Source organism: Triturus cristatus, chromosome 2_2 (genome assembly GCF_964204655.1).
Source record: "Triturus cristatus chromosome 2_2, aTriCri1.1, whole genome shotgun sequence".
NCBI classification, from domain to species: domain Eukaryota; kingdom Metazoa; phylum Chordata; class Amphibia; order Caudata; family Salamandridae; genus Triturus; species Triturus cristatus.
Window position 1 is genome coordinate 199,851,077 of NC_140582.1, and position 288,358 is coordinate 200,139,434.

A 288,358-nucleotide genomic window follows, 5' to 3' on the forward strand; every position below is an offset into this window, starting at 1 on the left:
GGGACCAAAAAAGCCTGCACATAATACTAGATCTCAATAGTGCAGAACAGAGATTGATAGCATGTGAGAGTGAAGACACTAAGAAATGGGTGTTTCAAGAGTTCCCCACAGTATTTATGGGGAAAATGGGAAAACTCAAAGGATTTACACACCAAATATGACTCAAAGAGGGGGCCACATCCAAGGTGCACAAAGCCCGTAATATACCATTCATTGTCAGAGATGAAGTGAAAACAGAATTGGAGAAGTTACTAAAGTCTGATATCATTGAACCTGTGGGAGCATCTGAATGGGTTTTTCCAGTGGCCGTAGCCCGAAAGTCCACTGGAAATGTGCACCTATGTGTGAACTAAGGTGGTTGAACAATAATATTTTAGTAGATCAATTTCACCTTCCCAGAATTGATGAAATGCTTTCACTTACAAAACAGGCTAAGTGGTTTTCCACATTAGTTGGGTCTGCGGCATATCACCAAGGTTTTTTGAAACCCTAAAGCAGACATCTTACAACTTTCTGTACACCTTTTGGATGTTACTGATTCAAACGCATCCCTCTCGGATTGGCATCAGACGCTGCAGTATTTCAAAGACTAATGTCAAATTGTTCTGTCCTATACCTGATGCCAGGTTCTTCCAAGATGTAATTCTCAGGGAAGTACTTAGTATTCTCAGAAACAATGGATTGTCTGTTGAAGAAAGCAAGTGCAAGTTTGCGGAAAATGTGGTTACGTATTTAGGGCACGAAATTTGTGACAAAGGGATAAAGCCAAAATCTAAGTTAGTGGAAGCAATAGTGAATGCACCTGCTCCGAAATCCAAGGATTAACTTAGATCGATCCTTGGTTTGGCTGAGTTCTATTCAAAGTTTGTTATTCATTTTTCACAGAATGCTCATGAAATGCAACTTCTGATGAAGAAGCAAGCCGCATTTCTTTGGAATGAACCATGTCAAAAAGCATTTATTTAAATAAAAAAATGCTATTAGCATTGTCCCAACATTGCAGGGATTCGATCCTTCAGCTGATACGTATGTCACTACAGTTGCTAGTTGTACTGGGCTAGGAGGAGTTTTGTCTCAGAAGTCAGAACAATGCAAAGAGGTGGTGATCGCTTTTGCATCTTGATCTCTATCCCCTATGGAAGAAAAATATTCCGTCATAGAGAGACAGGCTCAACTGTGTGGGCAGTGGAACACTTTCGTAAATTAATTTGGGGGAGAAACTTCACCCTTCGATTAGATCACAAGCCAGTAACCCAATTACTAACCACAGAGGGACTTTCAAGGGCTTCTGCGAGGATTGCAATATTATCCATGAGGCTCCAAGATTATGTGTATGAAGTGCAGTGCGTACCTGGGGTCAAGAATGTGACTGCGGATTTTCTGAGCATATTATCCTTACCGCTCAGAGAAGTGGATCAGGGCCCTTGGAGTGATTATTGTATGGGTGGGATATTTTTGGGTACCAACAGCTTTCAAAAAGAAGAATGGGATATGGCGTATGATGATGGGACATGGCGTATGATGAAATTTTAAGGAAGGTAGAAAACAAAATTGTAACTGAATGGAAGGAGGATCGAAAAAGTGAATGGGAAGGAGAATTTACGGGTGTTCTGGGAAGTAAGAGATGAACTGAGTGTGGATGCAAAGTTCATTTGCGGAGGAGAAAAAATTATATCACCCAAGAAAATGCATGAAACAGTTATTCTTATGGGTCTTGAATGGCATCCTGGTATCACCCGTACCAAAAGAAACATAAAAGCACTCTACTGGTGGCCAAGGTCAGATTTTGACATTGAAAGATTTGTTAAAGCATGTGTAGAATGTGATAATGCTGCCCAATCCCAAAAGACATTGAATCCTCCCATGTCTTCATTAGGATGTCCAAGGTTGGCATGGGAAGAGTTTGCATTGGACATTATGGGACCAGCGGTATGGCATGATGGTTCATGCAAATACATTTTAGTCCTAGTTAACATGTTCACAAGATGGATGGAATTAGATTAAAGTAGATACTACCACTGTCATCAAGTTTCTGGAAGAGGTTTCCATTAGAGAAGGTTTCCAGCGTCTATTTTAACAGATAATGGGGTACAGTTTAAGTTAGAGGAAATTAAATCGTTCGTGAAATCAGCAGGTATTGAACAAAACTTTGCAGCTTTATATCATCCCAGGGAAAACACAGTTGAGGAAAGGGTAAACAGAGTAATAGAAGGCATTATACAACTGGCAAACAAGGAAAAACAAATTGGGAAAGTGAATTAAAGAAGATGATGTGGTCATACAGGGTAACTCACCATAAGACAGTTGATGAGAGTCCTTATGGATTGATGCAGGGCACAGTACTGTATTCAAGAATAAACCCTGGTTGGATGAAAAGAAGTAGAACATTGGAGTGGGATGGTAAAGATGTAAGAAAAAGCATCTTAACATCACAAGACAAGAATAAAAGTTATTTTGATGCTAAACATAACATTAAGGATGTGTTGTTCAAAGAAAGACAATGGGTCAGAGTGAAATCAGGCAAGAAAGTTATTAAAGGACAGAGTCGGTTCAGTGAACCCAAGGAAGTTGTAAGAGACATGAAAAACACAGTAGAGTTAGAAGATGGGAGCATCATCACATGAGTGCCTTGATGTGGCTAGTCATGGAATAAGTAAAAGTAGTAAAGATGAAAATGTTGATGCGATGGTGAATGGAGAAGATTTGAATAAATATATATATTTTTTTTAAAACAATTTTTATTAGAAACAAAACAGCAGCGATAATGACATTACATAGACATCTCAGCTGGAGAGACATACATTTTAGTATTACACAATAGCCTACAATCCCGCGGGAGCACCAGAGACAACACAGAGCGAAAGGCTGGTCAATATAAAGAGGGTTACAATTGCGTCTTCGGGTCTGGGAGCACCACTCGTACCCATCATTCTCATCGGACTGGAGGTTTATGTCCTCCTGTCTGCGCCTGCCTCCTCCAATAGTTCATGTCTCTCCCGTCTGAGTTCCACCGTGGGAGAAATACAGATGTCCACCCTGTATTTATTCCAGCGTCCCCACTTTTGATCCCATTTTTGTGGGCAACCTCTACCTTTATATACAGTTTTCTCCGCTAACATAGCGTGATCCATGTCCTTGGCCCAATCTCGCAAATGTGGTATAGTTTTCACCCCCATTTCTGGGCAATGTTTCTTTTCGCTATGCTCCACCCCATGGTGGCCCATGATTGTTCAGCTTGGGTGAGGTCTGTTGCCTCCCAGATAATAAGGAGGCATAGTTGGGGAGACGGATGTATAGGTTTATCACAAGACCGTGCCATTTGTCGGGTAACGTCTATCCAGTAGTGTTGTATGTGGGGGCATTCCCATATGATGTGTATGAATGTACCTGTTTGATTGCAGTGGCGAAGACAGAGTGTATCTGGTCTCCTTCCTAATTTAAATAACAGTTTAGCATCAAAGTACATACGATGGAGAATCTTAAGTCGCTTCGGAACTGTTACCTCTCGGGGGTAAGCCAGCGCTTCAATCCAGTCCTCGTCAGTAATTTCCCCCAGATCCACCTCCCAACTAGCTCGCAGTTTCTGCATTGAATCAGCCTGTTATTGATCAATTTTTTGTATGTTAGTGAGATGGCCTTGTGATCCATTGGGTCCAGCAACAACCTGTCCTCCAGAGGAGAGGAGTCTGGGAGGGGGGCGTCTGTAGGGAGGGCACAGTCTATGGCATGACTAATTTGAAGATAACGGTAGTGCTCTGACGTTGCTAGCTGATATTGGAGTTGGAGATCTGCAAATGACGCCTTCTTGCCCTTAATCCACATATCCCCCACCGTGGAAATACCGATCATGTCCCACTTGTCAAACCCTGCACGAGTACTCAGTCGTCCCAAGATATCGGGTTCCCACAGGGGGGTAGCCTTCGTCAGGCACCCTTGCCATCCCACCCGCTGTTGGATCCCGTGACACACTTCTACTGTACGGGCCGTAGGGCCAGTCAAACCTAATTTTTTGGGGTGTGAGTATAGCGCTCTGTTGTAGCCTCCTTTCCCCATTAACCACAGATCTGTGCGGAGGCTGGGGTCAGTATGGGACCCAAACACCCATTTATTGATGGCAATTAATTGCGACGCCTGGTAATAAAGGCGCATGTCCGGCAACCCGATGCCTCCATCGTACCATCCCATAGTGAGCGTGTTTATGGCTATTTGAGGTGGCCTATTATCCCAATAAATCTCTGACTGCTACATCATTCTGCAAAAAGTAGGTTTCGGGGACCGGAATGGGAGTGTTTTGCAGGGCGTAAAGAAAGCGTAGCAAGGCAAGCATCTTGAATAAAGATGCCCGACCCAAGAGAGTAAGGGGTAGTGTCTTCCAGTGGGTGAGATCAGATTTAAACCTCTGCAACAGGGTCATCAGATTCTGTTCATAGAACACTGCTGCATCCGTTTTTATGAAGATGCCGAGGTATTGGAAACCCTTAGAAAAAGGAGGGTTAACGGCGGACTCCAACGGCTGCACCTCCTTACTTTGTTCCCATAATATGTAATCAGAAGGTGTAGTTAATGATGGTGTGCATACGAACGCCCCTGCATCCGCCGCTAATAGATGCAAACTGCCAAGCAGATCAAAGAAGTTTTGAGAAGTGGTTTGGAGCAGTGCACCACCAATTTACTTGTTAATACATCACACCAAGTGGTCAATTGTTTGTACTCGAAAAAATCTTTATTTTAATTTAATTGTCCAACCATAACTCGATGGAGGTCCGTGCTCTGATCTCCATCGAGTTACAGAATCGTGTACAGTGCGCTTATCAAGGTGGCACTGGGAGCACAATTAGGACTATTTACTTGGGAAATACGACGCTTCTATCATTGCTCCTCTCGAGATGGATATTTATTTATATAGACGGTGGTCATAACCTTGGAATACATTCGTAATCTCACACATGCCCTGACGAAGTTCAATTTGAATGAAACACGTTGGCTGAGACTATGGTTGGACAATTAAATTAAAATAAAGATTTTTTCGAGTACAAACAATTGACCACTTGGTGTGATGTATTAACAAGTAAATTGGTATTGGAAGCCCTTGGTCGCCACTGGAATGGTGTATCCCCGGGGACTGTGCGGCGGACCACCCCAGAGGGTATACATCTGGGATTTGGACCAGTTTATCTGGTAACCAGAGTGGGCCCCAAATATATGAAAAATGTGGAGAACGCGGCGGAGTGAGCGCGTCGGTGAGGCGAGATAAAGTAAAATGTCGTCTGCATATAGCGATATGCGGTCTTCATGGTCGTCGGTCCATTTAAGGCCTCCGATGTCCGGGTCCCCTCATATCCAGACTGCTAATAAATATTGTTTTTTGGAAACATTACCTACATTAGAACAAGAAGGTCAGTAATCTCAGGTACCTTGCACACAAATGCAATGGTGGGGACCTTGATGGGGATGAAGGGTGTGAGGAAGTTTTGAGAAATAATTTATTGGATGGTGAAAAAACAACATCTGATTTGGAAGAGGAAGGGGGTTTGTTGAGTCATACTGAGGAGGTTTCTAGAAAGTCCACAACTAGAAAATCCAACAGGTGTGGAAGGGTTATCAGAGCACCCAAAGGTCCAGATGACTTTGTGTGTGAGTGAGTGATGAGTATGTACATGTATTCCAGCTACATTAATTTGGCACCTCTTGCTCAATGGGTGTTCAGAGTTTTCCATTTTTTTCTTTTGTCTTATTTGTAGAAAGGAGGATGTGTAGTAGTGTGATTATTTGTATACTAAGGTTAGAGAATGTGGAGTGTAGAATTGTATGATGCAGTATTAGAATGTGTATTAATGCCTTGTCATGGAATGTCGCAGGATTGCAGAGTTTGACCACCAGCTGTGAACATCTTTGTATGTACGTAGTTACTTCCGAATGAAAGGAATTTATTCTACTGCTTCCTGGTGTTTTTAATCACTACACAGCCCCTGCCTCACAGAAGCTAGGCGTCACTCGATTGGAGCGATAAAGAATTGAAAACATGACACCACACAGAAACAGACTGCTGAGAGCTGCTTTGACTGTGTGACAAGAAGTACCAACTGAAGGTGTAATTCACCGCCTACGGATTCAGAATGTGAGACAATGTTTCCAACTCACAAGAGACTTGTCCCTTTACTCCAGTAGTTCAGGAAAGACCTGAGGGCGTATCTTTTTTAATAAGAATTGAATCTGAACTTTTTAAGGAGCATTTAATCAGCTGATACAGACCACCATCTCTCTGGTCTCTTACAGTGTCAGAGTGCCATAGGCCCTATTGAAAGAATGGCTAAAATGGCTGCTTACTCTTTGGTGGGTAGTAAAAGACAGCCATAGTTGGGGTGCAGTGGAGCCCACAAGCTCCCCGTGCCACTGAACCTTATGCACTAATGAAAGCTAATGACAAAGAGCTCCATTTTCTCTCCAAGCCCCCACTAGGAATGTGATCTCGAATTGTCACCCCTCTCCCAGTTCCTGCACCCTGATGTCGTACTGTACAGAGTTCCATTGCTTTTAGAAACGTTTGTACTACACCTTCGTGTGAAAATGAACGCTCACACAAGGCGTGATTATAAATAAAGTTTATTCCAATGATGCGTCCAACACAAGCACAAAATACAGGTCAGTGAAGGAATTCCGAGAGGAGCGTCCGGTCACCTCTGTCATCAGCTGTGGTCTGGCAACATTTCAGAATGTACAGCTGATGACTACACAAGAATGTAGCTACAGTGGGAGAGGGGAACCAAACTAGTGAGGGGAACATAACATAGCTTCCTCTTAACCGATGAAGGAGGAAAGGAGGGCAAGGGAGGGGGGAAGGGATGAAACATGGGAAGTATATGTACTACAGTCAAAGTGGATCAAATACAGAAAACATATTCGCACACATAGTCAGTGAGTTTCCTGGGTGGAACCACAGGTCGTCCCACTCTGGTTCTTTGGGGAAGGGACATGTCAGTGCCAGCAGAGTACACCTCAGAACACATGGGGGAATCATTATGACTAACTTGTGAATGCGCAACTTCACCCTCCACCTCTCCATGGTCCCACCATCTTCCCCTTGCACAAGGAGGATCTTGCACGGTATTTGTGTGTGAAGAGTTGGAATCATGCATATTTTGGCTATCAACAGATCTGGGAAATGAAGACATTTCATGCTTGCATGTTGCTAACCTAGAAAGGTGCCAGACCCTTCTGTCACTCAAAAGGGCGGCGTTGCAAAACACCTTGTTGATGGTAAGGGGTTGGGAAAATATACTGTGTCCCTTGACTATGAAACCACTTTTTTTAACATGTACATCATCGCCAGCCGGCAAATGAACAGGTTTGCAGCTATGTGTTTTTGTCAAAGCGAACCTTACACTCTAATTGAGCTTTCTTCAGCTTACTTCTACCCTGATCAGGTGACCAATCTACTCTTTTGGATACAGCTAACCAACCCACATTGTCCTTAGATATGGGAGTCCTGCCCCTCATAAGCTCAAAAGGGCTGTGACCTGTGCTGTTGTACGCTGTAATGCGGTATGCTCACAAGGTCTTAACATTTTGGGATTTGCACATCAAATTGTTGTTATTAGCAAGCTGCACAATACCCCTGATCGCCCTATTGAAGTGTTCTACAGCTTCATTAGCAGCGGGGTGATCGACTGATATGGTTTTGTGGACAATTTTATTCCTGTTAAGATAGTTCACAAAAATATCAGATGTGAATTGGGGACCATTGTCACTGGCAATACACTTGGGTAAACCTTCTTTCATAAAAAACCTCATCCAGAAATGTTACAACGCTGGGGGCATCAGCTCTGGTAACAAAACCAACTTCTGGCCACTTACACTTAGAGAAATGATCAATAAGAACAATGGCAAAGACTTGCTCCCCATGATCCATGACAGGACCCATGATGTCAATTCCAATTTTTGCCCATGGCATGGTGGGGCAAGCGATGGGATGCAGGGGAGGCCTAAATGCGATCTGGGTTTTGTCAGAATTACAACACTGCAGACAATCTCTGACTTTTCTCTCAATGGCTAAGTTCACATTAGGTCACCAATACCAGTTCCTAACTCTGCACTTGGTCTTACCAACACCCAAGTGTCCCTCATGGCAAATTTCTAGAATTCTACATCTGAGCTTGGACGGACAAATGCTCCTACCACTCCACAGTAAAAACCCGTTTTCCTGAGATAGCTCATGTTTAATCTCCAAAAAGGATTTAGCTCTTTCAAAATGAACCTTTTTTCTGGTCAACAACTGGAAATAATACTAAGTACCTCACCTAGAACTGCATCATTACTCTGTTCCCTTTTCCACACTTCTAAGGATATACCATGCAAATCCTCCTGTATGTTGGCAATACTGAATTCATCACCGGACTCGTCACTGGATTCTTGTAGAAGAACAGGCATACGGCTTAAGAAATCTGCAACCACATTCATGACCCCTGGCACATACTGGACTTCGTAATTAAAATCAAACAACCGTACAGACATCCTAGCAAGTCTTGGGGATGCAACATAAAGACCCTTAGTGGTTAGAACTTTGGTCGATTGCTTGTGGTCACTTCGCAAAATGACCTTCTTACACCACACAAACTGCTGGAAATGTTCCAATCCCCAGACACATGTTAATGCTTCCCGCTCAATGACTGAATACTTTTCTTCTGTAGGTGTTAATGAGCGGGAAGTAAAAACGTTGGTACATTCAATGCAGCATGCATCTTTCTGCGTGAGAACGGCACCCAGACCTCTTCCACTTCTATCAGTGGTGATGATATTACTTACTTAAAGAGGCATCAAAACCCTGTAATGGAGGGCAGAACACATCTCTTTTTTAGGCATGTAGAATGACTTTTGGCACACTTCTGTCCATACAAATTTGTTCTTAATTTTGAGCAGTTGTATCATTTCATACGTTTTAGCAGAAAAGTTCTCAATGAATTTCGAGTAGAACTCAACAAGGCCTAAAAAGGAATGCAGCTCATCTCTGTTCTTAGGCTCAAGAGCATTCTGAATCGCATCCAAAAGCTCCTTCTAGGGCTTGATACCCTCTGCCGTGATCACATGACCCAAATAAGTTACTTCAATACTAGCAAATTTGCATTTGCTGTGCTCAGCAGTTAACCCCTTAGATTCTAGTATGCCCAAAACCTGTGCCAGCTTCTCGTCGTGCTCCTTCTGGATTTACCCATGACTAAGATATCGACCTGGAACAAAGGAATATTCTCGACATTTTTAAAAATTTGTTGCATGAGGCTTTGGAACATAGCGGCGGCAGAAGCAAGACCAAAAGGGACTCTCTTGAAACTGTAGTACCCAAAAGGTGTGATGAAAGTGGTTAAAATCTTACTGTCATAGTAAAGGGTTCTTGGTGATATGCAGCTTTGAGGTCTATGGTGGAAAACCATTTGACACCTTTTGTAAGAGCTAACATTTCACTTATGCGTGGAAGGGAAAAACAGATCAATAATGATGTTGTCATGAGATCGCGCAAATCAAAACACAATCTCAAATTCCTGTTGGGTCTCTTGACCACAACTAAGGGAGCGACCCACTCTGTGGACTCCACCTGTTCGATGACATCATCACTGAGTAGTTTCTCCAACTGTGCTTTAACACCCTTCTTGATGGTGAAAGGAATATTTCTTACTTTGTGAATCTTGGGAATGGCACCACCCTTGACACATATTTAGGGGTCTATCAACCATCCGCCGGTACCGTGGCAAAACCGTTGGTCCGATTAGGATCAACCGCCAAAAATATCCGACCGCGGCGGAACGAGGACACCAAAGACCGCTGGTAGCGGGCAGAGCAGGTGAAAATCCATCCGCGGCGGTCGGATTTGTGGTGGAAACACACCAAACCGCCACCCGGACAGCGGAGAGACCACACGGAAAATTAGGATATCCCCGATGTGACAGCGGTACGTTCAGCTGTTTCCGACCGCCGCGGTCGCAAACAGTGATGCATGGGAGATCCGGCAGAAGGGCTGTAGCATAGCCATCGCTGTGGACGCTCCGTGAAAAAAATGGCGGCCGAGCAAAATAAATCACAACAAGGCCACCAAGTGCACACAGCAAACTAGCCCTGCCCCCCAAAACACCTAACACATCCCAATGACACACCCCCATGGAAACTTCAAAAATACAAATCCCAGCACAACCCACACAACACATCTGACAGCAATACTCCATTTTGACACACCCACATAGCTGATCATAAAACCAGCCCCTTCCCTAACCAGAATCCTTTGCAATACTCCACAACTGAAGGGCCCAACACCAGAGCACAAAGGAGAGGAAAATCTGCACACAGCACACCAGCAGAATAACACCCTTTCCCCCCAACTGCACCTGAAAACATTAGCACATCACACACCAAGGCAACACATAAAATACCCAAATTCACAGAGAGTGAGTTGTCAGTCATGGTAGATGAGATAATCAGAGTAGAACCACAAGTGTTTGGTATCCTGGTCCAACAGACACCATTAGCCACAAGGGCACAAATGTGGGCAAGGATAGTCGACAAGGTCAATGCAGTAGGGACCACCCCGCGCTCTAAAAAGGAAATCATGAAGCGGTGGCATGACCCGAAGAGGCTTGTGAAAGAAAAGAGGAACAAGAACCGTGAGCTGGCTCAGATGACTGGCTCTGGCCCTCCCATTACACCCAAAACATTCACTGCATGTGAGGAGAAGATGCTTGCCATACTGCATCCAGAGAATCTCACAGGAATAGCCGGGGGAGAGCAGGTTGGTAAGGACAAACAAATGTATACAATTACACTGCAATGTACTGCCTTGCACGACTACAAAGCTACACCTCCTAGGCAGGCCCAAGTACGTTCATATGCACCACAATACCCAACACAGGTACCACAGATGTAACATCCACTCCATCTAAATCACCCCAAAGGTAGCCTGCAACATTCCCAGGGTTGCATGTGTACAGGCAGCCAACACTACTACTCACACCATGCCCCCTTGTTTCCCAGCTAATCAAGATCCCTCCCACCCAGAAGCATGTGTCAGCCATTGTACAGTTCACCTCCACCTAACAGGTAGGTAGCCATCTTAACAGGGAGGGGGTGGGGGTGATAGGGCAGCATAACAACTCCCAACAGTCCCCCTTGTCCCACCCCTGACCAGGATGGAGTACTCCACCACACCCAGAAGCATGTGGCAGCCATTGTATTGTTCACCTTCACCCAACAGGTAGGTAGCCATCTTCCCAGGGAGGGGTGTTTGGGGGTGGGAGGCCTGCACTACAACTCCCACCAGCCCCCCTTGTCCCAACCCTGAGGAGGATGGAGCATTCCACCACACCCAGAAGCATGTGGCAGCAATTGTATTGTTTACCTTCACCTAACAGGTAGGTAGCCATCTTAACAGGGAGGGGTGTTTGGGGGTGGGAGGCCTGCACTACAACTCCCACCAGCCCCCCTTGTCCCAACCCTGAGCAGGATGGAGCACTCCACCACACCCAGAAGCATGTGGCAGCCATAGTATTACAACAACCAAACTTACAGGTAGGTTGCCATCTTCACAAGTTGTGCTGTTTGTGGTTGGGAGGCCTACACTACTACTCCCACCATGCCCCCTTGTTCCCCAGCTAATCATGATAGAGCACTTCCTCCCACCCGGAAGCATGTGTCAGCCATTGTATTGTTCACCTTTACCTAACAGGTAGGTAGCCATCTTAACCGGGAGGGGGTGTGTGAGGCCAGCACAACAACCCCCAACATTCCCCCATGTCCCACGCCTGAACAGGATGGAGCACTCCCTCCCACCCAGAAACATCTGGCAGCCATTGTATTGTTCACCATCACCTAACCGATAGGTAGCCATCTTAACAGGGAGGGGTGTGTGTGTGTGTGTGTGAGGCCATCACAACAACTCCTAACAGTCCCCCTTGTCCCAACCCTAAGCAGGATGGAGCACTCCCTCCCAACCAGAAGCATGTGGCAGCCATTGCATCGTTCACTTTCACCTAATAGGTAGGTAGCCATCTTCCCAGGGAGGGGTGTTTGGGGGTGGGAGGCCTGCACTACAACTCCCACTAGCCCGCCCTTGTCCCAACCATGAACAGAATGGAGCACTCCACCACACCCAGAAGCATGTGGCAGCCATTGGATTACAACAATCAAACTACAGGTAGGTAGCCATCTTCACAGGTTGTGTTGTTTGAGGGTAGGAGGCCTGCACTACTAGTCCCACCAGGCACCCTTGTTCCCCAGCTAATCAGGATGGAGCACTCCCTCCCACCCAGAAGCATGTGGCAGCCATTGCATTGTTCACCTTCACCTAACAGGTAGTTAGCCATCTTAACAGGGAGGGGTGTTTGGGGGTGGGAGGCCTGCACTACAACTTCCACCAGCCCCCCTTGTCCCAACCCTGAGCAGGATGGACCACTCCCTCCCACCCTGAAGCATGTGGCAGCCATTGCATTGTTCACCTTCACCTAACAGGTAGGTAGCCATTTCCCCAGGTCGTGCTGTTTGGGGGTGGGAGGCCTGCACTACTCCTCCCACCATGCCCCCTTGTTCCCCAGTGTTAGACCTGTCAGCCCTAGGGTGGTCTTCCCCTACATTTTTTTCCCTTTTTGCCTTCTATTTAGCCGCCATTTTTGTTGGACATAGGACTCTGGGCCCCTTACCACTGCTAAACTGTGCTGAGGTGCAGGTGCTCTCCCTATAAAAGCATGGTGACACTAGAGTATCAGCTATAGGCCCTGCTACTGCAGTGAGGCCTACACTTCATTTGCGTACTGGTAGTCTGTGCAGTCTGGGACTTTTTGCAACTGTAGCCTTTTGTCCCTGTTGACAGACAGGTAGGAATGGGAGCACCCCAGAGCCTCCTGGATTTTTCCAGAGATTTCCAATCCCCTAGATTCTTCCAAAAAGTGCCGCCCCTACCGGTCACCTGACATTAGGGTATAATAGCGCTGTGAGCCTGAAAGCACCGCCGCCGCCCGGGACCATAACTGAACTGTAAAGCGCTGTGGCAGGAAAGCGCTGTGTGCCAAAATCATCGCCGCTGCGGGTGCACGGGGAACACTCTTCAACTGCCGTCATTACTGCCCGTGACCTGACTGCGCTGGGACTGGGGAGCGCTGTGACAGAAACCCGCTGGTTTCCCCAAAGATCACTGCAACAGGCCCAGGCAAAGTGACCGCATCTCAAACTAAAAGTTCTGCCAGCCCCGAAGTCACTGCTGCAGGCCCGAGTCCAGGTGCACGAAAAACGCTGCAAGAATCACCGCTGCCGGCCTGGCTGAAGAAGGGTGACGTATCCTGAAACCGGTCCCAGGATGCTGATAATGTGAGAAGGTGGCCTGATATTTGCTGTCCACTAGTTCTAGTGGGCACCTTGTATCAGTCCAAACAACCCCTTATGGTAATAGGTTAAAGACAACCTTTATTGAAAGCTATCGTAGTGGTAGCTATGGAGAGCAGCCTTCAGGCTAAGTCTTGAAGGAATTTAAAGCAACTTGTTTTACCAGTCTATAATCTCTTGAATGATCAAATGAAAGGACAACCACACCAGGTATATATTTTAAATATATGTATTTAGAATAGAAAACACACCCCTCTAGTCTCTTTATGAGACTGGAGTTCGAAGTACTTAATTTACACGTGAGCAAGCATCAGTAATAGCACAAATACACGTTTGGGCCCTTTGGGTGTACCAAACCATATACCAAACAAGCATTTGCAATGCAATAGGTCTCGCATTTATAAGAGTTTGCGCTATTGGCATTGTAAAATTACAATGCCTTTTATTTATGTTTTGGTTTTAATACAAATAAAACGCATTGTCATTTACAATGTCAGTAGCGTAAACTCGTATAAAAGCAGTGTGCGGCGTGCAGCAGTGTGCGGCGTGCAGCAGTGTGTGGCGTGCAGCAGTGTGAGGCGTGCAGCAGTGTGAGGTGTGCAGCAGTGTGCAGGCGTGCAGCAGTGTGCGGCGTGCAGCAGTGTGCGGCGTGCAGCAGTGTTTTGTGTAGCAGTGTGAGGCATGCAGCACTGTGTGGCGTGCAGCGGCGTGCAGCAGTGTGTGGCGTGCAGCAGTGTGTGGCGTGCAGCAGTGTTGTGCCGCATGCAGCAGTGAGTAATGCAGCAGTGTGCAGCAGTGTGTGGCGTGCAGCAGTGTGTGGCGTGCAGCACTGTGTGCCGTGTAGCACTGTGTGCCGTGTAGCAATGTGCGGCGTGCAGCAGTGTGCGGCGTGCAGCAGTGTTTCGTGTAGCAGTGTGAGGCATGCAGCACTGTGTGCCGTGCAGTGGCGTGCAGCAGTGTGCGGCGTGCAGCAGTGTGCTGCGTGCAGCAGTGTCGTGCAGCATGCAGCAGGGAGTAATGCAGCAGTGTGCAGCAGTGTGTGGCGTGTAGCAGTGTGCGGCGTGCAGCAGTGTGTGGCGTGCAGCAGTGTGTGGCGTGCAGCATTGTGCGGCGTGCAGCATTGTGCGGCGTGCAGTAGTGTGTGGCATGGCGCAGTGTGTGGCGTGCAGTAGTCTGCGCCGTGCAGCAGTGTGCGTCGTGCAGCAGTGTGCGGCGTGCAGCAGTGTGAGGCGTGCAGCAGTGTGAGGCGTGCAGCAGTGTGAGGCGTGCAGCAGTGTGTGGCGTGCAGCATTGTGCTGCGTGCAGCATTGTGCTGCGTGCAGCAGTGTGTGGCATGCAGTAGTGTGTGGCATGATGCAGTGTGTTGCGTGCAGTAGTCTGCGCCGTGCAGCAGTGTGCGGCGTGCAGCAGTGTGCGGCGTGCAGCAGTGTGTGGCGTGCAGCAGTGTGTGGCGTGCAGCAGTGTGCTGCGTGCAGCAGTGTCATGCAGCATGCAGCAGTGAGTAATGCAGCAGTGTGCAGCAGTGTGTGGCGTGCAGCAGTGTGTGGCGTGCAGCAGTGTGTGGCGTGCAGCATTGTGCTGCGTGCAGCAGTGTGCTGCGTGCAGCAGTGTGTGGCATGCAGTAGTGTGTGGCATGACGCAGTGTGTGGCATGCAGTAGTCTGCGCCGTGCAGCAGTGTGCGGCGTGCAGCAGTGTGCGGCGTGCAGCAGTGTGTGGCGTGCAGCAGTGTGTGGCGTGCAGCAGTGTGTGGCGTGCAGCAGTGTGCTGCGTGCAGCAGTGTCATGCAGCATGCAGCAGTGAGTAATGCAGCAGTGTGCAGCAGTGTGTGGCGTGCAGCAGTGTGTGGCGTGCACTACCTGAACTATGGTATTCAGCTACTTGGCATGAGCCATAAACACACTTGCTTAAACATTCCCTGGACTGGAAGTAAACTCGGCGAAATACTATTTGTACTATAATATATACTATGCCAATAGCTTAAACTTGTGTAAATGCGAGACCTATTGCATTGAAAATGCTTCTTATTATTGTATCGGTTACTTCGTTATTTTCCACATTTTGAACCTTTAATTTCTCTCCTTCCCAAGGCTGCACTTTGGAATAGAAAAATGGCCCAAAAAGACGACATTTCCTGAGGGAATTGTTTTTTTTGGATCCATTTCACGGAGAAACAAATAAAGGAAAGGAGAGGAAAGAGGAAGTAATAACTGTTTCTTGAAGTCAATAAGTGAGGAGGAGCAAGACAGAAAGAGAGGATGGCAGAGTAAGACAGTGTGGGGGGCAGCTGCTGGGGGCGGTGGGCAGCTGCCAGCAGCAGAGCAGGAGACATGGACACTGTCCTTGTCTTCCCTGGGCAGGAAGGAAGAAACAGAGTCTTTTTCCTTCTCGGCCACGCATGTAAAATCACGATCACTTAAACCCCGTATCGGGGTAGCAAGCGCAGCTCGAGGCGACTTGTAGGCAATGGTTACCCCCTAACCAATAGAATGTAAATTGTGTAAACGGATAGTTCATTATTTAAAGGCAACGCATTTAAAAACTGGCAATGTCACAAAGGAAACTGAGAGATTAGTAAAGGGAACGTGCATCCCTTTGAAGTAATGAGTGCGAAAGGGCAGAAGGGTAAGGCATTGAGAGGAGCTGCTTCTGTGTCTCAGCAATAGAGTGCTTCATGCATGCCTTGTACTCAGTGAGCGAATTCCACGATGGAGCGCTACATGCTCGCTTTGGGTCACTCAATGAATTCTGTGATGATCGGGCGCTTTCTGTATCTGGCACACTGAATGAATTCTGCATGGAGCACTTTATACGTCCCTTGGGCCCACTGAATGTATTCTACAATTCAGCGCTACATGCTCACTTTGGGTTCACTTAATTAATTTTGCATTGGAGTGTCAGGTACGCGTGGAGCTCGCTGAATGAGTTCTGCAATGGAGCGCCTGAAGCGCACATTGGGATCCCGCCATTACTTCTGCGATGGACCAATGCAACTGAGCTCTTCATCACCCATTGGCTCATTGAATGAATTCTGGAATGGAGAGCTTTCTTGCGGCTTTTTGGGCTCACTGAATGAATTCTGTGAGGGACCGCTTCAAGGAAGCATTGGGTTCACTGAATACCATATGAGATTAAGCTCTTTATGCGGGCATAGGGTTTACTGAATGAATTGTTAGATGAAGCACTTTATGCGTGTGTTGGACGCACTGAATTCATTCTGCGATCGACGGCTTCATACGCACTTTGGGCTCGCTGAATGAATTCTGAGAGATGGCACGGTCATGCTCACTGAATTAATTCTGAGATGTAGCGCTTCGTGCTCGCTTTGGGCTGGCAAAATTAATTCTACCACGGAGCGCTTCGTTGCGCCTTGGGCTCACTAAAAGAATTCTGCGAAGGAGCGCTCCCTGTGCATGTTGGACTCAGTGAATGTATTCTGTGGAGGAGCGCTTTAAGCGCGCCTTGGGCTCAGTAAATGAGTTTTGCGACAGAGCGCTTTATGCGCTTTTTGTTGGGCTCACAGCGCTATCATGAGCGCACTTGGATCACTGAATGCATTTTGAGATGCAGTGCTTCATGCGTGCGTTGTACCTACAGCGCTTCGATGCGTGTGGGGCTCACTGGATGAATTCCCGCGTTGGGGGACAGGAGCGAGGCCCGGCATCGCCGCAGCAGCATTGTGTGCCCTGCATCCCGGATGCCGCCCTCTCCAGCCGGCCATATTACCGTTCAAGGTTGGAGAAGCCCCGGGGAGGGGCTTCCGTGATCATTAATCAGCACCGAGGCTGCAGGGGGTGAGGACCGGAGACAGAAGGAAACAAAGGGAGGGGGGTGAAGGGGGAAGAGGGAAGGAAGGAGGGAGAGACGGTGCAGGACAGGGAAGAAGGGGCGAGTAGAGCCGAAGGAGGGAAAGGAGCACAGAGAAGGAATGATGGAGGGGGTAGGGGGGAGCGGGTGCTCAAAGGTAAGAAGAATAGGAGGAGGGAGAGACAGGTCAGTGAAGAAAACCTGGGAAGAGAAGAGAAGAATAGAAGGAGGAATGGCGAAGAGATGAGTTGTGGAGTTGGCTTAAGGATGTGAGACAGAAAAAGTAGGGAACGAAGAGGAGACGAAGTAAGTGGGGGACGAATGGAGAATAGGCAGGAATTGAAAGAAAGTAGCGTCAGAGTGTGAGAGGGGGAATGGGGGGTGGACTAGGGAGAGAAAGAAGGAATAAGGAAGAGAAAGAAGGAATCAGGAATATAAAGAAGGAATCAGAGAGGGAAAGGAGGGATCAGGGAGAGGAAGAAGCATTCAGCGAGGGAAAGGAGGGATTAGGGAGGGGAAAGAAGGATCAGGGAGGGGAAAGCGGGATCAGACAAAAATAGAAATCAATGAAATAAAGGCGAGCTCTAGGAGAATGGGCGGGAGAAAGAAGAATCAACGGGAATAGGGCACACATGCTTTTTTTTACATGAAAGGGGCGAGGCCTGTCACGGGCAGCTGATTCTGCTCAAGACAAACGACATTAGCAGAGCGGTCCGTGCCCAGAGGAGGCGGTGTCCACAAGCAGGGGTCACCCAGAGAAGTCCGCAGAGAGGCAGAGTCTGGATGCCTGAGGGGAACCAGAGACAAAGTAAACAAGCAAGAAGGGGGTGGCAAATGGTGTGCACTTTGATGTCCTCAGTGGCCGCGGGGCTCACTGAGGACATCAAAGCAAGTGATCAGGCAGTGCTTTTCAGGCTGCCAAATGGTGAGCGCGCCCGGCGCACATGCACTGTATTTGGCGGCCTGAAAAGCCACTGTTTGCACTTCCAAAACTCGCTTACTATAAGTCTCGCCAGAGTAGCGCTAAAGCGCTGTCTCAGACGAGACCTAAAAAGTGGTATAAGAACCACAACTGAACTAGACACAAGGCCTAGAGCCTGTAGAATCGCTGGGACCCCAAGGAACCACCCAAGGTAGTGACACAAGGGACCCACGGGGACTGTATGCAGTGTGTAAACACAACCGCGGGTTCCCATTAGCTTAGATGGGCAATGTCCCGGTTGGAAATTTAAAGATTAGGGACACTTCTAATCGAGTCAGGACCAAACCCTTTTGGACTTAAGAAGTTCTAGGGCTAGGCCCTACGGGAGCACCGGAGTACTCGAGTTACCTCACCCAGGAAAGCCGGGTGCATAGGTGTCTTTTGGTGTCGGGTCGCGTCATCGATTTCAATGGAATCCTGCAAAGAACTGCTGCTGCCGAGAAGAGGAGAAGGGTCCAAAGAGATCCAAGCCTGGATCTAGGAAGGAAGGAACCTGAAAGCAGAGGGGACAGAGTCTGGGTCACTAGCCAGTGACCGAGGGTAGGATGGACTAATGCCCACAGATGTCGAGTGCTTCAGGTGAGTTGATGGGTGTCTTGACTCTTCAGCCACGAGGTCCAGGAGGCGTTAACGAAGCCCATGAGCCGGATTCGAGCTGTCCCACGAAGTCTGTCGAGTGCTGCGGTGTCGGCGACCAGATTGGACCCAACAAGCCTTGGCAATGGCAAGTCACTGGAATTCAGAGAAAGGACTGCGGTGCAGACCAGCAAGGTCTGAGGGACTCACCCAGCAAGGGTAAGTCAGGGCACGTCTGGTGCAACCAGGAAAGCCCAAGAAGAAGAGGAGTTGCCTTCGTGGGGACCTGCTAGCCAACTGGCTAATGATCGCGAAGAAGCCTCGAGTGGTCGCACTTGAAACGGGCCCACGGGTCACTCGTGCAGTGGAGGCCCACAATCTTCGGTGCTGGAGATGCTCAAGGCTGGGGCTATTCAAAGCTCAAAGCACAACTTCAAGGAGGACCAAGAAGATGGTGTTGCTGCAAAAGTTCACGGTGTCCAGGGGTCACGGTTCCACGTCACCCACAATAGCCGCGGGCCTCAGCTTTGCTGTGGACTCAGGGTAGCCTCGGGGAAGTCTGGAAATCCACCTCTGGTGAGGCAAAGACTTCGGCGTCCGGTGGGAGCTTCAGCGATGCAGACCGGTCACTTGCTTCTTTGGTGTCTGCCAAGCAGGGGAGTCACTCCTTGACCCCAAGGGAGATTTCCTCAGTCTTCTAGTCTGGATAGAACGTTGAAGGTCCAGGATGTACATAGCAGAGTTTCGTCCAGGGTAATCTAAAGTCCTAGGGACTGGATTCCTATACTTATAGTAAGTTTAGGGGATGGACTAACTCTAAGGCCCCACCTAGGGGTGGGCTTGGAAAGAGGGGTGGTTACACCCATTTCCTTTGTCCAGTTTCGCGCCAGAGCAGGGGCACGTAGCCCCTGCAACTGGTTTGAACTGGACCATGCACAGGGACAGCAACCGTGCCTGACTGGGCAGTGCAGGACTTCAAAGCACCAGAGAGTGCTTCCACCCAGCCCCAATCTGCCTGTCTGGGGAGGTGGTTACACCTCCCTTCGACAGGAAACCTATTGTCCAGGCCTCCCCTGCCGGAGTTTCGGTCAGCAGCAGGAGGCCAGACCCTTGTCTGTGGCAGAGGCATCCATTTTGTGATGCCAGGGCTCAGGAAAGTCCTACCGGGTTTGACCAGTGTGAACATGTCTCTCCCTCTAGAAGGGTGTAATGCTACCCCCGCTGCCAGAACTGGCAGGGGGGTAGTATTCCAAGATGTTTGACACCAACACGACATGTTTTGATGCAGCCCTTCCAAAGTTAGCATTTACCGCGAGGTTATAATGCACTTAAGAGTATATGGTATGGCTGCATCACAGAACAGCCATAAGGAACTATTTCCGAAAGCTGCAGAGGAGCTCAGCTAATACTTGGGCACCCTCTCACATAAAACCAAGCACTCTGCCTTCAGGATTGTCAAGGCTTGCCATAGGAGTGGCTTATAGGTTTATATGTGCCTGTATATATGTGTGGATATAGGTAGCCTATACCACTGTAAGGGGTGCAAGCACACCCTTACCCAGGCTGCAGTAGCACACCTGTGGTGCCATTTTGGAGTGCTTCCCAGGGGTGGCATAATACATGCCTCAGTCCCTGGTAGGCCTCTGAGGTACCTATGCCCTAGGTACATAGTATACCATATACTAGGGGCTTCTAAGGCACTCCAGAATCCAATTAGATATGTACCTAATGTACATGGAAACCATTTTAGAGAGGAAGCAGCTAGGCTGTGGTCCGGATTAGCAGGGCCACAGCCAGACTAAGGTCGAAAAACAGTGAAACACCAAAAAGTGGGGGTACCCATGTGAAGCAGATCCTACTCTTCTACACTGACTGCGCTGGGACTGGGAAGCGCTGTGACAGAAACGCGCTGGTTTTCCCAAAGATCACCGCTGCAGGCCTGGGCAACCCGACCGCATCTCAAACTAAAAGTTCTGCCAGTCCCAAAGTCACCGCTGCAGGCCCGAGTCCAGGCGCACCAAAATCGCTGCAAGAATCACCGCTGCCGGCCCGGGCGTCTAACTGCATTGTAAACTGTACCTAACTACAAACTGCCTCTGCAAGCGCTGTGGCGGACGTGCTGTTAGCCGGGATCACCGCCGTCGGCCTGGGAGACTGGGGGAACCTGTGCGCTGCCCCGCTAACGTCAGAGCGGGGCCGCGCTAGGATTAGTGCAGCTCCGGGAGTGTTGCCCGGCAACGAGGGGCTCGTCCTGGTGCGCGGCCGCGTTGAAGCCGGAAGGGCTACCCCACTCCATTCCTGACTCCGCCGTGACGAGAAACCCAGCATCTTGGGAGACCCATGGAGTCTCGAAGCCGGTGCCCGCCTCAGGTAACGGACAGCGTGCCAGTTGAGCTGCCGTGTGGGAGTAGGTGGCGGGAGCGGGTTGTAGGCTACGGGGACTGCCCACTTTAAGAGCGAGTGTCCGAGACCGCACCGGAATAGCGGGCTTAGCGGGGACTGCCTCAAGTGACTAACGGGACTGCCGGGGACTGTAACAAAGAGACTGCAGGGCCTTTCCTTTTCCAACCGGCGATCTTTTACCTCTGCATTCCTTTACCGCACACCAGTAAAGCCGCACTGCTCATGATACGAACAGGGCCAAGAGTGACACGCCCTACTCACCTCTCGATCTGGGCATTTTTTGGCATAGACTGCCTACGGCATTTCTCTGAACCTCATTGTCAGCGTTCCAAAGGGACTCGGGCTCATAAAATATTGCAAACAGTGTATGATCTATTACATTTGGGAACTGTTTTTGTTTGCTCCAGTACTTCCCACCTGAGAGACAGCTACTATCAGGTATTGGTGGCAATCTCCCCAGAAACATTACATATTGGAAACCTTCCACTATACATGGAATTTACTTGTCGTATTTTTGGATCTTGCATAAGTGTTGAGATAAAGATACCTGTATTTTTCTATAAAATTGGTGTAGTGCCCTTATGTGAGTGCTTTTACTGTGTCACTTGTGATCTGTGTTGCACAAGTACTTTACACATTGCCTCCTGCGTTTAGCCTACCTGCTTTGCGCCAAGCTACCCTATCGGAAGCGGTGGTCCCTACTTGGACTAGGGTGCATACCCCTGCCAACTAGAGACCCTGGGTCTAATATTGGTGGCAGCGGTGGGATTAGGACTTGTGCTTGTGTAACACCACACAGTGACTCAGTGAACACCACAGTCCTGTCTACCCTCTCCAATTGGCATTTTTATTTGTAAATTCTCCCTGGCTGCTCTTTTTCAAAGTCCTCTTTTGCCAAGTCCCATTGGTTTTCTCTCCGAATGTCTGAGGTCCTTCCTAGCAAGATGGAATTTGAGCTGGCCAACCTGGAAGCTTACACGGTGGCACAGCTCAAGGTATTCTGCAAGGAGAAAGGGGTGCCCTACAAGCGAAGCGCCAAGAGGGCAGAGCTTCAGAAAGCCTTGAGAGCATGGGTAATGGCCCACCGAGAAGGAGAAGGGGACGGGCAAGTATCACAGCATGACGTCACAGGAGATCTGGACCTACTGTCTACAGATAATGGCGGCAATTTATTGCCAGGGCCAGGAATACGCTCCAGGGCAGGCAGTAGTGTCTCAGCAAGGAGCCTGTCCTCAGAGGAATTGGCGGACAGGAGAGAGGAGAGACAGTTTAAATTGGAGCTCGCCAAGTTAGAGAAGGAGCGTGAAGCAAATAGGCTGGCCATGGAGCAAAGCCTGAAGGAGCTGGAAATCAAAGCCCTACAAATAGGGGCTAATGGCGACACAAAAGGTGGCAGCGCACCTCCTGAAGCTTCACGTGAGTCCAGGTTCTATATGCCTAAAGATGTTGTGGCCAGTTGTAATGTGGGGGATGATATTGACAAGTGGTTAGCAGCTTATGAGGTGTCTTTAAGAGCCCATGGGGTCCCCGAGAGTTACTGAGGGGGTAGCCTATACAGGTACATGCCTCTGGTGGGGAGGGTCACACTCCTTACATTAGACAAGGCAGATCAGACCAACTATCCTGTTATGAGGGAAGTGTTAGTCAAAAAGTATGGTCTTACCCCTGAGAAGTATAGGCAGAAGTTTAGGAATAGCCACAAACTTCCCACACATAACTGGGTAGATTTCCTGGATTACGCTAGGAAGGCATTGGAAGGTTGGGTGCAGGGCAGTGAGGTAGCTGATTATGAAGGGCTGTATAATTTGTTCCTAAGAGAGCACCTCCTAGAGAAATGTTTTCCAGAGCTGCGCCAACACCTGGTTGAACGCAAGTTGACCGATCCGAGGGAGCTTGCGGAGGAGGCGGACACCTGAGCCAGTACCAGGGTGTCCAACAAGGGATCTGGGGGGGACCCCAAAAGGGTGGACAGGGTTTCCACCAGAAGAAAGAGAGGGGGGATAAAAAGAAGGAGTTATCCAAAGGCCCCCAAAACAGATCGCAAGGGAGAGGGTTTGGATCCCAGCCCCAATCTGGCCACCAGAAGCTCACTTATCCTGACAAAGGTCAGCAGCCCAAAACTGTCCGGTGCTATGAGTGTGGTGAAATTAGACACTATAAGGGGGATCCCCAGTGTCGGAAGAGAGCACCACCTCCCACGGGAGGCAAAAACCCCGGGGTGGCTAGTGTAGCGCTAGGGGAGGAGTTGTCCCTAGATAATAGGAGTGAGTGGGCAGGGCTGACCCTAGTATCCCTGGGGGACAGCGAGATGGTCACAAAGATCCATGTGACCTGAAATACCACCAAGTATCGGCAGTGGGTCAACATCAATGTTCAGGGGGTGGAGGCTCTGAGGGACACAGGTGCCAGCATGACTATGGTGAGGAGTCAGGTGGTGTCCCCAGAGCAAGTGGTTCCGGATGCATTCCACCCAGTTGTGATGGCTGACAACAGGGAGGGTCACTATCCCGTGGCCCAAGTTCCATTTGAGTGGGAGGGGTTTCAGGCCTTCTGAGAGTTGCAGTAAGCCCTGCCATGCCAATCGACTGCCTAATGGGCAATGACCTTGAGCACACTGCCTGGAAGGAGGTAGAGCTCAAAGCACACACAGAGATGCTGGGATTACCAGAGTGGGCCTGTGCTACCACACAGTCTATGGCTGCCCGGGAAGGGAGTCAACCAAGGCTGGAGACTAGAACAATGACCCAGCCAGCTGCTAACAAGGGAAAAACCCGAGGGCATGGGCAACCCGCTCTGGAGAGCGCATCCCATGAGATGGATGGGGCAACTGCCGCGGTCGCACCGGAGTCCATGGAGGGTGACGTTGTTCCCTTGGGGGACTTGCCGACCCCTGCAGAGTGGCAGGTGGAAGGAGGGCCTACCCGGGAGGAGTTTCGTCGGGCACAGAAGGAATGCCCCACCCTTGAGGGCATGAGGCGACAGGCCGAAGCCCAGGCAGCAGGAAGTGTTTCTGGAAACGACCACATTTACTGGGAGGATGGCCTCCTTTACAGTGAACCTAAGGCTCCTGTGCCTGGGTCATCTAGGGCCTTAGTGGTCCCCCGATGCTACAGGGCCTTCCTTTTGAAGTTAGCTCATGAGATCCCCTTGGCGGGACACTTGGGCCAAGACAAAACCTTTCTTGTCTAGTCCCACATTTCTATTGGCCCAGGATGAGGATTTCCTCTGATACCTTTTGCAGGACCTGTGTGACCTGTCAAGCTAGTGGGAAGACAGGGACCAAATTGAAGGTCCCCCTGGAACCACTACCGGTCGTTGGTACCCCCTTCGAAAGGGTGGGCATCTACATTGCTGGGCCTTTGGATCCGCCGACCTCTTCTGGACACAGGTTCTTCCTGGTTCTGGTGGACCACGCCACCCGGTACCCAGAGGCTATCCCTCTGCGGACCATTACTGCACCTGCGGTGGCCCGGGCCCTGATGGGTATTTTTACCAGAGTGGGTTTCCCCAAAGAAGTGGTGTCGGACAGGGGCACCAACTTTATGTCCGCCTATATGCAGGCCATCTAGAAGGTGTGTGGGGTGACTTACAAGCTCTCCACCCCTTACCACCCCCAGACCAACGGGCTTGTTGAAAGATTCACTAGGACCCTGAAAGGCATGATCTGGAGTCTGCCTGAGGGCCTGAGGAAAAAGTGGGTCGTCCTCTTGCCCTGCCTATTGCTTTCCTACAGGGAGGTGCCGCAGAAGGGGGTGGGCTTCAGCCCCTTTGAGCTTCTGTACGGACACCCTGTTAGGGGACCTCTCAGTCTGGTAAAGGAGGGGTGGGAGAAGACTCCTGGGAGGCTACCCCAAGATGTAGTGAGCTACATGTTGGCGTTCCGCAGCCAGATGGCTAAGCTGTGGAAAGAGGCATCTGACAACTTGGAGGCCAGCCAGGCGGTCATGAAAGAATGGTATGACCAGAATGCCCATCCTGTGGAGTTGGAGCCTGGACAGAAGGTTTGGGTCATGGAGCCCGGAGAGCGTAGCGCCCTCCAGGACCGGTGGAATGGCCCGTATGTAATATTAGAGAAGAAGGGTAAGGCCACTTATGAGGTGGATCTTAAGACCCCTAGGCAACCCCACAGGGTGTTGCATGCCAACCGCCTAAAACCCCACCATGAGAGGTCTGAGCTCACCTTGCTGATGGTGACTGATGGGGCCAAGGAAGAGGAAAGCGAGCTGCTTCCTGATCTCTTGACTTCCCAGGAAAAAGACAGATCGGTGGAGGGAGTGGTCCTCTCCCCGTACTTGACCCCGGAGCAACAGAGGGACTGCCGCCAGGTATTGGAGCAGTACTCCTCTTTGTTCTCCCTTATCCCTGGGATTACCCATCTGTGTACCCATGATGTGGACACAGGGGACAGCCCCCCTGTCAAAACCAAGTCTTACCAGCTGTCGGATAAGGTGAAGGCCAGCATCCGGAGTGAGGTCACCAAGATGCTGGAGTTGGGGGTGATAGAGCCCTCCAACAGCCCCCGGGAACAACGGTGGAGTGCAATAGAAAGAGAATCTTTCGCGGTGGTCTTGGTTCTGAAGAAGCTGAGGCCATACCTATTTGGCTGCCACTTCCTAATTCAGACCAACCACAGGCCCCTCTGGTGGCTCATGCAAATGAGGGGCGAAAATCCTAAATTGTTGAGGTGGTCCATTTCCCTACAGGGTATGAACTTCAGGTGGAACATCGACCCGGAGTAGACCACGCCAATGCTGACGGTCTCTCTAGGTTCTTCCACCTTAGTGACGAGAACTCCCTAGAGGGTGGGTAGTTCTCCCCACTTTCGGCTGGGGGGGACACGTGTTAGACCTGTCAGTCCTAGGGTGGTCTTCCCCAACATTTTCTTTTCCCTTTTTGCCTCCTATTTGGCCGCCATTTTTGTTGGACATAGGACTCTGGGCCCCATTACCACTGCTAAACAGTGCTGAGGTGCAGGTGCTCTCCCTTTAAAAGCATGGTGACACTAGGGTATCAGCTATAGGCCCTGCTACTGCAGTGAGGCCTACACTTCATTTGCATACTGGTAGTCTGTACAGTCTGGGACTTTTTGCAACTGTAGCCTTTTGTCCCTCTTGACAGACAGGTAGGAAAGGGAACACCCCAGAGCCTCTTGGATTTTTCCAGAGATTTCCAACTCCCTAGATTCTTCCAGAAAGTGCCGCCCCTTCCGGTCACCTGACATTAGGGTATAATAGGGAGGGTTCTGGCCACAAATCTCTGTTACACTACTGGACCAGCATAACTCTCTGCAGGAGTGGAGACTGCAGTGCCAGGAGGATTGCCACACTGTTGAGGCTGACTGCTCCTAGAATCTGCTGCCCCCAATGTGCTGAGCTGCCCTACTGACTGCTGATCTTGCCCTGCCAGGGAGAGTGAGGTAACATCTCCAGTGTGTCTCCACAATGACTTTTCTCCTGTGACTGGCCCCCTGCTTATTGAACTATGAAGATTCCTACAGACTACCACAATCTACTTCTTCTGCAACCAGACCTGTCAAGCTCGGTGAGCCTGAAAGCACCGCCGCCGCCCAGGACCCTAACTGAACTGTAAAGTGCTGTGGCAGGAAAGCGCTGTGTGCCAAAATCATCGCCGCTGCGGGTGCACGGGGAACACTCTTCAACTGCTGTCATTACTGCCCGTGACCTGACTGCGCTGGGACTGGGGAGCGCTGTGACAGAAACCCGCTGGTTTCCCCAAAGATCACTGCTACAGGCCCAGGCAAAGCGACCGCATCTCAAACTAAAAGTTCTGCTAGCCCCGAAGTCACTGCTGCAGGCCCGAGTCCAGGCAAACCAAAATCGCTGCAAGAATCACCGCTGCCAGCCCGGGCGTCTAACTTCATTGTAAACTGTACCTAACTACAAACTGCCTCTGCAAGCGCTGTGGCGGAAGCGCTGTTAGCCGGGATCAGTGCCGCCGGCCCAGGAGACTCGGTGATCCTGTGCACTGCCCCACTGACGTCAGAGCGGGGCCGCGCTAGGATTGGTGCAGCTTCAGGAGTGTTGCCCGGCAACGAGGGGCTCGTCCTGGTGCGCGGCCGCGTTGAAGCCGGAAGGGCTGCCCCGCTCCGGTCCTCACTCTGCCGTGACGAGAAACCCAGCGTCTTGGGAGACCCGCAGAGCCTCAAAGCCGGTGCCCGCCTCAGGTAACGGACAGCGTGCCAGTTGAGCTGCCGTGTCGGACTAGCTGGCGGGAGCGGGTTGTAGGTTGCGGGGACTGCCCACTTTATGAGCGAGTGTCCAAGACTGCATCGGAATAGCGGGCCTAGCGGGGACTGCCTCAAGTGACTAATGGGACTGCCGGGGACTATAACAAAGAGACTGCTGGGCCTTTCCTTTTCCAACCGGCGGCCTTTTACCTCTGCATTCCTTTACCGCAGACCAGTAAAGCCGCACTGCTCACGATACGAACAGGGCCAAGAGTGACACGCCCTACTCACCTCCCGATCTGGGCATTTTTTGGCATAGACTGCCTATGACATTTCTCTGAACCCCATTGTCAGCGTCCCAAAGGGAATCGGGCTCATAAAATATTGTGAACAGTGTATGATCTACTACATTTGGGAACTGTTTTTGTTTGCCCCAGTACTTCCCACCCGAGAGACAGCTACTATCAAGTATTGGTGGCAATCTCCCCAGAGACATTACATATTGGAAACCTTCCACTATACATGGAATTTACTTGTCATATTTTTGAATCTTGCACAAGTTTTGAGATAAAGATACCTGTATTTTTATATAAAATTGGTGTAGTGTCCTTTTGTAAGTGCTTTTACTGTGTCAGACGTGATCTGTGTTGCACAAGTACTTTACACATTGCCTCCTGCGTTTAGCCTACCTGCTTTGCGCCAAGCTACCCTGTCGGAAGCGGTGGTCCCTACTGGGACTAGGGCACATACCCCTGCCAACTAAAGAGCCTGGTTCTAACACCCAGATTATCAAGAAGGAGCACTCCCTCCCATCCAGAAGCATGTGTCAGCCATTGTATTGTTTACCTTCACCTAACAGGTAGGTAGCCATCTTAATAGGGAGGGGTGTTTGGGGGTGGGAGGCCTGCGCTACAACTCCCACCAGCATCCTTGTACCAACCCCGAGCAGGATGAAGCACTCCCTCCCACCTTGAAGCATGTGACAGTCATTGCATTGTTCACCTTCACCTAACAGGTAGGTAGCCATCTTCCCAGGTTGTGCTGTTTGGGGGTGGGAGGCCTGCACTACTATCCCCACCATGCCCCCTTGTTCCCCAGCCTATCAAGATGGAGCACTCCCTCCCGCCCAGAAGCATGTGTCAGCCATTGTATTGTTCACCTTCACCTAACAGGTATTTAGCCATCTTAACAGGGACGGGTGTTTGGGGGTGGGAGGCCTGCACTACAACTTCCACCAGCCCACCTTGTCCCAACCCTGAGCAGGATGGAGCTCTCCACCACACCCAGAAGCAAGTGGAAGCCATTGCATTGTTCACCTTCACCTAATAGGTAGGTAGCCATCTTATGCTCTCTTGACCCACCCCTGAGCAGGATGGAGCACTCCACCACACCCAAATGTGACAACAGAACAGGTAAGTAGACAGTGCATGCACCCCACCATTCCTCTCAAAATGCATGGAGCCAAATGACAATACCATCCCTCACATCCCAACAAAACTGACACATATACAATATCAAATCACAGTGTGCAGACAGCTAAGCGTATGTAACTGTCACAGAAACAAAAGTGTGACTCAGCAAATCCCATGTTGAAGCAAATCAGGGCACAAACATGCACAGCACTGAATGCTATCTGTGAGTTCCATGGGGGCTGAGCTTGAAGGACCATATGAAAACAAAACAAGCATGGTCTGTAGAATAAATAAATCAAAGCACAGGACATGACAAAGGGATGCATGAGATGACAATAGCTAGTTCATGCGCAGATGTAACGCCTGCCAGGCAGAGTAATCAGCAAAGATGGTTCACATCAAGTTGTATTGCCGCCAGTTGTCAGATGACAACATGTCCTCGTAATCACAAAATCTGCACGTGGGGCATGGTATCCATTGACATGTCACACCATTGGAAAATTAATGTATGTACCTCCACATCATGTCATGATGCACAATACTGTGCAGACATACAATGTGATAAATAGTTAACTCTGTGTTGCATAACCTGTAAATTAGATACATCGAACACCAAGCTTGAGGGGTGCACGTCAATGACCATTTCCCCTCTGTCCCACAGGTGACCAAGAACTGACTGCAGAGGACGACAACATCAACCTGCAGAGCCAGTCTCCACGCCCGGAACATGGACTCTTGGATGAAGACTCCCTGGATTTCGAGGACGCGGAGCTCGAAGCCGGCCCATCTGGTGAGTCAGGGCGCAACAGGTCCCAGGACACCACTGTCCCCCCCTACCACCTCTGCAGCAGCAACAACATCTATGCTGACCCCTGCTGTAACGACCTGTGCGGCCTATACCACCACCACCACCAGTGCTGCCTGCAACACTCTCCCTGCCCCAGAGGATGACCACCCCACCCCACCAACTGAGGAGGGCAGGGAGAGTAGGCGGGTGCCTACAGTGGTGAGGCAACAGGTCTGTGGCAGCAGGGCAGGTGAGACGGCAAGGGTCCGTGGAAGCCAACAGGACACTGGGACCGAAGCCCTGGACAACATCACCAAAGTCCTTGGGGCCTATGAACGGGCCCAGGGTTGAACGGGCCTGGCTGAGGAAGATTCACGTGAGCTTCGCCTGCTGCTGAGGTCCATCAACACCTGCATGGGCCAAATTGTGGACCTCTTGGGCCAGCTAGTGGCGTTTCTGAGGGACAGGCCTGCCACACAACCAACACCTCCACCTCCCTCCGGTCGCTCGCTGGATCCTCACCCTCTCCTGCGGGCACGGAGAGGGGGGACTCCTCAGACCCCACTGGCCCTGCAGCAGAGGCCCACCCTACCAAACGACCAAGGGACCGTCCGAAACAATCCGAGTGAGGAACCCGTGGCAAAGCACCTGCCAAACGCCAGTCAAGGAGCCAGCCATGATGGCAACCCTTTTCACTATTGAATTGACTTATTGACTGTCCTTCCCCACACTGCCTTGTTAATAGCATCCGTCTGTTGGACTGGGTCACCACATCAATGTGGTGACTTCTTGATTGTCTCATCTACCATCACTGACAACTCACAGCGTCACTCTTCATCTTTTTGTTTTAAATGTCCACTCCCCTGTCACATATACCCATTGTAAATAAACACACCTTACACACACATGTTGTTGTGTCTGCTCTGTGTTTATTCCAGGATGTGCAGTCCTCACCATGATTACAATGTGCCCGGAGTACGGATTGTTAGTAGGCAAGGAGAGGCAGAAGCGACCTAGGAAAACACAACAGAACAAAACTCACTAGTCAGGTGGTGGCATCATGGCCCTCACACAACACTTGTCATCAGGGTACTCCAATCTGCACACATTACAATGAGCAACAGTACTGACATAAACATCCTGTATCTGTGCCAAACTACCCCGTCCCAGAAACATTGGCAGCCAGCACTGAGTCGACAACAGGCTGAATTCACAATGCTCACATCCACTTTCCAACAACAGCAACATCAGCAGACAATGGCTCCGTTGTACATTGTCACTCACCTTCAAATGAAGTAGCGGTTGATGAGCTGTTGACGCAGGTCGCCACCTTCCTCCTCTCCACTATCCTCGTCACTGGACATGGGTTAGTTTGCAGGCGGGGGACTTGGCTGCTCATCAGCATCCAGGAGCAGGGGGCTCTCCTTGTGCAAGGCCAGGTTGCGAAAACGTGACTTCAGGAGACCAAAAGTGGGCTCAGCAACCAGGGATGGTTGGGATATGCTGAATCACCTCAGTGTGAGATACACAGAGCAACTTTGTAATGTAACTGTGGCAGAGGACAGCATGTCACACACACAACATGCTACCTGACTCTTTGTACTCACCCACAATCCATGCATGCTCCGGAAGCAGATTATCCATCAGTCGGGACACAATGTTGTTAGGCATGATGTACGAGTCATGGGCCGAGCCAGGGAATTTGGCACAGACGTGTGAGATGATCATATCCGCCTGGCACACCACTTGCACATTGATGGAATGGAAATGCTTCCTGTTCCTGTAGATGTGCTCACATGCCTGTGATGGAATCAGGCCAACATGTGTGCACTCAATGGCACCAACAACATTGGGGATGTGCCCAAGTGCATAAAAATCTCCCTTCACATCCACAAACTCATGCCTCCTGGGAAAATGGATATATCTGTCCTTGTAGATCATCATAGCGGACAGGACATCATGTAGCACCGTGCTGAACATAGGTTGCGACATGCCACATGCGCTGGACACCGTGTACTGGAATGATCCAGAAGCAAAAAAATGCAGGGCCGCCATCACCTTAAAGGTTGTTGTGAAAGCACCCGCATATGTCCTGCGAGGCAGCAGGTGGGGCTCCAACATAGCACATAGGTCTTGGAGGGTGTCTCGATCCAGACGGAATTTCCGTATGACCTCCTCATCCTCCATGTCTGCCAGCACTGTGAAGGGATGATGCACATTTGGTCTCCTAGGTGAGACGAAAGCAGACACATGTCAAGGCAATCCACCAGGAGATGTGTCCGAATTCTTACGTTTTGACTGACAGAACGCCAACAATGACTAGCATCACAGTGCAGCTTACAGCACAGCACACATGTAGGGACACCTTCAGCTACAACATCCATACACATGTCCAATTTTCACACAGTTAGCACCTCCCAAACAATATCAGACTATGTGAATGCCCAAAGGGAAAAGGCCACATCTTGCATGATCAGCCCTGGGAGTAGTTCCTACAGCATATGTGTGAAACAGCAACACTACTGTCTCCTACCTAGCTGCTGTACCTACCACACCTTCTTGCGTAAGTTGAACCGGGCACACATCAACAACAAAATTAGCCCAGTCTGTGTGTAAACAACAAGTCACCTGAATCACGGTCATTCTTAGCAATGTATTGCACACATATCGCGGTAGCTACCGCCTGGCCCTTGCGGTGTGTCACTGCCAATGCCAAAGCCACACTCGCGGGAGTGATAGGCATATACCCATGGTCAAATGGTGGTTGGCATGCTCCTCCACCCAAATCACGGTCATTCTTAGCAATGTATGGCACACATATCGCGGTAACTGCCTGGCCCCTGCGGTGTGTCACTGCCAATGCCAAAGCCACACTCGTGGTAGTGACAGGCATATACCCATGGTCAAATGGCGGTTGGCATACTCCGCCACCCAAATCACAGTCATTCTTAGCAATGTATGGCACACATATCGCGGTAGATACCGCCTGGCCCCTGCGGGGTGTCACCGCCATGGCCCATGCCCTTACAGCCAATGGAAACTGCAATCGCAGTAGACTAATGCAATTTTGAAAATCGCGGTAGGCGTGCTCCACCACCGCAGAGCCGGTCATTGGATGCATTTGAAAAAGGCTGACCTGGAACACCAATTGCAGCAGCTTAGAACCACTGAAACTACCCCAGGAGGCTATATATGTGTGGGAGAGAGCCTCACATTTCTACAGCTCCCTGAGCCTGCTGCCTGACACCCCTCACCACCAACTGCTGCTGCTGTCTCCAGATCCTGCTGCCTGACACCCCTCACCACCAACTGCTGCTGCTGCTGTCTCCAGAGCCTGCTGCCTGACACCCCTCAAAACCAACTGCTGCTGCTGTCTCCAGAGCCTGCTGCCTGACACCCCTCACCACCAACTGCTGCTGCTGCTTTCTCCAGAGCCTGCCGCCCGACACCCCTCACCACCAACTGCTGATGCTGCTGTTTCCAGAGCCTGCTGCCTAACACCCCTCACCACCAACTGCTGTTGCTACTGTCTCCAGAGCCTGCTGCCTGACACCCCTCACCACCAACTGCTACTGCTTCTGTCTCCTGGACACAGTGATGGCGAGGACTGAGAGGATCCAGGCCAGTCCCTTCACCACCGAGGAGCTGGAGGTCCTGGTGGGCAGCCGCGGCCCGTGGAGGGAGTTCCGTGGGGCGGAAAGGCGGGGCGGGAGAGGGGCAGGGTGGGGGGTACTAAAAACCGGAATATGGATAATTGGAGGTAAGTAAACAATTAAATAAATAAAACAAATTTCGTAGCGCGCGCTGCATCACAATTTCCGCCCCACGGAACACCCTCCACGGGCCGCGGCTGCTGGTGGAGGAGGTGCTCACACAGTATGGGAGGCTATATGGTGCTCCAAATGTTATGGTAAGTGTTTCAGAGTGGAAGTGAGAGTGCAGGGGGTGCACACATGACGTTGATCTGCTGCAGTATGTGCCTGAGAGTGTGGGGTTGTGTCATGCACTGACTAGCATGCTGTCTCTAGGGGAAAGAGGTGTGTAGCCTATTTTACACGTTTCCCTGCCTGCACATCAAAATTGGAGGGACATGTATTGTCTTGTCAGCCTTACAGTGATGCAGCAAGTTGGTAATTCAGGAGTCAGGACAGAAATTGCCTGTGTGAATGGATGTGTGGGTCCCTGATGTCCTTCACAGGCTCATCTGTGGCCTTAACAAGGGTTTACGTCCAGAGGGTAGTGATGGAATTGTGTCTGACTCAAAATTTGCATCATGTATAGGTCAGCACTATGCTCAGGCCTTTAATACCAGAGGGTGACACTCTTGGTGGTAATTCACCTATGACACAGCAGATTGTTGTACTTCTGTGCACAGCCCCTTCCATTTCCACCAGCATGTGTACTGACTGGCATGTATAGGCACTGTTCACACTTTCAATTTGTCCCTTCATGTGACATTTCTGATGCCCCACGTTGGACCTCAGTGTGATCCCACCTGGCCTGCACAGTCACTGTCAATCTGACAAGGACACAACACTAAATGTACAGTGTAACATGTGTGTTGTTTGCTAGACTATCCATCAAAGCCATCTCAGCCCTGTAGATTGCACACAACAGGCCTTGTGAGAAGGGTGTGGGATTGTGAGATCATGTCCCTCAATGTGACCTCCATGACACAGTGAGTCATTCACAGGGCAAGGATATTGTTGGCTGCGCACTGTTGGACACAGTGGGTCTGCACCTAAACATATATTGAAATGTAATGTATGTCTTGCTCACCCTCAAACTGGATAGTAGATGTGGGCAGCCTACACATAGCTTTCTGTGCTGGCATCCTGCATGTGTATGAGATGGGCAGGTACTGTGTCCACCCTCATACCTGCATGCATTTTCGCATGATTCTCCCATGATAATGTACCATGTGAGATGCTGTATTGACTCTGCTAGACATATCTGTGAAGTTGTGCTGAGTTACTATCATGCTCCTGTACTAAGAGTTTGTTGTACATAACACTTTTCCCCCCTCTTGTCTCCCATGCCTGCAGCTCAAAGTCCACCACCGTAAGGCTATTTGGAGGGCCATTGCACGCAAGGAGCGGGCTCTGGGTGTCTCCAACCGACAGCTCACACACTGTCACAAAAGGTGGGATGACATCTGCCGGCTGAGCAAAAACGTGACAGAGATGACGCTGGGGTTGCTCCCTCGGACTGGCAGATTGGCGCGCAGGAGCATGACAACACTAATGGCCCGCATCTTAGCTGTGACACAGCCTGAGCTGGATGTACGTTTGAAGGAGCATCAGCAGCAAGCTGGGGGTGAGTATTCTGGGAAGGGTGACTTTGGTTGTGAGTGGCTGAATGTGTTCACAGGCTGGGCCAGCGCTGGGCTCTGTGATGTTGGTAGTGTGATGCAGTGGCTTGTAAGTGGCCCCTGTGTTGGGTGCAGCTGTCATGCATTTGCCCTACCTGTACTTTCTCATGTCATTAAAGTAATGGCCCTTGACATTACATTCTGAGTTGTGGCCTTCTGGCATCGTCTGCAGTGGGGTAGTCAGGGACATCCATTGGAAGGGAACGGCAGTGTGTATCATCTGAGTGTGCTTTCATCAATAAGTGCATTGCCTAATGTCAGAATTGTGAGGACTAGACATCTGACACCAATGTGCAACTGTAGTTGTGCACCAAAGTACGACATGGTGGATGGCATGAGCTCATGTCCATTGTGGACCTTTATGTTGGAGTCTGTATCTGTGTTGTCCACTTCTGCTCCCCACAGATGTGATGGTGGCAACATGTTGGGAGGCACATCTTTTCCCCCCTCAGGGCCCTAGATGTGCTCAGAGGGATCTGTGTGTCTGGTTACACGGAGCCACCGGCAGGCTATTTGGCTGTGTGGTCATCACATGGCTCACTTATGCTACGTTTGCATGATAACACGCAAAATTTGATTTTAGATTTGAGGTTGCATAATGTTACTGCACAGAGTGGTGTGCAACATGGGGATATCATCATCTTGTTTAGTGCTTTGCTTGCATATGATGGTTGTGTTGATGCCACTGAACTGACCGTGCATCTCTGTCTCATGCAGCATCTCCTATGGGCATGGAAGGACAGGGGATGGACACCAGTGGTGAGGCATCAAGCACGACTGCTACACATGAGCACAGTGACACTGATGTGACCAGCGCCTCAGAGGGGGACAGGAGTCTGCTTGAGGAATCAAAGCCAGAGGCACCAACCTCAACGTCATCTGATGCCAGCGGTGACACATCTATGTTGGCGGGCACAGGGATTGGGAACTCTGCCTCCTCTTCCACCACACAGCATACAGTGCCCACCCTCCCACCTACTTCTACTAGTGCTGCCCGTGTTCGCACCAGTAAGAAGGGAAGAGTGTCCTTCACCCAAGGCACCGCTGCCCTTGTCTCCCCTGCTGCCATCAGTGTTGAGTCTGTGGACCTTTCGCGCCAGTTGTGTGTGGGCCAGACAACTCTCATCAACGCCTTCCTAGACCACGACAAAATGTTGGCACAGGTCGTTGCTTTCATGGAGGGCATTCATTCAGACGTGGGTGGGCTACACCGGACTGTCCAGTCTTTGTCCTCCGCAGTGACGGCAGCCATTCAACTGGCACAATCTCAGAGTCCAGCTCCAGTCCCTTTGGCCACCCCCCTGCCAATGGCTACATCTTACGATAGTGACCACACACCACAGACCTCAAGGTCAAGATACAGCACACGCAGAACACAACAGCAGCAGCCAAAGCGGTCCAGGGTGTAGACACCATCCCCCCAAAAGACTAAAGCCACCCCAGAGCGCAAAGGCAAAAACCCTTCAGGCGACACCCAGGGCCATAAAGCCAAGAAGCAGGCCTCAGGCTCACATGCCTCAGAGGCATCCCCAGCCAAGGACTCTCCTGTCCCAAAAACGTCTCGCAAAGACAAGCAGACTGTTGCCGTGCCTGCAGAGAAGTTGGTGCCTGCTAAGAGTCCACATAAAAAGAGCTCAAAGGCAGATTCACCCACAACCTCAACTCCAATCCAGAACCCTGTGAAGCAGGGATAGGAGGGCACTGTAGGAGATACACCTGGTAAACAGGGAATGGAGGGGCAAAGGCAAGGCCAGGCCAAGCGTACCGCTGGATCCAGCATGTCCCCAGAGGGAGGGCGACCGGCTGCACCTGATGCAACTTTTGTGAAGAGTGTACCTGTTGTGCCCGCCCCACTTACCACTCCTCCCAAGACAGTGAAGCCATTTAGAATGCCCAAGAAGTGGAAAGGCACCCCTCCACATTCTCCCATCCACACTGTATCTCACGGCAGCATGACTCCACCTCCACGTGTCAAAACACTACCGGGTCCAAGCAGCCCTCCGGCTTCAAAAGCCACTGATGCCTCAGCTGGGCCTTTCTTGCCCTGGTCTAGTCCTCCAACTGTCCCCGACACTCAGCCACCTCCTAGTCCGACTGACAGCCAAGTCTGAGTGGAAGTCCCCCTCACACACCTGTCTCTCCCACAGTGGTGCCTGGACTGCCCATTGTTACCCCCCTGACTGTGTTGCTGACCATGGCAGGGTACAGTCTCACCCATTCCCTGTGCAGGATCTCATGTACCTCATCTGCACCTTGGACTGGCCACTGGCGTTGATATTCACTACTGTTTGCCCATTCCCTGTGCAGCTTCTCATGTACCTCATCTGCACTTAGTACTGGCCACTGGCCTTGCTCTTGTCTACGTTTGGTGCCTATCTGTGTAATATGTGAATAAAGACAGTTACTCCTGTTGTCTGCTTTGTCAGTGTCCTTGCTAAATAAAGGGTTTTCTGTGTGGGTATGGTTTACTGTGACACATGCTCTGTATGCCACTTCAACATTGCAAATGGCTTGTTTCACTTTTTCAGGGTTTTGCAGAGGTGACAGCCACTTCAGTTCTTCTTGACTCTGAGGCTTGGGGGTGCAATGATGGTGGTTTGTGATATACTACTGTTATCATAATCATTCTTTGGTCAGGTTAGCTATATTGTACACATGTCATGTTTGTATGCCCTGCCAGCACAAAGTGGGATTCTATCCACAGGATTGCAGGCAGGCTTGCCAGGGTCATCATGTCTATGTGATCCTTCTTGATGTGTTGGAAAGGCGTTCTCCGGGGGGGCTTCGGAATACATTCCGGACCACCCTTTGACCCACCTCTCCCAGAGTTAGGCCGAGCAAGGGCGGGGAGGCCCTTCCTGGAATGGTCTCGTTCCTAGGATCGCACACGCTGAGCTTGCACTCTCGGACAGAGGGACACCACACAGTAGTTCTTCGTAAGACAGTACTTTATCGTTAGCTTTTAGGGACCTTTATGATCCGAAATGCAGGTATTGAAGCTGCGCCACATGCGGCGACGATTTCGTGATTAGGGTATGGGGGTAGCGGGACTGTCATTGAGTTTAGTGTCTCTGCGGAGTATCCTTCGCACAGCTCTCAATCCTCGAGCTGGGGGATGTTGTTTCTCTCGGCAATGTCTGCCGATTCTTCTAGAGGAGAGGGCCGCGAGTCACTCAGCAGGCACAGGTGGTTTTGGAGTCGGGGAGCCGCGACGTCATCAGCAGGGCTCAGATGGTTCAGAGTTCGGGGAGCCGCGACAGCGTCAGCAAGGCTCAGATGGTTCAGAGTTCGGGGAGCCGCGACAGCGTCAGCAGGGCTCAGATGGTTCAGAGTTCGGGGAGCCGCAACAGCGTCAGCAGGGCTCAGATGGTTCAGAGTTCGGGGAGCCGCGACAGCGTCAGCAGGGCTCAGATGGTTCAGAGTTCAGGTAGCGTTCTTCCGTTCAGGGATCGATCGAGCCGCGACCAGGTCAGCAGGGCTCTCGTGGGTCCAGGTCTTCTCTGCCTCCCGTCCCTTCAGCACCCCTTGTTATACTCCCCCTCCTCTTTGAAGTCCGGAGTCCTCGCTGAGAGGGGTCTTGGTGCCTGGGGCCGGGGTGTCGGGATTTCCTGTCGCTCGGCCCTTTGATCTGTTCAGGTGGGTCTGAGAGGGACTCCAGACGCCCAGCAGGCGAGGCGCCCGCTCACCGGGGGCCTGGTGGCCGATCGAAACCCTCCTTGGGGAGGAGACCAGAGGTGTGACAGGGACGGCGTCTCCTGGTCTGGCTTGGGGGCTTCTCGCTCTTCTCGGCCGGGCATGCGTGGTATGGTCTAGGGTGTTGCTGGGGCCTTGGCCGGCCATCGGGTTGTTGGGCCATGGTGGCCGGAAGTCTGTGACATCGAGGATCAGGTGCGGTTGCAGGATGGCTGGCTGGTCGGGAGGGCCCACGCCACGAGGCCGGTCTCACATGATGTCTGACCAGCAGTGTTGATGTATGCTCATCTTGTGATGGCCAGGCATCCTAGTCACATGGGTAAATTTCAATGTGTGCACTTGGGTGGTCAAGAAGTGTGCAATGTGAAGGGGTGACTTTGTCAGTAGTATTGATGTGTGTGTGTCCCTGCAATGTCAACTGCACACATGTGACATTGCAGGGACACACACACATCAATACTACTGACAAAGTGATTGTGTGCACATGTAGGAGATGTAGGTTGTGCACTGTGCCATGTGTTGGTGTGTCCTTGCACTTCTGTGGTACACCTACTTGTTGGTACCAATTGTGAGTATGCGGAGTGTGTGACTGGCAAGTCAGTGTTGTGTTTTGTTGAGCCATGTGTCTTGATACTGTTTGTACTCACTGTGCAGACCTGCTCAGCCACACTGACATTGTGGGTGTGTTTCCTCATGCATTGTTGTCACTTGAGACTTTTTTGGCTCCAGTATGGCATGTTGGGTGTGGAGTCTTAACAGCCCCTATCTGTGCTTCTGATGCCTACCCATTGTGAGTCTGCACTCCATCTATTTTTGTATGGGGCACTCCTCACCTGGCCACTACTGATGTACACACCACTTCACTCTCATGTCAGCTGTCCCCTTGGGTTGTCAGTGTGTGGGCCTCCCCATCACTTCATTTGTTACAGTATGCTTTGTGGTGCTGATCTGTTCACAGGACCAATGTGCCACTCAGGACAATTTCCCAATTGGTTATATGTGATTTTCTTGTACTGTTTTGCAGCCATGGTTGCTCATATGCAGTTCAACTGTTTGTGCTGCACAGTCCTCTGGTCCTGTTGTTTTCACCTGGGTGCCCCAGACTTGTGCATTTGTGGGTGTTGGGTTAGCTGTATGTGTGTTTGCTGAAGTGCTGCTTCCCTTCCTGAGTGTGATGTTGTCTGTGTGCTGTGTTGATTTGTGTTGTGGGGTTCATGATGTGTCACTCATATCTGTGTGGAACTAGTATGTTTGGTGTGCACACACTGCTTGTTGTGCATGCAGTGCTGTGAGTGTATGTTGCCTTGTCCTTGCCTGGTGTGCATCCCCTGATGTCTAGCTGTGTTTGCAATGTGATGTATTGGCATGCGCATCTGTTGTGTGTTTGTCGTGGATGTGTGCAGTGTTTGGGCTGTGTTGTCTCTTGCAGCTGACAGATGCTCTGTGTGTGATGTTCTATTTGCATGACAGTGTGTGCGTTTTGTTGGTGTGTTGTGATTCATTCAGATGTGTGTTGCCAGTGTAGTGTGCATTACTTGTGTGTCTGTCACATGCACTTAGGGCTATTCTTGTTCGTGGGCTTGTTTTGGGTGCATCCTTGGGGTTTTCTTCGCTCATATTTGACCTGTCACTTGTCAGGATTGTGCATGTGCAAGCATGTGGTACACTATGACACTATGTTGACTTGATGGGTGGTGTGGTATGTCTGTCTGTGTTTATTGTAGTTGAAACAAGAAAGTCCCTAAAAACAGTTTTGTGCTGTAAAGATGTGAGACAGTCTATTAAAAAATGCTGGCAGTCAATAGAATACACAAAACAGAAGGAACCAATAATGCTACAATGTCAAGAATCTACACTACACATAAGAAATACAATTTTTTTAAAAATTGATAAAAATTAACAATAACAAATCATATATTACAAAGCAAAATGTATTCAATACAATACCATTAAGTACATATATCATAAAAACATTTCATTAAAAGTATTTATCATTGTGGAAAAACAGTTGTCGACGCAGCGTTTCGGTATTTGGTTAGCACCTTCTTCAGGACAGTTTTTCTAAATACGTCAGAGGTGAGAATAGAGTACACTATATCTCCCACTTCCGATGCATACAATCATAGGAATTAAAAACACGAGATAAGAGGCAAATGATGACCTTCTCAGCGAATTCGACCTTATAATGCAAGGTATTCACAGTGCATGTATGTACACTGGAGCCACCGTGAATTTATATATTCGGTGTGCTAATAAAATTATTGGATGAAGCCAACCCTGCTGGCGTGATTGGATTGCTGAACCTTAAGCTGATGTGCAGTCATAGGAATGCGTTTAGCCCAGTCATGGGTTCATAACTGTCCGCCTGGTCTGGCCTTTCAATTAACCACCTGATTATCTCCTTGCGGCCTCCCTGCTCTCAGTGTACAGCTTCCAGGTCAGGATAAGTGTTTCATTGTAGGCCCATTGCTCCCAGTTTGTGTCCATGATTGTTTTGAGATGATGCACTTCTTGTCTGTGTTGGGGTATGTTGTCTGTGCATTGTTCCTGAGTGATGATGTTGTGTACTCCTGTTCTCCCATTGGCTCCCATTGCCTTTCCACAGTTTTGCTGCACAGGTATGGTCTTGTTGTACTTCTGTGTATGTTGTTAGTGAGTTTTGTGTTTGGCTGTTGTTTTGTGCCAGCATTAGTTCAGGCATCCCTGAGTGTGTGTGTGTGATGTTTGTAGATGCCCCCCAGGGATTGTGATTGTCCGTGTATTGACTGAACATTATTGGCACCCTTCTGTGTGTTTGACACTGGTGTTGTGTGCTGCAGGTGTGAGGTTGTGGGGGGGTATGTGTGAAGGATCCAAGTTGTGTTTGACAGTCATGGAGTGTAACAATGGGCCCAGTGTGTTGTGCTGCGGACATACACCTGTCAAGTAGTTGGATAGAGATGTGTGGCTGTTCACTGTTTGACTTCAGAGACTCCCTTTCATCCCTATGCCTATACATGGGTTGCCTTGCTGTCCGCCCTGCGTTGTTGCGCAGAGGTGACTGTGGTTTAATTTCACTCACTGTGCCAGCCGTGTGTGATTTGATGGGCTAAGGGTGTTGTTATTTGTTCCTTCTCTTGCATGTGAGGTACACATGCTTAGTGGTTAGCTCCTTGGCCTTCCATTTGTGTGCACCTCACTTTAGCTTTCCTATTTGTTGTCCTCCATTGCTGCTGACATCTGGTCTGTGTATGTGGCTGTGTGTCAGTGTGGGGTATGTCTGTGTGACTTGACAGGCTGTGTGTCCAGTTGAGTGATTGTTCTGATTCTGTATGAGTGTTCCTTTTGACCTTGGACTCAGTTTTCTTGCCATGAGCGGGGTGTAGGTGTGGTGTGAGGGATACACTGGCCCTGTGCTTCTTTGCTGTGTGTTCCTCTGCAGCCCCACCTGCTGGGGCTGTCTCCCTAGTTGTTTGGTGTATGGTGCAGGGTGTGGGTTCCCCTGGCTGGTTATTGTGCATGGGGGAGCACAGGAGAGGCACATGGCATGTCCCTTCATGTTTGGGGGGGCCTAGTGTGTGGAGGGTGGAGGTGTGGCCCTATGATCTTTGTGCACTGCCCATGCCTGGCCCTGCCTTCTGCATTGTGCGCATGTTTTCCTGCGTCTTCAATGCTGCGGTGACCGGGATATTGCATTAGTATCGCGGTTGGTGGCTGACCTGGATGCGGAGGGGTGATTTGGTGACAGGTAGGACATGGGTGGGTACACTTGTGGATGTGTTCCTGTCCCCACCAGGGTGTCTAGTGTGGGCAGGAACCCTATATCTGCCCATGAATTGTGTGTTGTTGTTGTGTGCGGGGTTGTGTTGTTGCATACCTGCGGCGGCATCCGTGACGGTGCATGACTTGCTGGTAGTGTATCAGGTACAGCACCGGGAAGACGTGTAGAGCTGGATCCATTGCGGTCGGGCCCGGGTGGAAGGGACCGGGAATCTGGTTTCGCGCTCTGCAGATGTGCTTCTGCCGTCTCTGGTCGGGCGGTTTCTCTGCTGCGGTGCGACTGGCTGTTTGCGGCATCCTGATTTGTACAGCGGACGGGACGTCATTCCGCACGGCGGTGGGTCTCCATTGGCTTCCACCACCACATATTCAGGAGCATTTTGATGGTGGTTCACGTCGCACCGCGGCAGACGGGAAATGGGCTATGTTTGGCCATACTAATATGGCGGGCGTGAGGACCGCTGCTGGCGTGCGAAAAATTGCATTTTGCGCCACCGCCGGCGCCACGGTGGAGCCTCCGCCCACCATCCTAATGGGCCCCTAAGTGTTCGAAATCTTTTAAAAGACGAATTGCTCCAGAAAAAAACATAGGAAGCTTATGAAGCACATTCTTACAGAATTCCTCACCGGTCTGGACAATGAGGACAGGTTCAGCACTGTTGGGATTAGGAACTATACCCAATTTACCTTGGTCCATCCACCCTAACACGGAAGGACCTGACCTGGATACGTACAGTTTGCCCAAAGATTCCCTACCCTTGAAGGAAAATTTGAGTTTCCTATAGCCGCAAGCCTCAATGGGATCTCCAGTGAATGTTTTGATGGTGATATCTGGCAATTCTAACTGATCCCCCAAAAGTGGGGAAAACCTTTCCTTCCATACTGTATTATTGATAATAGTGTACGGCGAACCCGAGTCTGCAATGATTGAGATATGTACACCACCAATCGACTTGTCACACACAGGTTTTCCATTACTGGTAACTTGAACATCATCCACCTGCAAAACGCAATAATCTTCTATATTAAGCACACACATGTTGATATCATCCTCATCTCATGGTATACAGATCGCTTCATGTTCATCCTCAACCAACTTAACAGAACTAGAGGGTCTCTTTTGGCAAACCTTCTGGAAATGCCCCATGACCCCACAAAACAAACACTTTTGCTTCCTAGCATGGTATGTCTTATCATTGGCTAAATGTTTGAAGTTTCCACACCTGTAAAAGCGTCTTCTAGTACTAAGAAAACTTTTGTCCCTACCAGGTTTACTACTACTAAGCTTCTTTGCTTGCTTTGGCAACAGGTTTACAATCCCCAATTTTAGCCACAATGTCGTCCTCTTTTTTTTCCTTGTTTTCAGCAATGACCGCTTTGGCGCACCTGCCGGTAAGTTCTGCTCTTCCAGCAATGTCAATTACACTTTGTAAAGGACATTCACCCTTGGCCCATAGATTCTCTTGTATATTAGTATTGGACCCTTGCATAACATTTTGGTCTCCAAGAACTCGTCATGAATCCCTTCAAAGCGACATGTGAGAGCTATATTTTTCAAAGCTGAAACATAGTCATCAATGGATTCTTACTTGCCTTGCTTCCTGTGGAAAAACCTGTATCTGTCCACTGCAACACAAACCGTGGGCTTATAGTAACTGTTCAAATCATCAATAGCATTAGTGTACACATCAACCTCTCTGGTTGCTTTAGGATTTTTACTTATGCTATGGAAAACTTTAATATCACCTGTGCCAAGGCAATGTAAGAGAATGTTGTATTTTTTCTCAGCTGTGAACTCTTCCTCATCATTCAATGTTGAAACATAGTTTGTAAAGTATTCTCTCCACTCTTCCCATTTAGGTAGAGGATCACTACCAGCTGTAACAAATGTTTGTGGAGGAGTTAGGTTCAATAAATACCCGGATGCCATGGCAGAACTGAATATAATTTTTAAGAAATAGGAAAACTGATCTACCTATTGTGCCATATGAAAGTTCTGCTAAATGTACAACTGAACTCTAAATAAACACACACTTTTTTCAACAGAGAGGAGAAAGGAAGAGAAGAGAAACTCTCAAAATTGTCGATGACACCAGTAAAATGATGGTTAATGAACTTGACACTAGTAGTAAAAGCAAAGTCTGTGCTCATCAGTGAAGTAAGTACATGTGGGAAAATGCTGTGCCTATCAGCGTGAATCAGCACAGAAATGATGCGTAATCACATACTGCATTATCCTTGTAGATTTGGTAATGATGCGCATGGATAACAGTGTCCGATGTGTGAAATGCAGTTAGCAGAATCTTCAAATAGTTGGTTGCAGTCTGCCAGACTTGACGTGCCGGGTCGTCCACCCGAAGGAGTTGAAGTATAATGGTGGTGCGCAGGGTAATGACGTCAAGCGAGGAAAAGCTAGACCGCAGGCCAGCAAAAGGTGGGGTCTGCTCCCAAGATGGCCTCCAATGACGAGGTTGACGTTACACTTATCCAAGCAACGATGGGTAACGGATTAGTCTCGTGAAGAGACGGCGGTTGAGCTGCAGGTTGATGCCGGTAAACTGGAAAACACCTCAACAGCTGTGAAGTCCAAAGGAATCTTGACACGAACATTCGCACTGCTTGAAATTCTCTGAAATCCCACGAATTATACTGACCTGAGTGAATGGAAAGTCCAATGAGGGCTGGTGTAGAAGTTCACCAGTCACGAATGTTGAGGGTTGTAATAAAAAAAGTCAAACTGGCCAGTACGCTGGATCCGGATGTGTTGGAAGGTCATCGCCAATTTCGTAAAGATGAACTCTCACACAGGGCATGATTATAAATAAAGTTTATTCCAATGAAGCTTCCAACATGTAGTAGCGAGGATTACCTCAATGGTTAGAACAATGTTAGAACACATTTCTTCATTAAAATCATCAACATAACTGACTCTTACATTTTGTGGTGGTTTAAATTTAAAATTTCTGCAAACTCCTGCGAAATGCCCAATTTTACTACAATTAGTACATTTCTTACCCAGCGCAGGGCATCCTGGAAAATCTGCAATATGGTTTTTAGAACCGCATCTGAAACAAACAAATGTTTTAGTATCTACGACATTACTAGGTTTACTTTTCTGTATATTTTTTACAAAGTTTTTCTTTTTTTCCTGAATTGAAAAAACATTTGTATTTGTATTTGTATTCTTATCCGCTGAAAGTTCCTTTGTGCTTTCTAAAGAGCGTTCTATTCCTTTGGCAATATCTATTACTTCCTGTAGAGAAGGATTTCTACACGCTAAAAGTCTTTCCTGAATTTTTTTTTCAAAACAATGAAAAACAAACTGATCACGAATATAAACATCTACCATCTCATCATATTCACATTTGGTGGCTAACACTCTCAGACAGGCAATGTATTCCTCCACAGTCTCAGTTTCGTGTTGCTTTCGCATGGCAAAACGGTGCCTTCCTATCATAATATTTGGTTCCTCACCAAATTGTTTTTCTAATCTTTGTACTGCTTCTTGAAATTCATCTAATGGTATGAATTGACCAGGTTGCGCTTCGTATTCAGGTAAGCTATCAAATATTTCTTGACCCGCAACACCAAGTAACCCAAACATAATAGCTTTTTTTCTTTCTGGTTCATATTTTTTACCGTCTATTGCCACTAAATAGTTCTCAAATGCACGTAGCCAGTTCTTCCATTTCATAGATGGTTTGCCTGGTTCACTCAAAAATGCAACTGGTGCATTTATGTTAGAATTTTGAGACATGTCGTTACTGTCATGAAAGTTTTCCTCTTGTTTAAATTTAAGAGCAATATTTGAAGACGGCTGATGATAAATATAGTGCAACTTTAAAATAGAATTGGAATTGTATACTGAATTGTAATATTGAATTTAGATTCCTAGAGTAGAACAAAAAAAAAAAAAAAAGATTTTTTTTTTTTTTTTAAATGTTCACTTCTTCTAAAATGAGAGTATTAGCAAAAGCTCTAACTGTGAATAAATTAATTTGCTCTTCAATACCTTGGATATGCAGAAATAATCCACTCGCGTGTAGATCGCTGACAGAAATGCCTGATCTCCGGTTAACTTACAGAAATGTTGCCGATTTTCAAGATGGAGTCACGCACGTTGCGTCAATTACGTCATGAAACTCCGTTACCAAACAAAGGAATCAGCCGTTGACAGTTACAGCTGGAAGTGCCGTTTAGTTGACAGACTTCAACTGTCAACCTTCAACCGTCAACAAGCTTCACTCGACGCTAGAATAAACAAACATCGGATGCACAATGCATTCTCAAATTAGTAAACTGGCAAGGTACAGCAACACAAATGAACGTAGTAACTTGCCTTGTAGAATAAGGTAATCCTCGTAGAATTTCATCAAATGTAGAATTCTTGTAAGTCCGACGTGGGCCCAAAACCTCCCAAATTGAAGAAAACTCTCGTCGCCAAATTGTAGTAGCGAGGAAGTTGAAATAACAAGGTGAAACACCATAAATACATTAATAGTAGTATATTTATTATAATACCAATAATAAGGCCCACAGCGGACGGCAGGAAGCATGTGCTGACGCATCGACAGCTGACGAAGGAATGCCAGGCATTTCATGACGTCAACTATATAGCATGCCAGAATTCTATCACAACGTCACAACGATACAGATAGGCTGCAGCAACACAGTGCAACCACACTTGACATCAGAATAACTTTATACATAATGACGGAGTACAACACAACACAAGTACAAAATACAGGTCAGTGAAGGAATTCCGGGAGGAGCGTCCGGTCACCTCTGTCATCAGCTGTCATCTGGCAACATTCCAGAACGTACAGCTGATAACTACACAGGAATGCAGCTACGGTGGGAGAGGGAGAACAAACTAGTGATGGAACATAATACTTGTTATTGTGACAGCTGACTGCAATTTAAAAGGACTGCCAACTCAAGCTGTCATCTGTGACATATTTAAGGCCCTCCTTTTCCAACAAATGGATGAAACCAAAGAAGAGCCTAATGGACTGTTTTGAAGGTGTAAGAGCCCACAGATAAGGATTAAGGGTCATATGTACAAACACATTTACTGGTTGCAAACTGTGCAATTTAGTAAATAGCAGGTTTTGACAAAAGGAAAAGTTATTTTCGGGTTTCTACTAAACCCATTTAGTGATTAGGTAACAGGTTACCGAATCAATAAATGGAGTTTGGAAACCATACTGATTTGTGTGTTAGGGGCATGTTAGGGCATACTTTCCAAAGAGCGATTCCCAATGGGATGTATTAATGTTTGACAACCGAAATTAGGTATTTTACCAACACTTCAAAGAAGGTGGTAATCCAATCGCAAATGGGAAGGGGATCCCAAGGGACCCCTTCCTATTTATGAATATTTAAAAAAACATTTTTGAAGAGTAGGTTGTGGTCCCATGGACCTCGGCCTAGTTTAAAAAAAAGTTAGTAAAACTTCGAAGAAAATGGGCTGCATTAACAAAAAATATATTGCTTTATTTAAAAGCAATCACAGGCATGGTGGTCCTCTGACCTGTGACGGCAGCGAATTGTAGTTGATCGCAATCTGTGAGTACCTCATTAATGTTCATTTGGCAGGTCGAATTGTGATCCACAAAAATTCGGTATTTTGCATACTATGAGTACATAGGTCGATTTTCAAAATATCATTTGACTTGCTAAAAGTCAGTGGCCAAATTGCGACTACTTTTAGCTCAATGCAAGTACCTCTGGCCCAAAGATTGTTTTGGGGTCTTGCAGAGATTTTGAAGGTTTTGATAGGAAGCTTGAACTGATGAAGCAATGTTTATTTTAATATCAGGGACATCAACAATAAAAAAAGGGGTAGCATACTATAAAACAAGCCCACAAACCTGCCAGACCAGCGCATCGGGCACTGCCTGATTGCCCTATAGGTTTGGCTGACCAAGACTATCGGGAAATTAAGTGATTATTACATTTGCTTCACTGTTTCTTGTATGTGTTGTGGCAAGTAACTCACTTCTGGAAAGACAATTGCTTGTGTGTTGCTTGGCAATTCAGCATTTCTGTTTATACTTGTCCGATATACCTTTTGTGGTAAGCTCTGCCCACAAGTCCATGGTGCATTTAGTCATGGTCAAGGCCTCAATTATAAAGAAATATGGGTCCTGTGAGGGAAAATAATTTAAGTTAATGAATGAAACTTTTGTGTTGGTAGGGACTCAACAGGTATTACCCATGCTGTTTTATGGAAATATAGGATATCAAGATACTGGGTGAATATTTAGAAAAATTCCACCAGCCATCTACATATCCAATTTCATTTTATATAATAATCAGTAATGAGAACATCAATAAAAGCAGTTAGAGAGTATCATATACTTATAACAAATATTTGATATGATGGGGTTGCAGTTGCACTTATTTGAGCTTAGTACACCCGTTAAATATCATTACTCCAGAGGGGGCATTTAGCGGGTATTGTAAATACTTTCCAACGATTTGACAGAAAAGGGGAGAATTAATTGAGGAAATGGTGCACTCTGCACCAAATTGAGTGTACTGGATTTTGCCCCACATTATTCCTTAAGTAAATGTTAGCAGATTTGACTTTTTTAAATTTATGTTGGGGAAATAGTGGGGGATGAGGCGTTTGCTACGAAACTAAAAACTCTAAAAAGTACAGTGACGAGAGTTAATGCACATATCGAAAATCTACGCTATAGTTGTAATTGAAGTGCTATCCTGAGAAGTGATAGGTAAATGTTGAGTGAGTGGAAATTTAATTCTGCCCCTTACTCGTAAACAGAGATTAAGAGTTTAGATGGTGCTACCCTTTGGAGTGCTAAGTAAATACTTGGTGTGAAGGAGTTTAATGTAGAGCATAATGTTTACTGCAAAACATAGCAGCAGATGACAATCAATCAAATAAATAGCATTTGTAAAGCACAACACTGTCACCCCTAGGGGTATCTGGGCGCTATGTTTTCATCGAAGAGCCAGGTCTTGAGTCTCTTTCTGAAGTCTGAGGGAGATGTACGGAGTTAGAGGAAAGGTCATTCCAGGTCTTGGCAGCGATGTAGGAGAAGGAGCGGCCACCTCTGCTGCTACGTCAGATTTGAGGAGTGTGTGCAAAGGCAAGTGGGTTGGTGGAAGTTCAGTCGGTGGTTGAGGTAGGCAGGTCTAGGTTGAAGAGGGCTTTTTAGGCGTGCATGAGGATCTTGAACTGACATCTATTCTAAATGGGTAATCAATGGAGGTCTCTCAGGTGGGGAGCGATGTGTGTTTGTTTGGGGAGGTCCAGGATGAGTCTGGCTGCAGCGTTCTGTATGGTCAGGAGTCTTTCGAGGAGCTGGGTGGAGATGCCGGCGTAGAGGGCATTGTCAAAGTCGATGGCAGAAAGAGTAGGTGAGATGGATCAGCTAATAGGAGAGGAAAAATGGAAACGAGCAAGTAAAACTGGGATGAAAAAAAGTGCAACCTGTGTATACATTTGTTATTCAAGGATGGCTTAAGAAGACGAATGTCAACAGTGGTTTTAGAGATTTTTGGAATATGAGTGAGAACTTGTGGATGGTAAGATGACAAATGGTGAGGAGAGAATAATTGGCGCTATAAGAGGCTTTAAAAGTCAGATGAAAGGTCTTTTTTGTGGGGGATATTTAGGAAGACTGATTTAGGGAGTCACCAAATGAACCTTTTGGCAAGCACATTGGTAGCGAGGTGTAGATACAACTTGTAAGACATGCATTCCATGTGTAAAATGTGACAAGGTATAAGTGGTCAGTAAGCACCCTTTACCCCCTCTTCTTCTTCCGTCATAGAGGTGAGAAAAGCTGTTATTGAATGTGTTTGTCTTTGGAAATGTTAGAGGTTTGTTTACTCTTACATCATAGTAGAAGGACTTAAGTACAGCATTTGGCGCATTGTCTCCCCAGACCTCCCACTTCTATCTATCACAAACATAACCTGATCCATTAGCAGCCCATGTTGCAGTGTCTACATTTCTCCAGACTACCATCCTTGTGTTGCATACCTTGAGATTTTTTGGGTTACACCCGGTGGATTTCCTGAACCCTAAAAGGAAATTATGACCTTATTGGAGGAGAAAAAAACTGTCAGTAGTCTCTCTCTCCTCACACTGCGTTGTGTGCACATGTAGTAACTGAGTTAGGAGTCAGACAAAGCTATCAGAGAATCTCTTACATCTGCGGATGACACAGGAGTGCTCCATCCTCAACCTGAGAAATAGTGGGCGCACAAACATTAGTATTTTATAATGTATTTGAATGTATTATATACTATTGTTGTAAAAATCATGTGAACCAGTATTGTCATCATAATACCAAATATCTCGCTAATCAAAAATAAAATGAGGGAAACTACACTCCAGACACAGGTCATCAGACATTCCTAACCTTTTAGTATAGGTCCCTGAGTATTATATACACAATAGATCTATGGCCAGATGTATACATTTAGCATAATATTTGCTAGTCTTGTAATGCCACCCATATACCGGCATGCTAATAGGCTTCAAAGTGCAGTCCTGATAGTCAGCAACCCCTCATTCTTCCTGCCCCACTCCAAAACCTGGGGTTCTTAATACCGTTTCATACTTTAGGGCCTAAGAGAAAAGGAGGGCTCCTCCTGCCGGATCCTACACTTGCAACACGGAATAGAAAACAATGCTTCTGTTTGTTTTTAAAAAGCAAACAGGAGCGACTGCATTGTATATTTTAATTCCTCCAACACTGAAACGTGTGCAAAGTGAAGGGCAAGAAGAATTTTAGCCACTGTGCAGAAGAAAATATAAAAATCTGATGCTGCCTTTCATAGCTCGTACAGCTGAAAATATATAGAAATAATGCGTGAGAATTTAGCACAGACAAAATCTGTTCATCTGCATCAGAAATTATTCTAACAAGTTCACACTAATGGAGGCCTGGATCAGGCCTAACAGATTCATCTTGATCTCAACTCAGAAATGTTTAGTGCACGAACAAGACAGGAGTCAGGTCATGTGACACATGTAATATTGCCAAACATGTAGAAAAAGTGTGCACACATAAGACACTTGACAAGGGGCAAGAGCTAGCTAGGCTGTGTCCTAACCCTACTGGGATGCGGCTGCAGTGAGTTGAGTGGAAATGTACTTAATGCAGGCAGGACCACTGCACTGAAGCAGAGAGCGGCAGACCGAAAAATAACTGTCCTGTGCAGCCACCCATCCACTGAGTGATGGTGAAAAGGCATTGGAAGCAGGGTGGTGGGTAGTTAGAGTGCCATGGAACAGACACATGGTAAATAAGGAGGATGGCAACGCTGGTTGATGGTGGCCCATGGCAACTGAAGGAATGGGGCTCCAAGCAACACAGCCACTTGGCTGTCAGTATGTAGCCTCGGAAAAATTACAGTGCAACCTATCCCGTCGAGCATAACATCAAATAAATAGTCCCACAGAGAAGGACCCTGCCTTTTGGGTCCCTAAGACAGATGCCTCTACCCCTAGTGAAGATTTCATAGCCGCTGTACCATTCATACCAACTGGCCTCCCAGGTCCAATGAAGTATGGGATATAAAATAAGCCAAAAGTTCTCTGCTGGCAACAGCTGCGAGAAATAGACTCTGGAGAATTCAGCAGATCAGGAACTGGAGAAAGGATGGATAGAGAGGCAGACGAGTTTCTAGGTTTGGTACGGGAATGGGGCCACACTGACAGGCATCCGACAGAAAGCACAAAAGACCTACAGGTTTGTGGAGAGGTTTGCTCCAGCGTCTGGTGAATCTGGGATTTCAACCTGCCCTAGGAGTTGGGGCCCAGAGGTGTTCTAGGTTGACCTCTTGCCATGTTGTATGCCAGCCCAGCCCTCCCAACTCCTACGGCGTCCTCACCTGACAACAGAGGAGGCAGTGCAAGGCCCTGAACTGAGCATGCAGCAGCCGCATCCCAGTAGGGTTAGGACACAACCTAGCTAGCTCTTGCCCCTTGTCAAGTGTCTTATGTGTGCACACTTTTTCTACATGTTTGGCAATATTACATGTGTCACATGACCTGACTCCTGTCTTGTTCGTGCACTAAACATTTCTGAGTTGAGATCAAGATGAATCTGTTAGGCCTGATCCAGGCCTCCATTAGTGTGAACTTGTTAGAATCATTTCTGATGCAGATGAACAGATTTTGTCTGTGCTAAATTCTCACGCATTATTTCTATATATTTTCAGCTGTACGAGCTATGAAAGGCAGCAACAGATTTTTATATTTTCTTCTGCACAGTGGCTAAAATTCTTCTTGCCCTTCACTTTGCACACGTTTCAGTGTTGGAGGAATTAAAATATACAATGCAGTCGCTCCTGTTTGCTTTTTAAAAACAAACAGAAGCATTGTTTTTTATTCCGTGTTGCAAGTGAACCTGGGAACCCAAAGTGGCACTGGAAATTCTGTAGGATCAGCCCTGGGGGTTGGGGGGGGGTGCAAGTGTGAAGCGCTGCTGCTTTTGCTACTGGGGGCTGATAATGCTGCACCGCTGCAAAACCGGCCCCCAGTAACAACAAACACCCCCCACTGCTGCAATACTGGCCCCCCACCCTTCCAGCCTCATGGGAAGACCCCGATACCCGCTACGGCCAGTCCGGGCCAGGGTGTAGGGAAGCTGAGGAACAGCCCTCCAGTCCTAGGATGTGTCCTCATGGACAGTAGAGGTGTTTGTTTGTCAAAATGATAAGCCATGTAATCTTGGGACAGGTTTTCTGAAGAAGGGGTGTCAGAGGCTTTGATTATGTAAGAGTTTTTGATTACATATAATAATGTGCAATTTGAGTCGAAGGCATTGGAGTTATTCTTTTATCTGGTTGTGAGGTGAAGCGTTTTATGACTGCTCTCTACAGCCTGCAGGTAAACAGGTATAATCTGAGGGTTTATAAAGCGGAGGATGGCTATAGGCAGTTGATAGTAAAAAGTCAGTTTTCACAGAGCAAGTTCTATTTGGAAAAGATCTGGTCATATTGCAAAATGATCTTTAATATCTTGAACATGCTGTTCGTATTGTAAAGGTTAGAAACTTTCCTTTGATGCCTGTAATATTGCATGGTTTTGTTAAAGTTAATTAAAAAGAATTTTAAAAAATAAGGTCACGGAGCCAGTCACTGTGCTGTCCCCTTAAAGGTTCACTATGACGGGACTGAGGGGCCTGGCCAGCATGATGCCGGGCTAGCCAAGCCTCACAGAGCTCCTTCCTGGCCTAAGACATCCTGTCTAAATCCTGCGGCCCTGGGGCCCAACGGTCCCCTAAATTCACATGACTGTGCCTGGTTATGTAAGGAGCACAAATTGGGGCGAATTTTGCAGCCCTAGGATGACTAAAGTGACTGATTGCTGTGCCTGTGCGGAGGCGGTCTGTAGTGTCTTGCGGGACGCGTTCTAGTGCCCCGCAGGAAGCTGTACTTCCAGCCACTCCCCTGAGGGCTGGACACACATGCACCCCCACACCCATCCATCACGGGTGTCACGAGTGAGTTGACCCCGCTAATAAAAGGGCCCGGGTGCACGTGCTCGAGGCCAGTTTACTGTACTACAGATCCAGTGTCTGCGTCCCTCATTTCCACACCATGTGGGCCTGAGGCCCAACACTACATGGTCCGCGAGCCTCAAGATGGCAGCTGCCGGTGTCGTAACAGGCCGAGATGAGCGATGAGATCCCTCCGCCCGTCCACTGCACGTCCAGGGAACAGTGGCTGGTGAATGCTGGTCCTGGACTGTGGACACCCCATCTTCCCCCTCGGAGATTAGTAGACACATGAGACCATATCTAATAGGGGTGAGGCTAGTGGCAGGCCCTGCGTGCCGGGCTGCAGCCGGAGAGTGAAGTGCCCCTGGTGCGGTGCCCCCAGAGAAGGCCATGTGAGGCTGGGATCTGGTAGACAGGGTTCCAGGCAGAATTGTACCAACACAGGAATAAAGTGAGGAGCAAATTAATAACTTAAATCCATTAAAAGTATTTAATTAAGTTCCAAGATATAAGGAGCCCACAGCAGCAGGTCCAAGCAGAACAACATCCAGGCAGGAACTGTAATAACTGTCTCTAACACAAGTATAGCACAGTGATGCTTGAAAAGAAACATGCATCCGCGCGCAGATCAAAGGCATCTGCGCGCTGATGCACATTTCAAAGACAACTAGAATGCACAGAACAATGATGTTCTGGCGCACGCGAGGCGCAGGGCGCGTGAACAGTGGGAAGGAAGGAGAAGCACTCACTCGCGTGCATTGGCTGCACGCGAGAACGTGTGCATCAATATTATACATATGTTACAACAAGCTACATACTGAGATAGATTGAGTTTGGCAGTGTTGAGGGCACGACCTGGGGCAAATCCCGCAGCCCCGTGCAGACTGCAGTAACTGTGTGCTATATCGTGGTCTGTGTTGAGGTGGCCTGTGGACACACGGATGGTGGCTGCAGATGTTGGACATAGCCAGGTCAAGCGGTAAGACCCACCCCACTGTCCATTGGGAGCACACCCCGGGTGTGTGGTTCTTATTGTGCCCAGGAATAAGTCAGGCACTTGGTGTGCTCGGACTTTACCCCCCGCCTCATTTTCCTCCTGTCCTGCCAGCTTCTAGAGCAGAGGTCTTCAAACTTTTTTAGGTTGAGCCCCCAGCAGAATATTTTTAAATGTCGGGCCCCCCCACCACCTGACAGAAATCCCTGGAATCTGGTACACTACATAATCGACCGCTATTCGCATATCCCAGGCCATAGCCGGCAAATAATGTATGTGTGAGTTAGTTGACTGACATTTGAGTTTAGGCGGGTCTGGCTCCTGCTTCCTGTGGCAGGAGCTGGTGTGCCGCCTCGCAGTTTAAAGTTGACTGCTGACAATCATGAATTTATATATGGCAGTCAGTGAAGCTTGCACGCATGCTACAGTGGACCCGACGCCACGTTGGCTGGGGCACACAATTATTGCTTTCCTTTGGGAGAGCTTGTATCCGGTGGTTGCTACCTGGACCCGTCCCCACCGGTGCCTTCAGGGCCGTCTAAGATTCCTGCGGGAGACAGTGAACGACAGTACTAGGCACAGTCGCTGCTTGCGGCCAGTGATGATTTGCTACCCGTCGCCGTCCGTGTTCTGAGTCGGGTCAATGAGATTTGTATTGCTATCACCTCATGGCCAATGGGAGAGAGAGTTTGATGTGCGCTGAGTTGAGGTGCTGAGCCCCCATGTGCAGCTGTTCCGCTGCCTTGGGTGTCTCTCTTCTCGGTGAAGCCTTAAGATAGCGGGTGACGGTCTGTGCTCTTGTCTGTTTATTTCTTGGTAAAGGAGCCCCCCTCAGCAGAACTCCTTGCTTCTTCAGAGCCACAGGTCTCCCCTCCTTTACCAGTGCACTGGCCGACTGACGGGGAGGGGAAGCTCGAAGCAACAATCATGGCTCCGCTCACCATCAGGCCACTCAGATCCTGGAGCAGTTGCTGTGCTATGAGAGGGGCTGATGCCGGACACCTAACACTTCTTGCAGTAACTTCAACACTTAAATCAGACAATGCTGGCACCTAGTATATCACTGTGAGCCTTATAGAAAATAGCGAAGCCAGACTCCACAAGGCATAGAGATAGATGGCTTTTTCAAAAGGTGAAGTAAGTAGTGAGACAGTGTACAGTGCACTAAGACACCCACAAATTCATTGGCAACACACAATCAGGCCACTGCCTGCAGTCAGTGGGTGCTGGTCGTACAGTGTGTGTCACATTACAACAGTTACTCCAAAATGACACTGTTTCATGATGCTCAAATGGGTGTAATTTACGAATATTTAAATGTTTCTCTCATCTTCATTGCTTGATTTTACTCACGAGAAAATTTCACTCATAGTCCTTGAAATGTGACTCCTAATTACACTAAAATTATGGAAGTGTCACATATAGCACTCTCAAACCTTGGCAGCTATGTGTAATTTAAAGAGAAACTTTGCCTCCTTCATGTGAAAAGCAACCGTCCTGGGAGTGTTAATTCCCAGAGCTGAAATGCTTCAGCTGCAGTGGGAGGCAGAGGGCCTCCTCTGCTAAGAGACAGAAAGCTAACGAACAGGCAGTCTAGTCTGTTCGTTCACTTTTGGTTTCATAGCAGAGGAGACACCCTGGCTCCCACTGCCTGCAGCTGAAAGCATTTCAGCTCTCGGAGACTCGGAATGAGCTTTCTTTCAAACTCACAAAAGAATGGGCATGTCCTGCCCCATTAATTGGGAGACAATGTAATGTGAGATCTTAGGGTGGAGTGCGCGCCCCCCCTGAGATGTTGTCGCGCCCCCCAGGGCGGCGCGCCCCACAGGTTGAAGAACTCTAGAGGCACAGGGCGGTGAGTGTTGGGGTCAAGGGGCTGAGACGCAGCTGAATAATGGAATGCACTCAGCGTGCCCTGTAAACCCCCTGACAAGGCCATATGAAGCCGGGCTCCGCATGAACTACTTTTCACAGCGCCGAATGAGTGGAGGCAGAGGAGCTGCGATTGTTGTTGCTGGTGATTGAGAGGACTAAGCTTACCTGACGTGGTGATTTCAGGAGAGTTGGTCAAAGGCCCTGCCATGGGGGACGTGAAAACTGGAGTGCTGGTGTTGCGCACTGCGTTGGAACTGCTGAAATCAGGGAGGAGAGCCATTTCTCCTTCCCTCCTTCTCCCCGCCCCCGTCCATCTTCCCCCTGTGGCCCTGGGGAATTGAACACTGTTTGGCCTAGAATGCTACCCCTCTTTCTTTTTAGGTCTCGCCTACGCAACGCATAGGAAAAAGACCTTTAGCCATCGGCACAGCTTTGCGGGCAAAATTCCCTTGCAGGAGCGAACTTTCAAACCATGTGTTAATTACAAACATATGGTTCCTGCTCGCTCCCGCAAGGGAAACAGGCGCTGGCCCCCTCCTCTCTCCCCACCCCCTGCTGCCTCCTTTCAGCGCAAGGCGCGCGCATTTGTTCTGGCTGTGTTCAGCTGCCATAGACTTTCAGAAAGGAAATAAACCATGAATCCAGGGCACAATGAGTGAGTTGCAAATCCAGACACGAAATGCTGTGTTTTCCCTTCAGGAGCTCCTATTTCGCTGTTTAGAGCGGCTGTTTTTAATTTAAAATATTATCTTTACAAATCCCATTAAAGTTCCATTAAGCCAGCCATTATACGGAGGGGACGCGCGTCTGGCTGTTTGTTGACGTGGTGAGAGGAACGGCGCGAGGCGGGCTCTAATGAGCCAGTAGGTAGAGACAGATGCTGGAGGGCAGAGAACGAACGCCCTGCTTGTGTGTCCTGATGGTGCTGTTTACACTGGGAGCTGGAATAAATAAACTAATAGCTGTCACAACCTGTGACAGAAAATAACTCACTCACAGTGCAACCTTGCAGAAATAGATACAGTGCGTGTGGCAGAGGAAATGCGTCTTTCTTTCCTGCGTTTCTTCTTCTCTCTTGCTTATTTCCTTCCGCTTTATTTGTTCTTCTTTAGTTTGTTCTTATTTTCTTTATTTTTTTCTCATTTCATTTTGTTGTCTTCAATTCCATGCCAAAAGTTTTCCTTCTCTTTCTCCTTTTTTACGCCTGCAGCAGCCAGAGCTTTTGTCATGATTAAATAAACAAAAACTGGCGCGCGCACTTGTTAGGTCTCGCCTGAGACAGCGCTTTAGCGCTGCTCTCGCGAGAGCTTTTGTTAAAGGGGGATCTGGAAGTGCAAACGAGTGCTTTTCAGGCCTCCAAATACAGTGCATGTGCGCGAGCGCGCGCACCATTTGGCAGCCTGAAAAGCACTGCGTGATCACTTTCACTCACGGCCGCTTTGATGTCCTCAGTGAGCCGCGCGGCCACTGAGGACATCAAAGCGGCCGTGCACACCATTTGCCACCCCCTCCTGCTTGTTATCACATCCTTGATCCTTGCTATCTTGCAATCTTCCCGTTATCTCGCTAAGCCAGTTTCGTTTTATGTAAGACCAAGTCGACAGCTCTGTTAATTGAGCCATATCCCTTACTCAAGTTACCATTGTTGCAGTGAAGGGCGCATGTTCCATTCACCCTCGCCTTGCCCCCACCTTTGTTTTTCAGCTCATCGGATTCACGAGGCTTTATGAAGCCCGTCACACAGCGGCGCTTCACTCTGACAGCACCGTCTGGCACCAAATGGGCTTTTGATGCAGCAGACGTGAGTTCTTTAATCCATTACTGGACGGAAAGCATACACGCCGGACAGTTGACCTAAATATCAATGTAGGAGCATAAGCATATTATTTGGCAAGAAAGAACAGGCGCATCTAATGGACACATCTCACCTCTGTCTTTATGCAAAAACTACAGGGGCCGGAATGCAATGGGAGGCGTCACAGGCGGGGCCCACAGCACTGGTCTGTGGGGGCTGATGCATGGGTTCACAGGCAGAGGAAAGCAAGGGCTGCTTTCACCTGAGTGCAGGGGAGGTACTGGAAGTGACCCACCAGAGGTGAAAACTCCTATTGTTTTTCATTACAACTGAGGGGTCTCCTGCCCCTGCCCTTGAATAAATCTTTCACACCCTGCTCTGCTCATTGTTGTATGTGTCTGTTGTATGTAGCGCCAACTCGCCCCGAAGGCTTTGAAGCGCTTTACCCGATTACCGGTCACATTACATAAAGGCACATTCATTTTCAGTCATGGCGGCATTAAGTCATGTGCCCAGAAACACACGCTGCAGTGCGGACGCCGAGACTCTGATCTGACGCTCCAAAGTCTCCCGCACTGGCAGGGCACCAAATGGGCTTTTGATGAAGCAGACGTGAGATCTTTAAACCATTGCTGTACGGAAAGAATACGCACCGGACAGCTGACCTAAATATTAATCTAGAAACCGAAGCATATCATTTGACAAGAAAGAACAGGCACGCAACATCATCATCCTTCTCCTTTTATGTTTCGCATCCACACGTTCTAAAAGAAACATCAGTCTGCCTTGATACTGATTGTCTCTATAGCTCTCTAGCTCGGAGAAAGAGCGGCTCCATTGTTCCTGTTTCATGTAGCCTTGAACAGTATTTTAAGTCATGAATGATTTCAGAAAAATATATCTCTCTCCACTGATTTTCTTATGCAGGAACCGCCTAAAAGCATATCGCAATGTATCTTAATGTAACTTGCCAGCAAATAAGATGCTGTATAAAAGTGAAACACCACACAGCATTGGCAAGGCAATAGGACTGGCTTCAGTCCATGCATCCACTCATCCTTCCGTCCACACACCCGCCCATTTGTCATCTATTCATTTTGTCGCTCAAATTGCAATCCTGCATCTATTCATCCACTCCTTTCTAGAAGTCGCCCACTCGCCAATCTACAACACCACAAATTTACTAATCAAAATAAAAAGACTCGGGGTGTGGCCTGACAAGATGGCCAGTTAGATGTGCCACGCATATGGAAACCAAATCCTTATGAATCCTGCTGTACTCCTACTTAAAACAACGGTCCTTAGTGGGCTGAAATTGAATAGGCAACAATCCTGGCTGGGCTCTAAATTGTTAGGCGGCTGCTGCGAGGCCTGGACAAAAGAAACAAGCATTTGCAATGCAACAGGTCTCGCATTTAAGCGAGTTTGAACTATTGGCATTGTAAATGACAATGTCTTTTATTTATGTTATGGTTTTGGAAACATAAATAAAACGCATTGTCATTTACAATGCCAATAGCTTAAACTGGGATAAATGCGAGACCTATTGCATTGCAAATGCTTGTTTTTATAAGGGTGCTGTGGGGACAGCACTTTTAAAATAAAAAAACACAAAGACAGAGACGTGCCAGTACACAGTTTCAGTGCAAAATTTGTGTGCTGAAATCGAAGTAATTGAATCATTATATTCCTACATGTTCTGTACAGTACACATCACGGTGGGAATACAGGCGCACTAATGCTGTTTGTGGCTGGGCTATTTTGGACTTTCTGCATACGATACGATACACATTATTGTCTGTTTAACAGACAGCGATGTGGAATTATTTAAAATGTTAAATATGTATTGTATTGTCTATGAGCATTTATCACAGATATTACTTCTCTAGGATAGCACTGAAGGAATTGGAACAAATAACAAGCATTGGCATAGCCAATAGGTCTCGCTTTTGGGACCTTCTAAGTATTTAGTTATGCAGCACAATATCCTTGGTGCAACCACATCAACTGTTGCGTGGCTAAATACTTATAAGGTCCCAAAGGTGAGACCTATTGGCTATGCCAATGCTTGGTGTGGTTGTGTGTGTGGTTGTGTGTTTGTGGTTGAGTGTGTGTGGTTGTGTGTTTGTGGTTGTGTGTGTGTGGTTGTGTGTGTGTGGTTGTGTGTGTGTGTGTGTGTGGTTGTGTGTGTGTGGTTGTGTGTGTGTGGTTGTGTGTGTGGTTGTGTGTGTGGGTGTAGTTGTGGGTGTGGTTGTGGTTGTGGGTGCGGTTGTGGGTGTGGGTGTGGTTGTGTGTGTGTGGTTGTGGTTGTGTGTGTGTGGTTATGTGTGTGTGTGGTTGTGTGTTGTGTGTGGTTGTGTGTGTGTGGTTGTGTGTGTGTGTGGTTGTGTGTGTGGCTGTGTGCGTGTGTGTGGTTGTGCATAGTTGTGGTTGTGTGTGTGGTTGTGTGTGTTTGTGTGTGTGGTTGTGTGTGTGTGTGTGGTTGTGTGTGTGGTTGTGTGTGTGATTGTGTGTGATTGTGTGTGTGGTTGTGTGTGTGTGGTTGTGTGTGTGTGGTTGTGTGTGTGGTTGTGGTTGTGTGTGTGTGTGGTTGTGTGTGTGTGGTTATGTGGTTGTGTGTGTGGTTGTGGTTGTGTGTGTGGTTGTGGTTGTGTGTGCGTGGTTGTGTGCGGTTGTGGTTGTGTGTGTTGTGTGTGTGGTTGTGTGTGTGGTTGTGTGTGTGCGGTTGGATGTGGGTGTGTGTATGGTTGTGTGTATGGTTGTGGTTGTGTGTGGTTGTGTGTGTGGCTGTGTGTGTGTGTGTTTATTGTGTGTAGTTGTGTGTGGTTGTGTATGTAGTTGTGGTTGTGTGTGTGGGTGTGTGTGTGTGGTTGTGTGTGGTTGTGTGTGTGTGATTGTGTGTGTGGTTGTGTGTGTGTGGTTGTGTGTGTGGTTGTGTGTGTGATTGTGGGTGGTTGTGTGTGGTTGTGTGTGTGGTTGTGTGTGTGGTGTGTGGTTGTGTGTGTGTGGTTGTGTGTGTGGTTGTGTGTGGTTGTGTGTGTGGTTGTGGTTGTGTGTGTGGTTGTGGTTGTGTGTGGTTGTGTGTGTTATGTGTGTGGTTGTGTGTGTGGTTGTGTGTGTGATTGTGGGTGGTTGTGTGTGGTTGTGTGTGTGGTTGTGTGTGTGATGTGTTGTTGTGTGTGTGTGGTTGTGTGTGTGGTTGTGTGTGGTTGTGTGGTTGTGTGTGTGGTTGTGTGTGTGGTTGTGTGTGTGTGGTTGTGTGTGTGGTTGTGTGTGTGCGGTTGTGTGTGGTTGTGTGTGTGTGTGTGGTTGTGTGTATGGTTGTGGTTGTGTGTGTGGTTGTGTGTGTGTGGTTGTGTGTGTGTGTGATTGTGTGTGTGTGTGGTTGTGTGTGTGGTTGTGGTTGTGTGTGTGTGTGGTTGTGGTTGTGTGTGTGGTTGTGTGTGTGCGGTTGTGTGTGTGTGTGTGTGTGGTTGTGTGTATGGTTGTGGTTGTGTGTGATTGTGTGTGTGTGGTTGTGTGTGTGTGGGGTTGTGTGTGTGTGGGGTTGTGTGTAGTTGTGTGTGGTTGTGGTTGTGTGTGTGGGTGTGTGTGGTTGTGTGTGGTTGTGTGTGGTTGTGTGTGTGGTTGTGTGTGGTTGTGTGTGTGTGGTTGTGTGTGTGTGTGGTTGTGTGTGTGGTTGTATGTGTGTGGTTGTGTGTGTGGTTGTGTGTGTGATTGTTGGTGGTTGTGTGTGTGGTTGTGTGTGTGGTTGTGTGTGTGTGGTTGTGTGTGGTTGTGTGGTTGTGTGTGTGGTTGTGTGTGTGTGGTTGTGTGTGTGGTTATGTGTGTGCGGTTGGGTGTGGTTTTGTGTGTGTGTGTGTGGTTGTGTGTATGGCTGTGTGTGGTTGTGGTTGTGTGTGTGGTTGTGTGTGTGGGTGCGGTTGTGGGTGCGGGTGTGGTTGTGGGTGTGTGTGGATGTGTGGTTGTGTGTGGTTGTGTGTGTGGTTGTGTGTGTGTGGTTGTGTGTGTGGTTGTGTGTGTGTGTGGTTGTGTGTGTGGTTGTGTGTGTGTGTAGTTGTGTGTGTGGTTGTGTGTGTTTGGTTTGTGTGTGTGGTTGTGTGTGTGTGTGGTTGTGTGTGTTTGTGTGTGTGGTTGTGTGTGGGGCTAAAAAAATGTGTTGTTGATAATAGCCCTTATCATCTTTGCGCACGATAAACGTCAGGTATGAGAAGTAAATTAAAGTAAGTAAACATATAAGACAAGAGAATGAAAACGGATAATGCTAAAGAACCACAGCAAGGCAAAAGGAGAAAGAAAATGTGGTAAATTAAAAAGAAACATATAGAAAGAACCATAATGGATGCTGTAGAAAGGGAAATCAATAAATGTTAGGTCATTCGGACAAGAGAAAAAGAATGAAAGTTCAAAATTAAATGGATAAAAACAAGAGAGCTTGCTAGAAAGCGATCAGAAGGGGGATATGTAAAAGATATACCATCCCTCTTTAAAGGCAAAACCCAGCAAGAACAATATCCCAGACAGAGGCTCAGATAGAGATTGAGCGGGCGGTGGAAGGAAAGTAAGGGCTGGGAGAGCAGGCAGAGATAGGCGAAGAGTGCGCTACAGGAAGTAAGCTCAGCCAAGGGCAGGAGAGGGCAGAAGAGGTAACGAGCGATGACATAGCGATGACATGAAAGGGTGCCCGGAGAGAGGCACTTAATTACCCATGACAACAAAGGAAAGGCAGGAAAGGCAGATGGCCGCGCGTGCACTCAAGCTTGTAGCCAGCCAGCAAATGCCTGGGTAGCACTTTTGAGATCCCCTTTACTAAAAGTCGAGCAACAGCGCATTCGCTGTTCTAGACTCGACCTAAAAACAGAGGGCTGCCACTGATTGGGGGAAAAAGAGATGAGCCTTCCGCCAATACCAGGCCAGATTTTGCTCTCTAACTTGAAACAATCTTAATTGCCTCGATTTTAAAGCCAGTCACCGAATTATGCCACAGGGTAGGCGACCAAAAACCCTTGTGTGTTTGGCTGTTGAGTTCATAATAGTAGCAAATGAAAACCTTTTAAGTGTATAATGGCATGGCTGTCCTGTCTTTGATCTCTTTCTTAGCAGAGAGGCCCCAGATTTAAATGTGCATGACAATGCAGAAGCATTCCATCTAGCGTACGACATCGCATGTATCACTTATTCTGTAGACAGAACGGAGAGTTCAGTGTGCATTGCTGTTCCTCCGGCCTTTTACATAGGCCCTGTGAGCCAAAAGGGAAGAACGCACTCATAGGTAAATGATTTTAGGATCATTCTGTATCAGTCTATTCTGATTCTCCATCAGCTTGCTATTTTATGGCGCAACAGGAAACTGTTGCTTGCGCTGTCTGACATTCTTTGCAACAAGCATTGACCAAGCCAATAAGTCTGGCTTGCATTGTTAGTACTGTGTAAAATATTAAAGAAAAGCTTGATGCAATGTAAAAGTAATACAGAATTGTTGCTTTCTATATACAACGCACCTCAGATATTAATTTAATGTGTTACGATGAATACCCCTTTGGGATTTTTAAACAGCTCCTCGTGCATTGTAAGAAAGCGCTCCACAAGAAGCGGGATTATGCATCAAACGCCCAGTAGCATGAGGTGAGGGGAAAATAAGTGCCCTGGGTGGACCGGTGTCCACTCTGTATATTTGAAATAACTGGCACCAGTTGGGATGTCAAGCCAGGCCCAAAAAACAGTGTCATGAAAAATGTCTGCTGGATGTGTTGCGAGTAAGGTGCACTAATAATTCACCCCGTAGCTCCCAGTTTAATAATATCGCCTGTTACAGACCGAGGGGTTGTTTATACTCTGCACAGCACTCACATTGTTTGATGGTGGCTCCTTGAGCTTTGTCTGCGTCAAAGTACGCCAATGCTCAAACGGAGTGAAATGTGTATGTGATGTTGAACATCTGTGAGAGGCCGGAGACTCGCTTGTGTGTTTTGATGCACATTAGAGATTTAGACAGTGCTTTTTGTCTTAACCATCAGCTGCCAGTCTAGTCTAATGCACTTCACGTGACGTTATTAGGTCTCGCCTGACCCAGTGCATGCGCTGGTCTGGCGAGACTTATTAGGTCTCGCCTGACCCAGCGCATGCCCTGGTCTGGCGAGACTTATTGAGAGGGCTCCAAAAAATGCTACCAGGCCAGCCTAGAGCTACAGTGCATGTGCGCGGGCGCGCGCCGCTTTTACCGCGATTACTTTCACTTTCGCGGCCGCACTGCCGCTTGGCATAGCCAATAGGTCTCGCTTTTGGGACCTTATAAGTATTTAGTTATGCAACTGTTGCATGGCTAAACACTTATAAGGTCCCAAAGGCGGGACCTAGCTTGTTTTCTCTTCTGGGTAGGAAATAAAAATCGGTCTTTTATATACAAAGGATTGTTTCGGAGAGGCACCAATTCACAAAGCTGCAAAATCTGGGAGCCTGCAGTGTCTCAGTCTGCTGGTCGCAGGTGATGCCCGAGTTGAGTAAGTACTTTTAAAGCACTTAATTGTGCCCCAGCAGTAGTTGAGGCCAAAACTCACATTTTCTTTGTCCCGGTTATTTTGTTTTGTTGTGACACTCCTTGTTTCTTTGGCTACCTGCAGTCCTTGCCTCATCTTAAAATAACAAGCATTTGCAATGCAATAGGTCTCGCAATTGTGAGAGATTTTGAGCTACTGGCATTGTAAATGACAATGCCTTTTATTTATGTTTAAAAAAACCTGCAATAATAAAAGGCATTTTCACTTACAATACCAATAGGTCAAAGTTTCTAAAATGCGAGACCTATTGACTATGCCAATGCTTGTTTATATTCCTCCCTCCATACATGCATATTTGGAGTGGGCCCCGGTGGATCAATTGTTGAGGGGTGGCAGTACGACGACGGGGGTGCCTAGCTGATTCCCTTCTCCTGATTAATGGGGTGCTCAATCTGGAGACGTGTTGGGTGAAACTATTGACTTTTGTGAGGAGCTTTGGCTGACAACTTGGTGCCCTGTCCCTCTTGCCCCGGGTGTGGGAGCCTTGGAATTCTAACGACCAAGGAAATACCAGCCGGTTTTGCTCTGGAGGTACGCTCTGCGAAGGACTGTCCTTTCCTTCCAACATTGCCCCCCGTTGTACACGGCAGTGGCAGCGGATGCCATAGTGAGTGTCTTACTTTATTATTACAATGGCAAAGAATAAGGACCCAAAACCACCTCGCCAAGGCAAAATTGACAGATATACCAAGGCGGTTTTGGGTCCTATACCAAGGTGGTTGACCCTCTCCCAGGTGACTCTGCTGCCCCTTCATTGCCTGTTAATGCAGCCCTACTAGCGGTGATTCGAACATCTAGGATTGCCGTGGAATCCAGGATTGGTGAAGTCCAGTCCAAGGTGTCACTTTTGCGGAAAGATCTCTGAAATGCCGCAGATCGCGTGACAGCCACAGAGGATAGAGTGTCCGAGCTTGGAGATACAATGCATTCCCTTTGGAAGGACCTGGCAGAGGTGAAGGCGATCACTAAGGACCTAGTGTGGAAGGTCGATGATGCAGAGAACCAGGTGCGGTGCAAGAATTTGAGCCCGTGGGATTCCCTGAGGGTGTTTAGTGAACTAATATGGTTGACTTCCGGGGGAAGTGGTTTTATTTCACCTTCATGGCCAGTGGTGGCTCCCACACAATGAAAGTGGGGTGGTGGTGGAGAAAGGGGAATTTATACGGAAAATAGTAATAAAAAAAACGAACCTGCCGCTGCCGCTGCTGTTGACTGCCGCCTCTGTGCTTCTCTCCCGGCAGTCACAGGGAAAACACAGGCTCTCCACCCAATACCGGCGCTGCTCTTATGCTATGAGAGCAGCACCAGGATTGGTCTGAACTGCGTGGTCTGCCTCTCAGACAGTGCCTGGGAGCCCCACCCTACATATGCATGCCTAAGCCAGAGCCAGTCACAGAAAAATAAAATTAGATTATTGTTTAATTATCATTTTATTTTTCTGTGACTGACTCTGACCAGTGGGGCGACGCTCCTCCGTCATTACGGAGGCGCCATCCCTGTTCATGGCTGATAACTTTTCCACCTGCTTTGTTATAGAATGGGTGCACCGGGCACTCTCTGATCGGCTGCCACTTGGTGCACTCCATTGTGCGATAATTGCATGCTTCTTGAACTTTCAGGATCAGAATGTGATCCTTAGAGAGGCACAGAAGAAAGGAGAGATCAAATATGATGCATCCACCATTATGTTGTTCCCTGACTACTCTACGGAGGTGGAGCAGCAGAGGAAGACGTTCAATGCATTGAAGGCCAAACTGAGGTCCATGAAGTTGCAGTACATTTTGCTTTTCCCTGCCAAACTGAAAGTATTGTTTCAGGACAAGGCCCATTTCTTCCTTACACATGAGGACACCTGGCACTGGCTCTAGGAGAGGCCCCTGCATCACCCGTCAGAGGGACAGCCATGTGAGACTGCTGGCCACGGAGGGCTGGGGTCCAGACCAAAGCTTTGGTCCTCGATATGAAAGAAGAGGGCTGGGACTGGGTTGAAAGCGAGAGGTCTATGAACTCGGAGGGAGAAGTGCTTCTGTGGGGGAGCCAACCTTCTTTGATGGGTGGCGATGATAGGACGGCCCGGCAGACAATAGAAGATGATATGTGCCGTGGCTCAGATGGTGCAGCATCTAACCCAGAACTGGTGCACGGAGAGATCAATAATCCTGTGGATTCTTGATGCTGCTGGGGTCTGGTCGTGACCCTGGGGCAACTTGTTATGTGCTAACGGAACTATAATGTTTGGTGTGTCGTTGTAGCATGATAGAGGGGCCTCCCCATTTGGTGTAATTTGTTTGTTTGGTGCATGTGGTATGTGGTGGGAGAGATAGGAACATTTGTGTATTATATGTTAACTTTGTAGTCTGTTTAGGTGAGAGGGTGGGCGGGAAACATCACTCTCGGTACTTGTTTGTGAGTAGTTATGTTTGGTTCGCTGGGGATAGATGCTCGGATGGCTGGTGGGAAGTAAGGAGGGATGCCGAGGGGTATGTGTTGGAGTTTTTCAACCTTTTGAGGTATTGTTGGTTGGGAGCGAGAGTTCCAGTATTGTTGCGTACAGTCCTAGAGTGCGTCATCCATCAGGTTATAGACACAATTTCATCAATGATACAGGGTAGGCCCTTGGGTGACACCCAATTTTCTGTATTGTCCTGGAATGTCAATGGTCTGGGCAACAAGGTCAAGCGGGGATTAGTGACACAATACCTACGTAGACTTAGACCTGATTAGGTCTTACTTCAAGAAACGCATTTGCGAGGGATTCACTGCCCATTTCTTACTAGAGGTGCATACACCACTTTGGCACATGCAGGATTTACTTCTGGGTCAAAAGGGGTCGCTGTATTGATATGGAAGACCCTCCGTTTCGGGTTACTCGGACTTGGACTGATCACAATGGCAGATATGTTGGGGTTCAGGGGATGTGGGAAAGGACAGACGTTACCTTAGTGTTTATGCAGCCCCCAATTGCAAGCTCCCACACTGGATAAGGTGGTCGCACATTATAGTAGGGGATTTCAATGACATCATGGCCCTCCGACTTGGATCGTACTAGGCAAGTGGCGATGCGGACCCGCGATACACTTTTGGTGCACTTTGAGGCTACATTGGGGCTCTCTTATCTTTGGCGGCAATGCCGCCCTACTGTGAGGGACTATTCATACTTTTCTGGGGTGCATGTTTTTTTTCTAGACTTGACTACATCTTTGCTCCAGCAGGCAAAGTGGGGGTGGTAACTAGGGGAATGTATTTAGCACAGGGATTAACAGATCATTCTTCACTCTGGGTTTCCTTAGGGAAGAGGAGGCGAGTAGGATCCGCAGGGTGGAAGTTGAATGCCTGGGACCTGAGAGATGCAGATTTGGCACGAGAAATACATATTGACATGGGACTGTACTTCTCTGAAAACATGGGCTCGTTGGAGTCTGCCCTGATACTCCGGGAGGCATATAAAGCGGTAGTACAGAGCATATTCGCATGTAAAAAAAAAGGTGCGAGGTGGAACAGATTGAAGAGCTTGGACACCAGTTGAAAACCCTGGAAGCCACACACTGGGGTCATCCTATTACCCAGATTCTCCGACAACTAGAGGTGCTGCAAACGGAGTACGGGGAAATAGCCCTGTGAGAGGCGAGGCGGAATCAACTGGCCACCCATCACTGTCTCTATGATACTCGTGATAAGGTCGGCAAACTGCTGGCATGGCTCAGCAAAAGAGAGGCAGAGACGCGCTTGTTGAGCACCATCAATGTGACCACAGGAGAGTTCTATATGACTGACACCCAGATAGTGGGGGTATTTGACCGATATTATGCAGAGTTCTACAGAACATGTTCGCTGCTGGAAGCTGACCAAATTCGAATTTATCTTGCAACAGTGTGGCAACTACAGTTCTCGCTGCGGATGACAGCATGGATCTTGAGGGGGAAATAGACCTCTCTGAGGTACAGGCTGCCATTGTGAGTCTTAAACCTGGGAAGACCAGTGGGCCTAAAGGTCTCCTAGCTGAGTTTTTCAAAAGGTATGCTGGCACTCTAGGAGCCCATCTCCTGAACCTGTTTTGGGAGGCGAGAGACGGGGGGGCGCTGCCACCAGACTTCCAATGTGCGACTATAACTGCAATATACAAGGAGGGCAAATCCAGAACCAGCTGTAACTCCTATCACTGATTTCCCTCCTAAATGTAGAGACTAAAGTGTTGGCCATGATCCTGGTGACTGGAGTGATCAAAGTTATAGCCCCACTGATTCATGGAGACCTATCAGGCTTTAAACCAGCAGATCAACACGACTTAAACTGCGATGACTGCACAACTGGCTGGCGGAAGTTTGAGTTAGAGGAACTCCCCATGTCTTTCTTTTGCTGGATGCAGATGAAGCATTTGATGCTATTCATTGGCCTTATTTACAGCATACGCTAGAGAAATTTGGTTTTGGACTTAGATATAAGCAGTGAGTGGCGTTACTATATCAAGCCCCAACTGCTGCGGTGCAAGTGAATGGGGTCCTCTTGAAGATATTCCCGATTGAGCGTGGCAGGGGTGCCACCTGTTCCCTCTCCTCTTTGCTCTCATGCTGGAACTGCTGGCATTCATGATTTGCACTCACTCTGCTATTCGAGTATTCCGAGTTCCAGAATCCAGCCCATTGAAACAGAAATTCTCATACTACGCAGATGATATCCTGCTTTATGTCATAGAGCCTCATGCCACAACCACAGGAATCTTCCAGACCATTGAGTTGTTTGTTAGGTACTTGGGTTACTAAATACATTGAGGGAAATCTGTGCTGTTTCAACCGTATTGCCACTCTGACACCCCTGCCTTGCTGGGTAGAATGATTTTTAAATACTTAGGTTTTCATGTCAGGGAAGGGCCACCATCTTTTTTTTTTCAAATCTATTTTTATTGAAATTTTTGCATGGTAATACAAAACATGCAAGATAATACATTTCCCAGAGAGCTGCAGATATTGCTGTTATGGGGCTAATTCGTGGGTACAGGTGATCCGTCAGCATCGTCATAACCATTATATTTCTCGTATTATCTGCAAACCTGAGTATGGTCTATACCAAGTTTAATACCGTGTACCATCAGAATATATCCTTTATCATTTCAAGAGTCCGTATTTGGTGCATTTGGTGAGAGAATACATATCATACACAAGCTTGAGGAAGTGACTGTCTTTACGCCCATTAACATTTCCTGATTGAGGGGCGACGGTGTTAACACAGTTTCGTATAGTTTAAAGGCATGGTATGCAGCATGTAACATTAGCACAAATATTCAGTTCACCTTTATGCTTGGAGACCATTAGCAAAGTAAACCGTACCAACGTGGAGGGTAACACACCCCTAACCAAAAGAAACCCTCTCCCTCCCCCCATAACAAGAAAAACAGAGTGGTGTTGGTGTCATGTGAGTAGTGCATTGAGTACGAGGATCTAAAGCGTAGGTATAAGCTTCAGTGTGGGAATGTCCGTTTTCTCTAGGGAACCGGCTGGACGGGTCTCGTCGGGCCGTACTATATGATTAGTGGTCTGTGATTTAGAATTGAAAGAGATGCATATCTCTAATGGAGGGCGGGCACACTGCCAGAGGTAGTCCCTGAGTCAGATAGGAAACTAGAGGTCCCCACTTATATTCAAAATGTTTGTAATCGTCTCTGAAGATATCCGTCACTCTCTCTAGACAGAGTATCCTCCAGAGCCGAACTTGCCACATCGACAGGGTGGGGGGCACTGTTTTCTTCCAAGCTGCCGCAATGGCAATTTTGGCTGCCCCTAGGGAGGACCATAAAATAGCCTTGCCTGATTTGGTTTGGTGTGTCAGAGATAGGTCCCGAATGCCCAGGAGCACTCCTTCAATAGTGGTCATTATGGTGTAGCCCAGCATGGTTTTGATATGACCTAGTATCGCCTCCCAGATTGGTCTAAGCACAGGGCAGTCCCACCATATATGTCGGAAGTCGCCAAGGAGCCCACAGCCCCTCCAGCGCAGTTCAGATGTGTCCGGAAATATCCTCTTAAGCTTGGATGGATAGAGGTACCAATCCATCATGGTTTTCAGATGAGCCTCTCGAAGTTCCAGGGAGTAGTTAAATTTAGCAGTGTCTAAGCATATCCCGGCCCATTCCCTGTCTGATATCTCCCTTTGCATTATTCCTTCCCATACGTTCATATATTTAGGTCTCGGTGAGTGAGTGGAAGCAAGTAGGAACTTAGACTGGGAAGTTATCGCCCCTTTCATAGAGACAGCTGTTTGAACACATTTTTCAAACGTGGTCTTCTCTCGTGTGGCCGCATCTTGGATCTGAGGTGTGAGAGCCCAGTGCTTGAGTTGGAGATAATGATAGTGTTCTTCTGGGCCTAGGTGGAATTCCCGCCTCCATGTTGCAAAAGTCAATATATCATAATTATGAAAAAGGCCCTGCAGCATGAGACATCCACCCTCCTTCCATGCTTAAAAGGGACCCTCACAGAGAGCTTGTGAAAAGGCCGGATTGCAGTGTATCGGCGTGTGTGGTGAGGGAAACGTGGTCCATTCGGTCCCTCCAGAAATAGAGTCCCTGACCTTCAAAACGGTTCATGTGGGGATGCTAATATAGGCGTTGGCAGGCCTATCTTTTTTGGGTTTCCACAATAGATCCCATATCGACCTTCCCGCAATGGCTCTATCCATATGCAGAGAGATGTACTAAGGAATAAGAAAGCACAAGGAGAAGCCTCTTAGTTTAAAAGAACCCTCACTCACCAACCTAGTTGGTGACATGCTTCATCATCGGGTTCCCACCAGGGAGACCGAGTGCCTCCCTGGTGTGCTTCAACGCCTGAATTACAGCGGAGCAGGTTTTTTGTGCAAGGATGTGAGTGCAAAGGGTGGTGCAGAATTAAAAGATGGCTGGTTTTATCCAAAATTGATTTTAATGGCGGAAAACCAGCAATCATTAAAATCAAGTGAGACGGAGGTGTGCAGGCTGATTAGGTTAACCAAACCCGTCCGATTTAGTAAAAAAAGTGAAAAGTGGTCGACATGTTTCTGCTTGTCAGTGCAATTATGCTAAGCATTCATCAGGACCGACACTCCAATGCGGTATACGCTCGCTAAGGCGTACCCTAACCAGTGGAGGTGTATGAACAGTAAAACTCACGGTTTTACTGATGCGGCTTTCTGGGATTTCTAAAGGCCACTAGACTCTGAAAAAGAAACAAACAAGAGACACACATAAAAGCACACATAGCTGCATAGTGAAAACAATGGTCCCTTATTGTTAGACATCCACGAGGTGTATATCACTTAATGATCATGTGCTGTGATTCAGTCGGTTATTCAAATTTATAACACCACAAGTGCCTCTATTTCTGGCACCAGTGTCCTAAAGTACAGACGCTCCGAGTTTGATTCATGACAGAGGAGTCCCAGTTACCGGTAAAGGCCCGTAACGTGTGTAACACTTTTAAATAGAGCGATTAATGCGTAATTCATGCATTTTGTTAAGCTACCATGAAGTAGTCTAGTGCTCAGTGATGTACCCCCAAATTAAAATGATAGCGCTACAAGAGACGATATTGGCGCTAAGGGTTGTACACAATCGGGGACAGTGTATGTATTAAAAACAAAGTTGCATGGAAAACTTAGGGGCTTCCGTGAAGTAAGAACTGGCTTCACTTCATGGGTCCAGGGCGGGGATTTTGAAATGCCGATAGAATCTTGGCAGAGAGAACAAAATGATATTTATGACAGCAAGTGTCCCAGGGAATCTTCTGCCAAATTAACCTATTAAAAGGACCCCCATACACTTACTTCTAGTGTAGCACTCTCCCATTGTCGACCTATTTCTGATCGTCTGCGGCCCGAATGTTGCCGTGATGTAGCTTCCCAGGGTAGAAATGCCGGTTTTAAATCACGTGACTCCAGCGCGAAAAGCGTGTGACGCGACGCGTCTGAGTCACGTGGTAAAAAACACTAGACTGTGCAAGTGTAATTATGGTGAAATCCAACTTTATTGTTCTTTAAAGGGGAACAATGCTGGTAATGGCATATAAAGTTTAATTGCAGTGCCGCTAGCATCAAGAATACTGAGAGAGCGGAACTTACTAACTAAGTAAGTAAGTGAGGCGCTGTTTATAACATCCTGTAATGTAAAGTTTATTTGCCAAACCATATGGAAGGAAAATCAAAAGTCATGTGATCTGAATATATAGGGAACATGCTAGAAACTGCAATTTTGTTGGTTATATGAAAACTTTATTAAAAAGAGGGGATGGTAGTTGACTGTGCCGGTAGTTTAGCACATCTTAAGAAAACGGAACATGATGGGAAGGAGTACAGACGGGTTATGTAGGAGACAGTGTGGGGAGGTGGGGACTTACTTTCACATAATTTGGGAGTGCCCTGTAATACAGGCATACTGGAAGCGGGTGCATGAATGTATCTATACAGTGTGGGAGGTAGACTTGCGACCCGAGGTTAAAAGGTGCCTCTTGAACATCTGGGAGCCCACGGACCTACCAGCAAAGGGTAAATTATGGGCTACGCTCGGACAGGTGATCGCAAAGCGTAATATAGCGCACATGTGGGGAGCGTGCACACCCCCATCGCTTAGTGAGTGGAAAAAAGATATGGACTGGTGTATGCTGCAGGAGAAAACAGTCTATGTGGCCCGGGGGTGTCCTCAGAAATGGGTGGCAGTTTGGTCAAAGTTGATTGAGTACCGTGGACACTTATGTGAACCCCCCATGATCCCCTCCCTTCACGAACCACTAACGCAGTAAGGACCTTTGTACTGTCAGCAAAATGTGGGCTAAGCCATCTTAAATACAATGGGCCCGATTCACAGAACTAACTTCAGACAAAATCCTAAACTTACTACCATTTTGGTATTCACAGAAGGCACTTACTCATTTTGGTATTCACAGAAGGCACTTACTCATTTTGGTATTCACAGAAGTTAGGAGTCCTAACTTTAGGACTCCTAAATGCCTTCTGTGAATACCGAAAGTCTTAAAATTAGGATTTTTCGCAGTTTAGTAGTAGTATAGTTAGGACTCCTAACTTTAGGACTCCTAAATGCCTTCTGTGAATACTGAAAGTCTTAAAATTAGGATTTTTCTCAATTTAGTAGTCCTAAATTTAGACTTAGGACTACTAAATTGAGAAAAATCCTAATTTTAAGACTTTCGGTATTCACAGAAGGCATTTAGGAGTCCTAAAGTTAGGAGTCCTAACTATACTACTACTAAACTGAGAAAAATCCTAATTTTAAGGCTTTCAGTAGTCACAGAAGGCATTTAGGAGTCCTAAAGTTAGGAGTCCTAAATTTAGGACTACTAAATTGAGAAAAATCCTAATTTTAAGAATTTCGGTATTCACAGAAGGCATTTAGGAGTCCTAAAGTTAGGAGTCCTAACTATACTACTACTAAACTGAGAAAAATCCTAATTTTAAGGCTTTCGGTATTCACAGAAGGCATTTAGGAGTCCTAAAATTAGGACTCCTAACTTCTGTGAATACCGAAATGAGTAAGTGCCTTCTGTGAATACCAAAATGAGTAAGTGCCTTCTGTGAATACCAAAATGGTAGTAAGTTTAGGATTTTGGGCCCGATTCACAGAACAAACGTAAGACAAAATCCTAAACTTAGTACCATTTAGGTATTCACAGAATGCACTTACTACTTCTGGTATTCACAGAAAGAAATTACTACTTTTGCGATTCACAGAATAAACTTACTACTTTTGCTATTCACAGAATGGATTTAAGACTACTAACTTTACGTCCGCACTCGGGCCGGAAATTCCGGCCCGGAGGCGGAGCTTCCGGCCCGGAGGCGGAGCTTCCGGCCCAGAGGTGGAGATTTTAAATCTCCGCCACTGGCCGGAATCCCCACCTCCGGCCCAGAAGCTCCGCCTCCGGCCCAGAAGCCCCGCCTCCGGGCCGGAAGCTCCGCCTCCGGGACGGAAGCTCCGCCTCCGGGACGGAATTTCCGGCCTGAGTGCGGACGTAAAGTTAGTAGTCTTAAATACATTCTGTGAATAGCAAAAGTAGTAAGTTTATTCTGTGAATCACAAAAGTAGTAAGTTCATTCTGTGAATACCAGAAGTAGTAAGTGCATTCTGTGAATACCAAAATGGTACTAAGTTTAGGATTTTGTCTTAAGTTTGTTCTGTGAATCGGGCCCTTTGTCTTAAGTTAGTTCTGTGAATCGGGCCCCCAGTGTGTATACGAATCTGTGATTGCTGCAATGTACGAAAATGTGATTATGTATGTGTAATGACCAACAAGTTGCAAATAAAAAGAATTGATAAAAAAAACAAAAAACGGAACAGAAGCTGAGTATGTCTCTGTGATGGAATTACTGTTAAACAGTCACGTGTGGGTCCAGGAGCAGTAGACCTTATCTAGTGTAGTTTAAAAGAGAAAGTTACACATGAAATACAGGAAGCCACTGTTCAGAAAAGACGGCTACTGTTAGTGTTTCATTACTGAGCCCCATGGAATATTATCGTTAAGTCCTGTACGGTGTGTAGATAGACGATAAATCCACCGTTGTTCCTTTTCAAAAAGCAGATGAGGTGGCTACCAAAACCCTTTTCAACCACCCCATTTCCAGCAAATGATGGGTCGGAACCCCGCTTTTATGCCTCACCCCCAATTCCAACAAAATATGTACCGTCCTCCTTTTTAGGTCTCGGGACCATCCGGTCTGCCGAAGGCAGAACCGGAAGTCCGGAAATGTAATGTTTTGGAGAAGAGGGGCTTGAACCCGCCCCTCTTCTCCATTGGCTGGCCTCTTAAATGCTGGCCAGCCATTGGAGAAGAGGCTTTGTCTCTCCGAACAGGCCCCGTCCTTTTCGGATTCGGGGGCGTGTTTTTTGCTACTTTTCTGATTATCTCCTCCAGCCAATGGCAAGAGGAGAGAACAGAAAAACACGCCCCCGAATCCGGAAACGCCTCTGCCTTTCTCCGAGGCATTTCTGCTTCGCCTCGGAGAAAGGCGGCGGCGGAATGCTATGACACTGCAACGGGGATGGTGTTCCGTTATGTGCGCTACGGGGATGGTGTTCCGTTATAGTACTTATTTTTGTTAAACCCTGCAGTGATTCAAAGCTGTCAGGGTCATACAAAAATCTGTGCAGCTGCTGCTGAACCCATCGAGCTACCACAATGGCTTCATTTGTCGGGACTTCCTAATGCCTTCCTTTTCTGGCGCCGGTGCGCTGACATACAAGTATTTCCCTTTCGACGTCTCCTTGTCAGGTTGAAAGCACCAGAAGGAGGGGCGCAAAGACTGATATGGCGTTTCCTGAAATGATGCATGCGCGCGCTCCTTCCAGGCCCCCTCTCCCGCAGTGATTGCTTCTTCCTAATACATCAACCCGTGTAATGGCGAAGCCAAGAAAAGGCACTCCCTCTCTGTTTCCCTGCCCACTTTTTACTCTTTCTTTACCCTGCCTCTGTCCCTTTTATTCCTTCGCCGCCCTTGCTCCCGCCTATGAAAAATCAGCAAATAAAAAATTACATTAACCCCACCCTGACCTCGACTACATAATACACCGAGGGCTGATCGGCCGCCTTTGGAGTAGTGTTCGGGAGCTGTCAGTCTCTGCCGCCCCAAGTACAGCCTGGGGAGCATTTACCGGATAATTAATTCATTAAATGCATGAAAAATAGTTACACAGGTGCCCCCCCTCCTTCCTCCCGCATGCCGTGATATTTTCAGAGGAGGCGGGGGCGGATGAATGCCAGAGACAGATACAGCCAGGCCGCCATCAATACCGCAGCATCCCTTGAATGGCCGTCATAAAAACTGTTCATAATTTTATGGCTTCATTCGCGGTGGAGCACCATAAATGCAGACCATATTATTTACACTCAGGACGCCTCATAAAAAAAGAAAAAAGTTGGCAGGAGGATAAAACGCCAGCAGCACACCTGAGGGTGAAGGATGGAGAAGGGCCACACGTTTGTTCTCTGCGACCTGAAAAGCTTCCAATCCTGATGAGCCCCACAGAATAATTATTAATTGGCAGTCTTTATCGCAGCTTTTTTTTTTTTAATGCTGACTGCATAGCGGTTGCCTTTTACAAGCATGATGGAGGGCCGGCGGGGAGGCCCTGTCCTATAACAGTGTCCTTCACCTTTAAGAAGTGGGGAGGGGGCCTGCGTCCCCTTCCCAAGGCAAAATTCATGAGCTGAAGCACAGATTTGACAAATAAATTACAATGCGAGCAGGGTAGCAATAAAAAACAAGCATTTACAATGCAATGGTCTCGGCATTGGTAAAGTTAGAGCTATTGGCATTGCTCATGACATTATTTTTGTTTATGTTTTTGTTTTTAAAACATTTAACCTCTTCAGTGCCCATGACGAGATAGTCTCGTCATGGAGCACGGTTGTGCTGTGCCCATGACGAGACTATCTCGTCATGAACCCCGCCCGTTAATGCAACGCCCGGCACAGGGCTGGGAAAGGGCGGGGCACTGAAGGGGTTAAAGAAACGGCATTGTTATTTACAATGTCAATAGCTTAATCACTCTCAAATGCGAGACCAATTGCATTTGCACCCACACACAGAGCCACCTACACACACACTGATTAAGCTATTGACATTGTAAATAACAATGCCGTTTCTCTACATGTTTTAAAAACAAAAACATAAACAAAAATAATGTCATGAGCAATGCCAATAGCTCTAACTTTAACAATGCCGAGACCGTTGCATTGTAAATGCTTGTTTAGAGAGGGGCCAGAGAGGACGCAGCAAAAGAAGAGGTACCAACCAGGTACACAGTGAACAAGAGGAAGCAGTAGGCGACAATACACGGAGCAAGGCTCGGGACCAGCGAGTGGGCCCGAGCAATCAGAGAGTCTGATTACCAACCTCTCGTCAGTGGTCTTTACTGAAGATGAAAAAGCAGTCCTAGAAAAGGGATTGGGCTTCATACCCACTGCACGTTTGGATCGCTTTAAACTCCATTGTGAACTATCAGAGTTCTTCCGGAAACTGAAACTCAAAAGTTACTTTGTGAAACAAACTATGGAAGGGACCCAAAGCCCATTGGGCGATACTGGATTAAGGTTAAAATTGACCTTTACTCCACCACCTCACACTGTAGCACCAGAAATCACAGTTTTCGAACAGGCCGTCTTTAATGATGTCGAGACCTTCCAGGAGACAGCTGTCTTCAAGAACATGAAGGGGAGTGAGTTCCAAGCCCTCCAGTCCATGCAGTCCAACACCACCATTGTTATAAAACCCGCTGACAAGGGTGGTGGGATCGTCATTCAAGACGCAGGGTCCTATGACATGGAATGTAGACGCCTTCTGAATGACCAGGTCAATTATACCCCCTTACAACTGATTCTTCGCCCTAACTCCGAGCCAATATTCTGAAACTAGTGATTGAGGCTGAAACCAATGGTCATATCACGATGCATGAGGCTGATTTTCTAACTACCACCAAGGGTATTATACCCTACTTCTATACATTGCCCAAGACGCACAAGAATAGAATGCCTCCCCCGGGTCGACCGATTGTGTCGGGCATCGGCTCTTTGCTTGAACCGCTGTCGCGGTATTGTGTTTTCTTTCTTAAACCCCTGATCCAGGCAACCAGCACTTACATCAAGGACACCAAGAGCCTACTTTCCTTATTACAGGAAATTGAAATTCCCAATGAACCATCATTCCTGGTCTCACTGGACATTGAGAGCCTTTATACCTGCATTCCGCAGGATGACACCATCAGGGTCATTGAGGAAACTCTGGAGACAGCACCATGGGACTTTGTCACACCCAGGGAATTTGTGGTTGCTTGCGCCAACCTAGCACTGAAGAATTTTTTTTTCGAATATGAGGGAGAACTTTACCTGCAGTCGACGGGCACTTCAATGGGCAGTACTTTTGCCCCAAGTGTTGCCGGGCTGTATGTGTACAATTTTGAGTGCAAACACATCCTCTCGGCACGGAATCCTTATGCGTCCTATGTAACCTTTTGGCAAAGGTACTTAGATGACGTTCTCATTATCTGGCAAGGCACCGAGAATACTCTTCTGGATCTCTTCAAGTGGATTAACACGTGTGATCTCAACTTGAGGTTTACCTATTCTTACAAAAAGGATGAGATGGTATTCCTCGATGTTGTCATCAAGAAAGTCGGTAACCACCTACAGACAAAGACGCACCACAAACCAACAGCCAAAAACAACTTGCTGCACTTTTCCAACTTTCATCCTTGCCCGTTGCGGGAGAATCTCCCCTTCGGTCAATATCTACCGATCAGACGCAACTGCAGTGAATTGACCGACTTTAGGTCTCAGTCACAGGATCTGACTAATAAACTGCAGAAACGCGGCTATCCAGACAGAATACTCAAGAGGAGCTGCAAAAGGGCCAGAAATTAGCATAGAGAAGCCCTTTTGGAAGATGTACCTAAAAACATCACAGAGAATATACCACTCACATGCATAACCACGTACAACGCAGCCTCCAATGCTGTAAGTAGATCGATCAGGAAACACTGGAGAATACTGGAGAATAATAACCATAAATGGGAGAAACCTCTCTTTTCCTAGAAACGCGCCAGAAGTATTAAGGATTTCCTTGATCACACACACCCAAAGAATTTGGAGAGGGATTAGAAGCAGACGATTCTGAATGCCTGGGGTCTCCCCCCAGTTACAGGACATTTTCCTTGTGGGGCCTGTAGTGTATGCCATCTGACTGCCACCACAAACTTTCTTACACTGGAACCTGGGAAACAATGGTCACAAAGGGCCCACACGAACTGAAATTCCACCAATGTGGTATACCTGATCACCTGCCCTTGCGGGCTCAGGTATGTGGGCATGACATCACGCAAGATCAAACAACGAATATGCGAGCACCGCAGCAACATCCATTGCCGCAAAAACACCACTAAACTCACTGACCATTTTTTACAATCCAACCATACTACAAACGATCCAAGTTGGACCATCATTGAGCAACTAAAGCTAGGCTCAAATGCACAACAGGTGCTTTTCGAAAAGGAACAACGGTGGATTTATCGTCTATCTACACACCGTACAGGACTTAACGATAATATTCCATGAGGCTCAGTAATGAAACGCTAACAGTAGCCGTCTTTTCTGAACAGTGGCTTCCTGTATTTCCCGTGTGACTTTCTCTTTTAAAATACACTAGATAAGGTCTACTGCTCCTGGACCCACACGTGACTGTTTAACAGTAATTCCATCACAGAGACATACTCAGCTTCTGTTCTGTTTTTTCGAGATGTGCTAAACTACCGGCACAGTCAGCTACCTTCCCCTCTTTTTAATAAAGTTTTCATATAACCAACAAAATTGCCGTTTCGAGCATGTTCCCTATATATTCAGATCACATGACTCTGTTGATTTTCCTTCCATATGGTTTGGCTAATAAACTTCACATTACAGGACGTTATAAACAGCGCCTCAATTACTTACTTACAGTATTCTAGACGCTAGCGGCACTGCAATTAAACTTTATATGCCATTACCACCATTGTTCCCCTTTAAAGAACATTAAAGTTGGATTACACCATAATGACACTTGCACAGTCTAGTGTTTTTTACCACGTGACCCAGACGCGTCGCGTCACACGCTTTTTGCGCTGGAGTCAGGTGATTTCAAACCGGCATTTCTACCCTGGGAAGCTACAACGCGGCAACATTCGGGCCGCGGACGATCAGAAATAGGTTGACAATGGGAGAGTGCTAAACTAGAAGTAAGTGTATGGGGGTCCTTTTATTAGGTTAATTTGGCAGAAGATTCCCCTGGACACTTGCTGTCATAAATATAATTTTGTTCTCTCTGCCTAGATTCTATTGGCATTACAAAACCCCCACCGCGGACCCATGACGTGAAGCCAGTTCTTACTTCACGTAAGCCCCTAAGTTTTCCATGCAACTTTGTTTTTAATACGTACACTGTCCCCGATTGTGTACAACCCTTAGCGCCAATATCGTCTCTTGTAGCGCTATCATTTTAATTTGAGGGTACATCACTGAGCACTAGACTACTTCATGGTAGCTTAACAAAATGCATGAATTACGCATTAATCGCTCTATTTAAAAGCGTTACACACGTTACGGGCCTTTACCGGTAACTGGGACTCCTCTGTCATGAATCAAACTCGGAGCGTCTGTACTTTAGGGCACTGGTGCCAGAAATAGGGGCACTTGTGGTGTTATCAATTTGAATAACCGACTGAATTACAGCACGTGATCATTAAGTAATATACACCTCGTGGATGTCTGACAATAAGAGACAATTGTTTTCACTATACAGCTATGTGTGCTTTTATGTGTGTCTCTTGTGTGTTTCTTTTTCAGAGTCTAGTGGCCTTTGGAAATCCCAGATGGCTGCATCAGTAAAACCGTGAGTTTTACTGTTCATACACCTCCACTGGTTAGGGTACGCCTTAGCGAGCGTATACCGCCGTGAAGTGTAGGTCCTGATGAATGCTTAGTATAATTGCACTGAAAAGCAGAAACATGTCGACCACTTTTCACTTTTTTTACTAAATCGGACGGGTCTGGTTAACCTAATCAGCCAGCGCACGTCCGTCTCACTTAATTTTAATGATTGCTGGTTTTCCGCCATTAAAATCAATTTTGGATAAAACCAGCCATCTTTTAATTCTGCACCACCCTTTGCACCCACATCCTTGCACAAAAAACCTGCTCTGCTGTAATTCAGGCGTTGAAACACACCTGGGAGACACTCGGTCTCCCTGGTGGGAACACGATGATGAAGCTTGTCACCAACTAGGTTGGTGAGTGAGGGTTCTTTTAAATTAAGAGGTTTCTCCTCGTGCTGTCTTATTCCTTAGTACCTCTCTCTTCGGAATTTTTCAGTCACTCTTTTGTTGTTTGCTGGTATATTTGTCAGGGTGAATAAGAGTGACTATCCCTCTCTCTCTTGTTGTTAAATACATATCTATTCATGTGCAACCAATGTTTTTTGGATGCCCTCTTGGACCATTCTGTCGCTATCCTGAGTTGTGCGGCCTTGTAGTAGAGGCCAAGGTCAGGTAGCCCCACACCTCCCTCATCTCTTGATCATCGCAACACATGGAACGGCAGGCGTGCTCGTCCGCCCTGCCAGATGAAGCGTGTAAATAAGGTCCGCAGATTAGCGAGGAGGTCCCTATCAAGCTGTATAGGCAACGCTTGGAAAAGATATAAGAGTTTTGGAAGCAGTGTCATCTTAATTGCGTGTATGCGGCCTAGCCAGGAGATGAACAGTGGCTTCCGCAAAGAGCGATATTTTATGATCATCTCCCCCAAATTGAAGCCCGTTATCCGGGGGTTCTCCCGAATAAACATTGCGAGGGGCTCGATGTTCAAAGCGAATAATAAAGGTGACAATGGGTACCCTTGTCTTGTCCCTCTAGTAAGGAGGAAGAAATCAGACTTCGCGCCATTAACCTGCACTCGGGAGCGGGGTGTAGAATAGTTGGCTTTAAGCATGGTGATAAATTTGTCCGCAAAGCCAAAGCATTTAAGAGTGGTAAAAAGGAAGGCCCAATCCACCCTATCAAAGGCCTTCTCTGCATCCAGCCCCACGAGTACCGCAGGTATTTTACGTTTGGACGCTTTCTCAATCAGGTGTACCGTTTGCCTAATGTTATCGTGGGTTTGCCTGCCTTTTATAAAACCTGATTGGTCCGAGTGGATTAGGTCTGGCAGTAGTTCATTGAGTCATTCGGCTAGTATGCTTTGCGCCCAAGTTTAAAAGGGCAATAGGGTGATAGGAGGCGCATAAGTGGGTCTTTTTTCCTGGTTTAGGTATCACTGTAATAACTCCTTCAGTCATCGAGGGGGTGATCTGTACTTCCTCCGCCACTTTATTGAAAAGTTGCGTAAGGTGGGGAATAATGTCATCTGCAAAGGTTTTATAAAAGAGAGCTGTGAGGTCATCTGGCCCTGGGGCCTTGTTGGGCTTGAGTGATTTGATTGCTTTACATACCTCATTGGAAGTGATGGGAGCCGCAAGGTTGTCATTCTGACTTTGAGTGACCTTTGGGAAAGTCAGTGCCTGCAAATAATCGTGTTGTGCTGTGAGATCCAGGCTTTCCCCCATGTATAAACGTTCACAGAATTTCATAAAAACTGTGGCCTTTCCTGCATCTGTGGATTCCAACCCGCCCTCGTCATCTTGTATGTTCCCAATGAACTCCTGTTCCTGTTTTTCCCGTAATTGCCTCACTAGGTGTGTGCCAATTTTGTTGGCCTGTGTGTAGGGTATTTGGCGGAGCTGCAGGAGGGTATACTCTGCGCTGTTATTATAGATCACTTTGAGTTTCCCTCTCAGGGCGGTGAGTTTACGTTGCCTTTCCCTAATAGGGGTATTCTTGTGTCCTGTCTCTGCTATGTCTAATTCCACCTCCAAGGCAATTCATTCTTTAGTTCTTTGTCTATTGAGGGTAGTGTTAACTAAGCCCCAGGCATTTGTCCCTTATAACTGCTTTGAACGCATCCCAATTGTTAAAAATTGATGTGTCCTGTGGGGAGTTAACAAATTGCGACTCAGATTGCACACAATCACAGGGTGGCTTGCCAGGGTTATCAGACTACCATGCTTAAATAAAGATTGTTTTTTTAAATGGAGCCTTAAGGGAAATTGGACTATGTTTAAAAACAAAACTTCAAAAGGCTCACTGTCAGCTGGCAGTGGTACTAAGAACCTCTGCTAACTCTCTCAGAAACATTTTACCTATTTAACATTCACAAAGGAGATGGGATCTAATTGAGAACTCTTCCATTTTGTAAGTGGACTACCACCCCAACTGAGGGGTCGGTAATTGTTTAATGGTGGGAACCCAGGGCACGAGTCGGGGGACAACGCGGGTGTCCCCCTTGCTCAAAAGCTGGACCATCTAAGATGGCGAGTTACTTGCCCGCACGGCCGCCCCTAACTTTTTAGGGGGCATATCTACAAGGCGGCGATAGGAAATTATCACCGCTTTTGCGGCCGTTTTCAGCCGAAAAGCGGCAATAATTTTATCGCCTAATTAGCAAGGTCACGCTAACGCGTGAAACCTTGCATTAGCACACCTATTCTTAACGTCCAGCTTTGCATCTCTAATGAGATGCAAAGTGGGCGTTCCTGACCTGACATGACAGGAGGAATGTCGCTAAGCGACATTTCTCCTATCATCAAGCCCCACGCTATGAAGCATAGTGGCAGAAAAAGTAGCGATAACCCCTGTTATCGCTACTTTCCTTACGCCTGCTTCAGGACTGACTTAGCCATGATATCCTATGGAAGGAGGATATCATGGTTAAGTTTGTGAGTCCCTATCATCAAGCTAACGCCACATTTCGTGAGATTATCGCTGGCTTTCCAGCGATAATCTCACGTTGGGCAGTTAGCGCTAGGATTTTTATCGCTTTTGAGATAAGCGTTGCTAATAGCACGCTATCTCAGCGATAAAAATCCATGTTAGCCGGCGATAATTATCCTAGCGCTAAGTGCGCTTAGCGATAATTATCGCCGGTTGTAGCTGATATGCCCCTAAAATACTTACCCACCGTCCATCTCCCAACTACAGGGCTGGCTATCAATCTTGAGTAGCACGCGAATGCGCTTCCTATCAAAATTCTGCTTTGCTCTCTGCAGTGTCCATGACTGGGAGGCCGGGAAGGAGCGGGAATAATTTGCTATTGGCAGGCCTGGCGCGCAACACCCATTGAGCTCAAAGGGCTTCAGCACCCCTCCCACCCTCCCCCTGAGACAGCTTGCCGGGTACACACACAGCCGCACCCGAGTTCTTCACAGGTCTTTAAAAGACCATTTGCTTGTGAATGAGGCTTTGCTGTTTTTCACTCCTTCTTAGAGCCCCTGCATCTCCACTCTGCATGTTGCATACCTAGCAACTCTTTGAAGCTCAGTTTTGAGGACAGAATCTAACCGGAAAAAACCCAAACAGCGATGTAGAAACTTGAAATGCGCCCTGCAGACGACTTTCTCTGATCGCACAGATGCTCCAAGTCAGCACAAGGTGACGCTTAAATAAACTGGTGATAAACTGCCAGGGCGTGCAGGAAATCTATCAGTCCCCGGAGCAGTCACCTTGCTGGAACTGATAAAAGGCGCTTTCTGTTTGTGCTGCAGACCCTCGGCACCACAATAAAGCCTTTTTAAAGTATTCCGATTTCATGATGAAGTGATTTCGGCCTGAAGTAGAGGGCGTGAGCCTGGGTAGAGCCACCACAAAGGGTGCTGATGAATAGAAAGCAAGGAATCTGTGGCTGGATCCGGGGGAGAAATACAAAGACGAGGGAGATGAAGAGAGGAGGAAAATACAGCGAAGAGGAAAATTCATCGAGGAGGGAGATGTAGTCAAGAGATATATGGAGCGAGGAATAAAAAACTGTGGGGCAGATTTACAAGCCCCTTGACCTACTTTTGCGTCACTTTTAACATGGGAAAAGTGACGCAAAATTGGCGCAAGTGCCTTGTAAATCTGCCCCTGTGAGACTAGAAATTATGCGGCGAGGGAAATGCAGCGAGGAGGGAAATGTAGAGAGGCGAGAAATGAAGCAAGAAAGATAAACTGTGGAGAGAAATAATATGTGTTGCAATTTTCCATGCTGTCCAGCTGCTGACCTATAATTCATGAAAGACAGTACGGAGTCACTTAAAAGTGGGACAATTTTCTGTATTTATCCACTCTTAAAAATAAATGCAGACAGAAAACACATTGTTTTCTGTCTGTATTTATCTGTAAAAAGTGGGGAGTCTTACACATAAGCATCCTGAAAACTTGCATGCCATGTTTTAGTATGCCTCGCTTACAGCACTTAATGGCTTGACTACTGTAGTTGTACGCCAAACTTCATCCACGTTTGGGCTCTTAATTCATCCATACAGGGACCTTAAGTCACAGGCCTAAGTAGTGAGCAGTAGTGAGCAGCTTCAATTGTTAAATCTTGCAATACGTGCAAATGATAGATCTGCTGCACATGTGATGTCACTCCCTGTTGTGCTGTCATTTCCTGTTGTGCTGTCACTTCCTGTTGTGATGTCACTTCCGGTCTTGATGTCACTTCCCGCCATGATGTCACTTCCTGTGACACCACCTAACTTGGAGAGTCCCCCTGCTTCTTTTTTTAATACTTGTGCCCTGTGGGAAGCAGAATTATAGTTGCAAACCATTGATACACTGCAAACAGATTTTGCATTTGAAAGGGATGTCCAGAACATACAGATTTTGGATTTATTCCCATTTTGGGAGGCAGTAAACTTTACAAAATTCTAAAATGGGATTCGTAAATTGTAAAACACAATTTTGCCATCACAAAATCCGATTCGTGCTGTTTGCGCAAAAAAAATGTTACACTTAGCCCTGTCTTTTCTCACTTATTACACTGGCTTTTTAAAACAACAAAACAGGAAGCAAACTATATTAAAACATGCAAACGCATGAATTTGCTGAAAGTTTGAAGAGTTTATTGAGATGCACGTTCTATGTCAAAAAGTGAAGTTATTACAAACCGTTTTGGATTAAAAATATCAACAGGCCAAGGAAATACCTGAATCATAATAAATCCACTACATAATCCAATCACTGACAGCAGTACACAAAGAAGAGTAGTTGATTTGAGGAGTTTCTTTTGAACAGTCAGCACTTCCGCAATTGTTTAGAACACTAAAAACACTATTTCAAATGTCTCAAACAATTTTAAAACGTCTTCCAGGGCGCAAAATGTATCATTTTGCTGATCTTACTGTTGAGGTTTTGGGGTGGAAGAAAGAATAAAAAAAATGTTTTGAGAATCTGAAGGTGCTTTCTCCTTTCAAAACCTCAGCAGGTCCCATTGGGGACTCCAATCTGAAGTTGACCATAAGGCATATATTGGAGGGTTGCCTTTGAAAAAGTCTTGTAAGCACAGTTATATCTCCTTGAGGCTATAGAACTTTGCTCATAACGCTAAACCTAAGAAGCAGTTCCGCTATTTCACGGTTTCCATTTGGATATAGGATACAAAATGCAGAACAGTACTACAATGTGGCCTTTCTAAAAGCTTTACCAACATGTCTAACTACTAGTTTAACATTCTACAAACATGCTACTTATTACAAATGGCAGTTTCTGGCAAGTTGTGTATACGAAAATGTATTGGTAATTCGGGCTAGGGATAAGTCACAAAATCAGGACATTGTTCCGGTAGCCACATCCGTGTTCTTAGAAGATCAGCACAGAGCGAATACTGTAAGGAAACACATAAAATATTGCATTAGCTGTTTTGCACAATTAGCCATGCACAAGTCCCAAAATTCAATAGCATTAAAATATTTAAGGCTGCCGGTTTCTGTCCACTGCTCATTTCTGGCTGATCTCTAAATCCTATCACTTTTGTTAGTATTTCAGCTCAAGATTGCTTTCTGCAGTTTAACCCAGAACAAAGAGTTTTAGACCATCCTTTATAAATAAAAATTCCAAACGTGACTGCAAAAGGCGGAATGGTGAGGGAGGGAAGGATGGGTAGACAAAGGAGAATAAAGTAGGGAAAGAATGAAGGAGAGAAAGTGTAGGAAATATTATATAAAATATTCGAGAGAATCAAATTAATAAACGAGTGGCATCATTCCTATGAATGTAAGATGTCAGCCAATGGGAAGTCTATAAAATGAGTTTCTTAGCTCAATTTCCATTTCAGCAATAAATAAGTCTGTAATCGCTTTTATCTCGTTAAATAATGAAAATATGATTTTTTTTGCAGGACATAAAAAGTAACAATGGCAAGCAATGATGGATTTTAAAGTTGCATTGTTACATTGTGCAGTTAGAAGTACTTGCAGTCGCCTTTACATGAGTGTGTCAACGTTATAGTTCTAAAAATGTTTCCTAGCCAATGATCCATCCTATGACAAGGCTTCAATCGATGTGTAATATCGCCTCAGTACTACAATTTCCATGCCAAACTCTCAACAATGAACAACATTGTTTCCTAGGAGGAATGCCTCTTAAGCTTTGTATCAACATATATAATGTCTTCAGCATTGAAGCAGACAAGCGTGGGAGGGAGGGGAACCAGGCAGTCCATTCCTGTCATTGGGCGGTTTACAGGGGTCAGAGGTAAGCAGACCAAGCTGTAGGACATGACAGGGCGACATTACCATTGAAGCATACAGGGGTTCGGGGTAGGGAGTTTGGTAGGGTGAAGATTATCATCCTTACCAACATTTTGGACTTTGAATAACATTACATCCCATTCCAAGGAGATAGAGTGCTTACGAAGATCTTTCATCTGCGCATGCCTGAGTGCTTTACTCTTCGCTGCTGCCAATCGAGTTAGTGATTGTTGCCACAAGGTCAATGAGGGGGGCAAATTTGCTCTCCATTTTGATGTGGGTGAATGCCTTACCACTAGTAATGCAAGCTCTATGAAGCGGGTCTCAACCTTGCTCCCCTTCGGCCATTTTAATAGGACTAGAGCACAGGCCTCCCAGATGTCAAAGCTCCCACACTGGGTGACCAGGTATAAAGTGTCAGCACTAAAGCATGTTATTATCATTTATTATTAATTAACATTTATGGAGCGCATAGCTACCCTTAGGCATCCCAGTGCTAGCAACAGCACAAGGGGGAAGGTTTGATGGCTCACAGGGTGGTATTCTGAAACAGTCAGGTTTGTAGACACTTTCGAAACGGGAGATGGTGCGTCTCTGAGCGCAAGTACAGGGGAAGGGTATTCCAAAGTCTAGGTATATTGTAAGAAAAGAAACTGACCCCACTCCTCATCCTTTGGATTTTAGAGATGGTGGCTAAACTCAGGTTAGCAGAGCAGAGGAGTTTCCTGGGACGGTAAAAAGTGATAAGGGAACCATTAATAGAAGGGCCTTTCCCCCAAAGAGGCTCGCGGGCTACAAAGAGGGATTTAAATGTAAGGTCTTCAGACCTGACTCAGCCGATTCAGTTTTAGGAATGCCAAGCAGCAACCGAGCGGCACAGTTCTGAACAACTTCAAGTTTCCTTGTTGTGGATTTAGGTGCTCCCAGATACATGGTGTTACCGTGGTCCAGGCAAGAGAGAACCAGGGCCTGGATCATAATTCTCCTGGCCCCACGGGAAGGGGGGACAGAACTCTCTGCAGCATTCTAAGAATACCATAGCAGACCCCTGCTACTTCCACTGCTTGCTGGTCAAATTTGAGTGATATGTCCAGCCAGACACCTAGGCTTTTAATCTTGGACTTAGGGGTCAGAGCAGGTAAGCCATGCATGTTTGAGGTCAATGTTAGGCGAGTTGCCCAGGAGCATTATTTCGTTTTTTTCTCCATTGAGCCTGAGACATGAGTGTTGCATCAATGTTGCCACCTTCTCCAGACAACATTTCAGATCAGTGGGAGAATTCGGAGGATGGTTAAGGGCTACTACCTACTGAGTATCATCCACATATGTGACAATTGTTTTTTGCAGTACCACATTATGGATCAGGGAAGGGCACCTTCTGCAGTTAAGGTAATATTTTTTCCATATGTTAAAGCTAGTAATTATGGTTCATTAATTGAAAGCCTTCATTATTAGGGTGAGCGCTCTAAGTAAATGTTGTAAGCTCTGACTGCACTACTGACAGTGGTTCCAGTATAAAAATGTGTACACACGTTTTCAAAGTTTAGCAATATGAGGCTATGTATAATACTCCCAGAATGCTCTCTGATTTGATGCAAATATTTGCAGAAGCTTGAAAGCAAGTTTGATGATTCTTTGCTTTCACAATAAAATGTTCATAAAAAAAATGAAAGCAGGGAAAAAAACATTTCTCTAAACGTCTGTAAAATATCAGGTACCATTTCTTTGCAGCATCATTTAGTATCATGTGTTGATGCATGCTAGTATTTCCCAAAAATATTCATAATGGAAAATCAGTGTAACCAGTTTCAATAAGATCATGGGAAACAAAAATAAACATGAATTGACAAAGCCAGTAGGTCAGTGTTTTAGTTTTGTCAATGTGTGAATTGTTTTGGCATGGGTTTTGTAAAACCTTATTGGTGTGGGAGCTGCCAGGCCCTCACAATTATCACAAACATTGGCAAAAGCTGAAATTGTTTTTGGTCTATAAAAGCACACACTGCCATTGTAGTTACTGGCACTGAATAAAACTACTTTGTGTGCTCCTTGTGAAAGAGCAGAATGCTGTCACTCACAGTGAAGCCAGCAAATACAGAGAGAGAGAGACAGAATTTTAATAAACGCAAAAGGTCATGGTCAACGCCAGACCAAATTAGGGGCCCAATTATTAAAGAAAGTCCAAAAGTGCGCCCTTGGTATATGTCCTTGCATTAAGTGCAGCTATACCGCTTTCGTGAATTCTCAAGAATTTATTCACAGAAGTAGGACAAGAAATAGTACTCCTCGAACATATTTGTGAACTGCATTTTAGCATGAGCAAATGTGCATGTGTAGATTTGCTCATGCGAAAATCTGAGTGTTTGCAAGTTCACTTTCCCTCCAACCACTTTTTTCCCAACTCTGGAAGAAGTTTTACGTCTGCAATTGTCAGGAGTAAATTTTCAACATTTCTCAGTATGGGAAAAGATTAGAGAAGAGTTGTTAAAAACCCTTAAAACATGAAAAGCCTTAAAACATGCAAGTTAGTAGGTTTGCACAGATTCAAAAGGGCATTCTAACCCTCAAACTATTGCTTCAGCCCCAGTATGTAGATCTGCGGAAACGTGGCAACATAAGGGGATTGTAAGTATTCAAACACTACTATGGTATGAGCCCTGGCATAATCAGAGAGGTTATATAAGAGCTCTTATATAATGATGTTGCTGCCATAATTTGTCACCCCACTACATTGCACCTAGGGAAACAAGTGGATTTTGTTACAGGACAAGTAGATTTATGAAGTAACCTGCCCCATGGACAAGTACATATTTTATTAAATTCCGCACCCCTGCATTGAGCTTGCACCACGCAATGTGGTGCAAGCGCGATGCAACCCCAAAATGTGATTTATGAAGCCACGCAGGGCCACCTTTCATGGGCCTGAGTGGCTTCACAAATCTGGAGTAACGCAACTCAGTGCAAATCACTGCATTGCCGTACTCTGCCCTGGGTAGGCATTCCATGGGTGTTCCCATGCAATTCCCATGGTTTTTTACACATTCCCAGATTTGCCAAAAGTGGTAGACGTTGGAATGAACCAAAAAGATACGCCTTCTCAGGTGAGGCATAACGAGGAGAAATATCTTTATTTCTCCTCGTTACTTCCTCTTGGAATATGCCTTTCAGGATTGTTTTTGTGCAGGAAGGTGACCCTTACTGCACAAAAACAATCCTGTATGCAGCACACGCACCCTTGTACCATGGTGCAAGGGTGCCTGCATTGGCGCTAGGCAGCCAATATGGCGCCAGTGCATGGACAAAGGCAGAAATGTGGCACATTACTGCCCTTTTCCTGGCACGCAGTGTAGTGCAGCAAGGTGACTTGCTGCACAACTTTTTTTTATAAAAATGCCCCTTAGTGTTTTGTGCATGGCAAGCTCCATAAGTTAGGGCGTGTGTTGTGTAAGCTGCATACCATGACTTGCGAGAATTTTTTTGGTTTTGTACCTTTGAGTCAAAACCATAATTTAGTTTTTAACAGTTTTTTTAAAATTCTTGGTCTTTTTTATAGTACACTCTATTCCCAAACCAAAGTACGCACATACTTTGTGTGCAACGTGGGTTGTTGTGGGGCCTGCACCCAATGCACTGCAGGCAGCCAAAGCCTGCATCGCATGGCCTTTGGCTGTGTGTAGCAAGAGTTGGCCATAGGGCCTGACCGTAGCCCAACTCGACTCTATTGCTTTTGACATGTGTTTCCTAAGTTGCCTTTTTGACTTCATTGTTACTTTTTGGATTCCTTCCTTCGTACACTTCTCCCCTTCCTTTCCGCTGCAATTTTAGGATAATGTATAGTTTACTTTCTTTATATTTTGTATCGCAAGCAAACATATTTTCTGGTCTGGAGATGCTAAGATAAGCATTTTTACATCCAGCCGAAACGTCTTAGTCATGGCTGTGCTCATAATTCTCTCCTGTGTCTTTTTGTCCTTATGTGCATTTACTTTTTTTTTTAATTAAAATAATTTTATTAATCATAGTCAGGAGAACAGTACAAGTACAGAGGAAGCGAAGGCCGTTGTCCATGATGAAAATTAATTTACTCTGGTAGGATCAAAACATAGTCAGACAAATGCACACAAAACTGTGCCATAAAAGTGTAAGTTACAGTGACACTCAGAAAAGTATCTAAGGCTAGTCAAACAGAGTCTCCAAATCCACAATCACTTTAAGGGTCATTTACCTTTTTAATGCTTCATTAGTCACATGCTCTACTTCCATGTCTCTGTCCTCTCTTTCTATGTCATGCGCTTAATTCCTGCTTCCTGTTCTCACCACTCACTCATCCTGCTTCTCTGGACTCCCCTTGGCTAAGCCATCTCCTTTTCACACGCTAGTACTCACTTTAGGCGGCTGCCGAAGCCATCACTGTCTTCAATGAAGACAGTTGTCACGCACTATGCCACTGCTCTCCGCACCACAGCATGCCAAGCAGTCTTTCCACTGTTTCTCGTTTTTAGTATACTATCAGGCACATGCATCAAAGGAAAAACCGGTCGCAAACGGGCAGATTCTCAGAATCTGCCCCTTTGCGACCGGTATTTTTGCATTTGGGATGCATCATCCCAAATGCAAAAATCGCAATTTAAGCAATCTCTAAGTTGCGATTACTTAAATTGCAATTGCATTTAAGGAATCCCAAATTGAGATTCCTTAAATGCAATGCATTAAAGTAAAAAAAATTGCGATTTCGCTAATAGGGGGAGCAAATTACCATGAAGTTGAACTTCATGGTAATTTGCAAAAACTTTGAAAAATGCACTTTTGTGAATTTTTCAAAGTTTCATGTTGCGCAACATATGTGCACAGATCAATTTCAGGGGTGCAAAAGGGTGTCATTTTCACACCCTTGCACCCTTGAAATTGCATGAGCAATTTGCGAGTACCTACTGGTACTCGCAAATTGCTCATGCAATCTCCAATTCATTCCTATGGGGCTCGAGGCCCATAGGAATGAATGGGACGGCATTCCTTAATTGCGACTTGCAATTTGCGAGTCGCAATTAATGAATGTGTAGGAATCGCTATTTTTATTGCGATTCCTTAATTATCGCAATTAAGGAATCGCAAAAGCCTACGTTGATGCATGTGCCAGTATGTGTAGAGAGCCACCCGGGCTCTCTCTAACAATGTAGCAAGTCTTACACGCATACACCCCCCCGGGGCGGGCTTGACCCAAGGGGATAAATAAACGGCCGGCTCGGGGTCTTCCGGCCAAGAGAGTGAAAGTGCTGTGTCCTCTCCACTAATTTAAGCGCTGCTGCGGCCTACTCGTGCACGTTGCCCCGCCGCGCTACATTGGCGATGAGGCTGGTCACACCCCACACATGTACTGCCACCTGCCCGACACCTGCCAGGAGCTCGCGGAGCCCACCCGCGCTGTGCTGCTTCTTCTGCGGCCTGAAGTCGCTCTGTGTCCTGCTGCGAGCTCGCGGAGCCCACCCGCACTGCTAAGCGATGGCCGCCGTGTGATGCTTCAAAGTGCCTCTGTGAGCCCTCGCGGTGCTGGTGGCCCGCATCGCCGAACCTGCACCAAGAGCCACAGTGCCTGCGCCCGCCCATGTGTCTCCCTGCCCAATGGGAGCGCGTTCAGCTGGCGGCGCTCGCTGCGGCTGCATCCAACTGCGGTGAGTGTTGTCCCGCGGTGTTTCTCAACGTGGTTGAAGCGCTCCTTCTGCTCCCTGCGCTGGGCGTGCCTGCAGGATGTCTGGCGCTCTCACCTCCTGCCTCTCTGGTGCCACGCTCCAGCGTCTGGGCCCGTCTGCTGGGCCCTGGCTCCCTCACTGGCCCGACCAGCTGCGAGGACCCCCTGACTGGGTTGCCCTGCTGTCTGCCTGCTCAAGAACTGGCAAGAAATGGAAAGAGCACCTAAGTGATCTGGTAAAATTGGAAAGGGGGTGATGGAGCAGGAAGAAGCACCTGGCATACAAAGGACTGTGGAGAGAGTAAGGGGCACATCAGGATAAGTGGCTACACTGTGCAAGGTGGACGGAGGCCTGGTGCATACACTTTTCCCATCCTGCCAGCCAGCGCCAAAGAGCATCACACTGCCTGCATGCCATCAACACGCCATCACCGCCACGGCAACCGTCAATGCGTGGCCACGTGCCATTGACACACATGCCCAAGCCACACCCTCACACCAGCGCGCAGACACACGGCCACAATGAGTAATCCACCGACAACTGGCGCGTCCAGTCCGCAAGCCGGAGGAAGCAATCCAGCTGGGGTTGCCAATGCACCACCCCCAGGGTACAACCACACGGTGGTTGCACCTCTACCTCCCTTCAGTGAAGCCTCAGACCCTGCCACAGCGGCACCGAGATGACAAGCGTGGGTCGGTCGGCTCAATCACTACTTCAAAGTGACCAGAGAAACGGATGGCACCGTAAAATGGTCTCTTCTCATGTAAATTGATACTTGTATAGCGCACTACTCACCCGCAAGGGTCTCAAGGCGCTTGTACGAATACCGCTGTGGAACCCATCCTGGCTTTCCCTGTGAGGCGTCCTCTCCTGGGCACCCCCAAGGTGGAGGCCAGGCATCTACTACAGAGGTTCGGAAATCTATGACCTCTTTGAAACGCTCCCCAACACAGGCAACGACGCTGACTACGAGGCAGCGGTCGCCGGGCTCAACAGGCACTTTGACCCCCAACTAAACCCCAATTTCGAGAAGTTCAAGTTGCGGAAGGCGTTGCAAATGGACTCGGAGTCAGCACGTGCACCTTCACCGATCACCGGGAGGAAATACGTGACCAGATCATCTTAGGATGCCACTCCAAACTCCTGCAGAAACTGATCCTTTGTCAACCGGGGATTTTGCTGGACAAGATCCTTGTCCTGGCCCGCTCCCACGAGCTGTTGGACGTCCGAGCTGAGGAAATGGAAGCTGCCTTACACACACCGGTGGCTGCCTCTCATGCAACCAGACACCCACCGATCAAAGAGGAGAGGGTCGAGGCCATCCAAAGATGCCCCAACACAGTTCGTCAAGCTCCTAGACCACCACCAGGAGGACAGTGTGGCTACTGTGGAGAAGATCACTCAGCGGCGGCTATCTGTGGGGCAAAGGGAAAGACAGGCTCCCGCTGCGGCAGGCTCAATCACTACGCCAAAGTGTGCCGGGCGGACGGTTCCGACAGACGCCGTAGAAGCCAAGGGGCATGTCGCAATGTGTTCGCCAGGTCTCTCTCGACGATTCGCCGTCGGCAACGGAGGCTCAGCAGCCGAAACGAGGTCCCATGTTTGAAGACGATGACGATGAGGTGTTTGTAGGGTCGTACGTCAGCAGGACAGACCGTCGCCGAAGACCCCCTCCAATGTGCTCCGTCTTGGTGGAAGGCACGGCGGTTCAGGCCCTCATCGACATCGGTGCCTCTGTTAACGTGATGGATTCAGAACAATACAACCGCCTGTCACCACAACCCCCGCTTATACCGTCTAGGGCATGAATTTACAACTATGGAGGGACCGATCCACTTCCTTCCGAGGAGTCATCCAGGCCAAAGTCACCAGCAGAAGCTACACCACGGACACCAGGTTTCACGTCACCGAGGGAAGAAAAGGGACACTGCTCATTTGCCACACAGCTGAGGACCTGGGACTTGTCTTCTTTGCCAACCAAATCCATGACTCACACGCCAAAGCTATCTTGAAGGAATTCCCGGCTCTGTTCAAAGGACTAGAGAAACTCAAGGGCAAGAAATTCAAACTCCAAATTGACCCCTCTGTGAGACCAGTCGTCCTCAGGCACCAGAGAGTGCCATTCAATCTTCGCCCGCAGGTGGAAGAAGAGCTGAGAAAGCTCGAAGAACTCGACGTGACCCAGAATGTCTCTGGCCCAACCCCATGGGTGTCCCCGTTGGTCGTGGCTCCCAAAGCCAAACAGCCCAGAGCCATACGGCTCTGCGTGGACATGAGACTACCAAACATGGCTGTCAGAAGGGAACGCAACATTACTCCAACCATGGACGACATAGTGGCAGACCTGAACGGAGCCAAGTGGTTCTCTAAGCTGGACTTCAACGCTGGCCACCATCAGCTGGAACTTGAGCCCGAGAGCAGGTATATCGCCACCTTCTCGATGCACGTTGGTCTCCGAAGGTACAAGAGGCTCAGCTTTGGGGTGTCGTCGGCCGCGGAAGTCTTCCAAAACACCATCAGAGAAGCACTGACCCGGCTGCAAGGCATGATCAACCTAAGTGATGACATACTGGTATTCTCGAGCATGCTAGAGGATCACCACAATCATCTCCGAGCCACCCTGAAGAGACGTGAAGACTGCGGGTTAACCCTTTACAAATCCAAGTGCTCATTTTACCAGGAAACTGTCGATTTCTTCGGATACACCTTCACCCGGGAGGGACTCCTAGTGGACCCCAAGAAGGCCGCGGCCATCCGAGCAGCCAGCACGCCAAAGAACCCCACAGAAGTGAGAAGCTTTCTCGGCATGGCCACTTATTGTGGGCGCTTCATTCCAAACCTTGCTGCCATGTCGGAGCCGCTCCAGACTCTCACACGCAATGATCACAAGTGGGAGTGGACTGGGGCCACCAACAAAGCGTTCAATGACATCAAAGCAGGGCTGCTGGACAAGACGGTGATGGCCTACTTTCATCTGGGGCGGTGCACGGAACTGATCGTCGACGCCAGCCTAGTGGGCCTGGGAGCGGTCCTCCTTCAGGAATATAGCCCCGAAGTCTGGAGACCAGTGGCCTACGCAAGCAAGGCCCTCACCGACATGGAGACCAGATATGCCCAAATTGAGAGGGAGGCGTTGGCCATCAAGTGGGTGTGCCAACATTTCCACCTCTACCTGTGCGGCCAAGAATTCCATGTTGTGACTGACCACAAGCCTCTGCTCCCGCTCTTCGCAGGCTCATCCTGATTGGCGCCCCCGAGAATTGAACGGTGGGTGGTGCAGCTGCATTTATACACTTTCAGGGTCGTGTACCGTCCCGGGGCCCACAACCCGGCCGACTACCTGTCCTGTCACCCAGAGTCAACGTCGTCCTCAGGCCTGTCGACGGATGCGTGCAACGCTAAAGCGTTTGTGAAAATGGTGTCGCAGGGGGCGTGCCCCACGGCCATGATGCTCGAGGAGATCGGCTGTGCCACCTAGGAAGACGAGAGGTTGTCCCAGGTGAAAGCTGCACTAGAGAACAATGGATGGGCACACTTCATGGACGGAACCCGCCCTCTCAGGACGGAGGTCAGCCATGCACAACAGCAGCTCTGGCAAGTTTGCCACGAACTCAGCGCGGGGGAGCAAGGAGTCGTTCTAAGAGGACACCTGATTGTGGTTCCAGAAAAGTTGCAGAAGCGGATCCTCACGCTGGCACATGTCGGCCACAAAGGGATGGCAAAGACGAAGGCCCGGCTGCGAAACAAGGTCTGGTTCCCCGTAATGGACTCCATGGTGGAAGAGATGGTGAGGCAGTACCATGCCTGCACGATCACAGGAGGTGATGCTGCGCCAGCGCCAGTGATCACCGAAGAACCGAGCGAGACCCCCTGGAGACACATCAGCCTGGATATCGGAAGCTTCCCAGATGGACGTCACATGCTGGTCATGGTTGACTCATTTTCAAAGTTCCCCATCGTGGAAGTGGTGATATCAACAGCGTTCCCCCAGGTGAAGAGAGTCCTAGACAAGACCTTTGCAATGATGGGGCTGCCCGAAGAAGTAAAGTCTGACAATGGACATCCGTTCCAGTGCTGAGAATTCCAGGAGTACCTTGAGAGCAAGGTGGTTCGCCACCGGAAGATCACCCCGCTTTGGCCTCAAGCTAATGGGGAGGTGGAACGTCTGATGCAGACGCTCAACCGAGCACTGTGCATCGCTGTGGACGAGGGGGAAGACGTCTAGACAGCTCTAGACCAATTCCTTGGTGCCTATCGACAGATGCCTCACAGCACCACCAAGTGTGTGCCGGCTCGCCTGCTGTTCAAGCGCCCCCGCGAGACAGTATCCCGTCAGACCCAACGTGGGTGCCCTCAGAGCGAGACAATTAGGCTGTTCAGGCAAGGAGAAAAGCGACGAACCGCAAGGCCAGTGAAGCCCGTCGGGCACAAGAGCCCCAGCTAAGAGTGGGAGACCGGGTAGTGATCAAAGACCGACACCCCGGTTGGAAGTTTCGCACACCCTACGAGCCGGAGGTGTGGACCGTCGTGGGCGTTCAAGGGACAATGGTCACTGCTCATAAAGGACAGCACTCCGTCACGAGAAATGTGTCCAGTTTCAAGAAGACGGGCGAGAGTGAGCTTGGCCATGAAGAGTACGACGATCATAATGCACTTCCGAGTTTCTCCCCACCTGCCTCTCCCAGAATAGGGAGTCCGTCACTGGAGACATCTGGACGAGCGAGCCAAGGTACTATCGACGTGGCTGGGTCAGCCATCCGGACGAGGTGCTTGGGTCGTTTGAGGTTATTCTGTCCAGCGCAGCGGCCAGTTCCTGCTCCCGAAACTAGAAGTATGGTCTCCGGTCAAACCCTGTGCCAAGTCAGAGACTGAAGGACTTTGTGTATATGTCTCCATGAACTGGGAGGACTTGATGGTCTGGTACCGAAAGAAAAGAGGGATGTAGAGAGCCACCCGGGCTCTCTCCAACAATGTAGCAAGTCTTACACGCATACACCCCTCGGGGCGGGCTCGACCCGAGGGGATAAATAAATGGCCGGAGACCGCTTGGGGTCTTCCGGCCAAGAGAGTGAAAGTGCTGTGTCCTCTCCACTAATTTAAGTGCTGCTGCGGCCTACTCGTGCACGTGGCCCCACCGCGCTACACAATATACATTTAAATTTGGCTAATAACGAGAGTTAATGTGATTCCACCTTTTCAGCTTCTGAACACCTTTTTCAATGTTAGTGAACAATTTATTTGATAAAGTTATTTTGCTCAAAATATTGAATATGAATGTGGCATTCTCAGATATTTTAATATTTATGGGCCCATTGAAATGTCCAGTCCGCTGACACCGAGAGGAACTACATGGACCATGTCCTTGTGCTTCTATTCACCACTGCCACGACAATGGCACTGTCACACTGGCACTGTCACAGAAGGTGCAAACAGGGCCCTTTATGCCAACCTGCACTTGTGTAACTTGTTCTGAAACTGCCCCTTCAAAATCCTGAAGCTCCATGATGTGCATGCATCCAAAGTGGACTGCCGGGGTCCGTGCAGGTAGCAGCGGTGGGGTGGAGTAAGGGGGGATTTTGAGGAACAATGACGAGGGAAAATTATTATTAAATATTTAATTTTCCCTTGGCATCGTCCCTCAAAATCCCCCTTTACATGGCCCCACCGCCCTACCACTGTTTCCTGCATGGACCGCAGCTGAGAGTGGCTGGGGTGATGCCATCTAAATGCATCCACAAGGCTAATAGTAAGTGGCAGAGGGATTTATTTCTAAAGCAAAAGCATACCATCTCCCCATAGTGTTAGCCTGGGTGGCAACCAAGCTGAGATTGGTTAGGATGTGGGGCATGGCTTTTAAACCGCTAAATACTTCGGAATAGCGAAATTGGAACCTTATTTATACGTGACAGCCTAGAATCGCTGTATAAAAGCCAGTAATTTCCTTATGATCTATGGGAATCTGTAATTCCTGGATAAACACCAGTATCTAATTTATAATTGGGGACTTGTGACGCACCCAGTCACTGATTATAAAGAAAAGGTGTCAGAACTTGACTATTATACGGTGTTGCAGTCGAGTTCTGACGTCACATTGCCTGCTGCCAGCGGCCAAGGTGACAGGCAGGTCAGGTCAGAGCAAAACTGAAGCAGTTGTTGAAAGTAACTCAAACGGAACATTGCTTTTCTGTCTTCTGCTCTACTTTTTGGTTTACAATGACGAGCAGAGAGAACATGTTTATTTTTTGCACTCCTTAGATAGAGAAAAGTTACCATCTTTCTGCATTTTTCCACACTTTCCAAGCAAGCACAGCTTTTTAAAAAAACTATTTTCTATTAAACTGTTTCTAATATCTGTTTGCAACAAATAATAAAGAAACAGGTTTCTGATGTGTTTAATTTTGCCCTAAAAGTTTTATTTTTATTCTTCATGTTTGCAAACATGCTTGCTTTTTCATATGAAATACCTACGCACCAAGGTTTTAAGTGGTTTTGGGAAAGGTGATGGTGTGACCATGTATTATATGGTATAAAGTACTCCCCAGCATACATGATAAGGATATTGCAAGTCACTTTGAAGTTCCTTCTGCCTCGTTCCTCTATATGGTTATGGAACTCCTAGGTGACTTACAGTATCCTTGTAATGGTCAACAGGTGGTACTTTACCTCATATATTACATACACCTTGTGACATCTCTAGTCACCTGTAATAACAAAACTACATAGCTTCTTAGCTTCAAGAACCTATTACAGTGGAATCCTGACATCCAGGAGCAGCTCCTCCATGACAGCTTGGAAGCGAAGCCCTGCTAAAAAAAGGCCCCCAGAGCTGAAAATTACAATGGTGATAAAGTTTATTTATTACCATTTTATTTTTCAGCAACCTGTTCTGAACCGAGTGTCAGAACGGGACGGGGCAATTGCAGCTGAGTGGCAGCAGGGAGCTGTGCACTTATGTTTAAAGTGAGCATGTCCCTTTGGTCAGCCTGCTTGCGATGGCTAGCCAAACATGCACATTTTAAACCTCTGTAACCCAACTGTGTAAGACAGCTGGGTTAGAGAAAGCATAGGCCTCTAGTGCTCTTAAGAGCTCTGAGAGAGGCTGCTCTCTCCATTTCTGGCGCTTCTCTCATGCTGCTTAACAGCATGAGAGCATCGCCAGGATTGGTCAGTGCAGTTTCCTGGGTCCTGCGTTGGAGCTTCGAGGAGAGACGAGGAGGACGTTGTGCAGCAAGTCTGGAAGGTAAGTGCCAATTTTTAAATTTTATTATTGTACCACTCGTATTTTGCCCACCCACCAATTGTAAACACATGGCAACCGCCACTGCTGACAGCCAGCAGCGAGGATGAAAGGCCGATCATGGAACATAATTATAGCTGCAGTTTAAAGAAGGAAAGTGGGACCCGATCAGCAGAAAAAAGATATTTATGGTAACAGGTTAATTTTATTTTCCGCAAGTTGTAAGTCACTGCAGGAAAGATAGAATCTGCATGCTTCTAAACAATCAACATATGGCTTATAATGATTCCAATATGGTTGTGCAAAAATTACTACTGTGTGTTCAATTCCACACTACTGATTATGAGTTTATTTTTATTGTCTGCAATGAACATGAAAGAACAAGAAACCAAGGATTTAAGCGGTTTGTGGGAAGGAATAAAATATCTTCTACTGGACATTTTAAAGGTGTTTCAAATCACCTAGAACTTTATAAAGGAACCCTACCTTCTGCTTCATTCCTCAATATAGTGACTGGAAATATCTAGTTAAGGTATGGCAGGGGATACTTTATCCCACTGAAAAACACGTCAGCTATTATTTATTTACTGATATGATGGTTACAGGCACATGGTAACATATCCTAGTCAAGAACATCAGAGTCAGCAGGCCAAACAAATGTCTTGTAATATATCTTTAGGACAAAGTCCTGAAACGAAAGCAGACAGTGGCCAACATTACATGTCAGTACTTAGGATGCATGGACGAGCAGGACCTTACCTTTTACCCTCACGCATATAGGTGAAAGATTCATTGATTTGATCAAAGGGTAAAGTGAAGGTGATCAAGCCATCCAAGTCAAATTTTTTAGCCAAATATTCTGCTACCAGCTTTGGCACATAGGTTTTACTCTTCCAGCCTGTGATTAAAACAATAAGAGAAAAACACATTAATAAGTTGCTCCTGCCTTATTCACTAATCGGTCTTGCTCATTCCTCTTAATTACAAACAATACTTAATAATATGTAATACTTATCACCACATCTACAGTTTGCTCTTCATCTGATTTTTGTGTTGGATGTCTAGATTTTTGCTTACAGTCTGCTTTTTATATATTCTTATACGATGCTGGAAATGGAAAACATTTTCCCCGAAACACATTAGTGTGTACATTGATTTACACTTTTGAATTATTGCTTTTGTATGATCTGTTTGTGATATAAAACACTCTGACACCCTACATTGGGATGAGTAGTGCTATAAAAGAAATTTAAAATTATTAATGATATTTAAGTTATTATTAGTATAATGGCTCAGTAATAACAGCTGGATCCGGGATCTGGCTGGATCCACCTCATTTCCTTCACACCATAGTAGGCTCATGAGGTTATTAGATGTCAGGAGCGGGATGGCAAGGCAGTCCTGTCAGTGAAATTTGTTACATTCTAAGAAGGTGAACAAATCCAGGGACAAGCGTTACATTAACTTCCACCAAGGTTATCTTTAAAGGCTGGAGCTATAAAGTCAATTTCAACCTGTTTCCCGTATGGGATAATAGGACACAGGATTTGAGAACTTTGCTGTAGTATATGATAAAATGTAACACAACAAAGTCTGCAAGAGTACCTGAAAGCATTCCTCGCCTGCCACACATGACTGTGGGGCCGATTCACAGAACTAATTGACAATGTTCACCCAAAGGTTCGCATCTTCGCATGGGTGCCCGCTTCTGACTATTGGAATTCACCAGGGTTTCAAGGGTATATGCCCGGAAACATGTGACAGTCGCATGTTTCGGGGCATAATCTATTCTACATGTGGAAATATACATAATTTACAAGTGAATAATGGAGAATGCTATTCTGTGAATGCAAAGTCATTTTTATTGTTTTTTTTGTCATAGGGGATACAGCCTTTTTCAGTTGCAGCTCCTCCGCTAAGGCGGAGGAGTAGCATTGCCCCTCTGCTATTGCAGCGGTGAAAAAAAAGAAAATGATAAAACCAAGGCGTCATTATCATTTTCTTTTTCTTTCGGGAAGCTCCCCCCCCGCCCCGCCCCACCTCCCCCGTTCTGAGCGAGTTGCCACTGCTTTTTCTCTACGTTCTCCCCAACGTTGGTGATGTTCAGTTCCCATGCTAGTGTGAAAATTATTTAATTCTGACTGGGCATAAGTGGAGTAAAGCTCCAACCTTTCCAGGGCTTAAAATGATCAGAGATAAGTCTTTGATTAGCCACAAACATTCCTAACATTCCAGGTCACCCCTGACCGGGAGCCCTACTCCATGCCGTGCAAGTACATTTACTTCTTTCTTTCTATCATCCTCTGCCTAAGTTTCCAGCAAGTCAAGGTAGAGGGGATTAGCTAAACATATATTTCAAAGTACCTGCAACCACGGCACCACAAACTACGTTTGGCTAACCTCGTAACAGAAATGCTAATATATCTGTTTATAAAAATTAATAAAATACTTTGAAATCAGAAAAATGAATACGCCCTTTTACAAGTGTAAAACCAAATTCTGTGAATTGCAATATTGGTTTTACACTCCTGAAAAGCTGTTCATGTGACAGAGATTTGTAAATAGGGACCGTTTGTGCCCAGTAGAAGTATTGGCACCTGAGCAGACAGAAGTTTGTGTTACAGGGTAAATAGTGCCAATATGCTGCACTCTGCGACCCAGTTAAACAAATAGCCAAAGTGTACCCTGTGCAGGGATAAAACAACAGATTATATAATATCCATCATTGTTCCTGATCCTGTGTACATCCCATTACAAACCATGTGCTTAAAGATAAAATGCCATTAGCATTGCTGTCATTATGCTCGGGCCGCTGCAGTGGTGGCTCCTCTGCTAAGGCGGAGGAGCGTCACCCCACTGCTTTTCAGCAGTGTAAGGAAAAATAAAATGATAATAACTGCAAGTTATAATCATTTAATTTTTTCCTGTTGCGGGCATGGCAGCTTTGCCAGATGGGACGGAGCTGCTCTGCTGACAGAGCAGGGTAGGGGAGGAATGTTTTTCACTCCCTCTCCGGCCGGACAAACATTCATTCGCACTTAGCATGTTCTCCATGCAGGCTGCATTACAGCCTGGATGGAGAACATGCCCAGGCTCCCTGTCCCCATCTGAGGCTGAACCACGGCACTCAGACCAATCACAACGCTGCATTTCATTGTTGTGATTGGCTCAGGGGAGCCTCAGCCTGGGTGGTTCCTGTTGCATTTTCCTGCCGGAGGAGAGATGCGAGGGGGAGGACATGGCAAGGGAGGACGCTGGTAGCAGGTAAGTTTAATTTTTTTTTTTTTTTACCCCTTGTCCCCGTCCACCCCCCACCCCTTTGTCTCCCCGCCCTCCACTACCGCTTCATGTCTGAAATTATATGGTAGGGCCAGTCAGCTCTTGCTTTGCCGTCACCACCCTTGCTAAATGCTGCTCCTCAAAGTACTGGGAGTTAATCTTCCATCATTGGTCAGAAGAATCCAGAAATCAATCTAGCTTCAGTAGGCATACAAAAATATGTAATTTCAGTTGTTCATCCTAGTCCTCCTCCTGGTCCTGATGCTCCCTTTCCTGATAATCCTGGTTTTGGTCCCCCTGGTGTTCCTGGTTCTGTTGCTGGGCCTGTTATTTTTCCCACTGATATTAAAATTGTCACTTAAGTCTTGCTTAAGAAAGGCAACATACTTATACTGTATGTTGCGGTCTTGGCATTCCCAATGGATCTGTCCCTGGTAGTCCTAATCTTCTAGGGGGTGTTGGTCTCCCTCCTACTCCTCTAGAACCTTCCCCATCTCCTGGTTTTCCTCCTACTCCTCCTCTTGCAATTCCTCATCTTGGTGCGCCTACCTTTCTCTTTCTAGTCCTTTCCCTCTTGGACCTCCTCTTCATCCTCTTGGCATTCTTGTCTCCCTTCTTGTCTCACCTGCTGTGATAGTCCGGTCTTTGACCTCCTGGTAGTGCTCACTTCCTCTTTGCATTCTGCCTTTCCTCTTGACCATTTACTGCCCTTGCTGGTCTTCCTCTTGATGCTCCTCCTCCTTCCTTTTCCTCCTGGTCCTCCTCTTCATCCTCCTCATCCACCTTCAAAGGTCCTTCTGGTACAACTGGTCTTGGGTCTAATCCTCCTGGTCCCACTGGTAAGCCTCATTATCTTTGTGGTCGTGTTCCTAGAAGTACTGGTCCTCTAGGTTTTCCTCATCCAGTGTCTGGTCCTCTTTTTCTCCCTAGTCTCTTCCCCCTCATTATCTTCTTGTACATACTCTTGGTCATTGGTCTTGGTCTCCCACACCTTGCCGCTCTGCTCACATGCCTTTTAGTCCTTTTTTAGCTCTTCTAGAACTGGTTCTGATTCTCCTGGCCACACAGATGGTCCTCATTATCTTGGTGGTCCTGATCCTGGAAGCCCTCGTCCTCTAGGTTTCCTCCTCCAGCTCCTGATCGTCTGTTTGTTCCTCGTCTTTTCTTCAGCATTATTTTCTTAGACATCATCCTGACCTTGGCCTCCCTCATCTTGCCCCCATGTTCATGGACCTTTTAGTTCTTTTTTATCTCTCTTGCCCATGGTACAGGTCTTCCTGGTCCTCGGTGCGTTGGTTTTCTGTTTCTTTCCTCCTTGTGGTCTTGTTGGTACTCTCCCTCCTCCCGGTTCTCCTTCTCTGCCTGGTCCTTGTCATTGTTCTGCTATGCCTCCTTCTCTTGTTGGTTCTTCCTTTTCTCCATCTGGGCCTTCACTTCCTCTTACTTGACACGACACCTCCCCCTCCACCCACTGCAGTACCTGAAGTCAGTGAAGTACAACCTCACAATAGGGATAGACTGGGGCATCTTGTGTTGCAGCCAGTATGTCCTTCTAGCAGCCCTGCATACTGTGCATATGAGCTGTGAAGACTACATGTCTATGAGGGGACAACCTTTGGTTACAAGATTAGTGGGATGGAAGTGTCACGAGCAAGTATCTTGTTTTTTTGCCTTAAGAGATGTTAATAGAGAGGAATACCAACATGTGCTGATGAGACCCTGAACCAGCAGTGGAAAACAACCATGAACCAGCGAGGGATTGCCAGGAAGGTGGCATTAGACAGATTGAGGTAATAGTCAGTCAACTCCTGCTTACAAGCCTTCCACTCAAGGTGGCTCTTTAAGTGGTGAAAGGCAGAAATAAATGACCAAGTATAGGCCCATTTCAACAACCACTTAAAACATTAGATGATAGAGGGTTTGGCACAAACTGAATAGAACGAATCTATAAGACCAATGAGGTGACTAGCCAAACACTCTTTGCAATGATATGTGACAGAAAGCATGCTCCTTGGGGGCACATCCACTATTTGTTCATTCCTTTCCATGCCACTCTGACCATGAATTCTCACAAGATGTTCTCCATTGTTATAACTCAATTCCCCACACCACTGACTAGCAAGGGCTAATTGTATATCACCAATGTTTTTATGGATAGCAACCCCACACCTTTTCTGCCTCTGCTAGCTTGTAGAATGGGCTTTATCAGTTTGCAGGAGTATGTACTTTCAGTGGGTAAATCCTTGCCTCCTGCGTTCCGGAGTTAGCTTGCCTTTGCCAACCAGAGCCTTCTTTAAGTTGTATTGCACCACCCATGATGCTCTCACGACCAATACAACATCTCATGCAGTGTCAAATTGCAGGTGCCGCCTCATAAGACCCACACATTTAACAGAGCACCACTCTAAGGAGCGTCTTAAACTAATCCCTAGGCCATGTAGCACGAAGGAAATTGACTTACAGAGGATCCAAACTTCAACACAGACTTACACAAACATACATAGATACAGGCGCAACCGCAACACATCCACTGGCTTCGTAACTCCCAAGTTGGATAAAAGAAAGGATCCCTAATCCTAGACCTCTGTTAACTGATGCCTCCTTGGTACTCTGTATAATTTTATTGATTTTCTTTTTTGGGTCATTTATATAGCGCAAACAAGATCCAAAATGGTATCGGAGTGCTTTACATGAGAGCAGTTACTACTGTATACAAGAAACAGTTACTAGGTTTCACTATATAAAATTATTAAACACAGTTACAACAGAAAAAAAGTAACATATCTCGCAAATGAGCCGCTCTCCAGAGAACAATGTATCCTGTCCAATGTAGATATGTAACAGCCAAAACAAGATAAATGGGCAGTCATTATTTCATTAAACATGGCCACCGAGATGATACATAGATTAGGTAGAATAAAGTAGAGGGTTAGTATTCTAGATGTTATCAGTGGGATCAGGGCATTGCATGGCGTTTCCAAACTAATGATACCGAAAATGGTGCTGGGGAAACAAGATTTCGGATTTTTTCCTGCCAAAGGGTTAACTCAGGGGCGGTTAAAGGCTTTTTGGATCCTGGGATGAAAGGGAATGGGGGAGGCCTCTCTAATTTGCATACAACATGAGATATTGAGGGCTGTTTGCATCTCATAGATGACCCTGCTCCTGAAGCTGCTTAATGCAGTCCCTTCCTGAGCTGTAGCCCCTACCTCTCAGCCGCCTGCAGGGAGCTGCTTTACAGTTCATAAAGGACTGAAGGTGTGAGGTTTCCTTGTAGGCTGAGAAGGTAAAAACTGCTGGGATAATGGGCCTCCCTGAGAGGCCTCTGTATAGGCAGCATGGTAGGATGGCTGACTGCAGGGGAAACCTGCAGAATGTTTCGCCTTCAACTGAGACCATAGGAGGGATCCCCCCTCCCCTAGGCCTCGCCTGGTTGCACCATAGCATGAAGGCCCACAGGAGGGGAGGGGCCATGCGCGCAATGAAATTAGAAAGAGGACCGGTGTGTTGTGGCCTGGATATAAGGGACTGGTGGGCTGAGTGTGGGGCCCTAGGCAGCTGTCTGCACTGCCTATGTCTATTGCTGGCCCTGGATTAACTCCCAATGTGATAGCTGTCGCTTGAAATGACATCTTCAGGTCCCAATTTGGACCATTTCCCTCGAGCATAGGGTGAGGCACCAGTATCTCCTGGCAGGCCCCTCAGAAAGTATGACTGTTCAAAGGGGTATCATTTAGGAATCCAAATGAGTCAGTGTCGACACCCCCAATATGGCTTCTTAGCGCTCCCATGCAGAATGTTGCCACCCTACCTGTCCGTCCGTCCGCGCCTTGCCCGATACTAAACCTTCACCCCAGGCATAGCCGTACACTTCCCAAAACCTTCTTGTTGTGTCACTCACATTTTTCTCCTTCTCACTACAGCATATAGCTTGAGGCAGACGGTCAGCGTACTTGAGCTTTGGGTAACTTAACTGTGAGTGGCTGTATTCTGGTCTTTCAAAAGCTTTCACAAGGAGCACACCCACAAACAAAGTAGGTCCTTTCTGTACCAGGGATCACCATGAAAATGTGGTTTTTTTTTAAACAAAAAATACATTTGAGCTTTTAGCCATGTTTGTATATTGGCAATGGTCTGGCAGCGCCTCCAACAGTAACATCTACAAAAATCAATACCAAAACAAGCACTGGCAAAGATAAATAGCTGCCACCCAACACCAGACCCCCTGCCTTTGCTAACGCTTGTTTTCTATTAATTTGGAGGTGGATGTCTGAATATATATATGTGCAGTAAATGTTATCACAGTAGGGAACACCCGTGAAATTGTTAAGGCAAAGTCCATGCCCATATTTGGTGCCAAATCTTTTGCTGTGGTTACTTTGCTATTTATTTGTGAAGTACATGGAAAGAATGTCTAGCAAGGCAGCATTTTTTTCCTGTTGTTCTTAAAATGGCATTCACTTGTCCTACTGGTCACGTGACTGCCTTGTCTGTCTAGACTTCTGCAGTGTAGCATATCCCTAATCTTCAAGGTTCTATTAATCATTAACCCAATGAGGCCTATTAACAAGCTATATGATGTAGTACATTTAGAATACTACAATAGGACTAGTAAAGTGCTACATAATGCAATTCACAAACCTAGGTGTGGAGGTCTCCGCCTTTGATTCTCCTATCTTTTATATGCCGACATCTTTGCCCTGACAGCGTAAATCTCTGCACACATACGTTTCAGAAGTAAATGTGGGAGAGTCATGGGAGGAGGGAGTGGCTTGAAAATGGGGAATTCTTAGTACTGTTTAGCAGGGGTTTGGGAGGAGTAAGGAGGGTTAAGAGACAATTAGGGTGGAATTTAGGAGGGAGATGCACCCACCTAAAAAGAGTAAACCCTTTCCTAATCTCAAACTGTACTTCTAAAATTACTACATCCTGAAAGGACCTAAAACTGTTGTAAATGTACTCCAGCTAGGAGCTGGAGTGAGTCCAGCAGGACAGTAACTATTGATACTACAACACTCTTTCATATAAAACAATGGAGGTAGGGCTCAAAATAGAACCCCATAGGAAATAGTGTCCAAATAATGAATTCATTTAAAATATGTAAATCTATCTATCTAGATATATGCTAATGTTACAAAATTGTAATATAAATGATAGCTACATTTAAAAAAAATTAATGACCTTCAAATTTAAAATAAATACTTTCTTTTTGTTAAATTATTGCACTAAAATAACTTAATACACAACATTTAGGACCATTTGATAAATACTAAATGTGAATAAAAAACTTAGGGGCCGATTACAATCTTGTCCGGAAAACATTCCTACCGAATTGGTCCCTGAATGCTTTCTGGACGACTCGGATCTGGTGAGTCTGACCGAGCGATTTGGATGTATCCTGATGCTTCCATTTTCGGTTTGGTCGGACTCCCATTGACTTCAATGGGAGCCTGTGTTCCGAAGGAGAACACAGGCTCCCATTGACAAAAGAGGTAGTTGGGGAACATCATGCACCCAGTGGTATGCTCCCCTTGGTGCCTGCCACACTGTGCATGGTTGGAAGGGGGGGTCCCTTGGGTACCCCCACGGGCCAGATTCTGAGGGTCCCGGGTGAAGGGGGGCCTGCTATGGGCCCCCAAAGACAGATTCCGGCAGCCGATTCGTTCCAGAAAAACGTTTCGGAACGGCTGTCCAACAGGTCATTTTAATCACTCGCTCAGAAACCGAGTCCATAGAGTTGCATGATTCGGCTCCGAAAGACGCGAGCTGTCTGAATGCCTTTCACAACTGATTCAGACAGCTCTAACGGTTTACGAGCATCGTAATCGGTCTTTGGGAAGTGTGTACGATTTGGTCGGAAAGCAAGGGTTCCGAATCGGATTCGGCAAACCCGAATCGGATTTGGAGCCCTTGAGAACGGCATCGTAATCCACCACTTAGTCGTAAAGTCACTACTAGTAGTAATTTTTTCAGACTTCACCCGATATTTCAAGGGGTGGGGACATGTAAGTCTACACTTTTGAGTAAATTTACAATTGTAAATGGTGAATAGTCATCATAGGGTGTTCTCTTATGTGCATGGGGGCATGGCCCCATGCAAACAAGGGAATCCCTTTGCCTCTGCGCCCACGCCATATGATATATGTGGAGGCAGAGGCAAAGAAGCTGTCAGGAGGTGCCCTGACAGTGCACCACCTAAAAGATGGTGCATTATCAATGCACCCTCTGGAAGTGGGAAAGGGGTTCCAATAGACCACCCAGACATCCACTTGCAGGCGGGTGCAGTCACTCACTGCACCCGCCTGCAAGGGGATCTCTAATCCCCCTTCAAAGTTCAGGCGGGTGCCGCCTGCACAGTAAAACACAGAGCAGCTGCAAAGCAGCTACTCCGTTTTTCACATCAATGCGCTGTCCAGTGCTTTAAATGGAAAAAAATAAGTGCAGGTACTCGCCCAAAAAAAGCTGGGGACTGGGGGCGGAGTTTGGTGCGGGGCTATATTTTTTACCTTTCCCAGCTTTGTATGCAAAAAATATGCATGCATTGTAAGAATGTCCAACCATTTATATAGTACTTACCAATAAGTCCTTAATATTAACCAAAGCAACCTTTTTTTTAGCAACCCTATAGTAATAAAATATTAAGGAAAAAAACACAGCAAGTTTCCTAATGTTTGCCTTGTAGTTTCATGCGTATCTTTGATGCAGGATCATGAATCACTAAACTATATGACAAACCTTTTAACTTGTGACCTGCAGGTAACACAATGATCTCTGCAGCAAAAACAGTAACCAACAAAGCTCCCTATATAAAAAACCAAATCTGTGATGTGCATGTCTCATGCTGTGCGTTAAAGCAGGCACATTGATCCTCAATGCAATTTCATGTTCAGTCAAGCCTTTGATTAGAAGAATGCAAACAGATATTTCCAGCAAGTGCATTAACCACCAGAGTTATTAAAGTGCCATTGTACCCGGGAATTTACAGTATACATAAGATCTCTGTACCAAGTAATATTTCGAAATGCAGCATGTTGTGATGAGTTAGGCGAGGCGGAATACATTTATTATCACATTTGTCCTCTTGTCAAATTCTTTGGGGCAGAGTTTTAAAAATAATTACGTTAAGACTTTGCCCTTTGCGACTGCGCCCACTTTGTGCTGCAAACCTTTGGTCTTTGCCCGATTAATATACCTAGAGTTGGCCTCATGAGTAGCTATTTTTAAAGTACACTTGCCTAGAGCTATTCGCATATTGAAACCTTTTTCGAGATTGCCACAGGTGTATCTCATTGAAAAAGAGATTCTCAGGAGGTGACTTGGGTGCTGCAAATAAACCCAAGTTTCTAGTTATATAACAAATGTTTAACAATAAACAGCAAACTAACGAATCAATACTAGCTCTGCTGTTTTTTTTATAAATCATGAATGCATTGATTTAAGTCTAGAGGACAGGGATTTTCTTTCATGTAAATCCCTTTCATTTAAATTGTTGATGGGTGAAGATTTGGGGGCGTTTAAAACAATGGGCATGCTAACAAGCTGTATTGCTCTGAACAATGTGTCCCACAGAGGCGCCCATTTGGTTTTATGGACACCTTCCCACCCCCTCTGAAAGACACCCTGCAGCGATACTCCTCCTCTCTTAACTTCCAGGGAGGCACACGCAGCTCTCTGTGTTCTAACAAAAACGAGCTGCCGTCCTGGCGCTTTTGAAGCAGCTCAGCCCAGGCGTCAACAGCTCGGTTTGAAAGGCGCTTGAAACCGCGCAGGAGGTGCTGCCAAGGATGTAGCTTAGGAGCGCAGCATCAACCGCATCAAAACCGGGCCGTTATGAGTACCGGTACTCTCCTTGTCCGAGGAGAGGTCCTGGTACTCATGGCGAGAAAATATAAAAGTGCCTATACTCAGTACCGGTGCGTACCAGCCCATTTAAAGCACGGGCGCTGTCCTAAGAGCAGCGCGAGTTCATGGCTGTCCTGGGGGCAGCGCATTCATCCAAATACAGCGCATTTTCCTTGTTTTCGCCAGGCACGCCTTTTAAAAAGTGCGCCTGGCGCACAAGGAAATGTGTTGTATCTGTGATACGACCCCTGGTGCCTTTGTAAAAGATATAGGTTGATGGCTCTTGTTTATGATCACATGGGCTACTTCTGGTGAGGCGCCAAGCTGGAGCGCTATAGAGAAAATATCACTGTAAAACGTTTATTAGAATGAACTTGAATTGATGTATGTGAAAGGAACAGTATATTCTGCATAAATGTAAACACATGGGGGCAGATTTATGAGCCCCTTGCGCCACTTTTGCGTCACTTTTAACATGGGAAAAGTGACGCAAAAGTGGCGCAAGGGGCTCATAAATCTGCCCCATGGGAACTATATTCAGGGTAGCGTCCTACTTCTTCAACTTAAGGTAGACATATTTTTCTAAATTATTTTTTCTCCTTCTGATTGAAAAAGGCTGTTGTGGCGTACTGTTATACAAAACAACACCACCTTTAAAAGGTGTCTGTAAAGAATTTCTAAATAATAAATGCTCCATCAGGAGACATGTAAATCTACAGTGCAGTTTACGCCATTGTTTGCCGATAACTCGGCACAGGTGCTTATTTTTACACAGCAGCACTTACTTATGACAGCCTACCACATGGTGGCGCTGCTGCCTTTCTATTTTCAAGCAGAGCATTTAAAAGTGTACATATTTAAAAAAAAAAAAAAACCCTGACACAGACATCGGTCAGCTCTGGTTTGGGCAGTGTGCGTTACCAGTTCCAAAAATGGCCTTGGGCCCTGGCACATTTTTGTATTATTTTTTACAAATAAAGCACTGCAGATCTGCAAAAAAATCCCAAAACTAACAAATAAAACAGTAATTTAACGATGTGTCAACTGTCCATGTTTATCGGATAGCATGACTCATAACAGCAATCTATCTTCACGCGGACCTTTCCAGCCCACTTCGCCCTCTTTGTCCATCTCAGTAACACACATAAGTGGTCTAGAACTGCACATGGATCCATAGGCGAAACCGCGAACAGAAGCAGATTTATCTCACCAGATAAACCACATGTTTTGAACCTACCAGAAAACATACAGAAGTGGTCTAGAACTGCACATGGATCCATAGGCGAAACCGCGAACAGAAGCAGATTTATCTCACCAGATAAACCACATGTTTTGAACCTACCAGAAAACATACAGAAGTGGTCTAGAACTGCACATGGATCCATAAGCGAAACCGCGAACAGAAGCAGATTTATCTCACCAGATAAACCACATGTTTTGAACCTACCAGAAAACATACAGAAGTGGTGTAGAACTGCACATGGATCCATAGGCGAAACCGCGAACAGAAGCAGATTTATCTCACCAAAGAAACCACATTTTATGCACCTACCAGAAATCATATATTCTGTGAGAATATAGACTTTCAAAAGACATGAAAAATGTACCTTTTTAAGCTAAACGCAGATTCTGCTGTATCAAACAATATTCCACAGCACCGCACAGTTTAGAAAGGCAGATTGATGGACTGGAGACATAGCCAGGGAGTTCAGTGCTTCTGAGCTCAACACAGACTTGAATTGATCTACACCGGACTGAGCGCAGGATGTGTTAAGAATGGAGTGGGTAAAAGTGGCTGTACATTGAGCACCGACTTTTGCTGAATCCATTCTGTTTTTGAGAACTGACCTATGTATTAAAAGGTCGGTTCGCAAAACCCCGATTCACAGTGGGTCGCATTTAGGGCTACCTCATGTATATTAAAAAGTTAGGTTGCAAATTGAGATCCTCTATTAATCTCAGTCATCACAGGGATGGTGGGCTGCTGAGGTCAACACACAACAATGTATGTGATTGCTTTTAAATGAAGCACATTTTTTTTAGATGCAACCTGCTTTCCTTAAAGAGAAATGGGATGTGTTTAAAAAATATATAAATACAATTTTTAAGGGTTGCGGTCCATGGGAACACTGCCTACTCTTAAAACGTATTTTTTTCAACATCCACAAATGGTTAGGGGTCCCCTTCGGGACCTTCTCATGTTGCAAATGCCTTACCACTACTTTTCAGAAGTTGGTAAAACATTAATACATCCCACTGTAATTTGATATTTAGATGGTGGGCCCTAAACAGGTCCCTTCCAGATACCGAATTGATACATAGTTGCAAATCAAAACTGCAATTCGCTAATGCTTTACTGAACTGCAACTTGAAGGGCCAGATGTACGACTGTTTTTTGCGTTCGCAAGTGGTAAATCGGACCGTTTGCGACCGCAAAAGAGGGTGGTTGGGGTCAGTGACTCACAAAATAGTGTTTACAAGTGACTATTAGGAAGGGACATGCCAAGGGCGTCCCTTCCTAATAGGGAGTCAGAATGGTATGCACCATTGTTTTGCGACCATATTTACGGTTGCAAAACACTTGCAGTTTACCACCTACTTCAAGTACGAAGTAAGCCACTCACAAACGGGTAGGGGCCACCAGGGGACCACTTCCCTTTTGTGAATGGATGCAAAATATTTTTTAAGAGCAGGCAATGCTATCACGGTGGGACTGCCTACTGCCTACTCTTAGAAAATGAAACAGAAACAATTCATTTTTCTTTTTTAAATGCATCCCATTTTCCTTTATGAAAAACTGACTGCATTTTATTAAAAAAAGCTGCTTTATTGAAAAAGCAGTCACAGACATGGTGGCCAGCTAATGCTGGCCATTCCCAATGGGTCGCAAATCGAGACCTACCTCATTAATATTGATGAGACAGGTTATTTGCGACCCCATTAGGAATCGCAAACTGTCTGAGACACTGTTGTACATTCCATTTTGCAAGTCGCAAAAAGTCGAAATTTGCGACTCGCAAAATGGAATGGTCGTACATCTGGCCTGAAATTCTTACATACCAATATGCCTTTTTGCGATTCACAGATTCTGTCAATCAGGACATTTGCGAGTGCAAAAAAAGCTTAGTAAATGTGGCCCTGAATAATTTAGATTTGCGCAATGTGGAATTTGACATCCTTGAGGCCTTGATAGAATTTGTTTTTATCCACCTGACAGAAACAAGTGTCAATTAGAAATAACAACTCAAAGGAAACATAATCAGAAAAAGAGAAGTGTACATTGCAATTACAATCCAATTTTCTTGAAATCTAGTTAATGAATAAATAGATAAATAAGCTTTCACACTCAAAGCATTACCATTTCAGCCCAAAAGTAACCTTTTTAAGTTATGTATAAACATATGCACAAAAGAACACTGCAAAGTTAAAATTTGGTACATACAGTTCTTACAGCCTGTGGATCAGTTTATGTTCACCAAGGAGACAGCCAACCCCATGAGAGACAGAACAAGCACCAATGCCTATTCAAGTTAACCAGAGGGCACACTAGGCTACAGTGCACTCCAAAACATCGTTCATTAAAGTTTCTGAGTATAGAAACATATTTGGTTAAATAGATTTAAAATTGTAGTAAGAGTTACATTGTGATGTTGTTTTCTTCTCACGCTACCAATGTGTCCTTTTGCCACACACTTAGCTGTATAATTTCACATGCGGAGAACCGCTCACCACAAGTACCACTTACCTCCAAAGAAGGTGGCCTTGAGGGTGCGCCCCATGATCAACTGGAATGGGTCTACAGCGACACCGCGGTCATCCAGGGCCACCCCGACAAGGGCACATGTTCCCCATCCTACGGTGGTGCACTCAAGAGCGGCTCTCTGAAACAAAACCAGCAACAGTGAGGAAAGAAATCATGATTTTAATGCCAGCACAGGTGAAGCACACACAAAACACCACACTCTTGGGACATAGCATTGACAAATCAGACACAAACAAAATAAATTAGCACCAGAGGAGGAGCCGATATCACACTGTGCGCACACAAGTGGCTGGAAACCCCTGCAGAGAGCAGGTTTTCTGCTATTTGTTTCGATGATCTGTGCAGTGGGTGTCCATACCCCCCCAGCTGTGCAGCAACTTACAGGCCCTCCCAGCGTACTTTCTTACCCATCAATTATGTACACCAAGACCCTTTTGTGGTGTTAGAATTTCTGCCTTATCTTGGACGACAACATGAGGCATTTTCATACCAAGTTATACAGTGTACATCCTATAATTTATTCATATTAATAACCATAACTTCCAACTGTTGTGACAGCATTTTAAGCCATGCTTGCGACCACGCCCCTCTTTCTTGATTGGGCCCTTTGAACCCAAACTTCCCGGTCACTTACAGGCCTTTTCATTGGGGCGTTCTCTTGCCCTGTTGCTGCTGTGTCCTTTGTCTAACGCCCACTGGGGTGCTAGCCGCCCTCCTTCTAGGTTGGCTGCTCCTCCCGATCAGCAGTAATACTGGGAGTGAAATTTCAACCAGAACATTGGTGGCAGCATCAAAACCTTTTGGAGATGGAGGGGGAGGCAGAGAATTTAAAATGCCCCAGTCCAGGGATAATTCTCCAGGACCCATGGAATTAAAAATATAGGCCATGACATAACAAGTCAAATTTGAAAGACACTTCCCCCATCAACCACTCTCAATTAGCACATGACTGAGCAACTTCAATAAGAACTCTGGGTGAAAGTCTGCCCCAAAATGATGAATTACCAGGGGTACCGGACCTGGAATTAGAGTCTCCAGAAATTCATTGTGTCTCAGTAGACCCTCAGAGTCCAACCTGTAATGGTCCAGATTTGCCCCATTTCCTGAGTTGGCCGTACCCCCAGTATAAGTAAGCCCGGGGGTTAGGAAAATCCAGCCCATTTCCAGGGCCAGACTTAATGAGGGCCATAGAGAGAATTCCCAAGAAGAACATGCAGGGTACTGTCTGAGAGGGAAAAATGCTTACCATGACATCCAAAATACCAATGCACTCTATAGCAAAATCAACACCACCATTGGTGAGTTCTGCAATAACTTTCTGAATAGGCTGAGAGTAGTCCTGGGGGTTAATGCACTCTGTTGCTCCAAGTTCTAGCGCTTTTGGAAATTTGTCCTTGTTGATGTCGATGCCGATGATACGCGTGGCTCCAGCTGCTTTACAGCCCATGACCGCAGAAAGGCCGACTCCTCCCAATCCAAACACAGCGCAGGTGGAGCCAGGTTCAACCTGCAGCAAATAACACACTGTTACATGAGGCTTTATCAGTCAGTGACAATTCAAGATATGTACGCTCAAGGCAAATAAGATGAAGCTGAGGAGAAGTAGGGTAAATAACTTTATAAAACACATATACAACACTTATATCTTCCAGTCTGAACAATGCAGACCAACAAAGCTTCACAGATGCCCTTGGGGCATCTCACACTCCAAAACAGGGCAAGAGAGGTAGAATAAACTCTGCCGATATTCGGGCCGGCGCTGAGCTCTTTAGTTTGCATCCCCCACAGTCGCCATCTTGGCAACGCCTCCAAATATAGATCTTTTATTCCTGCAATGTCATGCGTCACAGGACAAAAATGTATGTGTTTTGATGGCAATGTTATATTTTTAATTTGAACCCTTTTTGTTGCTATGGATTTTTTATGTTGGAAATTGTTTGTAGTCCAGACCTGGCAATCCAAGGTCGAATCAGGAAATAAAGTAAGGTGTTCCACCTCATTTGCTGATATGTTTCCAGCAACACTTCCTTCATTTATTGCCAATGGTAATTTCATGCCAGCCAAATATCGTCAATTACGGATATACCGAAAACAAATTATTTTTGATCGGCCTCTTTCTTCAAGGATTTTACCACCCAAAACCTATTATGAATTAGCAAAGTTCATTAGACTTGAATTGAGAGACTGTGGGGCATATGTATCAACATCACCATTTGCGATTCTCAAATAGCGATTTTTAACGAATCGCTATTTGAGAATTGCAAAACGGGATGTATTTAAAAAATTGCAAACTTTTTGCGATTTCTTAAAATTCTTCAATTGCGATTAGCAAATTGCGAAATCGCAATTAAGGAATACCTGCCCATTCATTTCAATGGGCCAGGAGACCCATAGGAATGAATGGGAAGTAATTCTCAAATAGCGAATCGCAACTTGCTAATCGCAATTTGAGAATAATTTCAAAGGTGCAAGGGTGTCATGATGACACCCTGATGCACCCCTGAAATGAGCGTGTGTGTGCATATGGCGCACATACATGCCCTAAGGACATGTATGAGCGCCACGTGGCACTTTGTAAAATTCAAAAAAGTGCATTTTGAAAGGAAATCGCAAATTACCACCAACTGGAAGTTGGTGGTAATTTGCGATTTCTTAAGGATAATTCGCACAACTTGGGTGCTTTTTACATATCATTTAAGAAATCGCAATTTGCGATTTCTTAAATGCTTACGCAAAATTAAGAAATCGCTAAATTAGCAATTCCTTAATTTTGCGATGGGATTTGGCTCATACATCCCGATTACCGATTTTTTAATCGCAAACGCTGTTATTTTGCGAATCGCAGCGTTTGCGATTAAAAAATCGTTTGATACATATGCCCCTATGTGATTTTACTATTGTGAGAACCTGTTCTCAAAATCAATATGAATTAAATATTAAAGATAGTTTGGATTTTAAACCTATATTTAAAAGTCTGCTGCAAAACTGTACGCGAATTACATTTCCCATCAAATGTAAAGAAACAGCAGCATTCGTGACCACCAGAAACGTTCTCGGTCCTAGCTCGCCGAGCTTCACCCACAATCCATTTTTCTCTTTATTGACTAGCAACCATCCTTTAAAGTTGTAATCAGAAACACTCTATACCTATTTGTGGTGTGACTATTTCTGAAAATGCATTGATTACTTTCAAAAGTCAATATTTGACTATGATTAGAGGCTACTATGCAGATATTTTACTGATAAGGGTTACACATTTTCTACGTTGCACTTCCTTGTTTTTCCCTCCTTTTAAAAAGTCACAGAAAAAGCTGGAAATGTAAATAAATAGGTGGTTAAATTCACATACAAATCTGGACGTGTCATAGTGTGCACGTCCACCACACAATTTAGTGAAGTCCTCTAATTCAATTTAGGGGAGTTATGCAGTTTGGAAGGGCCAAATGTGCGGTTCGCGCAATTCGCCCATACTCATTGGTCCTGCAATAAAGCTTGGGAGTGGAACTGTGCGCTGATAGGTCTTGCGTGGCCCAGCTCCTTCATCAAAGAGACTACTTCTGCAGGATGGACCTTCAAAGGTCTCTCCTAACAATTTTACATTAATAGCTACTGTTTTCTTGTACTACTTTGAAAGTATAACATTCATTCAGTTCAGTTCTAGCTCAACATGAGTGCAGCCGGACAGTTGTGATTGGAAATAACAACATTGCATTTTTTATGTTGACACTGCAAAAATATTATGGCCAACTACTATTATATCATAAAAAAACCACACACACACATCTATATATATACACACACACACACACACATATATATATATACACACATATGTATACTATTTCTAACTCCATACCTTCATACATTGAAAATATAAATATATATATATATCATCAATATGCTTAGATGTGAAGTTAAGAATTGTAAATATATATTTACCTACATATATTTATCTTGACAATATAGTAGCAGTCCGTATTCTGGATTCAATATTTTTGTACGTCAACATAAAAAAAACATAATAATGTGGCAGACAGCCCACTGTTCGGCGCAATAGCATAAAGGGTCTAGAGCAGTAGTTCTTAACTTGTGGTCCGAGGACCCCTGGAGGTCCGCGAGTCTTACACAGGGGGTCATTAACTGTATTACAAAATTAAATATTAAAATTAAGAAATAAAATTTCATAAAGTATAAACAAATATAAAAGCAAAATTGAAAATGTGGGAACTTTTTATATATTTAATTGTGAATTAAGCAAACTATTTCAATAATTAAGTAATTTTTTGGTGTACACTTGTATTTGTATTTTTGTTTTGGTTTGTGGTTTAAATCAAAGAAATGACTTAGGCTGAGGATCCCCGGATTCGAATAATGACTCAGGCGGGTCCCCGGATCCCAGTAGTGATTCAGTGGAGGTCCACACAAGCCACAAGGTTAAGAACCATGGATCTTGAGTCTTGAATTGTATCAGATTGACCTATGTGTATTGTCCCCTGCAGATGTAGGTCCATTGAACCTTCAAGCACATTTTTGATATGAGGTGTCCATTTCCCTGCATATTTCTTTAGTAAGTGAGTTATCCAGGGCAATTGTTCAGCATTGAATTGTCTTTTCAGCTTCATAAAAAATTTGCACAGTAGTGCAAACACAAGCGTGCATGTTCATGTATGTATCGAATTAGCAAACCAGATTTCTGAACTCAAGTAGTTTGTGCACATTTGCAGGCTATCAACTCAAATGTTTACAACCGTTTACAACAAAGCAATATTTGTGTTCTTCATTGTCAGCACGTGAGTGCACAAGGGCAAATACAAAATGGGGCAATTTACATACATAAGTTAGCAAAATACTGCTTTTTCTACCAGTTTTAGAAGCTGCCTCTGCACTATTCAAGTCACAACCTTGCAATTAATTTACTTTGATTACCTTAGCAGTGTTGAGGGCAGCTCCATAGCCAGTGGAAAATCCACAGCCAATCAAACATACTTTATCCAGCGGGGCAGCATCATCAATTTTCACGACAGAGGTCTCGGCACACACGGTGTACTGGGAGAAGGTGCTGGTGCCCATGAAGTGGTAGATCTGCTTTCCCTTGCAGGTAAAGCGGCTGGTGTTGTCGGCCATCAGGTCTTGATCAGAAATGGCAGTTTTGATTTTGCTGAAGAAAATTAATACTCAAAACAGTTAACAGACTGGAACAATGTAAACCTAACTGCTACAGAATGTGAACATAGTAGCAGAACAGTTGCTGTAACCAGATGTCGGGGGCCAAATTTACGAAAGGATTGCGCTGCCCTTGCGTCACATAAAGGTGACGCAAGGGTAATGCAAGCCTTAAGTGAGATTTACTATGCCACGCAGACCCACCTTGCGTGGCTCTGTGCGACATAGTAAATCTGGAGTAATGCAGGGGAACACAAGTAGCTGCCTTGCATTACTCTGACCTGGGAAGGCGTTTCATGGGTGCATTGTGGCTGTTCCGACACATCCACCCATGGCTTCTGGCGTATTCCCAGATTTACTAGCACTAGTAACTCTGGGAATGCATCAAAATGGTACACCTTCCAGGAGACATTTTTTTATTTATTTTTTAAATATCTTTATTGCATTTAATTGTTTCCTGATACAGTAGGTTACAAGCTTCATCATATTTCACCTTGTCGATATCATCACTTGTTCTATGACACCATACATGTAATTCAGGGCATTTCCTTCCCACAATTTCAATGCCATTCGTATTTACGGTATAAGGTTACTCATACATTTGTGAGCTGTCTTGGGGCCGTAATAAGGAGACATATGTTTATTTCTCCTTGTTTTGTCCTCTTTCTATGTGTGCTGGCGACTGCAGCACAAGTAGAAGGAGAAAAAACATCTAAAGGTTGTTTTTGTGTTGGAAGGTGTCCCTTCCTGCACAGAAACAATCCTGCCTGCAAAGCAGACACCCTTGCACCATGGTGCCCGGGAGCCTGTGTTGAATCTAGGCTGCACTTTGTGTGTCAATGCAGGGAGAGAGCAGGACTGCGCCATGTCTTAGTACATATGGCACATTCCTGCCCTCTCAATATGACAGGGCAGTGCAGCAATACGTCTTGCTGATTTGAGCTGCGTCACATCTTCTGAAATCTGGCCGCGGGTCGAGTGCCCTGGTCCATGGATGTTAATTACAGACCACAGAGTTAACGAAACTTAGGGTCCTGCTACCTTTGGGGGAACGGAATTAACGCAGATTTGAGATAGAGTCCTGAGAATTCCCTGAATAAGGAGAAATTACCAATGGAATTGGTAATTTGGTCTCTTATTTACCAGGTAATTCCTGATTACCTACCCGTCAGCTTCTTTCTCCCAGTCCTAAATGAATTAGTGAAGGTCCCTTTCCCTGAAGAAAGACCTTCTCAACTTGACCCCTTTCTATTTCCTTTTTATGTCTTCTTCTCCCTCCTTAACAATAACTTACTTCTCGATCTATCTTGATTTATTTTCGATATACCTGGATGTCGTTTTTTCGCCGATGTGGGCAGAATTGACAATCATCAGCAGACGGGGATTTGGCGGGCCACTGTCTTGGTCATAGCATATATTTGACTGATTGATGGCACATTGTGCCACGTTTACACAGGCTGCTCATAGGCTTCTGTTTGCAACTTCAGTAACACTTTTTATATGTTAGATGTTGACTAGCCGAAGTACATTGAATTGGGTAGAAAGATGAAAGCTTAAAAAGCCTTCTCTTCCCGGTTTTGATATCTTTATGTTTGCAAACAAGGAGGCATTCGGTGGTAGGTGGAATACTTGTAAGTTTGATGCATATGTACTAGGGAGGACGTATCCCCTCAAATCCCCTTCAACTGTGATGGGACCTCTCTACCCTTTGGATCTGAAAAGGTTCTCCCTGCTCAGATCTAATTTTTAAACAGCCTGCCCTCCTTCCCCAGCACTTCCAAAGACATGGCTATCAATGTATATCACTTCTTTAGGAGACTCCCATAGCTGCCTGCTGGGCTTTTGCAGTTTAAAGAGGTTTGGCTGACATCTGTAACAGATCAATGAGTGTAAGGGGCAGATAACGTTTCGGAATTCCAAAACCAGCCAATAAAGATTTTTTTCAGGTGAAGTCTTTTCACATGACTTTCCATCCAGCAAGAAGCTCTTTTCAGATCTATTCACTCTCTTTTGGAGAAAGCGGCAATTTGTTAGGTCTCAATTTTAGAGAGAAGAGTAGGAATGTATTAAATATAATTTCTGGTGGGGAAGCCAAATAGAAACGTCCAGTACATTTTAGACCCCTGTTTTGTAAAGAAGTTCCTGCAACAGAGACCTTTCAAAACTATGGCTCTACAATCTATTCTTCCACTTCTTTGGCCAGGAGATATTCTGATGTTGTTGGATTTAAAGAATGCAGATGGTCACTACCCACTTTACACAGGTCATGAACAATACCTTTGCTTTACAGTGGAAATATCACATTTTCAGTTTTGGGTACTTCTATTTGGACTAGCTTCAGCTTGTAAGGTTTTTAGAAAGGCATTGACTCCATTGGTTGCAATTGTACATGCCAAGGGATTCAAGATTTCCCAAACCTAGATGATTGGGGCAATTGCTGCTTCCCTTTCCCAGAACAAAGTAGATGTCCGAGAGGTTTGTCATCTGCTTCAGGAACATGAAGTCCAAAGCTTCAAGAAGCCTCACCTCCAACTTCCTTAGGATCTGACCGCCATAGATCCACATATCAGGTCAGACATCAGGGTGGGCTTTCTTAAAGAAGGGAGGATAATAAAGGTCCATGGTCATTAGGAATTCTGATTCAGAAAGGATCTTCTGCCAATTTGGGAATGGTTATATGGGTAATTGCTCTCCATCCTGTCAGAATCCGGAGACAGTTCTGGAGACGCCTTCTCTCTGAATAGATACTTCATGTTGGTGGTTATTGTTTATAGAAGCATAATAACAGATGCAGACCCAGGGGATAGAGAGCTGCTTTGGGGGTCTTTAGGCGCAGGGTTTTTTTCTCGTCTACAGGCTCTATGCTTGTCCAGTTGAAGGGAACGTTAAGCCATCCTGAAAGTTTCAAGCTGTCCTGATAACTCCACAGTTTTTTCTCCTCCGATAACTCGACAATATGTCTTAGTCGCAGGAAGCTACATAAAATAATGGGAATTAGATCTCCATATGTAGCCTAGATTGCTCTAGGGACATTTCGATGCTATCTCCTCTCTCTATCTGCAGTATGTGTTTAAAGGAGGTAGAATATGCTTCTGGATCAGTTGAATTCACATCATCAGTCCATTATTGTCTCAGTCAGAGAGTGTTTCAGCAGATCTGTGTCAAATGGAGGTAGTATTGAATGACTTTTTTGCCTCTCCCAGAGATGACTTATTTTCTCTATGTTATACAACAGCTCCAAGTCACTAGGCCTCGGGGCTGTATGCTGTAAGCATTCAGTAGCCTCAAAGTTTACTATATGCCTTCCTTTCAGTACCTCTTTTTCTATATTGAAAATGTGTCGGTGCAGAGCAGACTTGGTGTTAGTGGCCCAGGAGTGACCTCTGAGCCATTGATGTCCATCTCCTACTATGGCTTACTTTCAGCCCTCCTTGGACCTTGCCAGTGACTACATCTCCATTGAGCTTCCATCATCTGCAGATCTTATCCCTACAACATCTTTGCCTAGGAGTAGAGAGAGGGAGCATGTTGGCCTCCGAAGGTTGGGTTGTTGTAGGGAGTTAGCAATATTGTTTCTGCCGGACAGATGCTCTCCCACTTTAAAATCTTATGAAAAACATAGGAATCGGTTGCATCCTGGTGCCAGGTAACACAGGCCCCTGCAGCCCCCGCGGTTTGGGGGGCCACCAAGCTGCAGGGGGCCCCCTCAGCACAGTAATTAGGCCTGAGAGCACCAGATTAAATCCGGAGCAGGGGCCCCTCCGTGTACTTGACAGGGGGGGGGGGCACCCTCAACTTTCGTAACGCCACTGCCTGCTGTTCTTTAAGACGTTTGCATCCTTGTAGTTGTGAACCCTTGAAAATTTAAGATTTTATTTTAGGGATCGATTTTTGCTGGATTAACAATGTTAGCTTTAAGACTACATGTCTGCTGTTCCATTTTTTTAAAACCACTTAGTCAGGCTTCTCCACGGCTACTCCTTTAGCTGCGTGCCTATTAAAGCGATTTTTGCAATTTGAAGGCTATATAGTGCATTTGCCTGTCCCTTCTTGGGGCTTGCCTTTACTTTGGACGCCTCTATAAAGGCCTCCCTCAGCTGCTGGTGGCAGTACAATGAAGAGTTAATCATGAGTGAGAAACGTGAACTTGAATTTCCATTTTGAATTACTTTGAACAGAAGCTCGCAGCCCGCCCGGTTCATTTGTTACAACTTTGAACTCGGCCCATGAGGTCTTACGAGCTTTAGTAGATAAACCCAAGCTAATGTTAAACCCTTAAACAAACACAGAGCTTCACCAGCAGCGATAGCCTTGGCATTTCAAAGAGCAAAAGGGATCGGAGACAGATACCAACTCTACACAAATCTACTGCTACACCACCACACAAATCTAATACTTGTTACATAAATTCAAGTTTATTGACCTCTAGAGAATTAAACTAAAAAACATAATGCCAAGAACCATTCTGCTAAGTAAGGGAATGGTGTCAAAAACCTGTTTTCTGCACAGACAATAAAAAGCAGGTGTAACACATGGCATGTTTCATGTATGCCTACTCACAGTTGTGATTTGCAGCTATTTAGTTAATTCTAAAACCTCTGATGTGGGCACGTGGTTCAGACATGTCGTAAACAATTTATGAAACTGCACGGATTTTGTTTAAATAAATTAGATTTCTCCCTATTTCCTTAACAATAACCCTTAGCGCGTGCAATCTTTGCGGTGTATGCAATATGCATGAACAGGATTATAAAATATCTGAAATGTCACTTTATCATTTTATAATTTTTATTTTCAAATAAATAGTTTCACTTGAATGTGTCCCCTTCTACACATACCCTATGATTTTCACTGAATTTGGGGCACGTTCATGTACTTAGGAGGACCACCAAGGGGCAGATATACAAAGACCTCGAGCTCAGTGCCACACAGTGATGCAAACTGCGAAAATTCTTGTAAGGCTATAGGGCGGCATATTTATGAGCATTGTCAGGCAGTGCGTCAAGTCACCTTGGTGAGTTGCACTGCATGACAGGGAAAAGACAGGAATGTGCTGTATTTAAAAGAATAAGGAGCATTCCTGCCTTTTCCCCTGCGTTGGTGCAGTTTCGGCAGCCTAGCGCCAAAGCAGGCACCCTTGCACCATGGTGCAAGGGTGACTGCGTTGCATGCAGGATTGTTTTTGTGCAGGAAGAGGAAGGCGCATCTTTTTGGCGCATTCCCAGGTTTACCAGTTCTGGTAAATCTGGGAATGCGTAAAAAAACATGGGAGTTGCGTAGGAACACCTAGGCAGTGCTCATGGACTGCCTCCCTTGGGCAGAGTAAGGCAACGCATCGATTTGCACTGCGTTGCTTTACTCGATATTTATGAAGCCACTCAGGCCACACAAAGTGGCCTTGCGTGGCTTCATAAATCTCATTTGTCAGTTGGTTCGCACAGGTACCACGTTGCGTGGTGCAAGCGCGACACAACTGGGGTCATAAATATGGCCCATACTTTCCAGCATAACATTTATTTTGTCCTAGAAAGGTGCCCTTTTATCAGTGCAAACAGCACTTAACCACTTTGTGCTGCTTTGCACCACTTTGCATCAAGGGGGTGGAACTTGTGTGGTTCGGCACAAGCACCCATAGCTTTTGGTGCATAGCACACTCTAAGACAGACACACCTTTGCATAAAAAAGGCCTCCTTGATGCAAGGGCTAGAAGAGAGAAATGATTTATTTTCTCCAAACATTCCACACGTTGCATGCATACTGCACTCTACACTACACATACAATATGTGGAATGTTTAAGAACTTGTCAAGGCATAGGTTTTTATACTGGAAGATATGCTTCAAATGCTAGGCAACATGCACACACATCTGCACCATGGTGCAAAGGTTGGGTGTGGTACTAAGCACCCTATTTGTTCATTATTGCTGGAAATGAGAGCAGCAGCAAGCCATTTTTAGGCTACGCTTACTAGACAGTGCACGCTCTGTATGCCGTGAGTTTTACTGTGGGTTTATCAAGAACACATAGGAGTTCGACCAGTGCTTACCATTGGATGTATTTCAGACACTCACTTGCCTGGTTCTTCTTTGTATCCCAGCTGTCACTCTTGTGTTTGACCCTCCCATGGAACATACCCTATTTACCATCTCTTTGGATTGGCTGCCTTCTATGCTTCCACTGTTTGTCTTTCAAACAGTAAATTTTTGGTTAAGCACTCCATGTGTTTTCCAGATGTCTCTCATGTACTTCCCTCTCCTGCACTCTGTGCTGCTCACCATCGCCCATGTGCTTCTCACCACCTTCTCCAAGTTGCTCTCTTGACTTTTGCATCTCCTCCCCACTCCTGCCCTCTGTGTTGCCTTCTCCACCTATACCCTCCTCTCTCGCCCATTGCTTCTCCTCCTCACACCGCCCTCTATATTGTGTCCTTACCCCCAACCTTCCATATTGTTTTGTCCAAACCTGCACCCTCCTTCTGTTGCTTCACCTCCCATACCCACACTGTGTTTTGCTTCTGCCCCCCATGCCCTCGGGGTTGCCCACAGAAGAAATAATGACCTATGTACATACAAAAGAGCTTTACACATAAAATAAGCAAAGCCTTTTGGTGTGGAAGAGGCATGTGTATTTAAGAGTCATAAAGACCAACAATAACCCAAAAACATATATTCAGATAGTCACAAAGCAAGCAACTGCAGGTTGCAGGTGAATATTCCTCTTGGATAGTGCTTGAAATTGAAATATAGAAGTGAAGGTACTCACCATCAGGATACCTGCTTTCTACTGAGAATAACAGGTACTATACCTTTCAGACTAAAGTGCAGATACTCAGTACATGACAGAACCTGTCCATTTAAAGCACTTCTCCTTGAAAGGGAAGTATGTATGAAGGCAGCATGTTGGATACCAATAGGTGAGGTTAGAGAAGGATATAAAGCATACGTACTCCAGCGCCTCCCGCCGCTGCTTTGGGGTGCCAACATGAGTTCTGATCAAAGGTCTTTAGGACACTGAAGCTTTTCTCAGGAGAATTAAACATCCTCCATTTCTATTACCTTCATTCTCCCTTCTTTGTTTGTGCCCTTCCTTTGTGGCTTACCTCTCTTGCTCCAATCCTTCTATCCACCGTCTTGTGTGCATTTTCCCTGCTATGTGGTTCTGTCCTTTTTCACTTCGATTGTCTTTGCTACCCTTTAGCACGTTCCTTTCATCCCTTTCTCGATTAATATGATCCAATTAGTCCCTTCCTTCTTTCCTACTTTCTTCTCTCCTTCCTCTCCTTTATTTCATCCTTCTCTCCCTTATTCGTACATTCCATTGTTCTTTCCTTACCTCAATCCATATTTATGCAATTTAACAGGTGGATAGTACATTTGATGAAGGTTCTTAAAGTGAACAATGAGCAGAATACAATTGGGCGTGAGCATGCCATTATGTGTGCAGCAGTAGACCGAGTCTGCTGGCTCTAAGGGCAAGTCAAGTATTCCACTCCATTTCTCGAGCGGCAGGTCCAGTTGCTGGTATGTCATTTAGTGCTGAAACATGTCATTCAGTAATAAGACTCCTATGCATGGTTTATTGTTTTTAACCCGGCCTTGCCAAGCATGCCTAGTCCTCTTGTCTCCTGTGTGACGGATATGGCCGGATGGAATATCAGGGGAAGCACTGGAGCATATAGAGGTTCCTTGTTTTGCTCGCACCCCGAGTGCCTGCCAGGCCTTCGCGGTGCAGTGAATGGTGTTGATTTCCACGCATATGTGGCAGGATGGCTTTGAGTGGAATGGCGTAGGCATCATCATGCTCAACTGCGAGATCCTGTGTGGTTTCGTGTGCAAGATATAAGTAATGTGCAAAGTGGGCTTATGCGCATAGATAATATAGGTTCAAGTCTGGTGCAATAAAGCCTCCCTGATATATGGGAGTGTGAGCGTGTCCCAACAGATCCTGGGTTGTCTTCCCGCCCATGCCAATGTTACCATGTGTGCCTGGAGTGTTTTGAAAAATGCTGCGGCAGGACTATGGGAATATTAATAAATCCGTAGAGAAATTTGGGTAGCACTATCAGTTTTCATGACCGCTATCCAGTCTGCTAAGGAAGGAGGTAGCCTGGACCACCTACGCACTTGATCCTCTAGCTGTGAGACGGCCCTGCCATAGTTATATCTAATCACCAAATCTAGCTCCTATGAATCCAGATTCCCAAATATTTCACAGGGTCAGTGCTCCTCACCAAGGGGAAATTCAGTAGGTATGATTGTGTACTCGGAGGCAGAGGAAAAATGTCTGACTTAGACCAATTAATGCTCAGGCCCGAGCATTACTTAAATCAAATGCACTCCCCAATTATGGGTGCTAGATTTGTGGTAGGGTCCCTGACGTACAACACCATGTCATCCCTATACAAGGAGATACTAAGGAGCTGCAGCCTGAACTGCAATGGGAAAGCTGCATGGTGCTAACAAATCGCACATGCTAGTGGTGCAGGAGTGATTGCAAATAATATTGGTAATAAAGGGCATCTCTGCGGCGCGGCCCATATAGATGTGTATCACCTCAGACATGTTTCCATTCATAGCCACTCGAGCTACCGGGTTAGTATATAGAAGGCGAATACACCACAGGAAGGTAAGGGGATCCATATACACTTCAGAATTGTGAACATATATTCCCATTCAATAAAATCGAAGACTTTAGCAGCGTCCAAGAGGACCGCCGCCACTTTCAAAGAGCAGTTTAGGTGGCGCAACAAGGCGAAGAGGATGCGCAGATTATGTGTAGTTGAGTGAGCTGGTATGAAGCACGACCGGCCCATCAATACTAGGGAGAAGCAATTGCAGCCTAGACGCTAGTATCTTAGCTAGAACTTTGCATCAATATTGATTAGAGACAACGGCCTATAAGACTCGCAGTACTCTGGTGCTTCATCTGGTTTTAACAGTGCAATAATTAATGCTTCCCTTAGGGAGGGACTGGGAGGTAAAGTCTGTTTAGTGCATGCCTCTTCATATAGTGCGTGGAGGTATGGTGCCAGAATGTCAGCGAACTCTTAATAAAATTAGCCCGACAACTCATCAAGGCCTGGAGCTTTACAGTTGGACAGTGAGTGTATTTCGGCTTTGATCTCATTAATCGTATTAGGCTGAACCAAATACTCTCAGTGTCCAAGGGATAGCCACGCCAGGGTCACGTCCTCTAGGTATTACGCTGTCTTTTCCGCAGTGGCAAAGTTTTGGGTATTATATAGACTTGTGTAAAAGTCTGTAAAGCTGGTCAGTATAGCTGGTGTGGCGTAATGTTCTGTACCCTTAGGGGTAGTGATTTTCACAATGTGAGTGTGTGCCCAGGGCGCCTTCTGCGTGGTAGCCAAACTGCATCCTGGTCGTCCTCCTCTCCATAGGTTCTCACCACATGTCGCTTCTGCAAGTGGCTCAGGGATCCTACATCATTAAAATCTGTGATTTGTTTCTAAATAGCAGCAAGCGTGTCAGGGCGGGGGTTGTTTCATAATCATGTTCTAGAGTGTGTAGCATATGTTCTATAGTTTGCAACTGTGTGCCTATTGCTTTCACTACTTCTGCCTGTGTGCCTATAGAGAGCTCCCGGGAAACAGCGTTTACAACGTTGCTGTTACCACGCAGGTAGGTTACAACGCGGTCATTACAACAACAGTGTTGTTACCATGCGTGGCATTACATCGCAAGTCGTTTCTACGACTTCCGCTAGGTGGCGTGCAACACCAGGGAATGTGTTGGATTATAAGTCCAACACATTCCCTGCTGTTGCGCTAACTGGAGTAGGAATAGTAATTTATACTATGTCTAAGTCCAGCACGCCATCTAGAGCGCGATGTAAAGCCACGCGGGGTAACAACGCGGTCGTTGTAACGACCGCGTTGTAACCTACCGCGTGGTATTTGCTCGCGTAGTAACGTCATACATTTAGAGCTCCCTGATGGTGACATTTAATACTTCTCGACGTATTCATCCAGTCCACAGGACCAACATTCTTGTCAAAGTATTCAATAATAGCTGAACTCAGTCCCTCTGTAAACAACAGGTCCAGGAGACCTGTCGTTTGGAATCTTCACTTGGATTGTATGAGGGCGTGAGTGGGAAGGGCTAGCACGAGTTGCACCAGCGCATGGTCGGACAGAATTCTGGGCAGGTACATCACATCAGTTGCCCAAGCACAGACATCCCGGGTCACCAATCAATAATCTAGACAAGACCATGACCCATGCACAGAGAAGATGAACGTGCCCTCCTGCCAGGTGGGATTCCGCAGTCCCTTTAGGCCAATGGTCCCTACTCCTTCATACCATCACGTATTTTGGAGAAGTGTTTGCTATGCTGGTCCGTCGAGGCCGACTGGTCAAGAAAGGGGTCCAAATATGTGTTGAGGTCTCCTCCCCATATAATGGCGGTCACTTTGAGAGTGTGAATTAATGCAAAAGTCAGGGTCATCGATATTAGGCCAATATGTATTCACCACGGTCATTGGGGTGCTGCAGAGACTTCCCTGTGTTAGCACATACCGGCCCTGAACATCCACTGCGGAATGAGTGATTGTGAATGGTATCCCTCTTTTAACTAGAATCATGACACCTCTTGAACAGGAGGAGTAAGATGAGACTCTCTTATGTGCCATCCAAAGGGTTTCTATAGCAAGCTCAGTTTGTCCTGTTAAATGCATCTCCTGCAGGAACACAACCTGGATATTCGTCTGTCTAAGTATGAGAGTGCCTGCTGAGTTTTATGGGAGTTATTAAGCCCATGTACGTTCTAGGTCAGGAGAAAAAAATGTGTACCTCGGTCGGGCTGTCCTGGTGGCATAATAAAAATGACTGAGTTGCAGGTCATTACAAGCGATGCCAGATACACAGAATTAGGACAGTACTTAGCAGCACGATGATGGCAACATAAACAAACAACAGACCTCCCTTCCACCCACTCCAGCCTCCCAATCATGCCAAAAGCTGTCCTGCAACCTAAGAAAAAAAAATCATAAGTGAATGCATAAGAGGATACATCCAAGTAATAATTAGTTTACCACACAGTAAGAGCATATGGGGTGCTCCCTCATAGGGGCCTCCAGAGGCTCGTCTGGCTCCAGGTGGCTGAAGGTGGCTGGGAGAGGCAGCAGTGTGCGGGCTACTATTGTCATTCAGAAAGTTAAGGGCAGGGTGCACTGTGAAAAGTGAGGCACGCATCACCCCAACTTGTGGCCCACGCAGTATGATTAGAGATAGTTCAGTAGTGCAAGTTACCCATGGGGCTGTATAAAATCAGTTGCCATTGTCCTCTATATCAGCTTCAGACTGTTCACATCATCTCAGGGTTAAGCGACTTAAGAAACTCCATTGCCGCCTGGGGGTCGCAAATATTTTCTGAGTTTCACGATGGTTAAAGCATAAGTGTGCGGGATAGAGCATAGTGTAGGCTATTTCAGCCATTTGTAGTCTCTTCTTGACGGACAGAAATTATTTGCGGGCCGCTTGCATCACTGATGAGAAATCCACTAAGACAGCTATGTTATTGCCCTGATAGGTGAGATCTTTCTTCTCCCTCGCCAGTCGCAGTACAGCGTACCGGTCTCTATTGTCTAGTAGCTTTGCTCTAATCAGTCCTGGGGGTGACCTAAAGTGTGAGTGGGGGGGGGTCACGCCATGAGGGATCGATGAGCTCTCTCCACTACCAGCAGGTGCAACAGATTTTCAAAACTGTTGAGTGATGTTAGCATAGTCTGTACATATTGCTTCATTTTGCCTGTATTGGAGGAGTCAGGGATGCCAGTGATGCATCGGTGATTGCGGAGTGAGCGCACCTCTCAATTCTTTGCCTGTATGACTGCAAGTACCTTTTCCATATTTAATCATTTTGTACTCACTTATTTTAAGTCATCTTCGGAGTCAGAGATGGCCTGTTCCGCTGCAGTGATGCATGCCAGGTCCAGCTTTGTTGACATGTGGTCAAAGCGCAGATTAACAAGTCAATTTTTCCATCAATGGACTGCAAGCCCTGTTGCATGGCCAGCAGCGCAGTCTCGAGTGAGGCCGCGCCCTTGGGTGCCAACTCCTGCTCTTGGTCTGATAAAGTATCTTGTGGGGGCTTAGCAGCACACCTGGTTTCAAAGGTGAGGCCTGTTTGACTTCAGTCCGCCTTCCCCATTGCTAATTATAGTTGTGGCTAAGTGCTGTGCTGAACAGGGGCTCTTGGCCACCTCACTCGTGTGTGGGGCTGCAGCGTTACCAATAATCTGCAGACAAAGAATACAGCAGTGCAGGCAAGTGCAGGGGCCGAGGGGAGACTCTATACCAGTGTGTGTTGCAATGGCAAACACAGGGCCCAGCAGACCAGGTGCCCAAACCCAGGCCTTTAAATGTAGCAACCAAAAGACACACAATTGATGGACGGAATGCAGAACAAATCAAAACATTCACCCCAGTCAAGAGATCTGGGTTAAATCCATCATCCTTTTGCTCACCATGACACCCCAGTTTAGACCTGGCCATATGCAAATCAGTCTTGACCCTGTGCCTCATGGGAACAGTACAGCCCGAACTGCCAAGCCAGGTCCTCCCTGGACCAGAAACAAGTATCCTAGGACCGGTTTTGGAGTTTCACCCCTCTTCAGCCAGGATAGCTTGATTCCAGTGGCACAGTGAGCCCAGGGCCCACGTCTGGGCATACCTGGCGCACTTAGGGCGAGAAAGCAAAAGACACACAATTGATGAACGGAATGCAGAACAAATCAAAACATTCACCCCAGTCAAGAGATCTGGGTTAAATCCACCATTCTTTTGCTCACCATGCCACCCCAGTTTAGACCTGGCCATATGCAAATCAGTCTTGACCCTGTGCCTCATGGGAACAGTCCAGCCCGAACTGCCAAGCCAGGTCCACCCTGGACCGGAAACAATCATCCTAGGACTGGTTTCGGGGTTTCACCCCTCTTCAGCCAGGATAGCTTTATTCCAGTGGCACAGTGAGCAACATCAACAGGTTTTATTCCAGGGGCTAGCGCTGAACCACACAGTGCGCGATGTCCATCAGTCCCCCTTCACCAACTCTTCCCTAGCCAGGCCCACTCACCCACCTTTAATCAGGGCTGTGCGATCAAGTCCATATGTCTTGTGCGGCCCTCTCCACGTCCCTCGCCATCACCGCCTCGCCTCTATTAGGCCCGGCAGGCCCCAATGCAGGTAATGCTGCCCACAGCTCCGGGTGATGCTGGAGATCTTGCTGTGGGCTCGCACTTCCAGCCGGGGCTCACCAGGGCCCTACGACGCAGTGCGTCAGTCAATCAAGGTCCCCGCCTTCGTGGCTACGTGAACCACAGCAACACCATGGGCCCCCGACAGGCACCTATTTTGTCAGCAGGCCACAGCGACAGTCCACCAGCAGGGAAACGTTCACTGCAGCACGCAGGCACCCACTAGGCATGCTGCATTTTTCGGCCGCAGCTCTGCCTCCAGGGATCGGCACATGCAGAAGATCAGTCGCGGACTGCGATCCGCTCCATGCTCAGCCGCAGTAATCAATTTCGGGGCGATCTGGTCCCCACTGCACTCCACATGATGTGCAGGGCCCCAAACAACCAGGAGGTATTCATGCTAGACGGTAGGATTTTGAGCGGACTGTGGCTCCTGGCCGGCAGAGCTGCACTAAGACGGATCCATCTTGCTGTGTGCTCTCTAGCCCCCCACTGCCTTTTTCATTACCACCACCCATACCTTGCATCCTTTGTTCCTTCCTACTCCTTTTGTTTAGCAAACTTTATTAAATCCCTTAGTTTTCGTTCCATCAACAGCCAAAATAGTGGCCACCACTCTATTTGTAACATTTGGTGCTGCATTGATAGGGTGAGAACAGCGCTATTATAAATATAGAGGGAGTACGTGGCACCATTACATTAAGCACCAAAGCGACATCAAAATTAACTTCCCACATTAACAGGGAACATTTGGGCTATGGGCGAATAACTAATTGCAGTGCAATGATACAACGCCAGACCTTGATTTGGAGAATCCTCCAAGTAGGGATAGGTTATATCAATGTGTTCAATATATCATGCCTACACCATTCTTTTATCCTGAACATCCAATGGACATATTTTACACACTTATCCGTTTACAAAGCTCATCCACATGTACACCAGAACCACTTAGTGGGTTGGTCATAACGCTATGCCTAACACAGTACTTAGGGCCCGATTCACAGAACTAACTTAAGACAAAATCCTAAACTTACTACCATTTTGGTATTCACAGAAGGCACTTACTCATTTTGGTATTCACAGAAGGCACTTACTCATTTCGGTATTCACAGAAGTTAGGAGTCCTAACTTTAGGACTCCTAAATACCTTCTGTGAATACCGAAAGTCTTAAAATTAGGATTTTACTCAGTTTAGTAGTAGTATAGTTAGGACTCCTAACTTTAGGACTCCTAAATGCCTTTTGTGAATAACGAAAGTCTTAAAATTAGGATTTTTCTCAATTTAGTAGTCCTAAGTTTAGGACTCCTAACTTTAGGACTCCTAAATGCCTTCTGTGAATACCGAAAGTCTTAAAATTAGGATTTTTCTCAGTTTAGTAGTAGTATAGTTAGGACTCCTAACTTTAGGACTCCTAAATGCCTTCTGTAAATACCGAAAGTCTTAAAATTAGGATTTTTCTCAATTTAGTAGTCCTAAGTTTAGGACTCCTAACTTTAGGACTCCTAAATGCCTTCTGTGAATACCGAAAGCCTTAAAATTAGGATTTTTCTCAGTTTAGTAGTTGTAAAGTTAGGAGTCCTAACCTTAGGACTCCTAAACTGAGAAAAATCCTATTTTTAAGGCTTTCGGTATTCACAGAAGGTATTTAGGAGTCCTAAAGTTAGGAGTCCTAAATTTAGGACTACTAAATTGAGAAAAATCCTAATTTTAAGACTTTCGGTATTCACAGAAGGCATTTAGGAGTCCTAAAGTTAGGAGTCCTAACTATACTACTACTAAACTGAGAAAAATCCTAATTTTAAGACTTTCGGTATTCACAGAAGGCATTTAGGAGTCCTAAAGTTAGGACTCCTAACTTCTGTGAATACCGAAATGAGTAAGTGCCTTCTGTGAATACCAAAATGAGTAAGTGCCTTCTGTGAATACCAAAATGGTAGTAAGTTTAGGATTTTGTCTTAAGTTAGTTCTGTGAATCGGGCCCTTAATTTGTAAAACAATAAGTGCCAGGGTCTTCGTCAGGATGCCACTGCAGCTTGCACCACCCAGTGTCCCGGCCTGCGCTGCCAATGAGAGAACCATCACAAATACTGACCTTCACACTCCTACAAGTGTTACAATTCAGACTATTCCATGCCCCCAGACCTATAAGAACGGCTTGGGCAGCAAGTAAGATTTTAATGTATATTTTATTAATGAGTAACTGTGGCAGACTCCTATAAGTGCCTGTGTTGACAAACAAGTGCTGGTGCCGAGCACCGGAAACCACCGGCTCAAATTAAGCACTTTTTATTCCTTTTATGGGGGATACTAAACAAAACTATAATACTATCTCTTGGCTCTTTTTCCTTCTTTACTCTCTTTTGTCCTATCCTTTTTTTCCTTCTCTTTTTCGTATTACATTCTTGCCCAAAACATGGCATTAGCACTGTGAATAAAAGGATAGTGTTAATGAAATGAAATGAAAATGTATAATAAACGTGCACTACTACCCTAAGGTGTCTAGGCGCGCAAGCTTGCAAACTGGGTAGCACCAGGTTATGGGGCTGGCCAGAGTTTAGAGACTCCTAAAGATTGAAAAGCCAGATTTTTAGTTGTTTTTGGGTCTCTGGTTATTGAGGTGTAACCCTTGATGCTACAAAAAAGGAGGATTGTGAAATCAGGCTCTACTCCATTAGCAATGAGCGAAATACGTTCTCCTACCTGATCTTTTCACACAGGTTGGTCTTCGGGCACAAGCAGAATTTGCACTTGCCACACTCGGGGATGTAGAGAGGGATCACTTTGTCACCTGGAAAGGAAAATTTGGGTTTGTTGATTATATCAGGAATGAGTTTATGTTGTTTAGCATTTGAATGGTTCATGCTGCACCAAATGTGTGTGTCCCTCTGGATTCAAATCTTGTACCCTTCTTGCTCCGTGTCTCAGGAATTCACTACCTTCGTCTATATGCTCTTCTCTTCCTTTACACTTCTTTCATGTTTCTCTGAAAGTGCATATGCTCGGTGAGACAGTTATTAGTTCTGCTAAACACGGCTGAATAATTTTCTGTGCACCTTTGTCATGCACAGTGATTTTGTAATATTGCTGATTTTGTAAGGTTCTCGCTTTGTACCACGCTTAGGCATAAGACTTCTATGGCTTTGTTTTGTATGTACAATATTGTTCCATCTAGGTATTCAGAGCCTCTGGTCAGGCTGCTCACCTTTGACCAGTAAGTTGATCCCTATCCTGAGAAACCAGATCTTTGGTGCTGTAGAGGCTATCTGTTACGATCGTATGACCACAAAATAAAGGTTAGCCAATCTTATTAAAAATGATTGGGCAATTGAATCATTTATCCGATAGGTTGGACATAAAAATCGAGATGTAAAAATCAGTCTTTTTGCAAATTCTGTTGGGAAATGTCACATTTTGCCAACACTACTACATTTTGGGGAGGCACCCACAATAACACTAACTTGGGATGTATGTCGTTACAACGCACACTTTTACAACGCATGCACTTACAACGCATTTTTTACAACGCACAATCCATTACAACGCATGACTTTACAACGCATGACATTACAACGCATTTTTAAAAACTACCTTTACAACGCATTCCATTACAACGCATACTACCATTACAACGCATACCATTACAACGCATAATATTAAATTGCATTTATTAGATAGTATAGGGGTAAAAATTACTATTCTAACTCCAGGGGGTGCAACAGTAGGGTAAGTGTTGGATAGTATAGGGGTAAAAATTACTATTCTAACTCCAGGGGGTACAACAGTAGGGTAAGTGTTGGATAGTATAGGGGTAATAATTACTATTCTAACTCCAGGGGGTGCAACAGTAGGGTAAGTGTTGGATAGTATAGGGGTAAAAATGACTATTCTAACTCCAGGGGGTGCAACAGTAGGGTAAGTGTTGGATAGTATAGGGGTAAAAATTACTATTCTAACTCCAGGGGGTGCAACAGTAGGGAAAGTGTTGGATACTATAGGGGTAAAAATTACTATTCTAACTCCAGGGGGTGCAACAGTAGGGAAAGTGTTGGATAGTATAGGGGTAAAAATTACTATTCTAACTCCAGGGGGTGCAACAGTAGGGAAAGTGTTGGATAGTATAGGGGTACACATTACTATTCTAACTCCAGGGGGTGCAACAGTAGGGAAAGTGTTGGATAGTATAGGGGTAAAAATTACTATTCTAACTCCAGGGGGTGCAACAGTAGGGAAAGTGTTGGATAGTATAGGGGTAAAAATTACTATTCTAACTCCAGGGGGTGCAACAGTAGGGAAAGTGTTGGATAGTATAGGGGTTAAAATTACTATTCTAACTCCAGGGGGTGCAACAGTAGGGTAAGTGTTGGATAGTATAGGGGTTAAAATTACTATTCTAACTCCAGGGGGTGCAACAGTAGGGTAAGTGTTGGATAGTATAGGGGTAAAAATTACAATTCTAACTCCAGGGGGTGCAACAGTAGGGTAAGTGTTGGATAGTATAGGGGTTAAAATTACTATTCTAACTCCAGGGGGTGCAACAGTAGGGTAAGTGTTGGATAGTATAGGGGTTAAAATTACTATTCTAACTCCAGGGGGTGCAACAGTAGGGTAAGTGTTGGATAGTATAGGGGTAAAAATTACTATTCTAACTCCAGGGGGTGCAACAGTAGGGTAAGTGTTGGATAGTATAGGGGTAAAAATTACTATTCTAACTCCAGGGGGTGCAACAGTAGGGTAAGTGTTGGATAGTGTAGTGTAATATTATGCGTTGTAATGTTATGCGTTGTAATGGTAGTATGCGCTGTAATGGAATGCGTTGTAAAGGTAGTTTTTAAAAATGCGTTGTAATGTCATGCGTTGTAAAGTCATGCGTTGTAATGGATTGTGCGTTGTAAAAAATGCGTTGTAAGTGTAGTGCGTTGTAAAAGTTGTGTTGTAAAGGTTGTTCCCCCTAACTTGTGCTTTTTCTGTGAGAACAAAATCAAAACTGTTTCTCGCTTCATACTGTTATACCAGCCTATGTGGCTTACCACACAAGCTGGTTTGTTCCCATCCAGAGGGTACTGGACTATAGAAAGGCGCTCCATTATTTAAAATTTGCATACACCCTTCTCCTTTTATCTGAAATTTGTAAGTACGTGAAATACTCTTCAGAATACCTAACAAATTGAGGGAGAGCAGTATGCATTAATAGTATATGCAGGCTGTACTGTAGCAAGGGCTGCTATTATTAATGTGGAGATCGGTATTCAGTCAAAATATCAAGTTGGAAATGTCGACTTACACTAACATCAAGTTTTAAATATTGAGACAGAAATATCAACAGCAAGAATATCGTGGTAAAGAAAATCGACTTTAAGGTAAGAAATATCAATTTTATTTTAATTAAATTTTGTGTTTTTTAGTTCTGTAGTTGGTTGTGAGTTTATACGGGAATAGGGTGGGAAGTAAGTTAATTATAATAAATTAATGAATATATTTTTATATTAAAGTTTTTTTAATTGAGATTTTATATTGTTAAGTTTGTTTTTAGTTTTTTGGGGTAAATGGGTAAATTTTAGGTGCAGGTTGTGGGGTTTATAGGAGTTAAGGGTAGGAAGTAATCTATTTTTAATTAAGTAATAATTAGTTGTTAATTATTATTAATTAATTAATTGACAATTAAATATGGAAATTGTGTAATACATTTTAGTTGGGGGTTGTGGGGTTTTTAGGGGTAAAGGCTGGGAAGTAATTGTTTTTCATCAATTTATGATTAATGATAATTAATATTAATTAATTGTTAATTAATTAGTGTAATTGTCTAATTATTTTTTGTGTGTGTTTTTTTATTTATAGGGGTGAAGGGTGGGGTAGTTAATTAATTGTACTTTCTTTATAATTTGTTGGTAAATGTTATTAGTTATTTAATTGAAAAAGATTTTTTATTGTGTAATTCATTTATTTTTTATAGTTTAATTTTAGTTATGGGTTGTGGGGATTATAGGTGTAAAGGGTGGGAAGTTAATTACATTTTATGTGTTTTAACTTGTTTTTAAATTAATAATATTTCTTTACTTGATCATTAATTATGTTACTTATGCAAATTTTTGATGTGGGATGTGAGTTGAGTGATGTTATAGGGTAGGAAGTAAATAGACGGAATTTATATAATATTGTATGTTTTTGTTAATGAACAATTTCTAGATAAAAATCTGTATTTGTTTGAAAATATTTTTTTTCTTTTCTTTAATACAATATTTGTAGGTATTTTAGATATGTATTCAACATTATAATATGTTTTTATTCTTTTTATTTTTATTATTAAATATATTTCTTTATTTACTTTTAAAAAAAATATTTTTTATCTTGTTGATGATATTTTTGTTTGTTTTTAATTTTTAACTCACTGGAGTGAGAATAATAAATGTTCACGCTCTGCAATCCAACACGTTCCCTATTAATGCACTGGAGTAGGAATAGTAAAGCTTGTCCCTCCGCTATCAAACACTTTCCCTATTGATGCACTGACTGGATGGGGAATAGTACATTTTATCCCTCCGCTATCCATCACTTTCCCTACTGTTGCACTCACTGGAGTGGAAATAGTAAATTGTATCCCTCCGCTATCCAACACTTTCCCTACTGTTGCACTCATTGGAGTGGGAATAGTAATTTTTGCCCCTCCGCAATCCAACGCTTTCCCTATTGATGCACTGCCTGGAGTGGGAATAGTATTATATACTATATAATAGTATTATAGTAGTATAATATGTTTATATTTAAGATTTTTTAATTTATAATATACATATTAAAAAATTATATTTTGTACAACTATATTTATGACATCGATATTTCCCCCCCCGTTAATTTTGGACTTACCATTATAAATATAGGATGTAAATCTTTTTGACATCAATACTTTGCTCATGATATGTTTGTATGGGAATATTGTGGATGTCGATATTTTGTCAGTGTACCGTGGAGATCATCTTTCCTCTTCCCAATTAGTTGCTATTCTAATCAAGTGTTCTAATCAAGTGCATTAATTGTTAAGATTTTATTATACAGTAAAAATAAAATATTTCTATCAATTATTTTATTAATCTAGCGAGTGCATCAAAAGATTCAAATTAATTAGTACGACCATCATTACAAAGTGGAATGAGTATGAAATATAAAAAGTTATGATGTCTGCTCCTTATCATGCAATGAATACTGATTTGTAATTTTTATTATCAACATTTTTCGAATTGTCAATTTTGGACAGTTTTAATAATTTTGTGGTTTTAACCAAAATAATCATATCTGATGAATTGTCATCTATGAATTGCAGAATAAATGTAATGTGTCCATTCAGTAGACTTTTTTAAATTTGACTATAGCACAGTTTTACTCCAATGGACAGTCCAAAAGATTTCCAAGTCTATAATTCTATCATTCATATGTAAATGCGTTGTTAACGGAGTAAATGGAGGGCAGTAGTGGGGTTTGCCGGTATGCTATTACAGCTGTGATTTAGCTGGTAAGCTAGTCTTACTGCTGGGTTAACTCTGGTATGCAATAGAATCTTTATAGAGCTTGAGAAGTGGCAAAAGAATTAGCTTGTTTTGATTATCCAATTAATAACAAACTCACTGAGTCATATCTGTATGATACTTTATTTGCTAATTAACTACACTTGTTTCACCTTGTGGCCAGTTGGTCTGACCTTTCCAAAGGCCATTTAGACCAAATTAGATCAATTTACATAATATAACACCCTGAATGATTGTAAATTGCACAATAGTGTCTTATCTGAGTTAACTCTGAAATGTGCATCGCAAGCTGGAAATCATCTTTTGACATCCATGGATGCTTTCTAGGCAGCAAAACTATATTTGTACTTCAGACTATACAATATAATTCACTAACTCAAATCAACTTGTTGCAATAAATGTGTTTAGGATAATGACATCAATGTATTACTTTTGATGTAAACCCTTCCACATGGCACTGTCTGTGAGTTTGTTCAAATGTATCAATAAAGTAGAACACATTTTTCAGTATGTCATACTAATATGAAAATTTATTTGAGGCAGGATAGCAGTGATGTACACACAACCATTTACAATACACTGTTTTTTACTTTAACTGTACCCTTCCTTTGAGATAAGATTTTTGAGATGTTCATCATAATGTCATAGAACCTTAGAAATGCCTTTTGAAGAAGCAGATAATATTCTTGTACATTCATAAAACAGACAATGCACATACCAGGCTTAAATTCTGTTACTCCTGGTCCAACACTCTCCACAATTCCTGCTCCTTCGTGACCCAGAATCACTGGAAACATGCCTTCTTTGAAGTGGGTACTGACGGCATGGGCATCTGTGCGACACACCCCAGTGGCAACAATCTACAAGCGAGAAGATATTACATTGAATGGTATGAAACCATAAAAAGAGACAGTGGCACCAACAAATTCCATAAATATGACTCAATCTTTGTAGCTAGGTTGGTTCATTTGATTAAATTACAGTTCTATGAAGCAATCGGGAGATAGTTGGGCACATGGAACTAAAGAACTGGATTTAACTTTAGAAACCGGGGATGTATTGTAGTGAATGCATGAGCAAAGATATCGAAAAATGAATTAAACTGTTGATTGAAGACAAAACTTGGAACATTAGAAGCCCAAAAATGGGAGCAGGTGGTTGAGAATAAAAAAAAGTGGCTATGAAGACAAATGTTCTTGCTTTTCTTTTAGCACAGTGTAGATGAATAGGTTGTTAAGAGTTTGAAGTATTGTTTCTTTCCAATTCCCTCCTTCAACTCTCTGGTCATTCACAGGACCAAAGGGAGCGGAAGCTAGCAACTGTCTTCTTGTCAGCCATGCTGTATCTTCCATAGAATATTTCTGTCATACGGCAGAATCCGATGATGGGCCCGGTGGGGTGAATGGTTTGTAATAGTGTGTTTGCTTCCAAAATAAAAGAGGGCATGTGGTGCAATTATTTAAAATGATCATTCATAGAAAGATGACATAACATTTTCATTAATTGTAGAAAAGTTTTTTTTACTTCTTTCTAGACTTTTGCTCTAGTTTGCAATTGATCAAATGGGACCAACACACCCGAAAACAATGATTTGTCAACATAAAACTCCATGGCTAAAAAGGTTGTGTCTCAACCCTAGCTTTGATAGCATATATTAATCAATACAGTGTGTGATTATCTCTTCTAATGACAAACCATATAGACTTAAATGATGTATGCCTGTCACTTTCATTTTGGTTTTTATCATGTCAATATTCAATTACATTTACTTTTGAATTTTTAGGCTTGTATATCCTTCTTGAGTAATGAAATTTCAAAACTAGGGAAGCCACATTGCATGTTTTCATAAACTCTTTTCATCAAAAAAAAGTCAATAAAATCTTGGGAATGAACTCACTGGTGCTTATTTCAAACCAAAGTCATTTTTCATGGCATTACAGGTGGAACATGTATAGCATTTTTTTAAAGTTGTTATGTCTATACCCTGTAAATATTTAATTTAAGCTTAGTTCAAGACATTGATGGATTTATTATCTCAGTTTTATTTCACTGAATGAGCCAATTCTTACCCACATCTCACTATATCCCTGGAGTTAATAAATACATCTGGAAATATTTTGGAGAGAAGCAGTATTATTAGTTTGATTCGGATATCAATTTACTCGCTGGAATATTACATTTATTCCAAGGATTGTTCAATTTCATCTACAAGTGGCTTCTACAAAATGATCTATGAGGTGGATGTACAAAGTTTTTTTCTGTTCGCAAATGGCCCAATTTGCAGAATCGGGCCGTTTACGACTGAAAAAATGCTTTTTTTAAATGTACAAACACTAAACTGAGATTCTAGCAAATTGCAGTTTGGGTTTGCAACCAAAAACAGAATTGCTATTTGGAAGGGGCATGTTCAGGCCGTTCCTTCCAAATAGGGAATCTGAATGGTATGTACTAAAGTTCTTCAACTGAAATGCTGTCGCAAAACATTCCCACTTTACCACCAACTCAAAGTTGATGGTAGTCCATGCACATATGGGAAGGGATCCCCTTGGGACAGCTTATTCTTTGAGAATGTTTTAAAAAGTATTTTTTTAAGAGTAGGCAGTGGTCCCATAAATTTAACAAGGGCATGTGTCACTGTTGAGTTACGCAAGGAGACGCAAGGCAATGCAAACCCTTAAGTCAGATTTACTCAGCCACGCAAAGCCATCTTGCGGCGCTCTGCATTCATCTCGGATTCAGAAAACCCTGAAAACTGAACTGTTCAACATAGCATTTGGGTTAAAAGTTTACTTCATTATGGTGCTGTAATCAATGTCAGCCCAAAGGCTTTGAAGTAGTGAGTGCAGAATACCATGTAGAGTTCCTGCTCTGCATTCAAATGTACTCTGAACATTACAGCTTTCTGAAGTTACTTGTATGCTATGTGTAGCACTACATAAAACTGACAAACAAATAAATAAATAAATAGATAGGATGAGTGCCTGCTCCATAAACTCTGTCTTGAGGTATAAACTAACTATTATTTAGGGATACATCAATGCACTCAAACCGAGCACAGGACAGAAGAGCTAATGGGGGTAGAGTAAAAAGAGGGGAGGCAGACCAAGACTAAAAGAGGAGAAAATTGTAAGGACATACAATACTAGAGTAAATGTAAAGATATGGTAAGGCAGTAGGTTATGGATTCTATAAACACAAAAAATGGCCAAATCAGGGAAGTCAAGGTAAGGGGTCAGAAAGGCAATGATCTGTAAAGCCATCCATAAGGGGTTGTTGACAGTTTTTTATCCATATAGCCCAATGCAGTATTATTTCTGTACCAAAATGTAACCACCTGGCCTTTTCCAAACAATCATTCTTTTAACATTGTTGGTAGGTGACCTAAATAGAGCAAATCATATAGATGCCACTGTTACACCTGTGAACAAGTACAGCAACAGTTATGTTCAACTGTGTAATTTCCACCTTTCCCGAGACCATAGTTCCCTCTAACATGCGTGTGTGCCCGCGCGCACAGTGCCTTCCACCAGCGTGCACGCACAGTTGCAAAGCGCGCAGGTCACCAAGAGCCCGTTCCTCAAACCACAGACTTAAAGACATGATGCGGCACGCTGGTAAAATTGTCACTTTCTTGGTGAAGTGCTAGAAGCAGTGGCAGCACGTTTGAAAAGCCAAATGGAACAGCAGCTGTTATGGGCATGTTAGAGATGCAGAGCATTACAGAGCTCGCAGCTTCTGCTTGCTTTGTTAATGACGGGCTGTTGAGATCAGCAGAGACGGTGCGGAGTATTGGCAGTGCTCCTGTGGAATAAGGGAGCTAAGTTTGAGTCCAGGCTTGCATCAATTTTAGTTTTTGTGTTCTCCACCCCCCACCAGAAAAGCTCCTGAAATGCCTTTATAGCCGCCAAAGGCCGTGTTAGCCTCCAATGAAAAATGTTGCCCAAGTGTGCACTCTGGGCAAATCACTTAATCTTCCCCTCCATATTTAAAAAAATGAGTGTGTCTCTGTGTAATGCAACTGGTGCTAATGTAGAACACTCAGCAGCATTTGGGGGCACAGAGCAGGAATTATTGTATTGTGCACAACATTTATTTATTGCATTTTACATTTCTTCCATAGTACGCAGTCACTCCTGTTATGTGACTGACTGTTTCTCAGTTCATGTTTTTAACTACTTACTTTTAATAAATACTTGCTATGGTGTATGCTTCTTCAATTTCCCAGTGATGATATAAAGATAAAGAAACAGACTTTTAATTCTGCTGTTCTGAACCCAGTGGCGGCTCCTCCTCTGAGGCGGAGGAGCGTCGCCCCACTGCTGCTGTGCAGCAGTATAAGAAAGGAAAAATAAAACGATAATAATGCAATGTTATTATTATTTTATTCTTCCCTGCTGTGGCAGCATGAGGGCGGGCGGGAATGCTTTGCTGACAGAGCAGGGGAGGAGTGGTGGGCACACTAAAGTATGCATGATGCTTGACCTGCACTTTAGCATGTTCTCCATGCAGTCTACAGTACAGTCGGCATGGAGAACATGCCCAGGCCCCAGTCCCCGTTTGAGCGCAGAACAATGGTGCTCAGACCAATCACAACGCTGCAGTGAAGCGTTGTGATTGGCTCAGGAGAGCAGGGCCGGACAGGCTACCGGGCGTTTTGGTGTGCTGCTGAGCTGGTGCCTGATTTCACTGCGGTGGGGGCTTATTACGTTTTTGGGGACCTGCGTGTGGATTTCTAAATAAACAAAGCAAAACGAATGATTTTAAGCACACGCAGGTCCCCATTAACGAAATCAGCCCCCAGCTTGGCAGCACACCAAAACACCTGGTAGCCAGTCCGGCCCTGCAGGGGAGCCTGGCTGCTTCCTGTTCGGTGGAGGAGAGAAAAGGTGGGACAGAGCAGTGAGGGGGTAAGTGAATTTTTCTTTTTTTCAAAATTATATCTCCTTAACCCCTCACCCCCCGCTTAACCACCCTAGATCCATGCTGGCTGCCGCTGCCTGAGCCAAAGCAGATGCCATATTAAAAAAAACAGACTACTGAGAACCCCAGGGGTTAGGACACTTTGTGAACTTTAAAATTTCATGTTATAAAAATGTGTCCACACATCCGCAGTATGAAGTGCCCCCTCCAGGTAATGTCATTAATAGGAAAAGTCATCCTTGATCATCAGCTGTTCACTGTCTTAAATTATGTAATTATTCTCTACAGTAGTTAAGGTTTGAGAGAATAACACAACTGGATGTATTGCACTGTCACTGGAACAATCGTAATAATAAAGCAGACAAGCTTTGGGCGTTGCTCAATGTGACCTGGTGTCGGCAAATTACACTGGGAAAAATGTCAGCATATTTCACTGACATGACTAGCATGGATCTGGGTTCAAGCCCAATAATAGCTGCCTCCTTCTAACTGCTTGCATCAACCCTGCTGTTCAGTAAAATATTATAATGGTACAACCTTCTATGTCCAACCCTTTTCTAAACCTAGGGTGTAGGTGCTACAGGAGTAAACAATTCATGTCACAAAGCTATATATCTACATTGCAAAACTGTCTCAAGACCCTAGTAAATAGAGCTATATGTGTGTAATGCACCTTTTTTCACTCTCGTTGTAAACAGAAATTTGGAGTGGTAATTGCTATAGATTTATATTGCTGAGCTCAGTATGCACTTGCATGTTCAGTTGGTTGGCACACATAGCCATTGGTTGCAGTGCACAGAGACCTTGCACCGCCGCACACAGAGGAAATAAATTAGAGGGAACATTGCCCGGTACCAATCCTGATGGTTGCAAGTGGTTCCCAACAGATATTTGCTGGTGACGGTTTCCATTGAATTTCTGGGAATATCAGTTTCTTTTCAGGACTTTGTATTACAGTACTTGTCATTCAGAATTTCCACATTTGTGGGAATACACTGATGAGGTGGACATATGCAGTTATTCTGATACCACACATTTCCAGTTATTGCTGCACTGTACATGAGGGTCCTTGTGAGTATCACAATGGAGAAGTTCAGGGGGGAGGACCAGTGGTGGGGGTTTTTGTTATTGGTGAATACCAAATGATGGATCCCATATCACGGGATGAAATGGACATGCGCCACAATCCCACATTGAAATCCCATTATAAATAATGTTGTTTCTATCAAATGTTTTTAATGTGCCTCCAATACTTATTTTACTATATCTTTTCAGCTCCTTTTGTTGTGTAATTTTCTCTGCACTTGGCACTTGAGGTGGATACATTTGCAGTAGTAAATGGATTTACACCTGTCAGTGATCCCTTTGTTGATTCATAGCAGGTATGAAAGTGTATATTCGGTCAGAAACTTATGTTTACAAAAATATTTAAACTGTGAATAGACTCAATAAATTGTCTTCGAATATACTCAGAATTCGACCAGCCAACAACCATCAGTGTAATCAATTAGAAAGTTAGAATGTTTTGAATTTCTAGTCCAAAGGAGAAGAAAGAGAACTTTTCTTAAGATGCCATGTTATTATCCCTATGAGTGGAAAAAAAGTGTGAAACGGGCCTACTTCCACACCTAAGGTTAACAAATCTAATAGAGGCAATTAAAACATGCCTCATTTCTATATGGCTACATATAAAGTTATACAAATCCAATATCAAAGTAGCGACTGCACACCTTCCCTTCTTATTTTAAATTCAGTTTAGTTTAGTTTTGAAAATACGTGCGTGCAAGCAGCATACTGTGATCGTCCCTACACAGCATCTGTATGAATGCAATCTACCAAGGGAGGCGACTGTCGCGCCCCCAGCTGCTGCACTGCTAGAGTGAGGAACCTTCCTCTGAATGTTACGCTTCCTTTTAACCAAAGTGCTCCAAATTACTCAATAGTACTCAAAACAACGTTGCCTGAAAGTCCCAATTTGTTCGATCATATGTAGTCACTCCAGAGACGTTGATGACGGGTTAGAATGTTTTATTTAGCATTTTCAAATGTCTCATGCTGCAACTGCTTAAACATAGACACGTGCTTTGAACATTCCTTCGAGCTGGCACATATAAAAACACCCAATGCATTTCGAACCGTGAAAGTTCTTCGTCAGGGGTACTGCAATAAATCGAAAAGAACTGCATGAGCAACCATACTGCATTAACAAAATCTACAAGTAATACAGGACTTAAATGAAAAACAGATCCCCACGTTTATCATGCCCCCGTTCTCCCCTCGTGATTATAACTAAAGTAACACAGCAATATAACCAAAGGAGGCAACCAAAAGTAATCACCCATCGCTTTAACCAACTTCCAAAGAAAGCCCAATTTATGCGTTTACCTCATAATCCATAACCAACGGTTTCGGGTGCGCCCGTAGATCTCCGTGTTCAGGGAGTCATCGACTTCCCGCCTACACTGCGCTTATTTAAAGCCGTCTCTCACGCACGTTTTCCTGATATTCTCCCTGATTGAAAATAACCACGTGACCTCCCTTGCCCTCTATGCGTTAAGCAAAAAGATTGGTGCCTCACTGTCCTATGATGCATTGCCCCTATCAATAATAACCCATGAACAAAACCTAATACCAGCAAATCAACAAAACTGTGAATACATGTTAAGACGCACAATGCACCAAACGGTAAACATAAAAAAATAGTTGAATTAAACAAGTTACATAAAACATTTGCTTTCGATATAAATCCATGGTGAATTAGCAAAGATATTTCATTCAAGTTATTTAGACGATGCAGTCCAACCAATATGATGCTGATGGCCATATGCTCGTGCTGGTTAAATGTTGTACAGTCTCTGGGGTGATGCTTTAAGACTTCGTGTTTCTTCGTTGTTTAGCGCTCTGTTGGGGTGCAACCTCGCAAGCGGGACGTCAAGTAATACAAATCCAATATCAAAGTAGCGACTGCACACCTTCCCTTCTTATTTTAAATTCAGTTTAGTTTAGTTTTGAAAATACGTGCGTGCAAGCAGCATACTGTGATCGTCCCTACACAGCATCTGTATGAATGCAATCTACCAAGGGAGGCGACTGTCGCGCCCCCAGCTGCTGCACTGCTAGAGTGAGGAACCTTCCTCTGAATGTTACGCTTCCTTTTAACCAAAGTGCTCCAAATTACTCAATAGTACTCAAAACAACGTTGCCTGAAAGTCCCAATTTGTTCGATCATATGTAGTCACTCCAGAGACGTTGATGACGGGTTAGAATGTTTTATTTAGCATTTTCAAATGTCTCATGCTGCAACTGCTTAAACATAGACACGTGCTTTGAACATTCCTTCGAGCTGGCACATATAAAAACACCCAATGCATTTCGAACCGTGAAAGTTCTTCGTCAGGGGTACTGCAATAAATCGAAAAGAACTGCATGAGCAACCATACTGCATTAACAAAATCTACAAGTAATACAGGACTTAAATGAAAAACAGATCCCCACGTTTATCATGCCCCCGTTCTCCCCTCGTGATTATAACTAAAGTAACACAGCAATATAACCAAAGGAGGCAACCAAAAGTAATCACCCATCGCTTTAACCAACTTCCAAAGAAAGCCCAATTTATGCGTTTACCTCATAATCCATAACCAACGGTTTCGGGTGCGCCCGTAGATCTCCGTGTTCAGGGAGTCATCGACTTCCCGCCTACACTGCGCTTTAAATAAGACGGCTTTAAATAAGCGCAGTGTAGGCGGGAAGTCGATGACTCCCTGAACACGGAGATCTACGGGCGCACCCGAAACCGTTGGTTATGGATTATGAGGTAAACGCATAAATTGGGCTTTCTTTGGAAGTTGGTTAAAGCGATGGGTGATTACTTTTGGTTGCCTCCTTTGGTTATATTGCTGTGTTACTTTAGTTATAATCACGAGGGGAGAACGGGGGCATGATAAACGTGGGGATCTGTTTTTCATTTAAGTCCTGTATTACTTGTAGATTTTGTTAATGCAGTATGGTTGCTCATGCAGTTCTTTTCGATTTATTGCAGTACCCCTGACGAAGAACTTTCACGGTTCGAAATGCATTGGGTGTTTTTATATGTGCCAGCTCGAAGGAATGTTCAAAGCACGTGTCTATGTTTAAGCAGTTGCAGCATGAGACATTTGAAAATGCTAAATAAAACATTCTAACCCGTCATCAACGTCTCTGGAGTGACTACATATGATCGAACAAATTGGGACTTTCAGGCAACGTTGTTTTGAGTACTATTGAGTAATTTGGAGCACTTTGGTTAAAAGGAAGCGTAACATTCAGAGGAAGGTTCCTCACTCTAGCAGTGCAGCAGCTGGGGGCGCGACAGTCGCCTCCCTTGGTAGATTGCATTCATACAGATGCTGTGTAGGGACGATCACAGTATGCTGCTTGCACGCACGTATTTTCAAAACTAAACTAAACTGAATTTAAAATAAGAAGGGAAGGTGTGCAGTCGCTACTTTGATATTGGATTTGTATTACTTGACGTCCCGCTTGCGAGGTTGCACCCCAACAGAGCGCTAAACAACGAAGAAACACGAAGTCTTAAAGCATCACCCCAGAGACTGTACAACATTTAACCAGCACGAGCATATGGCCATCAGCATCATATTGGTTGGACTGCATCGTCTAAATAACTTGAATGAAATATCTTTGCTAATTCACCATGGATTTATATCGAAAGCAAATGTTTTATGTAACTTGTTTAATTCAACTATTTTTTTATGTTTACCGTTTGGTGCATTGTGCGTCTTAACATGTATTCACAGTTTTGTTGATTTGCTGGTATTAGGTTTTGTTCATGGGTTATTATTGATAGGGGCAATGCATCATAGGACAGTGAGGCACCAATCTTTTTGCTTAACGCATAGAGGGCAAGGGAGGTCACGTGGTTATTTTCAATCAGGGAGAATATCAGGAAAACGTGCGTGAGAGACGGCTTTAAATAAGCGCAGTGTAGGCGGGAAGTCGATGACTCCCTGAACACGGAGATCTACGGGCGCACCCGAAACCGTTGGTTATGGATTATGAGGTAAACGCATAAATTGGGCTTTCTTTGGAAGTTGGTTAAAGCGATGGGTGATTACTTTTGGTTGCCTCCTTTGGTTATATTGCTGTGTTACTTTAGTTATAATCACGAGGGGAGAACGGGGGCATGATAAACGTGGGGATCTGTTTTTCATTTAAGTCCTGTATTACTTGTAGATTTTGTTAATGCAGTATGGTTGCTCATGCAGTTCTTTTCGATTTATTGCAGTACCCCTGACGAAGAACTTTCACGGTTCGAAATGCATTGGGTGTTTTTATATGTGCCAGCTCGAAGGAATGTTCAAAGCACGTGTCTATGTTTAAGCAGTTGCAGCATGAGACATTTGAAAATGCTAAATAAAACATTCTAACCCGTCATCAACGTCTCTGGAGTGACTACATATGATCGAACAAATTGGGACTTTCAGGCAACGTTGTTTTGAGTACTATTGAGTAATTTGGAGCACTTTGGTTAAAAGGAAGCGTAACATTCAGAGGAAGGTTCCTCACTCTAGCAGTGCAGCAGCTGGGGGCGCGACAGTCGCCTCCCTTGGTAGATTGCATACATATACAGTTAGCCATTCCAAGATGTATAGCCGAAGACTTTCTCCGACTTAGATTCAGTCAACATCCAATCAGGCAACTTTGAACTTGTTGAGTTCTGTGTAGACCCGTATTTGGGAGCTGCAGCATATGAAAAGAGAATTTGATGCACCTACTCTGTCTTGTACAGAGTGACAGTGTTTGGTCCAATTTTCTGCATCCAGGGCACTCTATTGTTAGCTATCTTGGAAAGGTAGAGTACATAAAGTGGATTTATGTTGTCACTATTGATGTAGCGCCTAAAGGGTTGAAAATTGTAGGGGTGCATTATATTCACTGTTGGTCGGCACCCGCACATAATCAATGCATATTTAGATGTATCGTGCACAATGTATTGAGCAAATGTATCAGTTATATCGTAACATAGCAATATTAGAAGTGTGAACTACATTGTGAATATATTCAGTGAAATGTGTAACGATTAGTTTCCGTTCAATGCAATGTAGTAGGCTAAACGTGTAACCTGATTGAATTGATTTATGTATGTCGTTTATTCATGTAGGTGAAAGTAAAAGTACTAAGGCCTAGGATGTGATTTAATAGTGTGTTTAACCTGGTAGAGGCCTGAATGCACATATATCGTTAGAGAAGAGGCCTGGTATTTTCTTATGTTAGCTGAATGCGGTAGGCCGCAAGTGATTTATTCCGTTAGAAGTTTTAGGCTGCAGTAAATTGTAAAGTTAAAAGATGCAAAGTATTTCTCCATTCCATGATCTCCCTGCAGGTGCAAGGACAGTTGGTTCGTTAGTAGAAAAGGTCTTTGTCTAAGAGTTGAATTATGGAGAAAGCCAGACATGGGAGTGCATTGGAATGTGCCAATCGCAACTCCTTGGGCCGACGGTGTCTGGGACTCAAGGCCAAGCTGATGGACGATGGAAGATGGACAGAGCACGGGACGGAAAAGTACTGGAAGAAGACCTGGTCGAGGAGGTGTGCCAGAGGGCGTGTTCTATGTTTTGGGGTTTCGTATTAGGGACAGCGCCCCGAGGGTTGGGCAGTCGAGAGTAGGGCAGCCCGAGCAGAACAGAGTAGCCCAGAGCAGAGAGAAGAAGTGGGCGAGGAGCCAGAAGGAATACTTTAGATCGAACTCTCACTAAGTGAAGACTTCTTAGGGAGTTTCACTTCTGACACCTTTTCATGGTTTCTTGGGTCTCAGGGAATGCTAAGTAGGGATGCCATTTAGCATAGAGTAGGGACAGAGATGCTTTGGTTTCATGATTCCTAATATCGACATTGGCTTGGTAGTTATCTACCTCATGCTTTTAGAATTTGTACTTCTGTTTATATTTAGTCGTATGCGGATTCTTCGTAGAGTAGCATTTGTGTTAGTGCCTATTTACCTGTTGTGCCTTGTATTAAGGTGCTTATACCTGCAGATGTTTTTGTTGATAATAAAAACCAGAGAGCAATAGAGAAAGAGTTTGAGTCCTTAATTATGTCAAATTGCGGAAAGTATTCTCTGATAATTGTGTTTGCTCCCTCTATGCTATTGGGCAATTAAAAGGTTCATACGGCCAGAGTGGGTTCTTGTGGATAAATGGTAAACAAGAAAATTGGGCCCCAGCAGTTGGTAGCAGAGACAGATGGTTACTTCCGATAGCAAGGGAAGATTAGATTAAGATAAGTGATCCTTGAGACCCATATAAGATAAGTGATGGTGAATCATCAGATGGTGAGCAGCAGACGACGGCAGATGGTGAACATTGACGGCGAGTAGCAGTGCGGCAGGAAGCAGCAGTCCTTGGAGTGAGTATGAATAGGATGAGATGTTGTAGATTGCGTTGTTGATTTGTTGGGTGATGTCTTGTGGAGTTGGAGTAAATGTTGAGTGATTGTGAGATCAGGCTGTGAGCGCGCGCAGCCCGGGAATTGTGGTGTAGAAGACACCCGTGGTAGATTTTGTTGACCACCCAAAGGAGATCGTGAGGTACCATCGATCACCTGGACCGAGATAGGGGGAGCGAATGTGTGAGTGCATGACAACTCGATGCTGGTCGTGGGTTGCCGTATGTGAAGTTGAATACTTGTAACCTATCAGAGGCGATCTGTCTGCTCGGTCGGGGACAGACAGTTGCCAACCGAGGTCAACAATTTCGAGAGGCTTTGGACGGACAGCCAGAGAGGTAACTTGTTTGGGACAAACGGTTATTTCAGTGTATGAATGGGACGAATGAAGGCGTGAGACGTAAAAGTAAGGAAAGGGAATTGCTGCGAACGAAGGAAGGTGACGTCAGAGAGTGCCGCGCTGTGATAGGCCGGTTGGTGTTAGTCGCGCTGTAATTGGAGGGTTCGACACCAGGAGGTAAAACAGTGCGTGGAATCGAATTTTGTCAATCATGAAGTGTTTTAAGGTCTTTCGAGAAATGTGTAGGGGCGACAAGCATGTGGTTACTCGAGAGGGAGAAGAAGCCCCTCCTGAAGATACCCCCGCACATGATATGGCAAAGAATGTGGGATTGCATACGATAATTTGGCTTGAGAATTGGCATAAAATGACACAAGGCGAAGGGGAATTAGCATTCCCGAGGTATGGCTCATTTAGGCTAGCAGTGTTGTACCAGTTGAAATCTGTGATGGCGGGGTTACGACCCATGCCAAGGCCAACACAGTTCGAAGCACTACTTGCGTGGATTAGAGCAGCGCATGACAGGGATAGAGGAAGGAATCAGGAGAGGGTGAAAAAGTCGATCAGGGCTTACCAGGATGCCAGATGGGACGCAGCGGAGAAAAGGTGGAGAGTGCAGGCGATAGAGGGAGATAGACTGTATCCCTTATTGATCACATCGGAGGGGGTAAAGAATGTAAAGGCAGAAGAAGAGGATGATGAGTTATTGGAAAGATTGTTGTCAGAGAGACCACCTCCGTATAACCTGGAGATCCCAGAGGGGACATTGATTCAGATAGAAGACACTAGAGGGGTAACAATCCACCCAGAGATGAGAGTAGAAGGAAGACTCTCGGTAGGAACAGAGGGTACAAGGAGCCCGTCCGAGGCAAGCATAAAGGTCGAGAGAGATGTGAGGTTACCGGATGCTTTTAAGGTACCGGTTACCATTGGACCCATAGTTTCAATTTACCATCCAGATACAGAGGAGGGCGAGAACCCAGAACAGGCAGCCGAGGGGGTTAGGAGAGAGGTCGCAGAAAGTGGCCTAGCGGGTGCAATGGCCAGGACTCCGAACCCTATAGAATGGAGTACACCATTGCCAGCCATGTCAGATTCATCTAGGGGACAAGGAGAACAGAGAACAGAGAGGTCGAGGTCTCTGAGAGAGTCGGAATCAGATTTACGATCATGGGTATCACCCTTGAGAGGACAAGACCCCAGAGTAAGGATAGCAGAGAGAGAGCAGGTCATTTTCGGAGATCGATCCGCTCCAAGGGATATATCAGAAGAAAGGAGGTCGCAGGACCAGGAATGTGAGGACGACGGTAGGGGAAGGGTGGTCTGTCGAGAGGTGCTGAAAGGAGTCCTAGGAGCCGGGATGATAGATGTAGTAAGGTTAAAGGCAGAAGTGGATGAGATAATAAGTGGAAGCTTACCTCTTGAGAGAGTGGTGACATATGGACTTGATGAATTACTCTTTGTAGCGAAGGATGTGACTCGGAAGGCACGAGTTGCACATGAGAAATTGTCAGAATTGGCTAGGCGATATGAGGGGGATCTGTCCAAGACTAAAGCATTGCAAGGAAGTCATAGGTTGCAGTATAGTGACCAAGAATTGGAGGAGAAAAGGGTCGTCGGATTGAGGGCCCATAGCAGAGATTTGATCCTAGCCATGCGTATATGGATGACGCTCGATAAATGGGAAGGAATATGGTCCAGGAAGAAAAGCTCTAGGGGAATGATAGGAGGGACCCCACCTCCGGGTGGAGGGCAGGTAAAGATAGGGAATTTCCCTTTAAGGGAAGTGCAGAATGGAGGATATGTGCATGTACCCTGGAGCAGGGGCGATTTGACGGCGTTTACGAATGATTTTCCCCGGCTTAGGAAGAAGCCCGCAGAGTGGTACAAGCAGGTTGATCGCTTTGTAAAGATTTCAAAGGTATTGTGGATTGACCTGAATACCTTATTTGATATTGTAGTTCCGGGAGATTTGTGGGCAGCATGCAAGATTGCCGTTAATTGGCCGACTTACGAGCCTGAGAGAAATGCACATACAAATGGCCCGTCACCAGCAGTAATGAGGATGTATGAGCGGGTGATCGCCTGGTTGAAGGAGAAGGTTTCACCCCAAGATATTGATTGGGTTAAGATAGACAGGACAGTGCAGGAACCTAAGGAGACGGTACACGAGTTCTACGAGAGACTTTTACAGGCTTTTAAGCAATATAGTGGCCTAGATGTGTTGGAGACTAAGGATATGGGACAGTTCGTCTCAAAGTTTGTGTTGGGATTGAAACCAGAGGTTAGTCTCATGATACAGCAGCATTTGATTTGTTGGCAGAACAAGCCCGTCGATGAGATTTTGCGGTACGCCCGATATTGCACAGATGAGATCGAATCAAAACATAAGAAGTTGAATGATAATTTGCTGCTTGTTCAGATGGAAACCGCTCAGGGACAGCCTAATGGGGGAGCGTTGGTGAGGAGACAGGGAAATTATCAGGCGGGAAATCAGAATGTTCAGGGGCAGGGAAGGCCAAGGCCAATAGACCCTAGAACAGGCATGGATGTGGCGAAATTGAAAAAGACTACAGCATGTCATCAGTGTCACCAGGTCGGACATTGGAGACGCGAGTGTCCCCTGAACCCATGGAATCAGATACAGTCGGAAGGGGAGATAGTTCAGGTCCCTGGGACGGAGGCGATACAGACAGTGACTAGACCTAGAATGGTAAAAGGGGGGACTGGTGTTCCGCAGATGCAAGTTCCCCAGCCACCCAGAATACAGAACGTACAGCAAGGAGCTCGAACGTATTTGCAAATGCCAATGTTTGAAGTGAGCGAGGAAAACGATATTAGTCTGTTGGCATCAAAGGGAGATAAGGATTGCATCCTTAGACCCATCCTAGAGGTGGATCAGAAAGGACCCTTTGTGGAGGCAGACCTTGACGGTCACCCTACAACCTTTTTGGTTGATACGGGGGCTACTAGATCGACTATAAGATCAGCAGTGGTCCCGGGTTTAGCTCTTTCCGGACAAAGCATCCAGGTTGTTGGTGTAGCAAATAAGAAACTGATTAGTCCACTGATGGAGCCAATCCCGATCAGGATAGGAAACTTTAGTGATCGACATCAGTTTGTAGTGTGCGATTCTAGTCCGGTTTGTTTGCTAGGGAGAGATTTATTGTGCAAGCTCAACTGCACGATTTACTGTACCCCGAAAGGAGTGGAGGTAGAAACGAGAGACAATGACGCGACCTTTAAGGTTGCAAATCAGCGTGTGTGTGTGGAAATGTACCCAGCATTGACGGTGGAGGAGCTTCCACTTGACCTGAGGGACTCAGTGTCTATTGACGTATGGGACTTTAGTGGAGAGGAGATCGGTTTAGTCAAGGGAGTAGACCCAGTGAAGATCCAGATTAAACCGAACGTAGAGTTCCCGAGGACACCCCAGTATAAGTTATCTCCTGAAACTATTGCAGGGATTAAACCTGTGATTGAGTCTATGATCAGGCAGGGAATACTAATGGAGATTATGGGTAGCCCATGTAATTCGCCTATCATGGGACTACAGAAGCCAAGTGGGAAATTTAGGATTGTGCAAGATTTGCGAAAAATAAACAAAATAGTTGTTCCATGCTGTCCAGTGGTACCGAATCCATCTGTGATCCTATTTCAGATCCCCTGTGAAGGTGAATGGTTCACAGTGATTGACTTGGGTCAAGCCTTTTTCTCGATTCCCCTGCATGAAGAAAGCCGATTTCTTTTTGCATTTCGACTGGAAAATCGCGTGCTAACATGGTGTCGTATCCCACAGGGGTATACGGAGAGCCCATCTATCTTTAATCAGATCTTGAAGAAAAATCTTGAGGGTCTTGTGTTGCCACAAAACTCTGTTTTAGTGCAATACATTGACGACCTGCTCGTTGCGTCGGAAACGGAAGACGCCTGCCGAATTGATACCGTTGCTCTGTTGAATTACCTAGGGGAAAATGGTCACAAGGTGTCTCCAAACAAGCTGCAATACTATTTGAGTGAGGTACAGTATTTGGGGCACCGAATTGAGAAAGGCAAGAGGAAGGTGTCACCAGATCGCATTGATGCGATTCTGAGAATGCCAGTTCCCTCGACTCAGAGGGAAGTCAGAATGTTTTTGGGAATGGTGGGCTATTGCCGCCAGTGGATCCCAAACTTTTCCTTTGAAGTGAAGCCCTTACAGCGGCTGACGCGAAAGGATGTGAATGTTCCGGTACCATGGGACGAAGACTGCTTAAAGGCGTTCTTGAGGCTGAGAGAAGCTTTATGCAGTGCCCCAGCATTGGGAATGCCAGATTATAACAAGGCATTTGCTTTATTCTGTTGCGAAAAGGAAGGTTGCGCATTAGCAGTGTTGACTCAGAGTCACGGAGGTGTCCGTAGACCAGTTGCCTATTTCTCAGCTACTTTAGATCCAGTAGCTTCTGCGTTGCCCGTATGTCTCAGATCCGTAGCTGCAACAGGTGTCAGTATCGAAAGATGTGAGAGTATTGTGATGGGACATCCGCTTACTGTTCATGTGCCACATTCTGTTGATTTGTTGATGACTAGGACCAAAACACAGCACCTCACAAATAATAGGTTGACTCGTTATGAGCAAGTCATCCTGGCTGCAGATAATGTGACTTTGAAGAGGTGTTCTGTTTTAAATCCTGCTACATTGTTGCCTATTCCAAATGTAGATGTAGATGAAGATTGTGAGGACCATGATTGTCTCGATGTGACTGAACTATGCACCAAACCGAGACCTGACATTGTCGATGAACCGCTCCCAGTTTCGGATGAGATTTTCTTTGTGGACGGTTCATGTTTAAGAGACAGTGTTGGTCAACTGAGAGCAGCGCTTGCTGTGTGTACCATCACAGGGGTGGTTGAAGCCGCTTGTCTAGGAGTATACTCTGCGCAGGTGGCTGAGCTTATTGCTTTGACCCGTGCCTGTTTGGCCGCTGATAAGATCCGTGTAACGATTTACACGGATAGTCAATATGGGTTTGGTGTGGTTCATGATTTCGGACAGCTATGGTCCCAGAGAGGGTTTATGACATCTTCTGGTTCACCTATCAGAAATGGGGACTATGTACGACAATTGTTGGAAGCATTGCAAAGCCCAGATGAAATTGCGGTTGTTAAATGTTCTGCACACACTAAAGGAAACGATTTTGTGTCCTTGGGTAATAATTACGCAGATGAAGTTGCTCGATTTTGTGCAGAGCAGGGATGTAATTTTACCGAGAGCTATGTTGGGGAAAGCGAAGAGATAACAGAGTATGATGTGATGTTAGCTATGGCAGACTCATGGGAAGAACTGAAACAGTTGCAAGATGGAGTCTCTGATCAGGAGCGGGACAGCTGGATAAGAGCTGGATGTGAGAAGGGAGATGTAGATGTATGGGTTTCGAGTGATGGACGAGCTGTGTTACCAGAATGTTTGCTGAACCCCATGGCGAGGTTGATACATGGTGCTGTGCATCTTGGCAGGGACGCAATGATGCGAGTGTTTCGTCAGACGTGGTACAATCCGAAGTTTCGGACAGTGGCTGAAGCTGTGTGCCAGAGGTGTGCCACATGCCAACAGATGAATGTAGGAAAGAGGACTGCTGTGACGTTGAGTCACAGAGGTAGGTCAGGTGGTCCTTTTAACAGGATGCAGCTGGATTTTATTGAAATGCCGAAGTGTAATGGGTTGAGGTACATATTAGTCATAGTATGTGTCTTTTCCAGGTGGGTGGAGGCTTACCCGACACGTAGGTGTGACACACTCACAGTAGCTAAGTTACTATTGAGGGAATTAATCCCGAGGTACGGTTTCCCGACCTCTTTTGAATCGGATAGGGGAACGCACTTCCACAGTGAAATCATGAAGCTGCTTTGTGCTGCCTTGAATGTAGATCAAAGATTGCACTGTAGTTACCGACCAGAGGTTTCTGGGATTGTGGAGCAAGTTAATGGGACTTTTGAAGGCCAGAATAGCAAAGGTGTGTTCTTCGACATCCCTGAAGTGGCCAGATGCATTACCTTTGGTTCTCATGAGTCTCCGTAGTGTCCCTGATAGGAGGACTGGATTATCACCCCACGAAATCTTGTGGGGAGGGCGATGCGATTGCCAGCAATTTCTGCTACTGCTTTGATTAATATCACTGATGATATGATACTGGACTATTGTAAAGGCCTGGCTGACATGGTCCGTTCTGTGTCTCAGCAGGTGCAGACAGCAACGGTTCCAGCTGTAAGTGACCTGTGCCACGACTTGTGCCCAGGAGATTGGGTATTGGTGCGCAAATACGTGAGGAAGAGTTGTCTGGATGCTCGCTGGCGCGGACCATTCCAAGTCATATTGATCACGAATACAGCAGTGAAGTGTGGAGGACTTCCGAACTGGATACACGCCTCCCATACCCGTAGAGTTCCAGCACCCTTGGAAGAAACAGCCCCTCTCGAGAACGAAAACCCAGCTGAGGTGGCAGAGTCATCTGAGAGGGCCAGTCAAGCTGTAGGGGTTGCTGACGCAGCTGGTTGTGCACTAAACCAAGCCGAGAGAGAACGTGAAAATAATACAGAAGCTGACTCGGAAGCAGAAGAAGAAAGGGCTGCAGAGGGCAGTGCCGAGTCAAATCCCGCTGAAGGAGAAAGTAGTGCACAGAGTAACAGTAGGGAAACTGGAGGTGCCACCGAAGCAGAAAGTGTTTGGCCCGTGAGTCAGAGACGGGTAAACTTGAGATCGGCACCGAGAACAGATCTTGCCCCAGTTTCTGAAGAATCTGAAGCAGAGCAAGGTGATGAAGATCAACCCCAAGGTGCTTTGAGGCGATCGAAAAGAACAAGAGTGCCGTGCCAGAAGTACGCCTCACCAGAGTGGGCCTATTCAGTGACTGATGACAGGTTTACTGGCCACGGGACGGCTGAGATCGATCACACTGGTCAGCAATTCTCCGTTTCCGAGAGTAGAAGTGTTGTTGAAGATCCCAGGATTGGAGATCGAAGGAATATTGACCATCAATATTCCGAATCCGCCACTTCTGAGCATCATCCGTGGTCTGATTTTGGAAACGCTGGACTTCCCAACTTTTGCAGTTATACCAGCTCCCCAAGAACTGACAGCCCTTAAACTCGAACTCTTGCAAGGGGTCCTACAGCTGTTGGGACCCACAGTTATTCTGGACTGATTGAAAATTTGGAGTATATAAAGTTTGAAAAGAAGATAACCTAGGCCCGAGTCGAAGAAGAATAAAATTAGGGACTTTCCGTTGGAGGGCAAAGAAGAGTTAGGGGAGCCTTCCAGACAGAAAAGATAAGAAATTGGACTTTGCTAGAAGTTAAAGGGAGTAGCTGAACTGAACATTGCTGGATGAGAAAGAGACTTGTGTCAACAGAGACTGTACTGAACATTGAGAACATTTCCAAGATGGCGGAACCTGGAAGTACACACCGTAGGGCCAAAATAGTGATAGGCACATTGTTAGAGGTAGTGATAGCTGTTATATTTGCAGTAGTAGTAACTTCATACATGGTGGCCCATAGACAGGAGGGGGAGGTTCAGGGAACACCCACACCTATCACTCCGAGACAGGGAGGGGGTCACTGGAAGAGATCAGAGAGCTCAGACGCTTGAGGAGAATCGTATGTTTCATATCGACTTGTCTCGAGTTGATTTCAAACTCAATGCTTATGCGAAGCTGTTGTATGAGTATGTTGATGCGATGGATGCGAAGGATTGTTACGTGTGCATGCAGTTGCCTGCTTCAGTAGACGAAGGTATTAGGTATCATCATCTTCCATTGACATACGGGATTTCTTGTAGCTTATTGCTTAGTCTGTTTTATGACCGAAGACACTTTGAGTATTTCTTTTCAAATTACGATACAGTACTTCCCGAAGTACCGGCATACAAGCATTTGAATAGGTATGATTACTACAAGTCAGAAGATAGGCTTCGGAAGTATTTCATACCGACTGTGAAGCTAGATACAGCTTATGCTCATAGACATAATTTGACATACTGGTTGTCCGAGACAGAAAAGAAGTTCATAGCTCAGATAGACGATAGGTACAGAAAGCTGACTCAGACACGAAATACAGGAGATAGTCCAGTGGATTGGACGGATGAGGAGAGATTGCACAAATCTAAGGGAAGTTATAGACCAATTGCATTAGATGAAGTAGAGAAGGGGAAGTTGTGTATTGCTCGTCCTCAAACCTATTATGGGAAGGTTCCAGTGGGACAGAGTACGTGTGATCATACTTTTACCATGGAGGACTCTGCTAAGAATTTCTTGCAAGCCACGGTACAGGTGATTCCGACCATGTACTTTGTATGTGGGAAGAATGCCTATGTGAGATTGCCTGCAAATTGGTATGGTTCATGTTACTTGGCTATCATCTTCCCAAAGATTTATCATGCTGAGGATCTGAAGATGCTAGAGACAGGACGTCATTCTAAAGTGCGTAGAGCTGTGAGTGCAGGAGTAGTGATTGGTGATATATATGGAGCGACTATACCTAGTTTGGGCGTGGTCCTGAATGACGTGAAAATAAGAAGGTTGGCGACAGTGGTGGATGAATTGTCAATGAATTTGGCGAGGTCACTGTTGTTGGTGAATGGGGAAATGTTATCGATACGGATCATGGTTTTGCAGAATCGCCTTGCGTTAGACGTATTATTAGCAAAAGAGGGCAGAGTCTGTAAATTGTTGAAGTTTCAAGAATGTTGCACGTATATTCCAGACAATAGTAAGGATCTGGAGAAATACATTGTCAATATTACCACAATTCACAAGGAAATACTAGATCTGACAGAAGAGAATGTGTGGGAAAGATTGGTCAAGGATTTGGTCGCGTGGGAACGTGGTTTGCGAATTTGGGAATGGGATTTCTTGGATCTGTGTTGAAGCCTATAATAATTGCCGTGGTTTGTGTGATCTGTTTGTGGGGACTCGTAAGAGCATGGAAATGGTACAGAGGGAATAGGGCCGCAAGAGCCCTCAGAGCGAATGAGCAGAGAATGGCGAGATTGCAGGCCCGTCAATATCAGAATCTTAAAAGGATGGAAGGGATCCGACATGGTGGGATGGTAGCAACTGCAGTTTAGATCAGCTTCATTCCAGGAGGAATGAGAATGATGATGTGATGACAGTTGTCATCAAAGGGGGAACTGATGTAGCGCCTAAAGGTTTGAAAATTGTAGGGGTGCATTATATTCACTGTTAGTCGGCACCCGCACATAATCAATGCATATTTAGTGTATAGTGCACAATGTATTGAGCAAATGTATCAGTTATATCGTAACATAGCAATATTAGAAGTGTGAACTACATTGTGAATATATTCAGTGAAATGTGTAACGATTAGTTTCCGTTCAATGCAATGTAGTAGGCTAAACGTGTAACCTGATTGAATTGATTTATGTATGTCGTTTATTCATGTAGGTGAAAGTAAAAGTACTAAGGCTTAGGATGTGATTTAATAGTGTGTTTAACCTGGTAGAGGCCTGAATGCACATATATCGTTAGAGAAGAGGCCTGGTATTTTCTTATGTTAGCTGAATGCGGTAGGCCGCAAGTGATTTATTCCGTTAGAAGTTTTAGGCTGCAGTAAATTGTAAAGTTAAAAGATGCGAAGTATTTCTCCATTCCATGATCTCACCGCAGGTGCAAGGACAGTTGGTTCGTTAGTAGAAAAGGTCTTTGTCTAAGAATTGAATTATGGAGAAAGCCAGACATGGGAGTGCATTGGAATGTGCCAATCGCAACTCCTCGGGCCGACGGTGTCTGGGACTCAAGGCCAAGCTGATGGACGATGGAAGATGGACAGAGCACGGGTCGGAAAAGTACTGGGAGAAGACCTGGTCGAGGAGGTGTGCCAGAGGGCGTGTTCTATGTTTTGGGGTTTCGTATTAGGGACAGCGCCCCGAGGGTTGGGCAGTCGAGAGTAGGGCAGCCCGAGCAGAACAGAGTAGCCCAGAGCAGAGAGAAGTGGTGGGCGAGGAGCCAGAAGGAATACTTTAGATCGAACTCTCACTAAGTGAAGACTTCTTAGGGAGTTTCACTTCTGACACCTTTTCATGGTTTCTTGGGTCTCAGGGAATGCTAAGTAGGGATGCCATTTAGCATAGAGTAGGGACAGAGATGCTTTGGTTTCATGATTCCTGATATCGACATTGGCTTGGTAGTTATCTACCTTATGCTTTTAGAATTTGTACTTCTGTTTATATTTAGTCGTAAGCGGATTCTTCGTAGAGTAGCATTTGTGTTAGTGCCTATTTACCTGTTGTGCCATGTATTAATGTGCGTATACCTGCAGATGTTATTGTTGATAATAAAAACCCGAGAGCAATAGAGAAAGAGTTTGAGTCCTTAATTATGTCAAATTGCGGAAAGTATTCTCTGATAATTGTGTTTGCTCCCTCTATGCTATTGGGCAAGTAAAAAGGTTCAATCGGCCAGAGTGGGTTCTTGTGGATAAATGGCAAACAAGAAAATTGGGCCCCAGCACTATTTTATTTATTTATTTTGAGTTTTATAAGATTAGCACATCTGTATTTTATGTTCAGACTTTGTGAAATCGTAAATATATGAATTTCCAGCTGTTTCACTTTTATACATTTTGTAATTCATCCAAATGTATTCTACTGACTACTTGTTTTCGTGATGGATTTTAGCAACTTGTATTATTGTTTATAGACTGTGCAATGATTTTATTTAATCACCGGCGAAATAAAGACATAATTAATTCATTCTGGTAATCAACATTTTTAAAGGCACAAGAGTCAGACTAAAAATAATGAAAAACAGGGCTCCCATGTAATCCCTGGGAAAATTAGATAGAAATCTTAATGTTAGAAGGAAGTCAAGATTGTTTTATTTTAAAGACTAAGAGGAATCCAATTCATAGTACAAAAATAGTTCATGGAAAATTCGATTTATTTGGCTAATTTAATATGAAAGTAGTATGTGGCCATGTAACCAAATATGTAATGTACTGTGGTGAAAATATAACAAGCATTGGCATAGCCAATAGGTCTCGCCTTTGGGACCTTATAAGTGTTTAGCCATGCAACAGTTGCATAACTAAACACTTATAAATTCCCAAAAGCGAGACCTATTGGCTATGTCAAGCGGCCGTGAAAGTGATCGCGATCAAACATCAAAGCGGCCGTGCGGCCGCGAAAGTGAAAGTAATCGCGGTCAAGCGCTGCGCGCGCCCGCGCACATGCACTGTAGCTCTAGGCTGGCCTGGTAGCACTTTTTGGAGCCCTCTCAATAAATCTCACCAGACCAGCGCATGCGCTGGGTCAGGCGAGACCTAAAAATGAGTAAAGCACACTGAGGTGTGGACTTCTTGTGTGACAATGCCGGAAATAAACTTTGCCAACAATCACATCTTTACAAACAAGAATTAGCAAAGCAAAGAGGACTGGTTTAAATAAGCTAATGCCTGCAAACAGTATTTGTGCATGCATGGGTTTACATGCATTGGCATAATAAACCAGACCTATTGGCTTGCCAATGCTTGTTTATTGGTACTGAACAGAAATTATCATCCATCATACATCAATTTACACTCTAGTGCATATGCTTCAAGACCACAGTGAATGGTTGCAACTTGAGATTCCTGCTTTGAACAGATTACACACGAGAGCACTGGCAGTGGGCTGGTGTGGTTATGACAGAACCAGCTAAACCTTCCACGCTCTCCACTCTCGCGAGAGAACTTCTGCGCAGTTGGAAAGGGTTCAACAATGCAGTATTAATGTTCTTGCCAAGGAAGCTTCAAGAGCACATTCCACCGTTGGCTGCAGCAGTTACATGAACCAGATAGCATGGTTTGAGAACAAATATTAAGAACAAGTTATCAGGACTAGAGGGTGAGAAAGGAGAAAGAGACCACAACAGCAGCTTTTCAATAAACAGGATGAGGCTCACGTTAGTACGTCAGTGCTATAGTCCGCCATTTTAGACTAAAAGTGAGAACGGTCATTTTAAAACATTTCTATGTGTTTTCTTGGCCTTCTTTCCTGAAATGAACGACCATTAATCATACTTGAGACATTGTGCAATGGATTTACTAACTTTGAAAGAAACTCGGCACAGCAGCCAAAGTTGCTTTGCTGCACTGTGGGAAAGGGAGAAAGCAGAACATAGCGCTATATCTATTAAGATATGGCGCTATTTTTCTTTGCCCCTGCTTGGATGCACTTTAGGCTGCCAAGTCCCAACGCACATGTATTTGCATCAAAAATGCGAAGGTGCGTGCGTGTGTGCGTAACGTCAAGTATATACTTTCTTTACTGGAAGATACTATGCTTAGGGTGACCAACTGGCATTGGTGCAAATTCAGGACGGTGAGTGTAAAAATTCAGGACAAAGGGTCAAAATTCAGGATACAAATTCAGGACAGGAGGTCAAAATTCAGGACAAAACTTTAGGACAATAGATAAGTTTTACAGACACATCAGAGGAGGTCGCGCAATAGTAAAGAAGTAAGCCCACATATTCAACCATTTGCAAACCTATCCATCATGTATCCTTCCATCTATCACTTCACTCATCCATCCCTTCATCCATCCTTTCACTCATCCATCCATCATCCATCCACCCTTTCACCCTATCCATCTGTACACTCATCCATCCACTCTTCTACCCATCCATCCATTCACTCATCCATCCAGCCATTTACTCTTTCACCCATCCAGCCATCCTTTCACTTACTCATCCATCTACCCAGTCACTCATCCTTCCACCCATCCACCCTTTCAGTCATCCATCCATCCTCACTTTCTCTCTCCATCGACCCTTTCACTTAGCCATCCATCCTTCCATCCATCCACCCACCCATACATCTACTCATCCACTCATGAATCCATCCATTGACCCTATCACTCATCCATCCTTTTTCTCATCCATCTATGAAATGATGACCAACTTCCTCTCCAAGCGCTCCCAGACTATCAACCTCAGCCCGTTCCGGTCTAAACTGCAAGATCTCTCCAAGGGGGTGCCACAGGGTTAAGCCCGACTATGTTCAACATCTACATAGCTCCCTTGGCCACTTGCTGAGACACCATGGATTTGTCCCAATGTCCTACGCGGACGACACACAGCTCACTTTCTCCTTCAACAAAACCTCTCAGACAGCTCAATCCACATTCTCCACCGGCATGCTGTCTATATCTCACTGGATGGAAAGTAATTTCCTTCAGTTGAATGCCAGAAAGACAGAAGTTCTGCTCTTCGGTGATGCCCCTCCCCTGTGGACTTCTCAATGGTGGACCCAGAATTAGGCGCCCCCCTACCCCGGCGACCACTGTCAAGAACCTCGGAGTTCACCTCGAACAGACTCTCTCTATGAAGAAACATGTCTCTCACTCAGTGGGCTCATGCTTCCACATCCTGAGCCTTCTAAGGAAAGCTTTTCCCTACCTCCCCGACTCTACCAGAAAGACCCTGACTCAGACCCTGGTACTGAGTAAGCTAGATTACTGCAATGCCCTCCTGATCGCAGCCAATGAGTCCTCACTAGACCGCTTGCAGGTGAAGTGTGGCTCAATGATTAGAGCGGCAGACCCTGATGCAGAGGTCTAGCCCGGGACCAGGGTTCAATTCCCCGCCTCGGCAGGTCTTGGGCTAAAAAATTCCACGGACCTGATAATTCTCGTCTCGGTGCCTATTCCAATCATGGAGTCCCACTCTGCAACTCTGGGCAATAGCTTGCTTAATCGCCACAACGGCCCCCACAACGCTAAGGATGCCTGGCCTCCACCTTGGGGGTGCCCAGGAGTGGACGCCTCACAGGGAAAGCCAGGATGGGTTCCACAGCGGTATTCGTACAAGCGCCTTGAGACCCTTGCGGGTGAGTAGTGCGCTATACAAGTATCAAATTTACATTTACATTTACAGAACACCTCCACTCGCTTGGTCCTAAATGCCTCCTATACATCAGCCTCTCTCCCCCTCCTTCACCAACTACACTGGCTGCCCATACGACAACGCGTGAAGTTCAAGATATGTTACCTTACACATAAAGCGATTTGGGGCACTGGCCCCTCCTATCTGGCGGAAAGACTCCATCATTACACCCCTCACCGGACTCTGCGCTCCAGCTCCAAATCGTTCCTAACTATCCCCAAGATAAAAATAAACAAGAACGGGAGGAAAAAGCTTTTCTTACCAGGCTCCTCTCATCTGGAATCAACTCCATCTTGCCTTAAGACAATGCCCTGACCACTGGAAGGTCAGGAAACCCTGAAAACTTCCCTGTTTATAGCCTAATACCCCGACCAATGCTTCTCTGCAAATCCAGAGCACTGAGATACCCTCAGGAGGGTGATTCAAGCGCTATATAAGACAATAAATCAAATCAAATCAAAATCAAATCTATCTTTTCACTCCTTCACTCATCTATTCATCCTTTTGTCCATCTACCCTCCCTTTCACTCACTCATCCATCCTTACATCCACCCTTTCACTCATCCGTCCATCCATTCACCCTTGCACTTATCAATTCATCAATCCATCCATCATTTCACTCATCCATCCACCCACTCACTCACTCATCATCCACCTTTTCACTCATCCATCCTTTCACTCATCCATCCTTTCACTCATCCATCCACCCTTTTACCCATCCAGCTACCCTTCCACCCATACATCCAGCTATTTACCTTTTCTCTCATTCATCCTTCCACTCACTCATCAATCCATCCATCCATCCTCTCTCATTCTCCATCTATTCAATCTTTCATTCATCCATTCACCCTTTCACTAATTCATCCAGCCATCCACCCATCCCTTCACTTACTCACTCGCCCACCTTTTCATATTAATTTTGAGCTGAGCCTTTTTGAGAAGAGGTCCATCAAGAACTTCACCCTCGCTGCAGGAGCCATTCCAGGACTGGGACAGAAGCCACCCAGGGCAGAGACAGGATCCAACACAGGGGGGACAGGAGCCATCACAGGCATGGGGGACAGGAGCCACCACATGGGGGGGGGCAGGAGCCATCACAAGAGGGGGGACAGGATCCACCAGGGTGGGCACAGGGGTGAGCATGCAGTATTCTAGTATCATCTTGGTCTCTTCCAGGATGGGGTAGGGCTCCTCGCCCCCCTCCTGGACAAGACAAGGAGAAGACAGGCTCTCTTTCCAAAATGTTAGTTTTGCCATCCCCCACTGTGATGTACAGTAGTTAAAGGAGATACTCCAAGAGAACTGATTTAACTGATTGTCCTCCATACTTTGTTAATCAGTGTGGGTGCGATTGTGCCATTTCTTTATTTTATTACATTATAGACTGCATGTTTGAAGAACCGAGGTTTGCTTACAATTTAGTGACAGTAATTAAGCTCTGTGAAGAGAACCACGTGCTCCCTCGGTGTAATCAGGGCCGGTTCTAGGATGTTTGGGGCCCTGGGCAGAAAGGGAATGTGTGAGGCCCCTCTAAATTTCAGAGACTTGACGCATTCAGGGCTGTTTGCATCTGAATAGATGCCCCTGCTCCTGAAGCTGCAGCCCCTCCCTCTCAGTCACCTTCAAGCACCTCTTAACCGCTCCTCAAGGGCGGAAGGTGTGAGGGTAGCCATCCCGCTGTGCCTCTCCAATGCTGCTGAGTATCTGAGCTTTCGTACTGCATCGGAGTCTGTTACACCCGACCTCAACAGCATCGGACTCAAGAAGGAGGTGGGTGGAAGCTGTGCCGGCTTTAGGGTGGTGAGACCGGTGCCCGGTTAAAATTACGGACAAATGGCGTCCGTTAAAGAATCCTTCACGGACAACGGACAGACGGCCGAAATTACGGACTGTCCGTGAAATTTACGGACGGTTGGTCACCCTAACTATGCTTAGACATATTTTAACACTTTTAACACTTTGTATGCGTGCACTACAGTGGAGCACACATGCAAAGTTAGAAAGGTTTTGAGAAGAAAAACTTTCTCAAACTTCACACCTGCTCCAAGAAGTCATTAATTTTTGGTGCAAAGTCTGGTGTTCTTTTCATTTAGTAGACAGGGCTTTGTGTCAGACCCCAGGGGTGGTTGCATGGGAATTCCTATGTCCCACCCATGTAATGCCCCCTTGACGCAAAGTACCAAAACGTGTTACCTTGTTTTACTTTTGGGCTACTTTTCAATGCAAATCAGGATTTGCACTGGAAAGTAAATCTCAAAGCAACACTTAAGCCAGTTAGCGTCCCTTTTGTGAGGCAATACTAGCGCAAAACATTAGTAAATCTGTCCGCTTGATCTGGAAGTGAAAGAAAGTGGATTATTATTTGGGTTGGGTGGGCGCTGTCTACAGGAATAGTAAGACTTTCCCTCGCAATGAACACCAAAAGTCACTAAATTCACCTGAGCTCGACCACCTGGTAGACGTGGAACAAGGCAAAGAGGCTTAACTTAGACAATGTGCAAAGTAATTATACATTATCAAAATGGTAATAAAAGCAAAATGCCAAACAAGGAAAATCTCAAACACAATTAGAGAGATAGTGTACATTTGTATGCACAAAATGATACCAAAACTTCAAAAATCCAACTGGGGGAACTGAAGATACACATCTTTAAAGGTTTTAAGTAAAAATAGCACCAAAGAGCACTAAGCACCAATGATACTCTATAGCTGTGATAGATTGGGGCCTAGTCACTCCTTGAGGCTGACCATAAAGGATCCAGAGGTAGGATACACCATGCTGGACGACCCAGTCAAGGATTTTACTTTCGAGCTTGGTACAAAAAAATTGAAGTCAGAATCTGCCAGAGGGGCAAGACAGCGGCTGAATCTGGGAGAGTCTCACCAAAGTCGGATATTCATTGTGCAAAGGTCCTGCTGAAGCTGTTGATTTTGGCGGGAAAAGCACAGAGCAGGAGAAGTCAAATTTTGCACCCAAGGCCATTGTTGCGTCAGTTGGATGCTATCGGCACCTTCACCCAGTCAACATTTCTATCTTGATATCTGAGGCCTGATTTAGATTTTGGCTGACGGGTACTCCATCACAAACATGAAGGATATCCTGTCCGTCCAATTACAAGTGCATTATATCCTAATACACTTGTAGTAAGGTGGATGGGATATCCGTCATGTTTGTGACAGAGTGCCCGTCTGCCCAGCTATAAATAAGGCCTTTAGTCTCTAAAATGGAGCTTGGATTTCTCAAACAGTACAAGGCGGCAGGCTGTATCCGAGGAAGGGATCGAGACAGTTAATGAAGGCTTACGGCACAGCGAAATGACCACTGATTTTGGCCTGTAGAATTTGCCTCTGTATATGGTTTGCAATAGGCTTGTCCTTCTGTTTATATAAGGCAAGCTAGGGTTTTCGCTGTTAAAAGTGGCAAGAGTATATCCTTCATTTCTACAAGGGTCATCTGAATAGCTGTGTCTGCAGATTTCAGATTCTTATGGTTGATGTGGGTCTGCCTTTTGGAAGCTGTAATATCTAACCTTTACTTTCTCCACCATCAGAAATACTGCCACTCTATACACAAGAAGGCCCTCTCACTCCTGGAACAGCATCTTGACTCCCCGGTACCTATTTGCCAATGTGTATCTGGGAACCAGAGTGTGAGGGGTACTGTAATCATGTGCATATGAGTACCCGCGCATTGATCTCGCAGGGTTTCCAATGTTGTCAGGCCTTAGTGCTATTGGGCTGTGCCCCTCTGAAATGCCTACATCTCTTGTGGAAAAAATATGAAATACATTTATTTATTTAGAAATACGATCTCCGATCAGATACGTTTGGACTGCCTGTCCCAGGCTGCCTACCCAGCCTTGTTCTGAACAAGGAGCCGGCAGCCAGGCAGTAGGTCAACTTCCTGCAATGTGACACAGAACATGGGGCTTACCTTTCTAAAGCCCTTCAGTGCCTTGGGAGACTTTGGTGATATCCATCGTAGGCCAGTGATGCTACCGGCTTCAAGGTTTCGGGTGTTGTAGGCTGCATATCTGCATGAGGCCAGACATAATTTGCATGCATAGATCCCACCATTTCCCATTTGTCACAGGGTAGGATTAAATGTGGTTGCCGTAGGTGTGATTTGGTCACCTTGTTCTCAGTAAAAATAGGTGTTAATGCTAAACTTGTATTAGGTATATTGTGCTAAGACGCCTGGCCACGCTGACCTCCACCACTGTGACACCCCAGGCTGTGGCTGTAGGTTGCTGGACCTTTTTAGAACTGGAGCTGCTGTCTTTGTTCCACATCAAAGTTTATCCAAAAGTCATGCAGGCCATTTGCTCCCGAAGAAGTTGATCCACATATCCTTAGCTTTTGAGGGAGTCAAGTGTAAAAGGAAAATGATGTTCTCAGTTTCCTATTTTCTGGAATACCAGAACATGGCAAAAACCATTGAAAACTATGAGTATGCATGCCTAGAATACGTTGCGCATTAGATTCCTGATTTATTTAGATCTATCGGCGAAATGGTTCTAGAATGTTCTATCTCCAACCTGGACATGCTTTGATTTAAAAGACAGTTAGATACTATAGCATGCTAAATGTTTGCGGTTACGTAACTCTCGTATAGTGCATAAGTTGAACGGAGTTGTGCCAAGTGATTATGATGGGCCGTGATTGAGACGTCTGGACATGAGGCTAAAGGCAGTGCAAGTTTATCACAGTACCTGTCAGTGAGTTGGGGCCTCTCATTATATTTCAGATTACATGAACTGCAGCATCAAGAATAAGTAAGTGTACGAACAAAATCAGCTTCAATACACCAAGAAGATACCCAGGGCCGGACTGGGAACCGAAACCAGCCCTGACAAACTGCTCGGCTGGCTCCCCTGAGGTAGCAGGGGGGTGCGGCCGAACTGTTTGCTAGGGCCGGTTTTGGCTAATCTTGTTACAGTGGGCCGATATTGCTGGCTTCCGGTAACAAAAACGGCCCCTCAGGGGTTCAAACCTGGCCCCCACCCTGGCGGCTCACCTGGGAAAAGCCCGGTGTCGCTACGGCCAGTCTGGCCCTGTACCCTACTCCTAGAAGCATGATACTAGCATGGGATGCCAACCACCATCTGACCCAAGTCCATTCTTATGTCCTCCAAGGAGATATCAAAACTTCCATGGATGTTGTCAGAGATTGATAGCCATCTACTTGACTATCTTAATTTAAAATGATACTTTTGGAATCAGATAGTGGTATGACAGGATGTTGTCGCCCTACTAGCAAGACTCACTCAGTTTCATTTTCTCTAATCTTCAACAAGGTCATTTTCAGCAAGTAGCGTATAGCAGTATTCTCTGCTCCATAAACAATTCACCAGTCGTTAAAGATACATCATTCAGTGTTTACGTACAGGAGCACATATGCGAGTGTTTTACATGTTGGAGCACATCTCTATAACTTTGCAGTCTAAGGGAGTCCCTCTGGCTTCACCTGAGACGTCACCTGTTTCAGCTACATAGAAAAAGGTAAGCAAGACCATGTCAAAATGGGGGACATACAGAAGAAGCATAGTATGTGCCCTGAGTGATACAAGGTGATTTAACAGGGATAGGAAAGAGAATATGTCTAGGTGTTAGAGGGATGGGAACAGAGCTGGAAGCTCAAGAGATCTTCTAGGGAGGGCCTCATGAGATCCCCCAGTGCAAGTAGCCATGAAAAAGGCTACATTTTCACTTGCAGGTAAGCACATCAGGTGACCAAACTTGAATCTAGGATTATGAAACCACAAATGCTGGTCCAGCATACCATGGTTAGATTCATAATAAGCACCAGCAAAGGCAATAGGTCTGGCTTTAATGTGCTAACACCAGTAAGCACAGTTTATATACACTGTATGCACAAATGCTATTTATCACATAAAAGTCAGCACTGTTGGCTTTGTCAATGTTGGGGAAAACAGTACAAAAAGTATTGCTTTCCAAATAGAATGCATATGTGAGATAAAGATTTGAATGAGATAATCAGTGTGATGATTGAGTGTACTATTAAGTTTAAAACAGTCCCTCGTGCATTCTAATCAGAGCATTTCCCTGAAGGTGAACCAGGAAGACCAAACTAGCCAATAGTATGAGGTGAGAGGCTAATACTCTTCTGCATGGAGCCGTAACCCACTTTATGTATATTTCAAAGACTTGCTAACAAATCATCTTGCAGAAAGCTACACAGTCAAACCAGGCCTAAAAATTATTCAATCGGCAAGAAAGAAGAAAAAGTTTCAAACCAGGTGTTAACACTAACATTTTCAGTTGCAGATTATGAGTATCTAATTTGTGCCAGTGACTATTTCCTGCTATACTTATACATACTAGCACTTAACCTATGACAATCTACTTCATGGTGGTACTCTGTCTATTTTTGTGCTAGCTTATCAACAAAGTGTTCAACATTCTTTAAAAAAATAAAATAACACAAGCATTGGCAAAGCTAATAGGTCTAGTCTGGGTGAGATTTATTGGCTTTGTCAATTTTGTTTGTTAGCCATGTTGTATGTGGCTGCTGTGCAGCATGGCGGAAAAATGCTATTACATGGTTAACGGTACAATATGGCTAAAACAAAAAACACTGTCTATGTTTTTTTAGGCTGGCTTTGTCATAGTGCTTTGTTTGTTTTGACTGGTGGGGGAAGCCCAACAGTGACAGCGGGAGGAGGGTGGGGGAAGAGGCAAGCAACATAAGGGACAGGGTAGGAGAATGGCAGGGGGCTAGGAACATGGGAGAAACAACACAACTCAAGAGGAGGTGGGAGGGACCGGAAAAGCAACACTAGACATGCAGGAGGGGGTAAGGGACGCAAGAAGCAACACTACACAGGAGGGCAGTGGCAGGGTTGGGGTAACAGCAATAATGCAGGATGGGTGGGACATGCAACAACTACGGCAAGCACAAACAGGGGGAAAAAAGTCTACCACCACAAGTGCGAGCAGTGGAAGGACACAGAGGGAAACAAGGAAGCAGTACTTGGGCCAGGCTCCAGTAGAGGAAGTTCCAATTCAGGGCGGACCTCAAGACCTGTTTCTTCAAATTAACCCAGTGCTCAGATGGATCTGCAGCACTGTAAAGTGAGGCTACTCACACGTGAGACCTTCATGGGTGAGTAGCCGCTCTTTACAAACCCCTGATTGATTGCTTGATTGAGGAAGTAAAGCTGGCACATGCTGACCAAAGAGAAACAAAAAAATGAGAGTGCTGATGAAGCCAATCAATGGTAAGCAATAGGTAGACACTAAGCTCCTTGTAAGCTAACAAAATGTCTCACAAGAGACAGCGCATGAGCCATCTCATGCAAGACCTAAAAACAGTTGGTCCAAGCCATCCTTACAACTAAAGGTGACCTAGAATAGTCCAAACTTTCCCACTTGCATTGACTGATGGTTAGCATTTAGTAATGCTGGCAGGATCATTGGTTAGTGCCAACCACGGTGTCCTCTTGTGAAATAATTCAGGCCTTGGTACTTATATTTAGAGACAAAGTTTGTTGTATTACTTATGGTTGCTATTAATGTGCGTTGATTTTAGACGACTTTGAACTTATATGATGCCATCGAACCTGGAAACTGGCATATTTAGTGTTAAGTGATATGATTCCCATGGCGATTATTATTCTCTCCTGTAGGCATTGTTAAAGCCATGTTGGTTTAAGGCGATTAGTTGACTGTGCTGCTAAATGGATTATTTCAATACTATTTATTGTGTGAATGAGTAATGCAGCACTAATTCAATTCAAGTTCGTTAATCCAGGCAGTCAGTCATGAAGGCAATATTTTTGTTTTTTTTCACCTTTGTATTTTTTGTCATATTTGTCAGCCTTTCTGTTTTTATCGTTATTTGTAAAAGGTTCCTGGCAGATAAGTTGATCTGTGTACTCTTTTATATGCAAGAACATACTGTCCATTGCTTTTCTTCACTTTGCAATTAATTTTGTTCTATCTCTTGATGTTAAACATATGCAGGAGCGGCCCGTGCAGGTAAGAGCGGTGGGCCAGGTTGGGGAGGGGGATTTGACAGACGACCACGAAGGAAAATTAAATAAATAATCAATTTTCTCTCGTCCTCGTTTGTCGAAATCCCCGCAGCCCCTACCTGGCCCCAATGCTCCACCGCTCTTACCTGTACGTGCCGCTGCTGAACACACGATCACTAACTGTTTGAAAAACTGTCCCCCTCTCAACTTTTTCCAGCAACTGACGCTCTCTCAGTATCATTTTTAGGGTGCGCATGGATTCAGTCTCTCAAAATGTTTTGCACACCATGCAGCTGGTCTTGCTGAAAGGAATTTCTATACCGGGTGTGGGCTGGGTGTGGGCAGGTGAGGTAACAGAATTTTGTTGGAATTAAAGTTTCTGGAATAAGGTGTAGAGGGATGTAGCCTGGGTTGGCAGTTGGTAGTTACATTTAAAGAAAACTCTACACCACTGCAACATGTACGAGTATTTTGGAATTAACTTAAGTTTCAAAATACTACCAGTCTTGACTGTGCAGGGGGCCACAAGGACGCGATACATATGTGGCTTCTGTACCCAATTCTACAATGTTCAAGACATAACTAGACTTTGGAGGTCTCGGGTAGTCCACAGTGGAGATAGAATTTTACTTGGTGTGTACTTTGCATGTGTTACATGAGCATGGTGGTATCTTTGTATTGGAATTGATAGATTACCATTGTAGTCGGCTTATGTTGGAATTTGTTAGGCCCGTTTCACAGAAGTGGGTTATTTTGCTCTTGGTTAGAGTGCTCAGGAGAACGTAATCTACAGGTAGTTGTAGCAGATAATGGTGTACAACGGCCATTGCAGGGAGATGACTGATTTTCAAGGGAGACAGGCTACAGGTCAACATCTCACCAAAATACATGAAGTCAGACTAAATGTGCTGGTGTAGAGAATTGATTGGGTAGCAAGACTGAGTGAGTTGTTGGTGTGGGTGCCAAAAAACTATTTAGTGATAAACTAGGCATATGTAGGGCAGTCACACTAGCGGTCACAGGGCTATCGTCATTTGTTGTGCTGTGTGGAAGGTCATCTCATCTGATGCCAAACTGGGTCCACAGCAGATCAGAAGAGCTTGGTAGATTCAATGAAAGTCATGGATAGATTGAGGAACAAGAACAAGAGATGTAAGGAGTACTATGATAAAAAGAATGTAAGAGAAGAAGCAGAAAGTCTAAGTGGATGACATCATGAAACTTAGACTAGAACATCGAAATGTGACACACACCGCGGTGAGCTAAACAATTCTAACTAAAACGACACAGAAATCAGAGTATCTACCCTGCTGACCAATTATGGAACGCATGATGCAAACCTATACTGACCAGGTTGCAGAACACTTTGAGATGGACATACCAGTGCTTTAAGTGGGATAAAAAAGATGCGTCGTCTCTAAAAGGGGAGTGGCAAAAGAAGCTTAAGTAGGGAGGAATCCTTTGCCAGAGGCATGCCCTATGTCATTGAGGGTGTGTCTTAAAAGAGGTAAAGTGAAACCCTGTGTATTTGTGTGCATTTCTATGTGTTTCTGGTTATTATATGCTCCTTGCTTGAACAAGCTTACTGCTACTTGGTAAAGGCACATTATTTTCTTGGGTTGTCCGTTCCTAGCTATCAAACTTGGACAAGGACAGTGTGTGAGTTTTGGGATCTAAAGCTGCACTTTTTGCTCTATCCAGAGCTGTGTGTCTATAAATATGATTTTTGCACATCTTTCACCTTTTATTCTTTTATTACGATAAACCGATAATGTGAAAACAAGAAAGTGATGGATGTTAGACCTCAATTAATCTCACCCTTTGGTAATTACTCAGCTCACTTTCCAGTCTATTGTTTTTTGCACACTGTGCCACTGCAGGCAGGAGCCCATCTCATGCAAATCAGTCTTGGCTCCACCCTACAATAACATTCCAGCTCGATCAGCCAGGACACATGTCCCCGGCAACGGAAATCAATAACATCCAGGCATGTTTCAGCCTTGCTGGGCATCCTCAGTGAGGTGCCACTGAGTCATGGGCCTTGGCTATTGTGTATTTGGCTCCTCCTTGTTTGTAGGGGCACACTGAGAGGAAAAAAATACTGACTGGCAGGGCCGGCGCTGGGCATGGGCAGTGTGGGTCATGGTCCAGGGCACCGCAGTCAGCCCTGCAACTTGGGGACTCGCACCAATGCGACACAGTCAGGGCATGGCATGAAAGGGGCCACCCTGCAAGTGCGCCACCTTAGGGGGCCTCCTCTCCTGGTCTCACTGCTATGGTCTAGCAAGGCGAACCAGGGGGTGGGGGGCAGTCTCAGTTGCAAGAAGCCACATTCCACAGTTGTGTCCTGCAATTAGGCCTCCTCCCCAACCCACGCAGAGGCACAGAGGGAGGACTATTGCCCAACTGTTTAGCTCCCTTGCTGTCTGAACTCTCTCTGGAGATAAGCAACCCTCACACCTTCAGCCTTTTATGAGCTGTTAAGAGGTGCTTGTAGGTGACTGAGAGGGAGGGACTGCAGCTTCAGGATCAGGGGCATCTGTTCAGTTGTAGACAGCCCACATCGGGTCAAGTCTATGGAAATTAGAGGGGCCTCGCACATTCCCCTTCTGCCCAGGGCTCCAAAAATCCTACACCAGCCCTGCTGATTGGCATGCATGACAGTAATCACCAGCGGCTGAGATTACTTTACGCATTCCATCTGTTACTGTCTGTTTCCTCAATGGACATATGTGCTGAGTACAACATTTGAAAGCTCATACACAACTAATGAAGATAAGCTGGTGGAACCACAAACCCTACAAGGAACTACAACTATTGAAAATGACCATGTTTTCTTTGTTCAGAAAATGAACAGCTAGCAAAATATGTTCCACCAAAGAGCCCCAAGTAATCACGCATTTTTTAAATTTCTGTTTATTAAATATACGACTTGAGAGCATAATTGACATACATTTGTACATGCAATCTCTTATTACTGTCCTTGGCATACTTTAAGAAGGAGACCAAAACTTTCTTAATGGGAAAATACCTTATCTAATGAATACTTTACAATCACCTCATAGACTTGTTCCTCCCTCCACCTCGGCATTATCCACGGCCTCCACGGATGACACATCTTTCTGGACTCCTGGGCAACTCCCCATGAGCTGAGACTGCGTGCCTTGTTGTATATTATAACTACCCGCTCTAATTTTTTATCCCACATATAGCTTCGACCTCAGCTGTGGTGCACCTCGTGGATATGGAAACATTTTTGTATTTTTTTATCTGCATGCTTCAATTTTCTCCCTCATGGAGCTTGGACTTTAAACTGCGTGCTCTTCCTGTATCCCTATCTCTCCCAATCTGATCCCTCCCATCCTTATGCTTTATTCCCCCCCCCCCCCACCCAATCCTGTAAAGCGCTCTGATACCCTCACGGGTCTGGTTCGCGCTCTATAAAAGTATAAAATAAATAATAAATAATTACATTCCCGCTTCCGACTTGGTTGTTTATTTGGAGGTTCACGTCAACCACAACCACCCTCTCACACTGCCTATAGTACATCATTCAGCTGTTTTCCAATCTGGATCTCCCCGTTGACCGTAAATCACGTCTTTATAAGTTTATTTTACAAATATGAGGCAGGAATCTCTAAACAGTAAAAGCTATATATAGTATGCTGTGAAACTCTGCTGAGTAGGGGGAACTAGGCCTCTGTTTCGACCTGAATTGTACATCCCCACTCAAACAAAGGTCAGCGAGACAGGAAGATGAAGGCCAGTAATTTGATTGGTGGGCTCCGGAGGGGGCGGGCAGAGCCTTATTGCACAAGACAAATATGTTTTACCTTAATTCGGACTTCATGATCCTTCGGTGGTGCAACTTCCACCTCTTCGATGCAAAACGGTTTCCCAGCTTCCCAGGCAATGGCGGCCTTGCATTTAATAACCTGAAATACAAACACATTCCAGGTTTATGATATTTAACATAACCCTATAGAGTGCGTACAATGAGACCATAACACACTTTTACTGGGATTAATGTTTAGACGCACTCGCTCGTGTTTTATGGAGCTGTTTATGGAAGGAACAGTGAGCAGAAGGCGGCTATTAGCATTCCATCAGCACAGATCCTCTCCTCGTAAGGCAGCCTCCATTAAACTCTGACACCAGTGGTTAATTTGTAACAAAATAAGTGCCAGGGCCCTCGTCAGGAGGCCACTGCAGCCTACACCACACAATGCCCCTGCCAGTGCTGCCAATTACATTGCCAACACAACTACTAGCCATCACACTTTTAAAAGTGCGACAATTCAGACTATTCCAGGCCCCCAAAGCTATAAGAATGGCTTGGACGGCAGGTATTAGTCATTTTTAATGTATACTGAATTAAAGAACTGTTGTTGTGTCCATTTCTAAATTTGACAAACATGTCCACCATGTGGGAGACTGTCATACGTTCTGGTGCTGACAATTAACTGTCGGTGCCGAGCACCAGAAACCACTGGTTCAAATTAAGCACTGGTAAGCACGCCGTGCAACTCGAAACCTTCAACGCACCACTCCTTAAACTGTTTGTTACCAGTGGATGATACAATTATAAAAATTACCACCCTTTGCAATTCATTTCTCTGTTGACCAATTCACAACGGTTTTCTGTAAGTAGTTCAGCATTATTCCTAGCATAGAAATGACTAACAAGTAATGACTGAAAAAAAACATTAAGTAGGCCCACCATTTGATCTTGTGCCCAATAACACTCTAATACCTCATTTTTAGTCGCCCAGCAGTTGGTAGGATATTTGTTACACCTGATAAAATCCCACTTCACAGAGTTGGAAGTCATTGAGTGCAATAAATACCATAAAATTACATCAAAACATTGGTGAATAACATGCAGATTTTGGTGTTTAGTGCATCGAAACTGGTACATTACGATAAATACTGGGCATTCCCCCCTGATAAATACCAGCAGGTTTGACCTTCCTAAATTTATCACAAAACTCATAATTGCGATATGTGTTGTAATAGGAGTTAGCGCACATATCACAATTGACCGGCACTCATAAGGGGGGCCTAAGGGACTATTTTAGAGCTGGCTGCTAATGAAACTTTTGCAGATTTCTGGAGGAAGTGCTAAATTCAGATTAGAATCCACCGGTGGAATTTCCTCTTACATATTAACGAGGAGGAAACTCCATCTGCGGACTCTTTTTTATAATTAGTAGTGCCTGCAGAAATTGGATGTTTATGCATTACCACACAACTCTAAATCTAGACCGAGCACGTTCATCCCTGAATTATTTTTGGTACCTGTAGTATTTTCTTTTTGTATACAATCCTTGGATGTGACGAAATAGTTTTTAAGTTTATAAAAATTTGAATGACACAATTAAAAACCAATGGATTAAGAGGCGTTCAATGGATGAATAGGATTGGCTCAAAGTCCCTATTAGTCAGTACATTATACATGTAACTTTTTAGTAAAATCAAATGGTCTTGGCTAATGCCAGGCCTAAAAGACAACGTTTTGTACAGTAGGCTACTGCAAGTTGTGATTTCGCTGGAGGTCAACTTTGTCAATGCATCACAACTTTCTCAAGAGTCAAAATCGTGGATATTGAATAATAAATGTTGCCAAACTCAGGAGTCCTGGGATTTCTAACCTTCACTCAAATATTTTTGTATGATGTGTAGCAATATATTTATTGTTGCAAAAAAGAAAAAGCAAAAAGAAAAGACAAATGTAGCGAGTGGTCGAGTAGAGGCTCTTTTTTGAGGTTTGGTTAAATGTAGTTTATTGCATTACTTCCTGCTAAGCCGATTGAAGATACAAAAATAAGGGAGACGGTCCAGAAAGAGTCATTGCTGACTTTGTGACTGATTTAGCAAAAGTGGTTTGAAAGTATCATGCCTCAGCAATGGAGTTTTGTACTTTCATCATGATTATTTAGCATTTGCTATTTTAACTGTAGTGATGTTAGATTAAAAAAAGTATTATCTTCATCAACAGGGTTCTGCCTGACACAATGTATGCGTGAGCACCAGTACCAATTAGCTGCCCTGCCCAAGTCCTCAGGTTACCCTTAGGTCAGCAGCTCTTTTTTTATATTTTTGAATAGCCTATTACAACAAATGATTTAATGGGACCCTCTGTGGCTCCAGTCAAATGTAAACGTATAGTAATTAAAGAATGTACCTGGAATTGGAGAATGGTGACACTATGCCTCACTCACTCTCTACAAAGAGATCTATTTACATGTGTCAGATTTGCTGCCGCTGCATAGAGAGAATGCATTTAAACTGGGAATAAAGAAGTTGGTGAAACTATCAGCATCAACAACCTAATATATATGCGCGCTATCGAAAATCAAACCTGGTACAATCCGCGTAGAGATGCTGCTGTGTGCGTCTTGGGTTGCCTGATCTCTCCACATAGACCTGTTTCCTACAGTTTGGCTTTCACTTCACAAATAAGTGCTTGTGTAACTTGTAGTCTAGTTTACTTAATTTTACTCTATTGGCCTAACACGCGGGATTATGATTTCTAAAATGAAAGGACATGGTCTTTATTTGGATTGAATAGCACAACATTGACCCCCTAAATGTGACATATGGTCGCAATAGATAGAAGCAGGTACTGTACTACAATGCCACAGTTGTGTTATTGTATCAGCGAAACTGGAAAGAGTTTCTTGGGATGAAAGGGGCAGATAGTTTCTGCCATTCTAGACCACTGCCAGAATCTGCCAGGGTACCGGGCCAGCTCTGAAGGCATCTTAAAAAAATCTGATCTGCAAAGGAAGTAGTTGCTACTGCACCACATTAGAGGTGCTGTCCTTGAGGTCACCTTGGCTCTGGATGGGGTTTAGGATGCTGGAAGGTTGGACAGGGGATGCTGTGCATCTTTGAGCCACTACAGGATTAGCCCTAGGGAAACCTTATGCCAACCAGTCTGTTAGGGCTCAGGTGGCCCCTGATCTGGATAGTGACACAGCGTAACAGACCTGGTAGGAAGACTGTATGTAAGCACCATAATTGGCCACTACGTAGTGCCACAAACCCTCTTTGTGAATTAGAGCACCCATGGGTGTCCTTACAGTAAACATTTGGTGGCTAGCGCAGGGGAGCTAAATTCTCTGGGCAAAAGTGAGAGACAGCATGTAATGCAATTCGTGTAACTGAAGCGCTCAGCCGCTGCCTGAGCGGGTAGGGGGTACGGCACAATGAGAAGACTTTGATTATGAGGCAATCCTGGATGACTTCTTGAAGACTGAGTTGAGTTGTGACCACAGAACCTCCAAGATGTTGAAAAACCTGAACCTTTGGCCATACGGTTCAACAAGACAAAGAGGAATGCATCATTGAGAGAGAAAAGGTATTAAGGTTGGTTCCGGTGAGAAAAGTGGAAGCACAAAAGGGTGCAAAAATGCAGAAATTGCCTGGGCGGAGTTCCGCTACGTGGAAATACGTGAAGTGCAAAAAAACTCCACCACGCTGCGCGGTGTTCCACAAGGGGTAAAGTGCGTTAGATAAATGCCACTCGCAGGGATTTTCAGCGCCGGGTGTTTATCCGTTCTGTGCAATCATCACGAACGGCACCATGCACAGCACAAGCGGGTGCTACTTCCTTTCTGCCGCTCAAGTAGATTTTTTACTCCAGTGGCAGCTTTCTCAAGGTGATCGGACGTTTTCTCAACGCGAGCGGCTGCAAGCATACGTGACCACTTACAATGAGAAATCTGACTGCCTGCGTTGAGAAATCTCGCTGGGAGGTTGATTTTCAACGGTCGCGAACTTAACGTTGACGATCGCGAATCTTGAAAAATCTCGCCGGGAAATGGATTTTCCTTGCTCGCGCCCGCCAACTTGACGTTGATGAAATCGAGCAAGGGAAAAAACGGAGGGGAGATTTGGGGAATTCCGCCAGCTCCACGTAATGTGGAGTGCGTCAAACCCCGCAAACTCCACGAGCAGAGCGGAGTTCACCGCTCAGACTTATGACACCCCTTCACACTTCAAATGAGGTAGTCTAATGGCTCACAGTTGACTAACTGATGGGGAAGCGTGAACCTCACTAAGTACGTACAAACTCTGACACAATTTTAATCGATTGCTTGCCATATTTTTGGTCAATTTCTACACACAATTCAGAATGATTGTGCCCTAGTGGTAGGGGCTGTTATAGAACTGAAGAGGAAAAACAACATTGGTTTGGTGGGTCCTTGTGGTGTGGTACTAAAATATTGTAACCGACATATATTCTGAGAGAAATATTTTGTCATAAATATCATTAACAAAAAACATCGGTCAGCTGAAGTTCATAATAGAAAATCTACATCCAATGCAAATATATTTTTGTACATAATATTCTGATATATAACCATTCTTATAGGCCATCAAGAGATAGAATAACTGACCCCTTAGACAGAAGCCTAGTGTCATATCTGACTAATAAGTCTATTATGTGTATTCGTTTTTTACTCTTGAAAAAAAAGACAAGGATTCTATGGGAAACTAGTTGTGGCTTCTTTGTACCCCCACTGTACGAGCGGTTCAGCTTGTTACTTACATTCCAACTATGCCTATAACATTTACTGGTGGCTCTTGGAATTTTCCTCAAAGTCCAACAAATGTTGATGCTTTAAGCACAGGTTATGCCTATCAGTGAGGGCCTGACTTTGGAACCACAACATTAGAAGCGGATCATTCATTCTGGATCTATTGAAAATTGTGTATATTGTTAATTTCAATATACATGGGAAGTAAACCATAAACATAGCAAAAATAAATCCTCAACGTCCTCCTCCCCCTGTATCTATAATGGCAGGTTGGGCCTGAAATTGTGGTCTAGAGATGTCATTTCTAATGTTCAACAGTCAGCACTACCTTCGATAGAAAACTATACCTGCACATTAGAATCCGTTTTCACTGTCACCCTAAAGTAGAGAATCTGGGCATACTCATTTTTCTTGAATTTTGTGGTCAGAATTGAAAGTTACTGTAGTTTAATGGGGCTGGTTTGATTCTGGAACCATACAGCTCAGTACTTACCCTTGCGCTCACCAATCATTGCATCTTCTGGAAAATGTAGGCTTTAGCACCCATTACCAAGGTCTACCAGCCATTAAAGACTTTTCCATCTGACAGTTGTAGCATATTCTGGCAAGACGTCAATGCTCTGCAGGCGTTGCAGAGAGCTCAAAATGTGACTGCGTTTCTCAAAAGAGGTTCCAAGTCCGAACACTCTTCACTACACTCATCATACTTTGGACTCTTGATCCCAGAAATATTTGTATTGTCTAAAATCCTCCTGCTCAATAGTGTAAAGTAACGGTGTACATTGGTATGTGTTTAAACTACTGAAGGAGAGTAGGATCTGCACTTATGTTGCCCCCACTTTTTTCTGATGTTTACACTGGTTTCTGGCTATAGTCTGGCTGGGACCCTGCTAATCAGGGCCCCAGCCTCTCTGTTCTCTCTAAACAACTTGGAGTGCATATTAGATGCACTAGTGATTGGATACTGTGGTACCTTATGAGCCCCTAGTATATGGTACCTTAGGTACCAAGGGCAAAGGAACTTCACAGGCCTACCAGGGGCTGAAGCATGTATTATGCCACCCCTGGGAAGCAGACTAAATCTGACACCACAGGCCTGCTACTGCAGCCTGGGTGAGGTAGTGTTAGCACTCCTCACTGAGGTATAGGTTCCCTATATCTCACCTTACACACACATATAAACCTATCAGCCACCCCTAAGGCAGGCCCTATCAATCCTGAGGGCAGGGTGCTTGGTTTTACATGTGAGGGGGTGCTTCTGCCTGAGGATGGCCCCTCTGCAAGTCCTCAGAGTCTATTCTCTGTGGCTGTTTGTGGATGCGGTTAAACCATATACTCTTAAGTGCATTATAACCTAGCGGTAAATGCTAACTTTAGGATGGCCGCATCAAAACATGTCGTGTTTGGTGTCAAACGCCTTGGAAACATACCCCCACACCAGTAACTGGTGTGGGACTATGATCCCACCCTTCTAGAGGGATAGACATGTACCTACTGTGGAAACACGGTAGAATCCTGAAGAGCCCTGGCATCACAAAATGGATGCCACCAGCACAGACACTGGGCTGCCCTCCTGCTGCTGACTGAAACTCACAGTGGAGGAGGCCCAACAATAGGCATCCTGTCACAGGGAGGTGTAACCACCTCCCAGACTGGATTTAGTGTATTGGGGCTGGGTGGGTGCACTCCTAGAGTGCTTTGAAGTCCTGCACTGGGGTAGCAGTAGGCTCCTCTGTGCATATGCCAGCTCAAACCGGTTCAGGGTCTACCAGCCCCTGCTCTGGCGTGAAACTGGACAAAGGGAAGTGGGTGTAACCACCCACTCCCCTGACCCTCCCATAGGAGGGGTCATAGAGCTAGTCCCTCCCTTTCCTTTAGTATAAGTTAGGGAACCCTTGCCATTGCAAACTAGATATCCCTGGACGACGCTCTGAAGAAGAATCCTGGACCTTCGACGTTCCACTACCTCTGGAAGACTGAAGAATCTCCCTTGGAGTCAAGGAGTGACTCCCCTGCTTGGCAGACACCAAAACTTTGCATCAACGGTCGCAAACGTTCCCGCTGGAGTCCAAAGTCCCTGCAGCTCCAGAAGGGTATTTCCTGACTTTTCGATGGCCGTTGTGAGTCTCCAGCAAATCTGAGGCGAGTGGACCCCACGAGTGATGAGGAACAGCAATACCCAGGTACCGTGCACTATTGTCAAGTGCAACCCCTTCACGACATTCTACGGACTTGTGCATTAGACCACGTGTGGTCCAAGCCTCCAGCAGGATTTCCCTCGAAAATCAGTGGCCTACCTCGTCCCGAGTGACCGTGGGCTCCTGTGAAGTGAATCCTCATGAGGCGTCATTGCGATCCCTTGCCGGCTGGCTTGTTGGTCCCCTGAAGACATTTCTACCAAACGAAAGGGCTCCCCTGAATGCTCCAGGCCTGCCCTGACTTACCCTCGCCGGGTGAATCCTTCAGACCTTGCTGGTCTGCATCGCTGACTTTCTTCACATTCCACGAGACTTGCTGTTGCCAAGGCTTGTTGGCTGCAATCCGGCTGCCGACACCTCAGTAAGCTGCAGACTTTGTAGCACACTCGGAATCCAGCTCTTAGTTATCATCGACGCCTCCTGGACCTCGTGGCTGAAGAGTCAAGACACCCGTGATCACCTGAAAACACTCGACTTCTGTGGGCATCCAGTTTCCTGGCCCCGGGTCACTGGCAAGTGACTTTGAACACTGTCCCTTCTGCTTTCAGGTCTTCCTTCTTCTGAATCCAGCCTTGGATTCCACCGGACACTTCTTCTGTCTTCACAAGCAGCAAGTCTTCTTTGGCTCCCATTGAAAACGACGCCGCGACCCGACACCAAAAGACACCTATGCACCCGGCTTCCCTGGGTGAGGTAACTCGAGTACTCTGGTGCTCCTGTGTGTGTTGGCTCTAGAACTACTTACCCTGTAAGTGACTTGCTTGTAGACTCTCCCGAAGTATCCTAAAACTTTAAAATTCCAACCGCGACTTGCTCCATTGAAGTCTATTGGGATCCGCGGCTGTGTTCTCACACTGCATGCGTCTCCCATGGGTCCTTTACTTACCTGCCTTGGGTGGATTAGTGAGTCCCCAGTGCTTCTGAAGACCTTAGGCCTTCTCCCTTCTCAAGTCGTTCTTCTTATATCTTTTTTTTAGTAGATGGTCTGGTACGCCCCTAGGGCCCCAGCCATATAAGTGCTTAATTTGTTGTGAAACATTGATTTGTGCATATGTTCCTGACTTCTAATCTCATAAAGAGATTAGTAGAGTGTGTCTAGAAATAAATACATATATATTTTATATATATACCTGTGTGGTGTCCTTTCATTTGGTAATTCAAGAGATTATAAGGTAAAACAAGCTGCTTTACATTCCTCTGAGACTTAGCCTGAAGGCTGCTCTCCACAGCTACCACTAGGATAGCTTTCTTTAAAAGGTTGTCTGAAAGCTATCTACCATAAGAGTCGAATTGGACTGGTGCAAGGTGGCCACTTTAACTAGTGACCAGCATATGCCAGGCCAACTTCTCACAACTACTATGATGCTTCAAACAGTGCTTGATGATGCCTAAAGTATTCATCAGACGCCCATGACCAGTGCTATCAAATGTCCGGATACTGACAACCAAGGTTGTTAGATCTGGGGGTCTCTAGTTGGCAGGGTAGGTACCACTGTCCAAGTAGGGACCCTTGCTTCTAGTCAGGGAAAGGGGGATACACTGTTAAGATAACCCCTGCTCACCCTCTAGGTAGCTTGGCCTGAGCAGTCTAGGCTATCAAAGGCAATGTGTAAAGTATTTGTACCAACACTCACAGTAACACAGTGAAAACACCACAGATTTACTCCTCACCAGTTTTAGAAAAATAATGTATCTTTACTAAAAACTTCACAAGACCAAATATTACAGACAAACCAACATATACTTCAAAAGGTTACTTTAAAGATAGTTCAAGAGTTTGCAGAAAGTACTCCAGGATGTCAAAATCAGTGTCCTGCACAGTGCGACTCTCAATGCACAAAATGCGACACTCTCGTGCCCAACAGTACCTGTAGTTGCGATAAGGTTCCCAAAAGCTATAACAAGGAAGATGGCAAAGGCGATGCGATGCTCCTGAGATCCTGGGGAGGCTTTGCAGCAGCCCTGCTTCACGCAGCAGAGGTGGATGCGCCGGCTCCGATCTGTAGGGGGAGGATGCGATACCTTTGGCTTTCGTTGCGTAGGTTTCTTAGGGGGAAGCTTCACGCACAGGTTCGATGCGACACTCTTCGATGTGGTGCGATGCGTGGCGCAGCGTTGACTTCCGGCGCCGCAACTCTCGATGCGCCACGGAACGGGACTCTGCGTCGACGCACGCAGCGATTGGAGACTTTTCACGCACCGGCAGTGGTGCGGCCCGCAAACTGGTTCTGCGACAACCCTCGCAATGACAGGAAGCTTCACGCTTCGGGACGATGCTCGACGCACTCGGCGATGCGGAGACCCTGCGTGTTGCGATGGTGCCGCGATGAAATTTTCCTCGCACTCTCGTCTTGCGACACGCAATCGGATGATGCGTTGGGTACCAGTCACTCTTGTTCACGCTTCTGCTTCCCAGCTCCCAAATACAGCAAAACGACCTCCTGAAGCCCCAAGACTGGGCAAGCACTCCAAGGCAGGTCAGAACTCTCTCAGCAGAGTTCCAGGGGAGCTGGTGGTGAAGTCCTTTTGTTCCTGGGACTTCTTAACAGGGAGCCAGCTCTTCTTCAGGCCCTTGGAGATCAGAATCAAAAGAAGGGGACACAGCAAAGTCCTTCCCCTCTCCTTGGCAGCAAAGCAAAACAGCAAGCAGGCAGTCTTCTCCTCTTCAGTTTCTTCCAGCTTTCTCCTTGGCAGAGGTTTCTTCTTAGTTCCAAAGTGATCTAAAGTTTAGGTGTCTGGGGTCCTCTTCTTATACCCCTCCAAGTCTTTGTCTCTCTTTGTTCCAGTGGGGGGATTCCCCTGCTCAAACCGGTTCCTGGGTGTGCTCTGCTCTGGAGCACCTGGTTCCTTTCAGAGTGAGGGGCAGGGTCGTTAGACGCTCAGCAGGAGGTGGAGCCTTCTTTGTGCCAGCAGAGGCAGAGTCCTCAGCCTGGCCAGCAGGGGGTGGAGCCAGCTTTGTGTTTGGCAGGGACAGCCCTATTCAAACCCAGGGACTACTCCTCCCACCCATCTAAAGCAGATCTCCCTATTCACCCTGCTGCTGACTCATCCAGGCTCCTGGAGCCACCTGGCCCATCACATGACACCCTTCAGCCAACCAGCACACAGGCACACAGGAAGGTTAAACAGGAGAATAGCTACTTTCTAAAAAGTGCTATTATCACACAGTGAATTTAAAAACCATCTTGCTAAAAAGATGTATAATTAAATTCTGAACACAGAGATACCAAACTTGGATTTTCTATCTTGCCCTTATGGGAAGATAGGCAGGTAAACAGCCTTCCCCATTCTATCCTATGGGCAAGATAGCCTCTCAGCAGTGAAAAACGAAAATGGCTGTAATTCACTACCAGGGCATGTTACACACCTCAGTACATGCCCTACCTTTCAGATACACTGCACCCAGCCCAGGGGGGTACCTAGGGCCACCATAGGGATGCCTGACATGTACAGAAAGGGAAGGATAGGGCCTGGTCAGTGGGTGCACTGGCCAGGTCGACATGGCAGTCCTGGACTGCACATAGGCACTGCAAGCAGGCCTAAGACATCATTTTAGCGCTACTCCTGTGGGTGGCACAATCAGTGCTGCAGCCCACTAGTAGCATTTGAATCACCAGCCCTGGCACACGCAGTGCACTTTACTAGGGGCTAACAGGTGAAACAAATATCCCAATCATGGATAACCAATCAATACAACAATTTACCAAGGGAGCACTTGCACTTTGACACTGATCAGCAGTGGCAAAGTGCCCAAAGCATCTAAACCAGCAAAATCGAAATCCAGCATAGCATCAAAAATACAGGAGGTAGAGGCAAAAAGTCAGGGGTAACCACGCCAAAGATGCCAGGTCTAACACGTGTCCCCTCCAGCTGAAAGTGGGGAGAACTACCCACCCTCTTGGGAGTTCTCATCGCTAAGGCGGAAAAACCTGGACAGACCATCAGCGTTGGCGTGTTCTGTACCGGGGCGGTGTTCCACCGTAAAGTCCATCCCCTGTAGGGAAATGGACCACCTCAACAGCTTAGGATTCTCACCCCTCATCTGCATCAACCATCTGAGGGGCCTGTGGTCCGTCTGAACCCGGAAGTGAGTCCCAAACAAGTAGGGTCTCAGCTTCTTCAGCGCCCAGACCACAGCAAAAGCTTCCCTTTCAATCGCACTCCACCTCTGTTCCCTGGGAAGTAGCCTCCTGCTAATGAAAGCTACAGGTTGGTCCAAGTCCTCATCATTTAGTTGTGAGAGCACCGCTCCCACTCCATGCTCAGAAGCGTCTGTCTGCACTATGAATTCCTTGGAGAAGTCAGGCGCCTTGAGCACAGGTGCTGTACACATGGCCTCCTTCAGGGCATCAAAAGCTTCTTGGCAGGCACTGGTCCAAATCACTTTCTTCGGTAACTTCTTGGAAGTTAGTTCTGTCAAGGGAGCCACAATGGTGCCATACCCCTTGACAAAACGGCGATAGAACCCGGTGAGTCCTAAGAAGGCTCTCACCGCTGTCTGGGTTTTGGGGGGTTCCCAAGCCCGGATGGTATCTATCTTGGCTTGTAGGGGCGCCACCTGGCCGCTTCCTACCTGGTGTCCCAAATACACCACCGAACCCTGCCCTATCTGGCACTTACTGGCCTTGATAGTGAGGCCTGCACTATGCAGAGCCTTCAACACTGCGCAGAGGTGTTGCAAGTGTTCTTCCCAAGTGGAGCTGAACACAGCGATGTCATCCAGATATGCGGCGCTGAATTGCTCCAGCCCGGACAGTACCTGGTTGACCAGTCTCTGGAATGTGGCAGGGGCGTTCTTCAACCCAAAGGGCATGACACGGAACTGGAAGTGCCCCTCTGGCGTTGAAAACGCAGACCTCTCCTTGGCCCCATCAGTTAAGGCAATCTGCCAGTACCCAGAAGTTAAATCAAACGTACTGAGGTAGTTGGCAGCTCCCAACCGATCCACGAGCTCATCAGCTCTGGGGATGGGGTGTGCGTCAGTCTTCGTGACAGCATTGAGCCCACGGTAGTCCACACAAAACCTAAGTTCTGGAGTGGCACCTGGCGCAGCAGCTTTCGGTACAAGTACCACTGGGCTAGCCCAGGGGCTGCTGGAGGGCTCAATCACCCCTAGCTCCAACATCTTAGAAACCTCCTTCTTGATGCTGGCCCTGACCTTGTCAGCCACCCGGTAAAACTTCTGTTTCACAGGCATGCTATCTCCCGTGTCCACGTCATGGACACACCAGTTGGTGATACCGGGGGTCAGGGAGAACAGAGATGCAAACTGACCCAACACATGGCGACAGTCCCTCTGCTGTTCTGGGGTCAGGGTGGGCGAGAGGACCACTCCATCCACTGACCCATCTTGCTCCTTAGCTGCCAGGAGGTCAGGAAGAGGATCGCTATCCTCCTCCATCCCTGCATCTGTAGCCAGTAGCATTGTTATTTCAGACCTCTCAAAATGGGGTTTGAGGCGGTTCACGTGTAGGACCCTCATGGGGTTCCTGGGAGATCGCAAGTTGACCAGGTAGGTCACCTCACTCTTGCGCTCCACCACCTCATATGGCCCAGTCCACTTGTCCTGGAGCGCGCAAGGCTCCACTGGCGCCATCACCCACACCATCTGCCCAGGTTGAAATTCCATCAGAGTGGTATGCTGGTCATACCACCTCTTCATCTCATCCTGTCTGGCTTCCAGGTTCGCCTGAGCGAGGGCCCGGAAGCGCTGTGTCTGGTTGCGGATGGCCAGCACATAGCTGAACACATCCTGAGGGGTTTTCCCCGGGGATTTCTCCCAACCCTCCTTCACCAGACTGAGAGGTCCTCTAACAGGGTGCCCGTACAAAAGCTCAAAGGGACTGAACCCTAGAGACTTTTGTGGTACCTCCCTGTAGGCAAATAATAGGCATGGCAAAAAGACGTCCCACTTCCGTCTCATGGGCTCTGTCAGCCCCATGATCATGCCTTTCAGGGTCCGGTTGAACCTTTCAACCAACCCATTTCCTTGAGGGTGGTAAGGAGTGGTGAACTTATAAGTTACCCCACACTCCTCCCACAGAGACTTCATATACCTGGAGATGAAGTTGGTACCCCGGTCAGATACCACCTCCTTGGGGAAACCCACACGGGAAAAGATCCCCATCAACGCACGGCCCACCACCGGGGCTGTGGTTGTCCTGAGAGGGATAGCCTCCGGGTACCGGGTGGCATGATCCACCAGGACCAGGATGAACCTGTTGCCTAAGGCGGTCCTGGGGTCCAGTGGCCCCACAATATCTATTCCCACCCGCTCGAAAGGGGTGCTCACTACCGGAAAAGGCTGGAGAGGGCCTTTGCATTTTCCTCCAGCCTTGCCACTTGCCTGGCAAATCTGGCATGATTTACAAAAGGAAGCGACGTCCGTCTTCATCCCGGGCCAGTAAAAGTGGGTGGCAAGCCTTTGTCGGGTCTTGTCCTGCCCGAGATGTCCTGCAAGCGGCACGTCGTGAGCCAGACCCAGTAGGAAGTCTCTGAACCCTGCGGGTACCACCAGGGTACGTGATCCACTGGGCTCAGCAAACCTAGGCTCACTGTACAACAAGTCATTCTCCCAGTAGAGAAAAAAGTTCTTCGGATCAGCACCTGCTGCCTGGTCTGCAGCCTGGTGCCGCAGACCTTCAAGAGTAGGGCATGTCTTCTGCGCACGGCAGAACTCCTCTCTGGAGGGACCACCCTCTTGCTGCCAATGGGTCAGCTCAGGTATGTCTCCAAGCTCAGCGACCTGTTCCCCTGTAGGCTCCAGGGCATCCCCCGTAGGTTCTGCTCCTTCCTGGACCGTGGGAACAGCGGGGGTGGACGCACCACGCCCCCTGCCCTTCCTCTTTCTGGCAGGGACCTGGGCCACTGTTTCAGGCTCCCGGTCTGCTTCACAACCCTGTCTGGCTGCCATGGACCGGGTGGTCACACAGACCCACTCAGGCAAACCCAACATCTCCAAATGAGCCTGGCGTTCCACCTCCTTCCACGGGGAACTCTCCAGGTCATTACCTAGCAGACAGTCTACTGGCATGGATGGACTCACAACAACTTTGAGAGGACCTGAGACCCCCCCCCACTCAAAGGGAACATGTGCTACCTTGCAAAGGCGCACAGAGTTGTCAGCTGACACTACTGGGTGAAGTACGTCTGGAATGATCAGCTCCTCAGGGACCCACTGACACCTGACCGTAGTCACACTGGCTCCAGTGTCCCTGAGAGCCTCCACCCTCCTCCCATTGATGGTCACCCACTGCCTGTACTTCTTAGTGTTATCAGGGACAGGGGTTTCCTGGACCATCTCTGTGTCTCCTAGAGAGACAAGGGACATAACTGCTAAACCCTCCAAATCACTAGAAAGTAAATCCCCCCCAAAAGCTACACTAGCTATACCCGGTGTTGGAGCACCAGTGGGTGCCTGGGATTTCTTGGGACACACAGGAGACTTGTGACCCAATTCTTGACAGTGATAACACTTAATGGGACCCTTGTTATCCGACCTGCCCTTAGGGGGCCAGGTTGGTTTGGGTTTCGACTTGGGGGGCTGGGACTGGTTACCCTGGGAACTATTTTGGGGCCCTTGTGAGAACTCCTTTTGGTTACCCTTGTCCCCCCCACTCTTCTGCTGGGGACCCTGCCCACCTTTGGCAATGGTACCCACAATTCCTCTGTGGACCCTGGTACTGGTCCAGCGGTCCGCCTCCTTAGCAAGCTCAATGGGGTCCGTCAACTTGCTATCTAAAAGATGCTGGCGCAGCTCTGGAACACATAGACTACTCAAGTGCTCCCAACTAATTAAATGTAACAACCCCTTATAATCAGTTACCTTGCTGCCCTTCATCCAACCTTCCAGTGCCCGCGAGTACAGATTCACACACTCCATCCAAGTCTCAGACTCTTTCTTCTTGGAATTTCTAAACTGCAGTCTATACTGCTCTGGAGTAAGTCCATACCTGAGACATAGGGCCTCCTTCATATTGGGATAGGTCATGGCACCTGCTAATTCTAAGGGCTCTAGAGCACTCCTCCCAGAAGCCTCAAAATGTTTCCACAGGCCCGCCCCCCAATGCTGTTCAGGCACCCCATTCATCCTCAATGCAATTTCATACGATGTGAACCAGGCATAGATATCCTCACTCCTATTGTAATTCTGTACTAAATCTTTGGGGATATATACTTTACCCCCCTGCACTGGCTGTGCGCTGCCACCATTTGAACCGGACTCCACCTGCTTGGCCTTGATGTCCAGTTCTCTCATGCTCACTTCATGAGCCAGAAGCAATTTCTTCTCTTCCAAGGCACGGGCATTCTTGCTCTCCTCCGCCGCCTTGTCCTTCTCTACTTCCAATTGCTTCAGTTTCATTTTCATCATTTCCATTTCATGGTTTCTCACCCTTTGATTCTCCTCCAGCTCCTCTGGAGTGAGCCCCCTACTGGAATGGGAGCTGCTAGCCCTTGAGACTGGTCTGCTCACAGGCAGATCTTGGGGAACAAAACCATCCTCTTCATTTGCATCACTTTCCTCTTGGGCCTCCCACCAGGCCTTCAGGACTCTTTGTAGCACATCTTTTCTAGCTCCGCTTTTAAAAGAGCAACCACGGTCTTTGCAGAATTGCTTAAGATCTTCAACTTTGTATGAATATAAATCCGCAATGGAAAACTCCAATTCTGCCTTCTCGCTTGTTGCCACCTGAGACATGATGCTCTTGAAGAGTTACTCAAAAATAGAATCAAAAAAATATAGTATGTGGTTGTCTATTGGTCTGCACTTAAACTAGTGATGTACACCAATTACTGTGGGTCAAGTACAAATACAAGTTCAATCCCACCGCTGACCACCAATGTTAGATCTGGGGGTCTCTAGTTGGCAGGGTAGGTACCACTGTCCAAGTAGGGACCCTTGCTTCTAGTCAGGGAAAGGGGGATACACTGTTAAGATAACCCCTGCTCACCCTCTAGGTAGCTTGGCCTGAGCAGTCTAGGCTATCAAAGGCAATGTGTAAAGTATTTGTACCAACACTCACAGTAACACAGTGAAAACACCACAGATTTACTCCTCACCAGTTTTAGAAAAATAATGTATCTTTACTAAAAACTTCACAAGACCAAATATTACAGACAAACCAACATATACTTCAAAAGGTTACTTTAAAGATAGTTCAAGAGTTTGCAGAAAGTACTCCAGGATGTCAAAATCAGTGTCCTGCACAGTGCGACTCTCAATGCACAAAATGCGACACTCTCGTGCCCAACAGTACCTGTAGTTGCGATAAGGTTCCCAAAAGCTATAACAAGGAAGATGGCAAAGGCGATGCGATGCTCCTGAGATCCTGGGGAGGCTTTGCAGCAGCCCTGCTTCACGCAGCAGAGGTGGATGCGCCGGCTCCGATCTGTAGGGGGAGGATGCGATACCTTTGGCTTTCGTTGCGTAGGTTTCTTAGGGGGAAGCTTCACGCACAGGTTCGATGCGACACTCTTCGATGTGGTGCGATGCGTGGCGCAGCGTTGACTTCCGGCGCCGCAACTCTCGATGCGCCACGGAACGGGACTCTGCGTCGACGCACGCAGCGATTGGAGACTTTTCACGCACCGGCAGTGGTGCGGCCCGCAAACTGGTTCTGCGACAACCCTCGCAATGGCAGGAAGCTTCACGCTTCGGGACGATGCTCGACGCACTCGGCGATGCGGAGACCCTGCGTGTTGCGATGGTGCCGCGATGAAATTTTCCTCGCACTCTCGTCTTGCGACACGCAATCGGATGATGCGTTGGGTACCAGTCACTCTTGTTCACGCTTCTGCTTCCCAGCTCCCAAATACAGCAAAACGACCTCCTGAAGCCCCAAGACTGGGCAAGCACTCCAAGGCAGGTCAGAACTCTCTCAGCAGAGTTCCAGGGGAGCTGGTGGTGAAGTCCTTTTGTTCCTGGGACTTCTTAACAGGGAGCCAGCTCTTCTTCAGGCCCTTGGAGATCAGAATCAAAAGAAGGGGACACAGCAAAGTCCTTCCCCTCTCCTTGGCAGCAAAGCAAAACAGCAAGCAGGCAGTCTTCTCCTCTTCAGTTTCTTCCAGCTTTCTCCTTGGCAGAGGTTTCTTCTTAGTTCCAAAGTGATCTAAAGTTTAGGTGTCTGGGGTCCTCTTCTTATACCCCTCCAAGTCTTTGTCTCTCTTTGTTCCAGTGGGGGGATTCCCCTGCTCAAACCGGTTCCTGGGTGTGCTCTGCTCTGGAGCACCTGGTTCCTTTCAGAGTGAGGGGCAGGGTCGTTAGACGCTCAGCAGGAGGTGGAGCCTTCTTTGTGCCAGCAGAGGCAGAGTCCTCAGCCTGGCCAGCAGGGGGTGGAGCCAGCTTTGTGTTTGGCAGGGACAGCCCTATTCAAACCCAGGGACTACTCCTCCCACCCATCTAAAGCAGATCTCCCTATTCACCCTGCTGCTGACTCATCCAGGCTCCTGGAGCCACCTGGCCCATCACATGACACCCTTCAGCCAACCAGCACACAGGCACACAGGAAGGTTAAACAGGAGAATAGCTACTTTCTAAAAAGTGCTATTATCACACAGTGAATTTAAAAACCATCTTGCTAAAAAGATGTATAATTAAATTCTGAACACAGAGATACCAAACTTGGATTTTCTATCTTGCCCTTATGGGAAGATAGGCAGGTAAACAGCCTTCCCCATTCTATCCTATGGGCAAGATAGCCTCTCAGCAGTGAAAAACGAAAATGGCTGTAATTCACTACCAGGGCATGTTACACACCTCAGTACATGCCCTACCTTTCAGATACACTGCACCCAGCCCAGGGGGGTACCTAGGGCCACCATAGGGATGCCTGACATGTACAGAAAGGGAAGGATAGGGCCTGGTCAGTGGGTGCACTGGCCAGGTCGACATGGCAGTCCTGGACTGCACATAGGCACTGCAAGCAGGCCTAAGACATCATTTTAGCGCTACTCCTGTGGGTGGCACAATCAGTGCTGCAGCCCACTAGTAGCATTTGAATCACCAGCCCTGGCACACGCAGTGCACTTTACTAGGGGCTAACAGGTGAAACAAATATCCCAATCATGGATAACCAATCAATACAACAATTTACCAAGGGAGCACTTGCACTTTGACACTGATCAGCAGTGGCAAAGTGCCCAAAGCATCTAAACCAGCAAAATCGAAATCCAGCATAGCATCAAAAATACAGGAGGTAGAGGCAAAAAGTCAGGGGTAACCACGCCAAAGATGCCAGGTCTAACAAAGGTGTTGTAGTTTTACTTACACGTTATGCCTCTTTCATCCACATAGGCACTCAGTGTCCCTTTATCTCACTCTTGCATGTTCTTTTTCATCCCTACTTTCTCTCTCTGTTATTGTTTTTCTGCCTTTCTCTTCCCTCTTTTCCCCCTTTTTTCTCGCCTGGTCTAGGTCAAAGTCTGATGAAGAAAAATAGGTGCTAGTGCTAAATAATGAGTGCCGCTGGGCCCCACCTGCAACCAGCGGTTCCCGGGGTCGGCTTTAGCAATGGTGGCACTCAGTGCAACAATGTTTGTAGGCCCCCCCAATGACCACCTCCGCCACGGATTCCCTCACTACCAACCTTTAACAGTGACCCTCAAGTCTCCATAGCCACTCTCTCTCAGATGCATTTAATTCGATTTATAGCACCACTAATACCAGTGTAGGGTGTCAGAACACTTTACATCACACACAGTACACAGAGACAATCAATCATAGGTGTGTACATCAGTGTATAGGAAATGTTATGTAAGACACAGAACTGCAAGGTGTAGGGGATGCATGTCATCTATACTGGTAGATAGCATAGTTTAATAGTACCTGGTCTGGAGAAGCACAAACTCAGAATTTAAAACGTAACTCCATGGTTGGGGTTCTCTTTAATAATCAGAATTGATTTCCATCGGAATAAAATCTTTTTCCAACATTGGGATAATGGAAGACTGGGGATAAATCATAACGCTCTAATCTATACCTTGCAGTTTGCATGCAGCTCTTTTATGACCATTAACAGCTCACTGTTCTATGTGAGGATTTTAACTTATAAACTGCAAGTAACAAAAGATTCTCTCAGACAAACGCAAAAAACCCATTGACCTATTTACATTATATCCACTTTGTGATCTGCATGGTACACGTTCTTTGCGGCAGGCATATTAACCCGCTGCGCTGACTTACCATGAGTCAAAACTTCCACCAGACAAACCTCCCATCTCTTTCTAGGAAGAACATTGATCACCGGAGTTATCTTGACATTTTTTATGTTGCCCTAAAATTGCTAGAAGCCAGGAACGCAGAAGCAGGTGCTTTTTAAACCATATTAGAACATTGGAATGTTGGTAGCTCCATTGAAAACAATGGAGTGCTCCGGGCTTATAATGGCTGGTATAAGCCCGGAGCTCCAACATTCCAATGTTTCTTTGTTCACCGCCCCGGCAGTGAACAAAGGCTTCAGGGAGCCCGAGGGGATTTCAATCGCCTCACGCTCCCTGAAGGCTTTATTTGTTAGAACATTCTGCCCTCGAGTGGCAGAATGTTCGAATAGCCTTATAGCCCTTCGTAGCAGGGCTATACCTGCAATTAAAGTCCCGCTGCTTTGTTAAAGTCTCTCGCCTTCGGCTTGGGCCTTTAACGCTGCAGCGGGCCTTTATAAGCCGGTATAGCCCGGCCACGCCCCCACCTGAAGTCAGCGCCCGATGCGGTCACACAGGCTCACTGCCCTAGTGTGAAAGAAAGGTCTATTCTGGTGTTGAAAATTGAAACAACGATGTGATTAAGCATTCCCCAAAGACATGAATTCCCTATTGCCGGAGCCAGGTTTCCCTCCTATGTTGACTAATGTTTGGACTCCATTTTGTGTTGCACGAGACGAGTCCTATCTTTCTGCTAGTTGCTCTTTATCTGCCCAGTAACAGGCTATAAATAGCTCCTTTGTCCGCATGGCGCATGCCCAGACTTGACCACATCTGTTATCAGTTAATCCTTGTTTGACCATGTTTTCGCGGGCTCAGGAAATTAGTTACTCCGCCCACATATTGATTCTGTATCGAAAATGCCCATAAAAGGTAATACATTTTGCTCCATGTTGTATCCACCCACTTATGGGCCCCTCTATTGTGTATAAAAGGGGACTATGTACGCAAGTTCTTTGTGCTACTCTATGCAATACTGAAGAGTGTTGTATGGATTGTAGGACCACCCTTAAGGGTTAATAAACTTTGTCTTTGTACTTTGCAGTTTCCGTGCCAACTTCCTTCTAGCTTCCGTTACAGGAGAGCGAACCCTTGTATGCTGCGGGCCTAGCTGGGGCTTGTACTCATCAATTGGCGCCCGTCACGTGGGGCTCATCGGCGACTCGGATGCTCGAAGGATTGGTCGTGGCGAAGGTGAGGAATTTGGCCGGGGATGTGATCACTGCCAGCGGCGTCTTTTAGCCCTGGCATCCCGAGGTTTTCTTCCTTCCCTTCCGAACTGACCTTCTGGGTGGCGCCGGTCCTCGACTGAGATCTCTTCTGTCGGTTTGCCGCGATAGCCGTTTGGGCGAATTGTGGAACTTGGCAGTTGGAATCTGGATACTCTTGATTGGTAAGAACCGTTGTGCGGTACTTGCTCCGAGTTTTGAAGCCTGGGTTGGCTATTTGAGTTTGGTTTTGTGATGACCGGTCATATTTTGTATTGATTATTGTGAAGATATATGCGTTGCAACACATATAGGCAGGTAATGTGGAGATATTTCTCCGGAGCCGTGTCAATTTGAACGGCGCAAAGTTTAAGTGCCATTTTTTTGATAATACTGCATATTTTGCATTATTTTTGAGCATGCCTGCTTTTAGCGCACTTCGTAAGTGGTGCTGCTGCTTTGGAAACCGGTTAAACCTCGAGGAATCTGCTCCAGCCCCCCCGGAGGGGACTCCTAATAGGGATATGTATGTGAAGCATGGTCTTTCCTCTATAATGTACAGCACAGTGTGGAGGAAATACACCAAAAAGGATCCTGAGTTACGATGGCCTTTGTATGGATCGTTTGATATGCGTAAGATTGAGTAAGTGGAACAGTGCATGTGTAAACGCCGTGCTCTGCAAGATATGTTTGAGTGTGTGCGGTTATGGGTGAAGGAAGTGCGTGAGCAAGAGAAACGTGAGAGAGCGCTGATTGATAAAGAGCAACGGAAAAATGATCATGTGAGAGCGCAGGAAGCGAAGCGCCGGGAGGAAAGAGAATTGGCGGAGAGACAAGAGAAAGAGCGTAGGTTGCAAGTCTCGGGTCAATATGGTGTCCGCCAGCCACTTTATCCTGTCCTTACTAATCTTGAATATGATTTTTATTTATTAGATCGCTCTCCGCCTCCTTATGTTGGCGCGTCTGCCCCGAGATCACAGGATTCTGGAGCGGCTTCCGATAAGGTAGACACGCGGTCTATGTTATCAGTTGATCGTATGGGTGAGCTTCGGAAAATTTCTCTTCGTGCATTTAAGGGCAAGTTATCCCTTACTGAGTTATTGGATTCTTTGGAACAATGGCAGGACAGGGAGAAGTTGTATTTTTTGGGCGCTTTTTCTGATGAAGTAATTAATGCCTTTCGGAAATATTCAGGAGTTTTTGAGCCTGATGATGTAGTATTAGATGCTAAAGCATTACGTAACGGTGTTTTTTCTCCCTCTAAGGCACCTGATGCGGTTCGACGGCTGTTTGCATTGCGGGACGCGGCGAGTGACCTTAAAGAGGGAGCGCGCCTAAAGGCAGGGGAGCAGGAGCAGTCGAATCCACGTATCGGCGATGACCAGTCATCTACCTCCCACTCAGATAAGAGCGAACTAGTGCATGCTAAACCGATGCGAGAGGCAGCGCCTTTGTATGTTCCTCCTAAAGGAGCGGGAACTAGTTCGGATATTACTTCCGCCGATGCTAAGGGATATTTTGTGTATAATTGGGTCTATACTCCCTGGCATAGAGCTGATGTTATGGCATTAAAGAATGCATTGCCTGACCCCCGCAAGAACCCAGCGGCCTTTTATGAAGAGGTCGAAGGGGCCTTGAACTCTTGTACTATGACTTTAGCAGATATAGATTTGTTCTTTGGGCTCATATTACCCCCGGATATGTGGAGATCTGTGCGGAAGGTGGATGATGTTCCCGCTTTTAAGGCTAGGTGGTCCGAGATTGAAGATGAGGATAGGGAGAGAAAACCCGCGCAAAAACCACCGCGGATTATGTTAGATCTTCCTGCTGCTATCTTGACTAAGTTGAAAACGATTATTCCCCCTAAAAAGATTGACTGGAATATGTTAGCATCGTGTAAACAGAAGGTTGATGAATCAGTCTCAGATTTCTTTACGTGCTTTGAGGAGACGTTTCATGATTTTAGTGGTCAGTCACTTACCGATGATACGGGTCGCCATCTCTTTGTGGATAAATATGTGGCAAATTTATTACCGGGAATAGCAGCTCGTTTAAAAGCGAGTGAAAGTTCTTGGTCCACCTCGTCTCCGGCATCCCTCTTGACTATGGCTCAGTATTATGAGCGTCAGGAACAAGAAGCGAAGGGGCAGGAGGAGAAGAAATCGAAAGATTTAAAAACAAAGGTGATGTTAGCACAAGTGTATGGTCCGCCTCGTCGGGGTGTCGACAGAGGTAGGGGAGGATTCTGTGGTCCCCCTTCGGGTCGGTCAGATGTAAATAGGAATCAATGTGCGTATTGTAAACAGTCGGGCCATTGGGCCAGAGATTGTCCGGCGTTGTATGCATCTCGTCAGGGACGTGGTCAGGGACCACCGAGAGGTAGAGGGGGTTTTTCGAATTTCAGAGGGAATTCCACTGATCGTGCTCGTTTTGAACCTAACGCACAGCAGCGAGATAGACCCAATGTATTTGATCGACAGCACCAGTATCAAGTGTCAGGGACTGACCGCTTTGGGTACCATGATCCGCAGCACGCATAGGAATGCGTTGGATGGGGTTTAGAATCAGTTGAAGTGCCGGTTGATCAGAAGGGTCCTTATGTTTCAGCAAAGGTTTTGGGTTCTACTGATCAGTTCCTAGTTGATACAGGAGCGACCCGCAGTGCGCTGTCAAAACAATTGGTTCCGAGGGCTCCCCCATCTGGCTTAATGGTTACATCGGTAGGGTTTGATGGTACACTCTCTCGCAGCCCTCTTTCCCGACCCCTTGCATTCCATGTTGATCCCTTTTCTGCACCCTGTCCATTTCTGCTTGCCCCGAACACGCCTGATAACATCATGGGTCTTGATATGCTCAAGCACTTCAGAGCTACGATCCGCTGCTCCCCCGCTGGAGTACGTGTGATATTAAATGATAATCACCCGATGACGGACCGGATGTGTGTGGTCGTGGAGGATACTGTGTTAGCTTCCCTCCCTCATTCTTTGTGGGCTACTTCAGATACTGATGTGGGACAGATGGTGATTCCACCGGTCCATATTAGTGTCCAGGAGGGTGCGGTGTTACCGCGCCTCCCTCAGTATCGTATTTCCCAGGAGGGGGAGGAGGCACTCATTCAGATTGTGCAGGATTTGATTAAAGTGGGAGTAGTGGAAGAAGTTCCCTATAATGTTTGCAACAGTCCTATTTTACCCATTTTGAAGAAGGATACGGATGCCAGGGTTTATCGGTTTATCATTGATTTAAGAGAAGTGAACAAGATTGTGATACCTCAGTATCCAGTGGTTTCTGATATCACGACGTTGCTCACTTTGGTCCCGCCAACGGCGACCACGTTTTCAGTTATTGATTTGAAAAATGCCTTCTTTTCGATCCCTATTCATTCCGATAGCCGATACCTTTTTGGTTTTACTTTGAATAATAGGTCTTATAGATTTTGTAGAGTTCCTCAGGGCTACACAGAAAGCCCTAGCATTTACAGTCAAGCATTGAAAAGACAATTGGATTCCTTTGTTCTGCCTGAGGGTGTCGCCCTTATACAATATGTCGATGACATCTTGTTGGCGGCTGACACCCCCGAGCTGTGTGAGAAAAGTACGTTATCCTTGCTTTCCTTTTTGGCATCTCATAATCACAAAGTGTCGAAGAAGAAATTGCAATTCTGTAGACCAAAGGTGACTTATTTGGGTCACCTTTTGCCTAAGGAGGGGCGTGCACTCACGCCAGATCGTATTCAAGCAATTTTGGACACGCCAGTGCCTTCCACACAGAAGGACGTGCGTGCATTTTTGGGTCTTGTTTCTTTTTGTAGGCAATGGATATTGGGATTTTCACACATAGCTAAACCATTGTTAGCCCTTTTGACAAAGGACACACCAATTCCTCTTCCCTGGTCAAATGAGTGTGAAATTGCATTTCAGCAATTGCGACAGGCCCTTTGTTCAGCACCAGTGTTAGGGACCCCTGATTATACGAAGCCCTTTTCACTGTATGTACATGAGAAAGATGGATGTGCATTATCAGTTTTAGTGCAGATGCACGGCGACAAGCAGCGCCCTTGTGCATATTTTTCAGCCGTACTTGATCCTGTTGCCCGAGCATTGCCTGGTTGTTTTCGCTCGGTTGCGGCGACAGCTGTGTCAATACGTCAAAGTGAGGGAATTGTGTTATCCCACAAACTGTTGGTATTAGTCCCCCATGCTGTTGATGCCCTGCTTAATCAGACAAAGACGCAGCATTTGACCAGTGCCCGTTTAACGGGATATGAGTTGACGCTTTTGGCTCCTCATATTACGTTAAAGAGGTGTGTAACGTTAAATCCGGCCACATTGTTGCCGTTCCCGGAAACTCAGTCTGAAGCACGGAAAGCACACGACTGTATTCTTGTGACTGAGGAACAGACAAAGGGTCGTATTGATCTCCAGGATATGGCCTTTACAGATGTGAATGGAGAATTGTGGGTGGACGGATCATGCCTGAAGCTACCAGATGGTACGACTTCAGCAGCGTATGCAATCACCACACTGCAAACAATAGTGGAGACAGCACGCATACCGCAGAAATCAGCTCAGGCAGCGGAACTGATAGCATTAACACGAGCATGTGAGCTCAGTGCAGGATTGTGTGTGAATGTTTATACAGATAGCCGCTATGCCTTCGGAGTAGCGCACGATTTCGGCCTACTCTCGAAGGAGAGAGGGTTTCTAACGTCACATGGAGCGCAGATAATGTATGGGGAGTTAGTTCACAACCTTTTGACTGCATTAACATACCCAAAGAAGATTGCTATAATTAAATGTAGTGCCCATAAGAAAGTGGTTGATAAAGTTGAAGAAGGGAATGCTTTGGCAGACCGGGTGGCACGAGAGACTGCGATGCAGCCCGGTGCTACTGCAATGTATGTTGTGAAGTCGCAGGCAGAAAGATGGCACGATGCTAGGAGAGAAGTGCTGGAAATACAGAGGACCGCTTCCGATAAGGAACGGGAGCAATGGTCCAATGATGGAGAATTAGATGACGAAGGATGTTGGAGAAATAAGCAGATGGATAAATGGAAGTTACCCACAGCCTTCGTACAACCTATGGTTCAGATGGCACATGGACTAGCGCATGTCGGAGCTACCGCAATTGTTAAATTACTCACACGTGTTTGGGAGCATCCGTAGATCGCTAGTACGGCAAAGAGGGTAGTGCAGACCTGCATGATTTGCTTGAGATATAACCCGGGAAAGGGTACCCGAACTCCAGCAGGAGGATTTGCGACACCTACTGCACCCTTTGAGGTTTTGCAGATGGATTACATCCAGCTTGAGCGCTGTAACAATCTGAAGTATGTTCTAGTAGTGATTTGTGCCTTCAGCAAATGGGTTGAGGCATACCCTACGAAAGACAATACTGCAATGACTACAGCCAAGATGCTATTGAAGGAGTTTTTCCCTCGATACGGTGTTTGCAGATTGTTGTGGAGTGATAACGGACCTCATTTTATAGCAGACGTTATAAAGTATGTTCTGAAGGGTCTAGGCATTACCCAGAAGTTTCATGCAGTATTTCACCCTCAGTCTGCAGGATTGGTTGAGAAGTATAACGGTACTCTGAAGCTCAAGATCGCTCAGATCCAAGCTTCGACTTCTTTGACTTGGCCAGACGCTTTGCCGCTGGCATTATTGTCAATTAGATCGATACCGCATTCTCGAACCGGTCTCACACCTTATGAGATCGTCTTTGGACGCCCAATGAATATTTGGGGTCCACCAAAACCTAAGTCCGTGTATGATGTACCTTGTGTAATGATGAATGATTATCTGGCACAGTTAACGGATAACTTGGTTTCTATTCATCAACAGGTTCGAGAGTCGCTCCCTGATCGGTCCACCGGTGAAGGCCATAATCTCCGACCTGGTGATCAGGTGATGATCAAAGTCTTCGAAAGGACGAACAGTTTGGAGCCGAGATGGGTCGGTCCTGAGCAAGTCTTGCTCGCAACGAGGACAGCCTTTCGGGTTTCCAATCGGAAGAACTGGATCCACTCCTTGCACTGTCGCAAAGTGCCGTCTGGATTGGTGGAGCCTGCTGTGTTGACCGACCATCAAGAAATCCTGACTGCGGAGAAAGGCCGTGCTGTGGAACCGAACGACACTGAGGAGCTCTTCCCGGACCAGGTGATTCCTGAAAGAAGAAGATATCACCTCAGACCAAGAAAGTGATTGCTGTATCCAAGGTTGTCAGAACGGCCCTTAGGTTAGTGAAACGGAGAGCCAATGTGGCAAGGGGGGGGGATCAGCCCTGCATTAGTATAGCGACACCCGTCTTGGCCCGCTGGTGAAGAAATCAACGGCTGCCTAAGGGGAAGAGTTCTGACAACCTTTTAGTTTCAGGAAGATATTGACTTCTTACTACAAGATGGAGACGAAGAAGATTCTTTGTGCGACAAGCTTTATTATCATTGTGGCTATTGTTGGTATAACCACATGGTTTATTGAGGATGTGACTCCTGCCCGTGAGTTGCTTGTTTTGACCACTCCAGTGCCTGAAGAGCACTACTTTTATACCCTTCCGTATCAAGAATTGAAGCATCGGCAGTCTTATCTGAATAACACTTTTATCCAGATGTTGCATCATACCCATGTTGCTACAAATGCTACGAACTGTTGGATATGTGGTATGATGCCAGCTCATCAGAAGAAAGGAGGAACGCCATTCATACCTCTTCCCTTTTCTCATAATGGCTCTTGTAGAGCATGGTATACTTTACTTTTTGCCACCCGGAAACCTACAGTGGGACGATTACTCTTTAGACTTAATAGGGAATGTCATCAAGATAAAGATGGTTACCCACAAGCGAATGGGACGATATGGGAATGGGAAGAGTATCGACCAGACAATGAATCGATCCCCTACATTTTCACGAACACTAGAGATACTGTAGGGAAGGAACAATTTGTGATTAAAGTGGCACAAGCACAAGCGGACCTGTGTGTCCAGAGTGTGGGTTATATTCCTGTTGGTGTTAGTGACTGTATCATTATCCTGAACATTGATGGATTGAATAACAGTACTTTCTTAGCATCCCATAACACATACTTCGTATGTGGGAATAAGGGTTATTATCGTTTGCCAGCCGGTTGGTCCGGAGTATGTTATGTAGCATTCCTATTACCTCCTGTATTCTTGGCACCTGCATCTTATCATAAAGATTTGAAGTTGTTGAATAATGTGACTGTAAATAGGTATAGACGTACTCTATCTATTGATGATGTCGATCAAACTGATACGAGTTTGCAACAGTATATTGATTTCAACTTAGGATTGTTTTTCTTTGTTGGAGCTGCCCTAAATAGTAGGAAAGTTCGAAGATTAACAAGAGTTGTAGAGGCTGTGACAAATCAGACCGCTGCTGCTCTTGGGAATCTTACGGAAGAATTGCAAATTACTCGAATTGTTGCATTACAGAATCGTATGGTATTAGATGTTCTGTTAGCTGACCGAGGTGGAGCATGTAAAATCATTGGAAGTAGTTGTTGTGTGTTTATTCCTGATCACACGCCATCAGTTTATAATGCTATCAATAAATTGCATAAAATTGCAGCTGAAATCCATACAGAAAATGGCACTTGGACCTTTTCTGGATGGTTTTGGGCATTGATTACTACATGGGGATGGAAGGTTCTAACTGGTCTCTGTATTATCGTAGCAATTCTGTTTTCTTGTTGCATTTGTATCCAATGTGGTCCTTTACTCTGTTCCCTATGTGTGTCATTCTGTATTCCTGATAAGAAAGCTATTGCCGATGTCACCTATCAGAAACATTTAACTAAAGAAGTAGAAGAAATGATGAAAATTGACATATATAATGATTATCCTAATAAACCGAATGTCTTCAGTGAATGCTGAAAGGGTCGTCTGTTGAAAATTGAAACAACGATGTGATTAAGCATTCACTAAAGACATGAATTCCCTATTGCCGGAGCCAGGTTTCCCTCCTATGTTGACTAATGTTTGGACTCCATTTTGTGTTGTCATGCCTCCACGTGCTTTGCACGAGACGAGTCCTATCTTTCTGCTAGTTGCTCTTTATCTGCCCAGTAACAGGCTATAAATAGCTCCTTTGTCCGCCTGGCGCATGCCCAGACTTGACCACATCTGTTATCAGTTAATCCTTGTTTGACCATGTTTTCGCGGGCTCAGGAAATTAGTTACTCCGCCCACATATTGATTCTGTATCGAAAATGCCCATAAAAGGTAATACATTTTGCTCCATGTTGTATCCACCCACTTATGAGCCCCTCTATTGTGTATAAAAGGGGACTATGTACGCAAGTTCTTTGTGCTACTCTATGCAATACTGAAGAGTGTTGTATGGATTGTAGGACCACCCTTAAGGGTTAATAAACTTTGTCTTTGTACTTTGCAGTTTCCGTGCCAACTTCCTTCTAGCTTCCGTTACAGGAGAGTGAACCCTTGTATGCTGCGGGCCTAGCTGGGGCTTGTACTCATCACTGGGACACCTGGCCACGGGTAGGTCCTGCACTGGGAGCCTCGAGGAAACAAAGTGGTTTCCCACGTGCCTTGAGAGTCCGCCGGCTTGTCTCAGTTGGGGTATGACTGCCTGACTCTTCCGGTGCACCTATCTCCGGAAGGTAGCAGTGTACCTCACTTTTATTTAAATGTTTTCACGCACCAGGACGAATACAGTAGCCTGACATAAGGGGACGTGACTTTAACCTCTGTCTTATAATATTTGCCGCCCCCTTGAGAGTAGACAAGGTTCTTAGGTCCTGATGAATTGCCGATATCCTGTTGGACTTTTTTAAAGGCGAGAAACATGTTGACCCTTCTGTACAACTCACAAGAACTGACACAGGTCTAATTCCCCCTCTCAGTTCGTGACTTTTCCAGTCTGTTTTTATTTATGGCCCAGACACTCCGTGAATAAATTGACCTTGGACTATCTTGGAGTCATTTTTAAATCACACCCGCACATTCCCTCATCTACTCACTTGACACCGGTTTCCCACGCATAATATCATCTAGCTTCATGACGGCAAAACCGAGAAGACCTCCGGGAAAGAGCCCCCTCGCGGGGCCCGTTGGGCATTGCAGCGCCAACACAATGAGGAGCAGCCCGATGATGAAGCATGACACCCCCAGGGGAGTGTGAGGGCCTTGCTCCTAATTGGAGCTATCCCTGGACGAGCATTCACTCACTTGCTCCCTTTAGCACCTACCCACGCCCTCCCTGACGTGTCTCTCCTCACCCCCCATTTTTCTTCCCCCCCTCCAGCCCCCCTGAAACAGCATACCTTTTGTCTTCAACTTCTGGCTGGGGCCCGCATGCTGGACCTATCAATCCCCCTGTCCCTCCCTGTGAGACATTAGCACTTAACAGTGCGTCACTCGATTTGGAAGAGGAAAAGGGTGGGTATAAAGGAGCTGCATCAGTTAATTAGCTGTCACACTGTGCCAGTGATGGGTCAGCCCAAGCCCACAGAACAAAAGAGGGATTCCAGATCTCTGGAGCCAAAGTAGGAGGGGACTCCGCTTTGAAGTTTTGGTGGGAAAGGCCCTGGCAGTGATTTCAGCAAAGGTCGGAGCTGAGACCCCCAGCGGAAGGTGACACCATTTTGAGTTGTCCCATCATGCTGTGCAGGAGGGTTGGAACAGGGGAGGAGAGGTGATGTAGCACCCCAGGATTGGCCAGAGGTGCCTGGCTTCTAGAACTTTCTGTCCCACTTTAATAGTCTTGGACAAGGGGAGGAGCTCTTTTGGTTTTGCTTTTTGCTGGACACTGGGACTGATGCTGAATCTAGAAGGGGGAACCCTGTGATGCCCATCTGGACTAAGGACTCTGACTAGAGTTGACCCCAGGACCAGTGGGTCTCTCCCACGGACTAGGGAAGCTGGTCTCCTTACTCCCCCTTAATAAAGCCAATACGCCCGTTTTATATAAATTGATAACCACCTACATTGTGGTTGCATTTTCTGTGCCCTTTAAGGTGTCTAAGGAAGCTATATGGAGTGTAGCACTCTCTAGGAGCTAAGTCTATGATTGTATTTTATCTGATCTGAAAGTGGCATCCTCTAGGGGAAGGATTATTATTCCATTGTATATAGTCTGAAAGTCTATAAACTTCACACAAACACATTTTATGTTCATTTTAAAACGTTTATTGAATTAATAATGCTAACAGTGATCACTGATAAAGGGTGATATGCTTTACTGACATTAATTTACCCATGGAAATTATTTATCATTACATTTACCCACAAAATGATGGGCTTTTTAACATGTGGTGTGTTGTTCTGATAATATGGTGAACACGAGATAAAGTCTATAGGACTGTTTTATCTTAAGTGATACCCACCTATATTGTGATTTGCTATCTGACATGGGGGGAGTTACAATGATTTTGGGGGTCACTACCCTTTGGAGTCATATGTGGATTCACTGTCATGTAGGGTATTTTCCATCTGCCTTATGTATAAATGTGTTCAATAATGTGTAGTATTTAGTAGTGTGTGTGTAATAAATGTACTTTTCCTTTTCTAAAGAAAAAGCACTGAATGGAAAATCATTAAATGACTGTTATTACTGCGTGCCAGCGTTTGGTGATAACTAGTCCACACCACCTCCCCTGAGTAGGCCTTGGACTGCTCTGCTTCGCTACCCTAAGAGAGTCAAGTGCTACAGTGGGGTGCTTGGGTCCCAGTAAGGGAAAATTGTGGACCTATTACTTGTGCTGTCTTTACATCCTGCATAACTAATAACCCCATTTCGTACAATGGCATACACTGACAAATCTGCAAGGCCTTCCCTTTCCACTTTGTTGAAACCCACTCTGACAACACTGCATGGCCTTCACTTTCTACTTTGTTGAAACCCAAACTAAATTCAAATAATGTCAGCGTGAAGTTGCCACTTGGATGACATCTAATTCTCTGACGTTTAACGCTGACATGGCAGAGGTTCTCATTCCTAATAACAAACTGACTATCCAGGGTTCCAACTGGTGGCCAAAGGAACTTGGTACTACTCCTTTACCATCCACCTCAGTTCATTACCCCCTCCTTCTTATTTGTGTTGAAAAAGGCACGAGGAGATCTCAGTTCCTTTTCAAAGAGTTGTTTTTTTATTGTTCTTTTTTACACTTGTTTTATTAGTGTTTTGTGAAGTTCAGTACAGGTTTGGTATCCTTGTTTTTCAAGGTATTCCTAACAGTACATTGCTAAAGCTGCACCAGCCGACACGTGTTTCGCCCATAAGGGGTCAATTAGACCTGGGATTTCTCAAGGCTGAAAGAGATATTAATAGGGCAGGATCAATCACTGTTGTAAACAAGGCTAACTATAGCCAGACACCCAGTGAAAAAATGTGAAGGGCACATGCGTTGGAATAATCCAAAGTGAGGTTTTGTGCACTAAATGTGGACTACAGTGACGAAAGTGGAACTGGAGAGTGAGAAAGAGGGAGATCAGGCGAGGTAAAAAAAAAAGAAAAGGAGGGAAAAAGGGGAAGAAAACTGGAGATCGAGAGACAAAAGGAAAGAAAGAGAGAAACGGTAGTGCCGTAACCTGATAAAGTGAGTGAGGTTATAGCAGGCATTTGGCCACAAATAGTTTTTTAGGAAAGTCTATCTTGCCATTATATAGGTCAGATACTATTTGAAAGAGATAGTAATCAGCTCTTAATGTATATGGGGAGGTTTTAGGTCAAGAAAAGTGCGGTTTAAAAATAGAAACCTTATTTTCGGTGCTGGCCAAACATTCATTAAAACAATAATATTTTGGCATACAATTTGTGCGGGCAGGATAAGTACATTCCACATCCATGTTGATTAGATGAGTACATTTTCATTGTACACCTTTTCCCCCCACATTTAGCATTCAATGTGACTATTTAGCTCACAACCGTTTCCTACAGTTACAATTTAGAGGCTGGTGAGGTCCAGTGCCTCGAGTGAACCCTCCTCAAACCTACTTATATCAATAACTATATTGGGCAATACCATCCGGGACTGGGATCCCAGGACCTTATAAAACTGGGATTGGTTATACTCATCACCTTGTGTTTCAGGTCCTTATTCTGTTGCACCTCGACTATTGCAACTTGCTTCTAGGAGGTGCCCCTTTTGGCTCTTTAAATAAACTTCTGTTTCATTAAAAACAATACAGCTAGGCTTATCCTTGGCTTCTTCCAGAGCACACTTCTCTATGCTCCTTGGCACACCCCAATAGCTGCCTATTTGGAAGTGCATCTTGTCCAAAGTCATGTGCAAAAACTAAGCCATTTACGAGACCAGACCATGCCATCTTCAAGACAAACAATGCCCTTCAGGGTTGGACTGACCTATAGGGCCATCAGGCAGTGCCCGATGGACTGGTATTATAGATCAGTCTGTAGGCCACTTTTTTAGCACTGAGGGTCGGTTTTATGGCCACGAGGGTCATTTGTTACTACTAATTTCCTTGATACTACCACTTTTTTTTTTAGCTATCTGCTTCACTGATAGGGACCACTTTTATTTTAATGCCCGGGCCTAATTTTTGTCCCAATTCATCCATGGCGCCCCTATTCACTCACTAGACTTCGATCTAGCAACACAATTCTAATCCAAAGAATTTGCGTTTAAGAAATTGAGAGCGGGTGGCTGGTCACTCCTTTTCGTTGTTGGCTTTGAAATACTGGAATACCGTTCCGCTCTGAATCTGCTCCAATCCTAATAGTTTCTTTTATGAAAAAAGCTTAAACTTTCCTATTCGCTGACAGTTAATTCTCCCTTGATGTTTCCTGTCTGTATCCCCCAGCCCCAGGACACCCTTTGGTGTAACGGTGCTCTTTAGAAGCTGATACAAATATATAAAAATCTAGATATTGTATTCAGCCTGCCATTGCCTAGAGTAATTCATTTGCAGCGTTTTGCTCAACCGCTCTCTTTATAGACTAACTTTTTCCCATTTTGTGATCACTGAATTCAGCATCAGATTACAATTCAGTTTGGTGAGTTTTTGTTATAAAAATGGCGGGTGTTATGCCCTGTATCATCCTGCTTCACATGCTACCCTTTTATAATTCTCCCGTTGGCACACATTGGCCTTGATTTACTATGATGGTATGTAACGCAGCGCAGCACCCACAGAAACTGCGCTGCATTGTGTGACAGGGCGAGATCAGGAGAGCGCCATATTTACAGAGATATGACGCTCGTATCCTCTCTCCCTAGTGCCGCTGCAAACTTTTGCTGACAAGAGCCGAGCACACACTTTTGAGTCATAGTGCAATGGTGTGTGCGTGAGTCTAGCATAGGTTTTTTACTAGAAGGATTCTCTTCCAGTACAAAATGCTATGACTAGACAAGTTTTAAAATGTTCCCAGCTTTGTATGTGTGCCGTACAATGCAGCACACATGCAAAGTCAGAAAGAAAGGAGTAATGAAAACATTTCTGCTTTTTACGCCTGCTTTCAAGCAGTGTTATTTTTTGGCGCAAATCCCTGTCTACCAATGTTAGTAGATAGGGGTGTGCATCAATAAGCATGGGTGGTTGCATGGGAACATCCATGTACCACCCATGTAATGCCCCTTTGACGTTAAGTAACGCAAAGCAGAATTTAGAGCTGGTTTGCGTTAATTTTCCTTACACACCAATGCAAATACCACTTTGCGTTGGTTTGTAAATCCCAAAAAGGTTTTGCGTCGGGTTTTCCATTAAAAAAGTAATCCAAACCCGACGCAAAACCGTTGTAAATCCTGATGCTGGTGTTTACCATCGCACTCGATAATCTCACCTGCCCCTTACTCGCTCCTTTACTCAGCAACGCGACCTGTCTACTCTCTTGCATCAGAACACGTCAGAGAGTCTATAAGGTAGTAGTTAATGAGCAACTTTATTTATCTCATATTTGCAATGGCATCTCATTTCACCACCATGCACCTGAGAGTGCCCCTTCCCTGACGCTGTACTTGACGCATTAATGAAATGACAAGATAATTGATGTAAAAGCAGAACAGTAGAAGTAAAAAAAAAGGTAAACATCATTTACAACGATGTTTACACAATGCATGCGTTACAACACGGTCATTACAACGACCGCGTTTTTCCATTGCATGCCACTACGACGCAAGCCGTTACAACGACTTGCTGTAGGGGGCTTTAGCTGTTGGATTTTAAATCCAACACCTTCCCTACTGTTGCACAGACTGGAGTTGAATAGTAAATTATAGTATTCCAACATCCAGCGACCCCCCTACAGCAAGTCGTTGTAATGACCTGCATTGCAATGGTCTGCCATTTAACAACGCGTCGTTGTAAGGACCATGTTGTAATGGCATGCATTCCAAACGCATGCTTTGTAACGTGCCATATTAAAAAAAACTAGTACGGCGGAGCCAGAAATGCTGCAGCATGTCGCTTGTATAAAATTAGTTGTTCCACCAAATTATTTTTCCTGCAGCGCCAGAATTCTGTGTTTCCATTGTAGACACAGAAGCTACCACGATGATGACGCGGGTTTCTAGTTATTTGCCGAGTCTATTTAAATAACCTATTGATTCTTAACACTACTCACAAACTTTTGCTCAAACAGCCTCGGCCGATTTCGGCTTCAAAGCGACTGGAAGGCATCCAAAAAGTTTTATCGCACAACCACCCCGTGGGACTCCTAGCACAGAAGGTCGATAATGAAACTGGAGCACATCAAACAAGAAGGTAAAAGAGTTTCTGGGAGCAGTTCTACAGAATGAATCTGGCATAAAAAGTGCAAATAAATCAACAGCTGAAATGCCCGAATTTACCCCAAAACCCTAAAATCTGGAATAAGAAACATCCAGAGCATAGGGAGGGTTGGACACGACCAGGACATTTAAAGGATAATTGAAAGAACTCAAACTGAACAAAATACATTTTGAAACAAGCATTGGCATAGCCAATAGGTCTCGCCTTTGGGATCTTATAAGTGTTTACCCATGCAACAGTTGCATAACTAAACACTTATAAGGTCCCAAAAGCGAGACCTATTGGCTATGCCAATGCTTGTTTTAACTGCTGCAATCTATTGAAGCCTCACGGAGAACCTCAAAGCGGCCGCGAAAGTGATCGCGATCAAACATCAAAGCGGCCGCAAAAGTGAAAGTAATCACGGTAAAGCAAGGCACGCGAGCCCGCGCACATGCACTGTAGCTCGAGTCTGGCCTGGTAGCACTTTTTGGAGCCCTCACAAAATGTCTCGCCAGACCAGCGCATGCGCTGGGTCAGGCGAGACCTAAAAACGGATAAGCCCAACTGCCCAGCCTAAATGGAGCTTAATATCCGGCTTCACAGCTGCCTGTAGAATGACCACAGTCAGTGAACACAAAGGGTGCCATGGGTCCTAGTTCAAACAAAGAAAATTGGCCCCATCACCGCTGGTTGGGTAATGTACCATAACAGTAAATGTTCATTGGGCCTTAGGCCACAGACGTCATAAGTCATGGCCAATTGCCTTGGGCACTCACCATTAAAGAGGCCCCCCCAACAGAGATCCTTCTCTCTCCTCCACACCCCTCTGCCTGATTCTATGTCTCTGCTTCTCCCACTCTCCAGAGTTGTCTTAAAGGATTTTTGGGGTCTCGACAAGAGTGATCCCTTTTCTGAAAGTTTAATATGTAATTTAATATTTTTGGCATTGTGTGGGCATTAGTTAGCACAACATTGTTCCAAGCAAGAGGCTCAACATATGGCTTGCCTTTGGACCTCAAATGCTGCATCATTGATGCCTACGCCCCAGACCGTAATCGCTTACTGGTATGATCAAGCAACTGGATAACGTGCGCAAAAAACATCTAACAGAGTAAAGTTGTACTCAAAATACATAAACGTCGATTCACCTCACGAACTACATTATGCCTTTTACAAAACTTTGTGTGGAGATGTCCGTCTCTCGTATCTTTTCTGTGCCAATATCTCCACCACTAGTGCGGATATCTCTGCAAATATAGGTCTACGTTTTAGTAGTAAATGTAGGAGGGACTGGGGAAGTGCCTGGAAAATAGGAAATAATTACATCTAAATGGGAGGGGTAAGGAGGTGTTTGGGGAGTGACATGCAAAGATAGAACACTCACCCGCACAAGAGTAAATCCATTGCTATTCACAAACTGCACTTCTAAAGTAACTGCAATTAAAAGGTCCCAAAACAATCCCAGCCTTGGAGTAAGTCCAGCACCACACATAGCGACTCACAAGGACTACAACACACTCCCATAGAAAACAACGTAGACAGGGACTTAAAATAACACTTCATAGGAACTAATGTTGAACTAAATGTACAAATTTAGAGTTTCAAAACAAATATATACATTTTGTTCATTTAAAAAAAATATATAAAAAACGAAGGGCCCCATTAAGTACGCCCGTCACCCTAGCGGTGTTGGGACCGGCCACCAGCGGTGTGGCGGTCCCGCACCACAAATTAGGATACAACCGCCACGGTGGCGGTCGCAGTCCGTATCTTTGACATTGCGGCGAATGCTGCTGTAAGCAGCACCCGCTGCAATGCCAATGAGGCATGTCGTGCATTGCCATGCACAACGTGGCAGGCACTGCATGGTGCCTGCCACCTTGAGCATGGCAATGTGGCGGGGTACCATAGGTACCCCCCAAGTGCAGCCCTCCACCCCCCCACACCAGTGGCGGATGGTGACATTTGAAAGTGGTGCGGCGTAAACTTTCTGTCGGAGTGCACCGTGGCGAGCGAGCGCAGCGAGCGAGCTTGACCACCTTAGAGGGAGTTCGGGGGGTTTTTCCCCCCGAGAAAATTGTGAAAAAAAAGTGGGTAAAGGGTGCATTTTCAAGCAAATTTGAGAAGCACAGAGACTAGAGCTGCAAACACACAGAGCCCACTGCAGAGGGTATGTTCTTAGGTGAAGTCCTGCTGAAACTAAAATGCATTAACATTATAATCTCAGTTTCCCCACTTAACAAAGAGAGTCATCCCCAGAAAATGAGTTCCCCATCCTGTTTCTTCATTACATTTTCAGGCAAAATTAGGAACATTCATAGACCATCCACACATGCATTAAGCACATTGTAAAAACAAAAAAAAGAATCACGTACAATAAAGCACAAATACACACACACAGTCGCACATACAGACATACATACCATAACACACACTTACAGACATACACAGGCACATCTTGAGACTCAACATAATGAAGAACATGACAAAGAGACAGAGGGAGCAAAAATGTTTTGTGCTGATGGAGAGTTAATGTACTCACATCATGCCAGGAAATGGGAAGGCAAGAAACCAGAACACCAGCCAAATGCTTCGACAAGAACGTTGGCCACAGCAATAACACTAATCGACCTATCAATGATTAAAAGACAACTGCAAACAACAGCAGAACCACCAGACACCGGTGATATGACAGCTCTTAGGAAGGAAACTCCATGACTGTGCTGTCCTGTCTCCAGTTGTTCAGCATCTATTTAAATTCTGCTTCAGTTCTAAAGATAGTAAGTGACAACAAAGGAAGGAACCTGGCATATACTAGTATCCAAGCGACAGAAGCATTGTCCAAGTCATAGTCAGTATACCAGAAGCTCATAAAATATTAAAATATTTTTTACCCTCGACTTCTAGTGCTAAGACCATAGCAGTAGGAACAAAATATCAGCAAGTGAAACATGTCGCTTCTACTGGCCACTTTACTTAGTGCTTTATCCATAAAACGAAGTGTTTGACTAATGACACCAGATGTTTTAATAAAGCACACATTTGCCTCAGGCTCACACATTTTGCTATCACCCCACTTGGTGGTGCTCATTTTATCTGTAAGCATCAACGAATAGGTGAAAAGCACCAAACATTAAAACAGATATTACGTTAACCCAAAACCTGTTACAGAAGCCTTTTCTGCGTAAACTAATGATTAACTCGAATGGGAAATATGTAAAAATAAAAATGAAACCGTCTATCTTTGCTTGCCGTGGTTCTTTACAGAGTGACACATTGGGAGCTCGACTATCAAAAGTAATGACCTATCAATGAGCCAGTACGTCTGTGTGATTTCTTTATTTCAGTTGTATTCCTTCTAGCAAACATTCTATAGTGTGTGTTTCCAGAGCATACATCTTAAGAGGTATGTTTAATACCAGGGTAAGTCCAGACCAGCATTGACACTCCCCCTGTTTCTTGTAGTTTCACTTCACCACTAGGAGCAATGGGCGCAGGGTTTTCTTGGAGCCAACATGTGTAGGGGAATTTCTGAAATAACGGGGAGGAAAACTGTAGGGTTATTTGTGCAACGGCATTGTGAGACCCAGAATAACCAGTCTACGATTTCTTTCACGAATATATCCTAAAACACAGAAAGTAAAATGTAATGGTTGAAGTATGTTGTGCAGTGGGTGAAGCAAAACGCCTCTGTTCAACGCAACACAGCAACAGAATGACACAAGAGACTCGACAACATCACAGACCAGGGTGAAACATTAATTCCTATATAATGTAAAATAACCAGGTAGTTTTGAAGTTATGACCCATCAGCCCAGGAAAAAGATACACCATACTTCCTTCTTACTACAATGTAACAGAATATAAAATAACCTCAACCCATCAATAACGCACACCACAGAATATCATGGACACTGCAAAAAGGCGTCTTTCAACCTCTACAAACGGCTGCCTTTCAGCCCATGAGCTCAACAACAGCAGAACAGATATTTCAACCAACACAAAAAGTAATATGCAAAATCGAGAGCAGGCTTGCTGCATAGTGTTAAAGTGGGAGATTACGAGCCCATGATTAAGGACTCAATTCAGCTAAAGACAAACCTTATTTCTCTTATTCTTTTTTTAGACAGGGAAGCAACCCACCACTCAAAACAGACGGTAACTCACAATCAGAAATCTCATATCTGATATAAGCATGTTCAATTACAATAACAACTAACTAATAAGTTATAACACACACCCTTACAGTCGCCGCGCGGCTCGTGGGGGGGGGGTCGCGCACGGGGGAAATTAAGTATTAAACAAAAAACTAAACTTACCTTACAGCCGGTCCACGCCACCTCTCAGACCTCTGCTCCCCTTGGCGCCTTCACGAACGGCACTGGAGGGGCCTGCCAACCCCTCTCAGCCAATCCTGGCGCTGCCAGCAGCGCCAGGATTGGCTGACGGCACAGCTTACGCTACGCCCGCCGCCTGCCCATTAGGAGACCGAGGGGCTCCTAATGGGCATGCGCAAGCCAGTGCAAATACAAGTGCGCATGACTGGGCATGGGGGAAAATTCGCTCACCTTCCCCACTCATGCGCACTTGTGCTGCTGCCTGTTGTCCCTCCCTGGTCTGACAAGCATTTCAGTCAACATGACGCCGGACCGCCCACCCCCTTCAGACTCTGAAGGGGGTGGGTGGTCCGACGTCATGCTGACTGACATGATTGTCAGTTGGTTCTCCCTCGGCGTCAAGTGTTTACTTAAGACAAGTTTAGAAATGCCGAGGGAGCCACGGGCAGGAGCTGGGCGGGGGGGGCTACGCCCCAACGCCCCCAATGGACGCACCGCCACTGCCCCACACACCCGGAGGCCCACAACGGGCCCCCAAAGCAATTCCCGCCAGCCTTTCAGGAAAGGCCTTTGCATGATTGATTGATTGATGTGAAACTTATATAGCGCAACTGTCACCCTACGGGCATCCTGGCGCTTTAGACTGGAGAAACATACCAAGGGGATAGTGGGAGAATCAGGGGAAAGGCGCAGGTTTAGACTTTGGGATACAGCCAGGTTTTAAGCCCCTTGCGAAATTCGAGTAGGGAATTGCACTGCCTCAGATTCTGAGGGAGTTTATTCCACATGCCAGAAGCCACTATGCTGAAAGCCCTTCCGCTCACACTGGAGCGTTTAAATCTCGGGACTACCAGTAAACCAGCAGTGGAGGAACGGAGCTGCCTGATGGGTTGATGACGAGCAAACTTTGCCTGTAGGGGGACTGGACCCAGTCCATGCACTGCTCTAAAAACCAGACACAAGAACTTAAAGGAGACCCTTTCCTTCAGAGGTAGCCAATGTAGGTCCCTCAGTGCTCCAGTAGCCGAAGAGCTACGTCGCCTATCAAGAACCAATTTGGCTGCAGCTGACTGGATCCTTTGCAATCCCTGGAAGATATACTGCGGGCCCCCAAATATAGGGAATTGCAATAGTCCAGCCTGCTTAGCACCGTACTGCATACCACCGTAGCTCGCGACTCCCTAGGAAGTAAGGGTAGAATGCTGCGTAGCAGACGTAGAAGGGCAAAGCAAACGTTAGCGGTCTTATTGGCCTGGGATACCATCTGGAGGCCATCATCAATAATCACCCCGAGATTGCGAACCTTGCTGACCGGAATCAGAGGTTCTTCCTCTGGAGTAAGTCTGAACTCAGAGGGAAGATGTTTAGGTATCCTGGTTGGCGAGCAGAAGACCACCTCCGTTTTTCCACTATTGAACTGTAGAGAGTTCTTTCTTAGCCAGTCCGTGGTCTGCTGCATACATTGCTGGAATAAATCCATAGACAGTGCGTCATCCCCTTCTAAGGAGAAGGCCAGCTGCATATCGTCAGCATAGTTCACCAGGCTGACTCCAAAGGATTTAATTAGAGGGAACAGGGGCCGCAAGTATATATTAAAAAATATAGGACTCATCGCAGATCCCTGCGGCACCCCGTGCACAACTGGAGACCTGCTGGAGGAGAAAGGTGTTAAGGTGACTACCTGCTGTCTGCCTTCTAGGTAGGATTGAAGCCATTGCAGCGCCCTGCCCTTAACACCTATCAGCTTTAGTCTCTCCACTAGAACTGGGTGGCTCACCGTGTCGAACGCGGCCGACATATCGAGAAGCACTAGGATCATGGCATTCCCGTTGTCGGCACGCATTCGAAGGTTGTCCAGCATGGTAGTCAGAGCCGTCTCAGTTCCATGGCCAGGACGAAAGCCAAACTGGTCACTGTCAAGCAGGTGGTTCTCCTCCAGAAAGCAGGACAATGTCTTGCTCGCTGTTTTTTCTAGGATTTTCGCCGGATATGGTAAAAGCGAAATAGGCCTAAAGTTAGCTGGTATCAAGGGGTCCAGATTCGGTTTCTTAATCAGTGGGGTCACCACTGCTAGTTTCCAGCAATCCGGCACAGATCCAGCCTCCAAGGACTGGTTACAGATCAGCCTCAGCCATGGAAAGGTATTACAACCATATGATTTCCATATTTTGTGAGGGAAAGGATCTAAAGGGGAGCCAGAGGACACACTTTGTACCAGGCTTTCAAAGGCCACTTGAGATAGAGTTTGAAAGCTGTCAAGGGTCGCGGTCAGTGGTAGATCTCCATCAGCCGAACTGCCTATTTCCTCAGTACCATCCTGAGTGTTGTCCTGTAGCGTGTTGACTGTGTTAGCAATTTTTTCCTGGAAAAAGGAGGCAATTTCATTACATAGGGCTTGCGAGGGTGCTACTCTATTATTCATGCAAGCCGGGGTTGAGAGGTCCTGGACAATCCTAAAAAGGGCTTTAGTCCCATTCGATGCCTGGGTAATTGAGCTGGCATAGAAATCTGCCTTGGACCTCAAGATTAGATTATTGTTATTGAATCAGTCTCAAATCTTTTTTATCGTCCTCGGCATAGTTTTTCCTCCATTTCCTCTCTGCTTTCCTTCGGGAAAGTCTGAGTTGTTGCAATTCCTCATTATACCAGGGTGCTGACCCTTTTCTCCCCTTCTTTAGTAGCTTTATAGGAATAGTTTGATCTAGGATCTCAGTTATATGCCCAGTGAATGATCTATAGTTTTCATCTACTGACTTGGCGAAAGAGAAGAAGCTGACATCCAGAGATGTAGTTAAGGAGTCAACTTTGGCCAGTTTGGCCCATTCTCTGTCCTTCCTATAGGAGAACTGCTGGCTGGACTTATTCTTCCAACACGGCATCATAATGCTCAGGCGTATAAGAGAATGGTCTGTCCAGTTCAGGGGTGTTATATTTAGTATCCTAGTTGTCGCTGGATTAGCGAATACCAGGTCCAGAATATGCCCCTTCTGATGTGTTGGACTTACCACCAGTTGGTGGAGATTCAAGTTGGTGCATGTATCCTGAAGGTCCCGCAGTTGGCCACAAAGACCTCCATCCTCTCTGAGGTTAAAGTCGCCTAGTATAATCATATTAGAATGTGCAAGTTTTAGGTTAATAATAGTGTCAGCGAGAAGGTGGAAATGTGTGGTCGCACCCGGGGGCCTATAGCATAGCATCCCCGTAAGTACGCTCCCGCTAGGAGACTGTAATGAAAATCCCATTATTTCTATCCCCCCTACCTCATCAATCTGAAAGGGTATAAAGTCTAGAGCATCTTTGAAAATCAATCCCACTCCTCCTCCTCCGCCCGTAATTCGAGGTTTGTGAATGATTTTATATCCGCTAGGGCAAGCACTGCTCATTCCTACAGTCGACTCAGCAGTGGTCCACCTTTCCGTTATAAAGAGTGCATCTAACATCAGGTCTTCCAGGAGGCCCAAGACCTCCGAGGAATGCTTAACAAGCGAACGGCTATTAATCAGCCCACAGGTGAGGGTATCTCCTGTTATTACCTTAGCACACATTGTCGGGAAGTTGTGACCTTCGGATATATTCAACCGCAGTAGTTGTTCTCTGCTATATGTCAACCGCCCTTGGTGGCCTTCTAAGCGGGCAGCGCTGCTGGCGCTGGGAGCGTCTGGGGCGCGGACGGGCGCAGACGGGCTTGCCTCTGTTGCGCCTGCGCGCCTCAGGTACGCCGTTGGTGCGCCCGCTGTGCGCGCGCGCTGCGCGCTTGCATTTACCGACTTAAATAGGTCGATGTAGATGTTCCCCAGCAGCTAGGACGCCTCCCAAGATGGCGTCTGAGGATGGCAAAATGTCAGGTTCGAACACCCAAGATGGTGCTACCAATAATAGCGAGTGTTATCACGCTAAAGCAGCGTGTGAGATATCGTTTTTTACAGTGCAGGTAAGCGGAATGGCGGTGTGTGTGACAGTTTTGGCAAAACTATTAAAACGCGAAATACCCAATAACAGGGCAAACAATGAGCAATTAAAACAAGGGAGAGCAACACCTCTCGGCGAGGTGAGATTTAAAACAGGCAGCCACAGCAACTCTTTCACTCACGCTATCTCTCTGGCAATGAACTCAGTCATCTGGGGCTGCGCGCTTGCATGTACCGACTTAAATAGGTCGATGTAGATGCTCCCCAGCAGCTAGGACGCCTCCCAAGATGGCGTCTGAGGATGGCAAAATGTCAGGTTCTCACACCCAAGATGGCGCTACCAATAATAGCGAGTGTTATCACGCTAAAGCAGCGTGTGAGATATAGTTTTTTACAGTGCAGGTAAGCGGAATGGCGGTGTGTGTGACAGTTTTGGTAAAACTATTAATACGCGAAATACCCAATAACAGGGCAAACAATGAGCAATTAAAACAAGGGAGAGCAACACCTCTCGGCGAGGTGAGATTTAAAACAGGCAGCCACAGCAACTCTTTCACTCACGCTATCTCTCTGGCAATGAACTCAGCCATCTGCATACTCCCATGCTAATATGGATGGCGGTGCCTGGTATGCATCGCCACCATATTAGTGCCCCATTCCGCCTGGCCGGCAATCGTAACGATTGCCAACCGGTGGAAAAGCAGTGGACGGACTTTCCGTCCACCGCGGTACCCCGCACCATGGTAATATGGCGGGGGTAAATGTGGTTGTGATGGCGGGCGGATCGCCACCGCCGGCCAGGCCGTGGCGATCCGCCCGCCATCATAATCACCCCCTAAGTTATTTAAACAATGAATAATAAAGTTATGGTAATATTAAAATTATAATAAACTTTAAAACATTTCTTAGTATTTAAAATGTAAGTTAGACATAATTTTCAGTAAACATGAATACATATTACTTAAAAATTACTACTATGTAATAAGGTATCCCAATGTTATCCTATAGGAAAGGTACGCCTCACAGTAGTGAAAAATGAATTTTGTGTGTTTTTCACTACCATGACATGTAAAACTTAAGAGTACATGTCCAACTCTTTAAATACAATGCACCCTGTCCTAAAGGCTAACTAGGGCCTATCCTAGAGGTGACCCCCAGGGGCGGTTTGAACCTTTTAAAGTAGTGGGGCGAGGGAAGTGCCCCACTGCTTCCAAAAAAACTAAATAAAACACCCCTCCCTCCAAAAGCCCATAATAAAACACCCCTTCCTCCAAAAGCCCAATATAAAACACCCCCTCCCTCCAAAAGCTTAAAATAAAACAACCCCTCCCTCCAAAAGCCCAAAATAAAAAAACATTAATATTTAAAATAAATACAATTTAAATAAATGGTACTTACCCACTGCTGCGCATCCTCCTCAAAATTCGGAAACTGCAGTCTGCTGTGGAACTCCCCTAACCAATCCAGACGCTGTTCTCATGCTATTAACCAGCATGAGAGAGCACCAGGATTGGATGGAGTGGGTTGGCCGGGCGCTCCTTCAGGATCTGGAGGCCTGTGCTTGCTTTCCACCCAGCTGTCTAAGACAGCTTGGGATGGAGAGCTTCAAAGTGCACATATCAGGCTGGCCGTTGCAAGACAGCTGGCCAAACTGACATACACACTTTGGAGCATCCGGCCAGCCACTGCTCCAGTCCTCCATGCTGCCAATCGGCAGCAGAGGACATGCCCCGCATGTCTCTTGGCTCAGTGGCTCGGGTCACTGCGGCGGGCACATTGGTAAAAAATGAAATGGAGAAACCACCGCTAGTGACTTATATGTATTAAAAAGGGAGCTTTAGACATGGCAAAATACTTTTTTTGCCAGGTTGAATTGACAGTTTAAAACAGCACACAGGCTGCCATGGTAGGGCTGAGACATGTTTTAGGGACCTACGCAATCAGGTGGCACAATACGTGCTGCCAGTGATGGCCTGTGCAGGGCGTTTTACCGGGGTGGTGACGTGGCGCAGAGGAGGGGCAGGGTGGGGGCTTGCAAAATGCGGCAAACGGCCGATTTCAGGTAAGTTACGAAAAAAAGAATAAAACGAATTTCGTTGCGCGCGCTGCATCGCCAAATACGATGCAGTGCGCGCAACGAAATTCGTTTTATTAATTTTTTTCGTAACTTACCTGAAATCTGCCGTTTGACGCATTTTGCAACCCCCCACCCTGCCCCTCCTCTGCGCCACGTCACCGCCCTGGCAAAACGCCCTACACGGGCCGTCACTGCGTGCTGCAGGCTCACTAGTAGCATTTCATTTACCAGCTGTGAATATATGAAATACCAGTTTACTAGGTACTTATGAGTAAGTTAAATATGCCATTCAGTTGTACGCCAATTTTGCTATGTTTTAGGAAGTGAGAACAAGCGCTTAAGGAGTGGTAAAGTACAATGGGGCATATTATCAAGACAGGCGATAAAATTATCACCAATTGAAGCCCATGTTAGATGTGAAGGACATCTAACCTGAGCTTCAATTGGAATTCCATAGAGCATATTATCAAACCCATTATCGCCGTTTTAGCGGCAGTTTTCTGCCGCTAAAGCGGCGATAATTTTATCGCCTGTCTTGATAATATGCCCCACAGAGTCCTAAGGAAAACAAAAACGAAATCAGCAAAACAGGAGGGGAGAAGGAAAACAATTGGGGGGAAGACCACCATAAGACTGACAGGTCCAACAACTAGCACCTGATGCAAAGCTGTAAAAGGGGTGGCGGCTGTGTCATACCCCTTCAACCACTGGAGGGCGCTGTGTCTGAGCACATTATACCTCAGAGCATGCATCACAAGTAGCACTGCAGTACTGCTACCCACCACCAGAGGATATACAGAGGTGACAAATGTCACACTGTCACTATTAGTGTTTGCAATTTCACAAAGAACTACCCACAAAGCTGCACAATGTAGTCGCAGGCATACTTGTGTTGCCGTGAAGATTATTCAGATGGGCTCAGGGCGTGCAAACACATAGTGGTATTGAGTGACACCATCATGTGTGCATAAAGCGCGCAATACAGGGAAGACTAGCTGGTGGGTTACCCCCTCGCTGCTGACATCTGGTGATATCTGCACTGTATGACATTTCATGCTGGAAAAGGCAACTCACCTTTCCGTCTCTACAGGCCGGTACATCGTTCTGAGTAATGGATTTACTGCGCTTACAAACGATGAAACGGAGGTGTTAGGCGCTAGTTACAGAAAACGTTACTGACTGTTGTACACTGTCATTTGTGCTGGGACTCTGCAGAGCTACCTCTATGGGGTGAACATATTCCACTCTTACTTTACTGTATGTTGTATAGAAAAACACATTTTTTGCAGCCTTATGTGGCGCGAATTCGATCCAAAGATATTGGAGCGCTTTACATAAGCCACAGTTACGTCACAGACGATCACATTTATTTTGCGTTTTTAGGCACGGTGAAATTAAGTGATTTGCCCAGAATCACAGGGGAGCCGACGACGTGACTCAAACTTGGTTCCCCAGTTCCAAACTCTGCAGCTCTGGACAAAAAACACGAGCACATTGACAGTTCAGCCCTGAATTGGAAGTTACAACTGACGAGACGTTTTAAATGCAGAAAATAATAATTAAATAAAAAAGATCTTGAAAAGTGCGCGTGGCGTGGCTATTTTGCTCGAAGGGAGAATTCATACACATTGTTAGGCTTTTTCACATTAGGATTGTGAAAAGTCAAGTTCCGTGGTGAAATATTCGGCTATTAAGGCATTTGGGTAATGTTACAAAAGTTGTGCCCCGCAGAGAAGCAGCAGTACACCTCCAGGTTGGTGACCAAAGACGGCGGCTCATGTGGGCGAGTCAACAAATTACAAGGGCAGCTGAGTCAATTGTCTGGCTTGACTCCAAGACCCCAGTGCGCGAGCCGAGCCATAACAATATTTGGCATATAAAGGACCAGACAAACATAATTTAAAAATATGATAAAGTCTCTCCAAAATTAAAAAAAATGGTATTACTGTAACGTGTGGAAGTGTTTTACCTTAGTGCATTAGATTATTTCAATGTTTTGAGAGACATTTATTAAAAGTAATTATTTTTACAGTTGAATCTAAGAGGGAAAAGTCAGTTGGCACGTTTACTCTAGAGTGGCCGGGATTCTTTTTATACGTGGCGGTGGAGCAACATCATAGTTCAGCAAATCAAACCTAAGAGGTTTTTGTACCAACGCGAACTCAAGTATTTGAAGGTGCTCGCACATGTCATAACGAATAAGAAAGGCGGCTTGCTGAAATAAAATATTTGCCTAGGATCACACAATTGAGACAAGCAGGGAAAGCCGGGATTGAGGCCATGTTTTCTGGATTCACAACGTACAATTTAGTCACTAAATGGGTCTCTCTTTCTCTCTCCCGTTTTAACTGAAAGGTTGATTTGTCCTGTCTGTCATTCTTGACGCCTGAAGTAGAGTCTTCAGCATGGGTGACAGGAATCAGCCCCAATAAAAGCTTGACTCGGTGTGGGCGCGGGCGGCGCGAGGGCATCTTCCATGTTACAGTGAACGGTCGCCAACGAACCCTCATTTTAGTTAAAGCCCCTCTCATGCAGTGCCACTGAGCTGACCCCGTGCCCCCCTCCCCCCTCAGCTGTGTACAAATGCTGAAAGTCGGTGCGAAGGTGGGGTCCCTCGGTGAGTACATGCATCTGAAAGTGCATAAATGAATGCAGGAGGTTGCTTACTTTCCCTGCGGTGCTCATGGTGCCTGTTCTCCCTGGGGGGCTGCTGCTGGCTCTCGGGCGCGAGCGGGGGCCGGCTCGGTGTCTCTCCTGCGAAAGAGGCCCGCGTGAACTGTGAGCGGCATTAAATAGTCCGCAGCATCTGTCCCGCAATACCAGCCCCTCTCCCGCCTCCTTCCCGGTTCTCCCCCTGCCGCCCCATCTGACAGTCTGCAAACACGGGCAGCCGCAGCCTTTCCTGCTCCTTGCACTTGACTTCAGTTGTGTGAATGAGCGTATCCAACCCTGCATACTGCTTTCATAATGTAGGAGAAACGGTTCCAGCGCTTGAATCAAACCGTTAAAACGCAATCATACAAAAAAACATATGCAAATTTAACAAATACAAGTTTTCAAAATACCAGATTTCCTCTAGCAAAATATCACTGATTATATCAGGGCACGCACACTGCCTTTAGATGCTGCACGTGTAACTAACTACGGCAGGGCCACTGGAATGATGTGGCAGGGGAAGGCCAAATTATGTGGCAGGGTTGATTAAATTATGTGGCAAAAAAAGGACAAATTATGTGGAGTAATGCATCACATTTTCTGATAGTATTACTTAATTATTTTCTAATTTCAAGTTCAAAATGTTTTATTGAATTTTCATAATAATGAACATATGCAGACAATACAGAAAAAATTGACCGTAAGCGAAAATACCTATATAAAATAAGAGATTTTCAAAAGCAACAAAAAATTACAATAGGTAAAGATGTATAAATAATCAATTAAAGGAGGGAAGATAAACTAAAAAGGAAGGGAAGGGAGGGAGCCATGAATAATTACAATGTCAACTACTAATTTCAACCCCTGGTAACAGGGTCTGGGCAAAGGTTGCACTTCATGAGTACCAGTAGCAACATTAAGGTGGCGAGTCAACCTTTGCACAGGGTCTTCCACTGCAGGGCAATAGGCGTTGCTGCGTTTTTAGTAATTGTTGAACTGTTTGAGCTAGAAACAATCTTTTTGTTAAACTCGGCATATTATGCAGCAGATGATGGAGTATGTTGGAAATTCGGGAAATCTGTAGCTATGCGAAAATGCTGCAGCCACACAATCGCATAATTCCACTGGTCCTGACTAACAACAATTAAAATAAATGCTCACACTATTCAAAGCATAGCTGGCAATTTCCTGGGTACTTGCGTGACTAGTTGAGGCCAGAATTCTGGGCCTCGTAGTTCTGGTTTTATACAGGGTTAAACATGACGACAAGTCCAAGAATTCTATGAATAAAATCTGAACTTGCCTAACTAATCATGCATGGACCTTGGTAACCTGGCAGGTATGCACTCATCCCCTCATAGATATCAAGTTTCCCAGGTCCACGCATGATGTGCTGCTCCAGCCCAGTTTCATTCACTTTGAATTCTGGGGCGCGTAGTCCTGTTTTATAATAGCATAAACAAGACTACAAGTCCCAGGATTCAAAGAAAAAACCTGTACTGGATCAGTACATCACACGCCGACCTGGGAGTCATGGCGCATCACTGTACCCTCTGCTTAAAAATATGTAACCTGAAACACAGACTAGACCCAAATCACAAAGGGAAATTTACAACCAAAGTTAACTAATTTATGCCTGCCAGGAATACACAAATAGATTCCTGTCAGGGGTAAACCGATTTATGTGATTTATGCCACGAGTTCAGAGTTCTCCACATCTGTAATCCAGGGCACAGAAGCTGAAAAAAATAAGGCATTCAATGAGTGTTATGCAGAATGTTAACACAGGAAGTGATGTCAGAGGAGATGATATCATAGTTCTCCAATATCCGTCACTTAAAAGGGAATGACCTCTATATCGCTTCCTGGCTTGCCCAGTCAGCAGATGTTGTAACTACAAGCTTAAGAAAGGCGAAACTTGCAGCCTCAGTGGTTGTCCTCAGCAGTTTGAACTAGTGTAAAACCAAGGCTGAGATCTTGAAGTGCACGCACAATTAAAACCTTTTCGAAGAAGGTGGTAGGTGTGTGTTGGACTTACACATAGTTACTCGGAAGGTGGTTTGGCTCCCCCTAATAACGTTAGTTGCCAAATGGCTCCATGTCACATGTGACACCTTTAGCCAGTCGTGACGTTTTAGCCAAAAGCCCTCTGCATGTTGGAAACATTGAGGCCTAGTAGTTACAAGGAAACCTACAAGCCCCAGAATGCAGCCTAATGTTGGCTGAAAAGTCAAGACTAGCTGATGGTACAATACTGGAGCAGTTGTTAAATCGAATGCAGTTTGTGATTTTTGAGAGGTAAAAAAAGTTTTATTTATTTTGGTATAAAAGTGAAAATTGCTAATAAACAAAGACCACATTTACTGCCCCCAAACTGAACTCGCTCTTAAGCTGTATTTGTTGCACAAAAACAAATTTTCTTCCTGTCACAAGACTTTAATATTCCTGGCACAAGTTCAAGGTCTATCAGGCACGTGGGGGGGAGGACTGTGGTGAAATGTGAAGTGCAGATGCTTGGATTACAGTGCTCTGGGGAGCACACATTGGTCCTGCTCTGAAAACAGCGAGGTGCTTGGTGCTTAAAGCACCTTTTTTCCTAGAACAAAGAAAGTCATATTGAGGTTTGGATCTATTTGGGTCTTGGACACAGCACCGCATGTACATCCCACCCTTTGTATGATTAGCCAGTGTAATAGCAGGAAAAACGTGTCTGAAGAGACACAGAAAAAACCAACAATGTGTTGACACTGCCAGAGCTGATATTGTGCAGCCTCACAATACAAGCCTTGGCAAAGCCAATAAGTGTTGGCAACGCCAGAGTCATTTGCATTGGCAATGTCAATGTTTTTTAGGCATGCCGTATAGCAGCATGGTTGCTGTTCAGCATGGCTGAAAGTCCTTGATAAAAGCGCTGGCCGTGTCCTAGCGTATTTTTGTCTGGCAGCAGGGGTGGGACCAGCAAGACAGCACAGCGCAGGTCAAGCATCACAACTTGAGCTGATATCAGTCAGTCCATAAACACATTTCCACAATACTTAGAACTTTAGCAGCATTTAAAGCTAAAACACAGCTATGTGCGGGTGCCCACATTTAGTTAAGGGAATATGAAAGGTAAGGAGTCGCTAATACGTGTATAACGTGTTGTCCATATTTCACAGGACCTAGGTTTCAGTTTAAGCGTAAATAAACTTATGGAAACAAGACCGGCGAGTCCACCTTTAAAAACTTTGTATGCATAGTTACTGTATTCCAGCAAAACATTTAAGCGTATCAGGGCCGGACTGGGAACCAAAACCGGCCCTGGCAAAGTGCTCGTCTCGCCCCCCGGGAGGGGGGAGGGGTGTTGGGGTTGCCGCCGAGCTCTTTGCCAGGGCCGGTTTTCGGCCGATTTTGTTACAGGGTCGATTTTGCAGCTAAGCTGCAAAAACGACCCTGTAACAACTAGCATTGGCATAGCCAATAGGTCTCGCTTTTGGGACCTTATAAGTATTTAGTTATGCAACTGTTGCATAGTTAAACACTTATAAGGTCCCAAAAGCGAGACCTATTGGCTATGCCAATGCTTGTTTCCAGATGATAGCATGCACATCAATGTACCAGTGCACACACTGCTCCCTTCTCACTAGTGGAGCAGTTACGGCATGACGTCATGCCAGGTGAGCATTGTAGGGGAAGGGAAATTCTTTAAAGAGAGTCATTTTCTCTCTGGATTTCCCTTCTCTTTTTGAAACTCATGAGCAGCAACATTGTCGTGGTGTCACCAGGGCTTTAAGTGGAAGCTTTTTCAATATTATATACAGGCCATAGTTGCTGCCTATTTATCATATGCAACTAACAACCATTGACAAAGCCAATAGTCCTGACTTGTTAAAGGTATGATGTTACTTGTTGTATCATATATCTAGATGCAATGACAGAAACAGCAAAATACAAGTCGTGCAGCACTATGCTAAGCACAGATTTTTAGCCTAAGATTTTTTAAACCACGCCCGTAATGACACTGGCCACGTCCCTTTGAGACCCCCCCGTTTTTTCATCCCACTTAAAGCCCTGTCGCTATATAAAATTACATAAATAAATAAATGTGCTGGCTCGCCCACCGCTAATGACGTGACCGGCTAGCAGCTGGCGTGACTCCAATCACACTGCTCTTTGGACCGGTAAAATAATTATGAAGATGCATCTACAACAAAAAACGTAGTAAGTAAACTCGTTTTAAGACAAAGTACCCGTTAAAGTTACTCTTTGTTGCACGTCACCAAAACATACTAACGTTGTCAATTCTTCCGAAACAGGCATCAGAATTGAAGGGGACTAGGAGTACCAAATAAAGAACTCACGCCAAGTAGTTTCCAGTAGAGATTTATTCCGATACAGGATCCACGACTGTTTCCCTGCTGAACAGCCTGTCAAGTCAAGTGACCGCCAAAGCTTACATTCTAGAACGCACATTCCTTTAAGGCGTTCTACACTATTAATTTCTAAAACCTAAGCAATGTCAATGCTAAAACACACATAAGAAATACAAGGACCTTATATACTACACAAATTCCCTACTGTCAGCCTTACCTTCCTTCAGAAGAATATTAAATAAAATAAAAACTGATTGCCTCGGCTTTCCTTTAAATTAAATTCTAACAAATTTCAATACATGGAAGGAAAGAATGTTCGCTGTACTGGCAGCTTAACGATGGTAGTGTCTCACCGTCAAAGACAACGATTGGTTAGCAGGAAATGGGATAAGGGAGGGGGTGGCAAATGGCGTGTACATTTCGCGGGCGCTTTGATGTTCGCAGTGGCCGCGTGGCTCACTGAGAACATCAAAGCGCCCGCGAAATGTACACGCAGGCTGCCAAATGGTGCGCGCGCCGGGCGCACATGCACTGTGAGAAAGTGATCGCGATCGCGATCACACATCGAAAGTGAAAGCAAACGGTGTGCAGGCTGCCAAATAATGCGCGCACACGGCGCACATGCACTGTATTTGGAAGCCTGAAAGCACTCGTTTGCACTTCCAGATCCCCCATTTACAAAAGCTCTCGCGAGAGCAGCGCTAAAGCGCTGTCTCAAGCGAGACCTAAAAACGGCCCCCAGGGGCTCAAAACTGGCCCCCACCCATGCCGCGCACCGGGGGATAGCCCGGTGCCCGCTACGGCCAGTCTGGCCCTGAAGCGTATGATAAAATCAAATCTCAAATGAGTGTCTAACACGTTCATCTACAGGACCAGGTCTTTCATTTTGAGGCGCATGTAAACGCATCAAAATGAGGCTGGTGAGTCCACTTTCAAAGTCTTGTTATACAGCAATATTCGTCCTCCACAAGTGGCTTTTAAGCATAGGTAACCATGTCAGTAAAATGCCAAATGCCAAAGCCAGAATAAGTACAAAACAATGTCCATGGGCAGCAAATCTTCTCACTTTGAAGTCAGAGAAAGAAAAGAAAACAGGCGCCCTCAGAAAACAGCTCCCGACATTTGACCTTGGGATTTGAATGCACAGCAAATGTGACAAGATAAGAACAACATTTACAAGCCTGTTTACAGAAACAGAGCTCGGAGTGAGTGAAGATGTGATCACTGCACTTCGATATAAGAAACAAAATGGAAGGCCCTTAAAGGTATCATGTCAAACGTGAAAATGCATGTGTGGTGAGGGTCAACCTGTGTCTGATGTCAAACACTGGCTGTCAGTATGAATTATTATTCAGTTTCCGGGAAGCGCATAACCTGAGTAAAATATCAGTCTTTCTGAGATGTGTGTTTCACAGGCAAAGTATGTCGGTATCGGTCATTTGGAATTAGACAGTTTAAGAACTCGGGGAAGTGAGTGGCTGGACCAAGCCAATGTTGTTCAACGTGTGGTTTGAGTTTCAATGCTAGAGGACTAAAGAGGCATGTGTAACTAAAAATAAAAAATTTGAGGGAAGTGAGCGGCTGGATTGAGCCAATATAAGTCAGTCCGTGAACATATTATCATAATATAGATAACTTTAGTGGCACGTGAAGCTAAAGCACAGCTAAGTGCGGGTACCCATGTTTGGTTAAGGGAAACTGAAAGGTAAGGAGTCTCTAATACGGTGTCCATATTTCACAGGGCCTAGGTTTCAGTTTACGTGTATATAAACTCATGGAAACAATACCGGCAAGTCCACCTTCAAAAACCTTGTAATGCAACTGTTACAGTAATCCATCAAAGCATTTAAGCGTATGAGAAAATCAAATCTCAAATGAGTGCATATAGCACCTGTATAAAAAACATGAGTGGTCGACATGTTTCAGCCCTTTAGCTTCCGTCTGCCGTACACCGGAGCACGGCAGATGGAGTTACCGCGAAGACTTCTCAATGTAGAAGTGCGTTCACTCCGCATGTCCTCCGAGGGAGCCCATTAAGTCTCAAAAAAGTTATAGGTACCATTGACCCACAACCCTCCAGCGTACTAATTGACGCACTGAGAAGAAGGGTAAGTGCAAAGCTTCCTCTTGCACGTCACGCAGCAGTGGCTTGCAGCCTTGGTCCTGAAGACAGCCCTCTGTTAGAAATGGGATTTCTGGTTTGGCTAAGGCTTGCGCCAAAGCCAGGCAGAAACCACCACTCTAGTCAGGGCAAGGGAGTTACACACGGAAGATAACCCCTGCTCACCCCCTTGGTAGCTTGGCACAAGCAGTCAGGCTTATCCCAGAGGCAATGTGTAAAGTGTTTGCGCAAAACACACACACAGCAGCAACACACTAGGCACACTACAAAAGGAACTCCATACAAGAATATATAAAAATAACCTTTGTATTGTCATAAACACATTAGAAAAATAATCACACATTTACACTGCACCAACTGGCACGGGCAATATTCACAGGGGATTATATACAAGACAGGACCAGTTGGGCCACTGTCAGAACCATCAGAACAGGTAAGTACGTGTCAAACCCAACCAGTAACTACTGGTACCATAATGACCTGAGCCCTCACCCCTTTGGGCATAAAACACGTTAGGTCCAAACCTCATTAGCATAAGACACCCTCCTAAGCATAAACACCTTACGCACTAGGACATCAGCAGCCCAAACACATTAGGCACTAATCAAGGGGCAAAAATCACATTAGGCATAAATCATCATAAGCATGAACGCATTATACCATCTCATTAGGCCTAAACATCACAGCAACATATTTGCATTAGGCGTCACTTTTGAAACTGACCCCCCAGGCCGACTGGCCTTCTCAAAGTGCTCAAATGCCCTACGTCCAGCAAAGTCAGGACTCAACTGCCAATGCAACAATTATGAAAAGTGCACAATGCACTGGCCTAAACGTGGCAGCTGCCGCTAATTGCGGTACAGCTGTGAAGATAACTGTAGCCCCGGCACTCCCTGTGCCCCCTGGGCCCCCACTGGGGCTCTGCCAAACAACTGTGGGCACACATTGCAGCTGCCCACTGTCAGGCGGGGAAGCTGTAAGAATCTGACTCGGGCACCTCGGTGCCACGGAAGCCCCACTCCGGGACTTCACGAACAGAATGGCCCCCAAGCTGCAGCTGCCCGTGAATGCGGTGCAGCTGTAAAGAAAACAGACTGGAACTCATAGTGCCCCAGGGACCATAAATCATGAAGAAGCCCCACTCACCGGAGTTTCCCTCTGGTGCAACGGGCACCCGGAAGACTGGCCAGACCCAGCCCCCTTTGAGCCCCACTCACCGGGATTTGGTCGATGCCTGTCTTCCTGCTTTGCGGCGGGAGTGAAGTCTCTGCAGTAGCGCGGGCTGCCCTGCTTAGCCCCCACTCACCAGCACCTTGTAAACATCTCCGGTCTACAACTGGTGGGCTCCCTCCTCCTGCGCACGGGACGGTGCCTTGGGACACATGCGGGGCTTCTCCCTTTTCTCACGGGGAGCCCCGCCAGCAGCCAGACTCCGTCTTTCTTCGGCGTGCATCCCAGCACGGGGTGGGCTCTCGCCTGGGTCTTCTGGTTTGGCGCTGCTCTTCCGGTCCCGCTTCCCTTCCGCTCCACCCACAACCAGGCCGTCTGCCTGGCTTCCTATTTTGTGTTTGTCCTCGGGCTGCGGAGGTGATTTCTTTAATGCGGAGGCAATACGGGGTAGGCTCCCGTTTTAAATAAATGCAAAAGCCGGGTGGGCACCCGCTCTCTCTGGTAAAACCGCGGGGTGGGCACCCGCTCAATTTGAAGATACTTGTGGGGTGGGCACCTGCTCGGTGTATAGCAATGCGGGTGGACTTCCGCCAAAATCGGCAAAATGCGGGTTATGCTCCCGCTGCAGGAAACAGCGCAGGGGGAATCCCACACGCCGGGATTCCATTGGGGCATGTCACAGCCCCGCGCTGCCACGCCACATGCTCCTCTCTCCTTGGCAGTCTTGGAGTCCTCTCCTCTGGGGCTCCAGGAAACAAGATATAGCGCTCTTGAGGCGCTAAGCTCCTCCAAGACTCCAGCAGGCAGGAATAACAAGTCCTTGAAGCTGGGGACACCCAAGCAGAGTGCAGCCAGGCAAGTCAGCACGCAGGGACCCCCAAAAAGCTGCAACTGGGTCTCACAGCGGTTCCTCCTGGCAGAGTGTCTCCCCCAGGCCAAGTAAGCACAAAACAGCCCCATCATGGGGTCACAGCCCCTACCTTTATACTAGCATTTTCTTTGTCTGCCCTGGCACAGGGCTTGGGGGGAACCAGTTCCAACTGGTTCTGGGGGGTGTTGAAGCATTTTGCTTACAGTGCTCACACCCTCCTTTCAGAGATGGGGCTCTGCCATCAGACACACCACAGGGAGGTGGAGCCAGCATTGTACAGACCAGGCACTGACCTATTCAGGGACTAGGGATTACTCCTCCCACTACTCCCAGCACAGATGTCCCATTCAGCCTAGTGCCCCTCCTGGAGCCACACACACCTCCCAAACCCTGTCACTCACAAGCCCGACATGCAATTCACATCAGGCAGGCAGACACATAGCACACAGAAATGCCAATTTCTAAAAGTGGCATTTCTAAAATAGCTATAATAAATCTGCGCACAACATTGCGTAGCATTTATTATCACTATTCCAAACATACCAAACTTGACCACGCTGCGCTTCCCATATCAGGAATTACCACTGAAACACTTATCAGGGAATCCCCAATGCATTCCTATTGGAGGGCAGCTCTACAGTAGTGAGAAACCAAAATGGCTGTTTGTCACTACCAGGACATGTCACACACTTAAGGTACATGTCCTATCTTTTACCTACAATGCACCCTGCCCATAGGGCTAGCTAGGGCCTACCTTAGGTGTGACTGACATGCAGTAGAAGGGGGTGGGTCACGGACATGGCACACACTTTAGGTGCCACGTCACAGCGCAGTCACACTGCGCGCACAGACCCTGCAATGGCAGAGGCCTGAGACAGGTTTGAAAGGCTACTTTGGTGGGTGTAGCAATCAGCTCTGCAAGCCCACCAGTAGCATTTAATTTACCAGCCCTGGGTATATGAGATACCACTTTACAAGGGACTGACAGGTAAATTAAATAGGCCAAACAGATGTAGACCAATCTTACCATATTTAACACAGAGAGCGCATGCACTTTACACTGGACAGCAGTGCTAAAGTGCCCAGAGGCTTAAAACCACCAACACCATGTCCGAAAAAAGGCTAGGAGAAAGGCAAAAAGTTTAGGGATGACCCTGCAAAAAGGGCCAAGTCCAACACCCTCCGACCCTACCAGGCACCTAAAAGGCTGAAAAAAGTCGACCACTCATGGTTTTGATACAGGTGCTATAGAACAGTAGCCCTTCTATTCACGCACTACATTCCTTTTTGAACCTTGCCCCATCCCTGACAGAATACATTTGCATCAGATGAATGGAGGCAGTGTTAAGCTCACCTCACTCTCACCCTCACCATTTCTGATCACTACTGTCAATAACCAGTTGGTCCCCCTCCTGGTGGAGGAGTGTATGACTAAGACCCAATGATGATGCTGCACACGTTCAGATTGAAGCGGACAATCAAGATATACCGCTCCTACGACTACCACGTGAATGAGGGTTTTTTAGACAGCAGAACCCCAGACCCTGGTAACAACAGGACAAGTGATCCATTCCTCTTTGATTATTTGTCTATCGCTTGGAAGCTGAATGGATCTCAGCTTCTCTCTCCCCTAACTGATTAGAAGAAGCAAAGAGGGTCAGCTTATAACCAGTCAGACGTGCACTGGTGAGGTGCTGTGTCTTCGTTATGTTCAAAAGTGTATCCACAGCATGAGGTACCACGACTGTGAGATCGGTATCAAGGACAAGCCCTGCCGATTGTCGGATAGAGACAGCCACGGGCGCGACCGCTCTTAGACAGCTTGGGAGGGCTCTCGTGACGTTGTCAAGCAAAGCAGAAAATAAGCACACAACCTTTGCTTACCTCCAAAGGCTTGTGTTAAGACAGAGAGCGCGCAACCAGCCGTCTCGTGTACATACAACACGAACAGCTTAGTATAGTCTGGCATGCCAAGCACAGGTGCAGAGCAAAGCGCAACTTTCAATTGCTCAAAAGCTTGTTGACATTCAGGCGTTCAGGGAAAGCATTCATGCACAACTTTAGTGGTTAGCTGCAGTAGCGGCTTTGTTAGTAAGGAAAAGTTAGGTAACCAGTGCCGACAATACGAAGTAATGCCTATGAAAGCTCGCACATCCATCTGAGTCTTAGGGATGGGCATTTTGACAATAGCACTAAAGCGTTCAAGTGTTAGTTTCCTTCCCTCCTTCAACAGTAGGTGACCTAAGTAGGTGACCTCCTGTCGACAATATTGGAATTTTGAAAGGGACACTTCATGTCCGTAATCTGCCAAATGCAGCAACAATTTAACCGTTGCATCTTTGCAACCTTCTTCAGTGTCAGAAGCAATCAAGAGATCGTTCACGTACTGCAGCAATACATTCCCTGGTGGAAGTGTGAGGGAATCCAATTGGCCTTTTAAAGCTTGACTATATATGCTAGGACTTTCAGCATAGCCCTGAGGAGCCCGACAGAATCTAAAGCTCTTGCCGGCTAGGGTGAATCCAAATAGATGTCTGCTATCTGAATGGATCGGAATGCTAAAGAATGCATTTTTCAAATCGATAACAGAAAATAATTTGGCAGAGGAAGAAATCATTGTCAGAAAGGCAGTGATGTCGGGGACCACTGGGAATTGAGGGACCACAATCTTATTAACCTTGCGCAGATCAATCACAAAACGATAGACACCAGGATGGTCATCAGAGGAACCTGAGGGTGCCATCTTAAGAATGGGAAGAATAGGGCTATTACACATGTTCGCAGTCGTCTCCTCAACAACCCCTGACTTAATCAAGTCATGTATAATCTGCAATAGAGCTCGCTCCCCTGTTTACTGTATTTTGTACTGAGGAATACAAGGCAAAACAACATTGTCTTTGACCTTAATAGAAACTGGTGGTATCTGCAACATCCCTACGTCCTTATCACCTGTAGCCCACGACGTGGGCAGGCACATCTTTGAATTCAGCAGGGAGGGGCGCATCTTTGGACAGACTCTGCTTGGTACTAACTACATTAGGACCCATTGTCATGTAGACACCTGCCAGGGAACAATAAAGCATAGAATACAACTTATTTAATAAACCCCATCAAATTCTCACTGCAATTGGACGGCAGCAATAATGGCGAATCAACAGGGAAAGGACCAACAGTCAGGGCAAGGGGTTTGGATATGGGGCTCACAACTGGCACACCAGAAAAGCCTACCGAAACTTTATTATGGCCAGACAGGGTTGTCCCAGGGACCAGTGAATGAGAAACAGAGCTGTTCATTGTGCCTGTATCCACCAAGAATTGCTTAGCTGAGGCCTGCAAGTCAGCAGTAACATAAGGTCCGCGCTGATCTACAGGTATCTGAACTGGTCCCTCGCCCTGTCCCTGGCTATCCTAACTGTGGGACAACCCCGTCACTTCATCCATATCATAGTCATCATGATAATACTGTTTCCCTCGAGGGTCATCAAAATAGTTCTGATTAGAGCGGCCCTGCGACGTCTCATCTGCCTGAACCCCGTCATGACCACCTGCTCCGTGACCCATCCACGAGAACCCCGTCCTCTAGGAGCCGTGACTTTCTGCAACAACGCCGGGCAATCACTGCACCAGTGTCCCTCCTCCTTACAATATGCATACTGATTCGGCCCCACAGGCGCAACATTTCTGCTAGTGCAGGGCAGCTGTCGGGCCGGACCAGAGCCGCGTCCTCTTCCATTACCCCTAGATACCTGCTGCATCAATACCTTCATTTTTAACTCCTTGTTTTTCTTCTCCATCTTCTCCTTCTCTTTGTTCTCTCTATGCTCATAATACTGTGCCATACTCAATATCACTGATGGGGAGGAGGTAGTCCAAGTGCTTTCCTAAGCATGTAACTGAGTCGCAATCTCGGGAAGGAGGTTCGCAACAAATCTGTTAATGAACAATCGGACACCTCCTTCCATTGACAAATCCTGTCCACTGAAATCAAAAAACACACTTTCAAACCTAGTAAAAAAATAAGATACACTTTCATCTTTCTTCTGATGACATGCTGTTAACTTGTCCCAATCTACTCTTCTAGGTGGAATAAGAGAGTGCATGTAGCTAATAATATGACCTGGCATAGCTAGTATCTCAACCTTAGGCTTCTCACCAGGCCTCCTCTCCTTGTCCCATGCTCTGATCTCATCCCAAGTGCCTCCCAATTCCACAACACGGTCCTGTGTATTCACATGCAGCCAAATATCAACTGTTACAAACAAACCAAAAAACATCTCAATGTCTGCCAACGTCATCACTGTCGACGATGCGGCCTCTGTCAATTCTTCATAATATGCAATCGGATTTTTCCTAGGGCCAGGTAAATGACTCTTAAGAGACAAACCTCACTCCTTTTCCATGGAGTATAAACCCATTTTTCTTGAAAGCGTTCCTCTACTCGCTGTCTGACAACAGCATCATGCTGATCACGCATCTCCGGTAACTCAGGGTGAAAAATAGCATGTGCCTCCCTCATCGGAAACTGGGACCCTGTTGTTGAGCTCTTCTGATGTAACCTGCCTCGATAACCAATCAGTGTTGAAACATTACTAAAAACGTCGTTAAGGCCCATGTCAGTAGCATACACATGGTCCAGGTTTCATAAATAATCAGAGGTGCGACAGCATTGAAACACTGTTCCCATAACCCAATCAACGTAGCCGACATATGCTTGAGGGCATGCTGATGTACAAATGGTTTATACTCTTTCAACATAGTCCACACATCCTCCACACTGTAAATCGGATTCCGAGCCCACTGGGCAGCCTGATTAGCTACCATCTTTTTCTCTGCATCTCTCACATCAGATCAAATCAATACATGCCCCATTCGCTCCTGTGTCGTCACCCAGTCCCCCTCGTCCAGTCCACGCACCGGCGTCCCAATACTCTGCAAGGTCGGGGAAGACACAATAACTGAAGGGGCAGGCATCAGAGTTATTAATGGCTGTGTTTAGGGTGTGAGGGATGGAGAGAGAGAGTATGCTGAAACAATAGGCATAGCAGGGAGACTTGCAGTCGTCGCAGCCGCGGCATGTGAAGCCAGCAAAAGAGCAGGAGGTGCTGTAGCCGAGGCAGCCAGGTCAAGAGCAGGAGAACCAGAGGTAGAGGCAGGAGGGGCGGAAGACTGGGGCTGTGGGACAGCAGGGTATAACAGTGTCTAACAGCTCCTCCACAAATGTATCACCTTCCTCTCGGACAACATAGGATTTGTCACATTGCAATCTAAACTTTCTATCAGCACACTCTAAACCTTTTTCTATTTTCTCTCTATCATACGCTACTGCTTTCTGGGTCATTGTCTGCATCTTTCCTCTTCGGCCTCATTTTCTGCTTCCATTCGTCTTTGCCTAGCTTCCTTTTGCCATACCTGAAGATAATCAAACATTGACTGCCTACTTTGTTTTGCAAATAATTTATCCTGCAAGAAATTCAGTTTTTGTTCATCAAAGGTACCTGTTAGTGGCCACTGCAACTCAGCACTGTCCCTCATATATTTGTGCCATATTGTACTAAACATAATAGGGCCAAGGCCATGCTTAACATACAAATCAAAGTTTGTGGTGCCTTCTGGAGGAGCAGGTTGCCTTTCCTCCAGTCGAGCATCAGCGGAACTACAGCGGCACCACAAGCGACACAACTTGCTCAAGCAGGGCATCTTAAGAGGGGACAGGTTCACTATTCGTGCCAGATGAATAATTCACAAATATCTTTCAAAAGGTCGGTCCTCAGACCGTATCAAACAAAGAAAACCAAAAGTCAGTCCTCAGACTGCACCAAAGAGACAAATCAGAGTTCACACCACAAAAGCAAAAGCTGGCCAAATCCCATGCATTTTAAAAAATAAACCAAATCCATTATGTTGCCCAGCAAAGTGTCCGCAGACACTCTGTATCCAAATCGTTCCGCAGACCTACCAAGTAGAAATCAAATGGTTGTCAGACCATGCCAAAGATTATTCAAAATGACGCCACATTCACAAAGAACCAAGACAAACTCACCTGGTGCACACAGGTCGAACAAATCTATTCTCCACTGCCGACTCTTCGGACCAAACGGTCAGATCCAAGGGTTTTGCCTTTCAGGACCACTAGGCGAGGCACCGCCCGATCAGACAGGCGGGGCAGCTGCGAGTACTAGGCTCTATTGTACAGGGATACCCGATCCGCCCATCTGACCTGACGTGGCCCGTCCTCCTCACCTGTCCACGGGAGAGGATGGGTCATTCCGATGGAGTCCCTGTTTAGGCGCCAACTGAAGGAAGTGACCTGATTAGGGCCCCCCGGGTCACTCGCAGCCACCTCTCAGCCTTCCATACAAATGAAGAGTCGGTCAGACAGTAGAGATTACAAACTAAGTTATTTATTAGTATTCGCTCGAGCGGAGTCCAGTCTGACTAGCCTCCTAAGATGCTACTGAGGGGACTGACCCTCACCAACATTACATAAGTTGTTATACATTTCCAATGCCCAGCAAGACCCGCCTAAAACTGGAAAATTCCAGTTGGAGCAGGTTAACAAAGAAGACACAGAAGATGAGCTACACTCCTGGGATCGGGTACATGCTATCTCGGCCTCAAGGTTACTCTGTCCGTGCCCGCCACTGTAAGCATGAGAACGGGCCTATCTAACAAAGAAGGTATGCAAAGGCACATTCATGTATTCATTAAGACAGTGAAGCTCAACCTTGAAGAAATACAAAAAAATTATTGGAGCTAAGGGCAAAATGGTGCCGCAAATGCTAACTTAAGCATAATGCTTTAGGGGGAGTTGACCGGAAGTATTTTCTAGTCCAACAATGCTGGGTTCTATTTCATTCAACTTTTCCCAGCTCCCATCCAGAAAATCTCATATCCTTTTATACCCATTATTCAACCAGCTTAACACACCATTCCTATCCACTCGGGGAACTTCGCCGACATAAATATCTGATAAATGGGTTGTCACATTGAGTATCGGTATATCGTAATAGCTGAAAAATTGCTGCCTACGTTTTATATTCCATTGTAAAACCTTATACCTGACTTTTTGGGGGTTTTTGGTTGATCGCATAAAATCGATAATATTATATTCTTGAAAAATTAGATCTAAAAAAAGTTATCATATCTGTTGGTATTTAAAGTTTTATCTGATCTGAACTGATGCAGTATGTGCAAATGTGCAGTATGTGCAAAAGTCGCAAAGTAATATTCCCTCAAATCAGGGAGGGCCAGTCAACCTTCATTCAGAGGTCTATATAGTGTATCTATGGGTAATCTAGGTGCTTTATTTGCCCATAAAAAGTTGTAAACATAACCTGCACTTCCTTAAAAAATGTCATCTGTATTGCACTTGGAATGACAGAGAAAAAAAATTACATAAAGGTAAAATTGGTATACGAATCAGTGCAGCTCGGCCAATTATTGACAACGGTAAGGTATTCCATTTTGGGAACAAACTCTTGATTATATTCAGCATAGGAACAAAGTTTAAAATGTATATATCATTAATACTCTCAGAAACATATATTCCCAAATACCTTTTAGGTCTGGTATTAACTACTGAGCGAAATTCTGGCATTAAAGTGTCTGGTGCAGTATTGCAAAGCAGGATCTCTGTTTTCGATGTATTTATCTTATATCCTCCCATCAGTTGCTATCTCTGAAAAATGTCAAATATGCTTTTCAGAATCTCTAGGCCCGGTTTAAGAAATAAGGCTATATTTTCGACATACAGCTTTATGTTTGTCATCCCTCGGACTGGATATTGCTGCTCGAGTGAATGGCAATTGCTAATGGCTCTATAAAAAGAGCGAAACGTATTGGTGACAGAGGACAGCCTTGTCTTGTTCCAATACAATTGGAATTAGTAGTGATTTGTGCTGAGACCCCTCTGTAAAAACCTGAAATCAGGCTGATAAATCTGGCAGGGATTCCAAATGCAGCCAAGATGCAGAAAAGACTTTCACAGCAATCCAAAAAGTTTTCTCCGTATCTAGCAACATAATCTGGGCTGGGATTTTGTTGTGGCTGTAATAATCTAAGGCCTCAATTAAAAAAGTGGTGTTAAAAGATAGCTGCCTCCCTAGCAGAAATCTGCACTGATCTCAGTGTATAACTGACCCTATACACTTACTCATTCTTTTGGCTAGCAATTTAGCTATAATCTTGCACTCAGTGTTTAGGAGACGTATTGTCTATATGAATTCACATCCTCCTTGTCTTTATTCCTTTTTAAAAAACTAACCACTACCGCCTTTTTGAAGGAGGGCGGTACCGCCCCCCTGCAAAATACAATTGCCCAATAATACCAATTCAGTGTTTAATACCGCAGAGGATTTTTTATATAATTCGTCTGGAAATCCATCTTCTCCACTTTTTTTTCCCGTTAGCTACGGATTGCACCACTTCCTCTATTTCTTTGAGTGTGATATCTGCCAGAAGATCCCTTGCATGGTTTCCCTGTAATTTGGGGACTGTAAGCTCGCCCATAAACTACTTAAGTTTTAAAACATTAACCTCCTGTGTTGTGTAGTAGATGGCTATATAATGTTTAAAGAAATACTCATAAATTTGTGATTCTTCTGTCATGTGGACTTTTGAATTTTTTTCCACCAGGGATGTTATACTATTGGATGGTTGCCGCTCTCTTATTTGCCAAGCTAAGAATTTCCCGGTGAATTTGCTTTATTCATATACTTTTCGAAGGTATGCGGAATTAGCCAAGCAACCTATGTCGTAATAATATTCTTGCATCCTTTCACATGCGTGCATGAGAGCTGATTTATTTTTCGCGCTCTTATTTCTGATATATTGTTCATTTGCCTGGTGGACCCCTAGCTCTAATTGTGACCTCTCTATCTTTTGGGAGCGCTTTATAGCGATATCTTTGGTGGTAAGATAACCGCGGATGGTTTCCTTAAAGGCACCCAGACACTTTATACTTTAGCCTTATCTCTATTTTGTTGAAAAAAAACTTCTTATTTCATTATGCACCTCAGTGCACCAGCCCTCGTCCTCAAGATGAATTTTATTAAAGACCCATCTTGAACATATCTTATGTTTATCAAACCCTGTTACCTCCATTTTTATCAGTGCATGATCGGAAAAGCCATTCTGAATATGCATATCATTGTTTAATCTTAGGTTACAGGAGGTAAGAAATTAGTCCAGTCGTGCCGCAGTTTAATATTTAGCAGAAAACACGAGTACTCTTTCTTTTTTGGGTACCTAGCCTGCTAGATGTAAATTAGATCTAGTTTTTGCATACATTCCGTCAAAGCCCTGGCTATTCGGGGCTTATTTTGTTTATCCAGGAGGACGAATCCATTTCTGGGTTTTGCAAAAAATTAAAATCACTACCTATTATTACCGCCCCTGGAATCTGTATAACTGCATAATAAAGATCTAATAATGGTGATGGATTATCTTCTATGGGTGCGTATATTGAAGCTATTGTTAATCTACACTGATTTATTAACCTGCTAATCAGACTCCATCTCCCTTCTTTATCTGTCCGAAATGAAGTAATTTGAAAATGAAATGATTTATTAATAAAGATTCTGACCCCCCCCATGGATGGCATTAGCTGATGAAAAATATTGGCCACTAGTCCAGTGTCTAAACATTCTGTGTGTAGATTCTTTTTTTTTCGTATAGCGCGTCTCCTGCATTAGCACAATGTCAGGGGTATGAACTAGTATCCATTCATCTATAGCTCGAGCTTTAATCTAGTTATTGAGGCCATTCACATTTAGGGAGGCAATGCAGGTCGAATCTTTATGCATTTAAATAATAAATTTGCCAAGGAATCATCGCACCTCCTAACAAATCTTTTAAATTGCACTGTGCGTTTGTACTAGAACTCCCACTATGAATCGATCTTGAAGACATTATTATCTCGTTACCTTTTCCGAATACCCATTCCCTGAAGCACCACCCCACCCCAACCAAACCCACTAAAGTGCACACAAAAAATAAAATACATATCCTTCATCAGCAGTTTTATCATAAGGTATCATAATAACCTAATAAAAGAAAATAGCAAATCTAAAGTGCATATTAAGTCTATTTTTTAAACCCCTTGTTAAAATGCCTATACTAGATAAAGTGCAAAGTGCAGAATGAAAAGTGTGGAGTGCATCCATAGTATTGCACATATAAACACAGAGTGTAAAGTGCGTATTGCGTTCTGAGCAAGGGGAAAAAAATAAAATCATACTTATGCATATAGTTAAGACCAGATTTGGTAATATCACCACCACAGCTACGTAATATTCCTTTTCCACTGTAGCGAAAGAGGCACTCTTGTGGTTTGGCACCCTATGATGACCGCCAACTACCATCATTTTAACTGACTTTAGTGTGTTATTTTACCCTAGCCTTAATGTAGGAAGGTCCTGCATATGCCTGCTTCTCTTTCTTGTAATCTTGCTGTCTTTCAGTGGGAGCTGTCACGGAGTAGAATAGTCTTGCCAAGAATAGAAGGTGTGGGATGTGCATTTGAAAGCGTGAGAAGGAGAGAGAGGTGTGGAATGTACTCTTTGATTTCGAAGTGCAGTGTTGTGGGCAGTGATGCACACATGTGCATTGTGTTGTACATTGGTGAGAATTATGAGCTCTTACTATTGGCTTTGACATGGCCTCATGTCATCTTGTTTTCTAACTTTGCCTTGCTTCTGTGTGCACAACAGTGCTTGCAAGCTGTTTGGGTTATGAAAATTATAAGTGCTTACTATTGGCTTTGACATGGCCTCATGTCATCTTGTTTTCTGACTTTGCCTTGCTTCAAGCTTTCTGCGTGCACAACAGTGCTTGCAAGTTGTTTGGGTTATTCACATTCAAGGTCTTTCTGTTTTTCTGAGCGATTGCTTTCGTTTAATGTACTCTGGAAGGCCTTGTGGGAGCTTCGTCAGGATAGAGGCTGGAAGATGTGAGAATGTACAACTCTGCCTCAGAGTCAAAATACGGAAGCTTGGCCAGCCTCCGTCTTGGCCTTGACGCAGACTGGTACAGCCAGCTCGATTTTTTCTAATGAGAAGGGGGTGAGGGTTTCTAGAAGCTTCACCTCACGTTGAGTAATGGTATTAAAGCTGGAAGCCTTCGGGGTCCAGGTGGAAGGTCGCCACAGAATAGATGTATTGCTGTGGAGGTAACGGAACTTGAGCCCTAATTGAACTCCTTCCTGGGCTGTTGAAGCGCTTCCCCAGCTTGAGTTGGCAAGGATGATGCAAATTCAATCGGTGAGGTGTTCCTAACTATTTTGTATATATTTTCTACTCTTTCCTACTTGTATATACTGCATTTTATTTCAATTGTTCATTTAATTGTTCACTTGACATTTGGGAATCTGCATTTACTGATATATTTGGCCTACCGTTCATTAATAAACTTGTGTGTGTGTTTTAAATGCACCTGAATTTGCTTTCTTGCCTCGCCTAAAGGGAGTGATGCGTCCTTTCCTCGTCTTCAGGTGGTGCTGCTCAAAGTGTGTGTTATTTTAAATGCACCTGAATTTGTTTTCTTGCCTCGTCTAAAGGGAGTGATGCGTCCTTTCCTAGTCTTTAAGGGGTGCTGCTCAAAGTGTGTGTTATTTTACATGCACCTGAATTTGTTTTCTTGCCTCGCCTAAAGGGAGTGATGCGTTCTTTCCTCGTCTTTAGGGGGTGCTGCTCAAAGTGTATTATTTAAAGGTGCAGTGGTATATTTGCCTCCAAAGTGGGAGTGCAGGGTTTGGGGGTGTCCTTTTAGTGAAAAGCACATTCATTACATCCACATACTTTTATGATGGACCCTATGAATACAGGGATGCAATAAGTACTTCAAGTGTTTGTGCAGATTTAGGCACATAGTACATAGACACCTATTCATATGAAATAATAATTGAAGGAGGAGGCCTCTCCTGATGCTTTGCTACATCTAGCATTAGCTTATCACTTACAGACCTACCTTCTTTTGTCAAAACCAGAAAGATGAACTCTCCATTTTCTACCCCATATTCACACCCATTGCCCTAACCTACCCCTCACCCATTCCGTCCACTTTATCACACCCCCATGTGACCTTTGGGAGAATAGCCCACACCTTCTCATAAGTCCCACTAAGTACCCTAGGTGCCCTGACTTTGCACCTATGGTTGTGTGTCCCTGGTTAGCAAAAATACACTAGTTCTTTTGACTCCTCGCCACTCCTCCCATGGTATTATAAATAGGCCCCATAGCCAAAACCAGAGGCCTCCCCACCCCCATAAAGCCCCTTTGGCCTACAGACATCAAAACTTGGCAACTCATGTCAGTTTTACAATGAACTAGACATCTGCTGCAGGAGCCCCTGTGCTTTCCCTACATCATCAAACTTTCAGCTTGGATTGCTGCACGATAGTTGCGTGTCCGCGTTTTGTTTTAAAAGAGTCAATCATCCACACAAAATCTCTTCTTCTTTTTGCAGCTAGTGCCGTCATATCTGAAAAGTTCTTAAATTGAGGAACCGTTTGCATTGTGAAGGATCTCTTTTCAATGGATTTAGTCAATATTTTCTTGGGTACTAGAAAATCAGCAAAATTAACCAAAATTCTTTGAGGGTATTTTGCATTAGTAAAGTGCTGAGAGGATATCCTATGTGGCCCTTGTAATCGTTAAGTCCCCTGTTAACTCAGGGATAGCCTCTTTCAGCATGGATTCTACCCAATTCTTCATTTGGGGGCCTTCAACTGATTCTGGAACCCCCACCAACCCAAGATTTGAGCGTAATTCTAGTTCTCCAAATCTTGAAGCTTCCACTCCAGGGCATCTTTACTTTATCTGCGTAATCTCCTGTTGAAAGGCCCTCACTTCATCTTCTAAAACATAGACTCGTCCCTCGGCCTCTGTCATCCGCTCTGGAAGTTTACTCATGGCTTCCTCAATATTCAACAGTCTTGCATGGAGGGAAGCAATTTCCTGAGATTGCGTTCAGTGGAGCTCTTTTATCTCAGAAAGGATGAGCTCAGACATATTTTTCACTGTTTGGCTGAGTTGCGGATCTTGTTGTATATCCTGTAGGGGAGCTTTTTCTCTGGATGATGCTGGTACTGTGATTATATCAGTTGTCAATCCATTTTCCTTATGTAGAGGATGTTGCTGAGGCAGGGCTGAAGCAGGCTTTAACAGCAGCAAAGCTTGTGTCTGATCGCTGGTACTTGAGGCTGCAGGGGCTATGTCGGATTTGGAAAAGAGAGGGTACTGCTTACAGTAGGTGGGGGTATAGAAAGGCTCAGCTATATTTGTTTTTAAGCAGTCTTCCAATAAATTGCAATTTTCTGCATTCTCTCCATTCTCGGTGCCCGCCAAACTGATATCTCTACTGGTACCCATTTCTGACACTCTTTCACTTTCCATCTGAGTGGCAGGGACCTCCAGTTGCCCAGCTTCTAGGAGTTGCTGCACTTTAGTATCCATTCTCTGTTGTGCGTGCCGCAGAGCTCGTACTTTTGTAGGTGGTCTCTCTGAGGTGCACTTTTGGCGTTGCCTCTGAGAGGGGGTGGATTGGTTCGATCGGACTGCGTTGACACCGAAAGGCTTGCGCTTAAGTGTGCACACACTGTAATTATGCGATGCCAAAGCGGGATGATGGACGGAGCACTTGAGCAAATCAAACACTCACCTCCAGTCAATTGATCTGGGTATAATCCATCATCATTCTTTAGCTCACTCCACCACCCCAGTTCAGACATGGCCATATGCAAATCAGTCTGACCCTGTGCCTCATGTGAACAGTCCAGCCCGAACTGCCAAGCCATGTCTTCCCTGGACCGGAAATGAGCATCCTGGGACCGGTTTCGGGTTCATAACCCTCGTCAGCCAGGCTATCTTGAATCCAGTGGTAAAGTAAGCAAGGGACCCACGTCTGGGCATACCCCGCCAACTTAGGGCAAACAAAGCGATGCCAAAGGGGGATGATGGACGGAGCGCTTGAGGAAATCAAACACCCACCCCCAGTCAATTGATCTGGGTATAATCCATCATCATTCTTTAGCTCACTCCACCACCCCAGTTCAGACATGGCCATATGCAAATCAGTCTGACCCTGTGCCTCATGTGAACAGTCCAGCCCGAACTGCCAAGCCATGTCTTCCCTGGACCGGAAAAGAGCATCCTGGGACCGGTTTCGGGTTCATAACCCTCGTCAGCCAGGCTATCTTGAATCCAGTGGTAAAGTAAGCAAGAGACCCACGTCTGGGCATACCCTGCCAACTTAGGGCAAACAAAGCGATGCCAAAGGGGGTTGATGGACGGAGCACTTGAGCAAATCAAACACTCACCCCCAGTCAATTGATCTGGGTATAATCCATCATCATTCTTTAGCTCACTCCACCACCCCAGTTCAGACATGGCCATATGCAAATCAGTCTGACCCTGTGCCTCATGTGAACAGTCCAGCCCGAACTGCCAAGCAATATCTTCCCTGGACCGGAAAAGAGCATCCTGGGACCGGTTTCGGGTTCATAACAGACAGTAATTATAGCAGAAACCACCAGCCGGCAGCAGCTGGTTCCCAACCCTTGCAGGCCTCCCCTTTCGTGGATGGGTTCAACTCCAGTCATGACCAAACAAGTGAAGACCCAGCAAATAAAGGGTAAGATTTAATTCAATATGAGTCCAGCACACCACGTTGAGATACTCTCTATGTCAAGAGAGCGGAAAGAAGGGAAGCGGGGGCAGTGCAGAACCAATGGTGTGGTAGACAAATCCAGTAGTAAGCTCCTCACCTAATGTGTCACTCACCTACATCTCATGTGGCAGTGGAAACTCTGGGCAAGTAATAATATAGTCGCTCACCACATCACCTGCAGCCGCCTGAATACCAGATCTGGAATCTGCCAGCATATGCATTTCAAGGGAGGAAAGACTTCCCTATTACATACGCCTCTCACCATCTCTTGCCGCTTAACTGAAGTCTGGGCCGCTACAAATTTGGCTTGCAGTACTGAGGTACACACTCGGGGGGGGGGGGGGGGTGCTGGCTCCAACATCTTGGTGTCTTCCATCGACCCAGTGCGGCTGCAACAGAGCAGAGCGGCCGCGGCCCTTCATTTCTGGAGGTATGGCCAGGACCAGCACTAGCGGGGACGCACGTAGGAAGCTTCCACCGTCATCACCGGCGCCATGTGCAAACAAGTCACATAGTTGAAGTGCCGAAAGTTACGGCTCTTGTTGAGTCTCTGAGGCACTACCAGGGCACGTGAAATAAAAACAAAGCTGCACACATTAGACTCCGTCAGTTCAGCGCACACACGCCATAATTGGTGGACATTTTGCAGTGGGCTTATTTTAAGTCAATATAAAGAGAAATAAGGATACGCTTAAGGAGAGGAGGAGCCTAGCGCGCAACCAAGATGGCCGCGTAGGTGCGAGGCTCCCGAGGACCTCCGCGACCTCCTATGACTATCCTGAACATATCCTGTCCTAGATGAGGGGACTGTGTTGGTGAGCCTGAGCTGAGGTGGCACCCGTTTTCCGCTTCCAAATCGGACCTCGGACACCGGCTCTAGCACCGATTGAGGTTTGCGGCCTACTCCTAGCCGAACCCCGGATTTGCGCTGTGGGGCGATCCAGTGACAAAGTGAACAACAGCGGCGGGCAGGGCTTGGTGGCTCGCGTACCCCGCACTTTCATTTTCGCTTTCGCACCCCCCTTGCTGTCTCTGCGAGGTTGGGTCGCGGGGCTTTGTGTGTTGGTGTGGCCTCGCCGGGGGACCCTGCCTGCCCGCCGGCTGTGATCCGCCCCGCAGATCTGGGGTGGTACCCCCCCGGAGCCCGTGGACCGGCTTGCCTGCCCTTCACGACATGGCTGGTGCGACCGGGAGACTGGGACCATGGCCACGAAACAAGATGGTGACCGGGCAAAGATAAAATCGACCTGGCGTGGCGCAGCCCACCAGTCCAACAGCATGGATCGATATACCCTCCAGAAGGGATCTCCCGAGGTGCCACGCAGGTCCCCTGAGGGCCCTACTGATGCCCCCGATCTGCCCACGGATCTGACTCTGCGGGATGTCATGGGCGCCATCGCCGAGATGAAGGCCTCGGTGGGCCAGCGTTTTGATACGCTGGCGCAGAAGATCGACTCGGTCCTCGTGGATGTTGGCCTGGTAAGGGCCGATCTCTCCAAGACCAACGACCGAGTCGATTCTTTGGCCCACACCGCATCGGGCCTTACGACAGATGTGGCGGCCCTACAAACGGAGGTGCGCCGGCTTGCTCGGGCGAGTGCGCTGATGGATCGCCGCCTGGAGGACTCCGAGAGTCGGGCCCGGAGGAACAACATCCGTATCATCGGGGTGCCTGAGGGACGTGAGGAGGCGGCGGCGGACCTTTTCGTGGAAGACCTGATTGTTACCCATCTCCAGCCACGGGGGCTGAGTAAATTCTTTGCTGTGGAGAGGGCCCACAGGGTTCCCGGGGGAAGGCCTAAGGTCGGAGCCGCTCCGAGACCTCTCATTGCCCGGATTTTTAATTTTCGGGACAGAGACGCTATCCTGCAATCCTCCAGACTACAGGGACCGATTAGACTTGACAATATGGACATTAATTTTTATCCTGATTTCACCCCTGCGGTCCAGAAGCAGAGACTGAGCTTCCTCGGTGTCAAGCGCCGTCTTCGGGACCTAAACCTCAAATACGCCATGCTTTTCCCAGCTAAGCTGCGGGTGGAGGTGGATGGTCGCACGCACTTTTTTGATTGTCCCGAAGCGGCCGGGGACTGGTTGGATACTCTGTCTGGGGATCGGGATCGGGGTGGCGGGGGGGGAGCGGCTGGGGGAGAGGGCTCGCCGGATCAAGACTGAGGGGCTAATATTAGGCCTCGCTCGGGACAAACATGATGCCACTTTTGACCATACGTCGGTTCGCTTAAGTTCCCCTCCTATGGAGGTTGTGTGGGGTCTCTTGGGGGTTCTCCCTCCTCCTCTGGGGGTCTAGTTAGTTTACCTATCTATGGGGCGACAGGCACACTGCACGTTGGGGGGGCTGTCTGGGCTCATGCAGGGGTGCAGGGAGGGGGGAGTTCTGTTGGGGTGGGTGGGCAGGGATGGGGTGTTGTTCGTTATTATCACAAGGCAACCCTTTTTTTGTGTTGGTTCTACTGTGCTCTCGGGGGGACGAATGATGGTTTCTGTGTATGATGGGGGTAGGGAATTAACTTTGTTGTCTTGGAACGTTAATGGACTGGGGGACAGGATCAAACGAGGTGTGGTCCTACAGTATCTGAAGCGACTCTCGCCCGATGTAGTCTTTCTGCAGGAGACACACCTTATTGGCAATTCCTTCTGCGCCATGAATCGGCGTGGCTACCGCCTCGTGGCCCACTCGGGCTTTACGTCAGGCTCAAGGGGTGTGGGTATCATGGTAAAGAACTCGCTCCCGTTAGAAATTGATGAGGTGCTCCACGATGATAGGGGACGTTACACTGTCTTGGTGGGGAGAATGGAGGGCAAAGTGGTTGTCTTTGTGTCAGTGTACGTCCCACCGGGGTTGCAGTCGACCACCTTTGCCGACCTGGGGCGCCTCCTCCTTGGCCTTCCGGGGGGGCTTCTGGTGGTGGGGGGGGATTTCAACGCGGTGGTTTCTGGGACTGTGGATCGTCACCCCCCTAGGGACCTCCCCCGGGCACAGGCGTGGCTATCCGGCCTCTTGGATACACTGGGATTGGTGGACTGCTGGCGCTTAAAACATCCCACGCAGCTGCAGTACACTTTCCACTCGGGGGCCCATGGTAGTCTCTCACGGCTTGATTATGTCCTTGTCCCGGCGGCCTATGTCGGGAGGGTGGGGGAGGTGCGCCATTTGGCACGGGGTATCTCGGACCACTCCCCGCTTCTGTTGCATTTCGATGTCTTTCCGAGGGGTGAGAGCAGGGTGGTCCCAATCAATTCCTGGTACCTGCGCGACCCCACCATTCGCGCTGACTTGATTAAATCCCTCCAGCGCTATTTTGATGAGAATGTGGGGTCAGTGCCTTCGGCTATCTCCCTGTGGGAGGCCTTCAAAACAGTCCTCAGAGGGGAGGCCCTATCCCTTATTTCCCACGCCCGGAGGCGTGTATGTGCGTGTATGTTCTCTCTGGGGAGGCTCCTATTCTCCCCCTGGGCTGTCCGATCCAGATCGCCCCGCAGGGATTTCGGTACCTGGGTGTCTTCATTACTCTGGACCCGGAGGCCCGGTATGAACGGAACCTGCTTCCCCCCCTCCAGCGCCTGCGGGTAGATGTCGCACGCTGGCGGCGCCTGCCGCTTTCGCCGCTCGGCCGGGCGGCATTGTTCAAGATGATGTCTCTGCCGCGTTTCCTGTACGCTTTGCAGAACACTATGGACTTAGTCCCGGCGCGCTACTTCCGTGAGGTGGAGAGTCTGCAACGCCGCCTGTTCTGGGACGGGAGGCCGCGTATTGCCCTGGCGAAGCTGACGCTCCCATGGTATGACGGGGGGATTGCCCTCCCGGATATTAAACGGTACTATTGGGCCTCCCAGCTCGCTGCAATTAACCATGGCCTATACGGGCATTCGAAATGGACAAGATGCTCCTGCCAGGTGGCGACTACAATCGAGCGCTCTATTCTAGCGCGCCCGACGCTCGTCTGACTGGCCCCACGCGTGTCATGGTGCAAGTCTGGCACGCGGCCAATGCAGCTATGGGGTGGAAGGACCGTTTGACCCGGGCGTCACCACTATACGCGCCTGAGCGGTTAGGTTCCCTGTGGACCTCTAAGGGCTTTGAGAAGTGGGACATGATAGGTATCGGTAAAGTGGGGGATCTCTGGACGAGGGGAGGATTTAAAACGTTCGATATGCTGCAGACGGAATTTCAGTTGCAGGGCAGTGAATACTTTCGGTATTTGCAGGTCCGTCATGCGCTGGGCTCCGTCTTCTCGGACGTTGCCTCCATCCCGGAATGTTCCCCCCTGGAGGATAGAATGCTGGATGGGCACGTCCCGGACAGCACGATCTCACTTATATACAAAAAGCTGATAAACGACCGCTCGGGCCTGTTGACTGCCCTTCGTGCGGCTTGGGTTGCCGACGGGCTGGAGTTGGACGACGAGGACTGGACCTCCGCGGTGGCCTCCCCGAAGGAGGTGGCCATACCGGCTCGCCTTCGCTTCGTCCAGCTCAAGATACTCCACCGGGTCTACATGACGGGGCCAAAGCTTCTGCGTATGGGCTATGCTGTAGATGGGTTGTGTAAGCGTGGGTGTGGTGCTTTGGGGACCTTTCTGCATATTTTATGGGAGTGCCCGGAGGTGGAAGGGTTCTGGCGTGGTGTACATGAGGTGCTGCGACTGGTTACGCATGTGGCGCTGTTGCCTGAAGCGAGGAGATGCCTGTTGAATGTGTGGGAACCGACTGATTACTCGGCGCCGCAGACGTGGTGGGTGACTCTGGGATATATGATAGCCAAGCGTGATATTGCTCAATTGTGGGGATCCCAGAGGCCCCCGACGGTCTCGGCCTGGAAAGAACACATGGACTGGTGCATGTTTCGAGAAAAGGTGGTGTATGTGGCGAGGGGTAAGCCTGGGACATGGGTGAAAGTATGGGGCCCCTGGAACGCCTACCGCGGGGGTATCTGTGCACCACCGTTGCTGCCTGATACCTCGCCAGCCCCATCCCCTTAGCCGACTCGTTCCCCCGCTGCCGGGCATTGGGTTCCCCTAGTCCTCGCTCTGTTCTCTTCCCCCTCTTTAGACTTCTGTGGATAGTTGGGATCCCCCCTCTAGGGGAGCACGTGCTGCTATTTTCGATTGTGGGTTGCCTTGTGGGTGTGGTTTTCTTGTTGTTCTTAATTTAAAATGAAACCGCATAATGGGGTCTGGATGATGTGGCTTTTGACGTTGTTACCTACTGAGAAATGCTCCTCCGTAACACCACGTGTTCCATAAATGTATGTCGTATGTTCCTATCATTGCTAGCGGCCGGCCGGAAGGTTGTAGGCCCATACTTGTATACTTTTAAGACTTGTAATAAACGGTTTCAAAAAAAAAAAAAAAAAAAAAAAAAAAAAAAAAAGGATACGCTTAAGCTCACAGAAGAGGTGACAGACAAGCAACTGTCAGGCTGTCTTTTTGAATAATCGACTGTTCAGTTACAAAGGGGTTAGTTCTTTGAAGAGTAGTTGAAGGAAATGTTTACAGAGAATATAAAATAATTCAAAATGACTTCAGAAAAACTTCAGAAAAAAAGATGAGATTTAGGAAGAGTTCTCTGAGGGGAACTTGAGTCAGGAGAAAATTATGAAATTAATACTTTAAAAGAAGCAATAGAATCTGTAATGGATAAAAGGAAGAGAAGTCAGGATTCAGATAATGATTATTGGTCAGATTCTGATGGAGAAGCAGATGTTAATTAAATAAGGGGAAAAAGAAAGAGAAAGACTAAACACATAGAGGTAAGGCAAAAGAGCCATAAAGGGTGAGCTGGTCCTAGTACTAGTATAAGAAAGGGTGTCCTTAGTGGCACAGAAAGAGAAGGTGTCCATAACGGCACGCAGAAAAAAGGTGTCCGATACAGCACACAAGGTTTGATGAATGACCATGTGGGGAAGAGTTTATAGATTATGATCAGATGAGTATAGGAGATCAGAGTGTGCTGGATTTACAGCAGGATGATGATTTGAGTGAGGGTTTATTTCGTGAAGATGTGGTATCATCCACTTCTAAAGAAGAGACAACTAATTTTCTAGGAGAAGGGATGTTTCTCCCTTACAATATAAGGCACCCTAAAAAGTGCTGACTGGTGGTCTTTAGAACATGTGGGAAATTTTATTAAAAAAAGAATAAGAAAGCCATTGGAAATGGAAGTTAGAAGGGGTTTATGCGCTGAATACTCCAGACCTGTTATAGAGGATAAGGTCTGCTACACCCCTAATCTAGATCCTGAATTGATTACATATTTATTTAATATGGGAAAATATTCTAGGAAGGTCTTTGAAGCAGTGTCAGGATAAACTCCTAAATATATTAGGCCCACTGGCATGTATTGTAGACATGACGGAAGAGGCGTGTCTAAAAGAAATTCCAGTAGATTTGGATCTATTGGGTTGATTAATTTTAAGGGCTGTTATAAATTCTAAGGTAATGCTAATGCAGGCCTATATGCAGAAAGAAGGAAGACAGTGTTGATGAAAATCAATAATAAATTAGCAGATATGGCAGGAAAGTAGGCGAGTGAAAAACCAATTGGGTTGTTATTCAGAGATGGGATGGTAAAACGCTTTAGCAAATACGTTTCAACCTTCACAGTCGTAAATAAGGCACAAGCCAACAATATGAGGAGAGTGTTTTCCTGTAATGTTTTTGGAAGGGCCAGTAGAAGGGGACTTTTTACCGGCTGAGTTTATCAAACGTCCCATAACAATTTTGACCAAAGAGGAGAAGGGAGAGGTTTCCAATCTGGAACAACATTCTATCCACAAGGGGGAAGGTAGGTCAGGGAGGTGCAGGAAATCAAGGTGAGTACAGTGACTTTTAATGGTTCTTTCCAAGGAAAAGTAAGTGATCGTTGTAACATTTTACACGTGTGTGGAAAGATATAATTCTAGTTCCATCGTTTTTAGAAATGATTTAGGTTTTCAAAATAGAATTTACAGAAGTACCACTTTAGATTAAAGGGCAAAAAGAATTGGCTTTAAGCAAAGAACTGCAAGCAATAGTAGAGAAAGGGAGAACATCTATGTTAAAAAAGGAGCAATTGTGAAAGTAGGAGAGGAGAACAAAGGTTTTGTGAGTACACTTTTTACTAATGGAAAAGAAAGACAAGTATTGGAGGCCTGTGATTAGTATGAGAGATTTAAACATGTTTTTGGTAGACAGGCATTTCAAGATGAAAGTCATCCCTCTCTTAAGAGATATGCCCTTGAAGGACGATTAGTTAGTAAAATTAAATCTCAAAGATGCGTATTTTACAATTCCAATGGAGAAGGCGAATCAGTCTTATCTTCAATTCAGATGGCAGAACCAACAGGTCCAGTTTTTATGTCTTCTCTTTGGTCTCGCTTCTGCACTGTGGTGTTTTACCAAGTTGTTAAGGGCAGTAGTGTAGTATCTGAGGGAAAGAGCAATTCAATTGATTATTTATCTAGGCAACATACTAGTGATGTCTCATTGTTTGGAACAAATTCAGAGGGACCTGAAGTTAGTGAAGAGTTTATAAGAAATCTTGGGATTTATTGTAAACAAAGAGAAGTCAATTTTGATTCCAGCATGAACTTTGGAGTTTCTGGGTTTCAACGCAGATACATTGGAAGTAATGCTGTTCTTAACAGAGAGGAAAATAAACTGCATCAAGAAAGAAATTCAGCATGCTTTGAGAAAAGATTGTTTGACCTTGAGAGATTTGGCAAGATTAAGAGGGCTATTATCATCATCAATACAGGCAGTGTTTCCAGGCCCATTACATTACAGAGCACTTCAGAGAGTGAAAGCAGAAGCCTTGAGAGGAAGATTATGTAACGGTGACAGGATATCATTAGGTCATGAAGCAAAGATGGAGTTATGTTAGTAGTTAGGGAATCTAGGGGTCTGGAATGGGTGAGCTATTTTTGGATGCACTCCGGATTATGGTTTGGAGACAGAGGTAAGTTTGTCAGGTTGTAGTGCATGGTTGGATCATGAAGAGACTGGTGGATTGTGGTCAAGTCTAGAGAAAAAGCAACACATACATTGTTTAGTGTTGGCAGCAAGATTATATGCAGTCAGAAGGTTTCTGCGGTGGCTTGCATAAATTGATTAGGGGGCAGCGGGTCCCATTGCTTGTCGGAGTTGGCCACGGGGGTTTTTGTTTGGAACAGATAAGTTTGAGATCAGAGTATTTACCTGAGAAGGAGAATGTAACTGCGGATTCGAATTCAAGATTCTTGAGGGATTCCAGTGATTGGAGGTTGAATCCAGGTTGTTTCAGAAAGATAGGCTGATATAGGGTCCATTGTGAGTGGATCTTTTTGGAAGCAGATTGACTTACCAAAAAGAAAGTTATTACAGTTGGATGCCGGATCCAGCAGCATTAAGTGTATACTCTTTTCAGCAGAACTGGAAGGAGATAGGAGTTTATGCGTTTCCTCGTTTTGTAATGGTTCAGAGGGTTTTTCAGAAAGTTCAGAGAGAGAATTGTCAGATAATGTTGGTGTATCCGTTTTGGGTATTTCGGACATGGTTTCCAATGGTCATGGAGTTGACCTGCGAAGTGCCTTTTTTGATACCTGCACGAAAAGGACATCTGAGCAATGGAGATGAAGAAGATCATCCTTTGGTGAGGTCAAAGGTACTGAGCCTCCTTGTCTGGAGAATATCAGGAGATCTAGTTTCTGAGGCTTTTCAAGAAAGGCTGCTGAGTTGCTTGAAGAATCGTGGGCACCAGGAACCAAATCGCAGTACAGAGGGATTTGGAAAATATGGGTACCTTGGTGCATGGAGAGGAATTTGCATCCAGTGGAAGCTTCCATAGTAGAGGTAGTTAATTTTCTGGTAGAGCAGTACAAGAAGGGACTTGGTTACAGAACATTGAACTGTTATAGGTCTGCAGCAGGACACAGTTAGGTAGATGGTAAATGTGATGGAAGACATATTTTGATATTTAGAGTACTGAAGAGTATTAGATTGAAAAGGCCCCAATTACCGAGATATTATGGGGCCGATTATGATGTCGGTCGGAAAGCCTCCAGCCATAGGTCGGAGGCTTTCCAATCGACATCTACACTTTCAATTCCGACCGTCTAATAATAATGTAGTTATTATTATGAATAATAATGAAACTGGCCGGTAATTCTGGCTGAATTCCGATGGGCTCAATGAGTCCGTCGGCCAGTCAGAGGCCCCAACGTAATCCCTGAACATTTACAACGCAACTTTTACAACGCACTACACTTACAACGCATTTTTTACAACGCAACATCCATTACAACGCATTCCATTACATAGCATGACACTACAACGCATTTTTAAAAACTACCTTTACAACGCATTCCATTACATCGCATACTACCTTTACAACGCATACCATTACAACGCATAATATTACACTACACTATCCAACACTTACCCTACTGTTGCACCCCCTGGAGTTAGAATAGTAATCTTTACCCCTATACTATCCAACACTTACCCTACTGTTGCACCCCCTGGAGTTAGAATAGTAATTTTTACCCCTATACTATCCAACACTTACCCTACTGTTGCACCCCCTGGAGTTAGAATAGTAATTTTTACCCCTATACTATCCAACACTTACCCTACTGTTGCACCCCCTGGAGTTAGAATAGTAATTTTTACCCCTATACTATCCAACACTTACCCTACTGTTGCACCCCCTGGAGTTAGAATAGTAATTTTTACCCCTATACTATCCAACACTTACCCTACTGTTGCACCCCCTGGAGTTAGAATAGTAATTTTTACCCCTATACTATCCAACACTTACCCTACTGTTGCACCCCCTGGAGTTAGAATAGCAATTTTTACCCCTATACTATCCAACACTTACCCTACTGTTGCACCCCCTGGAGTTAGAATAGTAATTTTTACCCCTATACTATCCAACACTTACCCTACTGTTGCACCCCCTGGAGTTAGAATAGTAATTTTTACCCCTATACTATCCAACACTTTTCCTACTGTTGCACCCCCTGGAGTTAGAATAGTAATTTTTACCCCTATACTATCCAACACTTACCTTACTGTTGCACCCCCTGGAGTTAGAAAAGTAATTTGTACCCCTATACTATCTAATACTTACCTTAAATGCAATTTAATATTATGCGTTGTAATGGTATGCGTTGTAAAGGTAGTATGCGATGTAATGGAATGCGCTGTAAAGGTAGTTTTTAAAAATGCGTTGTAGTGTCATGCTATGTAATGGAATGCGTTGTAATGGATGTTGCGTTGTAAAAAATGCGTTGTAAGTGCATGCGTTGTAAAAGTGTGCGTTGTAACGACATACATCCCCCTGAGGACGGTGTTTCCACTGTCGGGATTGCGATGTTGGTTTCCGACAGGCTTTCCGACATGGAAAGCCTGTCAGAAACTGACTTTGGGGGCCCCCATTGCTCTACAGCCTCCGGTTGGGGGCAGAGAGGGCACCTAGGGCGCCCTCTGTTAATCACTGCACCGTGTGGCAGGCACCTTGAGGTGCCTGCCACGCATTGCAGAGATTAGCAGAATCTCCCATTTTTTCATGGGAGCTTGTGATACAGCTGCAGCACAAGCTCCCACAGAGAAATGGGAGTATGGGACCACAATATGTGCAGGCGCATTGTAATGGCGGTTTCGGGACGGCTGACCGGAGGTTGGTCGGTCCCGAGACTGTGGTGTTGTCAGGTGGACATGAGTCCACCCGACATCATAATCAGGCCCTAAGTGTTGTGGGATGTGAATTTAGCTTTATCTTTATTAATTTCCTGGCTAGGTAATACATTTTTAGACTTAAAAAGACTGTCTAAGAAGTTGGCTTCATTACTGTGCTGGATTTCATGCTGCAGATTATTGGAAGTTAAGGCTTTGGAGGTAAGTAATATGTTTTAGGTTCCAGTTGGAGTTACGTTTGGAATATGAAAGAGAACTAAAACAATGTCAGAGACAATATTTTATCCAACGTTTGAAAAGAGCAAGAAACTGTGTGTGGTAAGTTGTTTGCAAGAGGATGAGTCTAGATTGGAGAACGTTAGACCGGACGGGGTAAGTCAGTTGTTGATCTCTTTTGTGAAACTGTTTAGGGCAGTAACTTCTGCAACTATTACAAAATGGGTCAAGTGGACTATAGAGTAAGCTGAAATTGATCTTCAAAGATTTACGGCACATTTAATAAGAAGTGCAATGGCTAGTAAAGTATTTTGAAGTGTTGGACGATTGGATGGAATTATGAAAGCTGCTGACTAGTCGAATGTGAATGTTTTTGCACAGCATTACTGTAAACCGGTTGAGCACATGGCTAATGTAGTGTTGGAGGGCTACCAACATGCATATCGATAGCCTCCAGTCTTGCAATGAAATCGTGATTCTCCAGTTGAAATAAAAAGGGAATCTAGATTTCATTACAGACACGAAGGGTAGCACTATCCCACCCTCCGCGTCCCTGTGGATCTAATACATAAAAGAAGAACAAAAATACAATTTGTCAAATAGTGATAACATGTTTTTAAGTATTTTAAATATGTTTGAGTTGTTTACAAAAATGTGAAAATTAATTGAAGGTTTATTCTTTTACAGATTCATCAGTAACATAGTAATATTATGGAAAGAAGTTTGGATAAGAAGAAGACATCAGTTTATGGAAGAGAGCCGATGCATTTAAAAGAGGAAGACTATCCTATCGGGGATATATTTATGGGTTGGGGAGTTCTAATTCTGGATTGCTGACTTTATAGTGATGTTGTATAATTCTTTAAACTGCTACAGGAGTTTCATTAAAAAGGTTAATGCATAATGTTAGCCTCTGTGTCTATGATGAAATCTAGATTCCCTTTTAATTTCAGTTGGAGAATCATTATTCTCCAAGGCATGCTTAGCCTTGGAAGTTTGGGAACACCCACAAATGTACTTTTGTGGACATTCACAAACTCCTTTCCTTTCTGCTAGCACCCTAGAAAAGGTCTGTTTTTTTACCTCAGGCAAGGGCTGGCATAAACCTTTTACCAGGTTGGGAATGGGAATGGACTGCCCAAATTTTGATTGGGATGTACTCGATGGGGTGATTCCACAGCGAAAACATTTTCTAAATAGAGAAATAAATGTGTGTGTTCATACAGAATACAGAGGATCCTATTCCCCCTGTGTTAAATTCTCCACTATGAAGAACTCTGCACAGCAGGAATAGGATCCATATGGGAATTTCACATGACTTTCCTATGAATCCACATTGAAACCTGCACCTGCTACAGCGTTCCAAAAGGATTCCTGGACATGTTTGTGAATTGTGGAAGTTGGTAAATCTACACTATCACATAGGTGCAAATCTATGAGCGTAGATTTATTACTACCTTTGTGAAGGTCTAATACACCTAGACCTGTGTGAAGACTTCGATTGGGTCTAATATGTCTAGCCCCATGTACAGCCTTCTGCTGACCCAACACACAAGCATTGACAAAGCCAATATGTGTGGGTTCAATGTACTTATTGCATCCAGTGTTAGATCCGGGTTTAATATACTAATGAATCTAGAGTTAGCACATTAAAGCAATACGCATAGGAGGGAGTGTCACAGGCTGAATAATTAATTTTCTATGAATTCTTTTTCTTAGCAACTCCGTGGTACGGGCGGTGTACATAGGTAGCCACTTTTCTCCTTCACTACTTTGTGTCGAAGAACCAGGTAGACATGATCAGATATCTAGATATGAGGAAAAAGCAACAAGGCATAAACATACCTCCTGTGAAGTTCAGGACTGAAGACTAATTAAATTGTGGATTGCTAGCTCAAAAGAAAGCAGTACAAAAGCCCAGAAAAAGACTGAAGTACAGGAACAACTGGAGTAAGAAACTGGCATCAAATGACAGTAGAACTCAGACTACTTTTGGTATGAGCCCCAATGTACCCCAATCTAGGCCTAGGTAGATGCACAACCTTTTACCTACATTTGTCCTACCTTGTTCTACATAATGGTTCTGGCGCTGACCTTCTACCTAGTCATGTGCCGAATAAATGTCTTGTGATTGCCTTAGAAAACTAGCCTCATTTATTATGCCTGAGGATTCCTAGTATCAAACAGCAGGATTACCATCTTCTGTATGTTAGCTCTGTACAAAAGTCACCGCTAACATCATCCTTGAACGTCAGGCCCACAGTACCATTCTAGGTAGACCCCCTGAGGGTACCTTTGGGTATATGAGCACTACATCTTCGCTGGGCAATCCAGAGGAGAAGCTTTCCATGATGACACAAGACGCTGGAGTCCCTACATGCAGAACCTCCACAACTCAGTAGTCTGACATTCCTTGTGGGGTGTCCATCTTGGACCAAAACGGGGTCCTACGTTCTTTCCCATCAGGTAATGAGGTTGGCTCTTTCCTAGGGGGATTCTTGGCTTCCCACCTACATACATGATAGGTACACTTGGCTAGAGTTCACATCTTAGGAGTACACTTGACTATTGCTATGTATCTATATGCCTGCATATATTCACTGTTTCAGCACCATGGTAGAATTCTACCTTTTATTTACTTGGTGCTTGCAGTCGTATACATCTCTTTCTGTCTAATGGTTGTCGCAGCACACATATTTTATACTAGAACAACGCTGGTTCAATAAATACTTATTGAAAAAATCGCCATAATTTATTCTGTATATCTCTCTGAGAAGTGAGCACAAGTGACTGGGCGAAAAGTACAGTACGGTTTCCACTATCCCTGAAGGCTTAAGAGTTGTTATGTTCGATAGTTGCCAGAAACTATTCGCTTCTTGGTAAGGTTATGGAGCTTATAGTGGCACTGTGAGCTAGTTGGTCTAAAGGCTAACATATCCTTTGGGGGTGTCTGGATCCAGTCTGGACATCAATCCCTTAGCTCACGCTGGTTCAATAAATACTTATTGAAAAAATCCCCATCATTTATTCTGTATATCTCTCTGAGAAGTGAGCACACGTGACTGAGCGAAAAGTACAGTACGGTTTCCACTATCCCTGAAGGCTTAAGAGTTGTTATGTTCGATAGTTGCCAGAAACTGTTCGCTCCTTGGTAAGGTTATGGAGCTTATAGTGGCACTGTGAGCTAGTTGGTCTAAAGGCTAACATGTCCTTTGGGGGTGTCTGGATCCAGTCTGGACATCAATTCCTTAGCTCACGTTGTCTACAGGCACAGATCCTATGTATTATTAGGAACTACACGACCTGTTGTGATGCAAGACTTGCATTGTTCTGCACCCTTAAATACCTAAAAAACACAAGAAAGTATCCACAGCACTGAAGTGCTTACCCACACAGATAGCAAGTTACACCTTGCTGGATGTCTGATTGTAAGGGTGTTATTTGTGCTTTGAACTATGTGTGAAGTGTTTTCATATCAGTGCGTCATGACCACCAAGGTGCTGTTATCGTGTTATGGGATGGAGGGCCTGGTGGTGTGATGAGTTTGTGAGAGATAGAAATGAAAATTATAATTTTCATAAGGACTATCCAGATTAGCCACAGGGGCAAAAGGATGCTGTGTGTCTGTACACTAAAAAGGGGGGTCATTGGAGAAGGGCAAGTAATCCATTTGGCGACACGTGCAATGCTATGGAACCGAAAAGGGCAAGAATGAGAACTGGTGACAGAAGCAGTAGCCAAGCACAATTTAATTTCATTTAAGCTATTTATTTGTTTTTAGAGGAAGGGACACTGCCTACTGCTGAATAATACACCCTTGGAGGAGAAAGGACATAGAAGAGCAATCAAGACTGGCAACCTAAACAAAAAACTTTAAATGACCCAGATTCTACATACTGCTTGGTTTAAGGAAGCCAACATTTCATGGCCCAAACTCCTCTCAATCTCCCGAGGCCTCTCAAAGGCAGACCAGCACCAGAGGTAGACGGGTATAGAGATGAGGTAATGAGAGAAGTAGAGACAGAGATGGAATGTAGAGAACATGAGATAGAGAGAGGAACTGAGGGTAGAAAGAGAGACAAGGTGTAGAGAGAAAGATGTTAAGTAGGAAGACAGGTGAGGTTGAAGAGGTAGTCAGGTCACTGTGAGGTAGATAGGGTGTGAGGTTCAGAGAGAGTTGTGAGGTAAAGCTAAAGGAGAGGGATAGAAAGAGAGGTGAGGTAAAAATGGATGAGTTGAAACAGAGAAGGTGCTACAAAAGCAGATGAGAGGAGGTAATAATATAAAAAAGAGGCAGAGAAAGTAGTACTGAGAAAGGAGAAATGTAGTGAAAGAAGTGAGGTAGAGGGAAAGGGTAGAACATGATAGAGGGGATGTTACAAAGGTACAGTCTTGGGAAAGAACACAGGCCCTGGAAACCTAATTGGCAGGGACCCAGGGCACATCAAGTCAGGTTGCAACAGATGTCAGGCAAAAAGTGGTGGGTAACCATGCAAAAAGGGGCACTTTACACCACCCCCCCAAACGGATGAGAATAACCTTTTCCAAGAGAGTCTTCATTGTCTAAGTTGAAAAATCTGGAAAGGCCATCTGCATGGGTAGTCCCAGGTCTACGTTCCACTGTAAAGTCACTTCCCTGTAGGGATATTGACCACCTAATTTGTTTTAGGTTTTATCCTTTCATCTGCATTAGCTATCTGAGAGGTATGTGGTCAGTGTGAACTAGGAAGTGATTACCAAATAGGTATGGTCTCAGCTTCTTCAGGGACCAAACCACAGCAAATGCCTCCCTCTCAATGGCACTCCAACACTTCTCCCAGGGTAGTAGCCTTCTTCTTATGAAAGCATGAGGTTGGTCTTGTTCATCTTCATTGGTTTGGGATAAGACCTCTCCTATCCCTAGCTCAGAGGATCAGTCTGCACTATGAACTGCTTGGAGTATTCTGGAGCCTTGAGAATAGGTGCTGAGCACATTGCCTCTTTTAGGGTATCATATGCCTTTTAGCAGCCAACTGTCCAGTGCACTTTCTTGGGCATCATTTTGGAGGTGAGTTATGTGAGGGGAGTCACAATGGACCTATAGCCCTTCTCAACTCTTCTGAAGCCAAGTAATGCCCTGACTTGGGTCTGGGTTGTTGGAGCTTCCAAATCCAGAATGGTCTGGGGTTTGGGTTGAGGGGGTTGGACGTGGCCTCCAACTACAAGTTGGCCCAAGTACGCAACAGTTCCCTGCCCTATCTGGCACTTGAATGACTTGATAGTTAGGCTTGCAGCTTGCAGGGTCTGTAAAATCTTCCCCATGTGGACCAGGTGATCCTCGCAAACACAGGAAGAGCTCAACACAGCAATATCATCAGAGAAACAAATCCAACATTGTTGTGCATGCAAATGTACGCAAAAGTTCACAGCTGAGATGTTATTTTCTAGGGCAATGTAAGAAATAAGCTGTTTTGCAATATGGGTCTACTCAGGAATATAACACTTCCTCCCAACAGACTTTGTGGGAGACACCAACACCTCCCTGCTCCTGTGCAGCAGCTTGCACCCTGCACCTGCCCGCCCCAGTGCCGCTGGTGGTGCAGCTCCTGTGGTGGCCGTTGGCCCCTGCAGTGCCGACTTTAACCCCAGGAGCTTTGCTCCTACAAGCGAGTGGCATGCTCTTCAGAAGTCCCTAACCGAATGCCCCCTAAGCCCCTTTGGTTAAGATTGGGCCCCTGCACTCTGCACCCGGCCGCCCCAGTTCCGCTGGTTGTGCAACTTGAGTGCCCATCTAGACCTTGGGGAAACTTGGTCCTAACCCTCAAAACTCCCACTTATAAGTTGTGTACTTACCTGAGAAACTGTTAACACTTTTCTCCCGTAGGAACCCATGTTAAGAGATTTTGGGTCTAAAATGTTCTGTGTTGAACTTATGTTTGTATGGAGAAAAGACAACTAAACAGTAAATGTATGAAATGTCTTACTTACCTTGTATTGTGAGATCCTAAGGTGTGGTATCTCGGCATATCACTCCAGTTCTCAAAGTAATCCAAAAGTAGCTAAAAAGTAATCTAAAAGTAAATACTGTGTAATTTAAACTGTTCTCAAAGCATATACAAACTTGCAATGATTGCAACTTCAGTCACAACTGCATTTCCTTGAGCAGTCTTGCATTTGAGAGTATATTTTACTTACCAGTGCCAAGTCCTGCTAAGTTGTAAAATAAAACATAAGTATACATCATTACCCACATTTTTCCCAGAAGACGACATGTTTCTTAACCAGGCTGCGACACTCAGCATTCCTGACAACTACTTAGACACATGGTCCCTGTTAAACACAGCCACTCTGAAGAAACTCCTAAATAATATCAAATCAGGATCACCCAAGGATCCTCTGCCGATTTCTGTGCTTCGGCAGTTGGAACCACCGTCACTGAGTGTGATCATGGACCTCCTAAATGCCTCCTTGCAGGAAGCTACTATTCCATCAGACTGGAAACATGCAATGATTCTCCCTCTTCTCAAAAAGACTAATGCCGAACACAATGTACCCGCGAACTATCGGCCGATCTCCGTACTGCCTGCCTTCTCAAAAATGTTTGAGAAGCACGTCCATACACAGCTAACTCAGTTTGTGGAAACCCAAGGGCTTCTCCATCCAGCCCAGTCAGGTTTTAGTGCCGGTTTCTCCACCGAAACCACCCTTCTAGGGGTAACGGAGAAAATACGCCACCATCTAGACACAGGGGACACCGTGGAGCTCATTTTGTTGGATCTGAGGGCCATTTCGACACGGGGTCCCACGCCGGGTTGATCAAAACCCTTAAGTCACTGGGTATTCGAGGCTCTGCTCTGAATTGGCTCACCTCATTCCTTATCAACCGCACCTTCCAAGTTTTTCCCCTACAGCTAGCTCAGAAATCCACTCCTTCACCCATGGAGTGCCACAGGGATCCATCCTCAGCCCTTTACTTTTTAATTTATATGTAAGACCCCTAGCCGATGTGGCAGAGGAGTTAGGGCTGTCCTTATTCTCCTATGCAGACGACTCCCAAATCATTTTCTCTCTCTCCATGAAGAGCACTAGAGGCTCTTCCTCCCTTCAGCTGGGTCTGAGCAAAATAGCATCATGGATGCAACACAACTACCTCAAATTAAATGGGGAGAAAACGGAGGTCCTTGTATTTGGGAAAGGCAAGGAACTCTGGGGCCCTCAACATTGGCCTTGCGAAATGGGCACTCTTCCCATACCCTCTCGCCAAGCTCGTAATCTGGGCATCACTATTGATGACGCGCTCAATATGCACTCCCAAGCAGTCAAAACAGCAGCTACATGTTTTACCATACTAAAGTGGTTAAAATAAATTTGCTGGATGTTACCAGAATCCACTCAGAAAACCGTGGTCAACGCCTTGATTACGTCAAGGCTGGACTACGGAAACGTTCTTTATTTAGGCTCAAATAAGGAGGTAACCCACAGGCTTCAAATGGTGAAGAATTCTGCAGCTAGGCTTCTGTGCCGGGTGCCGAGAGCAACCTCAATCTCAGGTCACATACGGAACTTGCACTGGCTCAGGGTGGAGAACCGAGTCAAGTTCAAAGCCCTGAGCTATATGCACAAAATCAAAACAAGAAATGTCCCCAAATATCTTCAATCTTTGGTCCATCCTTACTTTCCCTCTCGTAACCTCCGCTCCTCCAACCAAGGGAAATTCACAATTCCCAAAATCAAACTATCTCGATGGGCGGAAGATCCTTTTCTTATTTGGGCCCCTCACTGTGGAACGCTCTGCCTACAGCTCTTTGTAACGAAACTGACTATGTCCAATTTCGCAAATCCTTGAAGACGTGACTTTTTAACAAATAAGTTACTACATTTTTCATTTCTGTCTCGGATCTGTTTCTGCGCCGGGAAACCCTTTTTGGGTAGCTGTTGCGCATTACAAATCTAAAAATTAAAATAAAAAAAAATACCTTTTTTTATACTTACCTAATTGGTCTGAATTATGTCTCTGAGTGTGCGTGTAATCAGTCCTTGACTGAATGAACACAATAAATGCTTAACACACCCTCCGGATAAGCCTAACTGCTCACACACACTACCACAAAGAGACCTGTTAGTACTTACCTAATTTAGCCTCTGCTATACCTTTGGGGACTCCCTGGACTCTGTGGATACTATACCTAATTTTGCTATAGTATATACAGAACCAACTTCCTACAATTCCCAATTCTTTAAAACACTTAGGTGCCGATTACGATCCGGTAAAAACCGGGTACGAACCGTCGGTCGGAGCGTTTTCCCCGTCCGACTCGTACCCGGTCGTAAAACTTTACAAACATGGAATTACGATTCGCACGGAAACACCATTTCCGTACGAATCGTAAAAAACACCGACCGACGAAAATATACATACGAATGTGATCCGGGAATGCTGCGACGTGACGTCGGTATGCTTTCAGGCAGCGTTTCACGACCCAGGAATTACGATTCGAACCGACAGCAGTCCGGACGGCAATATTTTCACGGCACCCAAAAAGTGCCGGAAAAGCGAAGTACGGCGCGAATCGACCAGAGTAGGTGGCCCGGTACGCACCGTACCCCCCCCAGCCCCCGTACGTATGCGCCGACCCCCCCCAGCCCCCGTACGTATGCGCCGACCCCCCCCAGCCCCGTACGTACGCGCCGACCCCCCCCAGCCCCCGTACGTACGCGCCGAACCCCCCTGTATGTACACCCGTGTACGTGTCGAACCCCCCGTGTACGTTCGAGTCGAACCCCCCCGTGTACGTTCGAGTCGTGCCTTTCATCTGTGGTTAATAGTCAACATGAACTTGGCTGTCCATGCAGTGTATCGTATAAGCTCCATGTTGCAAATAACACCTGCTTGCTTTATCTAAAGGGTTGCATGTTTAGAAGCATTAAAGACGCTTCAAACAATTCTAAGCTATTTTGCACTTACCTTCATAGCTCTAATGATATATACGTTTAGAGAGCAAAGTGTACAAAAGAAGCTTGGCTGATGACATCAGTGATGTCATAAATTATGTCATAGAACATGTCATGAGTGAAGTCATATGTGAAGTCATAAGCAGTGCATGGCAGGGGGACAAGTTATAGTTAGTGCTGCTAACTATAACTGGTGAATTTCTGTGTTTTATTTAGTTCAAACTGTAAATGGTATCATTTAACCTTTGTTTTCTTTCAGTGATTTCTAAAGTTGTTTTTATATAAAAACAAATCCCTTTATCACACCTAACTATAACGTTACTTTAGGCTCTGTTTGTTTAGTGAACTTCTAACTTTTTATGATGTAAAGTAATGCTTAATTACCATATGTAAATGCAACCCTCACCGTGCATGGCCTTTGTCTGTACACGGCAGGGAGTTGGCTGCAAGCCCTGCAGCAAACACCCTCCCATACAGCCAACCCCACAGTGGGCATGGCCATTGGCAGTGCATAGTAGGGGTTTGGCCACAGGGCCTGGCCCAAGGACCCCATCCCCCGGGCCATTTTTTTTTAAATTAAAGGGGATGGGGGCTGCAAGGTCGCCCTCCCTAAACCATTATTGGCCTGGGGACTCCAATCCATGGGGCAGTCTATATAAATAAAAGGGAGGGGGCTGTGAGGTCCCCTCCCCAAGTCTTGGATGGCCCCCGGGACCCCATCCCCCAGGGCCACTCTTAAATAAATATGATGGGCATTCGTGGTTCCCCCTCCCCGGGATGATTTTGTTCCTGGGGACCCAATTCCTGGGGCTTGGTGTAATTTGTATTGGGCAGAGGCAGGCGGCCCCCTTTCCAGGCTGATTTTGGTCCCGCCGATCCCATCCCCTGGGGCCCGGTGCACTTTTCAGGGTGGAGAGGCATGTGGGGCCCCTTCCTCAGGCTGATTTTGGCCCTGGGGACTTCATCCCCCAGGGCATTGTGTATCTTACAGTGGGAGGGGGCCACGTGACTCCCTTACCTAGACCAATTTTGCCACTGAGGACCCCATACCCTGGAGCCCGGTGCATTTTACATGGGGAGAGGGCATGCATCCCCTTGTCCCCAGGCCGATTTTAACCCTGGGGCTCCCATTCCCCGGGTCCTGGTTTGCTTGCTTGGAGGGAGGGGGGGAATACAACCCCATTTTTTGGCCTGATTTCGATCCTGGGGACCGCCTCCTCTGGCTAATTTCGGTCACGGGGACCCCATAACCTGGTGCCCTGTGTGCTTGTTTGGGGAGGGGTCACACGGCCCCCCTCCCTAGGCTGATTTTGGCCCTGGGGACCCCATTCCCAGGTTAACAGGGGAGGGGCACACAGCTCCCCTCCAGGACATTTTTCGGTCAGTGGATGCAATCCGTTGGGGTCTGGCATCATTTTAAAGGGGGGCACACAGCCCTCCTCCCAAGGCCAATTTCAGCCCTGGTTACCCCTCTCTTGAGGCCCAGCAGAACCAAAGGTGCATGCTCTGCTGCCCACCCAGGGCACCCATCAGACTGTTATTGGGAACCCCGGGGGAATCCCAAGGCCCGTGACCCCAGCTGGCTCTCCGCATTTCGCGGGAGCCAGCATTACTCCTGCCCACAGGGAGCAGCTAATAACATTGCTCCCTAAGGGTGGGACAAATATTTAGATCTGTTTCCCTACCTGCATCACTGAGGGGCAGTGAAACAGATCTAAAGTCTGCTCATAGTGGGCGGGAGCATTTTTAAAGTTCCCACCAGCTGTGAGCTGGCGGTAGATTTAAAAATGCTCCCGCCAAGCGAGAGCAAACACACATTTTCCTGCCTGCGCAGCTGCAAGTAGGGCAACAGCTATATCCTGTGAGTGGGCCCCCTGCCCTTAGCTGCTGAGCCAGCCCCAGGGCCTGCACCTGCCCCCCCTCCCTTTAAGGAATCGGCCCGGGGTAGGCTCCCTAGGGTCTTTTCAGGCTCTGGGAGGGGTGCCTACCCTGCCCCCATATATATTTTATTTTTCAGAACTTCATGATAGGGAACTAAGTCCATGAGTCCAGTAATGGCTGCCAGCAACATATTTCTCATGTTGCTGGGCCAATAAGAACACTCTTTTTTTTACCTTGGCGCTCCGGCGAGAGTCTAGTGAGCCCAACCATCCAAATATCTATATTTCTTTGACCCTTAATACCTCAAAAACTCCTGACCGGATTAACACAAAATCACAAAAGGTAAAAACTGTGGACCAATATCTAGCTTCCTGCAGAATTTGGTGTAATTCAGCTCAGAAGTTTTTGTGGTAGCTTTGTCTAAATAAGTCTATGGTAAATGCATGGGAATTTTGCATTTTGGGACCACCCTTTTTTCTCGTCCTCCGCTTGATGGATCATCCCGAAACTTTCCAGGGAGGATCTGATAAACCTTTTTTGGGGAAAGTTTTGTGAACATTCGTCAAAGGGGACCAAAGTTATTCGCAAACCAAAACACACTCCGTCTATGGAAAAGCAGACCTATCCATAAGTACTTAGTGGCAACCTACACTAGTTAAGATATAAATATATATATATAAAGTCCAATACCCCCTTGCATTGCATTAGAAAAGGGTCAGACACAGCCAGGGTGCATTCTCAAGCGGTTTATTTTCTGCCAAGATAGCACAGCAAAGTCCTTAAGATGTTGAACCTATAGGCAGATGCGTTTCAGCATTAGTCAGCTTTCCTCAGGGCCGGTTCACCATTGAGTCACTATCACCTGATGTCCATTTGAGTGTTACTGCCGCCACTCCTACTAGAGTGATGGCTCGGCCCCCATCTCGCTCTTAAGGGCACACTACCTCTTTCTTACGGCCCAACTGGGCAAAATACCTCGCCCCATTGCAGTGCGGTATCCCACATCGGAAGGAAAGCCTATTAAGTAATTGGCTTATCGATCACACAGTGGTGTCCCAACTTGATGCTGGCTCATGGGTAGCACACTCATCACGGCAGCCAGTTTCGGATGTACAAGATTGCAAGGTGAGGCCACTTGAGAAGCCCTGCGCAGTGTATACTGCTTCTTTCCTCCCCTTTGCAGAAAAATATTCACACTGTGGTTATTCAACTAGGGGGGTTCCAAGTTGTATTTTCATACTCCTCACCACGAACTGCCATTTGACACAGTGCTCCTGACCAGGAGGGTGTGTTGTCAAACGGTGACAGCGTTACCGTTTAAAACATAAAGTCTATATATATATATATATATCGCAAAATTCCTTTCACTACTCCCTCGGTCTCCCAGAGGTCTTCGCAGGTAAGGATCACAGCACCACGAACGACGTTCAAAGTAATATTTATTCTTTTCAAATTGAGAATAAGGCGTCACACACGAAAAAAGACGGTCTACGCGTTTCGGCACTCGGCCTTCGACTGGACCATAGAGTCCTAAAGCCCAGAGTGTCTATTTAAAGCGCCAGTGCAAATATTTGTTAAATTAACAGTGAAGACATACTGGACATTAATGTGCAGCGACAATTGTTTTAAAGTAAAAGTTGATTTTCCTCAAAAATACTTCAAATTAATCCATGTTTTTAGAAAGGAAACATAAAATTTAAATTTACAATGATGATGCAAATAGTACAGAATTTAGAGTCATGGTAAAGTACCAATAATGTTTTTTGTGGGAGGGGTAAGGGGCATCATAGTCTTTAAATGTCTCCCAAATGATTATTGTCACTTCCCCTATGTTGAACTCAGCATAAGACAGAATGCACGGATTTAAGATGAAAACAATAAATCTCTCAAATTGAAAATGCAAACACTATCTATGAACATGTGATATTCATTCAGTAATTCGTGCTAGAGTATGTGCAGTTCCTTCCATTATTCAACAATAAACAAATTTGCGTACATATTGTTCCATCTACACATATTGAGCGAGGGGCGGAGCTCTATTAATATATATATATTTAAACCAATCATTTAATAAGTATGATTGTTATTAACAAGGTTTGAATTAATGAATGAATTAATTCAATAAGAGTTCCGGTCCTCACAATATGTCCGATTCAATTATAACATGGTAAAGTACATGATATGTTTCGCTGATGTAGGGTAAGAGTGACACATATAATTTTTCAATGAGGGAGATTTCATTTTTAACATCCTTCCTCCCTAATGTGAACAAATTTGCATATAAATGTAATTAATAAGATCAATCACAGAGAGTGATTATGAGAGTAGCAGTAGTATACAGTTTCAAGGTTAAGTCCATAAAAGTTTCGGGATCAGAGGGTACCAAGGTTACTTCAAGGTAAGTTGTTATGTTTGAACCTTGCGAATATCGTCATCCTCTTTCATCCTTTTTACTCTTTCTTCAAGATATTATTTTTATAAATGAACATGTAATTCAGCGTCCAAGTTGTGACCCCATGGATTTTCTGTACCAATCGATAAAATCATTTTGGACTCCACTCTTCTTAATTCAAGAACTCTATTACCACCCCTCTCTTTTTGTTTGACGATTTTGATGCCAAAGTATTTCAATTGTTTACAGTCACTGGAGTGGAATTCGAAGAAGTGTTTTGCCATTGGATACGTGAAGTCTTTGTTTTTGATGGCACGTAGATGTTGTAAAATGCGGAGTTTGAGTTTGTTGATTGTACTCCCTACATATAGTTTTTTACATGGGCATTCCAGGATATAGATGACAAATTTTGATTCGCAGGTTATGTGATCCTTAATTTTATCATCATGGCCATTTTGCAGTTGATAAGTTGTTGTGTTCTTACCATGCTCACACGCTTTGCACTTCGAGCACTTCCAGAATCCCGGAGTGTTTAACCAAAATGGAGTTATTACTGGTTTAAGTTCAAAGTGACTATGTGTCAATAAATCGCCCAAAGATGCAGTTTTTCTGGAAGTAATCCTAGGTTTTAAGATTAGATTTTTATGGACGGTTTCGTCTAACAACGGTATTTCCCAATGTTTCCGTATGATTCTTTGAAGGTCATTACTTTGGTTGTTGAAGTCAACGATCAGCCTTGTTGTTATCTCAGCTTCTTTGTTGTTTGATCTATGACTCTCTAAGTTGGTTTGTAGAAGGTCAGGTCTTTTCTTGGAACTGACTCTGTATACAGCAGTGGTAATGACCTCCAAGGGATATCCTCGTTGTAGGAAACGTTCACTCATTTCTTGGATTTGTAGGTTGAAATCAGACAGTTCAGAGCAGTTTCTTCTTGCTCGCAACATTTCCCCGTAGGGGATGCTCCATTTTAGATTTTGTGGATGCCCACTATTTGCTTGTAAAATACTATTGCTGGCAGTTGGCTTTCTGTGCATTCTGGTGCAGATTTTGCCTTTTGTTATGAAGACTTCGACATCCAGAAATATGATGTTAGTGGCACTTGTGGTGGAGGTGAAGGTTAGTTTATATTTGTTGATGTTAAGAGAGCCAAGAAAGTTCATAAGGTTGTCATTACTACCTTCCCAAATAATAAAAAGGTCATCAATATATCTTGACCAAGATCTTATGTTGCTTGATTTTTCTTCTTTCAAGACCTCCGTCTCCCATACGGCCATAAATAGATTAGCGTACGTTGGAGCAAAGGATGTCCCCATCGCGGTCCCTTGCTTTTGTAAAAAGAGATCCTCTCTGAATAGCAAAACATTGTGTGTCAGACAATACGTGAGCATTTGTAGTAGCATATCTGTATGTTCCAAATGGCAAATTGATCTGGTATCCAAGAATTGTTTAACTGCTGCTATTCCATCAGAGTGAAGAATGGAAGTGTATAAAGATGATACATCAATTGAGGCCATGATGTAGTTATCTTTCCAAGCAATTTTTTCGATTTTTTTCAGGAAATCCATTGTATCCCTTAAGTATGATGGTAGTGCTGTGACGTAGTTCATCAAAAAGATGTCTATAAATCGAGATGTCGATTCCAACAAAGAGCCGATGGAACTAACAATAGGTCTGCCTGGTGGATTCGTGGTGGATTTGTGTATTTTTGGAAGAAAGTAATTGGTTGCTGTGATGGGATGATCCGTTTTTAAGTACAGGTATTCTTCCAAGTCAATTAAATCTCTTTCTTTCCATGCCAGAAGTTTATGATGATATTCCTCCGTCCAGTTTGTGATAGGATTTGTTTTGAGCTTCTCGTAATGTTCTTCAATCTGAAGTTGTCTATAGGCTTCTTTTATATAGCTGTCCCAGGTTTGGACAACAATATTCCCGCCTTTGTCTGAGGCCTTTATTATTATATTTTGATCTTCTCTTAGTTCTTGTAATGCCTTGTGTTCTTCTGGTGTAAGATTCCATGTCTTTTTCTTTTTTATATATTTCTTTGAAATTGACGTGGGATGGTTTATGGACATTTTATTGATTTCTTCTACCATAATCTCGTGGAATAGATCGATTTTATTTCCTGGGGGAAGTTGTGGACAAAAAGTTGATCTAATTTTGAGACCACTATTTCCACCTCTATTGGTTTCATATCCCATCGATTGGCAGAATTGTAAATCAGATTCTTGGGAGGGTTGGTTCATTTCTGCATGTGTGTTCAGTTCAGTTTGTAATGAGGTTGCTGTTCTAAGGGCTGGAATATCTTTTATGCTCAGGGATGAAATTTCTTGACTTATGGATGTTGGCAACTGTTTAGACTTTTTTTCTTCAAAATACTTCTTAAGTTTAACTTTTCTGCAGAATTTATAGAGGTCAATGTGTATGTTCGCTAAATCCATGTCTTTGTTGGGGCAGAATGTCAATCCTTTATTGAGCAGTGAGATCTGTGCTTCACTCAGGACTTTATTGGAGATGTTGACAATCAAGTTGGTTTTTAGTAGGTTTCTTTTCAATTTTGCTTTGTCCTTCCTCTTCCTTTTTTGGGTCTTGCTCCCTCTTCTTTGTCTTCGTCTGGGGGTTGTGATCGTCCTCTTCCCCGTGTTGATCCCCGACCTCTTCCTCTTTGTCGCGTGATCATTTGCATTAGGCGCATTTCCCCGGAAAAATCCAGACTTGAAGCACCTTGTTCCTAGTCTGCTGAACTCAGCATATATTTATTTTTCAACAAACTGTCTGCAGCTGGTGTGCTCGTTTCTAGCGGGTGCTGATGTCGAGGTCAGACACACCTCCAAATTTGCTGCTGAGCCAAGGATTACACCGCACTCCAGAATGTGATGAATTAAATAAAGCTTATTTATTTAAGCATAGTTTCGCCACCAAACACCACCACCAACGTTTCGAACAAGAGATGTTCTTTATCACGGTATATATATATTTATTTTTTATTTTTTTTGTTCACAGAAAAAACCAAAGGTTACAGGGACATTATAGTTAGGCTCAGATTTCACTCGTACAAAATCAGTGAAATTCAGCAGTTATACTTAGCTGATTTAACTATAATTCACACCCCCACAATGCACTGCTTATGACCTCACATATTACATCACTCATGACATGGTCAATGGTATCACTGAGTGTTCTGTTGAGCTGCCACTGCCCCTCCCACCTGCTTAGCATGGTGAGGTGGCTGCCACCTGTCCCTTGCCACCTCCACCCTGCTGTCCAAGTTCGATGCCCCTATCCCTTCCCACATGTCTTCCATGGTCCATTTTGCAGCCACTCCCTTCTGCCTTCCTTGCTCTGTTATGCTGCAACTGTTCCTACTGTCTGACCTTCATGGTCTATTGTGAAGTCCCTTTCCCTGCCTACTTTTGTTTGTGTCCCGCCCCCACCCCTCCCTTCTGTCCTCCATGGTCTTTTGTGCATGCCCCTGCCTCCTCTGTCTTGCCCACCATGGCCATTGTGCTGCCACTAACCCTCACTCTTGCCATGCATTGTCTTATGTGCTTTACAGCCCCTCCTGCCTTCCCTGTGTGGTAAGCTCGCTGCCCCTGACCTCCTCCCACCTTCCTTCTGTTGTCTCTATGTATGTCATTATAGTCTCACTGTTGTCCTCAATGGTGTGTTGTGGTGCCAGGGCCCATCCTACCTGCCCTCCATGTTCAGCCTGTGGCTCCTGCCCTGCCCCCTTGGCCTCTGACCTCTTTTTACCATGTAAAGACCCCTAACCCCTCCCCCTGCCTTGTTTGGTCCGCTATCGATCCACTGCCCCCTCCCTCCTGCCCTTCATGGTCCGTTATACTGTAACTGTCCCTCCTGTCTGTCTGCTATGGTCAGCTTGCTGCCCGTGCCTATTTCCCCTCTGCTCTCTGTTGTCCTTGTGCATGGCCCTGTTCCCTTCCTATTGCTTTGCATGATTCGTTTGCTGCCTTGCCGTCCCACTTACCCTGTGTGATTTTGTGCTGCTGCAACCCCTGACACCTGCCCTGTAAGATCAGTTTGGTGCCCCTGCCCATCTCCCTTCTGCCATCTCTTATTCAAGTCTGTGTCCCTACCCCATACATACTGCACTTGGTGAACCAAACTTGCCACCATTCTTAACTTGGTAAGAGGGAGATTTTGTAAAAAACATGGGGAATTTATTTTCCCCATTGACTTACAGTGAAAAAGAGAGTATTTTAGGCAGGAGACAAATAAAAACACCAGGAGTCTCCTGCCTTAATCGGGTCTGTTGGCATGCATGATTGTACTACCACTGCCTCTTACTTCTGCCCTCAATGGTCTTTTATATTGCCACAGACTCCCTTGCCTGTAATGATGGTTGGTTTGCTGCCCCTGCCCCTCTTTTCCCTCCCCTCTATGGTCCATTGTGCTGCTACTGCCCCTCCGATCTGCATAGCGTGGCCAACTTGTTGCCCCCCCCACCCTCCTCCATGAGAGGGTCTTATTCCTATAGAAATTATGGTTATGGCTCTAAACAACTAAAATGGGGAAATATTTTCTGTGTTCTCAAATAGCAACAAAGCACATTTAAATATTTAGCTATATTTATGTTTTTTTATCCAGTTGATTACTTGATTATATGTTACACTTAAGGGAGAGGATGTGGCGTTACAGCCAGAGCTGCAGACTTTGCAACAGGGGAACCAGGTTCAAGTTTCGGCATCAGCTTGCCATCCTGTGATTCTGGGCAAATCACTTAATCTCCCCAGGCCAAAAACCAAAATGACGGTGTCCTTGTGTAATGTAACTGATGCTCATGTAAATCCCATACCTTTGGGTCAAGTCTGCGCTATATGAAACTGAAAAAAACCCCAAAATAATGAAGTGTTTTGCACACTTCTGTCATTGGTCTATGTTTGGGCTACATTTGGGTGATATTTGTGCTGTATTTGGTCTCTTTTTTCCGGTGGCCATCTTGGGAGAGTTATTCGTTATGAAGCTCCCTAATTTCATCATTTACTACAGTATCCTCAGTAGAAAAAATGCTTTCAGTTTTCTCCTTTGATTCCATCAAGATGGCATTCATATGTGCCACACCACCGACATAAATTCTAAATGTTAGCACTCTACTTGCTCATCCGAACACTGTAGTAAAACTGCTGATCATCAGGGAGTTAATTGGCAGTCTGCTGTTGGTGCTGAAAGTGCATTTTTCAGCTTGCATGTGTGTATGTGCTGAAAGTGCATGTTTCAGTCTGCATGTCAGAATATTTAATAAAATAGAAGTGGAAGATATTTGAGAACTCACTTAAAATGTCTACTAATTTTCTTTCTACAGCACTAAATATAATTTTTATGACACACTGAATCCCCTCATGTTGTTCCTTTCTAAATTAAATGTTTTAAATTTTACAGGTTTGATTCAATTAACATAGCTTCAGGTGTGTCATACTTCTGTCATAAGAACACCATTAGCGCTCTAGTTGTTCTTTAGAACACTCTGGGAGGCTGCATTAAAACACAAGGGAATCAACTGTCAAACTTCATTTTTGTATGGCTAAGAAAGATAGTGTGAATTTACAGAAAATTGGCTCTCATTTTAGCTTCTGGAGCATCTTCCAGCAGAAAGCTTTTCCAAATCACCTTAGATCACACCACAATTCCTAAAATTAGTATGGTACCATCAACAAATGATGTATATTGTAATTAAAATCTGTTATCACCCTTTATATGTTTTCCTTTCTGTGACCCTCAAAGCCGGCCATTCACTACAATGCATTTCAAATGGGGGCAATCATGTATATTGGCTTCAAGATGGCTGCTAATGCTTGCTGGTTGAAGTGTTGGCAGCCAATCAAATTTCAGTAGGATTTTGGGCTCCTAGATACCTACATTATTTTAAGCTGAATATCTCTGAAACTACAGACAGATTGGCACCAAATCAAAAAAAGCAAGCTTTCTGAACCAACAACTAGCTTTCTGCCAAATAATGGTGTAATTCCATTCAGCGGTTCGGGCTGTAGTCGTGGTAAAAAAAAAATCTCCATAGACATATCATGGGGAAAGCTCTGTGCTGTCCCTTTGCTTGCTACACACAAGGCCTGCACATATGCAAAGGAAAATCACTCTCTCCAATGCACTACTCTATCCCACCCTATAACTCTCTCAATATTTCCTCTACCTCCACTCTGACTCATCCCAAACCGCATTCTACTACTATTATCTCCAAAATAACCCTTTCTAGACTCTTTCCTCCTCTACCCCTCCTTGTTTGCCCCAAACCTAATTCTAAAACCCTTTCTAAATTCTTCCCTCACGTACTCCTCCTTTGACTCATCCCAAATGTCTTTTACTACTATGATCTCCCTAATCCTTTTCTAGAGACTCTTTCCTTCTCCATCCCTCCTTTTACCCATCCCAAACCTCATCTTCCTACTATGATCTTCCAAATAACACTTTCTAGATTTTTCCCTCTTTCTCCCCCCATCATCTTATTCAATCCAACTAACAGACTCACATGTCCATAGTTCAAATTAACTTATATTTCCCTGTACTATCCACCACTAATCGTTTTGGGTACCGGAGTAGCTTCAAGCAGATAAAGACCTTGAGTAACCTTTGCAACGATCTGGCACTGAATAGATAATAGTGTGATGCTCCCAACATCTAACATCACAATTTGTATAAAAGGTTGTTTAATCACCATACGCCTGCACAGTTTGCTTTTACGTGCATTTCTCATGTCAGTCTGGTAAATCATTAAGAGACAACAAGTCAAGTGAGGTCAGTTGGCCTCTCACTCAGCAAGAATATTCCCCAAGCAGGTTCTAAAAATGTATGTTTTGTTTTGATTTAACACACCACAAGTAAGATTACTGCCCAACAAAACGGTTTATGTATTTTGAATGACCTACTCTGAGAACAGGATTGTTGAAGACAAAGCCTAGTTTGTAGAGAAAGTAAACTTAAAAACACACTCTGAGAGAACATATAATCAAGTGCCAGTGCATCCATAGAAAGTTCCCAGAAAAGATCCTGACAACGAACACGCCCTAAAAAAGTCCTGCCCTTTGAGTAGTGAAATGAGATCCCACCTTGGAACGACCACCTGGGTTGGAATCCCCGACAGTAGAACACCATCTTCTTATTACTTACGCAGAATTCAACATATCCACGTTCCTGGGATCCTCCATTCCTCATTCTTGCTAAGGATGAGCTTTAACACCAGTAGCCAAGGGGAATCTATTAGATGGTGTTGCAAAATCTCCTCCTCCAGCCAATGGTAATTGCTTGTGACCACATCTCATTGCATTGTTTTTTTGGACGATATGCCACCTCTAATTAGACCCAGCAATATGCAAATTAGCATTGGTCCTTCTCCAACAGGAACAGTCTAGCTTGAACTGCCAAGATAGGTCATATCTGAACAGGCACACAAACAACAGAAGACTACTTTAGGGTCTATTTGGGCCTCCTCAGTTAGGAGCCGCTGGGTCCTAGTGGCACAGTAAGCCCGAGCACCACGTTTGGTCAAACCCTTTCCTTGCCAGGGCAGTGTGTTTTCCCATTTACTATATTTTTTCCATCATTGTATTCATAAACTCCATACTGTCCTCAGTGAAACTTGCTGATATAAATTAGGAAAAATCCAATAACCTCCAAGGGATTGGAACATAAGCAATGCCTATATATTTGCTGCGAACTCTGGTGTTACTGCACAAAAACACTGAATTCTCAAGTGACAGTTTATTTATAAACACATATGGTGAGAAAATCCCTTATAGTTTTATCTGAGTGGTTCAAATGTATATCTGTATTTATTTGAATCGTGGATGGAATCACTCATCCTCCTATTATGCTTGTCTCTCTATGTGCATGATTCTACTTGTAAAAACTTGTTCCACTTTGTTGTTCAAACTCACTTTCAGCTTTTTTGATCTGGATTTTGATAGCGCAAGTTTTGAACAAACCTCTTTCTTACAATCCACTTTGAGTGTGCTTTGGGTCTGCCTCTCTCTACCATCTGGCATTAAGGTTTTCACATTTTATTGTTCTTGGTGATTTTAATATTCATATGGACTGCCCTAAAGCTAATGACACAGTTTCCTTGCTGGATACTATGTCCTCTTGAGATCTGACCAAATTTGTTTAAAAGTCCAATCATCAGGCAGGTCACATGATTGATTTGTTTTTTTCCAATGTCAGGCTGCAAATGTTGAACCCCCTTCCCTAATATGGACAGATCTCTCTTTTTTTTTTTTTTTTTTTTTAAACCTTTATTAAAATTTCAGAGAAATACAAGTATGGGCCTACAACCAACAGGCCGGCCGCTAAAATGCAGTGTAACCCTAGGCACAGCTGAACATTCACATCGATGGAGCAACAAAAAGGGGATCACTGGAGAGTTAATCATCGCAGTCGGCCGCAACCGCAGTCCATAAACAAACAAGAAAGGTTTCATATTTTTAGGAAACAAAAAACAGCAAACACACAAGGCAGAGGAAATTAATAGCAGTAGCATGTGCCCCTCGTATCGAGGGAGTAATCCAACCCGGGTAGACAGAGGGGGGGGGGGCAAGGCCGAAGAAACCAAATTCGCGCACCACAGGAGCATACCGGAATGCGCGGGCTAGGGAGACAGAGCGGCATCTATCTCACGCGTCTGAGGCGGGGCGCATATACCTCCACGATAGGAGTTCCAGGGACCCCACATCTTAATCCACTTCCCAGGCTTGCCTCTCGCAACATACACCGTTTTCTCTCTGAACATACACCAGTCCATGTGTTCTTTCCACTCGGAGACCGTGGGTGGCCTCTGGGAGCCCCACAATTGTGCAATGTCACGCTTCGCTGTCATATAGCCCAGAGTCACCCATTGCGTCTGCGTCGCATTGTAATCAGTCGGCTCCCAGACATTCAGCAAACATCTTCGTGCCTCCGGCAACAAGGCAACATGCGTGACTTCTTCTAACACCGCATGCACTCTGCACCAAAACCGAGTCACCTCCGGACACTCCCACAGGATATGGAGGAAACTCCCCAGGAGTCCACAGCCTCGCTTACACAAACCATTCACCGAATACCCCATACGCATCAGAGCAGGCCCCGTGACGTACACTCTATGGAGTATTTTAAGCTGGACGAACCGCAACCGGGCCGGGATAGTCACCTCTTTCGGGGAGGCCACCGCCGACACCCAATCCTCGTCGTCCAGTTCTAAACCGTCGGCAACCCATGTCTCCCGCAATGAAGCCAGCAAACCCATCCGATTATTAATAAGCTTCTTATAAATCAGCGAAATGGTGCTATCCGGCACATAGCCGTCCAATATCCTGTCCTCCAACGGGGAATGCTCCGGAATAGCCGCCACGTCCGAAAACACGGAACACAAGGCATGATGGACCTGAGCATACCGATAGTATTCCCTATCATTCAGCTGGTATTCAGTTTTCAGCATGTCGAACGTCTTAAATTTCCCTTTTGTCCAGAGATCCCCTACCATGCTGATACCAATCGTATCCCACTAATCAAAGCCTTTCGTAGTATACAGATAACCCAGACGCTGGGACGCATACAATGGCGTAGCTCGAGTCAAGCGATCCCTCCACCCCATCGCCGCATTCGCCGCATGCCACACCTGTACCGCGACCCGCGTCGGGCCCGTCAACCGCGCATCAAGGGACCCCGAGTATAGCGCTCGATTATAGTCTCCGCCCGGCAATAGCAATTTGTCCATCTCAAAAGCCGGGTTCAAAGCAGGGCCATACATCCCGTGATTGACGGCAGCCAACTGGGAGGCCCAGTAGTATCGCTTAATGTCAGGGAGGGCGACCCCCCCCATCATACCACGGTAGAGTTAGTTTGGCAAGAGCAATCCGCGGCCGCCCATCCCAAAACAATCGACGCTGGAGACACTCCACCTCCCGAAAATACCGGGTCGGCACTACGTCCATGGTGTTCTGCAGAGCGTACAAAAAGCGTGGCAGCGACATCATTTTGAACAGTGCCGCCCGGCCAAGCGGCGAGAGCGGCAACCGCCGCCAACCCGCCACATCTGCCCTTAGGCGCTGAAGGGGGGGGAGGAGATTCCGTTCGTAGCGGGCCACCGGGTCCAGTGTTATAAAAATTCCCAAATACGTAAATCCCGGCGGCGCAATCTGGATAGGGAACCCCCGCGGAAGGGGGGGGGCCTCCCCGGAAAGAACGTATACACAGGACTTAGCCCAGTTGATGACCAATCCGGAATTGCGACCAAAGGAGCTCAAAACATCCACCAACACAATGAGCGATTTGCGCGGTGATGCAAGATACAAAAGGATATCGTCCGCGTTTAGGGAGACCCGATCCTCGTATTCCGGCGTCCATCTAAGGCCACGCATCGAGGGTTCCCACCGCAACCACTCCGCAAGGGGCTCCAGACAAAGCGCAAAAAGAAGAGGCGACAGTGGACATCCCTGTCGGGTGCCCCTACCCAAAGCAAAGGGAGCCGAGACACGTCCGTTGACCACCACCTGTGCCAGTGGATTGTCATAAAGCAATTTCACCCAACCGATAAAACCCGGGCCAAAACCAAACTTCGCCAGTGCTGCCCAGATGTACGGCCATTCCAAGGTATCAAACGCCATGGTAGCGTCCAAGGACGCCAAAATGGCCGGCTCCCGAATGAATGAAGCGCGAGCAAGGACGCCATGCAAGCGACGCAGGTTCAAAGCAGTATTGCGATGGGGTATAAAGCCGGATTGATCCTGATGAATCAGGTCGCCCACAACCCGGATCAGACGATTGGCCAGTACCTTGGCGAGGATCTTGGGCTCCGCGTTTAACAAGGAGATGGGCCTGTAAGAGGCACACCGATCCCGCGGCTTCCCCTCCTTATGAATAACCACAATAGTAGCAAGACGTTGGTCAGGGGGGAGGGAGCCCGCCGCCTTAGCCTCAAGGAACATGTCTCGGAGATAAGGCGCAATCACATCTGGGCGCAACTTGTATAATTCGATGGGGAGTCCGTTAGGACCCATGGCCTTACCCGAGGCAATAGAGCGAATGGCCAAAGCAATCTCATCTGGCGACAGGGCCGCATCCATCAATACTTTATCCTCATCAGATAGGGAAGGCAGAGCGATGTCTCGAAGCAACAGTCGAGAGTCTTCCTCCGAGCGCTCTGTGACCGGAGAGTAGACCCCGTGAAAATACTCCGCGAAGCAATCAACTATATCACCGGGGTCCGTCACACACACACCGTCTAACCTTTCAACCTCCGGTACCACTCGACTCGCTCTCTCCTTCTTATCCAACCAAGCAATCAACTTCCCGGCCTTATCACCCATATCATACAAACGCCCCTGTTGCTCCCTGCTCATACTCCTAGCAGATTCAGTAACCAGCGCCTTATAGTCGGCCTGCTTAAGCTCCAACACATGCAATCTATCATCCGTAACACCTTGCTCCAAATCACTCTCCAACTCAGTGATCTCATCTTCTAGTCGAACAACCTCCTGCGCAGCGCATTTTTTGGTGTAGGAAATGAGAGATAGGGCCTGGCCCCGGAGCACCGTCTTAAAGGCCTCCCAAAGGGAGATGGCGGAAGACACCGACCCCAAGTTGTCATTAAAGTAGTGTTCCAGAGACTTAACCAGGTCTGCACGAATCATGGGGTTTCGTAGGTACCAGGGGTTGATCGGCGCCACCCTCCCCTCTGCCCCCAGGGCGATATCTAGGTGTAACAAGAGGGGGGAGTGATCTGATATACCGCGTGCCAAATGTCGCACCTCCCCGATCATCCCGGCTTGGGCCGCAGGCACTAGCATGTAGTCAAGCCTCGAAAGACTACCATGGGCCCCGGAATGGAAGGTATACTGCGCCTGTCCAGGGTGTTTCAACCGCCAGCAATCTATCAGTCCCAGGGTATCCAGAAAGCCCCCCAGCCAGTTCTGGGCCCGAGGGAGGTCCCTAGGGGGGTATCGATCCTCAACTCCGGAAACCACCGCGTTAAAGTCCCCCCCCAGGACCAACAACCCCCCCGGAAGCCCAAGCAGCAGGCGTCCCAAATCGGCATAGGTGGCCGTCTGCAGGCCCGGCGGCACATAGACCGTGACCAGCGTAATCAACCTACCCTCCCACCTCCCCACCAGCGCAGTATAGCGCCCTCTGTCGTCGTGGAGCACCTCATCCACCACCAACGGGAGAGAGGTCCTGACTAAAATGCCCACTCCCCTCGAGCCAGAGGTGAAACCAGAATGGGCCAGAAGGCGATACCCCCGTCTGTTCATGGCATGGAAAGAGTTCCCTATGAGGTGCGTTTCCTGCAGGAACACAATGTCAGGCGAAATACGTTTCAAGAACTGCAGTACTACCCCCCGCTTTATCCTGTCCCCCAGCCCATTCACATTCCAGGAAAGAAGTTTCAGCCCCCTACCCCCCATCCCTCCCAACACAAAACATCCCTCTCCCGGGGAGCACAATCGTAGTAGGACAACATGAAATATTACCCCGCCTTGTGAAACAAACAAACAACCCCCAACCCCACTCCATCAAACCCAACAAAACTCCCCCCTCCCTGCACCCCTGCGTGAGCCCGAACAGCCCCCCCAACCTGCAGTGTGTCTGTCGCCCCAATATAAAATTCACTACAGAAAGGACAAAAAAAGAACCCCCAGAAGGAGGAAAGGGCCCCAGCAAGCCCCACGCAACCTCCAAACACCACGGGCCAAGTGTCACAAACTGGAGTCCAGTGCAGCCACAGGTGCAAAACGTTACCAGTGCAGTCTAGCGCCAAAATCACTGTCCCATTCCTACTCCATCAGACCCT

General features: G+C 45.9%; 1 protein-coding gene across 1 annotated transcript; it reads right to left on the reverse strand.

The window, feature by feature from the left end:
• Positions 1 to 86,490: 86,490 nt before the first annotated feature.
• On the reverse strand, positions 86,491 to 228,585 carry LOC146862012 (all-trans-retinol dehydrogenase [NAD(+)] ADH4-like). Its single transcript, XM_085641170.1, has 9 exons — positions 228,306 to 228,585; positions 180,291 to 180,392; positions 142,557 to 142,698; positions 137,025 to 137,112; positions 120,873 to 121,104; positions 117,193 to 117,453; positions 115,929 to 116,064; positions 101,822 to 101,960; positions 86,491 to 87,273 (listed from the first exon to the last, which is right to left on the reverse strand). Exons 1-9 carry the CDS (start codon positions 228,321 to 228,323, stop codon positions 87,249 to 87,251), a joined length of 1,143 nt encoding a protein of 380 aa, XP_085497296.1. The 5' UTR covers positions 228,324 to 228,585; the 3' UTR covers positions 86,491 to 87,248.
• Positions 228,586 to 288,358: the final 59,773 nt, after the last annotated feature.

What these genes read in the sequence shown, in the direction of transcription:
- LOC146862012 (XM_085641170.1), bottom strand. An exon ending in AACCTGTGTGAAAAGATCAG is followed by an intron (nt 121,105 to 137,024) that starts GTAGGAGAACGT and finishes AATTTTCTTCAG; the next exon opens with CAAAATCAAAACTGCCATTT. An exon ending in TTGGTATTTTGGATGTCATG is followed by an intron (nt 116,065 to 117,192) that starts GTAAGCATTTTT and finishes GTTTTGTTTCAG; the next exon opens with AGAGCCGCTCTTGAGTGCAC.